This window comes from Leuresthes tenuis, unplaced genomic scaffold (genome assembly GCF_036924035.1).
Source record: "Leuresthes tenuis unplaced genomic scaffold, fLeuTen1.0.hap1 SCAF_18, whole genome shotgun sequence".
Lineage (NCBI taxonomy): Eukaryota > Metazoa > Chordata > Actinopteri > Atheriniformes > Atherinopsidae > Leuresthes > Leuresthes tenuis.
The window spans coordinates 16,050,971-16,339,328 of record NW_027325372.1 but is presented as its reverse complement, the minus strand read 5'-3'; the positions used below and the strand labels follow the sequence as shown (position 1 = coordinate 16,339,328).

The window sequence follows — 288,358 nt, the reverse complement described above, 5'->3', positions numbered from 1 at the left end:
GAAAAAGGCTGATATGGAAAATAAACACAATAGTTCTGAGTGTGAAACGATTCTTTACAACCACGATGCATTCCCGGCGTCAAGATTTACAAAAAACATTTTTAAAAAAAATTCTTAAACCAAATTGATAAACGTGTCAAATTGAGCAATTATATTGAACCTGCAGAAACAATCCTGGATAATAGTGATGTATAAATCTGTCAAGTGCAAATGAAACAATCAGGCTGCATCTCCCTGTTTGAACTGTTTGAAACTAAATAAAATTCTCTTTCATTTATAGACTGTTCTTTGTGTTTATTTTAAACATGTATGGATTTTTCAAATCACAGTATATTTGCTGAACTTGTTGTAGCATATTCTAAATGGAAGTCTTTTGTTTGCTAAAAAATTCAGAAATGTTTTTCCAACGAGGCGGAACATGAGAGTCTTATGTGTGGTAATTGAATGACCTGAACATTTTGTGAAATTGCAATGAAAGTTCAATAAGGTGAACTTAAGGAGGTGTGTATCGCTGGCTGGCTGTGCACAGGGCCACATGGCATATTATCTAAACCCATAAGCCCCTGAGGTTTTAGATGATAACTAACACAGCAAGCCAGTCAGAAAGGAGGCTGAGAGGGATCGTTTTGAGGCAGAAACACAACAGCCATTTGTGTCAGTGATTTCCTCTCCTAACTAGCTATTGACAGACTGAAATGTTTAGTCTTTCCTTGCAACATGTCCTCACATTAGCTATTTCCTCTTGATGTGGCTAATACATTAAAGTGCTTGCTTGTGTCAGTCCCTGGTAAGACAAGCAGCTACTACACCCTGCCATCAGAACACTACAGCATGACAATCACAGCAGAAGATTGGCTGTGTGCTAAAGTAGCCAGTCTGAATGGCTCACTTGGGAGATGTTTTTTCCCCCCACTGGAAATCAATACAGCCCCCAGATGTTGGGGTCTCCCAGTCCACGAAGAAGCCCGATGCAGAGATGTTCCTCAGTGTCTGATTGCACGAGGGAGAGGACTGGAAACAGAAAGGCTTCTTTGACAGAAAGCACAGTGACCATGGGGGAGGGAACCGGGGCCTCTATGAGAGAGAGTCTCCTTAGCAACAGGAAGAAAATTAACATTGACATCCTGACTTCCCAGCAAAACTCGTCTCGGGGCTTCTGCTGGATATTTCCATGAGGCGAGTAGCCTATTAAAAAAAAAAAAGAAAGAAAGAAAAAGGAGAGATGCTCAAAAGCTGATATAAAGGCACACACTCCCTGCTTGTCTTTCATTTATATTGAAATGAGTTTCCCCCTCTTCTCTGCTTGTGTGTAGTGAATACAGAGATGTATGTATTTTGCTCATTTTACTGTGTCTAGCGTTTCCGCGCCTCTCCTCCATGACTCTGTGTTTGCCTCCTGCTGTGGTAAACACAACACAGCTATGATAGCACATGCATTTCAGAGAGCTCAAAACACCGCAGAGGAGCCGAAACATTCTCCCTCTCAATTTCATCCCCCTCTCCCTCTGCCTCCGTCAGCCCTCTCTCTCACTTCTTCCAGCCAAGATATTCAGCTCCCATGATTGCAAACATGCATAATGACAGCATCTCCCGGGGGCCAGCGGAGGTACCCCACTGATGCTGAGAGACTCTATCCTGTCGTCACGTTGCAGGAAATTTGTCGGCAGTTCCTGGTGAGCTTTGGCAAGGCACCGCCAGAAGCTGGGCTGGCGGGGTTTTTTGTTAATAAAATGAAGTGCAAATTGCGCTGGTCTCATTGGAACAGCTCACTGCTTCCTCCCATTACGAGGCCAGGGCGAGCGCCATGGAAGCATAAGCGTGAATATATTATAAAGTAATGAGGAAACATCCAGGAGAGGGTCACGGGGGGCGTCAAGCGGCTCCAGGGGCCTTCCGAAGAGCTTTCAGTGTGCTCCGTGATGGATTAGTCATTCACGTTTGAAGAGCGAGCGAGAGGTGGAGTTCAACGATGTTACACATAGCAACAGTTGCTAAGAGTTGAGGCGAGCAAGGCCTATTCAGTTGTTGAACATGTACAGTTGAAGCTGAGCAGGAATATAGGTGAATGGGGATAGAGCTGTTTTGTGTTATCACTGATGATGATGGTGACATTTTTAACAATGCTGCATAATGTTCATACACATGGAAACACTGCTTGGAATCACGGGTGGGATGTCACTGATATATTTATGGATGTGAAAATGATATCCGAATCCTGTTAAGGCTGCAACTGGAGCATGCATGAAAATCCACACAAATCACGAGCAAATCACCACAAGCAGGAAGTCCTTTTTCAAGCCTCGCTCACAGTTAGGTGAAACGGAAAAGTTGATTTGACTCAGCCGAGAAAACATTCAATGAGTGCCTCACTCCACTGTATAAAGACTCTACCTGCCAATCATGCATCACACAAACAGGGCACATTCTATACATTCCCGTAGGGTGGGATGGGTAGGTGGGAACTGGTTTGAGCCCAATGCTTTCAGCCACTTTCAGTTTCACAATGTAAACGCCCTCCCATTGGCATTCAGTTATTGATGAGCCTACAATGGTGTTGCCTGATGGAACGCCATGGCAACGGCCGACACCTGGCAAGAGTTCATCCCACCTCCTCTCTCTTTCCTCCATCATCCCCCGTTTTCTCTCCCACTACTCCACCCCACCCCCACCCCCGGCAGATGCTGGAACATATTTCCCTCAGACTGACTGAAAGCCCCTGTGAACAAATAATGGGTGCACGCCAGTCTAAATAAAGTGCGGTTTATGAGTTGTGGTCAGAAATGTCCCCCCCCCCACCCCCACCCCCAGCTCTCTTTTAATGTTCTGCAAAAAAATAAATAATAAAAAAAAACAGTTGCCAACATTTTTTTCCCTTTTTTTAAGGCCATATGTCTGCTTGGTGATTACACAAAGCCATTTTTTCCTTTCTCACACTGAGCCACATAGTCGAATAAAAGAGAGCGGCTCCACACCAGTAGTCTGCAAACTCGTTTTGTAGAATGGAACAAGACTCCCATGCCAAAACAAACCTGCGTGTGCCTTCACCATAATTCAGCTCCAACTTTTCAATAATATGCGAGGCCTTGGCTCTGAATAAATCTTCTGTTGTGTGCTTCATTTTGGCTGTGTTATCAATTAATCATATTAATCAAGACTGGGGGGAATTCTGCAAGATCCTCGCAACTGACTGAGAGGCTGCATAAATGTTCAAGTAAACAGCTGTTTGATGGAAACCCCACAAGTATTAATCACATAAATCAAATGTAGTGATGATGGAGGGTCCTGCAGAGTTGTCTCAGGCTTCTTTGAATTGAAATCAGATTCAACTGTTTGTTATGTTACCTGAGTAGTTCAACATTTGGGGAATCATCAGGAGTTACCTGAGAAGACGGAGTAATTTCATTATTTTACAGATCTGGACTCAAAATGTAGTTGGCCCCAGTTGAGCTAGTCACCAGCTGGAAAGTGAAGATTTCTCTGATAAACTGGTAAATAGAATGTGAGGACATTTTCAGTTCATGAGGAAATATTTCATAAGCTAAGGATTTACCAACAGAGCACAGAAACAACTAACAAGCTGAATCACACAAGCCGAGTGTGACGGCATGAGAGTCATCTGAAGATATTGAGTGCGGTTGCAGTTCTAATTTGATGCAAATGAAAATAATCTGCAGCAGAGCAAAATGTTGCCATTATGTGTTTCTGTGAACCACAATTTCAAACAATCCCAAAGTTTCTGAACCAAAAACGCCTGGTGTCACTCCCAACCTGTCACATTCTGATTCTGGACATTCTTTTTTTTATGTAGTCGAAGTTTGATCCATTCCCCAATTCATTTTAATGCCCAAAACCTTTCCAAAAAGTGTGTGAGAACAACATTCAAGAGCAAATACGTCAGGATGGACTCACAATGGAGCTGCAGTTTCAAACACAAAACAAAGGAGACTAACAAACGGCTCCAAACTTGATTTTCCAAGGCAGAAACTCTGCAACTTAGTCCACCACTACCCCATCCAACCATTTTAATATACTATATATATCTTGTTCAGATGGCAAGCACTCATTTAAGTTAGTGGAGAATTAGCTCTTTATGTAAGATATTTATGTTTTGTCACAGGCACGTTATGTTAACTGCTGATTCTAAATTGACTGTGGTATGACTGTGACTGTAGGTCCCAGTGATGGACTGGCCACCTGTCTGGGCAACAGAATCTTACCGCAGTGCATATATATAACATGCTACTTTGGACACATTTTAAGCTTTGGGGACATCATTTTAATGCCATGAAAATAGCACGTCAAGTGGTTAGGTTCAGGGTAAAGCTAGAGGAGAGGGTGTTATCCTCTGAAATGACACAAAAACATGTACTGTTAACATGCAACATGACTTGGAATGCCATATGTTTTTTTATGAGACATGGGTGTACCCTGCATGTAGCCAAGCCAGCGTTCCTTTCATCTGGTGGCATCTGGCTCCAATCCTTCCTGCAAACCTAAACAGGATGAAGCAGGTGGATAAAAGTAATGAATGTTTTCAAAGTTAATAAAGGCTTTTAGATACATAGGGGTTTTATTTAGTCCTTTTCGTAAAACTCAAGCATAATTTTATATATATATACATATATATACATACATATATGTATATATATATATATATATATATATATATGTATATCTATATATATTTTTTGATTTGTTTTATCATGGTGTACTGATTGTGTTTCTAGTCATATGGGTTTATACAAACCCCATTTCCAGTAATGCTGGAAATGTTTCTAAAATGCATTTAAAAAATGACATTGTATGTAATTAGTAAAGCTAACCCATTTTAAATGAAGTTTTTCAACTGTCATAGATTTTCATCAATGCCAGAGTTAAACATTTTGATTAGATATATTCACAACTTGAAGCATGCTTGTGTTGCTTGTTGAATGCAACCTAAGTGAGCAAGGGCCTTGACAGTAACATTATCCAGTTATTGTAATAAGACAGCAGAGATTGATTAGAGTTGGTTGGCACAGGTTTAGGCTTCTCAGACAGAAAAAAGTGAGTACATACACAAATTGTCTTAGTCATAGATGTCTCTCTGTAACAGACATCTTCTGTCTTAGTTATGAATGTAAAATAACACAAGCGAGGTTTGTAACCTGATAAGTACACCATAAGGCATTTAAAACAGGTGACTCAGCCAAGTATATGGGGATTTAAACATTCAACGTTTATGTTTTACCAGAAAGGCGCTGATGTTGACTCTGGTGGCTGGATAATTCATCAAATGGAGGACAAGGTTGATGCAGATGGGAGAAGTCCTAACACTTGGTGAACGTTATGAAAAGATCTTTTTTTCCCCCTGACTATGTTATTTGGTCCCAAAAATGAAATGTTGTTATGTATTTTTTATAGACACTTAAAGTTCATATATGTTCTTTTGGAGAATACACATATGTTGTTTTGTAAGTTAATGACAATCCACCTGTAATGTAAACTGCTGTTGAGATAAATTCCTAGAATCAGAAGTAATGGTTGCTTGTAAATGACTATTTCAACCTTGGCCTGTGGTGATTTTGCACACAAAACTTCCAAACTTGCAAAACTTTCCAAAACTAAAAGATTAAGCCACCTGTGATTAGTGGCTTGGTGAATGCAAAGGTTTGCCAAAGCCCTTAGTCTCAGTTTCATTCATGTGTGGATGCATTTGTATGCCTCATTTTGCTCTCCTAAACTCAGTGTGACGTGTCCAAGTCATGCCAGTAGAAAAATCCAGACTACTAATGCTGTAATTTTAAGAACCCGCTTCAAGGTTTTAAAAGAGTGGCACAATTATTTTATTTTGCAAATGTTAACATGTCAGTCAGACATTGTGTCATCTGTTTCAACACAGAGTTTTACAGAGCTTTCCTCCCATCTCTCTAATGTTTCTGCAGTCAAGCGTGTGGCCAACACCAGATTATTAATGCTAAATTGCCAAAGCTATAGGAGGTATTGAGTAAAAATGGAAAAGAGAAAACTGCTAGAAGCATTGGACAATGGCTTATAAACCCTGAGGACTTTGTTCTAGTTTTAGAAAGAGTATTATAGACATGTGTCATTCCTGACAGTGACTTCTCTCACCAAAATCACATTTATGAATGCATGCAAGGTGGAAAATACCTACTTCATCGTCAGTTACAGCAATACTGTAACAGTCAATGCATACTGCATACAGAAAATCCATAATATTTTAATATTGTTTGACTTTCACAAAAAAGGGAAAGTATGACGAGAAAGAACAAGACAAAGCTATGATATTATTGCATTTAGTACACCGATCACAAGACAGCCAACACTCAGACATTGTAGGCGTTCGACAGAGGAACACAACAGTTGGCGGTTCATGAACCTGTCTTTGTGTTAACAATTATTAGGCAGTCTGTCTTTTGTGTAAATTACACAATCACAGTGTCTGTTCACAGGGAAAATTAGCACAGTTCACAGAGAAAAAAAAAAAAGATGGTTCTCCTTTCACAAAGCTTGACTGAAAGGCTGAGATGGATTGAAAAGACAGGTGTGAAGTGGCCAAAATACCTCATACACAGCCAAAAACAATAGTCTTTGTGTCTGCCGAAGGAAGACAAACAGGAGTCACATTGAAGGGTTGGGAAAAAAAAAAGTGGCACCCTTTTGTTTTCTTCTGATAAACTTCTTCCTGAAATTGAAGGAAGAGTAATCATAAAAAGGATAGTTTTGTGTTTCACATCAGTCCAACGAACATCAAAGAGAGAGTAAATAAGACTTTTTTAAAAAGAAGACATAAGAAAACGCTCTGTTCAAACCTATTCTATATGCAGTAAAGGTGCCCTGGCTTTTTTACAGTTAAGGTGAGATTTATCCAGGATGGCCCACAGATGGACAGTTAATCGGGGAATACGGTTTATTGACAGGCAGATAAATCCACCTTTGCCACTGTGCTGGACACTATAGATGATATTTCAGTGTAAAGCTGGATTCATGACACCATGTACATTTGAATCTGTGTCGCTTTCAGTGAAAGGTGAAGGATTATAGATATTTTAACCAACACAGACTAAGTCCTCCAAAAAGCTAACATCAACTTTCCTGGGGCGACGATGGTATGAACGATGGTAGGTTGAACATTGATTGAGGTTGCATCGTAAAGAAAGAAACCGACCTACATTGGACAGGTATGCGTTGTGTAAGCTTTATGCACATGACTGTGAAAGTCTGATATCGCCTAAACAGCATGAAGCTGTTACACAACTCAAGTTTTAATTCCTGTCAACCCTTAGCATCATCACTGCTATTGGGTTGTGTTTCTCATGGAGGCGCGTCTGTATAACCAGAGTCTTGTGTTCTTTATTCCAGTGTTTTCTCTAAGATCTCCTTATATTTTACTTCGTTTGTATGGGCTGTTACCTTTCTTGTCAGAGTCAGTGATCACAGGAGGATGGTACGTCTGACATTTGCAAAACAGCAGTAGCTGTTTGCTAACATAACACAGTCAAAGATTCAAGAGTGTTTCAGCACAGAAAAGGGACACCAGCTGCAACTTAGTGAGAAGAGAAGATTGAGGCATGGCTAATTTGCCCATTCACAAATCTGTTCATATAAGAATGAGTAAATAGTGTAGATTTACATGTATATCTAGGCATTTTAGAGCATGAAAAGTTGATTTTCATATAAAAAAAAAGTTTGAAGATGTAATTTTTTTATGACAGAAATTATTTTTTAGTAGGGCACTGATGCATTAATAACACATTAATGCAACCTCACCTTAATACATGTATAACAGATAAGTGCCATTATCCCAAGTGGTTGAATAATTAGATTCCTGATCCACACTCCTTTCCAACCGACCCAGCGTTATTAGCCGGCATACAACCAGAGAGAGGAAAATCATTCTATATCAGGGGTGGGCAATAGTTTTGTTTTATAAATGGCCATGTTGACTGATTTACAGCAATTGAAGAGCCTCACATTGAATTCAACCAAAAGTGGGCACAGAATGTTCTCCACCCTGATTGTGCAGCCATTTAAGAAGTCAAAGTGTGAGAAAGGCTTACCCTGATTTGTTTGTATGATATCATGTAGCTAACTTTAAATGGCTGCTGATCGTTCATGGTTGACTGCTTTGTGAAAAAATATTCTGCCTGGCAGATATGTTGGGAGGCAGTTTCAGGGCATTTTCTTCTTTTTACGATAACTATTGTAGCATTGTTAGTATCGTTGATTAAGAACTGCCTCTTGGTGTGACACTGTGAGCACAACGATACTCACTTAGCATTTTGGCACAGTGGTGTGGTGATTAGCACCGTCATCTCACAGCAAGAGGGTTCCAGGTTCGATTCTCAGCTGGGGCCTTTCTGTGTGGAGTTTGCAGCTTCTCCCCGTGTATGCATGTGTACCGTCCCCCCCCCCACCGAGACCTTAAAATTGGATTAAGTGACTATAGAAAATGGATGGATAGATGTCCCCTCTTAGTAACAAAAAAAACGTTTTCCTTCTTGAGACAGCCACTGATCTTAAAAAACATTTTTTCTGAATTATTTTCTAAATTCAAGGCCATCGATGCAGGATTAACAAGGAGCCTTGACCGCTTCTGGCCTTTGGGCTGTATTTTGCCCATATGTACTCTATAGCAGGCTGAATGAGTAGAATATCACGTGCCAGCCAAGCACAAAACAAATTAACAGCATTTGTCCTGGTAATCTGCGAAGGACTACAACAATTTGCACTGTTTGGTAACAAAGAACACGTCAACCTTCAGCAAATCTGTACTGCGCTGGTTACCTCATAAAGTTAAGTACCGTAAAACTTCCACAAGCTGTGGCTCCCAACCATAGTAGAGCATCTTTACCGAAGCCTGGCTCTGTAACACTGAGAAAGAGCCGCAGTATTTGGACAAAGGTTATTCTGGGCTGATGAGTAACTTGATCACCTTATTTTAGTTATCATGGACTTCTCAGCTACTACATTCTCTGCTGATTACTCACTCAGTTTCCAAAATGACTGATTCATAAACAGATTCTTCGCAAAGCCACCTTCTTATTTGAACTTAATTTGAACTCAGGTGTGAATTTCCATGTTCTCATTAGGAAAAATCAAGCGGAATTCCCACCGGAGTCAGATTTCTGAATAGGAAGGTCAGAGGAACCTCACCTGCCACGACCTCAAAATCAAACATGGCTGCCTCATGCATAAAAAGTGGCTGCAGTAATAAACTGCTTATTATCACTTCTATATGTTTGTGTCTCATTAAATCTGCCCTAATCGTAGTATTGTCCAACCTTTATCAGTGAACATATTTATAGGGTAACATATTTCGATGTGCAAAATAAAGAGTAATGTGCTGTTTGGCTGAACCGTGATTTTACTGGTAACACAGAGTTGCTTTATTTGCAAATACTGGAAATTTCCATATCTGAGCTACTGTTGCAATGAGTTTTGAAACCCCTGCTCTGCTTGTATCCTTATTGATAAATAGGGAACTTCTCCACATTGTAGTCAACAACACACTGTAACCCTGTGAAGGAATAAATATCTATTTGGGAATATATGATTTCAACACACATTCAGCATCCATCAACACCTACTGGGTGCAACTTTTCTTTTTAAACACAACAACAGTCACTGGAGCATTAACTCATGCTGCCACTGGGATTTATTAGCTCTCGGAGCAAAATTAAAGAAGTCTGCTGTAACATAACCACCTTAAAATGGCAGCCGTAAATGATCACACATTAACAGGCGCTTTTGGTGAGTAACAGTGTTGTCGCTGTGCTGTAAGAGAATCTGTGTCCAACAAGCACCACGATACAAACTCTGCTCTGTCCACTTGACTACAACAAATAAATACTATGTGGAGAGGGATACATCTTACGTGAGAGTGTGTACAGAACACAGCATCAGGATGCACTTATGAAGCCGAGAACTTTTATGTTAATGAAATGTTCATCTCTCCATGAGCAGCAGGCTAGCCATGGTTAGTAACATTTTCTGACTCATTCAAACTTTGTTTTATGGCTTCGACACGCACTCCTGACAAGCTCCTAAAATGCTGCCTAATAAATATCGCCTCTTTTTTTATGCCTGCTTTGAGGTAGCCCTAATTAAGCAGGCACTACACGCTCTCCCCAATGACATATGTTCTGACACAAGCCAAAAATAATACCACGAAGAAGGAGAAGGTGAGTGCATGGTTGGGTGTCTAAGTTGCAAGCTTAAAAATCAAAGTGTTACACAGCCTTGTACTCTGTGCTGCTTACTGAAGAAAAATGCTCCAAGGGCCAGAGTCTGTCTGATTTTCAGTTCAAGCGTGGCTGTGCATTTGCATTAAGAGTGCAGACCTGGGTCGGAGGTGGAATCTTCCAGATTGCTGCAGAGGCCGGGGCCCCGGGCGATGAGAAGAGCTGCTTCCATGTGGGTGACGTTGGAGCACAGCCACCTGCACAGAGATGGGGTGAGGGGGGGGGGGGGGGGGGGGGGGGGGGGGGGTAAGAGACAGTAAGAGGGGAAAAAAAAGGTACATGGTGATGAATTAAATAATGATAGTTGTTCATCTTTTTCAGCTTTTCTCAAACCTTTTTACATGTCTAGTTGGTTGAGGGGTTTGTCACAATGATTTCAAATGATTTGCTAAATTGAAATTAAAACTGAAATCGAACTACAAACTAACTACAACTCGAAATTGTAGTTAGTATCCTGTATAAAGTCAAACAGATGTAGCAGAAAGATTTAACAGAAGGGATCTTGAATTAGCCGATAATGTAATAACAAGGTGTAAACATATCAAACAGACACATCTCATAATTCATATGAGAATAATCTCTCTGAAAACCAGATGACTTTACAGTTAGTACAATACTAAACTCAGTTTGAATAGTCTATAGTTTTTTTTGCTTAGGAAGGTTTTCAACTGAGTAAAGTGACAGCTACAATAAGAGATGAAGGAACATTTTTAAATGCAACAACAGGAGCTTCAGTGCTTTCTTTATCATCCCCTTTAGAACATAAAACACTGTGGAGACCAAGGAGGAGGAAATTTAAATCATTCTTTCCTTGAGCTTGGTCTTTGGAATTATTGGGATACTGGCAGATAAAATGGGCAAGCTTAGAGAAAACAAAACAGGAATTTTGAAAATGCAGTGTTATACTGTGCTTCACCAAGACATTGCTTTAAGAACATATACCAGACTCCAATGCCTCTCCACACAGCACTTCGACTAGCTCTCAGGAAGAGACAGCATAAGGAATAATTGCAACGCTTATTGACAGATGTATGAGACGTTGTGATCCTACAGACTGGGATGGAGCATCTGTGCAACCCGGATGTTGAACTGTCGGCTGGGATTTTTTTCATTCATGTTGTCTACTGAGATGATTTATTCCGTGTTACCTCCAAAGGCTGCATGTAACGTGAGCTCAGTTGTTGTCAAGCTAAAACCATATCTGAAAAGCTTTTTACCCACACCTTTCCCACTGCTACATTTCAACCTTCTAACACTGTGTAAACTTCTATGACATTTATTCTTTTGATTGTCTTTTGATCTTGATTTATACATTTATGTGTGTCTTATGTATAATTATATATATATATATATATATATATATATATATATAGGTCAATAATGTAATGTTACTTCAGGAATGAATAAAGTAGAATCACTTAGAGTTAATTCTGTTCAATGAAATACAACACTGGAACACATTATGATCTGCAACAGTGTTACACTCTGTATGAGTCTATGAGTCTATGAATCCACACTATGCCCATTCCATTCATGATTTAATTTTGAGGGTCTACAAGCATAGGTTTTTACATGTATTGTTGGAGCAGCTCACTTTCTGCCTGAAATGCTTTGTTTTTGCTCCAGTTGCTTTAATGACCCCTCTGCAAAGTTCAGTCTGGTCTGATAAGTCAAAAATGGTGGAATGCAGCCTGCTGCTGTTGTTTAATCCTAAATAGGATTTTGAACATGGGAACATGCTGGACATAGAAGTGACAGGAGAAAACTGCAGCCAATTAGGAGGTCGATCCCAGTTGTAGCTACTGAGATGGTCAGAATCGTCCAATATTTACTCCTTACTTCCTCTTTACTCTTCTTTTAGTGTCGCCTGACTCCTAAGAGAAGTATTTGGCTCTTTACAGGCTAAATGCTCTGCTGTGTTTGCTCTGTTTTTTTACAAGAGCATTTTTGCTGAATACATGACAACACTGAAGCAAAGCAGTCCTGCTGTGGTCCATAAAACAAAAACAATGAATGTAGTAAAATGCTCTGTTGCACTCAGTGGAGCAGCTTTAACAGTAGCTGTGTGAGAACTGCTTTGTGAACATGCTTAGCACCATAAAATTAGATTAGCTTCGTGTAACCACTGATATTAATACATTCGACAGCAGTCACAGGAATTGGAATAGGGCTGAAATACAGAAGACATGAATTTAGTTGTGCCCAGTTCCACAACTTATTGCAATGTCGCATAGTTAGATTAATATGAAAGTGTGCCATGGTGTCCAAAGCCAGACATCTACCATATACCCATGAGCCAAGAACTGAAGTGCCTATCCTTTTAATCCAAGAGTTATAATTGGTTTCTTAAAGTCTCGACACAAGGGCGGTTTCAACAGACAGCTGTTTCTTATACATTTCCACCTAAAAAGAGTCAACATTTGCACCTACATGCGCTGCTTAATGTTCATAAAAAGGCCAAACTTCTCATACAAAACAGAAGTTGCTATTTTGTAGCCAAAAACTAATTGATAGTTTTCCACAAACAGCTCCAATGGCCTTAAATCTTAATCACTGCAGTTGCTCTCGACTAGACATGACATCATTGTAACAGGTAGCCCAGTTTGTTCCACGGGTCTTTAATCATCAAGATTGCCATCATAATGGGTGAGTGAACCACTGGTTCACAAAAGAAGGCCTCTCTGTGTGGAGGAGACAGATAAGGTGTGTCTCTGCTTCAAACAGTCTGGAGACAGAAGAGAGAACAGAGTTTCTTTTATTTTGTTGACCTGAGATAAGATGAACCCCCAAACGGCTGCCAAATCAAATTTGTTAATAAATGCAAGTTGCCATAATCAATTCAAATGGAACTTAACATGACAGATGGTGCATTCCACACATGCCTTAATGGACTCCCCAGACAATCAACAGTTACAGACTCAAAACACATCACCAATAAGCCGACCCCTGCCATAACACAATCAACTCCCTGTCATCACATTCACTGTACTTCTTCCTCTTTTCTTCTCCCTCCTCTTCCCCTTAGCCTTGCATGTTGGAGGCCTCGGTGTGAGCCACACCAGTTATTCCCTTAATCCTAAACAGATTGGCTTCCGCCACAGAAGAAAACCCTCAGCCTGGTCGTCTCCTTGCTCCTTGCTCCACAGAAACCCCATTAATCGGCAGCACATGGCGATAGGTTATGGAATGGATTATGGGCCTTGCAACGTATGTGGTCCGCTGGTGCTGCTCTCATGGTTACACTGTGGTGTTCAGGGACACACTTCCTAACACGGAGACAGAATTGATCAGCGCTGTTCTCGCTTTTACAGCCTCATGGACCAAAGGGGGAGGGGGACAGTTGTCAGTCATTCCTAATAGTTGCTCCCCTCAACAGCGGAGTCAATGGCTTTCTCCCCGATGTGAACACTGCATAGAAACTCATGCAGCGTGCTGAACGTGTAATTATCAAACTTGGAGCTGCTTATTAAGATGATAGAGAGGACAAGGCGATTGTGTTTCTTTCGGGTTTTTTTTTGTTTCTCGGCACAATGGAGTAAGTGGAGGTCTGTGAAATCATAGTGAGGAAGAGGAGGAGGACAAGAGAGGGAGAAAGAGACATGGGGAGAATGAGATAAAGGAGAAAGAGACAATCAAGCACACACATGCATGAACACACAGAGTACACACGCACATTGTCACAGAAAATAATGGTGAGGTAAGCACAGTCCTCTCTTTTTTTTTCCAGTACTAGTAGGTGGTATGTGTGAACAAGTGCATGTGTGTATGTGAATACAGTGTAGATCCCTAAAAGGGGGTGGGGTAGGTCTCAGAAGCCCAGCTGCAAGGCCTGCTCTGTCTCTATCATTTATACAGCAATGGTCTGCCAAGGGTGAAAAATGACCAAAATTATCCAAGAATTCAGGAGCATGTGTGTGCGTATGTTAGTGTCCGTGCGTGTGTGTGAGTGTGTAGTAGGGGGGGTGTCCAAATTCAGGAAGGAAGGGTGAAAATTACACCTCTACATCTATGTACTGAGAGTGGATGCAAAGTCTTCTGAAAATGGAGGACAGAGCGAGTGAGAAAGTCTTTCTGAGGTTTTAGCAATAGTCTGTAAGTGGTGATTCATTTGTGTGTTTGACAAAATAAAAAATGTTAGCTAATTGGACAGAGACACAGATAGCAAACATACTAGTATTAAATTAAATGTCCAATTTAAGAGACATACTGCACCCAGTTCCCCATAGAACATGTTTACAATGCCTTTTTGGAACGAAATGAAGGGATGGGTGAAGCATCGTGTGTCTGCAGATAGTGTTTATGTTATGTCATCAACCAAAAGGGCTCACACACACTGTTTGTATATTAGTGAAGAATTATATCTCAGTGATTTAATATTAACAGTGTTTCAAATCAGCTTGCTGTATTGTATGTACAAACACACGTGACTGACTGACTGTTACATCTAAGTGCGTGTGTGTGTAGGCCTGTGTCTGTGCATGTAAGGCGAAAACAATGGGACTGGTTCATAGATGCCACCGTAAGCAGCCGAAGGCCAGAAAGACTTCGGCTCAACAACAGCTCTCACAGACAACTCTTTGGCCTCTTGCCAGTTATCTTCCTCCGACTGGACAACCAGAACCGTTCTCTGTTCTCTGGCCTTTGGCAAGAACCAATGAGCAGACTCAGTAGCAAAACACGAGGATGCCTGAAAGGCATTTCTGCACAACTTTCAAGGACTGTCTACTCACTCAGTGAGTATCATGTTTCCAAAAATGATGGGTTGCTGTGAATAATGTAAATTTAAGAAAAGAAATGCACTGACTTGCTAATCATTTCAACACTCGATTATTTTTCTAAAAATCTATGCACAAGACAAGAGCATGTTTACCCCTGAGCTGCATTAGCCTCCATTTAATAGCATTGACAAGTAAAGGGGAACTGAATAAAAACAGTCAAAACAACAGGGAACTGTAGATTTGAAACCAAAATGTTTTCCCATTCTTGCTTGACACAAGAGTTCAGCCATTTCCTCTGATAGACTTTTCATCTATTTTCAGGCAGGACTGACTGCATTCAGACCAGTAGCTTAGCACCCAAATTCTTCTTACTTACTCCCTTACTAAAGGGCTACACTGTTGTTAAAATGTGAAGAATGTGGTTTAGTATTGTCTCATCTGAATAAACAATGCCATCCCCCAAAAAAGATGCCAACTGAATGAGAGCACATGTTGCTCAAAATCTGTACGAGTTTACAGTTGAACCTTGACAGTTTTACAAATTAGTCATGCCATGTGCTAATTAAACTTCCCACAATTGCAAATACTGACTTTTGAACTGTGTGCTGGTTTCTCTCCTCTGGAGCATGTCGAAGGCAAAAATCAGGGTTTTGAAAAATAACTTCAAACTCAGATCTCGTCAGCTCAGAGGACAGTTTTCACTTGCCCCAGTCCATCATCGGCAAGGCCAAACAAGAGGTTGCTAGCGGCTGCTGGTGGGCAGAGATGTGAGAGGAGCCATATTAATATATACAGGGATCCCTTTCACTGAATGAGGAACAAGGTACATGCTCAAGCCTTTTTAAGGCCAGTTGTTTTCATGGCAAATACTCTACAATGTTGAAGTCTTAGAGTAGTTATTTGGGCACCATTGACAGCTAAAGTGGGACTATAAAGAAATTTCAATTCATATATTTAAGCACTCATTGAACTGACATACACACAGTACAATGGAGTAACCAAGGAGCTCAGATCAATACTGAGAGGGAGGATTGTATATTCATTCAAGTCAGGAATGCCTTTTGGAGACATTTCTAAAAAACTGAAGATTCCTTGATCATCATTTCAAGTAGCTTCATGTGATTATATGCTATTCACATGAAGGCACTTTGTTAAGTTCTGACTGATCCAAGTGGCACACTAAGATGAGCAGAAATTGGTCCATGGTGAGGAACAGTTCAGGAGCCACCAAGGAAACCATAAAACAGAAGCAATTGGTACACCAGTGTCACTGTCTAATGCCCAATGAGTTTTATGTCATCATGTACTGAGAAGCTGCCATCCAAAAGAGAGGCAGTCGCTCCAAAACAGACAAATTCAAGCTCATCTATAACTTGTAAATGTCAACATATACAAAGATAAAGCCTTCAGAAGTATCTAAGATGAAACCAGCATATTGAGTTTTGCTTGTAGCTCTTTAATGGATGTTTTATCAAGGTCCAACTTGTTGACAGATACAAAAAAAAAAGTGCTGTATTTTCGTTTTTGAGCTGGTATATTTTTGTATTGATTAGATAAAACTCCTATTCAGGGTTTAACCTGTCTCTCACCCAATAACAGCTGGGATAGGCTCCAGCACCCAATTTTAAACTTGTGCACCAAAATCCTGCGAAATTTATTCTACTAAAGACATATGTTTTACAATCATTACCAATTTTACATCTTACATCTCTTTTGGACGCGGAATTGTAACTGAGTAATAGAAGTGTCCTCACACCTTCTGGATAGTGTCATTCTTAAACAAGGCTGTACTAGCTCAACCCACTAGGCAAGTAGAAGTGCTTGATTTGACTTTCTTTGCAGATGATAGTCTCCTTTTTTATTCTAAAAACTCTCATTTGGTATAGATTGAAAAAAAACAAGTCAGTGTTTGATAATTCACAGTTTACAAAATGAATAGTAACACTGCGAACCCCGATGCCCTTTCGTGTTGAGCAATTAGACATAATTCAGGCTGTAATCGTTTTTAATTTCCTTCTATTTTATTGCTACTAATGCTTAGCAGGATTTTTCTTTCACTGGAGCAAGGGGCCAACCTCTTCACTTCAGAAATGCTGTGTACTATTCGCATGTGACGCTACCAGATATGTTTTTATGTGCTTATTTTGAGCTGTGAATGTTTTCAGTGAAAAGGGAGAGGTTTTTTTAGGTCAAAGTTGCATCATTCCAAACTCTTTATCATCTCATCACAGAGATTAAAGTGTTCAGAAAAATGTCCACTCACAACCATAAGAGGATTTGGGGGGGAAGTGCCATGAAACACCTGCATGCACATGGTTATCTTGATGAGATATAGAAATTGAATTGCAGACATATATATATTGGAATGCGTGATGAAAGAGACTGATGTTGAATGTTCAGTGGACGGCTGCACAACAAGCATGAAGATGATTTTGTGATCAAACGACCGAGTAACCAACAACAACCATCTTTTCAAGAGGGTGGGTCAGTCCCATTAACTTTGAAACACAAAAACAATGATCTTAGTTTAAAACAATTTGAGGACAATCTGAATTTGTAGCCAAAACTCTTTTCCTTGTGCAGGGGTGGTGGAAAGCATCCAGTGCAACCATGAGCTGCCCTGTGTTTCCCCTTTGCGTGTGTCGAGATCTGAGAACCTCCTACACAGACCCAGACTGCCTTGCTCTTGATCAAAGGTAGCATGTGTTATTCAGCGAAACTATGATAAAGGGGCTCCTGTTACAATTAGGGGGAAGTTGTACTTTTTTCACCACTACACCCTCCCCACCATCCCTTGACTTGTTGGCGCGTTGGTCAGATGACTGTGGACATGAGAGCACTGGCTCTGACCCCTGCTCGACAGTAATGAGTGCACCTTGACCCCAGGCTTTTTTGTTTAAGTGATGATGACCCTGCATGTATTTTCTTGAGAGATGACAAAAAGTGATTTAAAGGCGATGCCTGAATGATAACATATACAACGAACCACTTCTATAACCCAGTTAGTGGGATGGTTAAACAGTTTGGTAAAAGAGAATTTCACTAAACCTTCTCTGTGTGTAAAAACTACTTAAGCTAACTGGTCACAGCAGTATGAAATCTTCATATCCCATATGCATGCATGGGAACGTGTCCTTTTTCCCTTGCAGTCTCCCCCACCTGCTCATACCCCCATCCACTTCCTGCTATCTCCACAGCCAATCTAAAGCTGCGCTATTACGAGTCCTGTACTCGGCGTGTTAGCGGACGATTTAGAACATCAACACCATCAATCAACCCGTCGATGGGGCCAACCAGCTGGCTGAACCGTCCTGTCCCAGAGCCGGACAATTTGTCATCCGACGAGGCCAACTTGCGTTCATGCAACTACACTCAAACCTTTCTGCACTCTGTCTCTCCCAGTGGTAAAACCCCCTTTTGATGACTTTTTGACTAAGCCTCTCAATTACTTTCTTGAAGCCTTGATGTCTCGACTCACAATAGCCTCGTTGCCAAAAGTTTTGTGCTTGTTTTCTTTTTGTCTCTCCATATAAGAATAATTGAACAGTAATAGACAGACTTGAAACAAAGCTAACTTTGGCTCCTCTTGACTGATGTTTGTGTTGCTGTTGAAATGGGAGGAGCAGCCTGTTTTATTCACTATTCTGGCCATTACCTTCTGCTGGAAAAACAAGCTGAGCTTTGGCTATTACAACTGTTTCCCCTTTTGCTTTATGTGTCTCACAAAGGTGGGTTATTATCCACCAAAATATATGGCCAACGAATAAACAAACAAATAAACATGCAGTGGAGAAACTATGAGTCACAGCTCTATAAAACAGTGGATACACTCAGACAAACTGCACAAATATTCAATTTTATGTACGCTTCCTGTATACTTGAGCTATAATAATAGAGTAGAACAGACTTTATATGTCCATAAAAGTCAGAGATACGGTCGGTAAAAAGGAAGGGTTTTCGCAAAATAATATAAGAGAGGTGAGATTTATGTTCAAAATTCATGCCCTTCAGTATTATGCAAAATAGGGAGACAAAACAGCTTTTTCAGATTAAACTCTTAATTTCTTTGGTTAACTCATAACAAGAAAACTGAATTACTGCAGTTATGCATGTGGTAAAAGGCTTTCAGAAATTTCCTCTCAAAGTGATGTCATGGATATCCTCCGAGCACACACATACACACACACACGCTAACGCTCTCCCTCTTAATTGCTCAGCCCTCACTGTCTTGCCTTATTTCTACTCTGCTCTCCTTCTCCAGGCCAGCTGAGAGGCCCCTGAGGGCACGAAGGGGGCCTTAGAGTTGTCCAAACACCCCAAATGAAGGTCTGGGGAAGTTCCTTGCTCTTTTGTCTCTGCCATCTCTGCCAGGGGAACAAGTGCAGCACAGTGCACAGACTTGGGAGTGAGTCTGCCGGGGTCACAATGTGGCGGCTCAGCAGTCCCTCACAGTCACGCTACCATTTCTCCCCTCCGCTCCCCACTGCTATATACAGCCAGACAGTCGGGCCCAGCTGCACAACTGGCTGCCCTTTACTAGTTCAATCAGCCAAGGTCACCTACAATCAACCAGTGATGATGCACATCTGTGTGTGTGGGCAGGGAGGTATGCAGCAGCAAGCCTCTTCTTAATTCTGTAAATAACGATGGTAAAGCATATCCCACTACCACACACTTCTACAATAGAGCAAGCGACTGAGTGTGCGCACAAAACAAAAAATGATTCTGCACTCAGCGGAAGGCTAAAGCTGTGTTAGATTTAGATGATCAGCTTTGGAGTCTGAGCAAGGGATTACCACAAGTCTGCAGCAAATCACAATCGACACTTGCAAATTTCAGAGGGAGAATGATTTCAGCTAAACAGAAACATACATCAAAACTGGGTGGCGTTTTACACGGTCGCACGCAACTTTATTTGCCTGTAAATAATTTTCCAACATCCCATTCAAGAACTGGAGCGTTTGATTTCAGTTTTATGAGAGTATGTTTTACAAATGCTATGGAGGCCAAGAGAAACTGTACCTGGCAGTCGTGCTGAACAAGGCTTTTCTCACCTTCTCTCAGTATTAATGTGCCCAGACACAGCTCCAATTCAAAGCCAGAATAGATTACATACAGACTAAGGCAGCTGCAAAATATGTTGCATGACATACATTAAGGCAACAATTACTGAGAAGATGCCGCGGTAATGTCTATCACTTAAAGCAGAGCCTAGCTATAACAGTTTGCGTGGAAATATCTGTTGAATAAGAACATTTCTGGTCCTTTGAGATTTCTGCGTTAATCACGTACATTCAGTTGCAGTTTGTGTGGTGTTCTTGAGATACCTGGAAGAAGAATGTGTTTAGGGACATGGGGGAGCGATTGGGTGAAATTATAACAAGCATAAATAGGGCCCTTGGCTTTGGCTTTTCTTTGAAAAGTCCTAATGACAAATCACCACTTTCCCTTTCACCTCCTAGTGTTTCATCGGGGCTCTACCCAGGTTGCTCTGCTCCGATCCAGCAGCGCCACGTCATTGGCTGAGCTGCTTTAGCCTCGCCCACCATCATATTCTGGAGAAAACATTTTTTTGGTTGAACGCCTGCTTGGACTTTAGAGCTAAACTGGCTTTTTAATGTTACCACCAGCTGTAATTGCAATTTAAATGCAGGCTGTTGAAGTTTGTGGGGAATGTGGTGTAAAATGATGGAGAAAACCATTCACATCTTCAACAGTTTGTTGTTTAAATTCATTATATATGACAAAGGCTCACACTAAAATCATCTATTTCAAGGTAGCTCAGATTGAATAGAATAGAATAGAAAAATACTTTAAAAATACATCCTTTTTTTTTAGCTTACTTCCCCTGTGAAGATGGTAATTTGTTTTCTTCTTCTCTTTAGATCTTTAGATCTAGAAAATAAATTGGACAAGAAAAAATTTGGAAGCATTAACCCAATTGGGGTTTTACAATCCACTTTTGTTTCCTTCATTCCATTTCTTTCTTTTTAATCAAGTTTTCCTAAACAAATCACAGTGCCTGTGAAGATTAAAAGAATCCTCATTTCTACCAGTGGGTTAAACATAAGAAGGACAAGAAAAGCTGGTAACAAAATATCTGATTGTGATCTACAAAATAACGCCATGCATTTAAAACTCCATTTACTGACGCAAAGTTTTTCTATCTTCTTTATGAAGAAAGGGAAAAAAAGCTTCCAGGTTGCTAATAGCTGGTTCTCTTTTTGGTGAACGAAAATAAAAACCTTCACCTTAGTGCAAAAGAGAGGATTGTGTCCCAGTTACAACATGAAACCACAGTCCACCCGTAGAGCTGACTGATGGCTGAAGGATACCAAAGCTTAATCCAAGCCCAGGTGACCACCAGCAATCCCTGTCTGCAACCTCGACTTGAGGGTCTAACTACTTAATAAGTAGCTGTCCAAGGTTTCCTGGACATAGTCCAGACCAGCAGAGGCCCCATTCAAATGGACGCCCAACAGCATAAGGAGGGCTTCAATAATCAATCAGACCAATCACAGACTTTTCCGGGACCAGGGACAGCCACATGTTGGGGATTATGTGCATGGAATTTAGTGCAACTAAATTGCGGAGTTAGTCATTCAGAGATTGCAGCAAATCAACAGTTAAAAGAGTTGGATTGCACTTCGGCTGCAGCTGGATGGATGTTCTCCTTGTATCAGCCTTAGATGTGAATTTAAGACACCTTAAACTATGCAACAGCCAGCGCAGCTAAAACTTTGTCTTGAGAAATGTTGCATCTAACTGCTTATGAAGAAGGCTTTTCAAATTTGAGAGGACTAATATGTTATTTAACCTCTTAGAAGTCCCACAGACTTGCTTCAAGCATCTGTAGGCTTATATGTAGATACATGCATGTGGAAGCATCCATTCAAAACTCACACAAAGTTCACAATTATCAAACATGTGCCGACAGACTTACATCTCTCATAATTCACACGCCATGTCTGCAGCATTGCAACTCAACCTATGTTCATGTGAAGGCTCGGATAATTATTGTTGCCCAGCCTGCGCGCATAAGCTGCGAGCCATGCAACGTATTTAGAAGCTGATGGAGAGAGGTGAGCCGTCACCATCACCTCTGGCATGTTGTGTCACTCCTGCTCATTTCCATCTCTGCTCACAGATGACAGATGAGGCGCTGACAGGTGTCAGAGAAGAGCAGAGCAGGTCTCATCAGTGATTCGCTGAACCCCCTGCTGTGTGGGACACGCACACTTTGACATACCATGACTATAACTAGAGGGGGAGGGAGGTGTGTCTGTTTTCTGCGTGTGATAGATAGAGAAATAGAAAATGACTGGGGAAAGGGAAAGGAAGGGGAGAAAAGAGAGACATAAATGATGGTAAATATGGATGTTACAAACAGTATGGCTGATCCTCTTCAAATGTACAAGTGTACAAAGAGATGGGGAGACTAATTTATTTGGCATTTTTGGATGGGAATAGGATTATTTGTTTTAGCAGAAACAGTTAGAAATCCAGCTAGGCTGCATAACTGTGGGGACATGTCACCTGTTACAAAGCCCTTTTGTGGTGCTGATCTTGGAACAGCACAATGGATGCACTTCAGACTTCAGAATCAACTAAGGGTTGGTAAGTATGAAAGCCAGAGTACATTTATGCCTAACATATGTTATGCCTAACATAGATCTCACATAAAGTCACTACATCTACAATTCCTGCAAAAAGGGCTCAAGAAAGGAAAAAGGCCTAACCATATATGAACGTCAAATGTGTTTTCCTGACTTATCTCTAATTTATTTATAGCTGTCAATGAAAAATATTTCCAGTCATCATGCACCAAAGCCAAAGAAATTAACTATGATTTTACATGGAGGACAGCTTAAGCTAATGACTTAGTGTCAGCATGAGGATAGACTTTGCAGATAATGGGCACTTCCGATAAGAGTGCTTTTCACAGAGGGGGTTATCACCTTTGGTAAGAGTGTGTGAGTGCTTTTCACATGCAGTATAGGTCTGTGGCATTGGACCATGGACACAGAGGAAGTACACTATTAGTGCACATTACTGGAAATAAATTAGCATGTAATTTTATGATTTTATTAAATGATATTTTGGGGGTCCAAAAGTAATTGCATTTGCAATTGGAAGCGTTTTGAATGATGGGATTATCATGCAGTTCCGCAAAGAAAATCTGACAATCTGAAAATAGTTGGCGAAGCCTGCATAAGAGTTGGGCTGAACATTTTTCCCAGCATATGCAAATAATGTGTATCAAGCTGTGAGTAATATGTTGCTTTCTCTTAGAGATCCCCCAATAGAGGTGTCATTGTTTCCCAACTCTCAATTTCCAACTAGGGGCTCAGGCACAATGAAGCTAGACCCCCCATATTTCATTTCTCCCCTGCTGATAGCATTTATCAGCAGTGTCCTGATAAAAACAAAATATGCAACTTAAGCCTGAGCAGGGCTTAGCTGCCGAGGTGGACAGGATTACCTGGAGGCTAGAGGGACAGGCATCAGATTGTACTGTCATAAAGGGCCATTAGCCTCTTGGCAAACTGTACCTCAAGCCCAAGATGACAGAGCTTTTCAAGACAGACGGGGGGGAAAATATGAAACTTAAATTCGTCATGACAGACATGTCAGTGAATGGGACCCCCAGAAAATGGATTTGTAAAGCAAAACAAGCATAAAAAGGCCCTTTCTTTCTTCTTTTTTTTTAATCTTCATTTGACTCCTATGGGAGTTTATTTGATTTTCTTATCAAGTTTCTTTATGAAATATTGAATATCCACCGTTCTCTTCTGGTGTAAGTATTTACATGGAAAGAGAGACAGGGTTTCCACACAACACACAATGGAGTAGACTTACTGACTGGCTAGGATTAAATTTAATACAGGATCTTGACAGACATATCCTGGAAGCATGCTGCTCTCTCTGCAGATTTCCTACAGAAGCAAAGCTTACATGTTTTTTCTTGGATTTCCTTCAATAATTGGCTGCTTAAGTCCCTTTAATCCATAATGATCACTTACTTGTATGTCTTATGGCATTTTTAAGCTCATATGTCCCATTACCTTTTGCACCTTAATTCCCAGCAGCTTTGACATAAACTTAGACAACTTCACTTTCTAGCTCATGAACAGTTTTGAGTGGCACCGTTGGAAGCATCAATTTCAGGGAGAGTAAAAATACCAATTGCAAAGAGAGGGTTGTCTAAACAAAGTATCTGCAGGTACAGCAAGTAAACAGCAGACTGCCAGCTGTCTTACAAAGCACTGTCACTTTTTCTGACATGTGGAGGACGAAGGCTCCTCTGTTATCTTCGCGAGGTGATCTGGACTGTTTGGTGACACACACACACTCACGTCTCTTTTCTCTCACAAGCCTTCACCCATTTCCACCCATCCACCACTCATTGAGCAGTGCCTTAAGGCCACTTCATGAACCAGGCCTGTGATAAAGAGCCTGGCAGCAGTTGGGGTTGGGTGGGGGGGGGCAGACTGTCAGACTGGAAGGGCAGGCTTCTGCCGGAGTCTTCCTCTGTCTCTGTCAGTGCACTTACTGTGGCTGCCGACCTGTCCTTTCCCAGAGGGCTTTGTGAAAGGAGAGAAATGTGATGCTACTGCACAGACACAAGTCGTGGTGGAGTCTAGTCTGCCGTGGCCATGTTGTACTTTACCCACACTCTACGAGACCCCCCCCCCTACTCTAGTTTTTTTTTTTTTTTTATCCTGAGCAGAGAGACTCCAGGCGCCAGGCGAAGTGTAAATGCAGTCTCAGGTATGCTGGACGGACACTGCAGCCACTTCCCATGGCTTCAACTGCACCTGAGACTGAGTGACGGAGTACCGGTATCAGGAGTACCTCAGGGAGGGCAGCTCCAAGCAAGACAGTACATCATTCATAAATCAAACGCAGAACAAGATGAGAATGAAACCACTTTGTTTTGTAGCATGTGGTAAACTTGACCCCATCTTTTCAGTCATCTGGTCTCTAAAAAAGTAGAACTATGACACTAACTTACCTTGTCAGAAATATTACTAAATCACGGATAGCAGCAAATAGCTGAGGAGCTATGAGGTAACAGTCTGTCTGTATATATAAACTATTTTAAGAAAACGTTGAATAAAGTAATTCAAAGGATTTTTTAGCATGAACGCTAAACTTTAGCTGATTTAGATTTTTAAAATGTGAAGATCTGCAGCTTTTCTTTGAATTAGTGACAGTAAATTGGGTTTCTCAGGAGTTAGTAAGGCTAAACAAGACATGCAAAGGCATCACCTTGAGCTTTAGGCTACTATAATGTGTATTTTAAGCATATTTGGACTTTTTAAGTTATCAAAAAACATAAAACATTCCCTCAATAGAAACATGCTTCTCTGCGCCTGAACCTCTGCATCTATTAGGATGTGACTGTTTAAAAAAAAAAGAAGTTCCCTCTGCATGTCTTGTTCCTCTTCCCTCTGAATGTTGTGGCATTGTCACGAGTAAAGGCTTCGGATGATTACAAAATAATTTGAAAATAGAATAAGTACGCAGAGCCTAAGTTGAGGTTTGTTCCGTCTGTCAACATATGACAGCTGCAGAGCAATTTTCATTGTGGTGCAAGTGGTTTTGTGGTGAATGTGCGCTCTCATTTATCTAAAATACATCCTAAGCTGCGGCTGCTGCTTCATTAGTTGAGCGAGCCGCATGGGTTACAATGTGCATTTGTTCGAAAATGAAAAATCTTTGCAGAAATGTGAATGACTTGAGTGCATATGTTTTGAGGAAAGGGGTTTTTTTGTTCTCGCGTGGCAGAAAGCGTGTGCGTCTGTGGAGGGAGAGAAACCTGGTGGAGAAATTTAGACATTCAAAGGAGAGAAGAGCTGTCCAATTACTCAAATACTTGCGCATATTTTTTTAGGTTTTCGTCACCTTTTTTTCAGTGTCATACCTCACTGACTGAATTCACAGACGAAAACACAAACAAGAAAACAGATGCTCTACGGTGGCCCCAACTGCCTCTGCAAGGCGCTACACAAAAGAAGCACTGTATACTTTAAACAATGTCGATATATGACAAAAAGGTACAATGGTGGTTATGAAATAACTCGCTGGAGCAATTTATGCAAGTTCATTTTAAAGGTCATATCAACTTGATAATTAGAAAATCTGTAGCTCCTTTAATCTAAGGGCCACACTGATACAGTTCTGTACCACTGAATTAACATTTGTGCATCTGAATGATCCGCAACTTAACTTGTGACCTCTTTTCTTTTGAAAATATAATGTTCGATTTTCTATCTATTTTCAAAAGGGAGTCGTAATTGTAAGCTTTTACTTTGTTAATATGAATTAGACAAAATGTTCTAAGTTACTTGATATTCACGACTCACAACCTAAATATCCACATGGACTCTTCAAAATGACTATTTTGTGTAACTACAGCATGTCAGGATGATGATATGTAACGAAAACTTTTTGTTATTTGTGATCAAATGATCCTCAGTAGTCATAATAAATCAAATGTGAGAAATGCTATATATATATTTACACTTTATCTGCAATATGGTGTCATTTTTTCTTACTTGAAAATAAAGTTGACTATCTATTCATCAGGACATCCTAGACTACTGTAACATCCTTGTTTATATTTGATGATGTATGTATATGATTCTGAGTGTGCCTGTGCCAAAAGTTGGGTCAAATTACTATAGTCGGTTGCTGAATCTTTATGATTGGAAAAAGAGACCACTGGATTGTATAAAAGGTAAGCCATATTTTTGATTACTTCTTAACAGAAAAGAAAATATAATCCATTATACTTTTTCAATAGATGGTTTTACACTGCCAATACAATCCATTTTACATGTTGAACACATATACTTGCTTGACTTAAAATAACCCCCATAACAGCAATGCTAGCACTAACAAGAGGTGTGGTGTGTGTCTTCTACAAAATGATTAAAGATGCTCTAATTACCCAGGTTTATCGCTGCCGTTTCAAATCAAATGGCCGGCGAAGGCCTTTGCTTTTGTCATGTAAAACGTTTTGAGCTCATTTTCAAAACAAATAAAAAGGAGTAAAAAGATGCATTTTCCATAAGTCGTCTTTTAAAGGTAGTTGTTAAGTCACGGCAAAGAAATCTGCCAACCTTAGAAGAGTTTAGATGATGTTCTGCATTTAAAATTGGTCAAATCAAACAACTCCCTTTAAAAAACTATGCTTGTGCAAATTTACAGGCCTGCTCTTGTTTCATTTTGTCTGACTGTTGCCACATCTTTCTGGTGGGATCCAAATCAGTTAGTTCTTGAGAATGAAACACAATCCAACTACACTCTTTTTGCAAATGTAACCTGTGTGATTATAGTGATCTCTTTTGGGGGGAAGAGGGGTGGGGAGCAAACAGGTGGTCAGCAGAGCCTTTTTTTGCCCTTAAGTGAGACTTCATGCATATTATAGTAAACACATAAAGTTTACTTGTGATTAAAGGAACCCATAAACCAAATCGCCTCACCTTTCCTTGTCGCAGAGCGTATTGATTACAAGTAAGGACAGTAAGGGCTCCCCTTATACGCGGGAGCGCGCACATACTCAAAAGAGTTGGATCCTCTTGATCACGCTTTGATTTCACCTTCGTAAACAGGGGAAAACACTTATGTAGTACTTTTAATTAAATGTTTGATTTTACTGTTCTGCTGGGAGGTTTTGCAAAGTCGCTCGTAGCGCATAACACGTGCCTGAATTTTTCTGTTCATGCTATCGAGCTGCATTTCCTTCAGCGAATCAAGAACGCCAACTGCAACAATAAGACAATCGTTACTGGATTTTCTGCATCTCTTTTTTCCCATGCACGTGTGTGAAATCCAAGCGTGGTACTGTGGATCCAATTGTACTGGGCGAGTGCGCGCTCTCGCGTTTATATACGCTTCCTGTCAGGAGTCCGTTGGCGCGACAGTTGTGACGACAGTTCCTGTGTAAAAGCAGCCATTCATCAACAAGCAAGCAGCAACACATCGAAAGGCTAACATGTCAGAGAAGAAACAGACCGTAGACTTGGGCTTACTGGAGGAGGATGATGAGTTCATAGAATTTCCAGCTGAGGGTAAATGGAGCACACATTACGTGAAGCCGCTGTACTTTTGTCTTTTGTCACTGCTCGTCGGTAACTGTTAATTCAGCGGCGCTAGGCCTTGCAATAGTGACTCAGCTAGCCTAGCCGCGTTATTTTTGCTAATTTCGTAGAGAAAAAACATTAAAAACATTAAGAAACCGATGTGCTGATCTGGTTAAACGAGTTCGCTGACGCTTTCCATCTTATTATAATTTAACGTGGAAGGAGTATAGCTTGGTACTTTATCCTGCTTATCTTCTTCTTTCACCACCGTAGATACTATTAGCTGTTAGCTTACACTAGCTAACAGTGGCTAGCGTAAGCATATTAGGCGTTAGCAAACAACCTACAGTGTCCCGAACAGGTAAACAGTTGAAGATTTGCTCCTGGACATATCAACAGCGTTTTTGCTTTGTCTTCTTTCTTTTTCTTAAAACATCATACGTCAACGTTTCGTCTCATTTCACGCTTATTTTAAAAGCTGTAATTGAAAGAAGACTGGTTGTGCTCTAACTCACAGACTGGACGGGGCTGGATGAAGATAAAGATGAACATGTTTGGGAGGACAACTGGGACGATGACAACGTGGAGGATGATTTCTCAAATCAACTCAGGTACGTTTGCTTGAATAGATTATTACCTATATTTGATAAAAAATAAAAGTGATATGATAATATTTGATTGTTTACGTTGTAAATGACAGGTGAGGTCTGTGATTTGTTAGGCTTCTGCTTTTCAAAACCATTACTTTAGTACCTCTTATTACTTTTGGATGTGGCTTATGGTTAAATATGAGATGCAATTTAGATATATAGGTGTAGATTTCGAAGTTATCTCACTATAGTTGGTACTTAACACAGATTATTGGTAAATTGGGTGTTCTCCAATTGAAATGTTGAAAATGAGCATGTTTTGACATTTTGGGCTCAATAACCCTAACCTGGTTCATGAAACTCATGGTGCAAAATATGTTTAAATATATAGGAAGCAATTGCTCCTTCTTTAATTATTTTTTGGTCAATATATTTGAAATGATTATGGTAACCGTAGTATTTTTAAAAGATACAAGAAAAACGCTTGTTTTTGTGTGTGTAATTTTGCTGTTGAAATGCAGCAGGCCTCTGCATTTTTCACATTGTATATGTAGTTGTGCTTTAAACAACAAGGCTGACAAAATGTTGAAGGTGCAAAGGAAAGTAAGATATTTCCAGTGCGACAGGGTTACTGTTTAAGTAGAGTTTTAGGTTTTTCCGTCATCTTAAAATCCGCAATACTTCGAAAGGCTTGCACTCGCATGCATAATCAATAACCGTTCATAGATTATGGGCAGCTCCGTTTTTATTTGAGTGCACTTCAGACAATAATATACCATTGTTTTATTAAGGCCAATTACAATAGCCATACTATTAAGTTGTTTTTTAAAGACATCATTATTGTTTAAGGGCACAGCTGCCATAAATATATATATAAAATTATCAAATCCATAGCTCCGTGTTATATAATATTTATATATTTTTTTTCATTCCCATCTCTTAATGGTTCTTACAATCAATAGCAGAGGGTACTTATGCCTCAACCGCCCACCTGTAATCATCCGTGCTGACTTGATCTTTCTATTTTTCTTCCCCTTCCTGCAGAGAGGAGCTTGAAAAACATGGTTACAAGATGGAGACGTCCTAGTGGCTCGCTCAGCCTTTCGGTATTCAATGACAATGGATAAGGAAATTCATAGTTGATTATTACTGGCTAACCCTCCGCCTGAAGACGGCATTTGCAGATGTTAATTTGTTTCTTTATTTTTAAAGAAATATTTATGAAAATAAAGTGTTTTCAGTAAAAAAAAAAAGTTCCTGTGTTTGTTTTTAAAATTTTTGGTTTATTTTTTTAACTTGGTAGTTGTATGATTAGACGATAGCATCTGCAGAGTAGATTGGATGTTGTTCATGCATTATTATGTATTTGTGTAAAGTTCAAGCTCTAGTGTTACATCCCTCTTAGAAATATTTAATCTGGTGTACAGATGAGTCCGCGGTCAGTACGATTTCTTTCTTGATTTTGCATTTAAAAGTTTTTAGAGTAGTTATGTTCCAGAGCCGATGATTTAAATGATCATTATTCGAAATGTATCCTGTGTCTGTCTAATCCTTGGACTACCCCTTGTTTTTGGTACGTGCTCTGGCTGACATCTACAAGTTACTTTCTTTGCACAAGCTGTTGATCTCCTCAGAAGGAAACCTGCCATGTCGGCACCAACTACCTGTAATGGATGGTTTGTTGTTGCCTTCTGACACATTTGTGCTTTATTTTGGACTAAGGAGGGAATTTTGCATGAAATTAAGTGTCCAGCAGCTATTCAAGATCATTTTAAAGCAACAGCGTCTTTATGACGGGCTGTTTATTGAAACCCAGAGGAAAAGTGAACATAGGCGTAGACAAGAGAAAATACACACTTGCATTAGCTGCTCACAGAGGAGGCACACACACACACACACACACACACACACACACACACACACACACACACACACACACACATTGCAAACAAGTGAGCTTGTGGTGTGTGCCACACACATGGAGAGGCAGTTCCTCTGCACTGTGGTTCATAACAGCCCCCCTTCCCGCTCAGCCCCACAGTGCTGGGCTGAGTCCCTGAAGGAGAGATTATCCACTGCCGTGTTTGTCAGAGGCAGGGAGGGGGTCCCAGCATGTGGCCTGCCATGCCTGGGCCTGCCCCTACTGCCAGCTAGGCCCTTCTCTTCCGCTCTGCACAGCGGGAACTCTCGTACTGAACCAGAGGCCAATTTATCCCGCCACGCTCCCCCGGCAAAGTGATTTCTTTCAGTGTTTTGCAGACTCTTGGTCCCAGGGTCCTAATGAGGTGAAATGGATGCCAGTAAGACCAAGGCTGCAAGAGCCGTTTTCGTCCCTGAAAACAAAATCCATTCTCCACCTGTGGGGTTGGAAAGTAACCTGGAAACATTTACACAAGTATTCTACATATAACTTTTGTGCTAGATGAGTATTTGCAAGATCAACTAATTTGAGATGTGCTCTGTTGAAGTTAATATAGTTGCTACTTGGAGATGATGATTTTACATGTAAAATGTACCATAAATTCAAAATGTTAAGTCTTACATGACAAAAGCATGTAAGCTCCACATAAATGTTGATATTATGCACATTTTTCTTTTAAAGGTTTCAAGCATGAATAAAGGACTGCATAAAAAAGACCTTTTTGACCTAATTAAGCAAACCTAATGCCTTTTTATCAAGATTATCACTTATATCTGCCACGTTACACGGGAAAAGGTTCAAATCCATTTAATTAAAATCATAGAGGACCCTGTCCTATTCAGATTATTGCAGTGTGTAGTGTTGTCATGGTGACATCTTTCTTTGGCCTTTCGAAAAAATACAGTTGTTGTGACTTTTGCAGAGATTTACGAATATCTCCAAATCCAAGGCTCCAGAACCCCAAAAATGTCATCATCAGCAACATTTCTGCAGCTGCTGGTGTCAAAGCTCACATCAACAATCAGAAAGGGATTCAAATCATTTTTGTTTTGCACAGGAGACTGGCCAGGCAAAGAAAATACGTCTGTGCAAAACTGTTTACTGTTTACAAGTGAACATACAGGACATGAGCGGGCATTTTAGAAGGGTTTGGTGTGGATAGATGAATTAAAGGGGCTTCTTCAGTCACAGTGATGCACATTGAAGTGGAAATGTCATGTCATGTCGCTTCAAGGCTTTAGGGACTAAAGTTTTCAGTCATAGGTTCAACCATGAGTTCTGTATGACAAAAATGTGAGGCCTTTCAACAGGATAATGATCCACTAGCTTATGAGACCCCTTTGCCCGCTAAGTAGTATTTCATTTCTTTATATTTTAGTTAGCTAAATGAGCAAAATGTACTTGCTTTGTTGTTTCAGTTAATTTCGTTTATCTTTATCAGTTAGACACACAAATAGTTTCTATGTGATGCGTGCCTGAATAATTCAGCAAAATACCCGAAACAAGAGGACCTGTAGTGAGAGATTTTAGAAATATTCTTCCCAAATTAGCATACGTGTTCCATTTTTTTTTCGGAAAATCAGTCTTAAATGACTCCCATGTGTCTCTTTGTACCAGTATCAATGTAAGAAAAAAAACCCTGAATAATTACTGGAGCAATAGTATAATCCGTAATCTAAATTGTTGTGCTTTCATTGACAGAACTTTGGCCCGTCCATTTACATCTTTAATCAAGCCAAGCTACCTTTCTGTGTGTCCTTTACCTTGAACAAACAAAACTGAATCTGTGTGTATCAGGACACAACACGAATTAAAACCTGAAATCTCGACTGCCTTTTCTCCAAATAAGACAACAGCTTATCAGTTATATCTTTAAACATATATGTTAAAGTTAACTTCAAATATGCAAAGATTTTTAGAAAATAAAAAAAAAAGCGTAAGAGAGCTTTTAATTACTGATCAATCATCTTATTGATTAATCTCTTTTTCCGGCGTTTTTTTTCATCAGTGACTGCTGCCCAGTGTGTTGCTTTGATGAACCACAACTAACTGCTATACTGCTTCAGATTACCGTTGGAAAGCGTCGTTCTTCACTCGGAAGTGTTACGCTTTGATTTCACCTTCAAAGTTTTTGAACAGTGGAAGTGGAAATCTGTTTGCTCAGGTCACGCATTCGAAGGTTGGAAAACTGAAAGCATGCTGATGAGCATCTGACAGCCTCTTGTTCTCTTTAGGGAAAAAAAAAAATCAAAACTCCTCTTTACCACTAGTTATTATCTCAATCATCTGTCTATAACAGCCCAACAGCTCTCTTGAGTGCACAGTCCACATTGTGTGCTCCAGCTGCGACTGATATACATATCAATAAAGAAAATAAATATTATTCTGGCATGTGCTGAAAGAAATAAAGCAAGGTCTCATATCTGAGTGAACTCACAGGGCTTGGACTCAGACATGCAAGAAACTCAGATCTGTTTATGCCTGCAAAACTAAGGGCCCTGGGCCACATGATTATTCTAAGGGCTGGTAAGTCAGTCAAGTGAGAGAATTGGTAAGTGAGAGCAACAGAGGAAGACTTGTGACCATTTTGTTTGTGCTGAGAGCGTAAGATTGCTCCCTTGTGTTTGACGCTGTGAGGGCCTCGATGGGCCTTCAATATTCTACCTCACAAATATCGCCAGGCTTGTCAGTGTCTCTGTACGTGTCTTCTTTCAGTCCATTTTGATCATGACTTTAATTTGTGTATGTATTTTTGTTGTTCCTTTGTGACCCACATGATTCACCTTGACATGGGTGGCTCTCTGCGGCTGTTATTGACTGACATGGAGAGAACAGGATGATAGTCTACTGATGGAATATTTTAACAACATTGAAAGGCTGCATTTTAATTTGATCATTTGACAGGAGCACAGATATTTGCCCCTGTTGGTTCTTCTCGCACAAATTCAGCTTGTGTAAGCCGGTGCTTTTAACACATTCGGTGCATTTTGAGGCACCAAATGCAGCAAGACTGATTCTTGTCTTTCTGAATGCCCGGATTTGAAAAAAAAAAAGAAGCATTTTCTTATTTGCAAATCGTTTTCCTCTGGCCCACACAGTTCTGAGACCACATGCAAGAGAGCAGCCAATGGAACTGTGGCGAGGACTATTTCATAACACTTCATGTTGGGAGATGGCAGATCCATTGTTCTCAAGGCCCACAAGCCTGTGGGCGAGAGTCCCTGCTGTGTCTACACTGAAGAAACACACCAGCCTCTAAAGCTATATTTTCCCCTCTTTTCTGCAGAAGCTACTGTGACCATTCCAGCTTTCTCTCTCCCACTGCTACAGGCCCTGCTCTCTCTGCTTCTCCCTTCTCCAATCTCTTCACCAGTGCACCGGGGTGAGGACGAAGCTGTCGTTGCACAGCTAGGAAGCATGCAGCTGCTACTATAATAGCCCTAATTGCACGTTTCTTTTGTTGGGCTGAAATTAACAGTGGGGCTACAATGCTATATCTAAAACCCCAAAAACCACCAAGTAAAGATGGCAGGGGGAGAGTTCTTAAAAAAAAAAAAAAAAAAAATTCAATAAAAAATTTGACTCAGGGTTGCGTTCAGCAGTGAGACTGCCAACCCACTGCCGAATGGCCCACACCTGCACGCTTACACCCCCGCTAAAGTAAACACAGATAATAAGGTATAATTACTTTAGAAAATAATAACGAGGAGGAACCCTCCATACCCCCCTTCACTCAGTGACAAAGGGCTGCCTGTTTATTGTGGGGGGTGAAATTGCCCCAAAGGACGCTGGCGAGTGCCCTATCAAAAGACCTGAGGGCTCTACTGAGGGTCCCTTATAGGACAGCCATCAGTGTCAAGGGGGGGATTTGGCTTTTAAGTCTCTTCTACCCCTAACTACCTCAATTAACCAGTATGGACTTACCACAGCCCACTTTTTTTTAAGGTCTCATTCATTCTCATCATAATTATTCTGTGTTGTCTTGAATGGTTTACCTCCTTTCAATGGGATCAGAAGAAACCCAGAATGTTTTTAAAAAAATCATACCTATAATGCAATGTAAATGCACAATAAAAGACAAGAAAAAAACAAACGAGCTGACAGTCTTTACAGTATATATCTGTACTTTCTGTTGATCACTGATTCTCATTGCGATCACTGATAAAAGTCTTGTGGTTGTCCAAAAAGTTGAATGTATTTTGAAACATGCTTGTTCACTTCGAGACTGCGATTAGAAAATACATATCTGTCCATTTAATACCAAGCAGGAGCCAGCATAGGATAAGCTTAACTTATCACAAAAACTGTAAACAGAGAGTAACGGATGGGCTAACTGTCTGATAGTGTCAATATCCATCCACCCACACCAGTAAACCAAACTAATTAATCCAATAATTCTAATGTTTTCATAATTTTTTTGAAAAAGCAGAGAGAATCCTACTACTTGCCGTTTTGCAGGCGGTATTGTCTTGGGCTATTGTCAGGCAAGCAAATGAGAGGGGAAGTTACTGGTTGCAGCCAAAAATAATCTGGTACATAACCCACCATTAAACGGTTAATTAATGTTTTTCTGTTTTCCACTATTTACAGTCTCTGTGCTAAACTAAGGCTATATTCAGACTGCAGGCAGATCCGATGGGTTTCTCAAATCAGATGTTAAGGACAGACAGTCTCCAGCGTTATTTGCAAGTGATGAGATTGGATTTGAGTGTCTAGACATCTTCAGCCTACCTGCACGGACTGCAGTGGAAGCAGCGCATTGGAAACGTTTCTGTGATGTGGTTTTTGCATTGTACGGTCCTTCAAGCTTTTCCTGTACAGACAACACAGCCACACAGCAGTGTGTGAAACTGTCACAAACTATTGACACATTTTCTAGGGCATGTTTTTTTCTCTTTTATCATGTACATGTAAGCAGTATGAGACACATGTACACTGTGTCTCACTATCACTAAAAGGTGTTGGTTAGTTTTTACAGGAGGAATTTTCCATGTAGGGAGTCTGGATGGAGCACCAGCAGAGTGATGCTAAACCCTGTTCAGAAATGAGGATGGATTCTGTCATAAAAGAAGTGCTATGCTGGTCTTTTTGGAGCCTGAAGGGACCATAATTGGCTAATTGATGACTGATACTGCATCTACAGAAATTCTTTTCAGATATATGTCCAGTTCACAAATAAAAAAGAAGTAAAACTAGGTAACTGTATGTAGCCAGTGCAACCAGACATATTTTGAAGCCACCAAAAAAACCTTTAATAGTGTGGCCCCTTCTGCATAAACTTCTATTTATACTATCAATATAAATGAGACCCTAACCCCTGTGTCTGTGTTACATGGTTTTCACCTGCTGGCATGCCTCATTAGCAAGCTAGCAACAGGGTACTGTCATCCATCAGTAGCGGAAGGAAATATTAGAGCCATTTCACACAGGCCACATATCTTTTGCACCCTCTGACGTTAAACTGGCCTGTTTAAAGCCTGTTTGTTTCAGCAAAACAATTTATTTCAACACAAGTATCTCTTAGCCAGGTTCAATCAAAAAATATGACGCAAATATGCACAAAAATGCACATTGGAAGCTTTAATGTTCCACAGATTGCTATCAACATTGTGAACATGCCCCACCTTTAACCTTCCTTACTTCCTCTTTTGATTGTAATTCAGTTGCCAGAAAAGGGGAGAAAAATACACAAAATAATCTACTGATACTGTGAGTATGTCATTATCATGAATGCGTTTGTCAATGATGATTGTTCAGTGAAAAATCAAATATCTTTACAGCCCTGATGTGGGCAGTGAAAATGATTTTGTTAGAGTTAGGACACTCTAGGAAAATGGCAGAACTTGCATTATTTGCAGTGGAGAAATGCCACAAAATACTTGTGAAAGGGACTCCCTCCAATAATCAGATAGGTGTTACTCATCTCTTAAGTAAATATTCTTCACTGGAAAAAATCAGGATAACCAACCTTTATAACTTTTCGTTTATAGAGCATAAGACGTTGCTACACATTATCACCTAAGCATGCGCCTACAGTTTTAACTGTTTTTTTATACCGCATACAACTATGTGTCAGGACACAGTTTGTCAGCATGATAGGTGGTCAAGTCATGATTCAGCTCATTAGACACTGGATTTAACAATTAGTTACATCCAAAGTTACATGCAAAGTTGAGTCGAGAACCTAACTGGGTTTAACTGGACTATATACCTTGTATATATATGTATATATGTGTATATATGTGTATATGTGCGCGGGAGCAGAACTGAGTTATTGACTGAAATATGTCCATAAACAACCAGGAACAGCAAAAACAGAAAAGTAAAGCTAAGAAAACAGAGCAGCAGCTTTATGACTAAATCTGGTTTGGGAGCATGACAGCAGATATAATCATAATGTGTGGCAGAGCATAACACAGAGTGGACACAGTGAGCCAAAACCAAACAAAAGTTCAAGTTACATTATGCTGTGCAGAGTTGTCTATTACATCCCTCATTATTCAGCTGCAAGACTATTCATAGTCCTCTTCTGAAACCTGCTTTTGTTTTGGTGCCACGGTTTTTGTCAGTTGCTGTGTTGCTGCACAGTTCTACACGTCTGTAACGTCTGTCTTTAATTGTACTAATGCATTTGGATTAGCTGTAAATCAGCACGACACATTCACTGTTGAAAATAACACCGTTCAATGTTAAGTTAAAAATGGCCTTGTTCAGCTCAAATATCCAGAAAATATCAATGCAACTCCCGAACGTGCTTGTTTTAACGCGTTAATGCACAACATTGTCTTTCTAAACATACACTTTAATGTTTTTACATAAGGACACAAAACATGGATCTATAAAGCATGTGTGGAGCGCCTAGGCCCTTTTGAGTGTAGTTGAGCATACAGAGTGATTCGAGCCCCCACCTCATTATCTGGAGTGCCTGCTCATTTCTGTGAAGCTCAGTTTCATACAACTTTGGTAGGACTAACACAATGATTCATTTTTTTCTAGTGTCACATAAATATGCTTACTGACACTGTGCTGCATTGTGAGTGGTGCAAAAGACGCTTTGAAATCCAATTCAAGCGACCACAGACAGTCCATTGCACATCTGTAGAAACCAGATCACAAATGCAATTCAAACCACCTCTAAATGTGGTCCGGAGCCATTTTTCAAAAATATTTCATGTGTTGTTTTCCCATCCAGACTTCTCAATGTGAATACAGTTTGGGTAAAGCCCAAATCTGATCTGACCTGACTACAAGAGAGCACAAAAGCATGTTTCCAAAAATGGTTAACTTCTGGTTTACTATTTCTTTAAGTGCCATTCTGTGGTCTTTTCAGGTAGCATAATGGATGCACACAGACCCTGCTCTGTCTGCGGATCTGGTAATAATCCAAACTGAAGTCACTGAAGAATTAATAGCCAATTATTACACAAAATGAGCGTAAGCTGCCACTATTTAGTACTTTAGAAAACTGAAGAACTCTTTAAGAGTGAGAGCTAAGAGCCACTTTGGCCAAAAAAATTCATAGCTGTGGTTCAGAGGAATGTCTAAAATGGAAATATCTGGCTCCACCTAGTAACACATACAACTAACAAATATCATGCTTTGCTCTAGCACTCCTATGTGTTTTTATGAGTGTCATCCCAGCTCAGCTGAAAATGTGGATAAATTGATCGGAGCATGTGAACATGACACTGGGTAATTCAGACAGTGTGGGATCACGCCATGGCCTCACTGTCACTTAAATCTGTGCAGATTTTAACCCGCTTTGACATGTTGGCACACAAAAAGAAACAGATGGGCATGTTTCAGTTTAACGCTATCCCTATGAAAACACAGGACTTTGGTTTGAAGTCAGGACAGATTAGGAGCATCCTGTCTCCATCGTGCAGCTTATGACATGATCCATCTTGCAGGAGTTTGACAGATATGTATAATATTTCAGAGGTGAAAAACTTTGCAGCCCCACAAAGCCAAAACTACAGTTTGCGGACCAAACAAGTAAAAAATATGACCCTCGAGCATCTTTGTTTTCTCATATATACATCAGAAAATGGGCATGGCAATCATAAAGTTGTGTAGTATTGTGATCTACAGGAAGATGGGAGCTCTAAATGTTTATTTCAAAGGCAGGCAATTTACTTTCTTTGAAGTCAAGTTGTATGATTTGTCCATGAGCGCACTGCCCGCTGTATATTGAGGTTATATCAAATTCTGTGGCTCAGCACAGCCTGTGAGCTATTGCATAAATGTTTGGCCAAATGTTTGTTTCAAAGCTTATTTTGATAGCTGTTAGCTGAACATTGTAACACAATAATATTCAGATGTTACAGAGTGTCACATGTTTTGAAAGCGAGAAGCCATAACAAAAACTTTAGTCTACGTCAGTATGTACTAGACTAACAACCCATTAGTAGAACATCATTTCTCAACTGGAAAAATAAATGCGTTTTATTGATATAAAGACTTGACGGCTGGTACCATCATCTTTGAAAACAGTATTCAAAATAAATAAAAAATGGGCAATGAAACAGTTGTAGTGGCCGAATCGTATTTAGGTCACATGATTCATTTTATACCATCAGACAGATCTTCCCTACTAGGAAATATAGCCTCTGTAAATATCTCTACTCCACAAAACATAGAAGCTGCCTTTAAAATAACAAAACAAAGTGGAGACAGTAGTAGGTCAGCACCTTCCCTGTTCTGCATCAAGATAAAAATGCAAAAAAATGTCTTTATATTGTCTTCCGGAAGTCTCAGCATACTTCAAATGCAGCTCTTGTTGTGTTTGCATGTCACAGAACACAAAATAAATTGGGGAATAAGCAAAGTATATCTAGATTAGGTCACTTACTGATCACATAAAAATAATGCATGGGGTAGTCTGAAGTCCAAGAGCTCAGTCTCTCTGAAAGAATAAATAATATATTATTAGTGGAAATAAAAAAGGCATCTATTTCCCATCAACCATTACATTTCCCAAACTTAGAGTGAAGTAACTAAATCTTTTGGGTAAGGTCAGTGGAAAGGATTACAATCATAATGACAGTTTGGCTGGTTGCATTGGAAGCTCCATACTCTCTTTCCTTAAACTTATCTCAAAGTTATTTTTAAGGTCGTAAACAAAGAGTTTTGTAATGAGTTTCTGTAAAACGGCGAAACCAGTACTACTTCGATCATCCATAAGAAAGCCAGTTTGACATTAAATGTGCTTACACTTTAACAGAGTCACACAACAGAATGCGTCGTAGCGATATTGGTCCACAGCACAAAACATAGCAGTTTGACGATGAAAAACCACCACAGTCTGTCGACCACAAATTTGTAACATGTCGATGTTTTGGATTGAGTGAAACCTTCCCTGCATGCTCAAAAATGGTAAAACTACCACATTCCAAAGGCTCCAACAATGTTACATGATATTTTCATTTGCAAATTGGAACGTGCATACATTTTTCAGTATATAAAAAGTGAATGTGATATGGCACAATCATTACATGTTCTAAAATGAATGGAGGTAAGAGGGGTTTGGATGGTGGTGTTAAACCCCAAACTGTCACAAAGGACTGTCAACCACGTTTGAGTCCCATCAGACCTATCATTGTCCAGCAATGGTTATTGATATGCATAAAAGACACCATTAGGGTTAGGTATTGAAAAAATACAAAATATATTTAGGATATGTGGACAAACGTATCTATTACAATTTTACTCTGAGGCTCTGCTGGAAATGTTCACATTGTAAACATTTTGCATTTGTTTAGCACAAGTCTTGCAGAGTCCAGCACTTTTATCAGCACAAAGGGTGGATAATAGCTGCTGTAATTAAGGGCCTAATGTAAAAGTGAATCAGTGCTGCTTGTGAGTCATCCTCGTGCCATTATTAAACCATAATGTGCAACCGAGCCGAATGGCCCCGCGAAGATGGCAGTGTGTTTTTAACGGTGACGTCTGTGGCAACAACGCCTCCCGCTGCGTTTCCTTCCCATGTGCCCATGATACCTGGCAATTAGGGGAGTTTGTTTTCTATTTTTACTCCCAGATTTTAGCCCCATCCCCTCCCAAACATTCAATATTTGAACATGCGGGCTCAGCCATCCACCTGTCCTGCTGCACTTAAAAGCATTGGACGGGGAAGGAAGAGAAATTAACAGGGTGGGGACAATTTAGACACCGGCGAGGCTTTTTCCGCAAGAGTAATAAAGCACACTTGATGTTATTATCATCTGTAGTGAATTATCAGGCCTCTGATAATTGTAATTAATCAATCATCAAGCTCACTCATGCACTCCCATGAAACCCAACATGACTGTAGATCAACCTGAGCAGTGTTGACCTACAAGAAATCAATGTGCTGCAATGATTCATAGAGTTTCTTTGAGTCGGATCAAGTCACTGGAGCATGGTTAAATACGTGTCACGGTATCTGCATTAGTACACAAGAGTGGAAAACAACTGCAGGAAAAAAGTCCATTAAGGACCTCTAACAACCCAGTTGAAGTGAACACAGAATGGTTGCAGGACAAATTCAACCGCTCAAATAGATTTATTGTTTTCACCACATTTTAAAAACCTCACCAATTCATTGTGGCAGAGTTTAAAATATGGTTGAAAACTACAATGACAGACAAACTCATAGAAAAGGAACATAACATTCTCATTCTGTCTTAACTTTCTTTGCATTTCATCACATTTTCTCTCTGTTTCACACACACGTCTGGAAATGCTGGGTGGGAGGCCTTGGCCCAGCTACAGTCGACTGGTCCCAACAAGGAAACAATTAATCATGTGTGAGCGGCTGTCTGAGTGTCTGCTCTCTGGACAACAACAACACTCAGCCATTTATCTCCCCTCAAGGCAGAACAGCCAGCCAGCACACCATGCAGGCATGCACTCTCTCATCCTCACAAACACACATACACAGACACACAGATGTGGAAGAACAAAGATGCACTCTCAGATCTGCACACACTCATTGTAAAATAATGCTCATTTGCAAAATGAAAATCCACATGCGCAGAAATCCCATTAATGCAAGCACATGAACACATTAGACAGCAGATGTGAACTGCATTTAGTGACGCAGATGCAAGAATACACACACACAGGTTTTGTCATCCTAATCACATAGATGTCAGCACTTCCTTCTGGCCATGATGACATATACAGGGGCTACACACTGCTGGCTCACTGCAAATCTCTGAGATCAAAGACAGACAAACAACTTTCTCTCATAATTCATTTGAGAGTGATGCCTTTTACCACCTTTGCTTTTAATATTTAAAAAAACTTTGTTTGCTGTTCATTACAAAAAAAAATCAGAATGAATGGACTGCTTTGGTCTTATTTCTCATTTCTGAACTCTGAAATGATAGAGCAGTTAAGTGTACAAAGTTTACAGTTATTTAATTTCAGGAAATTTAACTCTTGGTCTTCTGACACGGCAGATCAAGTTGAAAACAAGCAGAAATTAGTGAATTGAAATAGGAAATTTGTCATTTTTCCCTTGCTATCGTGCATGCGCTTCAGATATGGGGTGGTTTGTGAGTGTAGCTTAGCAGACATTTGGTTAAGTCAATGCGACTCGAGCACATATCCAAACATCTATATGAGTCTGAAAATGTGTTTCTGTGCTCATGAATTGGTGTACGTGTATGTGCTAATGCTAGTCCCTCATGGAGGAAAAAAATGCCTAAATCTCAAGTGAAGCAAACAAAGACACCGGTGTGTGTGTGTGATTCAGGATGCAGGATCTGGATGGCATCAGGAGAACTTGGCAGATTAGTAGTGACACAGGTAACTCCCAAGGTCCCTCGTGAGAAACATGTCCTTGCAGTTTGCAGTGGAGAAGAAGCTTTGAAATGCTACTGCATAAAAAAGTCATCAGCAGTCCAGTGCTATCGTGCAGTTAGTTTTTTTATTAATTTAACCACCCACCTGGATTTAGATAGGGTTGCACTTACTGCCCAGGTACTTGAAATTTGGAAAATTAGGGCAAATTAAAAGTAATTAGTAAATAAGTAAGTAAAGAATGGGCAAACTATTAAGCTTGGGTTTGGAAAAGAGTGGTTTGGCTTCAAATACATCCTTTCAAGACCCTGAATGTTTCTGCTGAAGTGTTACTTTGAAAATAATCTTTAGTTTCTAGAAATATGATATACCAACATTTATAGTGGCTAGTTTGTGTAAACTTAGCACATACACTAAAAACGCTACTAAAATGACTCTTTACATGGTAACAAAACTGGCTACAGAGACATCCAAATCTCAGAAATTTAGTAATTTACACTGAGATTCTTTATCTATGGAATAAAATATGATATATAACTTTGTGTGTTGAAGGTATATCTTGGCAGATATATATATTGGTTAATTCCAAGTTTCATGCTACAATGAGCTAACTGGTTGTAGCTTCTTATTTAGAGCACTTAAAGAGACCCAAACAGGTTTTGTTCCTTTAATGAGAACCATCAGCTGAGCGATAGCAGCAGCAGTTTCAGTGACTACATCAACAAAATGAATAATTCATGTGCAATAAATCACGAAATCCATATTACATGCTAAAACTTCCTGTGCCACCTTGAACTTTCATTAAGTCATTTAGACAAATGCAGCTATCATTCTCTCACTCCCGCCGCCTTTAGTCCAGGTGGCAGCTTGACAGGAAGAGGAAGAGGAAAAGACTTAAAGATTTGCTGCTGCTCTCATTCTCCTTCAAAGACAAATGCCCCTCAGATAATTTCCCACAATGCTCCTGGCATGGAAACCTCTGTGATCAGTGATTATGAGAAAACACAGGAATCTGACAGACAACTGCCTCAGCTATGGAAAAGGGGGAGAAAGTGCTAAGCCTCTTTTTTTCTTTTCTTTTCTTTCTTTCTTTCTTTCTTTTTTTTTTGGACCCTTCGCTCTCTGAGCCTGGTTGCTCTCCCTTTGTGCAAAGCATCTGGGTTCATTTATCCCAAGCCAGGCATCCTGAAAGACCCCTTTGCCCTCTCAGGTTGCAGGGTCTGACCGTGCTGCAGTGTGGGTCCTTGTTGTTGTGAAAAAGAGGAGCTTGAGCCTCCCAACAAGCTCGTCTGGACCGTCTCAAACCTCCCATCCACCCCTTCCTCTGCTTCACCAGGCCTCTGCTCCATCTCAGATACCCTGAAGCGTGGTTACTGTGGTGCTTCATCTGAACTGAAGGATAGTAAACAGATTCATTCGGAAGCTACAGGACAGACAGCCCACCCTATAAGGTTTAGGAGAATTTCATGACATGGAAAAGAGGGAGTGTGCAGAGGAAACAAAGCTGCTTCAAATAAATATGTGTGTGTGCTCATGTGGGTGTGGCTGCAATTACTTTTCTTTCACACATTTTTTATCAGCATCTGCATTATGAGACAAGCAGATGTACTGCACACAAAAATGTGTGCACGCTCTCATTCCTCAAGCCTACAGGTGAAATGACTGGGAAGTCTGCTCAGCTCTGTGCTTCGATACCATCCACATTCCACTTCTTGCCAGACGTCAGTCCGGGTTATCAAGCTGCACAGCTGAATGAGAGCAGAGTGAGTCTGGCTTGTTACTTAAAGTCACTGAGAAGTTATTCAAACACCCAGTTATTATGGTGTAAACAAAGGCAGCCTGTCACACACTATTATAGATATGGTGTTTACAAGAATGCCACTTTAACGCAGTGCATGTTATGTATGATGATTAAGAATAGTGTTTGACAAGCTGATTGGAGTAAAGTAAGTAGATTAGAAGTGTTTTGTTGTATCGCAGGCATCAGAGCATACCGAGCAAATCTTTTTACTTCACTGAAAGGCTCCCTATATGATTGATGAAGGAAGGGCATGATAGCTGTTTTGTATATCAAAATACTTTTCAGGGAAGCAATGTTAAACACAAATCAAATTGGTACAAAACATGGAGTAAACTGGAAAAAGCACATTTAACTTGTCCTTGCAACATATCACCCAGATGTTGATTCCGTAAGAACGGTCATATAATTTCCCTTCTCACCACCTTCTTGCCCTTTATGCAGAGCAGATTTGTCTGAGTCATCCAGCAGTGTCTGAGCAGCCTGTCTGCAATGTGGTTTTGGTGACACTCCTAAGACCTAGAATTTCCACTATGTGAAGTGTGAAGTTTTGAGCTGTTTATTTGTTGCACAATGGGTTGTTTCCATGTCTGCGTTCGCATTTTTAAAATGTTGAGTGCACAACTGGAATGACTTTGGCATGGATCTCGGTCCTCTGATGGAACACAGTTAATTAGGTGGGAGGTGACGTGGTTGTAATCAAGCGGTTGCCTGTTTGCAGCTGCTTCGTCCATAAGCAGTCATGCTGATGTGTCCTTGAGCAAGGTATAACGTGAAAAATCATCTGAAAGTAAGATGTACGTGAGGTCAGGGCCACCAAATTGTATATAATATGTAATATACTGTCTGATTTTGTTCAGCCAAATTGGTAGAAAAATATTTCTACTTTAATAAAGCAGCTGTGCCTGCTGAATTAAACAAGTCATAAGTCATTAAGAATGGGTCATACATCTGTCTCTGATGCACAGCATACCACAAATCTATTCATAAAAAAAAAAACTCCACTCTTGACACAGCTTTGCCTGCTGGCCTTAATGTGACAGTAGCAACCTTTATGTGCAACGACGTGTCGGCTGTTTTTGATATTTGACACTATTTCATAATTTCTACAGTCAGCCAATGACATGAATATACCAAAATCAACAATGTGTTAGTGCATCTCTGGATGCATTCTGACTTCCCCAAATCCTGCTGTTTCCATAACAACGGATTATTAAAAAGATGGGGTTGTTTGCTATATACCAAAAACACTTAGACACATGGACAGGAGCGGCGGGGTTCGAAAAGCCAACACTGCAGTAAGTGGATAATCTGCTTTGCATGCTGAGCCATGGAATAAGTTCATATTAATAAATATGGCCTAAAATTGTAGCAACATTTTCAGACTCAAAACGAATTCCATGTTCATGGTGATGAAGGGGCAAATCAACCTGCGCAACGGTGAATGTCACTGATGTGTTTCAAACTGCTTTTTGACATTCATGCTTTAAGGCTCAGAGGGATAAGATTTCAAGCCTTATTGATAGACAGACAGCGTATGTTCGAGGAATCAGATCATTTTTGGTTTGGGCCTTTTCACAGAAATTGATGACATTTTTATCACCAAGATTATTTTCTCATGCCAACAAACATTGTACTGACTGGTTAAATAAATATTGTATCAGTCCAATCAACAGAAGGTTTTTCCTTATGCTGCACTGATATAATCTGTCCTTTGGTAATGGCCACAATTTCACAATTTATTTTGGAAGGTTCTGGAAACACCAAGGCTTTCAGTGGTTTTATGTTCATTCAAATTGGGATAAATGAAGTGTACTTCTGAAAGTTTATACCTTAAAAGTAACAGACTGTAAAGCAATATAGTACATGGATACTTTCCACTAACCCAAACTCGCCCTCCAACTCACAAAGTCTTATTTTCAGAGATCAAAACTTTCCTGAGCAGTTCCAAATATATGCTCAGTTTGATTTAGCATATGGTTTGAAAAATGTTCAATGTATTTATGGTGTAAAGAAAAAGCCATGTTGGAGCCAAGTTGCCTCCTTTTTCAGGTGAAAATGTCTTCCAACTCTGACGCTCATTACCTCGTCATGAGCACGTCTTTGTGAATCTATCAAGCACTTTCCGCTTAAAAGTACAATAAGAATACAAGTTCAACCATAAAAGAGAAGAAAGTGTGAAGAAGGAGAATTAAGCTACGGCAAGAACATTATTGTAAAGCTGTTTCAGCTCTTTCAGTCCATGAGACAAAAAAAAAAATGGAAAAAAGAGAAAGACGTGATTGACTGACAGATGATCGCAATAAAAGTAAGAACAAACTGGCCATTTTACTGCGGTAGGGCCATTTGAGGGGGGATTATTAACTTGTCAGCATTTCAAACTTAGACACAACTTTTTCTTGTCCAAAACACATCCCCATGTCTCTGTTACTTTTATTAGAAAGCCTTTAAACCTTTTGACCCCATAGGGCCTCCATTATTGGCTGTTTAAAGCGACATGTGGGTCAGTGGGGAGACGCTAAGTGCTCTATTGATAATTTGTTTACAGCTTGAGCCTATTTTTGAAGCTCTGTGTTTAGTGTGGGTTAAAAATAGGGGAGGAAAGACTGGGACAACCGTCCGCCAGTCATCATTCAAGCTGTCAAGACGCGTGGACCCTTGGGGACGCAGGCAGGAGACCCCTCAAGCTATGGAAGTTCAAAGGTTGCAAGGTTTATTATTACCCACTTGGTTTTTTTGCGGGGTGACACACTCTTTGTTGATATCACTGCTAAAAATAGACCTTGGCTCTTTCGGAGCTTTTCAAGACACGGCAAGCAATCATCAATTCAGTGTAATTATTAAAGAATCTCGTGTGTAAACAGTCCAGAGTTTCATGTTTGTGCTGCTAGACGCAGTCGCTTACATGCCTCAAGTAAACTTTGTAGTTCATGAATTATACAAAAGCAAAGTAAATGCTGCCACATGCTTTGTACACTAAATGCCACAAGCAAGTGAGTTGTTTTCTCGCAGACTGACAGTAATGGGGAATAAATGCCACTGGATCAAATCATTAATCTTGTCAAATATTGTCATATGACAGGAGAAAATACAGGTGTGGAGATTGCATCGGCTGATAAAACATTACTTACAGCCATTTTTCCAATAAGCGATGGACCCGGTGCTGTCAATATTTGGAGGGGATGCAAGGTATGCCCTGGTGAAGGCCATTTTGCGAGGAGCAGAAAGCCTGCTGGGAAAAATACAGTGGTTCATGCTGGGTCTCCGGGAAGCTGAAAAGCCACTGGCAAAAAGCTATGAATTATTTTGAGCGCAAAATACATTTTCTTTGAAGACTGTCAGGCCATTAGAGCCCTTTTGCTCCCTTTTAAATTGTTTTTATGCTGTGAGTAATGTTAACCTTTGCTTTTGTAGTCATGAAATTCTCTCAGTACCTTTTCCCTTTGTGCACAAAACACGGACAGGCTGGAAAACCCAGAAAAAAAAGTATAGGAACCATTTACTGTGAGGAAAGAAGAGGCTCGAGGAAGCAATTGAGGCTTTCATACTGATGCGTACAGACCTCCTTTTTCAGTACATTTCCTTAGATTGAATATGTGGTAGAATAAACCCACAATTAACCATTTTTAATACATATCAAAGCTTAGAGAGGACACTGTATGGAGAAAACTCTTGTCGCTGGAGGGCTTAAATCACATCACAGAAATATGTCATGAGGTATAATTAAATCCCATTACTCCTGAACATGGTGAGGATTTTTACTGACGTGGCAACGGTCAGATCATGAGAATATAAGACCCTGGACAGAGACATGAAAATCCAACATCCAAACTGTCAAAGCATCTCACAGATTATTTTGTTTTGCATGTTTTCTGAGGTATTTTGAAGGATGACTTTAACTCTAAAAGTCTTTCTGTGTTGGAGAGAAGACGCTGAAGGTCTGAGCAAGGAAACTATCTGTGTTCCAAGAGATTATATAGAGTGAAAAATACAATGTAGGGAATCCTTAAAAAAGAATACAATTAAGGTCCCAAAGTAGTCTTCAAGCAGAAGAATTAGAGTTAGGTTTAAATTCTTTTTGCTATTCTAATATATAATGTACACAGTATAGCTGCATTAAGACTTAGAAAAATAGAAACTTAGAAAAATATGTTACAAATGTTGGTGTTAGTGCTACCGGATCAGAATTTTCAAAAAAGTGAGAACTTTGAAATAAGAGAAAATAGCACTGAGACGCATTGGAATCCTGGAGCTGTGCTCAGTGGGCACCTGACAAAAATATGTAACCACCACTCTTTAAGGGTTTTCATTTGGCTGTTTTGTAGGGAAATAAAAACATTTAAAACAACACACAGGTGAACATTCTGGCTTTGTAAAACTAGTTGCAGGGCTTGAGGAAGTGTTGCACCTAGCTGATTGACAAGAAACATGTCCCCAACAAGAGGGCTATCTGCTGAGGTGTAATGATGAGTGGCAAAAGATGCTGTTTCTCCCACTCGGGTGTGTCTAAATTTGGAGCAAGCACAAACAAAATGAGAAGGTTGTAAAGTGGAAACATGCAGGCTGACCAAGGAAGATGTCAAAGTGTCGGGGTCGGAAGACTCAAAGCAAATGCCTGATAATAGAAAGTGCACAACAAAAGAAATTATAAACAAATGGGCAGAAACAGAAGTGAAAGTAAAACTGTAGGACATCAGCGGAAGGAAATTATGTTTTTACATACAGAAAAGCCAAAAATAAACCATCTCTAACACCTAGACAGAAGAAAAGACAGTAACAGAGGGCTAAGAGGAAGCAGTCACAAACTATGGATGATTGAATTAAAGCGTTGGGTCATAAATCAGTGCTGGACAAGGAAATGATTCAATTGTGTTTGGTGCATGTCCAGTAAAACATATAAAGATGACTGCAGAGATAGCTGTGGTTACCCCTTTAGTCAATGGACAGGTATACATTGAGATTTTGGACACATTGATGATGACTTGATGACTCTGATGATCACTTTTTAATTAATCTTGCCACAGAGCAAGAAGGGTTCAAACTTTCAAACTTTTCCTCAAGGATCACATGTAAACTCAGTGAAATGGCCAGCAAACAGCACATTTTTTAATCAGATTGTTAAATCATGATCTGATTAAAAAATGTAGGGTGGAAATGAAAAAAAGAAAAGTCCAAAACCAGGCTTTGCAAGACCTTGTCCACAACAAAATCTTGCAAAGCTCATTTGTCAACTGCAAGAAAGTTGGAACTTGATTGATTAGAAATATCAGTAAAGCCATTAGTAAAGTCCATCCTTCAAAGACTTCAAGCAGTCTAAAAGCTGTCCTAAAAGCCAGAGAACGTGCGACCATGTACGAAGTGATTTTTTTTGTTTCAATTCCAAAATATTTTTTCCTTATGACCGAATGAATCCATAATTTGCCATAAGTGAAAGAAGAAGAAAAAACAGCCATTAATTATGTCAGTTTTATTCTATTCTTAATCCTTTTTTAAAATGTATCGCAATGGTAGAATATTCAGAAGTTCATTTAACACTTTTGTGCCATATCTGTGAACTTCATCCCCAGACTGCTGACTCATACTTCTTGCCTGGGGGGGTTTAATCTCTCCCCACATCCAGGGAAATGTCTGGGGCTGACTTTTTTGGGTTTCCCCAAATAGCCTTGACGACACACACGAGATAGATCCAAAAATTCCCTCGCGAACTCCCATGAGCAGATCAATGAATGAATCCGACCCGCACAAGACGCCACCGATCAGATGACCTCTCCTCTCACCACGTGCACAGCTGATCCTCTTTCATCCTCCTTTCACCTCACCGGCGCCTGATCTCCATGGGAACGTCGTCACGCAGGAGGAAGTGAACGGAGACTACAGTATCTGACAGTGAGCTTGTTTATTAGCATGGCAGCAAAGGTAAGTAATTTGATGAGTTCCCCCCCCCCTCTGCTGCAGCTTCCCACCCGTCAGAGGGAAGCTGTCGCCCGGCCGGTGCTGGGTGCTCAGTGTTTGGTGTTTCCACTCCGAGGCTGTGGCGTGTTGACGGAGTCTGCCTGCAGGGCTCGCTAACTGCCGGTTAGCCTGCTAAGAGGATGTGCTGGAATTTAACACTGACCAGGCGGCAATGACATTGAGGCTTTACTGTAGCCGGTTTGCTAGTTAATATACATTTGGCTAACAGCTTGTCTTAATTAACCCGCGTGAGTTGCCGTTTAAACGGTGGTGCAGAATGCAGCAATGATACTTTGCAGCTTTGTTGTATGCGCCTGTTTTACTTTGAGGCCACAGCTCCAGTTCACTTGGTGCTAAAAAGCAGGTTGCAGTCACCTGTAACCTTGGCTAGCATCATGCTACCTGTAGCCAGCCCTGTCATAAACTACCTGCAGGCACCAGGAATTCCTCCAGAGTTGAGGAATAGTAATAAACGTGGCAGTGATGCCTTTATTTGCACACAACCACAGTGTTCAGAGCCCAGTTTCATTTGTTCTAACTTCTAATATGGCTATTTTCTGCCACTTTCTTCATTCCTGTTTTTTAAGCAGTGCACCAGCCACATCCTTTGTGACAGCGTGCCCTGAGGCCTCCTGTGAGATGTTTTACAGGAGAGGAAAACTGTGCGTGGGATGTGTGACACAAAATGTGTTTCAGCAGCACATAAATACACTTGTATTGATTTAAGGGCGGCGCTTGCTATCTTTTCTAAGTGTTTGACCTTGCTGAAGTCACTGAAACTTGCACAAGTGACAATGGGTCTGATAGAGACAGGGCTGCCTGAGATGGTAGCTTTTCCAAATCAATCCAGGTGACAAACGCCCTGGAATCAAAATGATTTGATCACAGAGATGTGACTGAAAAGCAAGAGGTTGTTGATTCATCTCCAAAGTGCTTAGATCATGCAAGGTTTGCATCAGAGACGGGGGAGAAGAGCTGCCCAGGCTTCCTTGTCCATTCTGGCCTCCTCGTAGATTTCTCACCCAATCTCAGGATGCACGCTCAGCCACCCTGTTTAAGGAAAAAAAACTCATTTCAACCTCTTTTTTTCCACACTATCTTGCTCTTTTGCTCATCGACTAAAATTCATGAGTTCAGATGAAGGTCTGAGAGCTCGCCTCACAGCTCAGCTCCCTCCTCAGGACAAAGGCTTGGTATCGCTGCGGAGGCTCTGTCAAACTCACAGCTGCTTGTGAATGGTTAAAGGATTGCAACCCCTGACTGCACTGACATAAAACAATCTGATTAAATGTCAAATAAACGTCCTCTGTGTAGCAGGTCCCCTCTACAGCCTGTAAGAAAGAGTTTTGAAAACAGAAGCTTTGCTTTTGTGTCACAAGCCGAAAAAGATTGTTCTTCAGTGTTGCTAAAATGACTCACCAAGACCAACCAGAGTGTTCATTTGTGTGTGGTGCAAATTTAACGTAAGCCTCTGTATTCACATGAGAGATGCAATCATTAAGTATCCCCTCTGTTTTGCAGGCAGTTCTGCCAAGGAGGGCCGACCCCACTGAGTTGAAAGGCATTTTTGAGAAGGTGGGATTTGCTCGTGTATTTCTTTCTGCTTCTGTGTTCACGTTTTTGCTTTTGTGCTCGTCCATTATCAGAGAAGCGTTTTAGCTCATTGTTTGATTCAGGTTTGTGTCATTATTCCACTGAATTCTAAAGATCAGCGTGTGTCTTTGTGTTTTGCATCTGTTTTTTTTTTTTTTTTGTTCCCCCCCCTTTTACAGTACGCCAGCGTCAAGAAGAACGATGACAGCTTCATGTCACCGCAGGACTTCGTGGAGCGCTTTCTCCATGCACACACAGACATCCGGCTGTCGGACGACGCCGCAAACCTGCTGGCCGGAGTGGTGGACCAGAAGAAAGATGGGTCGGTGTGGCATTTTTCGGTGTGCCTTGAATGTGACGCAGAATTCCACTCTGACGGCAAAACATTAGATGTCTTTTTAGGAAACGTAGAAATGGAAGACAACAGTGTGTCTCATGAGAAACATCATCACTGCTGTTGGAGAATGTGCCTGGCGGAGGTTGTTTGTCGGAGACTGTAGCTGTCCTTTCTGATATTAAGTCAGCGCCAACGTAGTAAGCTCGTCAGACTCTTATTAACGCCATTAGTACACGGATTATGTATCCCTTTGATCTTGTACGGCTACTCTTCTAGTGTTATTTAGCATTTTATAAACAAGCCTTTGACTTAAACCTTTGGTGTAAAAATGCACAGAGGGATGGTCGCACATAAATTATATAGCAAAGAGACATCAAACCGCCAAGGGGGCCTTTCAGGTGTTTCCTTCTTTGTAGATGTACCCCCAATTTCACAGTCACTTCTCCTCCCATCCCCATCACCCCTATTTTATACATTAATATTTATGTATTTAATGATACATAATGATGGGTAATAAAATGTTAGGGTAAGTTTACAAAAAAAAAAAAGCCAAAACATATTGCCATGGTAACCACCTCGGCTTCTACAAAGAGCAAAGTGCACATGGCTGCGTAGTTTAATGTTGTTACATGTGCTTTAAGGTGTACGCGTGCGGTGTGCACGCCTGCATGCACAGACGATGGGGAGACTGAGTAGTGGGGGTTTGGGAATTGGAGAAAAAAAAAAAAAGAGGGAGAGCAAAGTGTGCGCACACGCATAAAAAAACCCACACACGCACTGTAATTGCCCATGCTATTCAGGAGCACTCCGCCGCATTGTGCGGCTTTGGAGCAGGATAAATGGCGGCCGTGGCATCAGGGTAAATCTATTAGGAACCCATGGCCCTGGCTTTGTATCTAAACCTCATTTTGGTTTTGTGGAGGGGAATGGAAATGATGTGGGGGCAAAACGGGAAAAGGGGTCATTTTTTTAAACCCACCCCCCACCCCCCCAAAAAAAAAATATGTTTAGACCCTTGTTTAAATGTGAGTCACTTCTTTTATTCCAGTTCACGCCGTGAGGCCTTACGATGTCTTTGTGGCGCTTTGTTCTCCTTTGCGAACTACGGTGAAATGATTTGATGAGGCGAAGAATCCTGATGATTATTCTGCGGACCTCCGTCTCGTGAGCTCCTGGACAATTGGGGACGTAGAGATGTGGCCACGTCGGGCCCCGTGAGTTTCTGGCTGAAAACACAAATGCATTGTTTTTCAAGCACTCGTCCGTGCAAACCTTTCTGAAAAGAGCGAGCGCCAAGACAAAACAAACCACTCTGGCGGTGTATTTTCGTCCAGCGTGCCCCGATCACATGCAAATATCTCTGTGGACAATGCGTTCTGTTGAGTGCAGTATATTTGAAGCTAGTGCGCCTGCTGCTGTTTTTGCCAGGTAGGACTCCATTTCAGCGAGATGAGTCTGGGGTAATAGATTTAGCAGGGGGTCGGACGGCGGCCAGCGTGCTCGCTTACCTTTGTGTTGGAGTCTGCCCGCGTGAGGGAAATTTCACTTGGATGCGAGTGTGTGTTTCGTTGGGCATGCGAGTGGTTTGGTGTGACGTGCGCGCGTTAGTGGGGACGGCGACGATGTAAACAGTGGAAATGCATTTGTCTGGTTCCCCCTACTGCGACTGTGTAAATCAGGGGATGTAGTGACAGTCCTAACAATCTGTTATGTGGAAATGACTTTTCTCCCTCTTATTGTCAGTGAGACAGAGACAGATGGACGGAGAACGAGTGAAATAGAGACAAGTCTTTGGAGCGAGCAGAGGCTTCAATTTTCAGAGCTGACATACAGAACCTTAAAGATGGTTTAAGGATTTTCCTTTTTCAGTCATTTTTCTTAGCGCTCTCCCTCCCTGATCATAACTTTCTTTACACTCGCATACTATGATGCACTCCAAGCTCCCTCCGTTTGCTCCTTTCTGCTTCTTTATTCCTAGCATCTACTCGAGTGTGAAGAAAACCCACTTTCACCCCAAAGACTCTTGGAGGGTTGGGGGAAAAAAAAAGGTTCAAAAACTTTGTTAAGGGAGCATGCTGGGAAAATAACTGTCTGCCAGCTGCAGTGGGCATTCTGAGCTCTGATTGGTGGGTGTCCAGTGCAAGAAACCGAACAGATACTGACAGATGGCGCTCACATATGTGTGTGTGTATGCATGTACGCTCCAGGTGGGTTGAAGGCTGTCGGTAACAGTGCTTACATGGCAGGAACAGGGGATTATTGGAGCCCCTCCGGGCCCCTCTCACTATCAACGCAGGCGAGCGGTCTTCCTTCCAGGTGGGCCAATATATTTACATTACTTGTAAACAATGCTTCAGTGACTGGTCTCAGGTTCAGAGGAGTTGCAGGCGGGAGGCGAGACGAAGGCAGGAGCTGAATGATGAAGATGAGATGAAGGCAAACGCAAACAAATGGAATGTAAAGTCCGTAAATTTCTTTTTATTTGCCTCATCCGGGAAGCATCATTAAGTTGTCAGCCATAGGAACACATGCCAACACGTGAAACGGAAATCCACATTTAGCTCTTGTGCCATGACTTCCGAACCAGTGAGTTTTAGTCGCGTGTTTGGCTTGTGTGCTTCGAGCATTCTGGGTGTTGAGCTGAATAGGTGGGACTCAACAGCAAGTGATCCAGGAAGAGGATTCATTGATGCGACACATTGTGGAGACTGGGAAATACGCACATTGCTCCCGGCTTTCTCTCTTGCGTTTGTCGGCAACAAGCCGTGCTGCCTTTCCTTAGGTCTCCTTATTGTTGCCAGTGGAGTGGCTTTATTTTTCAGAAAAAGCAACCACCCTTACGCGTAGTGACATCTTGGACAAACCGTAGCTGCGTTCTGTGAAAGATGCCAGAACATCCCAGCAAGCTCGCGGAACCTTTTTGTTCCTCAGGTCTTATTTACGCAGCTCTGTTCTCGAGAAATGCCCCTGACTGAAACTTCTCCTGGTCGACCGGCCCTGGCAATTTAAAGCTTCCGGTCGACGCCCAAAAGTGTTTGGCAACCCCGACCAGTCAAAGTAGTGAAATCTACTGCTGTGGAGCTCCGTGAAGTGCACCGACCCACTCTCTGTCTCACATACACGTTTCATCGGCCCCTCCCCTCTTAGTGCACGCACTCAATCCAAATGCGAACATGGGAGAGATGCTTGTTGGGTTACCCTGTAGCCAGTGAGATTTAACAACTTTCAGATGTCTTCAGACCATTTTAGCACAGTTTTTTTTGTTGCTGAAGAACCTTAAAAAGAGTCCTTTCTGTGCGATCCCTCGCTGTTCCCGTCACTTTTCTCACAGTTCAGGGAGGGCAGAACATTCGGCACAACAACTGACGTGAATATGAGAGGAAAATTAAAACCTTCTGGTTACTTTTAATGTCAAAGTAATGAGCGAATATTCGAGTATAAGCAGAAAGTTACCGGCAATGTACGGTGGCAAACCAGGGAAGGTTTGATTTTGATTCGATTGCAATAATTTAGATTTGATTTTAATTTGATTTAAATTGGATGTGACATCATACCGTTTCCCTGAGTTAAACCTGAACATTTAGCCCTGCTTATATAAAATTCTAGTACATGTCAGTCATGTACCGGGAAATGGCTTTTGTCTCAAATGGTTCAGCCCTGTCACTGTCATTACAATGCCTGTTTTTTAACGCACACCATGATGTTTTCCTAACCTTAACCCAGTTGTTTTCAATATCTCACCTTACCCATGTCATTTTTCTAATTTCTCACTTGTAAAACTACAGAGAAACTGCAAATGAAAGCTCATTAAAAAAGCGATTATAAAAAAAAAAAAAAAAAACTGGACTCAAACTTTTGGATGACACTGTTTTCCTCTATGGAGTCGTTGTCGTGTCCGGTAGCGTGAAAAAAACCTTCAAATTCACGACACAAATCAACCGATCGTTAATGTGACAGTTTCACACTGCGCTGAATGTTAAGTTCATGTGTCTGACAGATGCCTCTGAGATTATCCAAATTATATTTCATCTGCTTCATAAGCTGTCATCCGCACAAACAGGATTGTTTTAGTCTTGTGTGGTCCGCGTCCTTTTGACACATGACGTAGAGATGTATATTACCCCTTTAGAATCTAACAAATCTCTGTGAGGTAAAGTCAGTAAACAGTGAAATGAAGAGATGCTACGGTACAGCATCGCATAAGCCTTCGACTCCCAAGTTCATTCCAGGCTGCATGCATGGAAAGGGCAGCCCTGGACGCATGCCATAGCAGTTGATGGTTGGGAGATACTGTTGGTTGATTTGATTATTGAGTGTCTCGCTGGAGTTACGTCTGGATAGCAAAAACAACGCCGCCACCATCTCATGGTAATCATTTTGCAGCCGTCACGGCGCTGCTAATCAACCATCATAAGCTTCAACTCCAGCTACACAGTCGTGTGTGGAGTGTTTTCTCGTGTGTGTTATGGAGATGCCCCCGAAATCTTGTCCGGACTCCCCGGTCTAAACTGTGCTCCAATCCCTTGGTGATCAGCAGCCCTCTCAGTTACAGTAGTGTGCTGATTATCCGTGTCTGGGAAAACGCAGACTGTACGAACAGCGCACATGTAAGGCGATGCGTTTGAAAGAAGGAAAAAAAAAGGAAGAAACCTGGCATTTTCACTTATATCTGTCGGGTCTGAGCTGGAGCTTTTACTTGCTTAAACTCCTTTTTATTAACCTCTCTGCGGTGTAATTCCAGCGTGTTCTACGCGTGTCACAAAAGAATGATCATTGTTGGGGAAATTGAACATATTCTTGCAGTAGTATTGGCTTTGTTTTTAACAGTGGATCCACGGTCCCTGCGGTGTGCTTTTGTGCCTCCTTCTTCCTACCTACGATCAGCAGGGCCACGCTCGTAAGAACTACTCGCTTAGTTAATAAAACAATTAGCCTTGCCTTTGAAATGACGACAGCTAATTTCACATTTCTGTTCCCTCGTCGTGCACCTCTTTGTTCCTCTGTAGCTCTCTTTCAAACACACACGACTCCTCACTGGAAGAGTATTGATGTTCTCGAATAAGAATGCATTCTTTTGCTTTTTACCTGAGTGAAAGTATTAAGCTGAGCCTTTTGTATTCACTGTTTTACCCCTTTTCTGAAAGTTTGAAGGGAATGTGTTTACAAGCCCTTAACTGCAGCGTCACTGGAAGCAACACTAAACGATGTGTGCTGTCATTTCGCATGTCTTTGCCGTTGCTCCCATGTAGTATTCCTGGATGTAAACTACACCAAATACGTGGAAGATTGGAAGGATAAGCACCTGCAAACCCGAAACACACCGAGGCCGAGCAAACGCCTCCGAATTTCATCAGTAACTTAATTAATTACAACAGCCAGGAAAGTGTAATCACTGCACCCCTTCTCCCCACCCCTCTGCCAAACTCCCCCTCAGAAATCGAAATGGGTTTAATTGATGGATGCTCGGGGACCGCTCATTAGCTCTGACCCCTCCTGTAATTATCAGATCCATTTGTGAAATTCATAATGGACTTGTGGGAACTGCGATCCAGGGCCTATATAAAGGCTGGACTGCGTGGTCCAGCTCCCCGCGGTGGGACTCTCCTGGCCGGGCTCTCAGTGAGTTCACACAGAGGCTATGTTTATGTTGACTTTTTTTAATTTTTTATTTTTAATGATGCATGCTGGCATTTGTGTAACTGTGGAAAATAGAGGTAGAGCTGTATTTAACTAAGAGAAAACAAATGAAGCCGTCTTTCAGCATTGTTGCAGACAATCAAGGTCACCCCTTTTGGATTATTCTCCTCTGCCTCTCTCGACGTTAAAAACTATTATGTTATGTTTGTACTGAGCTCAATTATGTTTCCTGAACTGGCTCCTTGCTCCCTTCACGCCTGTCTACCCATTTAAAGTGGCACACTAAAATGTGAAACTTCATATTTCAGCTTTTCTTTGTGCAGTGTAAAGTTGGCTCTCGCCTCGCTAGCTGCCAGCTCAGACGAGGGACACACACAGAGCTTTTTAAAATGTTTTATTTTCTCGCTGTCACACTCAATAAGTTTATGACATTACATATGGAATAACAGACTTCTGGATAAAAGGCTGTTTGAATTACGTTCCGAGCAGATTGATAGGTTGTCTGAGTGTGCTGGTTTACTACTGTGTGGCAGTAATTACAACAGATTTTGGAGTTTAATGCAGTGTTTGAATTATTTTAATTAGATATTTTTATTTCATTCGTGTAATGTGGCCCTGAGCCTTTATTAGGAAATACTCGGCTAATTGAATGATCGCATTTGTAGCAGATGAAGTATTTACATGAGGCCTGAAGTACCAGTGCCATAGCAATGAATCAGATGAAATGACAGCAGCTAGCGCTCATAATCCAACCTATCCTCTTTCTCTCTGTCGCTCTCTCCTCCAGCTTGATCTCCTTTCAGGAGTTTGTAGCATTCGAGTCGGTGCTGTGTGCCCCAGACTCCCTCTTCATTGTCGCCTTCCTGCTGTTTGATAAAACAGGCAACGGAGTGACCGCTTTTGGTGAGTATACCTGCCTCAGATTGCCAGTCTTAGATGAAATTATGCTCAAGCCCGTTTCACTCTGGACACATTGCACACTGCTGCTTTGTGAGGACCCCTTGGCGACTGGCTGTAGCTCTCTTGGCAAACTTAGGCCGTTGGTTTTCAACATGCTGAGTTAACTTTATGACGGAGTGCATTATAAGGCCAAAACTATGATCTTTTTCCCCCAAACGTTACCAAGCAAGTCTTGTGCCTACGTCTAACCATTTTTGTTGCCAAATACACAGAAAGGGAGTGGAAAACTGAACAAGCAAAGGTCTCGCATTGGAACACTTGAGGAATTCAAACTTCAGTTTCCAAGGTGAAACTAAGTAAAAAATAAAAGATTTTAAAAAAAGAGCGATTGTCTCACTCATGTGTCAGAGCTGAGGTCTGCAGGATAACAGTCCGTCCTCCTACTTTCTCACAAGGACTTGGTAGGTTGTTCATAATATTTTAGAACTGTGATTTTATAATATAAGGAAATACTGGGAATGCAGAATATTTGCAAAACTGAATGCATTATTACAATAAGAAGTCCTAAAAAACTATATATCCAGCGAACAATCCATGTATTACAACTACATTATTATATATTAGACACTATGTATTACTATGGATATCAACACTTTCCTGTGAAAAAGTTTCAGTTTTAAGAAAAATAATAAGTGAAACTTTTTTCAAGGTCCCATGAACTTTATAGAAATTTTCCCTTTTTTCTCAAGGAATGACTTTTTAGATTTTTTTTATATATATATATACATACAGATGAAGCCACTTAGCATTGCCTCTATCTGTCAAATACCAACCAGTTTCTTTGCAGTTTTAGCCAAAAGCTTTTCAAAACATTTGGCTGGGAAGTGAATTGCTCATTCATAAAGCAGCCGTTGATTCTAAGTGACTGTCTCTGCAACTTTGTCTGCTTACATTGTTGTTTCAAAGACCTGGTAAACAGAATTTACCCTTTTTTGGGCGAGAAAATCATTGTACTATAAAGAAAAGTTTAGAGAGTCAATCCATCTGCAGGGGAAAACCTTCCACGAGTGCAGTAAACATAATTGGGGGGGGGGGGGGGGGGGGGGGGGGTGTCTTGGCAGCGGTGACAAATTGTCTAATGTTTTGCAACTCTGATGTTCTTATGTAAACTAAGATAAAAGTTCAAATCTGAACACTGCACCTGTTTCTTTGCAGCTGACATTTAACAGCGTTCCTGTTAAACGTGCCCGTAAATATGCTTTTTCAGAGCATCCTCTTTTGTCTGTGTGAAGGGCCCGACCTCAGCTCACCTCCTCCGTTGTGGCTGCATCCACAAACAAAAATACTGTACGTGGTCCCGTATCACATCTGTAGAGAGAAGGTTAGCTTTGGAGGTGGAGAGGCAGCTAAAGGATGCAGATGAAGATGGAGTAGGGGGTGGGTGGTCGTGTGTGCGTCTGCTGGTGTGTGAGTCTGCGTGATTGGCACCATTACTCTGGTGCCTGGAAGCTCTGAGGTGAAAAGGGAAGACATTTGTACTCGTTGCTCATTTCACATTTGCCTAATTGATTTAAACAAGTCTAATGCCAGCGTTCTGTAGGTGTGCGAGGCGTTAGCGCATTAGGCTTGATTTGAGATGCAACGCACACATCCCGCCCGCAAACGTGGAAGAGTAAGTGAATTTCATTTTAATTGTTGCTGTTGACAGGGTGCAAGATCATTGCGGGTGATTATATATGCACATATGTAAATTTTCATATTTAAAAGGATCAATTAGAGTGACGTTGTCTTGGTGGCAATTAAAAGGTCTGCTGTTTTTCTGCGTCTCCCAAAGGTTAATGAATATCCCAGTGCATGTGATGTGTTGCGGGACTTGTGCGCGAGTGGAAAATGGTTACGAAAAAACCCAACACACATCGCTCAGGGCACAAACACTGGCTGCAGTGTCGGGCTACCCTTTCAGCAATAGCACATAACTTGTGACTGAGATTGTAGACTTGTCAAAGTTGTTTTATTGTGACACATTACAGAATTCTCCCTTTTTTCTTTTTTTTTTTTCCTCCTCGCTCTCTTTCTCACTTTCCCAACTCATTTGATAAATAGCCCCAACAAGGCCCAAAATTCAGAACTGCCTGCTTTACTACCTATTAAAAAGCGCTAATAGCTCGTGTCGCATTAAAGCCCTGTTTGTTTTCATCTGCAATAAATACCTTTCTGTCCGATTTCTCTCTTTTTTTTTTTTTTTTTTCTTTAATTTTTCCTGCCGTGGCATTTTTTTTATTTGTTAATAACCCAGAGCAGCTTCAGTGGAGCCCGGGCAGCAGCGGCGGCAGCAGCAGCAGCAGCAGCAGCAGCAGCGCAGCTCAGCGCTCTTGAATTTTCAGCACGTAAAAAATAAATGCATAATTTGGTGAAATGTCAGGTTCGTAAAAAATCGCACCGTAACTTAGCATGTGACATGCAATTTGTAGCTCAGCCAAAAAGACAAAAGAGGGAGAAAAAAAAAGAAAAGGAGAAAACTTAAAAGGGACTGAGTGTTGACAGGTCTATAAAAGCTGATAATATAAACATCACACTCTGAGGCAGCCTGTCTTTTAAAAGAATTAAAGGCTGTATATTTATTGCCTTATTAAAGTGTAAAAGAAAAAAAAGGGGGGGGAAAAAACCTCAGCACAACACCAGCTGTCTTCTTTCAGAAGGTAGGACTGAGCTGCGGTAAATATCACCTTTCTGACTGTTTCTCCCTTATATCACTCCCTGCCTGTAAAGAAAGAAAAAAAACAAAAAAACCTCCACTTTCTTCCCTTCTCCACTCCTTCAGCCTGTTTGGTAATAAGAAACAGGTCGCCCGATTGGTTTGTTTTTGTTTCTTTAGTAAGGCTGTAATTTAGGACTCATGTTCAGTGTCTCTCCACTCCACTGGCTGCAGAGGCTTAGAGGGTTCAGGCAGAGGAACACAAGTGAGAAGAAAAGCCTTTCCTTCTCAACGTGGAGCCTGCACAGCTCAAGCTCTGCCATGTATCATTCCAAACTGATTTGGGGGAACTTAAGTCTCAATCAGGGCGGAGTTGTGCTCTCGAAGATTGACGCCAACAATTTGTCAGAAATAATCGAAAGAGAGTTTTTTTTTTGTTTGTTTTGTTTGTTTTTTTATTCATTTCCAAATTCAGATAATTACTAATGTTTGCCACAAAACAGGAAACACGTGCCGTTTTGTTAAGGCTCAGCTCGCGGGGCTTTGTATCGACAGAATTTATGTCCCAATAAAACAGAGCAGAATACTCGAGGAAGAAATATTTGATAATTGTTTGTTGGAAACACGAACGTGAAGGCGTCGTATGACCAATAGCCTTAAAAGTGAGCCGTGATCTGTTAAACCTAAACGGAGCTGGGATTCAGTAATTGAGAAGGATTTGAGGAAACGCTGGGCTCCCTCAGTGTCTTTGCATGCTGGTTTCTGTTTGAGGACTCTTTGTTTAACATTAATCAGCACAGAAAATTAGCGCCGCAACGGAGCAAAGTACATTTCCAGAAGCCCTGCGCTTAGGCACAAGTGTAATAGACTTTACTCAAGTGCCACATTGTCAATTCATTTTGATATTACTCTGCTACATTTAAGAGGAAAATACAGTACATCATTTAGTTGATGGCGTTTAAAATTTCATTAGCAAAATTTAGAATTTTAATGCAACTCGTTGTGCCGAATTATTAATGGAGCTGCTTGTTTTTTCTCTCTCTCTCTCCCCTGCAGAGGATGTGAAGCAGGTCTTTAGCCAGACCACCATCCACCAGCACATCCCCTTCAACTGGAACTGTGAGTTCATACAGCTGCACTTTGGCACACAGAGAAACAAGCAGCTCAGCTATGGCGAGTTCACCCAGTTTCTTCTGGTAGGTTTGACGCCGATCACCTCCTTCCTTTTGTCTTTCTGTCTTTGATGCTCTTCCTCGGTCTGTCTGTCGGGTTTGCGTTGCACGGCAGCCGTCGGTCACGCTCGATAAACGTGTTAAATCCACTGATTTATGCACCTGTACACTTTTCCTCATCTTTACATTTAGCTTTCAGGCTAACCCTGTTGCCATAAAACTGTATGCTTCAGCTTTTCAGTATTTGAACATGTACACAGTCTCACACACACACAGCTCTGCTGTGGCTGTCGCTCTCAAACACAGCCCTACATATTGTCCATATTAGTCATTAATGAAACACTGAGGTTATGTATTTGGGACATTTTCTGCATTTGTTTTCCATTAGCTGACGTACATCTAGTATTACTGCCTCCCAACGCTTCTGAGGCAGGTAGAAAGACATTTCCTCCAGAAATAGTACAGTTGGAATATTCCTCGTGTATTTGTGGCGTGTGAGCCATTTTCCAATATGATGTCTAGACTTAAATCAGGCCTAAGGAGGGAGAGGTGGTGGAGGGGATGGGAGAGTGGGCTCTAACTGTGCCAAGTTTGCATCCACACTCACCATGTATCTGAATAAGCTTTTTATATTAGACTTAACTTAGACCAGATGGCTTACACATAGCGGGCAGCCTCATGTGGGTATTGGGGACATTGTTATTGAGCATATAGGTATCTTTACGTGGGTGTGGTACATGCATGCTTGGCGTATAAGCAGTTGCATGCCAGCTCTGTACATTTGTGTCGGTGTTTTCTTGTTTGTGCCTGTGTGTGGAGTGCAGCTGTGTGGCGTTGTGGATGCTGCGCTTCGGATTGACAGCATGCCCGCTTCTCTCCCAGTCACTCACTCGGTGGTTTCCAGCGCCTCATAGCAGCAAGCCAACAGCACTCAGTGCTCCACTATGAAATGCCTCGTACTGTCTGTATTTGATCATTGTTTCATAACTTTTCATAAATCCCTTAATGAATGAGTGAAGGCAGTTGGATGCTTCTCTGCATAGGTAAGCGTTTTGCGTGCCCGCGGCTGCAAATTTTAGAGAGAGAGGGCATTTTCAGGTAAGGGGACAACATTTCCTGAAGCACATTTAAAACCTGTGCAGTTACCACATAACTCGTACACTTAGAAACTAAAGATAAGATGCATTTAAAGCTACAAAAGTTCTGAGCTGCCATAAAGTTCTTTTTCATAATACTCAGCTTTTTCCTAAATAAAAGTTCCCATCCTTTATTTCCTCCTCCTCACATGCTTGTGTTTATTGTTTTTCTGCCATTGTAGCCACGCCGCTGCCAGATGCTCACAAGATGGGATTATCGGGGAAAACGTTTGTGCCGCATATTTCTCACAAGGGCTCTCTTTGGCCAATTACTGTCTTGATGGGAGCCAGAGATTCTCACCAATTACATGCATTTTTCCCGTCTCATGCGTGGACCCTGGCCAAGTCTCTGCTCACACTGTCAGTGCAGTGTTGTCTCTGGCAGTGGTATTACCGGCGTCCAGAGAAGTGGCACATAGTGGCACGTGGAAGCTCATGTTCCGAGTTCTGGCGAGGAACGGGCTTGAATTGTGCCATATGTCCCACTTCCTGCCTGAGCGCCTAAAAAAAAAAAAGAAGCTAATTGTTGGTGTTGCTTTAATTTTTCAGTTACATGTTTGACTCAACCATGAATAAATGGCCATCCCTTAATATTAATGCCACACGTGGAAATGAGCAGTTGTGCTTTTGCCTGATAATAACTCGCCCTGTACCGATGAGATAAACTACCTCGTCTATTGTTTGAGTTTGAAAGAAGGGAGTGAAAAGAATCGCAGCCATTGGAAAAAAACAAAACGAGGTGGCTTGTCATTTGTTTTTATTCTCGTCCAAGAACAATTAAAGCGCCTGCAAATGCCTCAGTGGTCTCTTGCTGGCTGTTTTAAGCGCCCAGCTTTATTTCTCCAGCCTCCCTCGCTCCCCTCCCAAATAAAAAGCATGTCCCAGAAACACGCATACAGTTGCAGCAAGTTCAGATTTTAGGAGGCTGAGGCTATAAACTTCTCCATCCCTGGACCACAGTTGTGTTGTTGCTCGGTGTGGTTGCTGTGTGGCTTTTCAGACTTCTGCCTTGTCCAGAGAATGGGGATCTTAACTTTTTTCCTTCATCTGCAGACGGACACAAACAGGTTGAAATATGCACAAAGGAGAAAAAGAAAAGTGACTTCTTCGCTTTCCTATTATGTTCTAACTTCCCCGTTTATTTCTCACCAAAGTGTTTTGCCCTGCTCACAGCTGACCGGAGGAGTGAGTCACAACTCTCGGGATGCAAAATATCTCACCTTTACTTTGGAAGTGTTTACGAGTGTCTTTCTCTCTTCATTTTCTTGGTTTCCCCTCACTGGTACGCTCCTCAGAGCCCCTGCTGTGCTCATAGGTGATACTGACACACGGCTGCTACATTTGCTGTTTTTGCAAATCTGGCTCTTTTGTTGCAATGTCTATTCTTACTCCCCTCCGGTCTCCACTTAGCTTTGTGTAAATGTCACTCTTCCCTAGTCGTTTCTCTCTGGCGCCTCGAATTTAGAGTTTGATCAGTTCTGCTGTCAGTGAAATATCACTCAAATTCAACACAACAATAAGTCATAGTCTCATAGGGTTTTGTGTTGTTGTAATACCACTTCCTTAGAGTTCCATTTACAACAATAACATCCATCTGAATCAGTCAATTGAATAATGCCATGCATGTTCAGGATTTAATCAGTCCCTCTTCAGTATGTTTTGTCCAATCTGTGTGGCTCCAAAGAATACGTCCATTCTTCTTGGACACTTTGATAATCATTTACTTTAAACCGAATTCATAACTTAATTATTGACCTAAAACTCTTTGCCAATGCTAACTTTATGATATATAATTTAGAAAAAGTTTAGCTGACACTATTCTGCGTTTACATTTTGATCTATTCCAACTGTTAGTCCGTGTTAGAATATTTATGGGACGAAATATGAAAGTTGATTATCAAACAATCAGCTTTTCACAGTCATCGTCTCATTGATTGGTCTACACGGGATCAGAGAACGATGAAAAATGCACATTGGGGTTTCTCAGAGATCGCTGTCGTCTCTAAATAGCGCCTCACATGGAGCTAAATATAATTGAAATAAAACAAAAAGAACAAATTGTATCATTTTGTGTGCTACTAACAAAGAATGCTGTATTTTTTGTAATTTGAATTTGAGCTCTTTTGTCGCAACAGATACCTCAGTGTAGTAAAAGCATTGATTCCTACTTACAGGTGTTGGCCTTTTGTAAGGTGTAAGAAACCTCGAGCAATAAGAGACAGGACTCATCTTTTCTTCTTTTCTTTTTTTTGCTTCTTCCCTCTAATGCACAACAGGTGAAGTCAGGAGCCAAACCAGAAAAGCTTTGTCTTGCGCTCCTCAAGCCTGTTGCTTTTATTTTCACAATGACTTTGTGGGCTTTTATGGTCCTAAAATCCCTCGTCTTTGGCTATTTCTGAGCTTATTGTTGAAATATAGTGGAAGCGTAGATGGCAGCGGTTTGTTTACAGCCTCTCTCTGTGGACTTGTGGTTGCAGGTACCGATAATGGCTGTTAATTTCAAAGGCCTTGTGGGATCCGTCCCCACCGCTGCAGCCTGCTGTTGTCCCTGCGGACCTTTTGTGTACGTGTGTGTGTGTGTGTGTGTGTGTGTGCATGAAGAAAAAAGTGAGCAGTTGGGTGATTAGCTGTCTTGCCTGTGTGTGCTTGTCCGTGAGTGTCTGCATGTGTTTATATGTTTCTCCCTCAAGTGGGTTTGATGCAGAATTGAGAAGGGTGTGAAAAGCCCAACCGACGCCTCACAGTAGGCATGCTGCTGTTGGGAGAGGTGGCTAAAGCCTGGCTTAATGCTGGCTACCCGTCACACAGAGGGGGCCTATCAAAGCAAGTGTTTTTCTTAATCCATATGTGTTCACTTTTGCAGGTCTATGTGGATTTTTCAAGGAGGTGTATGATCCACATGCAGTACGTGTACAACAGTAATATGCATTTATTATGAGCTAAAACCTGACCTCGCTCCCATCTCCTCTTCCCTCCACAGGAGATGCAGCTGGAACATGCGCGACAGGCTTTCATCCAGCGGGATCAAGCCCACAGCGGCTCCATCTCAGCGCTGGACTTCAGGGACATCATGGTCACCATCCGGCCACACATGCTCACACCCTTTGTTGAGGAATGCCTCGTGGCGGTGGGTTTTTCTTTTTGTTTGGCTCTGTGGTTTTCTCATCTATTTGTTTTTATTGTCCTCCACAACGGCCAAAGTCAGGTTAAAAATAGTGAGCCCATTGTCACTGGTGTGACTAGCAGCTTGGTTGTAACAAAAAAAGGCAAAAAAAAAAAAAAAAAAGTGTCTACAGAAGGTGTTCTTAAACAGCTCATTGATGATAATTCATGCTTTTATCCTAACATCCATAGCAACAATGTTTTTCAGGGGAAGCTGGAATTTTTGATGTGCTAGTAATGCTATCATGTAATTTTGAGATTCAGACTAGACATTGCAAAGTGAACACATCCACATATGTAGTTCACAGATTTGATTTGGTTGCTGAAGCCAGCTAGCAAACAAAGCAGCCCATCACTGCTGCAGTCTCCATAAAAGAGCTAAAGTCGAGAGAGTTTTCTGTATCTCACTACTTAGTCTTTTTCCTCCCACAGCCAAATGCAGAGGCTCTCTGCTCTCTTTTCCTCTTGCTGTCTATCTCTCATTTGTCTTCTTCCTCTTTACCTTTTCTGTCTCCTCTCCTCTGCTCTCTCTCTTCTTCCCTCTTTCAGTTTTTTTTTCTCCCTCTCTCCTCGCCACCCCTCCCTCCCCCATGCCTCTGTCTCTCTCTCCCAACATGTCATTAAATCTAACCTCTCTGGCAGTGTCAAAGCCAAGCAGGCCAGCTGAATGGGAACATGGAGACAGAGATGGATGGAGACTGCAGCTTCACAGGCTATCATCTTTGGATGTGTGTGTGTGTGTGTGCGCTTTGTTTGTTTTGAACTCTTGAGATGTTTATCTTTTTTCCGTGTCTTTACTTTTCGCTGCGCGTGTTAGTGTTTTTGTTGCGCATGTGCACGTCTCATGTCTGTGTCCATGTCTTGCTCCATTCCATAAACACCTCTTAGACTGTGTCATTTTCTCGTGTCTACCTCACCGACCAGACTTCTTGTTGTGCTGTTAGTAAACTCTCTTTCTCTTAAATGCACACATATTGGGGGGAAAAAAAAGACCTCGTAAAACACTGCAGGCGGTGGTGTTGTGGCAGAACATAGATGGTGAAAGAGCAACCTTAAAATCACTCGCCACACATGGCAAATGATCAGTGTTTTTTGCCACCCAAATATTGTTCTCCTCCTCTCTTTTGTCAAAGACTTTCTGTTGGACATCGTGGGAAGATCCATGTCTATAGGCTCACAGATATGAACAAATACAAAATTGTCTCTCTGTTAGGGCAGTTTCACCCAAGCCAAAGCTTCCCTCTCTGGTTGCAGGCGTACTTAGAAGCAAGCAAGCTCTCTGAAAGTGTCTGTAAAGCAAACAGTGCCATCTAGTGAGAGGAAGATCTCAATTTTGCACTGACAGCAAAGCTTGAAGGCACACTGACATAAACTATCCAAGTCAGGATTCGTAAAACACGCATGTATTTCTTAAAGAGACAGCAAGAGCTGCTCCTTTAAGGATGCTGGAGCCTCTTTTGATATAGATGGGATCATGGCTCACATAAAAGAGTTTGTGGCCCGTCTGGAATTTCCTGGCGAGCCCTGCGTCTATTTTTAATCAGTTACCTTTTTTTCTATTTTCAGTCCTTCTACCACTTCCTTCACCTCATAAAGACAGTTAATTAAACCCCCTCAGAGAGCGCATCGTGTGATGGAAAAAGTAGCGGTTCAAGAAGGTTTATGTCTCGCTGTGGAGAGATGCTGAAGAGGAACACTGCTGATTAACCACGATTATTTGTCAAGATTTCCTCTTGACCTGTCCTTTTTTTTTTTGGTGTTTTGCTTTTCTTGTGCATTTGTATAATGTTACTATCTAGATGCATGACTGTCGGCACGACTGTAGACAGTGTCTAAGTGCATGAATGGAGATTGTTTGCCCCGAAATGACCCTTTTTCCTTTTTTTGCCCAGGTTGCAGGGGGCAGCACGTCTCATCAGGTCAGCTTCTCCTACTTCAACGGCTTCAACTCGCTGCTCAACAACATGGAGCTGATTAGAAAGATCTACAGCACCCTGGCTGGTCACCGTCGAGATGTAGAGGTCACCAAAGGTACATGGTTACACAGAAAAAGAGCTCACGTAATTTCATATCAACACGTGGGGGCAAAAAGTGCGTGTGCATTTATTAGTATGGAATGCCGGAAGACATGTAAAACACAGTCAACTGTGGCCTCATGCAGAGCTGACTGATGAGGTCCTGGCCTGCAGGCCCTAATGTGTTATCCAGATAATGTATTTAGGTGTGTTTGTGCGTTGAAACGGGTGGAAACTTGTTTTTGTTTGGTTTTCTTCCTTCCCAGTGGCATTTAAATGGGCACGCTGAATCCCACCCAGCACACGTACTACATACGCACGATCTCTGATCTCATGGTGCTTGTCTGTTCTACCCTGCACTGATCTGTGGACTGCGACATCTGTCCTGTTTTTGGCTAAGTTTAAAAAAAAACAAAAAAAAAACAAAGCGGGTAGCAACTGTCAGTCTTTTGTTCTGGCATTCTGTGCATCAAGTGCACTTAATGTAGTTTAAACTATCTGATAACCTTTTTTCTCAATTAGAAAGCTACATCATCTTATTTTTAAGATTTATTTGTCTCTCGTGGTTAGCTCCTTTTAAATCCTGATCTTCCTCACTTGCTTGCCCCACTTGCTGTCTCTCATTCCTTTCCTCAATACTTGGCAGGGAGCCGAGATAGCTTTTTCCCTTTTCCCCCTTTCTTGCTTTTCGACTCCCTCTCCTTGTCCAAAAGGAACCGTTATGACCTCTTTCCACATGGCTCTGGGCCACTAGTGTAGCCATATGATGCTATCTGAAGTCTTATCAGGGGTGTGGACCATACCCGACCCAGGCCAAGGGCCCATTCGCTCTGCAGGGTGTTCCCACCATGGGTACACCGAGCCTTGACTTGGCTCGACCCGTGGTGGCCCACCGCCAGCCAGACCTCCATAGCCACCACCCATCCATTCTCCACTCCCCGAGTCATTAAGCCCTCCCCGGGGACTGCAAGTGCTCAGTTCCACGTACTACGGCCTGGCCCATAGCGTGCACACATCTGCGTGTATCGAGTATGTGTGAGTGCTCTGCGAGAGACTGTTGTCTAACAGTTCTCCCATACACACGTGCATCAGATACATTAATACAGTCGAGCATGCACACATGCTTAATAATCCTGATTGATTCCTTATGTGCAACAAGGCCACTGTTTTGCCTTGGAGACACAGTGGTTAACGCCTCCATGAAGCCGAGCACACAAGTATCATACAGTATCAGTGTTGCTCTGTGTATGGAGAGCTTTATAGAATACATCTTTGACTTACCAAGCAGTGTACATGGCAGATCATAACTGTGGCTTTGTGAAGTAGTTATAATCAGAATAGTGTTGGAGCACACATTTAGAGTCGATGCTGTCAGACCTGATGACAGCATGAGCCAGTTCATGGCAGTAAACTGCAGTAATCAGATGTCTGACAGCAGGAGTTTTTTTTGTTGTTGAACTGGTCCAACCAAGTGAGTCCAAACTTGTATATACAAATATTAATTAATCTGTATTGTTGCCGTTCCTCTGAAGTAACTATTGGTCTGTTTTTTTCCCACCAAATTATATTTTGTTCATTTATTTTGTTGGCAAAAATGAGCTCTTCTTTGTAAAAGTCTGGGAATTGAAGAGACCACTTGCTGGATCTTTGGGAGAGGCGTGTTGTCCCAATCTTGTCTGATATAAGATTCAAACTCTCTAACAGTCCTGAGTCTTTTTTTTGTAGCGTTCCATTTTCCTGATCAGCGCCATATCCAATTAAATCAAATTGACGAAAAAACAAATCAGTCTAATACAAATAATGCCAAATCAAAAATGGATGCCAACTAAGAAAAATGAGCTCTTCAGTTGAGTCCCTCTTCCTGAGCATGCACAATGCGACAGTGGACAGTAAAACTGTAAACCCACGCTGTAAAAGATGCAGTGTGCAGTTTAACACTGTCCTGCTGAGATGTGCAAGGCCTTCCCTGAAAGAGGGCGACACCTGAATGGGGAGCATACGTTGCTCTAAAACGTCCTTCAGCATTCATGGAGACTTTCTAAGTGTGCAAATTGTCACTTTCATAGGCGCTAATACACACCTATACCATCAGACAGGCAGGCTCTCGAACTGAGGGCTGATAACGAGCTGTGTGGTTCATTTCATCTTTAGCCTGTTCAGTCTGTAAGTCATGGTTTCCAAAAACATTTTCAGCTTTGTCAAATTTCCCAGCATTTCGTTGCCCTGTCCGAACTTTATTTGGAAACACGTTGCTTCCATCAAATTCGAGACGAGCTAATATTTGACATGAAATAGTAAATGCTCATTTTCAGCATGTGATATGTTTTCTATGTCCGATTGTAAATAAAATATTGACTTATGAGATTTGCGAATCATTGCATTAGTTTTTTTTTTTGTGTCTTTGTGTCTTTGCCTTTTTCCAGTCCGGTTGACTCTTTTGGGATTTGTGGTTGTACATATAAGCTCTCTCTTTGTCATCTCAAGAATTTTGGGCTGTATCACAAAAAAAAAATGGTTTGGCAACAGTTAGGTGATATTTACGTTGGTCATTTTCAAGTAAGAGTAATAGTTTTATCAATTGCAAAGAAGCAGGTTATTATTATATGCTTACAGGGGAAAGTCAGGTACGTATGGATATGTTTGTTTGCGGGTGCGTGTGTGTAGACACTACAAGTTAGCAGTTGACAGTTTATCAGGACTGTGATCTGTGACCTCTCCAGACAGAACTCTGTCTGTGTGTGTGAGGTTATTCTCATGGAAGTATGCTGTCTCACATGCTTGTGAGCATTACCTGCATGTACCCATAGTTATATGTGTGTGTGTGTGTGTGTGTAGGAGAGAGAGAAAAGGAGCATGCCTCAGGGGTAAGCTGAGCCTTGGCGGGGTGAATGGCTCCAGTGTAGGACGACTTTGTCACAACCCTAGCCTGGTGCTCTTTGAATAAAGCAGGTCAAACAATGCTGACTCCTCCACTGTAAGTCAGCCTGCAGTCAACCTGTTCATTTTTCCACACAACAATAGACCGGGTCTTAAGTTACGACACATTGAAGCTGCCTCTTGAAATCCACAACTCTATATGGACATATTTTCATTTTTTTCCCTGGATAAGCTTTGACAGGTTTTATTTGCAACTTATAACCAAGTCGTAGTGGTAGAAAAAAGATCCATCACCAAAAAAAAGAAGAAAGAAGAAAAAAAGTGACGCAGTGCAGCTGTTCAGCGAGGATCAGCGTTCACTGTTTACGTTAATCTTCAACCATTAGAGGCCATACTTATGCTGTTTTTATTGAAAGGAAATTAACCAGCTATTCAGTCTAGTGTAAAAAAAATTCCAATTTAACAGATGTCTCTGCATTAGGAATATTCTCAGTGGGCCGTGGGATCCTCCTTGTTTCCTGTTCGATTTGCCATTTTCGGAAATTCTGTTGCAAGTCATGGCCAATGGGGTGACGTTATCCAGTGTAGTAACATCACAGTTGCATCCATCTGTTAGTACCACTGTCAGCACTTCCCAATTTTTGGCGTGAAAAAGGAAAATGATCTCCTGCGAGTGGAGAGAACGAGCCATCTTTCCAGCTCTGAGTCAACAGATGGATCATCTCTTGGGCGGCTAACGAGCAGATTGGTGTCTTTTCTCCTGAAAGTTTGGGCCAGACGTTGGACAAGAAATGGCTCGGCCCTCCCATCAGCTTGCATTCACATGCCCAATGATCAAAAGCTTTAAGCTGGTATGTTTAAAGAGTGGATATGCCAATGGACGAAACACAGCATTTTCCACATTTATTTTTTATAAAGTTGAGCTCTTAAACTTTGGAAAGATCGAACCTACAGCTTATTGTTGAACTGCTTCGTGCATTTCCCAAGCAGTTTGGATGTGCGTTTCAGGTCATTGTCCACTTGGAGCAGAACTGTTTAGTCAGACTTGTGTCTTGGTGGTTCCCAACTATCGGAACCAACTTCCTCTCAGCTGAGGGTGAAAGTTTGAATCTTTCTCCAGATGTAATGGCAAATGGGTGATAACTCCTTATAACATTAACTAAAATACAATAGCTTGAACACGGATACTGCTGTAGTCTTATATGTCTATGACCATCTTTCTCTGATCTAGACTGAGCTCCTTGAACTTTCTTATTGTGCTTTATGTGGGCCGAGCTCCTTTGACTGCAGTCAGTCATGATCACTAATGGAAAGTTGAGTGGACATTTTAGAACTTTCAACGCCACTAAATTGATAAAATAAGTAGGTGTACTGCTGTAACGGCTACCCATGAAACCCTCCTTACATACTGCACACTGCATGTATTTCTGAGCAACTTTGTATGATTGGCCACAAAAATCTTCCTCTGTTGGAGAACAGTTCATAGAAACCAATAAAGGCCCATATTACTATGATATTTATGCCAATCCCTTAAAATTCCTGCAATTTCGTCCTAGGACGCCTAAAAAAAAAAGCACACCCAAAGTAAATTTAAAGCTGTTCTTGAACCATTTTGGGGTATAGGCATGATCTGACAGAAATTTCTAAAGTTTGCAGCAGCAGACTATGTGTAGTTACGGGTGTAAGACTTATTGTGGACTAACTATTTTACTGGAGCATATTATCTGGACCCTTGCCAACGTGATACGGCCATTTTTGATGGAGTTTTCCTGATCTACACTGATTACTGTAAATGTTTGTGTCTCATGATGTGGTGCTCTTTATTTATTGAAAGCTGATGGTAAATCTCTTTCTTTTTGTTGTTGTAGAGGAGTTCATCGTGGCAGCTCAGAGGTTTGGTCAGGTGACACCCATGGAGGTGGACATCCTCTTCCAGCTGGCTGACCTGTCAGAGCCTCGTGGGTAAGACACACAAGGGGATGGATACACAGCAGGACATATAGCAGTAAATATCCTAAAGCAAATGGGTTATAGATCAAACGTATTGTTTCGAATTGGAAATACCAGCTGGTTTGATTTTGCGATAAATAACATTGAGGCCTTTCTCTGTAGGCTTTAGATAGTGTTTAGATAGTGACTAAAACATTTGATGTGATTTGTCGTAATGCATTATACAACAATGATATCAATCAATCAATCAGACTTTATTTATATAGCACTTTTCATACAAGAGGAATGGAGCTAAAAATAAGTAACACAAATAAATAAATAGAAGAGCAAAAAATATATGATAAATATTATAAATAATATTATAATAAATCAATCAAAAGCCAGGCTAGAAAGGTGGATCTTAAGTTTGCTTTTAAAAATGTCCACACTAGCAGCTGCTCTCAGGTCTTCAGGAAGGCTGTTCCACAGGCGTGGAGCATAATAATGAAAAGCTCCTTCACCAGTTAGTTTTTGATCTAACCTTAGGAAGTAATAAAAGACCTCTATCTGAAGACCGGAGAATTCTGGATGGCTCATAAGTTCAAAGCACATCTGATAAATAAGAAGGACTAAGAGCATTAAGAGCTTTAAAAACCAGTAGAATAATTTCAAAATCAATCCTGAAGCGCACAGGTAACCAGGTAACTTTAAAACCGATATGATAGCAGGGAGAAGCATTTACACTGGTGATGAAAACAACTTTAGTGGCTTTGTTGTGGCAGAAAAGAGAAACGGCAACTCAGAATCCATACTTTTAACATGCATGTTAAGGGCTGAGCACTACCAGCCTTTCAGGTACCTACGCTGCCTTTTTTCTAGATTAGTTCTGTAGTTGGCTTTGGTCTGGTTATGGCCTTCTTCAGTGTGACTGCAGTGTTTGTTTTGTCCCCTTTTCTACACCATACATTTAAGCTCCAGGGTTTACATGGTACCTCAGAGAGATTATTAACTTATTCACCAACTTCTCCGCCAGTATGCCACAGAAATCTTCTTACAGTCCAATCCCAACCCTATTTCTTCTTAAAAAAAAAAAGGGCAATTCCAGTCCATAATCCATGGCACAGAACAACTGTATGTCTCCTGTTCCCCAACTTTCTTTGCGTCTGCCTTGCGGCCCGAACTGTGTGCTTGTGATTTCCAACCCTGGCCTTAGACACCTCCTGATTATTATTTCTGGGCAATGGGATACTTTAATAGCCCTCTCCACTCCCCTTGATTGGAGACGTGAGAGATAATAACCCCAATATTCAGAGAAGTAGAGTCGAGGGGTCGAGGGGGGGGGTGAGGAGTCGATGTTAACAGTTCCCTGAGCCTGGGAATTCTAGGACTGTCGAATAGCTTTAATAGAAAAACATCCAAGGATGAGGTTTCTTAGTTTTTCTTGGATATAGTAATAACGGAATTTGATTTGTCAGTATCTGTAGATCAGTCATCATGCCAAGTACATGTCTTGATTTGTATTTTTTCTCACAGAATGATGGCAAAGTATCCATAAACATTGCATAACTTCAGACTGACAGATTGATCTTGCATAAGTCATGGACTTGGGGATAAGTGGATGAAATATTATTACCCTCCGAGAGTAACTTGAAACATCCCTGCGTCTGCCGTCTCTTTCTGTTCTCAGACGTGTCGGTTTAGTGGACATCGAGAAGATTGCTCCGCTGGAGGAAGGCTCCCTGCCCTACAACTTGGCTGAGGTCCAGAGACAGGTACAGAATATGAAGACTTGTTGATTTGTTTGGTTTCCTCTTACGCTTCCACTGGCAGCTCTTTTCCTCCCCAACTCGCTGTCTTCAACTAAATGTCAAAGTGTAGATGACTAAGATTTTAAATTAGGTATAATGATACCTCCTGCTCACATGTAATTAATCCTCTAAAGCAAAACATCCCTTTGATTCGTGATTTTTGGCATGAATTACACAATTAATCCAGTGAGACATTAGTTTAGAGTCGCATCAAAGTGAAATAAAGGAATCCAGGAGACTTGGATCCAAACCAGTTGTCAGGTATAAAGTGGCAAGTTTAATCACCAGTTGCAAGTTACTTCCAATCGTCCAGTACTCGTGGGTCCTGTTCAAAGTTCAAGTCAAACGCTTGGACCAAAGACAGAAAAAAAAACCTTTCCTAAAAGAAGAAAACAAACACTTGACCCTACTCTGACATGTGGGTCATGTCTTTAAAGAACCCATACACAGAACTCACGTATCACTGAAAAGGAAGGCAAGCAGAGTCATCCTCCCCAGGACCTAATGAAAGACATACATGCTTCAAGTTGCATATAATAGCTGGCTAACAAGAGCAATTTGTAACAAAGGGAAAGAAAGAAGGAAGCCCGGACAGCTCAACAGATGAGCAGAGGATTTTTTTGTTCTTTCTCTGGCTGTTTAGTCATAGTTGTGCTACACTGAAGTCTTGGCCAGGCCATGTTGAAGCACGCTGGGGCCAAAGGGGAGAAAGCAAAGGGGCCCAGCACTACACAGACGCCAGTCCCACCACAATGAGCCGCTTTAGGCCCTTGTGGTTTGGGCTCAGGGGCTGGCCGCCAGCTAACTGGAACTCTCTCCCCTCATCTTCTGCTGCTTCTCTCAATTTCTTTCTTTCTTTCTTTCTTTTTTTTTTTAAATCTACTTCTCTAGCTGTCTCTCTCTCTTTCTCTTAAACATGTGCGTCGGTCTGACTTCTCTCTTTTAATTTTCTGCTAACTTGTTCCCGCTCTTACCCTGACAGTATTGCCAGGTTTTATCAGTCATCAGGCAAACAAAGATGAGAAAGATGAAGTTCAGGATTGTGTATGGAGGGGTGGGTCAGGTGGAGTGAACAGGGTAGTTAACGGTGGATGGACCCCTGAATGCACCCTACACCTTTGACAAATGGTAATGTTCATCAGAGGAAGTAATAATTAGCTGTTAGGGAATATTTCAACAGATCAAATGAGCTGCTTTATTTTTATCTGACTTCATATGTACATGTGTAAGAGAAAGTGACAGTTTGTGTGAGCGTAGGAAAGGATCTATACACTAATATTGTGATTAGAATTAGTCTCATTAAGAAAAATCACAAGTAAAACAGCTTTTGGGCATATGTCTTGATATGATTGAAATTGCTGAAATAAAATAAACAAAATGTAGTAACTGAAACAGACAGGCAGCAAAACAGGAAAAACCAAACACTAATTATTTTAATAAGGTCATAATTCACCATATCCAGTGCAGTGGTATTCAGAAAGAGACCGCTCCCATCAGCAGATGAATATTCTGTTGAAAAGTGACAGTATTTATAGCATTATTGTTTTTAAATGATATTAATGTCCACTCAGGGCAACCTTGTATTGACTTTTAGTGACCCTTACATGTCCAGGGACAGATACGCCCCAAACTGTCTCATAATAGTGTGTGGTTCCAAAGTGCACTAATGCCGATTGCTTAAACTATTAATCGATCGATCGTACGCTTGATTTTTGAGAAATTCTTATTTTTCATTGTCACGTAATTATTTACTTCCTTTTTCAAGCCTGCTAAACAGCGCGTAGCATTTCCAAGCTAAACTAGACTTAACAATTAGTTGATCAGAAAAATATCGACCATGTTATTGTAACCGATGCCTTCGGCACATTTTACAACATTTTTGTAACCTGTGGTTTTAAATTTCATACAAGAGCCTTGTTTTGTTAGGGGAATATTTTACAGTGTACTGGTCCACGTCGTGAACTTTACACCTGCAGTCGAACTGATTGATTTAGTAGCGTGTCATTTAGCTCTCTTGGAGGTGAGATCAGGTGTATGGCATGCAGTGCTTGATGGGAAACACTGTTGAGGTTTACTGCCGTGTTTCAAAGAGACCAGTGTCTGAATCAGTGGCTTGTCTGCTTTCAAGTCTCTGTAAAGCTGCTCGGTCTGACTAATTTGTTGTCTTCCTCTTCTGCACTAAAGTCTTGATTGTCTTCTCTCTTGTGTGCTGGCAGCAGTTGGGCAGTGACGGCTCCCGCCCCATCCTTATCCAGGTGGCGGAGTCTATCTACAGATTCGCTCTTGGCTCAGTCGCAGGGGGTAAGAGTCACGCCCCAATGGCTCTCCGCATACCTTCACCCCACCACCCACCCACCTACCTGCTTGCCGGCCTACCTGCCCCCTCCCTGTGCTGTCCTCATAAGAAAAGGGTGAGGGAGTGAGGACAATGGCCCCTCTGTTGCCCTTTACCCTCCTTACAAGAGCAACTGTCACTCTCTTGCTTTAAGAGAAGTGTTCTCCTCTTTTTTCTTGTTCTAGCCCAGTTTTGCTCTCTATCTGTCTTTTCCCCTCTCTGCACCGTCCCTTATATTTCACCCTGTCCTGTTTCATGGGAAAACCCTCATGTGTGTTCTTTTGTACCTTTGGGAGTCATCAGAAGACACATGATGAGGGTGTTGGGTGAAGGGTGGTACCCAGGCCTTGTGTTTGCCTCCAGACACCCCACCGTTTTTCTGTGCCTCCTCCTCCCTTCTCTTCCTCCTTCTATCCCAAGGGAGACAGCTTAATAAGGAGGTGTGGGTCTGCCATCCCTTCTTCTCTCTCGGCCTCTCTCTAATTAAGCCTGTCGCCTTGGGTCGGTTCTTTTTGTTTGTGTCCGCGTGACAGGCCAGAGACACTGCAACTCAAAACACATCTCTCTTAACATTATTCCCTCTGACTTCCCCTTCCTCCTCCTCCTCCTCCTCCTCTTCCTCCTCTTCAAGGGTCAATTTACCCAATTTACCAAAACATCTGTCGTGGCATCTAGCCATGCAGGTAGTTTGATATTTTTTATAATCACAAATTAATGAAAGTGAATGAAATGATTTGTTTTGCTCATGGCACTTAAAGGCCTTTTGTTCACTTTTTAAAAAGGCACCAACGTGCTGTATAATAACTAACCACCAAACTGCTTCACCTCACAGTCTTATGACAGGCCTTAATTGTTCATCAGTTTTCTTTGGAAAGTTCAAGCAGAAGAAAACTGTTGAATGCAACAGTTTCTCTAAAATCACTTGTACAGGTCACATGTTACACAGTTGATACCTGCATGGAACTCAGTGTGTTCTTTAATATCTGCTCTTTGCATAAGTTGAGTGTGTCTTACCATATTTACTGTGTTTTACTAGTACTATTGATTAACGTTATTGTTTTTTTCTTTTTCTGTGCTAACGTTAAAGGGTTAACAACATTTTCTCTCGCTGCCATAAAACACAGCAAATACCAGTTCAAGGAGGGGCAGGACAATAACGGCGCTGCTGTAATCAGTGACTAGTATCTGAGTAAACGTGTTTGTTTTTTTCCCGCAGCTGTGGGCGCGACCGCGGTGTACCCCATTGATCTGGTGAAGACACGCATGCAGAACCAGCGGAGTAGTGGCTCTGTGGTGGGAGAGCTCATGTACAAGAACAGTTTTGACTGCTTCAAGAAGGTGGTGCGCTACGAAGGCTTTTTCGGCCTTTACCGAGGTCAGTTTACATAAACAGAAGATTTAGAGCATAGCTGAAAGATCTGCACATACAATGAAAGTATAGATAGGTTAAGATTGCCAAGAACATACTTGATTACTGTAGTGTAGCTTATAGGTTTTACCTGATAGAATATCTATTTTGCTATTGCTGCACTTCCTACACATGCCCCATGCGAGTGGGATCTAGTGAGTCTGGATGGCGGTTCAACACCCTGCACTGTTGTTCTTTGTGGTGGGGCTTGCTGGGAGAGGTGACTATTTTCCCAAGAGGTGTTGTTGCCAAGTAGGGGCATACTGATTTGACCCTGCAGAACGTTAAATAGTAATGAGATGATTAGCGTTAAAGGCAATTCACAGTTTCTGTGTTTGCTTGTGTGATCTATATTTCATTTCCATTCAGAAGAAACAAACCAGAGAAGACAAGGAGCAGAGGAGCAGAACAGATGATTGCTTTGTGGATGGACTTTACAGAAAATCGCTGGTCTGCCCGACCAGTTTACATGCCCAGAGGCTTGAGAGGCTTTGGTGCATCTGAGCCAAAACGTTTTAGGAATAGCACCATGTACAAAGAGTGCTTTTGAATGTTCGCATATTGGAGGCAGAAACTATTCACTTGTCTGTCTGACTGGTGTACATTTCCTACCGTGCATCGCTGGAACCTAATATATGATAATTGCTCATTATCAGCATGCATAAAACGGTTTGTGTATGTTTACAAATGGTATGCATTATTAAGTCAGAGCTAAAATGAAATTGAATCCATGTCCACCTCCAATTCAAACCGAAAATTAAGTTTGCAAACGGCTTTCAGGAAAAACAACTCGCATGCAGTCAAATCGGCAACACAGGTTTTTTTGTTTTGTTTTTTTTTTTGTAGAAAAAAGAGCTGAGATGAGAAAGAGAACAGGGGAGAATTGAGTGGCAGGAACAATGAAAGAGAAGGAAGTGAGAGGAGAAGAAGAGTGTAGTATGAACAGCAGGGCAGTGTGGGTTCACCTCTCTGTTGACCTGTCTTCTTTGAAGTGATTACCGGCGGGCTGGGGACTCTAGCAAGACAATGAATGCCACACGCAAGGCCGCATACCTTTAGGCCTGTGTCATGATCTAGTGATGTTGTACGTCTAGACCTACACGCACATACAACCGCATTACAGACACAAAGCAGACACACAAGTGTGCTGGCATGCAGGTACTGTACATACCAGGGCAAGACATCAGTAATGACTACCTGCCATGTCCACAGAAACTACGGCTAGTGTGTCTGTGTCTGTATTGTGGGGGTCAGATTAAAGAAACATTGAAAAGAGCTACCGTGGAATGGAGGCAAGGCTTTTTATTTTTTTTTAAATCCAGGGATTTTGATTGACATAGCAGGGCTCCCGAGAGGAAACTCGAATGCTTAAATTTCTGTGGGAAACACAAAGGCTATCAGGACACAGAGACAGACAAGTCTGGCTCCACATTGATGGCCAGAAAGGTATCCTTTTAGCCAAAGTGTTGTCATGTAACGTAAGTAAAAAAAAAAAAAAAGAACCTTCAGTGCTGAGAAAAACTGCTGCTAAACCACCACGTTTCTAGTTTGATTCTGAGACCACTCATTAAGGAGCTTCTCAAATAAGAATCAATGATCCAGAAGGAAAAAGGAGCTGCTGCAGTGGCTGTGTGTTATTTTTACCAAAGCCTGTCATAGACATTTCGTTGAAGACCTCAGGAAATTGTGTCAGCTTATGAAAAAAGGGCATTTATATGTCTCCTATAACAACTGTCTCAGGGGGGATTTTGACAAAAAGGGCTTTATTTTTTGTTTGTTTGTTTTTTTTAAATGTATATTATATGCATCATATTAATACATATGTATCATATATATGTATTTATGCACCAATTCCAATACTCTTCTATGTTCTAATCATTTCTGTGTTGATGAAAGCGTTTAGTTTTAAGACAAATTAAAAAAAAACACGTGCATGTTTTCTTAAATACACATTTTTCAACGATGTCCAAACAAGGTCTTCCCTCCAGCTTCCAAATTGAGCATTTGATTGTATACATATACGTAGCTCTCCTACACATGAACCACTTTAGATTATTAACTGTGTTTGTTACTAGGACAAAATCACTGAGGACGCACTTGTGGCCTCGAGGCTGGGTAGGGGGCCATCCTTCATTGTACTCTGTTGTGATTATTTTGTTTATTTTTATCCAACTCTAGGCTGTAATTGAGGTCTGTGTAAACTTTTGGTTGGTTTGTTTTATATTCGGCCCTTTTTTCCTATTCTGGGAAGCCATTTTTACCACCCCTTGTTCCTCTCTCCCTCCGTTGCTACTCTTGATGTCCCCACACTCCACATCAATAGATTTCATTAGTGTCTGGGGGATCTCGCATGGTCGGACGCATGCAGCGGAAAGCCACACTTGATGTGGAATCTGTGGAAGTGGTATATGTATATGTATATCTTTATGTATGTGTGTGTGTGTGTGTGTGTGTTTGTGAGTGAGAGAGTAGGGGTACCACAGCACTCTTTTTTTTTTTTTTTTTTCTAATCATTTTGTCGTTTCCTAATGATAGGTCTGGTACCACAGCTACTGGGTGTGGCGCCCGAGAAAGCCATAAAACTCACAGTAAGTCACTGTGTTGGAAAACGTGCAGACACATGCATGCATATTCACACAGACAGAGATCCACAAGTTTTTTTTTTTTTTCTCTATGTGATATTGTGGATGGGTTTTATTTGACACAACGCTCAAATCAGCGACACTCAAAGACAAATAGTTCCATGCACATTTTTTATTAAAAAAGACGATATTAGTGTTACACTGTGTGTCATCATGCAACATCATTATTATTGTCATCGTTGGGCACATTTAAATGCACAGCAAAATTCTGATGTTAACCTGAAAAGACCTCAGAATAATACTCTGCCTTGTAAATAGCATTTTCTGATCGCCTGAACCCGATTAAATTCACAGCTGAAGTGAGCAATGGTCAAATTAAGCTATGCGGAGAGCTGTGCTGAACTCAGTCGAATTTGTTTATTTATTTTAATGTTTATTTTTTTAATGAGTTTTTATGAAGAATCCTTGCCCAGAGTTATTGCTGTGGGAGTGACCTCATATAACGTTCTTTGGTGCTGCAGAGCCGAAGAAGCCTCTGACTGAACACACTGTGGTTTGATCACCGTGTCGTGTAAACAGTGCGCTGCGTCGTCCATTATGTTCAGCTACTTTTTCCACATTCTGCTCCAGAGCAGTCCCCAGCAGAGAGACAGCTTTCTTTATCAGTTTTTCCACTTTCTTCGAGTCACTTGCTTTGACGCTGCTGCTGTCCAACCAGATGGATGCAAAGCAGATTGCTCTCTCCAAAACAGACTTATGGAAGATGTGTAACATCTTGCTGCAGACACTGACGGACATTGAAGCTTCTTCAAGAAGTACACTCGTCTTGTCCCATTTTGTGGACAGCTGCAGTGTTGCATGTCCATTACATGTCCAGATGTCTGCTGTCCAGGTGAACACCTAGATATCTGTAGTACTCCATCACCTCCACCTCCTCTCGCAGGATGGAAGTAACGTTTGGATTATTCCTTTTCCAACTAAACTCCACAACCGTCTCTTTTGTTTGCATTCAAGATGAAAGGATTGTGTCCATGCTATGCCACAAAGCAGTCAACCAGTTCCCTGTGCCTGTTGTCCATCACTGATACACCCAACAACTGCAGAGTAGTTTGAATATTTCTGGAGGTGACAGGACTTTGAGTTATACTGGAAGTCTGAGGTGTACAGAGTGAAGAGAAATTGTGAGAGTATAGTTCTCTGTGGTCCTCCTATACCACAAAAGGTGGTCTGTTTGCCAGGTAGTCAGTAATCCAGGCAGGTATGGAGGCTACCTGTATTTTCTGGAGCTTTTTACATAACAGTACAGGCCGAGTTGTATTAAAGGCACTGGAGAAATCAAAGAACATGATCCTCCCTGTGTCACTTATTTTTGCCTAGATGTGAATGACTTCACTGACTGAAGCAGGTAGATGATTGCATCACCAACCCCAAGACAATAAACAAACTGCATCGGGTCCTGAAAGATGTTCACTTGCTTACTTAAGTGAGCCAATAAGAGTCTCACCAGGATTTTCAAGATTCGGGATGTTCGAGCAACTGGTCGGAAGTTACTATGGGCAGATTTTTTTTCTCTCTGAAACAAGGCAGGTTCTCTTCCACAGCATTGGGACTTTCCTGACTCAGGCTGAAGAGGTTGAAGAGGTGCTGTAGAATCGCACATAGCTGCTGTTCCGCATGTTACTCAGTCCAAAACTGACAAAATTGAGCTCAGAAACAGACCAACATGCCAAGATAATGCAGTTGTAGCTTGATTTACCCACACATGTATATGCATAGCAAGACTCAAATGGACCTGTGTGTTTTGTGCTCCTATGCGCTCCATATTTTTGCATCTTTTTATGAAAACCGTATACCACAAGTGCATATTGGTGCAGTCACATTTCCAAGAAGGCAAATGCCATGTACATATTTGTTCTATTTTTTTCAGAAGACTGAATGCATTAGAAATTGTTATTGAAAATCAGTCCATTAAGAATAGATGTCAACTCACGGTCAATTGAAGAATTTCCAGACTGCTGCTCTGCTCTAATGAAATCCAGATTTGATAACCACAATGTCATCTGACAAAGTCACCATTCCAATGACTTAAAGATGGCATCTGTGCAGTGAATTCCTCTATACTTATACGTGTGCCGATCTGCCATGAAGAAAGTTAAAAGTGGCAGTGTCTTGAACATTTTTTCTCACACTCTCCACAGCTTTTCAGCATTGGACTAGCCAGTAATTGGGATTTTACTCTCGTACGTATGAACTGTTGTAAGGACAGTAGTCGAGCTGTAACCGTAGCTCAACTCATCTGTGCATGTAACTATCCTGAGTGTGTCCTGTTGTTGGGGGAGATCTTGGTGAAGCTGTATTAAAATCCAAGTCCGAGATGCAGGGTGACGTTCGGAGGTGTGCCAGGAAAGGTGTGGAGTCCGATAAGGGAGCAAGGTCTTTGTAGCAGGTGAGGAGAATGTTGAGTGTTGTTCTGAGCTCAGTCTATTGGAAAACTGGTTCAGTTCATTGGCTCTGTTCAGATTTTCATCCGTCTGATCCTCCTTCTCCTGAAAGCCTGTGATCTTTTTCTTCTCTGGACACACATCCCAGATGCTGTTCACTTGATGATTGTTATCAAGCCTACTCTCTCTTATCTTCTTTCTCATCTGTTTCTGTACACTCATCCATAACTCCCTTTCTTTCTGAAGACCTGCTTTTTTTTATGTTCAACAACTTTTTCAAGACACTGGTCATCCAGGTCTTATTATAAGGGAAGCACCTCTGTCCTTGTGCGAATGATTGTTTCCACACCGAAGTTTATGTGGCCTTTCACACACTCAGTCTCTCACAGAGGACACTCCAGTCTGTAGGCCCACAGCCCCCTTTCAGAGATCGTTCAGCTTCCTGAGATCATCTCCTCAAATTTATTTTGATCACGGGTTGCTGCTGCACAGTAGGATGATAAGAGTACCAGATTGTCTCATGTAGAATAAGGATAATAGTCTAATATATATAGATATATATATGCTCTTGTTTGTACAATCCTTCTAGCTGTGACTTAAATCAACAAATGAAATATGTTAATATTAGATACAACAGTAAGATATTCTACTAGAATGTATTTTATTGATTGTCTTCAGATTGTCGTCATATTGTGGCCCATTGTAATAGCTTTTAAAATCTTGTTGTGAAATCAGAACGTTTGTGTCTCCAGGTGAATGACTTTGTGCGAGGAAAGACCAGACAGAAAGATGGCACAGTCCCTCTGGGTGCTGAGATCCTGGCGGGTGGATGTGTAAGTTTAAAGCAACGTGTAACCAATGGCACAGCACTCCCAGCACATTTGCATGTAATTTAAAAGTTTTTTTTGTGTGTGTTTAATTGCATTTTTAAAACCACTCTCAAAATGATTAGTACACGGCACGGTGTCATCCGCTCACTGTACATACCGCGGGATATTATGACACAAAAGAATGCATAGTTGTAACACGCAGCATGACGTGATGCTTTATAACTACAATATTTCATGACACCAGGCATGAAGGGACATGCAAAAAAAGGAGCAGGCCCGTTATTCATATGCTGTTTAATTAGACCAGGCTGAGTTAGCAGCAGAGTTTTTACATTTCTCAATTGGTACATATTGGCTTGTTTTTATTTTAGATTTTTTTCAAGATCAGTGGTAATAGCCTGGATGGAATCAAATTGTTACAATCAGGAGGGTTTTTTTCCACCTTCAGAATTAAAAGCCACAACATTTGATACTTGCAGCCAACAACCCGCATGAGGAAACCAATATTGCCTCTCAGTTTCTGTTTTATCTTGGTATTCTATTTGCGTGCTGTCAGAGACATGTTGTCCAAACTGGTGATATCATTATGAGGTCACAGGGGAGTGCAACATCGTTGCAATATCATCTGTCTCAAAAGTCACAAATCAAGTCACAAACCAAACAAGAGATCCCTGACCTTTGCTTTTGATGATGTCACCCAGCAACGCTCTAACCCTAACCCACTAAACAGGAGAGGACCTCCAAAACAAGACCACCCCTGAGTCAAACATCCTCAAACACACACAAATGTGAAATCCAGCTCAGTCAAATGAGGACATGCAGTATGATGTTGTTCATAGCAATACTGGCAGATTGTTGTCTGTGATTTAAAAATCTGTTTTTATCATAATATTGATAACGTGATATGTTGACATCACTGCAGGAGGCAAGCAAAGTGTTTTGGGTTTTAATTGAGCATCGTCACATGAAGCTGCACAGACCGTATAGCTTAGTCATCCTTTATTGTGTGCCACTGTTTCATATCCAACCGAAACGTCTCTTTTGTTTTTAGAAAGAATAAGGCATGTGCTGATTCCTCTCAGATCTTATTAAAACCAGATATTGGATACGTAAAATCAACAGTACCAACCAAAAGTTTGGACACACCTAACCGCTCAGTGTGGATCAAAGTTTTTTGAGAGGTACTGCATGTCGGGTGATTGTTTCTATATGTGGATTCTAAACTAAAACAGCAGGGCTTTGAAATGTTTTGACCCGTTACGGAGAGTGTCTAATCAGATCTACGACTCACACATCTTGACTATAATAACTTCTCTGTTTCTTGCTCAGAATCATTCTGAGAATTATGTAATTCCCTGACAGTGCAGCAGTTATCTTAATCAAATATGTCCGTCATTATAAGTTTCAGTGTAATCATTCCGGCTCTTCAAAGCGCACTGTGCAGAACTGATCCTGTGCAGCAAGCAGGCAATGTGTACAGTATGAAGGCCGCATGGATCTCTTAACTATGTTGACCTGTTTTCTGAGTGCCGCCCCTGTGACAGTCGAGCAGACAGACATAGGCTTGTTTAGAGGCCAAAAGTTGCTGCTTGTTGATGGAACCTCTGAAGATTGCCCATGAAAGAGCAAACACACGCACCGTGCATGCTCGCAGAAGTGTGTGCACGTGGAACAAATTGAAAATCGCACAGGTGCACGCACACACGCAAACACTTTCAGGGAGGAGATGAAGATTGACAGCAGCTGCTACCTGAGCTCCCCCCGCCCCCTTCCCGTGCCGCCCCAACCAGTCTGTTACCTGCTCCCCTCCCATCATAGGTTTTGATCACTGAGCTGTCACTGTCTACCCCCCAATGCATGTACGCACACACACACACACACACACACACTACCAGCGAGTCCTCCAAGGCTGGCAGCCGTAGCCTGAGCAAAAGAAAGAAGCTCTTTCACTCAGCCTTCTTTTGATGCTGATCACTAAAGCAAAGTATTTCAGGATACACAAGTCATTATGGGTTTAGCTCCACTCGGGCACATTCAATTGACCATACTGGTTCTGGGAATATGTTTAAGAAAAGTTTTGGCACACTGCAGCTGCTTTAACTTGAATCTTGGAAACTGGTCATGTTTTGTGAAGGAGACGAATGGGGGGGGGAAAAAGGACAGCGACGGCATCAAAGCGATAATGCTCCGCACTGTCCTGGGTGTGAAAGTCGTGGTTGCCTTTTGCACACCACGCATATGGTTTTAAAAGAAGAGCCATAAGAGATGCAGCAAGAGAGTAGAGGATAAATGCAGTGGAGAGAAGCGCAGATGGATGGATTTTTCCTCCTTTCCTCCGTGAGCCGTCATGACAGCTCCTTTCATCCTGCCTGAGGCCCCGTGTTAGTGCTGGCACTGCACTCTGCCTGCCACTTTATCTTATGCGCACACACACACACACACACACACACGTACGCACACGCGCTTCAAACCCCCCTGAACTCTTATTTTGTGAGGCCCCCGGCCGCAGCACATGAAATCTGTTTATATCATTTGGTAGCTGTGAAAGTGTTGGTTTGGACCGCAGAGTTGGTCCAAACCAACACGTCCACAGTCTATAAAGCAAAATACAGATTGAGAGAACAAGAGAATAGTTCTCTATCTCCGTTACGGCTTCACATCCTGTAAAATGATATTTTGTGTCAAATGTTTATGTACCCCTCTGCTCTTTTTTTCTTAATGTTCCCTTCTCTTCACTGTGTCCTTCCTCCCCCTCTCCCTCCCCTTTTCCCCTCTAAACTTGTGGCTCAGCACCATTAAGCTCCTGTGTGGGTTGCCAGTTTCTAATGATTATTTGGTAAGAATGGCATGCTCCGTTTACAGAGCTATCTGGATGCTTATCTGGCAGTTACTGGACAGCATTTTTGGACTTATGTTACACAAAATACTTACTGGGTCATTAATGAAAGCAGAACTGGGGTTGAGACTGCAAGTCAAAGTATAGGAACACTTTGTTCAAGTTAGGTTTTTTTATGGGACTCTTATTCATGCCTGACATAAATTATGAAATCATTATCGGTGAATCTAAAACATGCACACCCTGCCCGCTTATTAATAGATGGTGGTAAATGTTTTTAGCTGGTGCTAATCTCCTTGTTGGCACATGTGTGTATTTATGTTGGGAGGGATCATCACACTTTACTAAGCTTTTTTTTTTTTCCCCCTTCGGTACAAACACGTAGCCAGGATCTGTGATGCGTTCTTAAGGTGCTGACGTCCCAGGTTTCCAAGGATCACCTTGCCTTGTAATTACCTGGGAATCATAAGAGCATTGCCGACGCTGTCACTCCATAATCACAACCCTCAGCCTCTCTTCTTCAGTCTCGACCTTCCCTCACTCCTCTTGTTTTGACTGCTCATCTTTCTGTTTCCTTCTCTCTTTCCCCTCATAAGCGCTCTCTGTTTATTTGTCTGTTTTTTTTTGTTTAGTTCTTGTCAGTCTCCATCTCTGTTCTGCCCTGGATGTTGAATGATTTTAACATACCATTGAAGTTCGCGCACCTAATCAAGATTTCGGTTTCTTTTAAATCATTAAATATGTGAAATATTTCCTCTTAGCCAAGAAACATGAAGTTGAAATAGTTTTTCATAATAAATGCCAGTATACTTGCATTAGTATTTGCGCACTTTCAAAATAAGAGAGAATAAAAAAAAGCAAATGCTTAGGCAGAACTTGAGGAAATATCCCAGAGTTTCTTCCAGTCTTCTTTGCATACTTTGAGGTCCATCATAATCATTGTATAATTTTGATAATGTTTGTTGGTTTGGGAACAATATACTGCACAATGAGCCTTAATCTTAGAATTAGCTGCTATTTAATTTAATCCATTATTCAACTCTAATCGTTTAATGCACCATGTGTCATTTGCTGCAAAAAAGCCCAAAGCATGATTGTGCCACCACTGTGCTTAACAGTAGGAGAGGTGTTCTTTATTTTGTAGAATTCTGCAACTTTTTTTCCTCGAAAGCACACCTTTACTCAATACGGCAAATAAACTTCTGGTGCAGCTTGTTTCCGGCATCAGGCTCGTTTGGATTTTCGGTTGCAAACTTCTGATAGTGAATTTTATCACGAGGCCACAGAGGAGCGTTACACAGGAGTCATTCCACAGCAGAACAGTGCACAATCACTGGTTTGGTAAGTCTACCAGAAGGTCCCTTCCAGTTAAACAGTGGTTTTGATTTACCTCACCTGAGGGTCTTTTAAAACTGCAAACTTTCATCGTCTACCCTTTCTCATGGTCGCTCTAAACAAGCCGTTGCCCCGAAACTCTGGTGAAGGTCTAATCTATAAATGATGTATTTTCTAAAAAGAATCGTGTAATTGAATTTTTCTCTGATTTAGTAGTGGCTGCCCTGAGCTTTGCACTTTATGTTTCAGTTACACCAGAATGTGGGCAGGTGAGACGCAGAAAACACTGCAGCACTGTCACTCTTTTTCTCTCATGTTGTCGTTCATCTACGTGAGCACTATTCTTGTTTACTCCCCTTGAGTAAACAACATCTCAATCTCCTCCTTCTCCACTCTCATTAGAATCCAATTGAAGCAGCCTACACTGTTAGGGACCGGGGCCAATAGCCTCTTAATACTCGCGCTTTGAGTCGGCATGTAATCAACAAGGCTATTTCCATAAAACAAGTCACAAAGAGTTAGCTGTGAGATTTTGCAGCTTTGGAGCAGCAGCCCTCTCGCAGGGCCTGGAAGGGAAACTGTCGCCCATCGTACTCTGTGTTATTTGAAAAACAGTTGCAAACACCTTCAATGAGACGATTATCATCTCTGTCTCTCAGCCCTTTCTCTCTTCTATCAGGCAATATCTGGCAACGCTTAAAATTGAGGGACTTTTTAGCAAATGGTACAGATTGGAGTTCGGTGCCTTCCCGTAAGGCAAGACGCGACGAGCACAATCCGTCATTCATAACCAAGCAAATGAAGGAGGGGGAGAAAAGGAGAGAAACAACAACAAACACATCAGGCCTATTTAAGTCAGAAATGACACCATGGCAACCGATTGCTGTCTAATTGCGCTGTGCCGCCCTTTAGCGCGTAGCTACAGTAACCACTGGCAACTGTCGGAGGATATAGACGGTTCTGGAGAAGATGAGGGAGATCGTTTGAGAGAAGGTCAGAACGGGAGACGGGGAGAGATGAGCAGAGTCAGAGGACGAGAGAAAACCATTGAGAGAAAACTGCCAGATACACGTCTGAAAATAGCACACGTTCCCAAACAAAAACCCTCAAACTCTCCGTATCAAGAAGCATTCAGGAAATGCTGTCATGTTCCCATGACCTCACAATAAACCATCTGTCTTGGAGCAACGTTATAGCTGCTGCTACTTCGCACTTAAAAGCCCCGTTGACCAGATACAGCAAAAGAAACCAGTCTGAACTTGCTGCAGTAGTGTTGCCCTCCTCCCACAAGCGCAGGTTTTGAAGTTGGAGGCTAGAAAGAGAAAGAAAAGTCTGAGACCCCTGCAGGGTGTGTGTGATGAAGAGAAACACCTGAGTGACTGGATTGCATCAGCTGGTGCTCTGCTGCGTTGTCCTCCCCTCTGCATGTTTGTTTTGAGGCTGGTTGCTGACTCTGCACCATTGTTCAACTACACAACTTACTCCAGCTGCATACAAGCTGGATGAAAGAGACCTTTTCTGTCTTGTGTCTGTAGCATAATGTTGTTTTTTTTTTTTTCTTTATTTCAGTTCATGGCAAAACACTATGAATTCTCACCTTAAAACATAGACTCTCCTCACAAACTTGATTCAATCCACTGCTTCTGTGTCTGTGTACTTCCAGGCCGGTGGATCGCAGGTAATCTTCACAAACCCTTTGGAAATAGTAAAAATCCGTCTGCAGGTGGCAGGAGAGATCACCACAGGGCCGAGGGTCAGCGCTCTGTCCGTCATCAGAGACCTGGGTTTCTTTGGACTTTACAAGGTGGGAAATGCCTTCCAGGTTAGAAGTGTGTGGATCACTTTGTGTGTTACAACAACACTGAAGGCTCCTGTAGACTTTACGTTGCAAAGATGCTCTGTGTGTGATGGACTTGATGTCTGATCTTTAGTCTTTATTACAAGCCATTCATTCATGCCTCAGCCACTTTTTGAGCAAAGTAGTGCAAGTGTTGCACCACAGAATAATGATGGTAAAGACAACGCTATGATGCTAAAAGAAAGAGGAAGAAATGTCATAATATTAGCTTTGTATAACCTTGTTTTTAATTCAAGAGTATAAAAGTTGCATACAGTTACATATACAGTTACAGCAGGCTACAGTCCAGTGTGACACTGAGGTGTTTGGAAGAAAATGGTGTCAGGAAAGATCACAAGGTGTATTTTAGCCTGTTTTAGACATGCAGTTCTCCAGATTAATGTGGTGGCAACTGAAAGTGTTGATGTCATGTGTGAATTACGATTTTTTTTATTCTTTTTTTGTTTTTTAGCAGATAGACATGTCATTATTATTGGAAACCTGTAATTCTAGAAGGACTTCCGAAGCTGTGTGTAAATTCAAAAGCCACTTGTCTTCAAATGAGCCTCTTTGAAGAAACCCTGAGCCATAACGCTGACTTCAGGCCAGATTTGTTGCTACTAAATTCATTAGCTAATAGCTGTATCCTTTTCTTTTGTATTTTCATTAGCCTCACAACTTCACAACATTCCATTATTTCTCATTACTGTTACGTTTGAGTCATATGTGATTTTCATATTAATGGTAGTACAATTATACATATTACCTTACCCCATCAGCTATCATTTAAATCATCAATTCCATGTGGTCTGCTAGAGAACAAGAAAAGGCACAATTTATGCTAAAAGCTGTATTTAACCTTAATTGCTGTAATTGGTATTTTTCAGTGGCACAGGGCTAAGAATTACAGTGCACTGTTTGAACATATTAGATTTGTGTGATATTGTGTCCACACATTGTAAAGAAAGTTTACAGTCATATTAGCACCTGCCATGTTGCTGGGTTTTAAGCGATGATAACGATGATAATCATTCTTAGAAATACCTCTAATGCCTCTAACATTGGTCCGTTCATATCAGTGTGGCGCGTGTGCTTTTTGTTTTTATTCAGCCAGTTACACAGAAGGGCTGCAGGAAGCAGTGAAGGAGCTATGGCTGCAGCTAACATTAGCGGCTTAACAGGGTTGACGAGGACATTAGCCCTCAGGGTGAAACGGAGCATGTCTAATTGAATTACATAAATAAATCTTAATGGAGCTTGGCAGGAGAGATTCTGCCTGACATGTAAACACAATCAGCTTTGAAAATGTCAATCTAATACCTGTGGTTTTATTCATTAGTCTTGTTTTACTAAAATAAGATGATTAAACTTTTTTTCAGTTTGGGTTCTTCTTTGTTTTAAGTCCTCTTTTCCACCGATGGTTCACTCTCCTGACACTGGACTGCCACTTTAACCTCTTCCCATGTCTACCTGAGTGGTTTTGTGTGCGGATGTGGCCTCCTGTCAGCACAGACAACTTGCATGTAAATCTTTCTGTCCTGTTAACAAGGCTGTAAAAGAATGTGGAGCCTCCTGTTGCCTCTGCCTACATGTAGCTGGTAGCATTATTGTGTGCTCAACCCTGCTATTTTATGACTTTGTCGGAGTGCGTGTATGACTGGATGAGAGTGTGCTCATGCTCGGGCACATGCTTAATTGCATTCGTCTCCTGGTGCATAGACGGGAGACAAAGTGCACTGAGAAAGCAGCAGCGGTGTTGTTGGCGGAGGGGAGGCGGGGAGGAGACGAGCTCCAGCCTGCAAGCCCCAGACGGGCTGGCTCCGGAGGGGCTGCACCCAGGCACAGAGCTGCCTTTGTCAGGGTAATTATCCTGACGCTCACCCTCCGCTGGTGGAGCTACCGGTCGGTTGGGTGGCTAACGCTCTAGCGCCACCATTTATCACTGGGAAGGAGCTGCCACTGTAGGCCACAGATGTTTGATGCATGCACAGCGTGTACAACAGATATTTTTATTTTCATTGTCACCAAAGTAGAATATGCATTTCATCTTGTGGTAAAAGGAAGTTTCCACACACTGCTGGTGAATTACCCAACCCAACACTATCACCGTGCTATTAATGCTTCTAGTCCCAGTCCCTGTGACGCTGCCTGTCTGTCCGGCCTCGATAGAATCTCCCAGCTTTCAGCAGTCGCTCGGGCCCCAGCCAGGAGGGACAGGTACACAAGAAGTGCCAAAGGAAAGAGAGGGAAGGAGATATCCCAGGTATCTGCCAATCCTCTGTCTGTATGTGTGTGTGTATGTATGGAGGAACCAAAGGATTATCCCACAGGAGTTAAATGAAGCCTGTCCAAAACAAGGAGACTCTACCCAGCTCTTTAAACGCCTCCTGTTGAATGTAGTTGCTGTGTCAAAAAGGTGGCAGTTTGCCAACAGGTTTGAAGAACAGCAGGAAACTCTATAGGCTTGATGATATAGTGTTGTTTACAGTGGCAGACAAGGAGCCATCTTCGTCAGCCAGTCTGTCTTTCTCTGCTTTTCCCTCTGTTTGAGCCGCCCCCTCACCTGCTGCTGAGGCCACAGATTGTTTGAATGTGGGGAGACTTCTTTTTCTTCTCTTTTGTGCCATGTTGTGATATTTCCCTCTGCTTTTAAAGTTCCAGGAGTCTATTGGAAGCAGTTTTATTGGCGGTAACATCACTTGATACGTAAATATCAAGAGTTTCAGTTTGTGGCTAGGATTAGCTATCCATCTTCAGAAACCCCAGCCATAAATCAAAGTTCAAATCCCTTGAGCTCATAACTCTTCCTTTGTTTTCACCTCTCTTTAGTCTCAGGGTTTTTTCTTTTATTTCTTGGTGCTCAGCTTTTATCCTGCTGTTTTATTTCTCTCTCCAGGGTTCTAAGGCTTGTTTTCTGCGGGACATCCCCTTCTCAGCCATCTACTTCCCCTGCTATGCCCACACCAAGGCATACCTCACTGAGGAGGACGGAACGATAGGGCCAGGCAAGATGCTGTTTGCTGGCGCCCTGGCAGGTAAAACACGGCCATTTTCCACATCCACAGCCGCCCTTCTTCGACAGAAAAGGAATAACCATCCAGTATCTTTCCAGATAAGTTTAACAAACCAAACAGATTTTGCAAGAACTGTGAAAGCAGGATTCTTAAATACAAATAAAAAAAACATACTAGTTTGTGTTTACTATATATTTTTTTAAAAATGGATGAAGAAGAACCATTTATTTGCACTTAGGGAAACATCATGGCGCCATGAGGATCAAATAATATCATTTATAGGCTGTGTTGTCACTTATAGGCCTGCATGCTCTGACTACCTGTTAAAATGTGTTGTTAAAAACACATTTTGAAGATAAGTTTTTTGAAAAAATCCTCAATCTTTATCACATATTGTGCATGTATTACAGAGCCCAACGCTGCTTTATGTGTGCACCATGCATTCTGGATCAATGGCATCAGTTTTATTAATGTTGCAGCTTTTACCGTCCAGCTGCAAAAATGATGATTCAACGCCACACGGCGCTGCCTTTGGTTGCACTTTACCTCAGAAAGTCGACAAGGGATGTAAAGCGCGTCCCCACAGCTTTTCAAGGTAGCAGAAGGCGCAAATGCGGCACTTCAGCTGCTGGTCCGCTCAGATCCTGCATCGACGTGCTGAATACGCCCAGCACGATCACATCGCCGATAGGTTTGTTGATACTAAACATGTGCCTGTTAATACTTAAATGTGCAGCAGCTGGGTTTTGTCCCTGGAAGCCAAAACGAAAGTAAAAATTCCATTCAGGCTTGTATTTTCTGGCTACCCTCTAAATAAAAGCTTGATTTCCAGTCGTTTTCTTTGGTTTTTGGTCTCCACCGGCTCACAGTGAACCGCATCGAAGGCTTCTTTAAAGGGAATTGTTGAGTTTCTCTCTCGGATGCCTTGATGTTACACTTGTTGTGAATCTGAGTTATGTCAATAAGAAGGATTACGCTACATATAGCCGATCTATAACAAGCTATGCTACTGTTTTCATGAACTTGGGGTGAATGGGTTAAAAAATAAAAAAAGCTGGAACTTTCCACTTGACATATTGATACAAACGGAGACTTGTTTCATAATGAAGGGAATTCAGACATACAAGAATATAATCGTATAATCTTGTCCAGCATTTTGCCATCTGTGCCAGACTTGGCTGCTTGTTTCTATTGGCTGCGCAGATGCACACAGCAAAGTTCAACCAGGCAGAGCTCTGACAGAGCTCAACCGTCCAGGCAACAGATGTGTGGTGGGAGTTTAGAAGCTTTTTGTTGAGCAGAGCTGACTACTGCCATGAGCAGTGAACCAAAAGAGTTTAGTTTGGAAAAAAAAAAGGTCAGCTGCAGCTTAACTTGATATGGCTGCGGAGCTGCTGAGATGGATGATCCATCTTTGTGGGTATGCCGCTGTCAGTGAGTCCCTTTTACGTGCAGGCTGAAGGATGCTTATAGAAACATTCTGTGAGATAAAGACTTTCCAGGATCTTTGAAACAAGACAATCAATTTTCTAATTTTCTAACCTTGCAATCAGGTCTGTTCCAATCAATTTACATGTTATTACCTTTTATTACTGTAATTATCAATGGATCCCACTATGCGGTTTTACTCCTGTGTAATTGTTTTAGTCTGTACAGCCTTGTGTTACATTTTTGATATTTTAACAGTTTTTTTTCCGTTACTTTCTGACCGTAAATATCGGAGCTTCTCATATGCCGAGCCTTGGTGTTTCTGACATGGCATCTTCAGTGAGGTCCCATTTTGAACAAAGTGTGAGAGCAGGTTTTTTATTCTGTTCTGGCCTCTCATCCAAACAGTAACAGTAGCAGAGCTCAGAGTTTGGAAGCCTTGCAGCATCTGACCACAGGCTCCATGGCGGTAGCTGCTAATTAGAACGCTGCTCCGTGATTGGGGACTGGGGTTTTGGAGCTGTGCTGCAGGGAAGCGCCTCAGATGCCTGCCAACTGGGCCGGCAGGAAGTCTTTCCAATCTTAATATACTGTACATGTGCACACACACAAACACACAAACATGCTTGTGTATGCTTAATGAATGGCCACTATGCAAGGAAGTAGCGTGAACATGCTTAAAGTATCCTGCTTTATGCTGCTGGGAGGCAGCAGGCAGTCTTCTTCTGTTGTTTAGCCATAACGGAGCAGGGAGAGCAAGAACAAATCACCCGATGACTAAACAACTTATTTATCCTAATCCTTAATTTATCGTTAAAGAAAAGCTAATAACAGCCCTGCCAAGTTCGGATGCTTTAAAACTTCTCTGTATTTGTTCTGAATCCTCTGAGATGTGTCGGCAGCACTCTCTTTTTGACGCAGAGACTCGGCAAAACATGGAAAAGTCATAAATCCTGCCTCCTTCCTCCGCTTTTACTCCGGTTTCTCACCGCAAGACTGGCAGCCCCTTCCCACAGACAGAAACGAGCCTCGTGACCTCTTTATTCTTTTTGTTCACTGTTTCGACACTTTTATCATCCCTCGTCCACGTATATTTATCAGCGGTTGCTGCATTCTGGCAATTAATGTTTTACAGTCAGTACAGGAAATTGAATTACACGCTCAGCTTGCAGGGCATTATTTAGCTAGGCATTACTTTGGTATGTAAAGAACATTGTGTCGGCCATCTCTGACCAATCCTGTTAGCCACATTATTGTTAAAAGAGAAAGAAATGTGCCACTTTCCTTTCCTTTCCTCTTCTCTCCCCTCGTTTCTGTTTTTGGTGGGCATGAGTGCGAGTGCCACAGAGTTTTAGATTTATCGAGTTTCAGCTTTTCTCTTATCTGCATGACTAAGTAACTTTTTTTCTTTTTCTGCCTCTATCTGTCTGGCATGGTCCAGCTGCATAGTAACGGGATCGAGAGAAAGCGTTTGACAGGGTGGATCATCTATATTTGTTTTCCACACACATAACTTTTAGGGTGGGTGATGTTTTTTCTGAATCGGTTGGGTTTATCGTATGTTGGTGCTGTTGTCTAAGGGAAAATGGTTGTTACCTCGGTGTCCTATAGCGGAAGAGTCTTGGTTGCTCTCTACTCAGACTTGTTGCTATGACACCACCCAAGGGCCTGATGGAGGGAGGCAATCGTGGACTTCTTTTTGCTTGATTCTACCTTCCTTTTGCAGAAAGAGAGATGTGGTTGTTGGAGGAAGCTGTTTTTCAATGAACGTCTGAATACTCAAACGCTGCAATCTGTAAGCCTGCAAACTCGCCTCGGGGAGGCTGGCTGTGCCAACGTTGGCCTGTGCCTGATGAAGATGTCGGCCACATCTTAGGATACATTGACACTGAATGCAAACATCATATTGATTAACAAAGGGGCGACGGGAGTCTGTGTCACCCTGTCACAACCTCTGAGAGGCATTCACAGAAACAGAACTCCATCTAACCGGCGAGATGAAGAACGCACACGCTTTTATCTGACATGCTCATTTTCGCCCAAGTGTGGGAGTGGCAAGAAGGGGAGGGTTGCCTGCTTTCGTTTGCAGGGAGAAAGCAGCGTACCGAGCCCGCTTAAAGGTCTTCAATCTGTGCTCTGACCGGGTTGAGGGAGTCGAGGTGAGCTGGGTTTTTTGAGCCTATATGACACTTCCAAAAGGCAGCTGGCCATCTCTGTACAAGCTGCCCGTTGAAAAGCAGACAGCAGACCTCCGGTGGAGGATTGCAGATGGGCTCGTAGCTACTTTATGCAAATTTCTTGTTTTATTTTGTTTATATATGCTCTTAAAGACGGAGCAGATAAGAAAGCTGTGCACACCCCTTAGAGCCACTTATCTGGTTCTCCTAAGTTATCCGACAGGCTGACAAGGAAAAAAAAAAATCAACGTCTAAATTCTGTCGCAGTTCTGAATGCATGCTATGAATGGTTGGTGACATGGCTTCAGTAACAGATGAACTATACAAGTTTTTATCTTTTATGACAACGAGGAATTATTGTTTCATTTCTTATTTCTACGAAACCATTTGATGGTTTCATTGTGTTATTTTTTTGTAATATTTAAGTAAAGGGACCTTTTAAAACCTCTCCTCTCCTCTCTTCTTTCCTTTCCTCTCCTCTCCTCTCCTCAGCACAGCGCAGGTGGTCAGTCCCCACCGGGTGCCTGCCGGCAACCTAATGCTGAGTTGATCAGGCTTGCTGAATAGCTCGTTTGGCCGTTACAAAAACCAAGGAGTCAGAGTAAATCGTCAAGAGGGCAGTTGATGGTAATGACCGAGCCATCGATGATTGGGCCCATTCATGGCTGAAGTGGCTGGTGTGGGGGCCTTGCAGTCATTCCCCTCAGTCACTTTCATCGGCGCACGGGACACAGTGTGCATTGCTCTCATTACCGTCCATTGTCTGGCCTTTTTCTGATGGCTCTAAGAAAAGTGGGAGAGAGAGGACCGGAAGAAAAAAGCTAGAGATTAAATAATGGCCTGTATTGGTTGATGGTGAAGTGATAGGAACTGGCCTGTACTTGTGTACAGTCTACGAATGCGTCAAACTTACTGCAAGATGGTCAAGATTCAAGAAGACTTTTTTAAAAGAGGGGAACAAAGGGCCCTAAAACCACTCTATAAGATGCAGTTATGATCACATTCAGGCTTACAATTGATCGCTGATGGCTGCTTTCTACAAATCATCTCATTTGTTTGGGGCGATTTTAAATTGGGGCTCTATTTAGACTCAAACAGATTCAGCTCTTTAAAAAAAAAAGATTTTTCTTGCACTTTTCCCACAGGCATGCCAGCCGCCTCCTTGGTGACCCCCGCCGATGTTATCAAGACCAGGCTACAGGTGGCGGCGCGTGCCGGCCAGACCACCTACAGCGGCCTGACCGACTGCTTCTGGAAGATTCTCAGGGAGGAGGGTCCCCGCGCCTTCTGGAAAGGAGCCGGAGGTACATCTGCGATAAAAGGAAGAGCTGGAGACAGGATTAGGCTGGAAGTAGCAAGGGCTCGGAAGCCATTTTGCCTTTCATGTAGCGCAGTATGTTGCTGGTGGTTGATACGCAGGCTTGAAAAGATGACTGCAGGTAGTAATCGTGGTAGTAAACCCTTTCCATGTCATAAAGTCTTCCCAGGATCAAAAATAAACCCATTTAGTCAACATGTTTTTATCAACCGTTATCTTGTCTTGGAACATTTATCAATCTTAAGCTTAAGCTCTTCTCAAAATGAAAAATGTTAAATGAAACGTACATCGGCTGGAATATCAGTGTGGAAATATAGTTTGATTTAGTCATCTGTTTGAAATAGAAAGCAAACAGAGACAGTAAATATTATGAGGGGGATAGAAATGGATTTTGTAAATACGGTTGAAATCTAAATTGAATGTTGACTTTTCCAGTTACTTGTAAAAAGACTGGCAGACTACCTTAAAAGCATGTCTATGTTTTCCTTTTGTTTCGTGAAAGCACTTTTGAACAGAGCACTTGGGGTGGGAAAAAAACCAACAAAAAAACAACTCTGGCCAAGTTGAGCCACTTAGCAGCCATCTTGGAAATGCCTAAAGGCAGTTATTTTGGGTTAACAAGACCAGGCCTCTGTCTAAATGAATGGGGAGGCAACCGGAGTTGCAGTTTGAATGGTATCCTTGACTTAAAGACCACATATATACCCATCAAATCTGATAGAAAACCTGTAAAAAGTTTGGTGACTCGGCTCAAAAATGTCTCCTAAAAACATGACTTTTGGGGGGGGGGGCAATCAAGAGCACCACTGAGAATGCACGGCCTGTCTCTGCCCTTTGCTGCTCTCAATGCTGCCGGTTTAAATCGGTTGGAAATGTTTTTCTTCGTACTCGCGTTGCTCTCGTCGGCCAAAAACACCCACAGCACCCGGAGCACACTGGACATCAGCTGTTTGTCATTTGAAGCTTACGCTGATTTATCTGAGCGTTCAGCATAAACGCTGAAAAAATAAAGAGGAGCAGCTCTAAAATCAGGTGTTCTGGCTTCCTGTTTGCGTCCCGATTTAGACGTTCACTTGTCCACTGCCCAGGTTAGAGGACATGTTTAGAGGGCCGCCTCCTTACACTAGAACAGAAGAAGAAGAAGGAAAAAAAACTGATAACAAACTAATTTCCACCTGTTTCTCCAGCTCGAGTGTTTCGGTCCTCCCCTCAGTTTGGAGTGACCCTGGTGACGTATGAACTCCTGCAGCGCTGGTTCTACATCGACTTCGGAGGACAGTAAGTCTCATTTGCTTTTTTCCATAATGCTGAAACTTAATTTCCACAAATTGTATCACTGATACAATACACGCCTCACAGGCATTTCTCTGAAGACAGAGGACTGCAGCTGTTATCTTTCTTCCTGAACAATGGCCATAATTCCAGCACACGGTGGTGCACAATGTGTCCTCACTTCTCTTCTAAGGAGAAGGAAATGCCACAAGGCCGAAAATAAATTCTGTGCACATTAGCTGACAGGCTGAAGCTCTCTCAAACCTCTGGATGTGACAATTTTCTCAAACTCAAGAGTTTTGCCGCACCATCATCAGGGCAGACAGCCCCCCATTTGACTTGAGCGTTTACTTTCTCCACTTCTGGGACTGAAACAAGCTCATTTTCCCCCTCAAAATAGGTCACTGTCGGGAATAATTTGCTCCTTCTATAAAGTTAAAAAGGGTCCAGTGGGGAGTAGGGTTGACTGCTTCTTTTTAATGGACAGCTGAGACTGTGGTGCGTGCGCTTTTATCCGTCACGTCGCACGTTGCTTTTACACATAGCGCCCGATCTCCCTAAAGGCTCCCAGTGACATAAAATCAACTGCTGATCCAATAAGTGTTCAGTGCGGTCTTGACTGAGTTCCTCTGATGTCTGCGTTGGCAGTGAGTCCGAGAGCTCGGCGTGAAATCTTTGAGGGATTTGATTTAGTTCTGCTCTCAGGGAGAAATGTTAAACTGTTCCACTTTTGATTTTCTATTAGGATGTTTATTTCTGTGGCGAGCAGTGTTAAATTTGATAATATTCATTTAAGATTCAATAAAGATGGTGATAAAACTCCCGTCTGTTCACAGTTTGCACCGTTTCCCCTTTAACTTTACCACCTTTTCTCATGCTGCTCTCCTCTCCTTGTCTCGCTGTGCTCCTGGCTTCCTACTTTGCGTCTCTCCCTCTCTCTCTCTCTCTCTCTCTCTGCACGCCACAGAAAGCCAGCTGGCTCCGAGCCCACCCCCAAGTCTCGGATCAGCCTGCCGGCGCCCAACCCCGACCACATCGGAGGCTTCAGGTTGGCCGTGGCCACATTCGCTGGAATCGAGAGCAAGTTTGGACTTCATCTCCCACGCTACAGTGTGGCGGCGGCGGCAGCAGCAGCAGCAGCAGCCCCCTCCAAAGCCAGCGCCCCATGATCCTCCACGGGTGGGTGTATGTAAAACAGAGGGCTGAGAGACACCAACCAGTCCACTTTTGTTTTTATAGTGCAAGTTCTTCATTTAAAGGATTTTTCTCCTGTATTTATTATATCTGAAGTATATAAAGATTAGTGAGGTGATTAGCAGAGGTCACTGAGATCCACTCAGCATTTGTTTTCCATTTAACTGTCGCATAGTTGTGTTAAATTGATCTTATTTTTTCATGGTGTCCAACTGGTTCAGAACATGAAACAAAAGAGCTTGCAGAAATTTTCTGAAAAATATCACCGACTACTTACTGTTGCAGCTTCCCCCCCCCCGTGTCTTCCTTTAGTTGCTTTATAATCAAAAGCACATTACTGTGATCCTGTAGCGGGCTGAAGATCGTGGCACATGATGTAAATACGAGAGATCCAGAGACATATTTTCATATCTTTATGGCTATGTCGGACCTGAGTTGCTCTTTCCACTGTGTGCTGATCAAATGCATCCAAAACGTACTTGAATGTAAAGACGCAGCATAACAATCTGACTGTACATAAGTGTTTACTGTTGTAAGATTTCCAGTCTTAAACGTGTGCAGATGTGTAAATATCTGAGAGACAGCTGGGACCGGCTGCAGTTTTGTGGTATGTTACGACTGAGTATTTAAGCTTGTACAGTGCAGAGGATGTAGGAGTTACATATGGTGTGTAATAATTGTGCCTTACAGAACGTATGGCAGCAACATGTGTACTGAGAGTAAAGAGAAACTTATATTAGTAAACCGACTGCACTCTGGTTTGATTTCCAGCGCTGGTAGGCGACCGAACACCGGAAAGAACAAGCGAGATCGCAGTTTGTTGGCCATCCTTTATTAGCAAACACAGCAGGCTGCACATCGATCACTCTGAGTTACAGTATACCTGTTGTCAACAGCAACGGTTCATTGCAGAATATACAGTCGAGGCTCTCATTCAGCACAGAAAAAGCACACTTGGTTCAGGTTCAGACACACTGATTGAAACATAAAGCGGCTCCAACGTAAGCGCCATGTTTCAGCAACTGGAATATTTTAGGAATGAGTGGCATGCGGGCGTAATACAGAGAAAAGAAGCACAGCATAAAGTGAACACGACCTTTTCTTTGTAAACAATAAATGACTGGGGTATGACCCTGCTTTATTCTTTTTTTTTACCATTGTGCAAAGCATCGTTACAGTACACACATCTTCATAAGGCTACAGGACTGCCACGCTTTATATACTGCCGGCTCACGAGCTGCAAGCAAAACATCACCTGAACTCATTAAACCAGTAATTAAAGACCGTAGAAGTCAACGGTTCAACCATTTCCGGGCGGGTGTGCACTTCCGTCACAGCTCTGCCCCGTTTGGAGCAGACGGACGTGTGCGAGAAGGTGGAGGAACGACATAAAGTGAGGAGCACATGCCACAGTGACATCAATGAAAGCCCTTTTGGAGTCCTTTTCTATGAAGCCAGCTCCATAGGCCCCTCCTCCTCGCCGTCTGCCCGGTTAGCGCGAATCTCCATCAGCGTGCGAGCGAAGCGCGCCCAGTCGTCCGTGTGGGTCACTGAAAGCTGGAGGGATCACACACACACACACACACACGGGTGAAACAGGTGTGAAACACAGCGAGGTAACGTCCGTGTTTGGAATATGGTTGCATGAAAATGCACGAACGTGTTCATTTTATTGCTGACTGTCTGATTAATAAAGTCATGATGGGCAGTGATGGTTTTAAACTGCTTCCAGAGAGAAAAACAAAGAACAGGCAACCAGCTTTTTTTTTTTTTTTCTTAAAGTTCCAGTGTGCACAGCACAAAATGTGAATCTGACATGACTTTTGTCACATTGGAAGGTGAAGTCATGGTAAATCGGCATATTTCTATATAACACGGCCGCTCCTGCCCCACATTTCCATCCTGGCCTTTTTCAGAGGAGAAACGCAAATGGCTGCAGCGTTTACTCCACAAGCCAACTGGCAGAAAGTCTGGAGTGGCGTTCCTTTCTGCTGGCCTGTGTAATAGTTTTCACTTTTCTAACCGGACTGCAGACGTGTGAAAATACACGAGCGTTTAAAAAGTATCCGGGAGTATTTCCAGCATTCGTTTCGAAATGCAGATAAAGCTCTACGGAGGTTTCTGACACTCCCATGTGAGCAGGCGGCCTGAGTCTGCTTCTGCTCGCTCTTAGCTACGATGCACACAGAGAAGCCTTCGTCCCGTGTTTTTTTTTTGCGCAGCGACGCTCCGTTTTATGTGTTGAACAATGAGCTGATTCAGGGTTGAAAGAGTGCGAACGGCCCACAGCCCCTCGACGCTGTGCTGGGGCATATCGTCAGTTTGCAGCAGCGTGCTTAGGTCAGCAAACTGCAAAGGTGATATTTGGCAGGGTTGATATTTACTAAATTAACCATATCCATTTGGCATGTTGGCATGCCAACATTTAGAACCACACAGAAAGCACGTCTGAGGCCGCTGGAAGAGTTTTCATGGAGTTGATGTTTGGTGAGATGGCCAAGGTGATTTCAGCTGGTCCCGTTGTGAGTTTGTTTCCATTATTTAACAGAAATTCCTGCAGTCGACATTAAAAAAAAGTCAGCTTCACAGCTGCAGCAAGGTTGTCCCAATTATTTGAATTTACCCGACGACTATTGGTCAAACAAAAAAATTGTGAAGAACGATTCAATTGTCTCTGATAAATAATTATCACAAAGGACAAACCAATATAAAGAATTGTGGCCACTTATTGACAATAAGTAACGGTACACACACACTCACACACACACACCTCTGTTTGTTTTCTAAACAAAAACTGCACATGGCGCAGAGGACAGACGTGTGACGAGTGTCAGCTCTATCGACTGGAAGGAAAACGATGTTGGAAAATGACGTTTGTCGGCTTCATCCGGCTGTTTTCAGACAGCTTAGTGAAACCGTGATCCCGTCATCTCAAACAATTGCACAATTTAATTCACTGTGAGCGGCCGACTCACAGCAGCAGCAAAGGATCGCAAGAACCCCGAGGATGTCTGGGAGGGCCGTGAACAGTTCTCATCGTTTCGACGTGGCCAAACGGTTGGAAAAGTAAGATAAAAGCGGTCACAACAGTTTCACGGACCCCGGAGCCACAGAGGTAGGGAGGTTGTTCCTCTCTCAGCGCCTGCACAGTGGGAGTCAGAGTGAGTGGTACAGAAGCTATATCCCCTGCTCAGGATGTCTGCAACCCGTTCACCTGGTCGGCCTGTAATTAATCAGGAACCAAGAACACCCCCGCCCCCCCCCCCCCCCCCCCCCCCCGGCCACAGCAGGGGGGGCTCCACCCACATCTCTTCTATAGAGTGCTGATGAGTGACGTAAGCATCAGCAGCACGGTTCCGACTACAAGGGGCCTGAATGCTGAAGAAACACTGCTGGGTGATGTCAGGCTTTAAGAAACAGGAGATCCAAAACAAGTTCAAGTCATGGAACCGTGTTCGACCACTGAGGTTGATCTGAGGTTTGTCCCATGACGTGATTTTTTCCACACAGACCAACGCCGGTAAACTACTAATAAAAACAGTCCGTCCTGATGATAAATCTGCTGAAACTAATTTGTTTAGAGTAAAATAAAACTGAAATGGAACAATTTGGTACTTTGCTTTCCTGGAAAAATCTTATGGTTTGCTATTATTTCCAAGACTGCTCTTCTGTTCTTTTTTTTTTCACGTTCTCTTCCCGGTTTTAGCTGTATGGTCGAGTTTGTAGTGAAGTAAATACCCCCAGCACCACCACACACACACACACACACACACACACACACAGCTCGCTGGAGTCATAAAACCTTTCAACCTCACTCATTTTTTTTATTGATGACTCCTCTTTACCATCAACCCACCATGGAGGCCACCGGCTCTGCTGAACCTCCTTAAAGCTTACCGCACAACAAAAAGATGCTAAAATTAGCCGAGCGGCTAGGCTAGCATGCTCTCACATGGTGATCTTAACCAGAGACCTTTAAACATGAGGAAATATACAGGCACGGGCAGGGAGGTTTGGCCACTTTGTGGTGACAGCATTTTACAGGAACACGAAAGAGAGGGGGAAAAAAAAAATGGAACCTTCATCCATGGTAATGCTGACAGTTTGGTAAACAGGCTGAGCTAAAAACTGAAACGCTCAGTTGTGTTTCATGTGGATGTTTTACGGCAAGAATGCACTCAGCCGCAGTCATGTCAGCTGAGCAGATGCACATGAAACACAGGTACTAAAAAAAGTGTCACTGTGCTGAAAGTGAAACACTGCAGTACATTTTTGGTAACTGTAGTTCGCACGTGCTTTTTTTCTCCACCGACGACGTCACCGAGGCGGCAGATGCATGTGGCGTCAAAGTGCGTCCATTTTTTTTTCAAAATAAATTCAGACAACAAACGCTGTGACCGAACAGCTGTAAGTATGTGGATGTGATGTGTACCTCTCCCGTGTCGTAGATCCAGACTCGGCCCTCGGAGTCGCCCACGGCCACCTCCTTTCCTCCTGACGACCAGCGGACCCGGTTCAGAGCCGAAGCGCCTTCAATGGTAACGCTGGCCGTTGGTACCTTGGAGGCAAAATAAAAAAAAACAAGACTCAAGTGGACAGATTATGCTTTTTTGTGTGTTTTCCCCTCCATGTTTCAGTGTGTTATGCAGGTTTGACAGATGTTCCTCCCAAAGAAAGTGCTGCTCCTGAAATGCCTTCTTTCTGGTCCAGCTTCCTCTTCTCTTACTGGTTTACATCAGCATGTAACCTATATGCAGAATGTCTGCGAAAGTGGCCGGTTTGACATTTCTCAAACAAACAATGAACAACTACCCAACACTCCTCCTTATCTAACCAATCAGCTGACTAGTTGGCGCAACCTAGGCCTGTTGACATGTCTCCTGTTCCTCCTCAAAGAACTCCCAGAATAAAACGATGCATCTGAACACAACCTGGGCTCTTTCAAACCAACAGCATCACAGGCTGTAAACGCCCACTGCATTCAAGTTTAAGATGTAGAATTGTGTGTATAATACGCAACACACTCATGTCCAGAGAAGCTATAGCACCTTGGAAGTGAGTCTTGAGAAGCACATGAACTGAACAAAACTTCACAATAAAAACAACGACGCCTCTTTTCTGCCACCTGCAGTCAAAGACTGTTTTCTTCTCTAGCAGCTGCTCTTCACATGTGTCTGAGTAACTTTAATGTTAATGTTTGTTGCCAATAGTGAATGAATGAGTATGAAGAACATTTCAGAATCCTTTCTAAAGAACACCGACAAAGAATCTGTGGATGAACCACGATGATATCCTTCCATTTTCAAACAAATGGGGAGTAAAATAAAGATCTACACTTTCCTTGTGTCGTTTGAAGCCTTCCGCCTTTTATTTAGTGGCCCCCAGTTGCTCTTCTTAATGTTTATTGTAAAAAGGGAGAATTATGCCGTTACAGGGCAAACTGACCACATAAAAAAAGGGCAGCTCCGTCCAAATCCGCCAGGGGTTAGAAAAACAAACCTGTCGAATTTAAAGCGTCTCATTCATCTGGTCACATTACTGTATAATAACTCAGTTCATGTTTGCTGTTATGGGTGCACTGACGCTCTTTTAAGTGCTCGTGTTGCACCTTTAAAAAAAAACAAACCTAAAACCATCTGCAGCGTTTCCATAAACTGTTCCTGACATGTGGCAGGCGAGTCTGACACATGTCACCAGTGGAGACAGAGGCCTTGGCATCACATCTCCTCACACACCGAGCTTCTGCGCATTTAAAGCAGCGCTAACCACAAACTGACTGCCATTAGCCCGCTAGCTTCCACTCCACCGCAAGAGTGGATCTGAACTGAGCGCTTTAAATTGGCTGTGTGTGTCTGTGTGTGCGTGTGTGGTGGAAATGAGAACCAGGCGCGCCGCACAGCTCTGTTAATGTTGTTATGACTGTGTGTTTTTAATATGATGGCAACAATGGAAGTCTGTTGCTATTAGACTGACTCAATGTGTGCGCATGTGTTCGATACATCCGTTTGCGTGAGTGTGTGTCGGAGCAAATGTTTCTCATAAAGCACATTGTTAGGCGAGTTAGGCCACCGATAATGAACTCATCCTCTGTCTGTGAAAAGGCTGCTGTTCGTGGGGCCATGGGAAACTCATCATCTGCGTTGCAGCAGGAGGACCGGACACGGCCGATGGACTCGCAGTGACCGAGAGGGATGAAAGCGAGATGTGAATTGTACACGGGCGCAGTGTGGAGAAAATGGGAGAGAGAACATTGTGAGAGAGGAGGGAGGGTATCTGTCGAGATGCAGACTTGTGTTGCGGTTGAAGTCACTGTGGGCGTTGTCTCCATGGAAACCAAGGGAGAAGGAGAGTGGAGGATCCTTTTATCCCCACTTTTACCTGCGTGATCAAAGGTTTGGTGCCCACTCTGCTGTTGTGACAAAGAATGTTTTTCAGAACCAAAAGTTTGACGAAAAAAGCTGGACTGTTCCCATCGGTCCATTGACTATGAAGCTACGGCTAATGAAGTGCAGATGTTTTTCATTTTGAAGCCTGCTAAGGTCACTCACTCACACATCACGCTGATTTGTGTGATTGTACCCAAAAGTTGCTTGAGTACATGCTCTAATTTTAGAGTTCGTTTTTTTTCCTTTTGCGAGAAGCCACTTTCTCACCTTGTGGAGTAGCTTCGGATTTGCACACTTCTCACTTTTTCTAAGGATTACTTGAGCAGAACGTTGGATTAAGTGACTTGTAAACAACAGTTTCACTTGCGGCAAACCTTTCTTAGCTGCAATTCAGACACATCAGCCAATGCAGCTGCTGAATCCAGCTCATAGGAACATCCAGAGGAGTTTTAGGAAATGAATCAATACAGATTCTGAGTAAAATAAATCTCTTATCAGCAACCATTTTGAATCAACAAATCAAAACTAAGCATCTTGTGATCCCTTCAAAATATCTATCAGTCACTCGGCACAATTACATCAGAGTTGCACATTAACTCTCGCATTACAGTCGGAGTTCCACCTGGCCATTAAATTGGACCACCTACCTTGTCCCAGTATACACGCACTGGAGGAGAATCGAGATATTAATATTAAATAAAAGTATTTTTCTGACGCTGCAACAATGTGGACTGTTTGAGGAAACAACATTCTCGTTTCCAACATTCTCTGTGGCGGATCACGGCGCCTGCACAGACACTTTCTTTACGAAACATGCAAAGTGATTTTTGTCAGATTCCTTTTTACGAAATTAACAAAGAAATGTATGAATGAGAGCAGCATTTCTTGGAAATTCAGCTACGTAAAAAGTACACTTAAGACTTCAATGTTCTTGCAAAAAGATGGAACTTTGGGAGCGTGTGTGAGTGCCGCGGCTGATTTGAGTCGATCAGAGCGAATACACGCACAAGGGATTAAATTAAATTAAATTAAATTAAAGGGATTGTGTAGTAGTAAGATTGCTGCCCTTCATGTGGGTCCATCTCAATCCTGACCTCCCTGCATGAAAGGTACTACCAACAATAAGGGTCCTTAGGCAAGACCCCTTTATGCTACCTGCCTACCTGGGATAGGAGTGTGAGTCACTTTGGATAAAAGCTTCTGCCAAATGCATAAACATGACCTGACTTTGAGTCCTGTAGTGGTTCTACTGCTGATACAGTTAATTTAACCTGTGGACGAATGGCGCCCTTTGCCCACTTTTTAACCATTCTAACCTTGCCAGGAGCAATGGTATCCAAAGCATTTAAAAGACTTGATGTGTAAGAGCTCCACAGATCATCATCATTAGAACACAGAGTATTTTCAAAAATACTCTGTGTGTGTGTGTGTGTGTGTGTGTGTGTGTGTGGGGGGGGGGGGGGGGGGGGGTTTGGTCTAACACGCTGAGTTAGACCAAACATTTCAAGGAAAGCAGTGAGTTCTTTAGCTTGCTTATTATGGGCTATATCTATGTGCACCTTCAAGTCCAGTAAACAGTCAACAGCAGAACAGAATTCAAAGAAATTCAGTAAAATCATCAATAAAACCATTCTGCGGTGATACAAAGTATTTAAGATCGTTTTATCTCCATTTTACGTGTTTACATGTACGGTAAAAGTATAGTTCTGGTCAGACAAACACAATATTAAAATTAATTAATTTCAGTAAAGTGTAAACTGAGTGAACAATGTTGTATTTTGCTTGTAGATCCTCTAAAAAAAGAGTCAAATTTATATTGTTATATTATTGAATGTGTAAAATCAAACTAAATACTGCAACAATCTATCCACCAGTGGCCTTAAATGCACTCATATCAAAATAACCGTTGCCCTGCTGCATTGCTAAACTCAACCCTTGGCCTGAACTTTCTTTTTTTATTATTTTCATGGGACTGCGGACTGAGGGCTGGGGCTCGCGGTCTCCAGCACATCTGTACGCTCCTCTGATGGGACACAGTGTGGGAGGAAGATGGGACGAGGTGGTGGGGTCCTGAGGTTGCCTGAACGTTAGACAGAGGCTGTAGAAATGTTAGTGGGATGGCTGTGTGGGAGCCAGGATGATGAGATGTCACCCAGTCTGATTTAAAGCGAGGGCTGTGGGAAACGCCCACAGGGGAATCTTGAATCCTGTGTGCATGTTGGGGGAGTCGTGGGTGTTTGGTTGTGTGGTTCGGGCTGAGCCCCAGCAACGGGCCCTGAGGACACTAAACACTCACGCACAGTGAGGAGAAATGAGACGCCCATGATGACCTGAATTCACACACCTCGGTGTCGTTGTTGAGGTTCCACAGGTCCAGGCGGCCCATGCCATCCACGGCGGCAAAGATCGCTGGATGCACGGGCGACCACATGACGTCATAAACGTAGTCGGCGTTGTCCTCAAAAGAGTACAGAGGCTTGTTGTGCTGAAAAAGAGTAAGAGAAAGAAAAGAGGTTATCTGTAGAAGAGTGTATGAGTGACGTGGAGAAAACCAGAGAGCAAGGGATTACAGGAGATGACACACTGGAGATAGACAGAAAAGAGAGACACAGAGTGAAAAGGAATGGAGAGAGGGAGCTTCAGACAGAGTGGCGCTGCCTCAGCCTTGGGGCCTGTCTGGGTGCAGAGCCTAATTAAAAAGCCTCGCACATTCACACAGCGCCATAAAACCGCTGGGAGAGATGAAAGGAAAGGCCCCGCCACAAGGTGTACAGTAACCGTAACGCAACAGCTGTCGGAGAGATGGGAAGAGATAGGAAATGGACGGAAAACAGCGGGTGGACGACGGACAGGAGGAAGAAGTGCTCAAAATAGGACGTGTGTGTGTGAGTGTGTTCGGTTTGCTGTCGGAAGTTGACTGAAGCTGAGTTTCTTTTAGGCTGATGCCACTATCACAGTGTGCCTAAAGACGTCAGCTAATCTTCATCTGTCACGTAAACGCACGTCATTAAAGATTTACTGTATATCTAAGAGCTCATTAGGACGTGGTAAACATGAACAGGGAACCTGTCAGTGCTCTCTAGTGGACAAACTGTGTCATAGTGACACTGTGTCTAAACTACCTTCATTTATAGGTCAAACAGTGGTGGGAAGTGCATTTAATGCTGTTTAATACTCCCCCCCAATTCGTTTCAGAGGTTTTTTTCCCGCTACACCACCGTAACATTCATTTGCCAGCTTTAGTTACTTTTTACCTTTAACTTGAAGATTAAACACCAGGTACAGCATAATCAGTGATTTCCAGCCTCTGTGGCTTCAGATCTCTCACATGAAGCTGCATACTGGGGTTCACATTGAAGATCAATTGATAAGGTTTCGTTTCTAAACTTTTGTTTTCATTTCAGTGAACAATTTAAATAAATAAATCATTTCCTCAGATTTATCTGTTCAAACCAGCTCTGACCTTTGCTGCTAAAAATGATGTGATTTTTACTAAGATCATTATTATATTGATTATGCAGAGGATATGTCAGTCCTCATGTTTAGCTTATGGCTTATGATCTGCCAAATATGAACACAGCTAGATGCTGATGTTAAGGATTTACAAAGAACTTTAATCCCACAGACCCAGAAGCCTCACGAGCGTGTTTACGTCGTAATGTAAACGCAACACAAACATAAGTGTGTGTGTCATTCCCGTTTCTCAGACTGACTGCGAGGATTCCAGAGACTGCGTTCCTGACAAGCAGAGAGGGAGGGGTCGAAGAGAGGAGACAGGTTGGCTGGAGGAGTAAATGAAAGAATGCAGTGTGCCTCTCTTCCTCATTCTTGCCCCTTTTCCTTTCCTTTCTCACTCCAGTTGTTCTGAGCGCGCTCATGCACGCGCACCAACACAAACAAACAGAGCCGAGCCAATTTCAAGCCTCGATTGAACCTGCTTTCTCGCCGACGACATGACAGCAGAGGTCTTTTTCTTTGCTCCTCCACCTCACAGCGTCTGCCTTTAAGAAGCCGAGTGGGTCTAAACTCTGTTTTATCATCTACAGCTAACTGAAATCACTCAGTTTAGATCGTTTCATTAGGCCGTAAAATAAATAAATGGAGAATCCTTTTGTCTGGTACTTATCACTCAAAATGTGAACTACTGTTTTGCCTTTATCTACCAATTTCAAGGATGTGATTTGGGTAAGCGAGTCATCCTGCTAATCTCAAAATAAAGCTTAATCCATGTGGCGCCGCACACCAAGTTAACTGGTTGTCATTATCTTTGCTGTGATGAGAAGCTGTGGGGCTTTTAGCACGTCTGAGCCGGAAAAACCATCCCTGAAGAACACAGTGTTGTGCAGAGTTGCAGCCACACCTGAGCTGTAACTGCTGATTTTGGAATATCTTCAGAAATAAAAGGCACGTGAACCGATCTGATGCTTTCACAAAACATCCAAACTCGCTGAGCAGCAGTTACTATAAAACATCTGCTGTGCGTAAATAACAGACACTTGTTGAACACATTTAAAGTGTCCCTAATTCTCAAGGGTTCACATGAGTGGAATTAAGCAATTATTCATGTTTTGACTGTTATCAGTGTCTTTACAGTGGTGACAGGAAGATAACTGTCTGAGAACATCAGAAACGCTTTTATCGGAAAGAGTTCTAAAGCAGTCCCGCAAAGTACTTGAAATTCATGTGTCAGCTTTTTGTAATTTTCTAAGATTTACACTGTGAAACGGTTGAAATGTTTCCAAGATGTGGCACAAAGACAGAACTCACAAGAGAATCCATGAAGGGGACTGGAGAAAAAAACTCTGAGACATCTAAACGAAAGCTTTAGATTGTTTAAACAGAACGATGGCCGGAAGGAAAAGGTAGTAGTTTCCCTACGTGAAACATGGTGGAGGTTAAGTCGTGCTTGTGTCACAAACCTCAGCTTTCTCAATAAAACCCTGTTTTGTTGTTTTTGACCCACTCAAAATTCAGGTTAAGTTGGCTGTCAGACTCACGTCTCGTCACTCAGCCATCTGCAGAGATCCAAAACATCTCGGCGGCTGCCAGAGTCCCACAATCTCACTGGTTCCACCCAGGCTGAATTTGCCTCACAGAATCGAGCGAGTTTGACAGATTCCCACCAGAGTCGAATCAGCACATTTAAGGTAGTTCTATAATGCGCGGCGCTACAGCAGCACACCGGGACAAACCCTTGATATAATCTCATTTTCCAAATATAACTGAGACGTTATCCACGCTCATCAACAATCACCTTAACTGACAGAGGCGCGGGCCTTTAATTAACTTCTTAAGAGAGGAGAAGTGGCGTGATTATGCTCCATCCAGTCACTTAGTAGAAGCTGGTTTTGGGGTCAAGAGAGCAAGGCGGTTCAAGTTATGCGCAATCATAAACCCACTCCCAGCTGTCGCGACATCTTCACACTGTGGCCGACTCGGAACGGTTACACTAACCACAATATTTGCCCCGCTGAGTGTTAAAACATTAGCAGACTTCTGTGCGACGGCCTTTATGAACTCCGAGGGCAAACCTGGGTGTGTGTGTGTTACAATTTTGTGATTGCTGTGAGTGCAGGGTTGAAGTCCAACCTCGAGGGGATTTTAGGCAAGCAAGGGCAGCTTGTCTAAGGTGGATGTATGGTATGTGTGGTGCGTCTCTATTTACACACACACACACGCGCGCACACACACACACACACACACCCAGGTACTTGGCTGCCCACACACAAATATGGGTTATGTGGGAAAAGAGACAGACGCACATTCCTGCGGTGCCCCTCAAAGGAAAGGGAATTCCCAAATCCTGAAAAATAACACGCTCGTCTGATGAAAATCCACAGAAATGTTTTAATATGTGTCACAGGACTCTCTGCGCAAGACTTATGGACTGGCTGCATGCAAACATGAGGCTCAATTCATCAGAACGCCTCACGGCCTGTTAAGAGTCGAGCATGAGAACTGAAATAAGTCTTTGCATGAAGCTGTAGGTGTTACACGATATGCATCGTGCATCTTATTATTCGGAACATTTTGGCTGTATTTTCTGTTAGAAACTCTGCACAGCTTCATCTCTGTCTTCCAAAGTTAGCATCTCTTTTCAGTATGAACCCTTGGTTTGACCTTAACAGGTCTCACTGCTCTTGTCCTCTACTCCCTTGCTGGCTCCTACTCTGCGAGTCTGTACCTTTGTTGCCCATTCGGCCGTCCTTCGAGTCTTTCACCCCTCGGACTAAATCTATTCTTCATTTCAGAGCTTCTTCAATCTCCCCTTTTCTCGGATTGTTTGTTCTACTCTTCCTAACATGTCAAATGATCCTACAATAAATCTCTGTGTCACTGCCACAAAAAAATGTCTCGTCAATGTTTTGCCCAACTTCTCTATTTTCCATTCTCCCTCTGACAGAAACTGCGGCTGTTTGGTTTTCACTGCCACTGAAATGCTGCCAATTGGAATTCATCATGTTGGTCTTAAAGGAGAACAAATGCCCTGAGCAGACGAGGCCACTCAAAGCTACTAAGAGTACAAGCGCCCACCTTTAGAGCGATACTGATTCACCGAGTGTACCAGCCTGGCCGGTGCATTTGTGGGACACCGGGGAACACAGAACACTGGTTCTGGTTAACTGTCAGATGAGGTGAAACAATGTTTAAGAAGTAATGAAGACCAGCTGTCATCATTAACACACTCTCACAGTAAAATTAACTTTTTGAGAACGATTCCAACTAGCATGACAGACAGGAAATGCTAGTTGGGATCTGCATTCGGCTTATTGTCATCCAGTGCCAGCAGCTGAAAACAGGCAGAAGTTGTTCTAGCGACCCTCTTTAATGAGACGTATGTGGGACTGTTCACTAAATCCAGACTGAGAATATATAGGTACATAGTCCTATTCTATTTCTTCTTTGAAAGTGTATTAATATATGCTAAAAAAAAGCCTGGCCTTACCATATCCAGACGTGTAAAGCGAGTAGCAAAAACTGCACAATAGAACCAGATTTTTCAGTGTTCAAATATCGGTTATTCCTACAACGTATTAAAACAGGAAAAAAACAGATCAAAGGAGATGGAGAACGTACCCTGTAGATCGTTGTGTCCTTTATGTCACATTTTAAGGCACACATATATGAGAGAAGTTTGTGTACCTACATTAGATGCGATCGGTGTTAAAGATGGAGCTTAAATTGAAAACTGTTTTCACATGTTCTGTATGTCTCTGTAATGGGGGGGGGAGACTCCAACCTACATGGATTATAGATTTTAGAGATGCGCTGCAGTAAAACTGAAGCATTTTTGTATTTATTGATTACTACATTATGTCTTGGGGAGAGTGTGTGCGTGTGTGTCCACGACTGCGTATTTGTTATGTGATCATTGGGGATTTTTTCCTGCAGCATCTGAGGTTTATGTCTGGACGATGTTTATGTTTTGATTGTTTAGTTTCACGTCCGCTGTGCTTGGATAATGGTGATGTAAGACGACGGTGGTTAACATGCTGAAATGTTTAGTTTGTTGGAACTTAACATGTCAGAATAATCAGATGAGGGACGGTTTGTGTAAATGACCAGACACGAAAACAAAATATTCGATCATTTATTTACTGGCAGTATATTCATTCCCTGCCGTTTTTAAAGGACGAGATTTCATTAGCAGACGTTCCTGGGGGTTGGGATAGCATCCAGCCCTGGAGAATCTGAATTCAAGTTGCAATCATCAGTGTTGCCTGTTTCCGCTGAATCATTTCTGTGTGCGCTCACACAGCCCCCATATGCATGTGTACATGTATGCAGTTACAGATTTTACCAGGCTTCCACCAACACACACATTTGTACAGAGACACACAAAATAGTAATGGAGGGCCTGATTTCCAAAAAAAGTTGCTCATCTAATGTTCTCAGCTCTCTCCCCCATTCTCTCAGTAATCCCTGTCTCAAACCTCTCAGAGGCCACAATCAACCCCCCACACATCTGTTCCCTTTCCTCCCCTCTCCTTCCCCTCCTTCCTCCCGGGCACACACACCTCCCACACCGTACCTTGGTGCTCCAGAGTTTGATGGTCCAGTCGAAGGAGGACGTGATGAAGAGGTGGGAGAAGTCTACAGTGCCCACTGCGCTGTGACAGCTGATGCCTGTGACGGGCCCCTGGTGGCCCTCGAACATCTCACAGATACCTGCCTTACTGGAGAAGGATGAATATAATTGTATAAATGATACATTTCTTTACCATATAGTATCATATACTGTTATCTAACGTAAGGAAACAGCCCGACCTGCCGTGTCTGGACGCAGTGTAAACAGTGCCCTCCTCGCTCCCCACCACATAGTTGTTAACATCTCCCGTGGGGAAGGCCATGCCTGTCACCGCCACAGGTTTGGATTTATTGTACGCCAGTTCCATGGTCTCCTAAACACACACACACACACACATTGTATTTATGTCCATCTACGTACATTTAAACCCTGAAAAATGTGGAAACAGAGCCACGTACAGTGAATAATTACAGAAAGGATTAGTGTCTGAAAATGACAACATCACTTACAAACACGTGTGACAAATGTATTTGGAGTAAACACAAACGAGTTTCAATCAATACACAAACACTAAGCAATTAGTTCATGTGTAAAATAATTTTACAAAAGCAAACCAAAAAAAAATGAGATAGTAGTCCTTTTTAGACTCGAAAAGTCTTGCTGTCTGTACAAAGTCACTGTTTATTAGCCGCGCTGCTAACTGATAAAGCTGCTCTATTGGGACAACAACCAGCCAGTGAAAGCAACAGCTGGCAGCAGAGGTGCAGACATGAAAGCCTATAGCTGCATTTATAATGTCCGTATTACACACAAAGCGTTGCACTCGCTGATGAATAATGCAATACACATTTATGAACATTTAGAGACGAATCTCTCTCCATATGTAATGACTATAAGAGTGCTTCTGACACCCGCTGCTTCTGGCAGCTTGTGACGGCTGTGCCACCGATGGGCGATGCGTACCTGCGGTTGGGAGAGCATGTCCAGGCTCCAGGAGCACATCCTGCCGTCTGTGGACACGGTGATCAAGTTGTTGGCATTCTGGGTGCCGACCACATTCACGCAGTACACTGGGTGCTTCGGAACACACACAATCACACAGATACACACATAAGGGCTCGATTTAAGATCTTATTACTGACTCACATTGCACTACAACAAATAACAACAAATATCATGCGGCAGAGTGTGATCACAGTAATAAATCATGATTATTAGTCTCTTTGATTGGAGGCACAAAAATAGTTCCGAACATTTGGCATCTTGCACAATAAATATTTGGATAATTCCTCACTGCAGCCTGCTGTCAGGATCCCGAATCTTTCATTAGCATCACGTGTTATTGTTTGAAAAAATAAAAGCAGAAACACTGTCCTGTTATGGGCTCGTAATTCTATCCTGATACACATGATGTCATGAAATACTTTGAGGATCGAAAGATGCAACAGGCTCGCAGGCAGCTTGCATGCCGGTGTGCAGTCGTCCCTTTAAATCCCTCTACGCTTGGGACATTTGCTGCTGTTCAAATCCACAAGTGTGTGAAGCCATTATATCATTACTGGGCAGTAATTGATTTGTCTGCTGGGCTTCACAAAGAGTCCATTCAGCAATCAGCTTCATGCTAGTAAGCTGGATTCACTAACTGGAGAGGACAAGAGCGGCGGCCCCATTATCGGAGTCCACAGCCCCGTTTAAGCCTACAGTATGGATGGCATGTAGCGACGTGTGCGTCTACATGGCTTCTGTAGCCGACATTAGAAAGGACTACGGGTCCTCAGACAGCGTTAGTGTATTTCCATTGGTAATTTGTTGAGGGTCAGTGAGTTCGGTGAAGCTGAACTGAACTGTTATTTCAGATATGTCTGAGTGTGACTGCTCTCATCAAGTGGATGAAAAACTAGTCCTCAAGACCATTATCATGTAAAAGTGTGATTATTTTTGCTGTGATGGATTGATGATTCAAATTCTGTATTGTGTTTATCTTTTTTTTACGGTTTCGCACCTAAACAGTGAACTCCCTCCAAGGTACAAAACACCACGACATTTGCAAAACAAACTAAACCTAAAATCGTTTCAGTGAAAGAGCCCAAATTACCATCGGCTTTAGATGTGATCATTTCATCTCTGTCAGAGTCAAAGTCTGTGTTATCTTTGTTTTTTCTCGCCTTGCTTTGTGGTTGTGCATCATGCTGAAAACCGTACTTACAGTGTGTGCAGCAGCAGACAGGGGAGTCCTCTGGACAGGGGTCCGGCGGTGACTGCGGTTGTCCCACAGGACTATCTGTCCTGAATACGTCCCCCCCACCACCAGGTTGGGATGAAATCTGGCAAAACCGACAGACACCACCGGAGACTGGGGACAGAAGAGAAGGGATGGAGATGAGGAAAGAGAAAAAACAACTGTGTTACACGTGTGTGGGACTGTTTTATGTTAAAGGCAGATTACAATGAACTACGGGAGGATGTGAGAGTAGAAACGGGTGAAATGAGAAGACAACCTTGCAGTCGATGACAAATGAACTGAAAAGGTATCGCTGGATGGATGTGAACGAGAACAAGTCATCAAGGCATCGTGATGGGTGGCAGACACGGGGACACAGACAGAGACAGGGATGATGAGTTTGGCCACTCTGAGGGTCTGCTGAGGAGAGGAGAGAGGGGTGATGCTGGGGTGCCGACCAGACAAAGAGGAGAATTGTAGTCCTCTTTCCCCCAGCCGTTTCACATTACAGCATCAAAACCTCAGCAGCCACTGGAGCGCTCACTGTAGCCTCCATCATGACAAGCGTACCCTTGAACTCCCTTCCCGCCTCTCAATGCCGTGTTTATTGAGTTCTGGTTCCTCTTCAGTGCTCGTCCCATATGGGCTCCTGCGCGCAACCGCGAGCTCCTCCTGACCCGGAGCCACTGAAGCATCCGTGCGCTTGGGTTATGAGAAAATGTTTCATCCTGTAGCATCGAGCTACATGAGGGTAAATGGTGTTATGCATTAACAAATTGAGAGGAGCAATAATTTACAGTCATTATGGGGCCGAGTGAGAGCTCAACATGAAGCTCTCAAACACAACTCACAATTAAAAGCAGAAAAACTACAACATGCCGGGTGCGTTTCGCAAAAAAAGGATCGTTGCCTAATACGGTCGTAGATTTTGTTAGAAGAAGCTTTGTTGACAGTTTTAGTGTTCCTGAAATTGTATGCCAGACATCTTGCTGTTGAAGCAGCAGCTCTGTGCAATAATCATCTGAATCCTCCCAAATTAATTGCTGTATTAACAAGGCAGAAATACACGCTGTAATGCATTTATAACAGAATATGCAACAAAGTTGTTCTGAAACATTGGAATACGGCAACTCGTGATCATTTTTGGGATGAAGAATGGGGCAGTAATTAATCGTAAGCTCACAAACGCTGCATATCAGTGATGGAGCGCTATACTTGTGCTTTACTGTGGCTGTGAGATGCTATAGAAACAACAGAGAAATAGATGAAAAGAGCGTAATGTTCTGAAATATGACAAAAAAGACCCAGGAGTGTTGAGCAGCTGGAATCGTATATCAGACAGGAATGGGACAACGTTCCTCTCCCTAAGGTCCCAAAGGACATTTTTTACCTTTTTGGAACTGGGTTTGTAGCAGTTATGGTATAACACTAACAGAGTAACAGTAGAATATGGGATGTCCGTTAAAGAAATGATTCTGATCTTGGGTCTATGACTACATATCTACACACATTCACAAAAAACTGCTTCTCACATGCAGCAGGTTAGAGCCGAGCACGCAGGCCCGTAGCAGAAGGCGACTGTAAAACAACTGTGGCAAAGTACACTCTGCAGCAGTATAATATTTGTTTTATTTTTCTGATGTTCTTTCATTTCTCTCCCTCTCTGCTCTCCCTCCATCCCTGCCACCACAACATGTGCGAAGCAGCCAAACCCCAGTTCATTTTCAAATGGTTCTGGAAAACAAACCAGAGGGAAAGAAAACACTCGGCGCTCTTTATTTCTCGTTTTTGTTACTTCTGAGGCGTCACGGCTTTCAGAGGAATGGCCCGGGAGCCGCTTCAGATGTCGAGACTCAAAATAAACAGAACTCTGGTGATAAAAATAAAGCCGCTCGGCAGCTGCCAGCAGGGCCGCTTCTGAAAAGTTTATTTTCACAGACTTAAGAAAGAAAAAAAAAAAAGGATCAAGGTTTTTAGGCCAATTAGCATGTATTACAATATTTTAAGGTATGACCAGTTACCTCTGGAGCTGATAAACGGGAAGTCAGTGACTGTTGTTTATCAAATAGAAAACTTAGAACATGTCTAAGAATTTTAAAAAGAGGCTTTAATACTATGAGACAGGTTTACTCGGCACTGACATTCACATCACGTGCCCACATTCTGCATTTAGTACATTTGCACGCTAAATTCAGACGCAAACGCTTTAAAAATGTCTGTAAAAATATTTTACAAGAGAAAAACAGGTGCTCCGTTCCCTTATTATAAGTTCTAGAAACACCTTCAACCCCTTGTTGTTGCCTGACGGGCAGCTGTTTGGGGTATCTCCGTCAGAGTCTATCAGTAGGTTGAAAACCTCTGTCCTGGCATCTCTGTACACAAACACACGCCCACTAAACATCATCCTGCCACCACAGCCTTTCACTGTTTTTTTTACGAAAGCAAAACTCCACACAGTGCCAAGGCTGGAAGACAGAGGAAACTAATTCCTTCTTGCTCCATCTGAGTTTTACTTCTATGAAAAAAAAGTTTTGACTTTTTGTATAACAACGTGCCTGTTCAAAAAGAAAAAGGCTTCCATTTCAGTTTAGCTTCACACAAACTCTGGGAACGGCTAATCTGGCTCGGTCAAAGGTAAAAAAAAAAACAACACAATGAATTATCGTTGAATCCTTGTTGTTGTGATATTCACCCTCGAGATACGAGCGATGCTAATCATAGAGAACGTTCCTCTAAATTCAAATCTCACTTGTGTTATGAATATCTTTGCCAAATCAAAACAATTTGGATTCCAACATATATATATCGTCTCCAATTTCTCCAGGAGAGGCCAACGTGATCCTTGATCTGCCATTAACACCATCTAAAATAGAAAATAAACACGCAAATCCTTAAGAATAAACAGACGCAAACAGAAAACATCCACGCTCTCTGCGATTCCCCCTTTCTCCCTTCAGTTACCGCCCTACATAAACAACTCTGCCCCACATGAGTAATGACAAAGAGAAGCTAAATCAAATCAAGGGACTCCTCTATTTGCTCCATATGTTAACTTAGCTCCAAAGCCATATCAGTGTCGCCATCTTACAAGGAAAATTCTCGACTAAACTCTGAATCCCCTCTTCGAGAAACCACAGGTTATGCTATCATTCCCCTCATGTACTGTCAGGCTTAGCTACTGAAAATTAGCCTGCCTTTGTCCCAGAAATGCAACATGAAGGACCCTCCAGCAGCAACTTGGATTTTACATTAAAGCCACCCCCTGAAATGCTTTGTCATGCATTAGCACACACATGTTTTGGAGTTACATCCTTTTAAAGTGAACTGTGTGCAATTAGGTGCCGAAATAGGATCAATTTGTTGTCTGCTGCAAAGGAACGTATGAGTTAAACTGGAAGGGACTTGGCTGACAAATTCTAAATTTCAGTGTCATGTTAGAAATTATTGAGTCTCGGGCTGACTTATGGGGAGCTCGGTTAAGTTTTGGCTAAATTTCTGTACTCCTTCAGTCTGCTTTCGATTATTTGTGAGCTTTTGCCTTCAGTGACTTAAATACAGCCTTTGGATCTATTGCAGGGAAATAATTACTCAGAGTCAAAAACATGACTGTGTAAAACATTACATAAGCAAACTATTATTTTGGGACATGAATTCATTCACTTTGTTGGTGAACAAGATACAATATACATTACATATATAAGCCAAGTCAGCTGGCTGCTGCTGGTGAGAGTTTCACCCTCACCATGCAGACACAAGATCAGTGTCATTCTTTCTATCTTACTCACAGTAAGAGAGCAATTAAGCCAATTTCCCTAAATGTCAAACTTTCACATTAAATCAAGTAGAGCCACACGCCTCCATTCCTCAGTTTCTCTTTAATTCAGACTCTGGACATACCAGTCACACGAGCGCAACATCTGTCTAAATAACGTGCGACCGTCTCCATATCGGCTCGAACTCCACACCCAGCCTGACATTTCATTTCCAGAACCGGAGTGGCTCTGTGGATGATTCTCATCTTACACGCAGCGCAGGTCAGACACCTGCTAAGTCATCTCCTGCCAGCCCAGACAGAGTCCAGACTCCTGAAGGAAAAAAAGTAGTTGCAAAAGTCACTCCGGGCTGTCTTTTCTGGGATGAATTGTGGAAGTTTTACTGGGCGACACTCCTGCAATCAGAGCAGGGAGTTTCATTTCTGTCCTCAGGCAAAGCCTGCTGTGTTTGAGAATGTGTGAGAGAAAGAAGCTCACACACAAGTATCATCTACCATATCTTGCATGCAGGCTCTCAAGGCTAAGTGTTTCTGGCAGCCCTTCTTATATTAATGGGAAGTGTTCTGTATAGGATAATGTGCACATGGTACTGTAAACTGTGATGAAAGATGGCACCCAGTAAGGGATTAAGGGTGTCTGATGGAATGACTGAAAGAGAAAAAAACCCCAGAGAGGAGCAAACACTCCCTCCTTTGTTGCATTCTCTCATTCTGTCCTCTGGCAACAAACTGTTGAAAGTTGACTTGGGAAGGCAGAAATGAAGTGAGCGCGCTACTTACAAAAGAAACAGGGAGGCCTGATAGGGCATGCTATAGACAGTATATCCTCCATGCTGTATCCCTCTACTTCTTCTACACCCCCCCCACCCTTCCACCCATCTCTCTCACCGCACTCATCTGTTTTCCACTCCGCCTTATCAGGACCAGATGGATCCGATTGTCTTTCCCTGCATCTCGGCTTCGCAACCTCCTCTCCCCTCCCAACCACCTTTCTCCCCCTGGCTTCGCTCGTTTACGACACCCCACAGATTTTGTCACTCTGTGGTTTCTGGCAACGAGAGAGAAATACCGAGCCAGAGGCTCCATTTCACCAGGCAAACAATGGAGAGAAAGCACAAGGAGGAGGCCCTGTGAGAACAAACAAGCCTTTCGCTCTCTCTCCTTCAGCGGCATTTTAAAAAAAAAAAAAAGAAGAAGAAATGATTTTCCATATCTCATTTAGGTTCCTTGGTTTACAATCTTCACTTTTTGCTGCTAGCTTGATTGGAGCTGTGCTGTAAATGAAATAACACATCATGAAAAGTTCTATTCTTTCCTTAAGTGGTCCAAACTTCTCATTCACCCATTTACACAAACACTCCATATAAACACACAATATATGCAGTCCTTAATTCTCTACAATTACATACAGATGAGCACATCGGGCCAATGTGGAGGCTCTGTGTCTCGCTCAAGAAAACTTTGACACGAGGGAAACAAACCTCACATTTTTCAACACTGATGTCGGTATTGGTACAAGACGTGAGTTTAGGTGTTCGCAACAAAACAATGTTCTCGTTGATTCCTTGGTTGTCCTTTTTATCTGATAATCTATTCAAAGCTTTCTGCTTTCTTGTAGAGAGTTGCACACACGAATGGTTACTTGGCAACCTTACTGTGTCAGCAAGGGCAAACGAGTGAAAGAAGTAGTCTAAGACATAACCCGTATAAACGGCTGCTTCTACACTTCACTTTAGTGCAGATGCTGTTGTTTCCACCGTCAAATAAATAAATAATATGTTTTTTTCTTTCTTTTTTGCAACAGAAGGCTTGTTTAGTGTGACAAAAATCGAATTATTTCACACAGACTCCAATCTGGTGAGTGCGCACACTGAGGATGACATTTATCTTACTCATTCTGATGTATAACTGAACAAAGATACTGCTGTTGCACAGTTATCTCTGCCCACCCTCACCCTCCTTTCCACTCTCCTCTTAGCCCGCTACGCTTCTCCTACTTCAACTTTCTGGAAGTGCCAGAAGCTCAGGGAGCGGCTTAGGGCAGTGAGATATTAATAAAAATATGACTGAGTCCAATGGGATATGACAGTAGCGGTATGGGGTTGTCAGAGAGAGGCGTGTGGTTTGGGGGGTAAAGCCGAGGCTTTAAGTCAAGCGGGCACTTTCATGTGGTGCGACTTTGCCCACTTGAGAGGCTGGTGTGAAGTTACAAGATTGGACCCAACTGGGACGAGGCGATGATGGGTCCAACTGTCAAGACAGCCAAGATGAGGGGAGGCACACTGGTACCAGAATCCCACAGCAGTGGCAGCCCCTTTCCTCAAGTACAAACCCAACACACACACACACACACACACACACACTCCTTCCATTTTATCATAGATCAGTGGCTGCTGCAGTTGGGCCTTTACAACTTCCACAGCCCATGAGAAGCAAATTCAGCGATCAAACACTAACAGATTTATGTTGGAATGAATTTGATTGATGAAGTTTTAGATTTGTTATATGTTTTTTTCGGCAGATCAGAGCAATGGATTGATGACGACCCCAACCCTCATACTTTCACGTAATAAAAACTAACTACTGCCCAGCCAAAAACAAACAACAAAAAAAAAACACCTGTAGTGAACAAAGAAAATAGTTAACAGCCTCCCACTGGAAGAGTGTGCTTCAGGTTGCAAGAAGTAATTAAGCCTAACTTAGGCAGTGAGTAGGTTCTCATTCCTTAAATGTCCTGTGGTCACAGAAATGAAGCAAACAATTCTAAAATGTGGTCTAAATGAAATCTACAGTGGTTTTAATCTGATCTGATCAAAGAAAATCAACAGTAGAACTCACAGCAATACCTAATCGTGAAAGTAAGAGCATTTCCACGGAGAAGAAGCTTAAACTTATAAAGGAGGATAAAGATTGGATTCTGAGGTGATGGTGCCTGCTGTACAAACTTATGGGGGCAGCTTTATGATCTGGGGTTGCTTCAGCATTCTCCATTGGGGGGAAACTGAGCCATTAATCAATCAGAGACGACCTCTATTATGTATTGTAGTGCTACCGTAAAACTAGAAAAACATGCTTTAGAACAACAGCAGTGATGAAAAAAACTATGGCTATGTTTGGACTGCCTGTCAAATGTTTTGTGTGACTAGGGTCAGATTTTTTCCCCACAGTGTGAACAGCACCAGTAACATGGAATCTGATTTTTTTCCTTATGTGCATCGGCTCAGTGTGGCCAACTGAAATCTGATATTGGTCACATTAAAAAGGCTAATGTGAACAGGCCAACACAAAATCGGATCTGAGCAGTAAACTGGAACTGAGCATTAAAGCCTGCAGTCCAAATGTCCTCTAGTCTTCTAGATTAAAATATGAGCCAAATTGTGACAGCAGAGCAGCAAGAAATACAAAAATGAATGCAGTAAAGCGAGACTTCTTTGACAGCTGTTTATTCCACCTGAGAAGTCTATAATCACGACCTGTCTCCATAAGTGCTGCATTAGAAAGTAATATTCACGTCACCTAGAATTATTTGTGCATGATTCCTCCACTACATTTGCTCAAGTACGACTGCTTAAACCCGAGCTAACTTTCATCACATCAACACATCAGAGACATGAAGCAACAATGTTTTAACAAAGCTGGAAATAGTTCATTGTCTTCTCAGCGAACAATGTGCACTATGCAATGCAAAACAATTTGCTCTATCCTACGTCGTTTTTAAGAACAAATATTCTTAATCTAAACACTTACGGTATGAGTCTACCTGCAAGTATTTGCCTTGCTAGGTCCATTCACCAAACTGTACACAGCTCGACGAGAAATAAAGAAGCCTTACTTCATCAAACCCCATAAAAAAAGAATCCTTCAATAAGCCTGGGCCTTAAACAATAAAGCCCCTACTCAACCCAGCCTCAACCACAAACCCCAACCCTTCTGTATCAACCCACACTGTCATTCTGTTGTATCCTCTACACACACGGCAGAGCCTTAAAACAGTCCAACACAAACATATGAATACACACATTCAGTATTCAGGCATCTACCAGTCCATCCGCCAGACAAAAGCCGCTCCTGTGGGCAAATGTGTAAAAACAAGACTGACTGAAGTGCTGTTAAATGCTGCCTTCCAAACAGCAGCGGCGTGTACCAGCCCAGTGTGATGCGTGTGTACAGAAAACAGCAAGTCTGCGAATACAGAGGAAGGGAGAAAGCATGTGGCTGCCCTCTGTTACTCCTGCTGAGGACGGGAGGCGCAAGTCGGAGAGCGAGGGAGAAAGCAGCAACAAAGCGGGGAAGAGGCACAGAGCCCGGTGGGTTTGGGGAGGTGAAACGGCAGAACATGCTCGCACATTAAGAGCCGTCTGAGACGCAGCTAACTAGAGTTGCAGATTTGTTTGCAAAAGGCACCACAGGGAGAGAGAGCGGCTGAAAAAAAGCAGTCCCCTGAGTTTTCAACTCCTTTCCATAAACACTCCTGGAGTGTTTTCATCCAAGTCCAACAGCAACAGGAGGATTAATGGAAGATGATGCTGGATTACATCTTTCTTTAATCATTTTATCTTAATTTCCTCCACTGCTCATACTTGCTCTTTTGCTGCTAACTCGTTTCTCTCTCGCCTCAAGAACATGGCAACATCCCAGGCTGTAATGTGGGCTGTCGGGCACTGAGAAGTTCTCTTTCGCTCATTGGTCCTTTTTCTTTTCTCCATGAGCATGAGCACTCAATTAAATCCGATCTCCGCATGTGCATTTGCTGAAGCGGTTTCCATGTGTGACCTTCAGGAATTTCACAACATATCAGCGCAAAATGGTAGCATTGTGCTGTCGTTGCTGTTGTCGTTTACTTCAACACACTGTGGGTCAGCACAGTTTCACACATTCGCAGTAAAGCCTCTGTTGATGTACTGAGCATTTCATTGGATGCTTAAATAAATATCCTTGCTCCCCAACTTCTACCGTCCGATACTGACAATTCACAGATCAGCATGCTCAGAAACCACACTGCTAATAAAGTCGGATGTACATGTACAGTACATATTTCATTGGAGAACCACATGGAAAATCTCCAGAATCCTACAGCGACAAGATGTATAGCTGTAATCTATCCGTGCAACCACATGACTTTCAGCAGCAGCATAAATTATGGTGCAGTGAAAGAATCGAGTGCTTTAAAAATCCACTGTGGAGCTCGACTTGTATGGCGAGCTTCATTACCACCTTCAGTATGCAGGAATATGTGCCTCTGTGTGTATGAGCCTAACATCACGTTTAAGTAGTGAAGCCGGGCACTAATTCAGGTGATTTTCACATATGACATTAATGTGTATGAGGAGAACTTTTTGCAGCCCTGCTGAGGAAGGATCACTGTGGGTGGGCTAACACAGATATACAGACACTCGGAAGCGGTGCGCCACATGATTCTACGACTGATACGTCTAAAAATGGCCTTCTGTGTTTCACAGGACCAGCCACTCCATCACCTCTTTGCTGCTTCCTACCAACTTCTTTGTGTCAGATGCTATTAGCATCAAAACCACCTGAGAGTTTATTTCAACCAAAACCTCAGTCTCTTCTAATTACTCTTATATTAAAGCGTTCCTCTTTAATCCAGTCTACGTAACATGGCAGATGAATGCATTTGGTTGACTTCTCTTTGCTGAAACAGAAGAAAGTTCCCACTTGCTATTCACTTTGACATTAGGACTGCTGTCGTACTCTATAGATCTGTACCTGGCAGTGAAAGATGTACTCTGGTGTGGCCTTCTTAAACTTGATGTTCCACACCAGGGCAACACCATCCGGTTCGTGAGGAGCGTCTTCGTTATTGTTATAGGAGGCAACCAGCAACTCGGGATACTGAAAGAGAGAAAGGAGCGAAGCACAAGGCAGAGGGAGAGAGACACAGAGATCAGGATGTTCATAAAAACGGAGACATGTTGAATCAATAAAAGGCAGCTGATCTCTCTCTTTAAACACGAACAGAAGCAAATAAATAAGCTTGAAGGAAGAAACTTGGTTAATCGCAGCTGGTATTTCTTAAAATAAATATCTGCAATGCAGGAAAGTGTTACAGCTTTATATTTAAACTAGAAGACACATACAAACACACACACACACACACACACACACATGGTTTCAGGCCTCACCTGAGGGGACCAGTCAAGACAGGTGATAACGCGATGTTTGGACCAGTGTTCGTCATAGAAGAGTCTACTGAAGGACAGACTGGAGCCACTACCCAAATCACTGGAAGCAGACAGAAAAGGTAAAGTCAAACTGTGATAAACTGGATTCATTTGGATTATAAACTGATATCATTCGATGGTATTTACTTCAGCTTGAATTGAACTGGTTCCCTCTCTCTGTAAAGTGTCATTAGATGACTTTTGTCACAAATTGATGCTGTATAAATAAACTAAACTGAACGTCCCAAAGAAACTATACCGGTAGAGCAGTAACTTTTCCCTTAAATCCATTCTAAATGAGGTGATACTACTGACCAATCAAATCACATATTGACCAATACTAAAACTGACTATTTAGAACAGGTGGATGCGCACATGGCCCTGGGAAAGATCTAACCAGGGTGTACCCTGCCTTTCGCCCAATGGCAGCTGGGATGGGCTCCAACACACCCTGCAACCCTTAATAGGATGAAGTGGGGATGGAAAATGAATGAATGAATGAAAGACTACGTGAATGCATGCATTATATTCTTATATTTCAGAAAGAAAGGTTTACTGATGATACACACAGTAACTGCTGCAAGTCTGAATCATTCTATGAGAACCGAACACCTTAAAAAAGACAGAAACTCCTGAAAGGCGACGACAAAGCTGTCTGACTGATTGTTTCTTACTGAGTCAGTCATTTCAGCCACTAATGAGCATATTCCTTGTGGTCAAACTAGATGCTATGGTGTCTGTTATGTCACTGGCCACTTCAGAAGGTTTTACCACCACAGTTTTGTCTTTGTATAGTCTTTTAATGAAGTACTAATTACTGCATATTCTGGGCACCAGTACGTATGCATGAGATCCAAATCGACTGCAATACTGTGTGAGACTATAAAAAACAAGGTAGTGAAATGTAGGTTAGGTTGTTACGCTCTCAAAAATACATCCTCGGAAAGAACAAAAAAGCGCTCTGATATTGAGTGCTGAGGCACGGCTTGTTTTAGACATAATCTCTATTTGACCACAGGCTCCGTGCTTTTCAGAGGCTAAAGTGATAAAAGTTCAAGTGAGTCAGTAAAAGCAGTTCCTCCATAAGAGGAGAGCAGTAGCTTATCACAGCTTTGCACTTATGGCTCTTCCAGCTTTTCCCAACACTTTGATAACCTCCATTTGGAGGCAGGCCTTCCGATGGCAAGACAATGCTCTGTAAGCTGTGAGTCTGTGTGTCTGCTCACAGAAGCCTTTAACTCTCCGGGTGTGTGACATCACTATGAAGACATGCTCTTTAAAGAACAAAGGAGCTCCCAGGCCCTGAGAGTGACACGGTGGCTATGAGTCAGTTCAGGCACATTCGTGAGTTGGAGACGCATCAATAGATGCTCACATGTGCACTCACATCCAAACTATGGCCTTGTTCAGACTGCCAGCATTCATCAATTTGGTGGCACAAGCAGATTGTCTCCAGATTGATTTCTGAAAACCTTGACAACAACAAAACATTACATGGGACTGGATTTTTGAAAGCCGTCCCCAGCGGCATTTCAGAACAAAGCTGCTCACCCTTCTTTGTCGTCAAGGTCTCGGCCGCTGTAGTCAAAGAAGATGTTGCCGTCTTCAGCCAGAGCTCTCTCCATCACCCGGATGCTGCAGTCAAAGAAGCTCTGAAATTCGGAGGAGTGCAGGATCTGCTGCCTCTCCTCTTCTGTCAGCTCCCGCAGGACAGGAAAAGAGCCTGTTGAATGAAACATAATCAGAGAGAAAAGACTCGCTCAGAATGTGTTTTACTGAAGGCCCATTCATTTCAAATCAGCTAATACAACAAAAAAAGGGAATAATCACATCATTAGTTTTTAGAATTTATTGCTATGTTGGCTTTAATGAGAAACATGTGAACAGAGACATGTGTCTGTTGAAATAATTTTTTTCTGTTCATGAGAGCATAGATTTCGATGTATCAAGTAGCAACTCAAACAATGCTTAAAAACACAATCCTGCCACTTTGTTTGTTCGGGCCCTTAAGTCATTCAGAGAGCTATTCAGATTTGCTGAGGATTTCCGCGTCACACTCCCAGCTCAGAGTAGATTCATCCATTTATCCAGCCGCCGATTCTGAATCTCCTCCGAACCTCAAGTTCAAATCGTGCTGCTTTCGCTGTACCTCCAAACTGCGAAGATCTAACTCTCTTGGTTTTGCTTTTTGTCTGTGCTGTTGATAGCAAATTCTCATCAGGAGCCAAACGCTCCCTTAAAATGCAAAAAAAAAGCAAAAACGGACAGGAGTGAACCCTCCATGGAGCCTGAGGTTTGAATGGAGTAGTAATCTACCTGCCAGCCCTTTCGTCCCCTTCAGCTTTCTTATCTGTGGAGGTTGTATGTACTTAGAAGAGACTATCTGTGGTGGAACTCCAGAACAAAACAGGCAAGCGGTCTTTTTCCTGTCTTTGTTTTGCTGTCTGTGCTAGCATTAACTAATAAAATAAGTAATAAAACTAGTAATAGAAGTGTTTCAGTGCAACTTTATGTACAATTTCTATTTGTACTGTAGCTCAAAGTGAGTTGTGGAGTCCAGTGGAGTTGTTCACTCCACGTCCTAAAACCAGGTAGCGAAAATGGAGAATTTGGACAAATACAGAAGGACCAGTCAGCTATCACATGATGACGAAGCTTCTGGGGAGAGCGATCAATATGTCCAGACCTCTGGTGGAGTAAGAGCATGTCCTTAAACAGAGAAGAGAAATCTGTGGCAAGATTTATGGAAAGGCAGATTAATAAGAAAAAAGAACGTAAAAGGTCCAAATAAAAAAAAATTCATAAAGCAGATGAAAACATATACCAAGTAAACTAAAAACAGAAATCTTGTTTTTTCCGTTGTTATACTGGGATCTTCGACCAATGATTTAACGCACAGTTTTACAAACCCAGACACGCATTACTGTAGTGTTTACTACCACGAAAAAGAAAAAAAAAAAAACCCGCTGCAAATATGCACGCCTCTGACATCAAATTAACATTGCCTTCATCTCTATGAAAACCAGAATCCCATCCAGGACATAATAAACTAAAAACAGTTCCTAATGCATCTTTTCTAGTAAAATCCTACAGCAAGAACTTCATAAACAAGGGAGAAACAAAGCCCTCTGTGCGGCCCGCCTCCCTTTGAACGTAATGGCTGCACAGCACGACGTCCGGTTTTTGAAGTCACTGTCCCCAAGCGCACATGCAATTTTACATGCACACACGCACACACACACGTCGACCTTTACCCTGCCTCTTGACTTTGATCCCACCATCCCTTTGTATTTCTTACGAGTTGTCAGAAAGGACCCAGTGAATCGAGTGGCAGAGATCAAAGGCCAGACCTTCTAATAGGCCAGGATGGAGAGGGGACGAATGACTGTGTGTTTATGAGTGCGTGTCAGCATACGTGTGTGTGTTTTATTCAGTTTATGTGGCTGAATATGAATATGTCTCTCCATCTATTTGCTCACAATGCATTTCAACATACCCAGGAACCCCTGTGTCTTTCTGCTATTATCTCTCTATATGAGCCCTTGACATACACCCACACATCAACACATTTCTCTATTCCTCTTCACTTTGAAATAGGGCCAGGGGGTCATGTGACAGGTTTTTAATCAGCGCTGACCCTCACATGCCATGGAGCTGATATGCTGGACCCGTCTTAACCCCAACTGTAACCTACCCCCCCCCCACCCTCCAATCTGATACACCCACTGACTGGCAGGGGAGTGTCACACATGGGTGACCATGTATCGTGACAGATTGACCAGCAACATCTGAGAAGTCGAGGAAAGGCGGAGACTGAAGGAGCAGCAGACGGGGGGTCTAACTTTTAGAACTCTCACAACTCCATGTCCAAAAGAGCTGGGATGATGTTTGTGATGTAAGGAAAAAACCAATGCAAGGATGTGCGTGTCTTATAAAGCCAACACTTAATTAAAGTATCCACAAATGGTATGAATGAAATATATCAAATTTTAAAACGGAGAGCTAAAAATAAAATAAAAAGTGTTAAAACTAGCACTATGTGACCGTGGTCTTCGAGCAGGACTGCATATAAACAGCTAAGATGCTATCATGCAAATTAGAGGTCAACCAGTTGTGGATTTAAGCTGTAAAAGCTGTAATCCTAACCACTCATTCCCCTCCAACACTGATGACTTTTTTTCTACTTTTTTGTAAATTATCTTTGAGCAACAAACCCCCTGTCTTAAATTAAAAGGATAAAAAAAATAACCAACAGCATGCTGGGAAATGATAAATGAACATATTCCTTCAGGAACACATCGTCAACTCAAACTTTGTATTCTACAGTGTGTGAATGACCCATTTTAAAACTGGGAAAAGATGCAACAAAATGAAGTGGAACATGACACTGGCTGCTGTGCAAAGCTCTGAAAATACTGCATAAAGCTGCAGCCAAAGAGAAATTTAAAAGTTGACTGCAAAGGACTCTGTGCACCTGAACAGAAGCATAAATGAGGAGGAGAGCAACGGCAGACTGCTTTATCACTGCAGCTTAATGCAGTCACGTTTACCAGACTTCTTTTAAGCTATTTATCTATTTGGTAACCTGCAGATGAATTGGTGTCCTTTTAAGCTAGATGTTTGGTTTCCTTTTGATAACATGGATCTTCTGTCTGAGATGTTTATGCCTGGCTGCAAAACATCCAGCTGTGCTGAAAGTTGCAATGTTCAGGAATTGAACTGGAAAAAACATGACACTCAGGGATGTCTCCTGGACTTCATGCGTTTGATTCTGGATGCAAAACTGTCGTGTGTGTCTTTGAGTGACTTTCAGGTATGATGTCAACAGTGCAGCTGCTGGCTTCAGACTATGCAGATTCAAATAGTTTGTCCAACTATTTGGCCTTATTGGCCAAAAAGAAAAAGAGTCAGACGAGCACCGGTGGAAGTTTCCACCAGCACAATATGTGAAACATTGCACTCTGTTTTTTGCCTATTAATGACAGGTTTAATGATGACTGCAGTGACAATGCAGTGGCGTTCTTTATACCTTCTTTGGTTTCCTTGTTGTCGTCTTCGTCTGGCTGCTCGGATTCGGGGCCCGGCTTTGCCTCCATCATCTCTTCATCTTCCTCTTCCTCCTCTACTGAAAGAGAGAGAAAAAAAAAAACAAGCGAAAGAGAGAACCCTCATGTTAATCAACAGCTGTTCCAATTTTCCTTGACCTCCCGCTGCGTGCCTCCACCCCCTCCTTCTTGCTAAAATAATCATTCCCAGACATGCACTGGTACACCTGACTAACTAACATTTACTCCAAACGGGTTTCATTTACAAACAGAGTTTTTTCTTCTTTTTCCTTTTAAGAAAACACACAAATATGGAGCATACATGTGGCAGAATGTCACTTTTCAGTTGCGTATGTATGCTAAGTTAACATTGTTTTTTGGAGAGCAGATACCATGTGAAACAAGCCCATTTCGATGGTCATACATGACTTAGGTGATTGGACCGGTTGGTCACTGTGATCCCACATCACAAAAACCCAAACATTCTGCAGGAAATGTAGCTTTCCACTCTCTCTCTCTGCCTTTCTGTCACCTTTGACCCCAGGAAAAGAGATCCTGTACTGTGTCTGTGTGTGTGTGTGTGTGTGTAAAAGGGGATTCCCTCTGCATTCACTCCAATCAGGCTGTGCAATTATGCTTGACTCTCCAGAATTTATTGGGAAGTGTGTGCGCGCGCGCGTGTGTGTGTGTGTGTGTGGGTGTGGGGGGGTTCAAGTATGAAGGGTTACTGTCAACACAGGCACCTGCTTGTCAACTACTGCCCCGGCCCCCCTCAGGGTATGTGTTGGTAACCTTCACCAACCTCTCCTCCTTTTTGCTGCTGCTCCCTCCTTCTGAAACAGATGCTGGGAGTCGGGGAGGTGGGGTGGGGGCTCTCTGAGGACCTCTTAACACCCTGACAGTGCGACCAGACACCTGTGGTCTCAACACACACGCTACACACACATACAATCTGTCTTTCTCTCCCTTTCAAACACACATGGCCGGGGCCCTCGCCTGCAGTGCCAGGGGTGGCGAAGGGTTAACTTGCAGGGTCAAGCTGACAACAGTTGCTCAGTCCAGTGGGAGGAAGTGACTACATCACACCCCCAGAAATGCCTCCCTCTCAGACTCACACAACCGTACACACACGCACGCACGTCAGGGTGTTTAACTCAGCTGGAGTATGGCCCGGGGCACTGTTAAAACCACTCGCTCAAGGGCCGCTCTTCCACCGGATGCGCTGTGCATTTATCAGCTGCACTCGCCAAGGCGTTTAATAAACACTGCTGAACTTTACAAAGCCACATTAAAGTTAAATCGGTGATTACTCCAGTAACTTCAGGATCACTGCAATCCCAACGTCTCATTTGAATTCGTCTACGATATTGAGCTTCCCAGCACACGGTTCCCGATCCACGTCTGCTTTCTTTCATTATCCACTTCCAACAAAACACGTTTGATATACGACTTCAATTTTCATACTCTGTGTGCATCATAAATTACTAAACTAAATCAAACGCATGCTTGTTGAGGATCTATCCAAGTTGGTGGTTAACAGCCAGCAGTAGTGATCCAAACACCAGTGACCCACCAGAATGGAGGAGAGACCAGAGCGAACCAGAGAGGCAGACTGCCAGACTAGCTCCGTGTCTGAGCTGCCAAAACAGACATGCTGCGAAACACTCAGGGATGCCTTTTTCCAGCTCTTTTTGTCTCGTCCTCCATGCTACAGTCTGAAGTTGTGGTTTTTTTTTTGGTCATAAGTCACTTCCCCATCCACAAACTTTGGTCAACAAACTGCAAAGCTTCAGGATGTAGAAAAGAAAGCGACGCATCACACACAACCTCTATTCTACTCTATTTTCTTGACCTTACGTGACCGGTCCGGTGGTTGGAATGTGTGGTGATGAGGATGGGAGGAGCGTGAGGAGAGGAAGGAGACCACATTGAGGAGCGGTCAAACTGTCAACCCTTGGGACCACAGGAGTCTGGAGAAGACGGCATGATTCATGACCTATGGGTTACCTCACAGAAGGGAGACAGTCCAGTTCCTGTATGAAGATAGTGTTGATGTCTTTGCCAACGGCCATGGATCAAGTTGCTCTGTCACAATCCTGCACCAAAAATATCCCCACTATTTCCTTTGAGTGGAGGTTTTAGGATAGGTTTTTTATGTGTGCTCAAACTAAAGTGAAAACTATACTGTTGAATAAAAATGAAATGATAATATAAAACTTTATGTAAAACGTTCAAGCAAACGCATAGAGAGGCTCTACATGGTTTCCTGTTGCATTGTAAAAGAAGCACTGAAATGAAATCAAAAGAGACAATTTCACAGTGTGAGTGTGTCTGCAAGCTACTCCGTAAGTATTCTTGCTTCCACCTCATTCCTGTCACGGGATGCTTTCTGTTTCCACCTGCCGCTTAATACCTCTCTTCGCTGCAGGATGGCCGTTTAACTGGTATCCTCCCCCTCAGCACAGACAGGGGTCCAGCTTGATGAAACTCCACTTGGGGGCTCCTGTTATGGCTGACTATACACCCGAGGTAATGATATCCTCGGTAGCCCAAGCTGCTGCATCTGGCTGCTCCAATCTTCCCCAGGCTGCCTACTCATGCTGACCGGTCCGAGTCAATTCAGAACAGCCCAGCAGGTACGCAGGCATAGCATGGAGATATACAGAGCACACAAGCGTACATTAAATGTGTAAAAGTGCGTGTGCAGACAGAGCTATGCAATAAACATGTATCTATGTGTTGCTGTCAGAGGTAAGAAAAAGGACAGCACAAACTGTGCCTTCTGGACTGTGCAGCTTGTTTGTCGACCCAGAACATTTCTCTGTCCATATAATCCATACCTTCACTGTTACGTTCAGTAAAAGTGGACAATCAGCACAGTTATAGGTGTCGTAGAAATGCGTTTCATTAGCTTCTCTGAATTAGCGTTGCAGCCGTCAGACTGGGCCTGATCACACCGTGGGTGACTCCATTGCAAAGTTACAAAAGGGTGCAGTGGGACCAACGGTCGGGGACGTTTCAGAGCAGCCACATTATTTTAGCTGTGCGAATTGAAATGTATGCTGGGCCACATTTATGGACCTCCTACTTCTCTCATATGCCTCCTGCCGGTGAAAAGTAGGAACAAATTGTGAGTTCCACCGGCTCGAATAGCCATGGCCGCAATCGGCCATTCGCTTTAGCTGTTGGCAAAGTGCACACGTAGAAATTAAGCACTTAAGACTGAGAGAGTGTAGACTGCAGCCTATGTGTGGAATGACCGGGTTGTGTTGTCAAACTCATACGAACAGGTTAGACTCGGATTGGACAAGTAGCGAGAAAAATAGTGTTTTAAATACCTGTATGATTGTAGAGGTAAAATTTTATGAGGACGAGGCTCATAGAATATTTAACCGGCCGTCTGTTAAGCATGGCTACTTTAACTTATGATGAAATGTTGGGAGTGGCTCGTGATCCAGTCAGATCCTGTTCCTAAAAGACTCAATCAATTTTGTGATTTAGATTTGAGAGTTGCATTTCTGAGCAATAAAAGTTCCACGAGCCATGATGGATCATTCTAATTGCTTATTCTATCCATTCAGCAGGCACCTAAAACAGAAGATGAGGAAAACCAGCTAATATTCACATTATAGATTCTGTAACCAGCAACTCTTTGCTATAGCTGTAGCAACTACACACTGACACCTACGACGGGGTCATGTAAGGCAGGTTCAAATGTGCTGAACAGTGAGAGATTCACATCGGTATCAAACATTCAGCACAGTTACTTGCACAGCTGAGTTGGGCTACAATTACGGCTCAACTCTGCCATTCAATCGGTCCTTGTGGCAGTATACAGGCACAGGAGCAGAACTTTCTCTGTGGGAGATCAATCGTACATGCAAGTGTAGCTGAATTTACTACACAGACGCTCTCTTTCAGTTCGTTTTGTAAATCCAAAACATCTATGTTATTAAAGCACAGCTACAGTCTGCAAATGGTTTCAGAGAGTGCCTGTTGACATGCAGACTTATTGGTCTGAATGAGCATACAGTTTTGGTCGGACTAACCCGTTGACATGCATTTTTAAGGCTGATTTTTAAAAAACTAATTGTTTTTTTTGTTTTTTTTCCAGTGTCAACTTGCTAAAACTATAAGAGGGAAACTGAGCTGTAAGCTTCTTTTTTTTTTCCCCTCACAAAGTTTCCACAAATTTGTATATTTGTATTTGCCATAACTTAAGGAAGTGCCCACTTGGGGATTAGTTTGAGGGCTGTTGCATTCGCCACACCAATGCAGTTGAATTGCGAGTAGCATGGTGCATCCACAGCTCTGTACATCATAAAGGATGTTGCCTTACCTCATTCATGCTGCGCGCTCATTCGCTCGTGGCGTTGGATCCTGTTTTAAAGCCCTCACTCTTATGCAGAGGCCAGTTTCAACATGACTTGCTTGCTCGTGCAGAACAACTGAAGACTGATTGCGGCCATAACAGCATGGAGCTGCGGTCGGTCGATATTTAGCAACAAATTTTCTAAAATAAAAAGATCTAAAGAAGTGTTTTTTTGAAATTACATTTTGCAGAAATGTTTTTCGGTTTCCACATTTTTTTTAAACACTATCTAATAGATTCATGTATGTAATCTGACTGTGCTGATGCTAAATGCTCTATATAAGCACCATATATAGTAAAAGAGTTATATAATATCTCCTTGTAATTGTCTAAGGCTCGACATCTGCGCCTACAGACTTCCTGCAAGAGAAAAAAAAAAGAAAAAATGAATGTTATAAAGTGCCACCGGCTACTCCATCAGGGGCTTCTTGACTCCTTGATAGCTTATTGCTTTTAATGGCAAGCAAAAGAGTGAAATAGTTCAGGTGAGAGTAATGGGCCGATCTGTTTGGGGAAATAAAGTAAAAAATAGTCTTAATGAAGACTGATCAACCGCTGAGAGTTTCATTAGCTTAAACATTTTGTATTATTTCACAGTTGGCGGTTTCTACTGAGCATGTGGAGAGAACGATACTGACAGCATATAAAAGATGTAAACTGTCTTGTGCTCCCCTTAAGCTAGTACATAAAGCACAATGGCGCGGTGTGTCAGAGCAATAATGTGTTGGCATGTGTTCTGTTTGGTAAGGATCAAAGCGTCAGCTAACCTTTTCTTCTGAACCCAATCCACATTAAGTGCTAGTGTGTTGAAATGTGTTAGTGCAGGCTTGGAGCGATTGGCGCAGTTATCAAAGAGCTGTGGCTGTGTGTGTGTGTGTGTGTGTGTGTGTGGAAGGGAGGATGAGACTAGGCCCCAAGTTTGTCATCTGCTACATTATGGAGGCAGAGCTCCAGACTTATCACAGCAGTATGGAGGTGACTGCTAAACTGAGTCACACGCAATCAAAGTTGACAGAACTCGTAATTTCTAGAGGTCCCCATTGTATTAATCACAAAGAGAGACAGAGAGAGAGAGAGTGAGAAACAGATATGAAAAGGAGGATACAGCGCATGCTGGAAGAGGGATACAAAAGAGAAATCCAGCAGGATTTCGGGGCATCCCACGCACAGGGAATAACCCTGCAAGATTACATAGACATTCAGATGGCGGCACGCACACAGAAAGTTTGCAGGGGTTCTGAGCCACTGGCTGTCGAGGAGACCACAACACAAGCACTATGTAGAGGAGGAGGAGGTCAACAAGACTTGAAAGACTCCTCTAATGTGGCCCTGGCACGACACACATAACAGGCACACACACAGAAATACGCACCGATTTCACTGAGAGCAACTCATCCCCTAACTCGTGTTTTTAGAGTAAGGCACAACACACACACACACACACACACACACAGTGCCATCACCTCTGCACATGTTACAATTAACCTGAGGCATCAGGGGAATTCTCTCCAATAATGTCATTGTTCGTGAGCTTCAATTAAAAAACTGCAGATGTTTTTACACGTCTGCAGTTATGATACAGGTTTCGGATAAAAGGATGCATTGCTAAAATATTGGCAGATCTTATGAATAAGAATCAGTTTCGATTAGAATGCTAATACTGGAAATGTCTTGCAGATACCTCATCTTCAGCACTGCAGTATAAACTCTTGTGCATTCCTGGAGAAGAAAATAAGCAGTGTTCTACACTACTTGGTAAGTTTTTGACACCAGCCTTGCAGTTTCTCTGAGCCCAGAGGAACGCCGCTAACATTTTAGGGACCTCTGATAGGTTGGACAGAAAATTGCTGGTTTACAGCAACCTGTTCAGTGAAGGCGAGCAGATATTTTTTCTGAGAGGTGAGAGGGCAGGCAAGTCTGCTCAGGAATCTTGCTGTTTTGTAGGCAGCCAAGGCAGACATCACAGTGGCAACTTCTTGCAAAGAACCTTAGCTTCCCTTTGAAGTGAATCAGGATTTTATTTAGGTGAAGGACAAAGTCTAACACGCAGGTACTGATAATCCTCCAAAGCCCGTTTGCTACCTCTACTGTTACTGTTTTCCATTTAAATTCATTCTATTATAAAACAATGTTTAAAATTTGCCATGGTTCATTATCATCATGATTTGCCACAGTAGGGGTAAAAATATTCCCCACATACCAGCACATTAGCAGCGGGAGCTGATACAAACTGGTAAAGTTTCAGCCCCCACCATGATTTAGATTTATTCATCTTTTCACCACACTTCCCCACACTGATCAAACATTGTATATGTGTGTCCTCGAGTGTGCGTACGCCCAAGCCTACACCGTAAACACACATGCATGCCCACACATAATCGGCTTTCATTAATGCGGCCCGTACTGGCCTGTAATGGTCTGTGGCAAACTTTCCTGAGTGCTGTGGGCCGCTGGATTCTCTCTCCATCACTTTCTCCCAGTCTGTCTCTCCCTCTCTCTGTCCAGGCAGCCCCTCTCTTTCTAACAGTGCCACCCAGGCTTGGCCTTGACCCAGACCCACATCTTTAAAATGAGCCATCATGGCCCAGCCATGCCATGCTCTGAGCCCCACCGCAGGGCCCTGATTAAAACCCATGACTTCAAACTTTCCAAACTGTCAAAAATCCCGTCGGCGAGAAAAAAAAAAAAGAGGGAGAAGGAGACGGACCAACAGAGAGAAAACGTCTCATGTGAAATCACTGCTGTGGCACCGACTCACTTTTCAGCACGTCATCTGAGCTGGTATTTGTGTCACTCAGACACAAGGCTGTCTGCATCTGTGTTTGCGAGTGTGTGTGTGTGTGTGTGTGTGTGTGGCACAGCTGTCATTTGATGGTCTGTGTTTCTCACTCCAATGACAATGGTGTTTCATTTAGTTTTTACTGTAATAGGACAGAGGGGACAGCCATATTTCTATAGGAAGTATAAAGGTCGAATCTTTCGAGGTTGTATTAAAATAGACAAAAGTATTCACAGATGCTTGGGTTTAATACCTATGAGGCAACAACGGCGCCGTCATCCAATCTAATCGGATTTTATTGAATTAATTAAGACTTTGAAAGGCAAGACATGATGGAGATTAATTGTGTGACAGTAATAGTTTATAGTACCATGATTCAATTTCATTTCATACAGAATCTCATAAAACCTGTCACTTTTGGCTGCTGATACTTTGAGGGAGCAACAGTGCATGTGTGAAGAGTGCTCCCTGCTGGACAACTGAAGAACTGCAAGACTCCTTCAGCCAAACCAGCGAGGTTATCACATTTCTATTCAATCTACTATGAAGAAGTAAACAGTGGAAAGGATCTGGGAATGTAAGGTTTGAATCAGCCGCAACTAGAATGGAATGGGATGAATTCAGAGCCAGCTGATTTTCAGCAATTTTGACTGAATAGCAATATGAAACAAACACACAATTCAAACCTTGATTTAATTTTGCTTGGTAAAATAATGCTTGCTTTTAGCATTGTTTAAAAAAGCTGAGAGTATAAACAGTCTAAGGGTTTGAATTTGTCATATAAAGCATTCACAAAGATAAAAACTAGTAGAAAAAAAAAAAAGTACAGTAACCAAAGTATGGCTAGAAGCCGCAAGGCTGGCTGTTGCAGTGAACCGCTACCCATTCAAATGAAAACCCCTGGAGAGTCGAAGTGATCTCTGAGTACAGAAGAGACCACCCAGGCGAACGTTAAAGACCCACTGTTGTTTTACACATGTATGAAAAAAAATGCAACGAGGGGGGGACGGGGGGTGGGGCTCGCATGTCAAAAAGTCAAGTTCAACTAAATCCAAACCAAAAAAAGAAGAAAAGGAAAAAGGTTGAAAGAGAGCAGGGGGGGAAACATGAAACTGTATTTCTACTCATCTTAAGCACTCATCAGATGGCAAATATTATTTTGGATGATGGCCATTTTACCAAGAGAGAGAAAGCCAGAGGGAGGGAGATGAAGAAAGGCTACATGTACCTTATTATACGGTGGTCATAGGGGAAAATTGCAATCATCTGTGACTCACTTGGAATACCTTATATGCTGCAAGAGACTTAGCTTTTTTTTCCTTTTTTAACAGCCATGGATATTTTGACAGAAATCGCTCGAGACCCTGCATCAATTTTGAAAGTGAAACAAGAGTGAAAACTGTGCCCTTTTGACAGCGATGGTGAAGAAACCGAATTCTAGCTGCACTACAAAGAAACAAACCGAGAGGACAATTATGTGCGTCTGAAAGGAAAACACTAAGGGGGATCATAATAGCAAAACCCATGTCGGATCTGAGAAGCGTGCTTGTGGGCATGGATATGCACACACAGCAAGTGCACACTTTTCAGTACAGTATCCCAGAAACTGCGACCTCAAGTCACAAAACGTTAAAAAGACAATTCTTACAGTGCGAGTACTTTCAGCAGAGCCGTTTCAAAGTACGACAGCTGAATACATTTTGTTCAGGGTCCTCGGGGTGCACTCACTGTGGTTATCCTCTACATGGGTTTCGCCTTTGGAAGACACACACATGTGCTCACACACACACACACACCCACGCACGCACGCACGCACGCACACAACCTCTGGTCTGTTCAGCCTGTTGTAGCCGTCTGGCTGGAACAGCAATGTATGAGACAAGCGCTTCCATATGTGGCTGGGTACACACATATGCACGCATGTATACATAGACACATCCAGAAAGAGGCGAGCGGCTGACCGTGCAAAACACACACACTCGCGTAACCACATTCCTCCCTCCAGGATCTTGACAACTGCCCACATAGCAGTCACTAATGTCAGTTTCATATAGGAGTGAGGGTGTGCTCCGTGAAGCCTTTCTGCTTGAACGCAGCATTGCTCTGCTGGATAGCAGAAAATCCCAATCACACATTACTAAACAAAGTCACGATTTGACATCTGCCAAGAAGTGTAATTGAATGTTAAAATCCCCCTACATTTCACAAGCAAGTGGCTGCCTGGGCTTTGTTGTTGACTTGAACATTACTGACTGAACTGACATTATCAAACGTCTTTGACGACTCAAAGTTCCCATGTAAAGGCTGGCACAGGTCCACGGCTATTTGCTTCCAGAAATTGACATTTTAGATATATATATCTTTTAACATATGTATGTAAAACTGACGTATAGAGTAAGATATGTATAAAAACCTAAACGCTGAGTTTTGGTTGTCATGGGAACTTCAAAGTGACAAGAAGCCACTGCAAATCAGACGTCAAATGATTCCATACATGCCCGTTTCTATGGGAATCGCCTTTTCACTTAGCACCATTTTCACTTAGTAGCGTTTACAGTCCTTGACATGCACCCCTGCGGCAAGAAGATTAATGTTATTTACTTCAGCTGCGAGTTGACGTCGCGCTTCGGCTCGATCGGCTGGTGTGTGTTGGTGTGGATTCTCTGAATGGCTTCACAAACAGTACGTCACTGGGTAGACTGTGACATTTTTCGATACCACCGCACCAAAACAACACTTAACTTTGAGGATCATGAGCTCTTTCCTCACTTACGATGGAAAAAAACAACAACTTTGTTTAAATAATCTAATGTGCCAATTGGCAGCATATTTCCACTTTTTTCTTCTTTTTGTTTTTTGCATCATTTATAGCTTTTTTCTGCTACTGTAGTGACTTTGATTGCATCGTACTACAAGACTGAGTTTGGTTCCACTGTTCCACATTAGACAAAGTCACGCATATATTTCAAGAACTTGAATAAACTCGCTCTGCAAACTATTCAACTCTTGTAGTAATGAGTGTCAGACATGGATTCCAACAATTGTGTCGCAAGCTTAAAATCCACTCCTGTTGGATTAAACCCATCTGGACAAAAAAATGACGATAACCATCTAAAGTTCAACGATATTTAAGATATTTGAGGAGTTTGCAGAGGTAATACCAAAGTAAACACTCTAAATGGACCAATGTGCTGCCAATGGTCAGGATCATTTAATAAATTTGGAGTTTGATTGCTTAACTGCTCCATTATAGGATAATGTGACGCTCATGTGACATATGTGCATGTGTGTAAGGCCACATATCCATGTGTGTTCACGTGTGGACATTTCTGTGGATGCGTTTACTCCCGTTTATTTCCGTGTGCATAAGCGTGCGATACGTGTTTACATTTATAAGCCCGAATGCTTGTGTGGAGGCGAGTGACTATTTCCAAAAAAAGTAGGGCGTGTCTTCTCAGATTAGTGCCAGGACTTGCCAGGAGTTTTCTCTTATAATCTAAGGATCATTACCAGTCGAGAAAATGTAAAAAAAAAAAAAAAGAAAGCCTCTTCCTGCTGTAAATATATTTATGGGGTGAATTTTTGACCAACTACATACCCGAGCTGTAGAGAGCCTGAAAACTAATGGGCCAGAAAGTAAAGCAGAGGTGGGAAAAGAGTCCCAGACACATAGTTTTGCATGCAGGCGTACAAACATTAACGTAAACTCTTGACCATTGAACTTTTAACCCGGAGAAGGGGGTTTTTCCAGCTTTGCAATATCAAATTTTACACAAATACACAAAGAGTTATTCTCTGGGGGTTTACTTCTGGTTCGCTGCAAACAATTACTGCCTAAGTATCAGAACTATCTCTTCCTCCTGTGGTAGCCTCTAGTGCTTCTCCTCTATTCCTTTCTGCCTTCCATTACTCTTGTTTATTCTCTGGCGACCACAAATTTCTTCTCACCTTTTACCATCTTTCCCTGCTCTTTCCCTTCATTTTCTCTCTGTTTCACCGGCTACTTTCCACTGCGGCCTGTTATGGTTCTTTTGAAGCTCCACTGAGTGAAACGAATTTGTTACAAACTGGCTCACACGCTAAAATGCAAACTTGTCTGCGTGCTCGTCCTCTTACGCTAAGTGTTTACCATCCACCTTTATTTGACTGCTCTGCTCACCTCCGAAGTAAGCTGACTGGTTGCTACTGATGTACTGATGAGCCTCGGGACAAGCGGTGCAGCAGTTGGTATTTACGGGACATAAATTCAACTCTAACAAGTTCTCGACATCAACACTGCGTGTGTTTCCATGCTGTGCTTTCCAGTCGTAGGCATTCTTTTTAATGTGGTTTAAATTGACAAAATGCAGTCTAATGGGAAGAAATACAACGTTACAAATAAAAGTACAGCACAGCAGCTGCTGCTATGTCAACACCACTGCCTTCTGGTTTGGATGCAGCAACGAGCGACCACTAATATTTTCAACCGTAGGGAGACCATTGTCTCTCGTCTATATTTGAATCGTCTCTGACCACAATTGTTTCAGCTGCAGGGACGCAATTTTGAAAACACCCATGCTTCTAAATATTGTCAGGCATCATTGTACACCATCTTAGTCCACTGGATCCAGATCTGTTTGGCTGTGTGAGGGCACTACGACCCCAAGAAAAATGATGGAATTTATGGATTAACACTTTTTGTTTTAGAAAATAAATCGTCTGTTTGCGTGTGGATTTCAGTCTTCCGCTCTTGAACAGAAAAGCCCCTAATCCAAGGTGAAGGTGTTTAAAATGGATGGTGTCAAGTTGTAAGTCATGTGATTTGTAGCATTGAGCTATGCAAAAAAAATAGATACGGTAAAAGACTCTATATAGATGAAACTGTTCAGCTGTCTCATCACAGTCATTGCAGCCCTTTTCAGTCACAATCCTTGCATGTTTGTGTTTTGTTGCCTATGTCCTCATTTTCCTGTTTTATTTAGGTAAATCCTGATCTTTTGCTCACTTCAGTTAGTTTACAGCTTCCTCGTCACACCTGGTTTCCATTGCTGATTGCCTCGCCTGCCGTTCATTTTGTAATCCCTCCCTCTGTAAAAGTCCTCCTGGTTTTCGTTTTCTCCTTGCCAGATCATTGCACGTTGTTTTCTGCCTCTGCAATTCCCTCCAGGTTTGTTCTTGTAGCTTGTTTTGTCTCTTTCCCCCCCACCTGTCTTTGAAATGACTGTTTGGTCAAGTTTTGCTTACCCTACCCTTGTTATTACCAGCCTGTCTGCTATTTGCTCCACTTTCTTCCACGAATCACAACACAGTTACTTTGCAAAATGAATGCATCAACTAAGAACAGTGAAAAGGTGCTTACAGGGAATCGATTTTTGGGTCAAATCCAAATAGTCTGATCAACCCGGTTCGATCAGAGGGTCAACACAGCTGAAAACCATCTGAAACGCCCACAAACTAACACACTTTGTTCGACCTTAGTTGATCCAGTTACGGTTGCACACAGAACTAGATCTCACTTTATTTCCCTTCTAAGTCCTCAGACAAAACATCCACCCCTCACAACAAGCACTTCCATTCATACCAAATAAAAGCGGTAAATAGCTGGAGCCAACCGTGACCGAGGCTAATCCGATTGCCTGACACAATGGAAACTTAGTACAGACGTATCAGTGAGCATTTAATGGGAAAACACATACATCGATGGCAACACATCACAGTTCCTAAACAGCAAATTAGTTACGGAAGTGAAAAGCCTCTTCGGTAACTGGTTTAAATGAGAGTCACATCCACAAACCTTCTGGGAGCTTTACAACACAAACTCTTGTGTTTGAACGCAAACACACGCAGAGTCCGATCAAATCCAATTCGATCAATCTGCCTTCAGGCATAAACGCACACTGCTTAATAGCAGCATGCCACCCTGCACATGAGACCAGATATGAGACCTCAGGAGGTCAGAAGTTCATGAAGCCAAGAGAGAATCCTTGACTCATCAATAAGTTCCTCATAATGTGACCATCACATGGAGTTGAGCAAATAAATGTCACTATTACAGACAGAGTAGAACGATAGTAACTGGAGTGAAATACCAATCTGAGAGAGAGTTTCTCTTTTCAATTTGGCAGATGGCGATTAAAGGTTCCGGCCCAGATAGGACCGCTTTAACTCAGCATAACTATTCAGAATTAATTCTGAATTCATCCCACAAAATAACAGAGAACAATGGGCAGAGGGGGCAGGAGAAGAGATGTGTTAAGGGAGGCAAATCAAGGCAGAATTAAAAAAAAAAAGAAAAGACAGTGACGTATGTTGGTCTCTGTTACGCATTGAATCGTTAAAACAAAGCCTCTGAACAACAGGGACGCTTAACATTTTGACAAAAACAAATATAAGAAGCTTCAAGCTAAACTCACTGGCTACCGGTGCTAAAAGCATTTCTAACATACACACATTCTGAATAACATTAACATAAAATTTAGTCGAGGGAACTCTTCTACTGAAACGCAAGGTCGTAGACCGAGTATGGAAGCAACCTGTAACATGGAAATGAGATGTGTCTGGCGAGCTGAGTTCAGTAATCAACAAAAGGAACTGGCCTGAACAAACACACGCAGCCAGAGTGCAGGCAGGTGCTACCATCGACCTCTTTTTTTCTTCTTCTTCTTCTTTCTTTTTTTCTAGACACACAAGCTTTGTGGTAGTCTGCAAAAGAAGGGTCTCCTGAGGCCGAGGTCACCTCCCAGCAGACCACCGCGGCTCTGCTCTGGTTCCCAGATGTTTTCATACGCACACACACGCACAAACACACGCACACACACACACACACACCCGCACATGCAGGCGCAGACCTCCTGAACTTGCTCTTGGAGGCTGAAAACAAACAAACCCAAATGGAGCGACATATAGTATCGCTGTAGGCGATAAGCATTCAAAGTGTGTGTGTTTGTTTATATGTTTACACAGACTACTTGCCCTTCATAAAGTGTGTTGTTTGTCCTTATCAAATTGCCAGGTACGCTGTAGCGTTTTGCATGTTTGTTTACTGAGCCCTGCATGTCCGATGAAGCGTGACCGAGACAAATTAATTGTCTCTTTTTATTTGTATATGTTAACACGTGTGTGTGTGTGTGTGTCTGTGTGTGCGTGTATCACAACACATGAGTAGGTGTATGTGTGCTTGTAGAATAAATCATCTATTCCTGGGTCTGTCAAGAAAATTAGGGGAGTCGAAGCAGGCCATTCGGATGCAGATCATGACAGGCGTGTGTATGTGCTTGGTGGTTGCTGGTGGAGGTGGGGGGCAGTGAAATCCACATCAGACCATCTATTATAATGACAGGAAGCAGGAAGTACAGCCCCTTCAAAGTCACATGGCTGCCAGCTGTGTTGGCAGCAAAAGGAAGGAAGATAGAGAACATGATACCGAGTATTTGTGCGTGTGTATGTGTGTGTAAGTTTGGACGGCCACTGTTTGATTCTAATGCTGTTTGTATTTTCACTCAAACATGTGAATAAGATGTTTCTGAGCATAAACATTCACATTTGCCAACAGCAAAAGATTCAAGTTCGGTCCAATAGAACCCAGACAATCCTCGGCCCAAACATTCATTCACCTACAATAGAAAAATACTCAAATCTACAGTATGTGCCTTAAACTTGCAACTACCAATCTTCTGCCAGTTCTGATGAGGGAATAAAGCTCAGCCATGTGGCTCTGCTTAGCTGCTGCAGCTCAGCACACACGCGAACGCCCACTTCCAGAGACGCAAAAATGCACATTTTCACATGTATGCCCACATAACCTCACAGTCTTTATGCAACCAAACCATAAAACTCAGTCATACGCACACACGTGCGTATTTTCCACTTACCCAATTACATCCCACATCAAATCACAGTGGACTGAACAGCAGCTTTTCAACTGAGGATTTTAGCTGTAACGAGTATCTGCCATCAAAATTTGAGGATTTGAAGGACATCTAAGAGCAAATGCACAGATGTACATCTTTCAGCACATACAGGAAAACCCTCGCTGCAATCCTCCACCGTCCATCAAATGTCTTGGGTGAAATGCATCTGTCAGCCTGTTTCCAGCAATAAGCACAAGTCAAACGTGTGATGCTCTGTGACTGAAGACACCATAATTGTCAGTCAGACACTTGTCTGTGCAGCTCCTCTGAGCTCTTTAAACCCCTCCAGGTTCACAGGGTTACAAGTTCGATCAAAGCAGTATCAGTATTTCCGTATTTCAACCACACAGCGTTGACGATCACAAACTAGACAAGCTTCAAACTGTTTGAATCCAAGAAAGACTGTTTTCACCTGGATGGATGATACGAAATGTTTTGTTTTTAAAGTCTCTCCACCACGCATATAAATACTTACCTTCAGACAGGTGGGCACTGAGTGGTGTCTGTGTCTCCTTGCTGTAAGAGACCACCTCTTTTGGAAGGAAATCTACCTGTGTGATCTTAGAGGCCCCCAGCTTTTGCATCCTCCGCCTGGAATAGAGAAGTAACACACTTAGCATTTGCTATTTGCTTAAAGTCTTTTTGGTATGAAGCATGCACCGACAAATAAGATGTTTTGGTGTGTATTTCCTTCTTTTTTTTGTAGACAGTGAACAAGAGGAGAGGAAAGAGATGTACCCGAGCTCAGAATCAGCCTGCAGCTGCAGCACAGAGGGGTCTGTGTCCCATTGCAGTGTCCTGGTGTCACCAAAAGGGGGAGCAAGAGAGGACACACATATTTACAAAAATTATAACAAATGCACAAACACTGGAACACAGCGGTACCACCACACGTATGCACACATACACTTGCACATAGACCACGTAGCTAGAGAGCTGCTTTAACACTAACATTTCGATTTAACTTCATGCAGAAGCAGCACCGTTGGAAAGCGAATGTTTCCATTAGTGGATATGCTGTGGGATGACACTTTGATTCATTATGTGCACTTTTTATTTCTACTCATATCACCTGAAGGATTTCTCGGTCTAAACAACATGAACTTAAAGTGCAGATTCCCATCTCTTAGAGGGCAAGCACATCCAAAATGGAGAAAGGAAGACCTTTTAATGAACTGATGAAGTCTAACTTGAATCCAACAAACACAACAAAAACTGAGTCGGTGTTTAAATGTGCACGAGGACTTTAAGCTGTAAACAAACACGTGCACATAAAGGGGTAAAAGTGAGATCTGGGAAATAGAACTAATTAAAAAATAAATATCTATCTTGTTTTAGATACTACATCATTTCGATGATACACATCATCGATTCATCTGATTGAGAACAGAGCTGAGCTCACTCATTATTTGTCAGAAGCTCTAGCTTGTTCCATATCAAAGAGTTCCTAAAAGGTAAGGAGTTTTATGACAAGTTGTGGCGAAAAATACCAGCTGTGAAAGAACAACACCGAGCCTCTTGATGATACACTTAGACCCGCAGTCACACAGAACCAGGTGAGATTGCCAGGAGAGTGCATTTCTTTAGCCTGACAGACTGGCTGTCTTACACTAACACAGACGACACTTTCAGCAACACTGTCAACTCTGTGAAGACCGAAATGACCTCTGCGGCTCAGCTCATGCAAGCGGGAATCTTTCAACCTGGTATTAGAGGAGACAGGAGGGCCTCAGACAAAAACACAGCAGAGAGGAGTGCAGAGATAAAGAAAGCAGGGGGCACTGCAGTGCTTGGATCTTAGAAATCAGGATGGGCACATTGCCGCAAGAGCACTGACACCACTCTGCGTTACGGGGAACTTCTGCGAAGAAAAGCTAAAGGGTGGGTGGGCTGGGTTTGTATGTTTGACATGAAAATGCTTACCTTGAGGTCTCTGCTTGGGGCTTGTTTTTAGAGAAAGCTGACCTATGAAGGGACACACACATACACAGCCACAGATGGAGAAGCTCAAAATGGCATGCCATCACCCAGGGTGGATTTGGGGGACGGAGAAATAATCCTCCGACGCAGGCATTAATGCAAACTCACCAATTTGTAAAATCCAATTGGTAAAAGCTAAAAAGAAATGAAGCATCGTAAATAAGAGCATTCCTCTCTGCGACTAAACTTATTGGACGTTAGCTTATTCTTCAGCCCCAATTCCACCCTCGGAACAACACATCACTGATGATCCCTGAAGGCATCACGCGCACATCGACCTCACAGTCAGCGACCATTAAAAAGCGAATGGGAAGCGCTTGATGACCACTATTGTCTTAGCAGTATTCACCGGAGCACCTACGTGTTGGAGGTAAACCCCCGTAGCACTTGTCTGATGAGCAATGAGTAGATTAGCGTGTAAGTACATGCTGCAGTAGCAGAAGCATGTAACATACATTACCTTATTAGTGTGTGCAGCCCTCAGAGCACTGACAGGAGCAGGGAGGGGGCTTACATTTTGTCCCTTGTGATAAAATGAGCTACTGGCCCACACCAATCTAACAATTCATGCCTAATAGACTGCTTCCTGAAAGTTTGCTGACACGACGCTACCTCTCACGGATTTCTGAGAATTTGTGTCTCCGGCTGCTTTCCAAACTCGGATTTACTTTGAGGGAAAGAGTGCGGCCTTTCAAAACCCGCCAAAAATCATCAGAAAGCTGGACTGTGGTCATCAAAACACAGGATGCCATGACAAACGACACTAATACCACACGTGAAACTAAACGAGGCAACGTCAGCGTAAGCGGCGTCCATCCTTACCTAAACCTGTTGTGCCAGGATCAGAAACGGGAAAAAAAACAAACAATAGAACTATGGTAACAAGTCCCTGTCAAAAGCCCCTTGTAATTATCACCATTTTCATATGTTATGTCTTAAAAGTCAAGGCCTGTGTGCTTCCACAAATTCAGGTTCATCGCCACCCTCGCAAAACACACAACGCTGTACCAGAGTTTCCACGCGTCTCATCTCCTCCATAAACGTATAAATACGCGTGATGTTTTCCATAAGAACTTGACAAATTACTGAACAATTTCTGTTTATCATTAGGAACCCCCCCCCCCCAAAAAAAATACAATAAAACTAAAATTTTGTTGCTTTTTTCAGTTAACCAAAACAGGTGATTATGTCTCACATACAAGGAAAGACTTTTGCCGTGTTTTGATTCCCGCCTACCTGCCTGCTGCTCCTCCATCGGCTGAATCCTGGCTCCCCGTCTCACTGGGCGTGCTCACAGACTTGGAGGGGGACACGGGGGTCGGGACTAACAAATGAACACACAAAGCATCTCATATTAAACTCTGGGGGAGGCACAACTCGCAGTTTGCAGGCTCTCTCCGGTGCATCGTTGATTTCGCATTTGTCGTTTAGAATAACTTGAGCTAATATTAGGTATGGCAGTGACCCACTTTAGAGGAGTTTGGGGTGTTATTACCATTTCAGACCACTAGAGAACAGCAATCTTCCAGAAGCTTTGAGGACATGAGAAGAAACCTGGAGATTCATCCTAATTTTATGTTTCAAAATGTTTCATGTTTATAATTGGTTCCTTTACAATCAACAGCTGAAACAACATTTCAGAGCATATGATTTCATTTCAGGATATCAGAATAATGTGATATTGAGGATTCAGGTATCATTAGGTGTTTGAGGTTGTCACGTACCTAGCGGAGGCTCCGGGGAGATGCCAATACTCTGTAGCAGGGCCTCTGTCTCCCTGCGCTTGCGATCTAGGTCTGAATCTTCCGGGGTCACCTCTGTCTTCTGTTGGCTCTCTGACTGCTCGGGGCACCCAGGGAAACACCACAGATTCACAGGTCACGAAAGGACAATTTGAAAGCGTGCATTTTGATCCACAATTCCATCACCCACAGACTTCGGCTTTTATATGTTACAGTCCGACAAAAAGCAGTCAAGCACACAGACAACAAACACTAGAGTGGGCTACAATAAGAGTGGTTACAGTGTGAATTTACTCACTTTCTTCCTTACCTCTTTCTTCTTCCTCTCCTCCTCCTTTCTTTTTTTTTCCTCCCTGATCTGGGCAAGGCGCTGCTTCTTCCGCTCAAGCTCTGCCTTTAAGTCACTTTTGTCCGACATGGTGTCCTGTAAGGCTTCAGTTAAGAGGGCCGTGAACTACATATGATGATGCCCCAATTTGCCAATTCTTGAGTCAATACAGCGGCATGTTGCAGAGTTACTGCACATATGAGTGTAATAGATTCATTACCTTGGAAACAAGGCAGCGAGGTCCATGTTAACTCTCTATGCTGTAGGCAACATTTATGCTGCCACATTTTCTGTTCAGTTCCTTATTCTAATCATTCCATATGGAAAATGCTCTCAAAACGCAAGTTAATGCATCTTCATCTATTTTGATTGAATGACAATCTCATGCAAACACGTTCAAGAGCACTCTTCCCCCGACTGGTTATATCCAGTAAACACAGCATTAGTGTCATCATTTAACCAAGAGCAGTGTCTGTGTAAAGCTATGCAGGTTGTTTTAGCCTCTTGGAAATAGCTGACACATGTAGTATATTTTGAAAAAGCACAAATGAAATGACTAAATGTAGAAACAGAAAATAAGCAAGCAGTTTTAAGGGGTCGTTTAACTGACTTTCATTAGCAGGAATGAGCGGATTCGCAGTAAGCTAACAGCAAATGTGACAGCACTAACGTTTAAGGCCTTGCCAAAAAAGTCAACAATGGATTCTACAGACGGATATCACACAAAAAAGAGGCTTTTTCGAACACAAACAACCGTATAATGAGGTGTTATCGTTGCACTCGTACCTTGTCCACTTGCAGTGTTACTGGTGTGTCACCGGCAAAGATGCTGTCTCACTGCTTCACCTCGATTTTTTTATTTTTTTGTTAAATCAACACATCCTCCAACGCTGGCTCAGATAAAACCGTATGGAAGCGTCTGTGGTACCACGTCGTTGGAACGTCACGTACCTAGCGGAGGTTATTGAGTACACGGGATAAAACAGGACATTTCAGCCACCGAAAACCAAGATAAGGCATAAAGCAGGTGCAGTGAACGCCGATACATCCCTAGGATGAGCAAGAGGATGATATTGAGACAGGGAGGAGGAAATCCTACCTCTTCCTTGATACGCGTTGCCCTGAACAACACCGTCATCTTGAGGCCATTTGTAGAAGTGCGTAGAGACCAATATGCAGCTTGTAAAAAAATTGAAAACTTTATTGTTTATGGCTGTTAATGTAACGTTACACAGCGTCGCATTAATATTACATAACTGGTAAATTCAGTTTGTTCTTCTTTATTTGCTGGATAATAATAATATATACGTCAAAACTTCCAATATGAAATAAAAAATGCTTAAAACTGAATAACGGTGTCAACTTACTTCCCTTCTTAAATGTATAAGTACAAAAACATAAAAACGTGCTTTTATATAAAAAACATGCTTTATCAATTCGTACCTATTTTACGTTTTTAATCTTCTTTTTAACGTTAAATCAGAGTTAATCGGAAGAAAAGAGCGCTCGCATTGAATGCTGGGTAATGGACACCAGCGACGTGCGTTTAACAACGTAGCAAACGTAATATCCAGAGCTATAGAGTATATATAGCGACGTGCGTTTAACAACGTAGCAAACTATAAAATCCAGGGACGTGCGGTTAACAACGTTGCAAAAGCTAAAGCGAAAGGAAAAACGAACTAACAAGATGCAAAAAGATGTAGAAACATTGGAACAATGTGATGCATTCTGATTGTACTATGGCAGCTTTACGTCTTGAAATTAAAGGGTTAATACATACAAACACACACATTCAAACATGCATGTAAATGTTATATGGGTATTGTCTTAGACATCCATTTGAAATCACTCAAGTATTTAAGTATTTCGAAAATTTCGTCGGTAGGGGATGCTGTAATAAAAAAAATTCTGTTATTGTTGTATAGCTCTGCACGTTCAGATCGGGACTGTGGGGGAAACTCCGCCCAACGTCGGAAAATCTGCGCACTGATTGGTTTATTCGAACGTCATTCTTTCGTCTTTCCTCAACACACCTCGCTAGTCGTTGGAAGCTGAATCCTGAGAGCGTAGAACAATTTAAAAACATGGATGCAAGCAGCTCGAAAAAAACATTGTCGAATAATTCATAAACTGGCTCTCAAAGGACGGCATGAGGGAGCTGTTCGGTGACACCGAGGTATAGCCTAGTTAAAATTTGTCAAAACTGGATTGTGTTGGAGTAGGAAAGGGCAGTTTGTCCTTGGTATACTGACAGTTGGGGTCTGCAGAGGGGAAGAAAAATGAAGTTCGCCCAGTTGTTGTTGAAAAACGGCTCTCTAGCTGGAATACCGAAACAAGTGGAGAGGTTCTCCAAGTTTTCCCCTTCTCCTCTCTCCATGAAGCAGTTCATTGACTTCGGTAAGTGCTTGTGGGGGGTTTTGTTGTTATTGTGCTGTATGTTATTGGCACATATAGTACCACAATAGCATGGCGGTTGCGCAACTCCCGTTACTTTTTGTGTGCCACGGCAGCTGACTTTGCATAGTACAGCTCTCTTACGTACAGTTGCAAATTACAGATACTTGCACCATGGCTCAGCGAGGATAATTACATGTGAACAACGTCCTCCGAGCAAAGATTATTCGTCCACAAAAAAATGTGATTGTACTGCAGTGTTTGTTTGTTGGTATTTTCTTTTTTTCGACTGGGGTCACAGTTTGGTGCTTGCTCAGTGATCACCTCCTTCTTTTGCTGTCCTATGACTGCAGGTTCTGCCAATGCCTGTGAGAAGACCTCCTTTGTGTTCCTGCGACAGGAACTTCCTGTCAGATTGGCCAACATTATGAAGGAAATCGATTATCTCCCCGACAAGCTCCTCGGCACTCCATCCGTAAAGCTCCTCACAAGTTGGTAGGATATCTACACTGCTAAACAACTGTGTTTTCATATATTGTGTTGTGCAAGAAACATATGACCAACTCTTAATAGTAATGAGGTAATCAGGTGTCCCTTTAGGGTACTGTGGAAGGGTTAAAGCAAGTGGATGTGAAGGAACTTTAAGGTGTAAAGAGGTCAGTCAATATATCATGCAAAGAAATAAGATAAAGCTGATGCACCGACGAGCCTCACCTTGTTTTTCTTCACTTATTTAGTGAGCCTTTAATGCTTACATATGCTTTTATATCATATGTGTGTATTAGCTTCTGTCTTGCTTCTGTACGAGCGTTATTGCTGCACCCTGAAGAAGCAGCTCAAACTTTGCCTTCTGAAGAATGTGTGGTCGCTGTGCACAAGTGCCACCTTTTTTTATTCTAATGTCATCACCACCAACAGCAGGGGCCACAGCAGATTTTCACACGTAACCCTAGAAGTTAATAAAGAAGTTAAACAAAAGCTATCTGTGAGTGGGAATGTTTTCTGTAACCCATGGTCATTTCTGCACATCATCTTAGAGGAATTTAATCCCACTTTTCAGCACAGAAAGCTTCAACTCCTGAATATTAGTGGGTTATCCTCTCATGAACTGATCACCCACTACATTTCTACTGTCAGAACATCCACTTTACGTGGTTTTTAAGCCATTTGGAACAGCTTGTGTGCCTCAGGTTGTTGTCTTGCTGCATGATACACTTTCTGTTGAGACTCAGTTCACATGTCCTTTAGAACTGACATGAGATATAATTCACAATCCTTTGTTCAGTCGGCGATGGGAAGTGCCCCTTGCCTAGATGAAGTAAAGCAGGCCCAAACCACAATACCACCACCACCATGTTTCACAGATGATGGAATGCAGCCTCTTCCTCTCTCAACACACAAAAAAAAGCAAAATGCAGACAGGCAGAAGTAATAGTTTTGGAGAACAGTGGCTTTGTCGTTGTTTTTCAGTGTTTCTTCTTATGATGTACTTATGAGCATTAATATGACCAAATGTGAGAGATGTCTTCTTTTCTGTGAGCGAAACTCTTTAGTTTCCTTGATGCCTCACCGCTTGTTACACACCTTGCTTTTGGAGTGATCTGTTTATGGCAGACAACTCATGTGAAGGGTGCCGATGCTGCCGAATTTTCAGCATTTGCACAAAATTGGTCTGATTGTGAATTATATGAAAGTGTGTGCAACCGTTATAAGGTACGCTGTGTATGTGTTATGAGCCAAAGAGCTGTTCACATTCAGGGAACACTGAACACATGAGTGTATATGTGGGTGAAAGGATGACTAGTTGTCATCATGCACACATGTTGGGATGCAACATTATCAAAAACATTCATTGGATGGTTTACAATGTGGTTTTGTTGAAATCAGCTCTCCTCTCCTGCATTTTACCCCTAGTTCTTACTGTATACATAACAGAATAAGCGTTACAGATACAATCATAGGAGAGTTCAGCCTAGTTTTTCTGCATGACTGAAGAGCTCAGCAGCTTTTATTTAAAGTTAAAACAAAAGTTTTTGTCTGACTCCTTCTGTTTTTCCACTCCTGCAGCTGCTTCCTAGAAGCATCATGTTGACACACAGTATTCATCTGCGGCCTTTGCACCAGCATGCTGATAATGCTTGGTGCACAAGACGCTAACAGAACATACTTATTATCTGGCATGCTTGAACACTGCCCCGTCCTCTCAAATGATAGCTGCTTTTCATGTCACAGACTTCTCATCCAGGCCAATGGATGAAGAGTGCTGAGCTCACAGGGCCAACACTGTCTCGCTGCAGAAAAACTGGGTGAAAGGTGGCCAGCAGCTATGGCTGTGTTGTTTGTGCAACAATTTGTCCCTTGACTCACCTTCAGACCTCAAATTTGGATCAATTCACACCACGAAAAACGGAAATATCTCGAAACAGACTATTTCGGAAGCTTATCCGGAAATATCAAGCTGTCCCCTCTCTTACCTCACTGACATCTTTAAGAAATGTTAAATTGACAACTCTTTGCTGGCTAAACAAAAAGCCATAAAGAGGGACGAGAATGTGAAAGCGGAGGAAGTACACCGACACAGTTGCTGTGACTCTTCTAAAAAGAAATGAGCGGATGTGAAAGTGTTTCTGTGCTCTGTGTTGTGTCCATCAGGTATTCACAGAGTTTGATGGAGCTTATAGACTTCTTAGAAAAAGATCCAGATGATAAGGAGGTCCTGAAAAGGTACAGATGCACACCATTTTCATCTCAAACATATTGACTTTGGTTTTGTATGTCACCAATCAAGTTATTTAATAACCAGGGAATAGCTGGCGTTATGGCAACAATTATGTAGTTATCTGTGAATCTTTTGATAACGATGTCATAATAAACATTATTACTATGGTACAAGTCGTGCTTAAAATACAACCGAAAGGGCTTTGCACAAAATCCGATGATAATATTCTCAGATATATTGCCGTGCAAACATCAGATTCATTCATTTAGTTTATTCAGCAGATATCTAAATATTTTCCATTCAGCAGTTTTACTGCTTTAAGTGCAGTTGCATCTACTTGCTAATGAAATTAACTCAAGTTAACTAACAGTTGTAGAGCTACTGCAGCTTCCAGAAGAGAGCCCTGCACCGCAAACAGTGATGTGTTGCTGCTCAGTTTGTAATTTTAGGCCAGAGTAAACAAGAGGATGGTGCTTGCTTTATTTCTTCCAATTTGGGTAGATTAACTGTAGGCAGGAAAATAAAGGAATAACTGCATTGAGGAATGTTAGGTTGAGGCTGATGCCACTGTATCACAATATGTTACTTTCATTGTGACAGTCAGTCAAATTAAAACCAGTAATATCTACAAATCTGAAATTCTCTTATACAGACATGAATGTCACAATATAGGATGTTAATCCACGTTAATAATGAGTTAGAATATACCTGTCCTCACTTATTGATGCTCTATTGTCCTCAGCTTCACTCAGATTCTTGTAAATGTTCGGAATCGGCATAACAACGTGGTGCCCACCATGGCTCAGGGTGTGTTGGAGTACAAGGAGGCTTTCGGCGTGGACCCCGTCACCAACCAGAACGTTCAGTACTTCCTGGACCGCTTCTACATGAGCCGCATCTCCACACGCATGCTCATGAACCAGCACAGTCAGTATAGCACACTGTGATTAACTGTGAGTTAATCAACCCAGTTGCTAGCACTCCCAGCTTTGTAAACAGAAAACAGTTACGCTCATATTCTGTTTTACACCAGAGAGGGTTGTGAGTATATTTGAGTGTGAGTCACTTTCTTAAGAGTTTTCAAATGTATTTTTGAATCGTGTTCGTAGTCGTATTAATCCAAACAGGGTTGTAATTTAGTGATTTTAAAGCATATTTAGGATTTAACCGGTGTGTACACAGGTTTTACAGCAGTGCTGTGACTGTAGTGCAGTGAGACATTGATGCACTTGGCAAGATTTTCAGCAGTGTGCAGCAGTAGCTCTGCTGCATTAGTTAGATTTCAGATGTATGTATGTGTGTATATAAATGGATTAGAGTGAATTGTGTCTGTACACCACATATTAGCATGTTTTTGATCGTCACATTAGGTTTTTCGTTTCCATCCTGTAGCGTTAATCTTTGACGGCAGCGTAAACCCAGCCCATCCCAAACATATCGGCAGCATTGACCCCACCTGTGACGTTGTGGAGGTGGTAAAAGGTAATAAACTGTGTTTCTGCTTCAGCACTTCTGTCTGTGCATACATAAACACACACACACACTCACATGCTCACACTTTGTGTTATCTCATTTCAGCCAGTGTCTGTGTACAGATTCATGGCCATTTGACCTTCTTTATCATATATTTTTGAGTTGGTGTACTTAGTGTGGGGATCTAATGTTATCATAAACGGAAGGAGCTGCACCTTTGAATGTTATGTTATTCTATTCACCAGGACACAGAAAACAGGGTCTGGTGTCGTGCTCCATTCAGTTTGAGTTGACATGTCCTTTGTAGTTAAAAGTTTCTGACTCTGAAAAGCAACAACATAACAGTATCGTGTCCCTTTGCAGATGCCTATGAGACTTCAAAGATGCTGTGTGAGCAGTATTACCTCACCTCTCCTGATCTGGAGATCAAAGAGGTCAACTGTAAGTCACAAACCATTCACAAGGCTGCTATTTTCAGGATGCATCTGTGTTAGGGCAAATTTTTGATTTTGTTTTCTCAAATTTTGCTGAATCTAATCTCTGTGTGGAGTTTGGAATACAAGTAATGTGACAGCCCAAATGTCTTGAGCTGCCGGAAAGCCCAATGCAATCACAGAAAAATACAGCTGTAAAAAAGAAGAGACTCATCAAGTGAGGAGATGACTATATAAACGTATTGTATTACTGATTAACCCCGAAAGCAGGTGATTAAAATTTTTCTTGTTTTCTGAAATGTTTCACAGCTAAAAACCCCGGCCAGCCCCTCCACATTGTGTATGTGCCGTCCCATCTCTACCACATGCTGTTTGAGCTCTTCAAGGTACAGTTCCCACCGTGCTTGAAAAGCAGCTGTGTGCAGCTTTTTCACCGTGCGTATATAATTTTTGTGATCCTTTTTTATGGTCAGAATGCTATGAGAGCGACTGTAGAGACCCACGAGACAAGTCCAGCTTTGCCACCTGTCAAACTGCGCGTTTCACTGGGCACAGAGGACCTCACTATCAAGGTAGATGAAGACATGGGTTTTTATCCAAGGCAGCACAGTAGCAGACACTGTAATTACATCCCTTAATGAATTAGATATGACTTCTAATGACCACACAGTCTGCTGAGAGAACAATAGGAAGATTGTATAAATTACCGAGTGTAACTTTTCCTTATTTTTAGATGTCTGACAGAGGAGGTGGAGTCCCGCTCAGGAAGATCGAACGTCTCTTCAGCTACATGTACTCCACAGCTCCCAGTCCCGTCCACATCGACAATGCCCGTAATGCTCCTCTGGTGAGATCAAACTTGTCACAGTTGCTCTTAGATTTTCGTTTTATGCCTAAAAGTTATGTGTTGATGAGGGTTTTTTTTTGTCAGTGCACAAAGTCTTCCATGACTACAAGCTTTACTTTGCTCTTGAAAGATTAAAGTGACTTAATAGATCATCCCTAAGTCTTTTAAACTAGGACTAAAAAGAAAACTTGGATGTAATTCACCATGCAGAGGCTTACACGGCTGAACATTGTTACAAATTAGCCAATTACGCAGCGGAATGCGGTCAGCAACATTTCATCAGTTTAAAATGTAACTGCTATATTAACTGAAGTTCATGCATTTCGTGTTGTAATGTTGCAGCTGCCCCAGAGAGATAACAGTATTGTAACCCTGTTTTTCTTCCTCCTTCCCCTCCTACATTCAGGCTGGTTTTGGCTATGGCCTACCCATTTCCCGCCTGTATGCCAAGTATTTCCAGGGAGACCTGCAGCTCTACTCTATGGAGGGTTATGGTACCTCAGCTGTTATATACTTGAAGGTGAGATCAGCCCTTTGTCCACACGCACTTAGTTAAAAATAGCCTTGAAAGCCAAATTGGTGGAAAATTCAGATACAAATTTAATGCCTGCAATGCTTACTGGATTTTCTTAGTGGAGGCAGATCTATGGTAATTCTATAATACAAACATTGTGCAAGTGTCTTACTGCAAATTATGACTCACCACATGTTACATATTAGACATCTGATTGATCCAAAATGGAGCGTGGTTGGAAAGCCAAATGAGAAGCAGCCTGGATATGACTGTTATTTATATAGACATGTCAGTGCGAAAAGGATCCAGAGTAATTAGTTCCGTTCTGTCTCCCGTCACCAGGCCTTGTCCTCAGAGTCAGTGGAGAGGCTTCCTGTTTTCAACAAGTCAGCCTTACGGCATTACCAGTCCAGCATTGAGGCCGATGACTGGTGCATGCCCAGCAGGGATCCAAAGAAACTCGGCAAGTATGAGACGACGCTGTGATGGCGGACTGAGGAAGGAAGCAAGAGACTAAAACAGTTTGGATGAAAGTGTAATTTAAGTAAGGAGAAGCTGGAGAGGCCATCAAATGCACCCAGCTTGTTGCTGCCTTGGATATAGTGTTCATGTAATCTGGAAAATTATCTCATACGAGAAAAACATAACAAACTTCGAAGGGGAAAATTGCTACTTGTCATTGTCAAAAAAGATGACGGCAGTATACTGAAACTGAACGATCACTTTCTGAACCTGACGTCAGACCAGGTAATTCAACCTATCAAGACCTCGTGCACCATATAAATTTGGGTTTAATGACTACGTGCTGCTAATGGAGATGAAACAAGTCAAGTATTAATCTCTCTGCCTCAATAATTGCATTTTGTAACAAACATGCTGACTGTTGTTTCTAAAGGTTCTCTTCTCTTTCAAGGTGTATCATTTCACAATCTAAAGACTAGTGAATGGTCTTTGGTTGATAAAATTCCAGGGTAAAGTTGTGTTTTTGCGTTTGGTTGAAGGTTTGTCAGTGTTGGCCCAGCCAGAAGCGATCAGAATGGGGTTACTCAGGTTAAACGGGATGGAAACATGTTCAACGACTCCAGCGTGAACATAAAGGGAGCAAAGGCTGTGAATTACTCAGCTGTAATTTGCAGCTTTGCTTCGTTCTAACAACTTCTGCATTTAATTTTCAGTTCTCAGCCGTAATGACAAATATGCAATGCAGAGTATGCAGAGTTCACTTTGTAGTCTTTTGAAAATGCCTTCCTACTTTCTGACTTACCGTAGCAACTAATTCATGCAAATAACTGCAGTTATTTTTAAAGAGTTAGACTGAATATTGAGTAGTCGTGTCAAATGTAAATAAAAACAGAATACAAGTCATTTAACTCCTTGTTTAGTTGAAAATAGCACATAGGCAATGTTAGCGCCTTTGATGATATGGGAAGCAGCTATGGTTCACATCGAATGGGGAATTTGCACTTCTGTTTTTTAGAGAATGCCTCGTTTTAGCAGGAAAATGCCAAACCATCTCTGCACATATTACAGTATATGCACATATTGACGATGCAGCGAGAGCTAACCGGTTTGCCGTTAGTGCAGACCTGTCACCAACTGACAACATTCTGCAAGTTATGAAACAATAACAAAGGAGGTTAGAAGTTATGTAACGAAGGAGGCCCCGAACCGTCGATCACCCGAAATTTAAAGGTCAGGCAACAGTGGGGAAAATCTTTTTCTTCCAAAACCAAATGCCAACTTCAAAGTGAGCGGATATTTTCAAGAAAACACGGAGATTTCCCACTTTTAACATTTTCAATAAAACGTAGAGTTTGAATAGTTTGCTAATCACTGTGTTCTGTTCTGTGATGACTCTTCAGTCTGGACTTTTTTTTAGGATAAGGGGTCACATATTTAATTTGCTTATTTTGCAAGTGCAATGGAATTTGTAAAAATGTTCAATTTGATCTGCTTCAGAAAACCGTCCTTCAGCTCTTTGTTATACAACACGTTGTAAGCCATCGTCCTGTGATCTGTACCTGACATGGTTATACACACACTGACTTCGGCGTGGTGGACACGTAGAAGCAACTCAGAGATAAGCTGTATTCATCTAACAAATATGGCCTTAAGGCGTATGTACTGTAATAATGATTTCACATATTCCAACTCTATAACACTTCTCCGCTCGGCCTTTTCCGAGTTTGAAGCCTTTAGTATTGCTTTCATGTTTTAATTTTCCTTTCAACTCCTACACACCTGTTGTTCACTTTTTAGACTGTAAGCATCACTCAAAGGCCAAGTTTTACTGTGAGTTTGTGGTTCATCACTAAAAGGACCAGTGAATGTTGAGAATAAAAAATCTCTTGTTACCTCACAGTCTGCCATTTCTTCAGCTTTTTGCAGCTTTCTATGGGGTTTCTAACCCTAAACTTGAATACTCTGTGTCTGACTCGCGAGAGGTCTATGCGTGCATTCAAAAAATAATTTTTTCTAGCCTGTAATCACTGGTGAGCTGTTGTCTTCCCTCTCCTGTCCCCCCCCCCCTTGCTCCCTCCCCGTGATTGTTTTTGGAAACTTTGCTCAGTTTGTCTGTCACTGTTAGCAGACACAGTCCAGTGGCTTCTCGTGGCCAGCTGCCAGTACAGGCAGAGAACAGTCTGTCCTGTTTTATTATGCAGCTTCATTAGTGTGCCCATTGATGTTCTGGTTGCCCTTCTTTCTTTGCCACCTTCAACTCAATTTAGTCTTTATTTGCGCTGCAGTAGTGCAAACACCGAAAGTAAAAGGGAAATATAAAATCGCTGAGCATTTCCCCCCCCTCACAGTTTTTTTTCAAAGGAGTTTCTGCCAGGGCGTTTGACCCTCACTGGTTTATTTTAAGTCTGACCTTTTAGTTATCCAAACAATGTTCCCTGTAACCCAACATCACACACATGCACAGCTACAACAGAGTTGTAATGTGCGTCTTTGTTCTACGCTTACAAATGTTGTCTAAAGTCTGTTAAAAGACACTTGACTAAGCTGTTCTACTAAGCTAAATGAAAGAGTAAATAACAGATTTGTAGCACAAACCTTTGCGCTGCTCTGTTAAATTGCAGTGTTTGCATTGATTCAGGTTTCTCTCAGTCTTGAGACGGCCTTCGTGACCTTTTATTTAATAAGCTGAGACGTGTCAAACTGTCATAGCATAGGCATTAAAAGGCAGCGTATACAAAGAGCTGGGCCCTTCAACAAAATGAATGGAAGGTAGTTTTGAACCAGCTCATCCTGTTTTCGCAATATGCAAAGAGACATCTTAGATTCAAATTTTAAATAGAAGTCGAAGACACACTTATCTGTGTGTCTGACCTATGGACAGATATGGGTTATACTAATACATACCTACTGACATTATCAGTAGTAAATGATTGATGCAACTTGAGGTATCTCATGCATGCATACATAAAATAATACAGAATCATCAGTGTGGAAACAGGATTTTTCAAAAGTCCAGAACAGCCAGAAATAAAAACAGTTGAACTGAGGTGCCGGCTCAGTTTGTTCTCCTCAGTGTCTTTCTCCACAGAGCTTTAATGTAGTGTGCGCTTTCTTCTGCAGCTTTGCTGTATTGTGTCTGTGTTAAATTAGACTTCACACCTGAATGAAACCGACTGAGACAGTGCTACATACAAGATTACAGGCCAACAGGAGATTCACAAAGCAGTGTGAGACTTTACACTGCACCAGAAACACTTCAGTGAGAGGGTATGGAAGAATGGAAAGCAGCTCAAAGGTAATGTAATATCGAGTTAAAGTGAAAGTTTGTGCCCTTCAGAAGGAAGGCTTTGAGTGTGAACAACTTGCAAGTTCCCCCCCCTCCCTTTGCGCAGAGCGGAGAAAGATGTCAGTTATAGAATCCATTCTATTTTAGCATCAAATCCATTGTACTGGTTATGCTTTAACTGGCGACCTGTCCAGGGTGTACCCCGCTTTTCGCCCAATGACTGCTGGGATAGGCTCCAGCCCACCCGCTACCCAACCGATGGATTGACGGTATAGAAAATGGATGGATGGATGGATGGTTATGCTTTAATTACGTTTTCATATTAGCAAGCACTGGTCATATAGCTTTAACAGCTGATAAGTCATGAGAGTAACATAGTTGTAACTGTAAATAATAAGAGGGAGGTGGGGGGCACAACTTCAGTGAACTTAGAGACCCAACTTTAAAATATGATTAAAAATGTTACTGTAAAAACAACTGGGATTGGCACCAGTTTGGCAACTTCTTTTGGCTTCTGATTGGTTGTTTTCAATCAGGGATTCTCATTGGTCACCTTAGATGCATTATAAAAGCCATTTTTTAAAAATCAATATATTGCTGTCTGGGCATGGTGACACTTTCAACAGATTTGACAAAACATTACTTTTACTCAAGTTAGTAAGTTCTGCTTTGATCTGGACCCTCTGATAAAGCTTGACAAAATACAAGTTACCGTCTGTCTATTGTCTGTTATCGTCCGTGAGAACTGGGCTATGCTCATGGCAAAGTGCTGTCCACTGGGAAAGCAAGCACTTGTTGTGGAGTGGTTGGTCAAGTGTGTGTTCTATAAAAATAGGAATATCATAAGTTTGAGAGTGAGCATTAAGGCTGGTTGCCGGGTAGATCTGGATCCTCTTCAGCATGAGGCAGCACCATAGCAGCATGATAAGTTGGTCAACACTGCTTAGGTGAAAAATAACTAGGACGTTATTACTGAGAGACACTTCGCTAACTTGAGAGGAAGTTAAAAACAGCCTTTGTAGAAGGTGAAAGAGGTCATGCTATCACCTGTCTCCTTAAACTCTGCACATATATAGTTGAACAGTTAACTAATTAGTAATGAGTCGGAAAATTTCCTCCATCGTGTTCACCTTTAAAACAGCTCAATATCACGTGATTTAGGTTCCACTTCAGCATAAACAGCTTGTATGTAGCTTGCGGTAGTTTCATCTTCACTGACAGACAGGAAAGACTCTTCTTTTGAAGATAAAAACTTCTGTCATTGATATTCACTTTCCAACTTAGCATTGTCCTTTTTTTCGTTTGTAGACCATCAGGTGGCATTTGGGCTTTGTCTCATAGTGTTATAAAAGTTTCTTCATCAATACAGTATCCCCTCGGGTTCTAATAATACATATTTCTTCATGGGAGATGGTAGAGGCAGCCGCGTGACTCCTTGATGACAGAGGCCACGCAGACTGGCTCTAATGGCACATCTGGTGAGGTGAAGCAGGCTGCGAGGAGTGTTGCTGCAAACAGCAAACATTGAGTCATAGAAGTCTTTATGCCGCTAAGAAGAAAAAAAAAGAAACCGACACAGTCAAAGTCATTTCTACCATTTAGGGGCAGGAGAGCTGCACTCTGCACGCAGTTCCAGCTACACTCATCCCTTTGACAGGACAGCTAATATGCCAGAGATTTAATGCACGGTTAAAAGGGCAAAGAATATGGCTTTTAGTGTTTTATATTGCTGTATACTATCTTAGTAACTCAGAAAAGAGAAGAGGAACAACCTTTACAAATATTACCTGATAGCAGTCATCAGGAATAGCAGCTCTCCATTTTTTCGTAGGCTTTAAACGTTCATAAGAGTTGACCATGATTTCTACAGCTCTTGGGTAATCGTGGCAGGACTGCAACACCTGTCCAAAACATCACACATCTTAACATCGTAAAGCGTCTGAATCTTACAGGCGACCTTTCCCTATCAACATAAAGTTTGCCACTGATACTTAGACATGCAAAGAAAAGACAAATAAAGCCCACATCAACTTCACACTGCTGCACCTTGTGGAATTGTGGAGGGTAGATCCGGGCTGAATTATGGTTGAGCAGCAGCTGATAGCAGAGCTCATGGATGGCCATCGGCCGTACATCTGTTACTTTGAGGAGGTACTGAATGGGGGCACAGCCATTGATGTCCATGGTGCGGGGATCCGCTCCGGCCTCCAGCAGCATCTGCATCAGGACATGATCACAGTTCCAGGCTGCCTTGTGTAGAGCTGTTTTTTTGTCCTCTTCTTTAAGGTTGGGATCTGCAACGGAGGGCAATTTCTTTTTCAACACATAGCTACGTTTCTTAGAAACGATGACTGTTTAGCTTATTTTTAGTCATTGTCAAGACGATTGATCTAGACCCTCTCACCAGCTTTGTGATCAAGAAGGAGGCGACAGACAATATGGTGATCTTGGCTGTAGATTTGCTCTTTAGAATCGAAAGACCAGAAGACAGCAGTCATCAGAGGGGTCTCTCGGAAAGAGTTGACAGCATTCACAGATGCTCTGTGGGCCAAAAACAAGGCCGTCAGCTCTGGGATGCCATATCTGGCTGCTGTGTGCAGCGGTGTGTCCTCTTCATTATTGTCGCTGACTATGTTGATTTTTGCACCTCCAAAGGAAGAATTATAATGTTAGGATGTTCAGACTTTCAAAGCACCAGCACTTCTGGTTTTATCTGGTAATAAAATCCATGTAAGCATGCACCCTTGTTTTCTTACCTTTGAGGATGAGCTGCTTGGCACAGTCTACAGACTCCTTGTTGATGCAGAAGTGCAGCGGCGCATGTCCACTCAGGGACAGGCTGTTGACCTTTGCTCCGTTAGCCAGAAGCAAGGCCACAAAGTCGCTGTTGGAGACCTCACAGGCCACATGCAGTGGTGTCTTCCCATTAGGCATCCGGTTGACGGCCGCTCCTTTCTGAAGGAGCACTAGTGCCGTTTCCACAGCATTGTACATCACACATACATGGATGCCCATCGCCCAGGACTTCTCCAGTTTGTAACTCGGTAGCCAGTAACCTGAAAAATATCCGACAATGAAGTGTTCTGAAGTGACAACAAATGTCAAATGTTTTGAAAAGCTTTCACATTAAAGTGTGATGCAAGAATTTAAGGATGACACTAAAGTACACACAGGACATCTGATTACACTGCATTTTCCAAAATAATACATTTATATTGAAATGATCTGTAAAAATGTTGCCACTCGCTGTAGCCAGGTTTAGGATTTATGGATGTTTAGCACCACCTAGTGGTTAACCTTTTTATAAACGTATAATACAAAACTCTTCATTTCTCACCTTGTTTGTATGAGGCCAGGACCATGCCGGGGTCATCCACATCCAGTACTGTGTCAATGTCTAGTTTGCCAGTGTGCAGAATCTTCAGGACCTCCTGTGCATCGTTGGTCTGCAGGGCTCTCAGAAACTGTTCCTTTAGCTCCTTGACAGCCACTTGTGTGGGGCTCATGTCCTCCATGATATCGTAGAGAGAGTGGCCTTGTGTTGCCAAACCAGCCGACTCAGGCTCTAATATTGTCCACAAGGCATGGATGAGATTGGAAATAAATGTACAAATAGTGACAATGAAGGAATGAAGCATATCCACCATAGCATGGCCTCCATATGCATTGTAATAGGAGTTGTATAAGGAAGGAAGGCGGATATGAAGTAGAGGAAGACTGCAAACAAGTGGCAGGAGGTTGTCATGAGAGGATGAAAATAGCGGTAGAGTAAAATGAGATTTGATTATAAATAGAAAGCAGGGGGGGGCTTTAAAGGCAGCGTTGGCTGACTTGATGTCCATCACGCAGTGGAAGGTCACATGGTAAAAATAACCCGCCTTTAAAGTATTACAGGAGCATGACAACAACAAAAGTTTAGACAGAAAGGCATCAAATGCAACTGATTTCAGCTTGTTTCTGTGTGGGACGTAGATTTGGTCAACAGCGAAAAAAAAGAAGAAACAGAAGCAAATTGTGGACAGTGACTGCACATTTTATTCAGTGTGACAGGTAGCTGCCCTTTAAAACTTTTCAGAATGCAAAAAAAAGAGAGCCAGGCAATGACCAAAAAGGAGAGGGAAAGTAAGCATAGCTTTTTAAGAGTGAAAGCATGGCTAGCTGTTTATGTCAGTTATCTTTTGCTCTGTATGTACATGAATCACAGATGCTTCCAGACATGAATTGTAACATATGGGTAGTTTTGCCAGCCAGGAGCACCAAGGTCTCATCCACACGCAGGGCAAGGCAAACTCAGTCTAACACGTAGAAAAGATCGACTGTCGATTCACATTTGCAGCTCAGGTCTTCTCAGCCCTCGGACAAACTGCACAAACACACTGACACAATATAAAACAAGGCTTCTTTAGGATTCTTAAAGCATATTGCTCTCAGTGTTTAACTATACGTACAAAAGAGTCAAAAGAGTGCAGTCTGCGGACTGCCTTGTAAAGGGAGCGGGGTTATTCACAGAGGGGTTCAAATGTTACAAAATATTTCATAAGAATACATTATGAGCAGTTTAGAGGAGTAGCACTGGGGCAGCACTGTGATTTTATTAGAGGAAAACCACAAGCACAATTGGACAATACCACTGTTTTTTCTTCTCTCTGTGCAGTAACTTTGAAATCCTTCATGTGATAACAGCCACTTAAATCTAAAAGTGTTTTTAATGAGAAGTTTTAGTCATGTTTTGGCAAAAAGAAGTAATCATACAAATCTGGATCAATCATTATTGGGTGATAATAAAACTCTTGATTCTCTTTTTTCAATAAGTTACAATAAACAATAATTAGTTGCTTCTAAAAATATAGTACTAAATAAATAACTTTGATCAGTGACGGAAGTATCTGAAACCCCAACTATTGTCGTCCTTAACCTGTTAGCAGCACATCACAAAGGCTTCTTAAGACAAAAAGGAGACCATTATCAAAGCTCCCCTCACTTCTATCACTCTAAATGTATTTATAAACCTACAGAAAGATTTTTGAGAATAATATACAAGTATTATAAGGGATCTCTTTGGGCTTCATAGCCCTTAAGTAAGAGCTGTGGGCATACATCAGGTGAAGTCGTTTCAAGGACTTCTTAAAAAGGTAATCAAAATATCAAGTTCAATGTCAAGTATTAACCAAACCAATTTCACAATCAAATTCAAACATGATGTATTCGTGGAGAGCAATTTTCAGTGTAACATCAAGTGTATTAACCTTTAAAAGACCACATGTGCTGCATCATGCTGTCTCCGTCTTTGATCACAGAAACCATCTCAATGGCAGCCCTCCTCAGTGTTGCTAGGATTATTCCAGAGAAAACTAAACGAAGAGCTTTGACATGGGATTCTTTGGAGAGAGCAGAACAAATGGATCCATTAGTTTAGTATGTATGTGTTTTGACACTCACACAGAAGCAGGTAGAGTTCAGACGTATTCTACTACTATAGAATTTCTAAAGGCAGCAGCGGGGTCTTACTTTGTTACTGAATATAAAAAGAGGTCAAAAGCAGGTTACAAGCTGAATCAAAGCAACATTATGCATATGAGCGGGAACTTTCATTTTTATCTTTTTTTTTTTGTTTGTGTTTAACGGGTTAGGTAAGTTACGAATTACTGATTACATAGTACCTGAAGATCACTATTAGAACCAGTCCAGTGAATAGAGTATGTCCTTGTTATTCATACTTTGAGAGCTGCTTTAGTATTTATATGGTAAGGAGCACTGCAGGCCAGTGCACAGGTCACATTTACAGTGTTTGCACTTCCAGTGTCCTTATTGGTGAGATATTTTTCATTTCCAGTGAAACTTGATTCCCAGTCCAGTTCTGCTGGAGAGTTCCAGTGTCGCTTTCAGTAGTAGTGAGAGTACGCAGCATGGGGACACCCAGTGGTGGGAGAGGAGCAATGCCTTGTAAATTCCACCACACAGACCTGACCTGTATCCACTTAAAAGCAATAGATTCTGCTGATCAATATATTTGAACAGGATTCATATAAGTCTATTGAAATGGCACATCAGACATATTTGTATCTGTATTTATCACTGTACATGTACACGGTCTTTATGTCCAGAGATGCTTTGATGGGAAAAAGACACTGAAGGTAATATGGGAGAAAGATGCAATGAACTTTTCATATACGACTTCTGGATATGAATAAATAAACCTAATTTACAGCTATAAACAACAAATAAATAGAACTCGATAAATTCTCAAAAGGCTAAAAACGCAAGGTGGGTGTACGATGAGGCAAATGAAGGGCAGTATTCTGTCATCCAACTGCTCCTTTTGGTTTAATTTTGCACTGAACAACCTCAGACAGTCGGGTGTGGAGCTCCACCACTGAGAACTACAGCACAGGCGTCCCTTTAGGGGTTGTTAATGGGGCCTGCAGACGTTCTGTTTTGCGAGATGCTACTTGGTGTCGTGCTACAGTAAAACGGGAGGTAAACTGAGGGTTCCTTTCACTCCGCTGGATTTTCTTCGCACGCGTCTCTCTGCTGCTGCTCCAGCTCTCTCTTTCGTAGCTTCTCACGCTGTTTCTCTATTTTCTCCTTGTTCCTCAGGGCTTTCTCCATCGCAATTTTGAGGTCTTTAATCTTTTTCTTGATCAGGTTACGGTCCTGGGAAGAAGTGACTCCAAGTGCCTGAAAAAAAAAATGATGTGCATAATCAAAAGATTTTTGATACAGGCTCAAATTGATCTGGTATCATGAACAAGTAGAGTTATAACAGTAAAACTGCAGAATTATTTTTATTGTTTCAAAGTGTATTTCACTATGTCAGTATTACTCTTTGATACCCTGGTGGCAGTACTGGAACCCAACTTTTCTGCTGTGCAATAACCATGTATTCTTTTTCTTTGTTAGTTTTTAATCAAGTCCTTGATGCTGGAAAACAAAGTGAACCAGTTTGACAGATGCTTTTGGAAAATGAACACAGTCAGGCAGCTCTTACAAAGCTGGTGGCTAATTGAAAAAGAAAAAACCTGGAAGATCTTTAATAACTTTTCATTTCATGCGCATGTAAAAAAATGTCATAAAAATGTGTGCATTAAACGAAATATCTGAATTTCTAAAGTTACCTTTAGCTCAGTGCTGTCCAGCTGTAGCAGCTGCTCTCCATTTATGTTTTTGGCAGTGAATTCTGGGATATGGTGTTCTAAGCTGATGCTCATGAGCCAGCGTGCCACTTGCTGTGAGGTCCACTCTGTGATGCTGCGGTTTTGCCACTGATGCTCGTCTAAGATCTGAAGATTCATGAGAAAGTAGGAAAAAGAGTAAGACACACAATCATGCAGCTCTAAAATAATTATTCAACTGAGACGGGAGGAATTACGAGTTCACAGGAAGTCAACAGCAGCTGAAATAACAGTGAGGCCTAAATTCAGATTTATAGTGGGACTGAGATGCAAAATACATCTGCAATAGACAAAACACAAAAACTATAATCCAAAAGTCAACAATAGACAAAATAGGCCCACCACACACATTCAGTCAGACTGCCACGAATAAATGATCCATATCCACCGTGATGATGATGTGTTGCAATGAAATACAAGACAAATGGTTTACGTAGAACCCCACAAACAAAAAGACACGCAGGATAACACACAACCTCTGGAGGCGGGCAGCCTTGGTCTCACCTCATCATCTATCATATCCAGACTCTGAATGTTGCAGCATGGAAAACAACAGAGAAGGACTAAGATGTTGACAGATCAGAGATTAAATGGCTTCCTCAACAGCAGCCTATTTCAGGGGCACTGACATACTGTGCTTTTTTATGAGCATGGGCTCGGAGCACTGAATAATCTGAACTGCATTCCAAGTGATACTTTTGGTGCAGTCCAGCAGTGTAAATGTACAGCCTTGAATTTGCGCATTTCAAAAATACGATCAACATTTTAAGAGAAACTTTCCACTGAGAAAAAAAAGACATTTTTACGAGCGTCTGTGCACCTCATTCGAGGAGAACACCCGGGTGTGTGAGCGTCCTGACATCTTGGCTTCACCAAGCAGACCGCTGATCTCCACTGAGCTGCTGCTGCTGGCACTCTGATCGTCACTCAGAGTTGGCGCCTAAGAAATCCAAAAACACCCTTGTAAGGATCATGGTGAGAGCCAGCTGGCTTTGACACAGGATTTATGTGATTGGTTGGAGTGCGTCTGTCAAACTGAAAGTTCTGTGAAATGTTATTGATTAAAAGTAACATGATGTTGCATCAGTATGCCAATAATATTAATTTAATCAAAGATTAAAGTTATTAAGTGTATGCCTTAGTGAGAAAGGCTGGATAAGGAGTAAATGAATGAAAACATGAAGGCTTCCCTCTGAGTATGTGTTAGAATGACAGGTGTTCTTCATTCGACTACTTCAAGGCATTAAAAAGTACAGAGGACTAATATATTCAAGTTGTCTGATTGCAGGAAGGGCTATGCATATCCCTCATTTTTAGGATGTTCCATTACAGCACTGTAAATGTGATTAGTGGATCTCTCATCGAGGCGGTGTCCTTATGAGATAGTGTGGACACTCAGAGAGTTACATCATTAAGATGTAATATCTACACTCATAATTTCAGAGCGAAGAGCTGCTGAGCAGTGCACACTGCCTTTGATGAGAAATGTGTGCACAGCACTAGACATCGTCATTAGATGGAGCCTGAAATGCTGTTTTGAACTAAGAGAGAAACAGCTTTCTTCCAGAATAAGCATTTTTCCCTTTTTCCTCCAGCTTTACACATTGGTTCTCAAAGGCTTTAATGACAAATTACAATAAAACATTTTGTCTATAGCAGCTTAGAGGAGTTATCTTAGTGTCTTAGTGTTATCTGAGAGCCTTAGTGGTGCTCGAGGTAAAATTTAGACTACGGTAATCTTGCAGGCTCAGACCTGCAGCTCTTTGGGTTGACTCCTCACCTAAAAGCCTGACATTACTATTAATGAACATAAATTCTGCATTGATTTATCTTCTGCCGTGCACTCATCTTCAGCTAAGCTTGTCCTTGGAGAGTGAAAAGCACAGGACTTGTTCAGGATAAAAAAATTAATCCCCTTCTTAATCCTATGGTAACTAAATCTGATATTCCCCTGGATTAGAAAGAGTTTTCATGCAAGTTTCTGCACTGCAAAAAATGTCCACGTCAAAAAACTTTAATCTCAGTGTAGCCGGATGGCAGCTAACCAGGTCAAGGTGCATCAGGGCACGCATTCGTTTTCATGTGGGACATGATTTATACAGGAATATTTTAATCATGACTTAGAAAAACATCTACAAAATGCTATAATGGTCATTCTTTGCAGTGAAGCTCAAAATCAATAGAGATTAAGGATTATACTGATCTACTCATTGATTTCTTTTGCCGCTGATAAGACAGTTACAGAATAATGCAATTAGGCAGTACAAGAATTTCCCTTCATACTAGCACCCTCATTTACCTCTTAGATTACCAACTTCTTTCCATTTCAATAAGTTGTTATAAGTGATAAAACATGAAAGAATACAATACCACATAATATGAATAGGAGAAGAACTGGGGCCATGTAAGTGAGCTCTGTTCAACAGAAATGACACAATACATGAAACACAAATAAACTGTGAGAGTTTTGACCCTGAGGTATGCAGTGATGCTGTTGGAGTTGACGCTATAGAGTCTTTTAAGTGTTTTGTCTTGCCTTCACTGTAAATAATCTGCAAAGGGAAATTTTCTTTGCCCACTGTGCCAGTCAACTAATCTGACGTACCTTGGCCTTGCGTTTCTCTGGAACATCGTGTGCTGATGGCTCTGTGGAGCTGTGAGAGAAAGAATAATCTTGTGAGGGATAAATCAAATAGAAGGCAGCGATGACAATTGCAACCGAATTCAGAGTGATGAGCCAACAATCGTTGTAGCACAGCTAAAAAGGGAATGTGGACCTGCAACAGAGCGTCATCACACACATGCATGGAGGCAGAGAAGGAAAACAGAAAGCAGATCTGTAATTCTGATGTATTAACATTGTTTTCACCTGTTTCCAGGTGAAAGTGACAGTGTAAAGTGAAAAAAGCGCAGTTGAGCTAAACTATACGAAGCAGGTTTTGGTTGTCACAGAGTAGATCCTGAATCTTTCCTGTGCTTTGTTCTTTATCTTTTAGCAGCTGTCATCCATGTCTGATCACATTCATGCACATGAAAATATCACATCACCTTTAGTTTTATTTTCTCATCACATTCCTCGTGTCTTCAGAAATTTGAGCGAGCCCTGATTATTCTCTTATGTCAGACAATGTCTGACATGTCTGACATGTCTGACATTGTGCATCCTTTGGAATTGTTCATCAAACATTCAATACATCAGAGCTTATTTGCAAATGGTTGTTTCCAACCTCACAAAAAGACAACTGTATAAACATGTTTGTAAAAATTTATTCGTTTAAACTTTTCTGTTGCCATCAACCTTTTCAAAATGTGCATTGAATATCTTGACGGAAATGTACAAATGATTTAGGGTTTAATGTGTTATCTTTACTTTCCTCAGTCAGTCTCTCTTCTGTTATTTGAGTAGTTTCTGGCCACTTTTCCTCACCTCATCTATATTCAATCAGCTCATTACTCACTCGCTATATATCCTCTCTTCTGTTCAGCCCCCAGGACTCAGATTGTCTTTTTATGTTAATCATCAGTACTGCAGCAGTTCCCGTTGTATATTGTTTTCCTGTGTGTGATCACCGCCCTGTCCTGGCTTCTTCTACCTTTGCTGGTTTTTGTTATGCTCCTGCTGTTTCTTAGGATAACATTTTGGTTTTGCATCGGTGTCATCACTGCCTTCTTTGACTGCCCCACTAACTACCAGCCGGAGTGCTGTCCTTATTTATTTTTGCAATGATAATCAATCATATTTGTCTTTTCTGCTCCTGGCTGTGCCGCGCTCTCCCTCAGCGAACCATAACATTTATTTCCTGCAGATTGCCTGTCAAGTGCTACATTTATCTTAACAATGTATTATGAACCGAAGCTCTCGGAATGATAACAGAAGAAAAACATGGCCTTATTTTCTGTCTTACCCAGGGTCTAGGTCTTGTCTTTGCTCCTCTAAACTTGACATTGCAGGAGACTGGGAGCCTGCGATCAGAAACATCACACAATGAGATCCCTCTTACTCCATGTGTTAAAAACATTTTAAAAAAGACGATGAATATGAAAATTGTGGCAGCAAACATGCCAGTACAGGTAATTGCGCATTAGGAGGGTGCAGGTGTACTAACCGTGCAGTGTTTTTCTGGGGGAGCCCTCTGCACTGCCAGGGGCCCTAAGGCCTGCTGCTCCTCCATCACTGCGAATCGAGCCAGAGCGACTGTGGGCTGGGCTTGCATGAGCTTCAGAGATCTGAATACGGAGGAAGAAAGATGAGGTTGATGGAGGAGGGAATGAAAACAAGGAGAGGTGTGGGAAGTAATGAGTGACAGATGCACATAAAATAGAAAGGAAGATGGATATGCATAGGACAAAAATGAATTAGAAAGAGGAGAGAAACAGCTCAGGAAAGAGGAGGATCTGATCTGAACAATCAGGGCAGCAGACTAATTTGACAGAAGTCACTTGACATACTTTTGCCATTTCTAATTCCTTGGCCTCTTTTCCTTTGGAGGCACCACAGTGCCTTGATTCTTGTGTTCCTGCCAGTTCTGATTTCAAGTTGTTATCTAATCTTAAATCTCTTCTGCTGTGCTAAGTGACAGCATTAGCCACACAAAAGCCTTTCTTCCAGAGAAAAGACTGGCTGTTATTATCACACTGAGAGAGACGACAAGTTGTGACAGCAGCACAGGCTAAGTGAAGTGGCAGATTACCACACAGTAATTAATCCATTAAAAGAAATGAAGTGGAATAATCGAGAATTTAAGGCACACTAGCAGGCCGATGAAGATGCATGCACACTAGTTGCACACTGTTTGTGAAATCAACAACGTGGCAAAGTAAGTGTAGTCTAAGGAGAATAACAGAGCTTGACTTAATAAAAATTACATCTGTTCAAATCACATCTGTCCGATATTTCAGCGGATGCTGATAAATACAAAATCTGTTGGCTCAAATAACAATGCTTCGGCTTCTTCAGCTTCACTGAGTAAAAGACTAAATTCATACAAACCTCTCCCTCTGTTGAACTGATGCTATCTCGGGCAACTCCTCTGGAGTCCTTCTTTTTGCTGGGTGAGTAGGGAGAGCCGTCCTTCAGGTCTAAAGCCAAAACACACGTAAAACACAGAGAAAAGACAACAATAAAAGGATATTGAAGAAAATCCTTTCCCCGGTATAGTGCTTTTTTTCTTTCTTCCTAAAAAAGTGATCGCCTATCAGTTCTGGACATGTACCTTATATGGCCTGCACCCTGTGGTGAGACCCACATTAAAGAAGTCTATGAAAAAATAATCATATTAGTTAAATTATCAGATCTTTTCTAATATACACTAATACCATGTATAATCAGCCAGCTAGTTCCCTCAGCGCTCATGGACATGCTGTCAGAGGAAACAAAGACTGAAAGACTTAGATTTAAGAAAGATATTATCAACAGATCCTGTCCTCTCCTCCCACACATGCTTTCATTCTGGGTGTATCCCCCCCCCCCCCCCCTCTGTTTTAATACTGCATAATGGACAGCATCATTTGTATCAGTGCAGATCCAATCACTCTAACGGTAGCAGACTTGGCACTTCATTGTGCATGCACTGTTCTGACAGATATAGCTGCTGAAATAAAGCCAACGGAGCTTAAAAAGACCAGGCCAGACAGATGTGCTCAAAATGGGTTGCTTGTTTGCTTTTGTTTGCAAATGTCCACGGTGAAATTTGAGTCAGAGGTGCAGTGTGTGTGAAGGCTGAGGTAGTGGCGCGTGGGAAGGTTTGAATTGCACATTAGAATAGAGACAAAAACATTCCTCTGTGTGCTTACGTTAGAAAATAAAAATAAAATGCAGCAACTTCGAAAGTTCATTCAGAATTAATAGTTTGATTAAATTACTTAATAGAACACTAAAAATCAAGTTCAGGAATCACAAATATGACCAATTACTCGCCTATTTGAAGAGAAAACCACTACACCATGTTCTTAACAGAATCTAAAGGATTTAGGCTTTAATTTTCTACACGCACTCTAAAAAGTAAGATGCAAACGTTGTGTGTCAGCAAGTCATGAAACATTTCTGTCACGTTTTACTTTAGCTTGAATTGCAATGTAGCAGCAGCTGGGTGAGGTGGCTTGGACCACGGAGAGTTTCATGCTGCTGAGCACAAAAACTCATGGGACTGTACATTTTTCAATTAAGTCACTCATTTAGTGTTGTAATAATTTATGCAATAATGATAATAATACTTTGTATGGGCCTTGTTATGGATGAGTGATGCAGTTTCCAGCATTTGAGAAGCTAAGAGCAGTTTTAAGATAGTGAGCAATACGGTTCCTGTGGACCTTAGAGAGGTCTGGGAAGTGATCATTCATACACTTGCATCAAGAGATTTGTGATCTTAAAAATGAATGCTGTACAATCAGAAAAAAAGTAGAATGTTTCTGAGATTTTCTGAGAAATAACTGAAAGTCCAAAACTGCCGTGGCATTCATGTCCATGATGAGTGTGTCTGGATTGATGTGAGTTGTTCTTATCTGCTCTCTTGCCAAGAAGGTACAAAAAAAAATGAAAACAAAAAAGAATAATTGCCCCAGCAAAAACCAGTCCTGTTAGAAACGGACCTCTGGCTTGTGTTGTAGCTCTGTTGGGGCTGTGCTGCTGGCCACTGTGCCTCTCAAAACTGTTGCTGTTGTTGTTGTTGACCTGGATACCATTCTGCTTCATCAGCTGCATTAACTCGCACTCTAATGCTGCAATCTGTGAAGAGATGAACCCATCAAAGAATGTTTATGAACATTTACCTGTAAAAAGATCTGCTTTAAAGCTTGAATAAATGGTGCAACGAGGTGAACATAGTTAAAACTTTCAGTTGTAGAGTTGCCTAAGTATCAAAAGCTCAGTGTTTGAAGCTAGAGGACCGCTGTACTACAGCAATCTACAGTTTTCCGCTACTCCTTTCTGTGCAACTCTTCACTACAACTTTTCTCTTTTTTTACAGTGCAGTGCAGACAGTGAGACAGTGGAGGCATTAGAGTTCAGTCTGCAGAATGATAATAGGGGACAGTTGCATTGACTACAGAAAGGCCTAAGAGTAGAGCAGAATAAAATACGGTTGTAGGGACAGGAAACAAGGGGAGGAAGAGGGGTTGTGACAACTTGATAACTATGTGGTTATAAAGTATGGACCCTAACAGTTGTATATACCCTTACAACTGTCATGGTGTAACGAAACCAATCAATACAGAGTTTGATATCCGAACTTAAAATGTTTATTATGTGTCTTATATTAACATATGGCTATGCTGCTTAGTTATTAGCTCATTTTCAAGGCTGTCTATTTCTTTGTACTTTGTACTTCAATTTAATTTAATTTTAATTGATTTATGACATTGCATTTTGTAGACAGGCAAAGGTGTACAGTTATGACAGATGGGAGACTGACAGTATTGAAGAGAGATGGTTTACCCTAACTTGCAGTCCCTGGATCTCAGCCAGGTGAGCTCTCTCAGCCTCCTCCAGCCGCCTCCTCTCTGCATCCTCCTTTTGGATGAACTCCACCTCTCTGGAGGAATAAGAGGGAGTGCAGATTGTTATGTGCTGACTCGATGTGTGTTAACACAAGAAAACAAGACACATTTACAACACATATGAAATCATGCTTCATCATGCCTGACAGTGACATCTGGCTTAGCTGTAGCGATATGGGAGTGAGGATGCTTGATGACGTCAGCAAGACTCATTTCACTCTGACCTTGCTGTTTACAGTGAACATACACAACACAGACCTTCTTGCTTCTAAGATTACCAAATGCTGCTCTTTTATCTTGCTTGATTTGCCCTTGGATTGGAAACTCACTGGCTCTACTCTGCAGCTCTGTCCTCAGCTACAGATAAGCATAGAGGGTTTGTTTCATCAGTTTACTTCCATTTGGCCTGTAGGAGCTGAGCCAATTAGAAACTGTCAGAGTGGCTCTGAGTAAGAGAGGTCGTGATGGGACTGACCAAAGGAATTACGGCACAGAAAAACAGCAGTGATGCAATGCACTGGCTTGTGAGCTCAGTTCTAACTGTTGGAATAGGTACAACTTGAAAGAAAAGAGAGCTGCTTTGCTGTACTGTACGTTAGATGGATGAGGAATAGATTTTCTATATTGTACAAGAGAGAGGGGCTGTAAAAGTAACAGTGATTCATCTGAGTATTCAGCATAACAAGTGGAGTTATAGTTATCTTCTCCAAGTTATTCAGATCCAGCATTGATTCAGAAAAAAGTAAGATTGCCACCTTTTATGTGGGTGACCTGGGTTAAAATCCCCTGCATGAAAGATACTACCTCCAATAGGGGTCCTTAGGCAAGACCCCCTTACCCTACATGCCTACCAGTGTAAGTCGATTTGGATAAAAGCGTCTGGCAATTACATACATAAACATAAGTGAACTGAAGTTTCTAAATAAATAAATCAACTATGGCAATGAACTGGTCCAAAGTGAACAACCTAACTTTGCATAGTTGACCAGTGTTACGTAGCAATGGGTTCTATATTGAAACCAACTAAATACTGCATAAATGACCTTCTCTTTTCAAGTGTGAAAGACAAACTGCAATAGATGCAAAAAACCCTGAAAAAATTAATAAGAAATAAAAAAAAAATAAAAATGGCATTAAACAGGTGTATTCTATATGAGAGGAGGATGTACAGATGGGGTCCAATTGCAGACCTCCCTCCCCTAACATGAGCTCTTTTCCATTTGTTGTATGAGGTAATCAATTCCAAATTGGACTAGCACCTCCAGTGTTCCACTAGGTTAAAACAATTTCAGAGGTCCAAGAATGCGACTAACAAACCAAAAGAAAACCTGCTTGGTCGCAGCCTGAAGTCCAAGCTGAACAATGTAACCCGAGTTCACTCACTTCTGCTGGAAGTCTTTGATGAGTTTCTTGGCTTTGTTGTACTTCTTCTCCAGAGTCTGGTATTGGGCCTGGGCCTCCTTCAAATGTTCATTGACGGTGTGACAGAGGGTTTGAGCCTCAATCCAATAGCTCTCCAGCTTCAACATCCTCTCTTTGTTCTCTTCAATGCTGGCCTTCAGCTGGCTTTTCTCCTTCTCCCAGCGCTGCTTTTCCTTCTCCACTGATGCCAGCTGCAAAGGCCCAAAAAATGTTTTACTTACAACATGTGGAGATTTAATAGGACGGTATAGTATCTCGATAATGAGACAATCTTTTAAAAAGGTGTGAAAAAAGGATTGTGTGTATTGGAATAACAGTTTTGAAATTTCCCAAAAAAGAAACAGCAGTTGAATTAATTGCTATTACATAAAACCATTCAATAAAAATTCAAATAGCTTAATAGGAGAATAAACCCAGATTTGGAATGGGAATGATAACCCATTCAGCTATTCAAAGATGAATGCCCCACAAACTGTCCTTTTAGAGCAAAATCTGAATTGAGAGAAAAAATTCCATCAGTTCATTTCCATGTACAAGTGGAACTATCATCACTCATAAATAAGCTTTTCAGGCACAACTTGATTTGATCGTGTGGACTTCCACCTCATTAATTTGGGAATTAGTCAAATTAGGCCATTAACATTTGACAAAGCACGCAAATAATACACTTTAGATGTGTAGTGTAGTTGGGTACAAATGCAGGGACATGCATTCAGTTTACAGAGAGAGAAGTAAAAAATAAAAAAAACACAACATAAAGGAAGATGTTTTTTAAAAACTAAAAGACACAAATCAGTACATGTAGATACTTTATCTAAAATATGTTCAACAAGTATAAGTTTCCCTAATAGATCATTTCTCATTACTCCATAGCAAACATCTATTTCCAGAGGCTTCCAGCCAAGCCTGAACTGCGGCCCCATCCACATTTGCTAAATCTCAGAATTCTGACAAACTTCTGCATTATGTGCCCACAATCAACCTGCTGATCAACAAGTTTTAATCTCTTACCTTGTTTTTAAGCTTCTGGATCTCGGCCTCGGTCACTGTGTGTTTGATCTGGAGCTATTGAGAGCAGAGGCGGGGGAAAAGGGAAAAAATAGGAGTGAGGAGAGAGAGCGGTCAGAAAATCAAACGCATGGCTGCGCAGGCTCTCTGCTGTCAATACAGCGTGAGTGACAGAGGCAGCCGATCCCGCACTCCCCTTGACTGTATCCCAGCTCTCGCACTGACATTTACTCTCAGAGGAGAGGAAACGAAAGCCAAGAGGTACACTGAAAGCTTAGAAATTTTCACAAGTGATTTAAGTTTGTGTTGCCTCTAAAAACTATAAAAAATTCAAACAAGAAAATTAAACTAATTTGTGTAAAAAAACTGATCGAATATACAGATGTGTAGAGAGTACAAATGGATAGAGAGTGACTGATGTAAATTGAAATGAGTCATTAAAAAGAAGATAAGGAGTTACATAATGACAGGAGGGATGGGCAGAGAGCAAAGAATATATAAGAGCAGATGATTAAATTGGAGCAAATGTGAGCTTTAAGTAAGCACAAAAGCTTAGACACAAGAGTCTGTTGTATATTTAGAAATTTTAAAACCTGACACAACATTGTGCAAAAGAAAAGATCAATATTTAAAGAAACAGAGAGAATGGTACTGGCATATATACCCTGACACCAGGGATGGTATTTAATTTTCACCTGATATCCACTGCAGTGCTGCTAAAGCCGTTTGTTAAATGTGTTATACAGCCATTGTGTAACTCTACAGAGAGGCAGAATGTGCCACAGTGTAACAGCAGCGGAGTGATCAATCAGTATTACCAGCCTCGCTGCAGCCTGAAAAGCACAACTGAGTTAACTGTCAGTAAATTAATGTTCCATTTTACTGCTGTAGCTTTTGAGTCTGGCTCATTTTTAGTGATAGTGCCAAAGGTTCAACGAAACGGACTTCCATTCTCATGCACAAAATGTGTGAAGGGAGTTCAAGATTAGGATATACACCGGCAGAAATGCAGGTCTAAAGCTCTTTCTTCTTTTCTGGGGGTTCCAACGAAACATGGTAATTAGCAGTAATGAGAAAAATACTTCCAATGCATTTGTGTTCGCACCTCTAATCATCCAGTTTACGAATTAGAAGCATAAGCAGATCTTAGATCTTGACAAAGAGCACAATTTTGCCCAATAAAGCAGGGAGTGTAATGCTGGTATCTGTTCGTGGTGAAATTCTATTATAGTCTTTCCCAGTGTAAGATATTCTAGTGGGTGTGCGGGTCTATTTTGGCAGTTATTCAAAGCACTGACAGCGAATATTGTTGGTGTGCTCCTATCAGTTGTATAATCTTCCCTCGGGGATATTCATTCATGAGAGGGAAATGAACTGTGCGTGCAAAAGTATTTGAGTTTACCTCTCTGAACTTCTGGTAGAGTTTAGTTGCATCTAACTCTGATGGAGACAAGATGTCGTCCGTTTCTGGCAAGTCAAACACCTCAATGCTCTTCTCGCCACCTGCAACCGTTGTTCCTGTCTCCTCGTCATCTGTGGCGTACTCTCCTGTCTGCTTCAAGAGAAAACATTGAGTCAGCCATGTAGTCCACAAACAGTCCAGTGTACATTTATGAGTGATGTTCCCTTTTACTTCATCTGTAAAATAAAACTGGGGGTTAACTTTAATTAATGGATTTTGTTTTCGTGACATCAGGTAAAGTCAAAGTAGAAATGAGTGGTAAAGTGCACAAGGAGTGCCACAACATGAACGTGTCGGGCTGAACATCCAGAAACCTTCTAGACTAAAAGCAATTGAAAGCTATTAATATTCAACACAATGTTCACAAGCTTTGAGTTTTGCATCGAGTTCAGTGTGTTCAACCAACTTAGGAAGCCAGCGCACGACTGTATGGAGAATGTGAAGAGACGTCACACCATGTACGCTGGGACAAGAGCGCCATCTTGTAAGAGGCACTCTTATTTCACCTTTGTGGTAAAAATATTTTGTTTTGTTTGCCTAAAAACAGGCAAATCTAATGAAGAGGAGATGAGACAGAGAAAGAAAACAGGAGTGAGAAGACTGGCCTTGCCAGGACTAACCCAATCACACCACTGAATCACAGTTCTTCACAGGCCTGACAAATATGTTCATAACATTTGATTTGAAGTTCAATATCAATGCTGTAAATTATACAACAGTCTTCCTTTCAGTAAAATTGAGCAGTCAGCGTTTTGATCAGTTTTGGATGCAGAGCCTGAATGCTGCAGCCATGTATTTTGCATGTATTTTTTTTTCCATTGTCCCAAGGTACTTAAACTATTTCCATCTAACTTTACAGTTAAAATTGATCTAGCCCTCTATATATCAACCATTAGTAAGTACAGCCACACACATTAAACATTTATTCCTTACTTTCAGCTATCTATTTCAATTTTAGATAACTGGTAAGACTTCTCTGCGTCAGCGCAAGCTTGTTTTTATGACTCATTTATAAACCTATTTTTTCTTTTGATCTAATCTTAATTTTTAATTCTAAAACCATAAAAGCAACCCTTGTCGTCATCTGCTTTTGTTGGCAATAACTACGAAACAGAAATTTTGCTAAAGCAAGAGAAATCTTAGAGTGACCGATGCCTCTTATTTTTACTGCTCTCAGATAGAAAAGAGGAACCTGCTTTCACTCATCTCCTGAAAATCAAGTGAGATTTTCTAGCAGCTGGCTAAACCTACCACTGTCACATTACTGCACAATGCACATTTGTGAAGCCCAAAAGCTGCCCTGCCTAAAGCAGTTCAAGCCTAAGTAAGATGGCAGAGCTTAGCTAACATGCAATTAAACTTTTATGGCTAAAAGCATTTGCCCTTCAATGAGGATTCAACAGGCTGCAAAGCAGCTCCAACCTTCAAACCGGCTGACCAGTCAGGCATCCAGTTGTCCAGCTTCTATATTTGTTTCTAGCCTCTTACTTTCTGCTCTTCTTCTTCCCATTTCTCCTCAGAGCAAGACCAGTCACAGCACATCACGTTGCACTGCCATGTTCCGTATTACTTGTCAAGTGCTACCAGAAAGTGCTATTTTCCTAAAGCTAAACTCTCTATTTCTCATAAGTAATGCTATTTTAATGCTACCCGTTACATAAGAGTTCAGCAGCCCACTTGGTTGCCCAGAAGTTTGGTGAAAATAAATTGGCTTGACAGCCTGGTGAGCTGAAAGAAACCGATCACATTTCAGTAAAAATAACTCCCAACATAAGCTATGCTGACAAATATGAATGCCATATTTCATTAGATTCAGTCACTAGTTTGCCTCAAGAGTAAGAATGTTACGTGTTAGAACTAGTGAGGTCTGAGCCTGCAAACTGTAGACGTTAGCAGTCTAGGATTTACTAAATGCAAGCTCTTAATAATAAGTCACAAGAACCAACTCTCTATCAAAGCTTTAAGCTTTGAACAACATTAAAATGTAAAATACTTTAAATTTACTTATGCCATCAATTACCCTTTCTGCAACTCTCAAAATATTGTATAATGAATGCTGGCACTGACCATTAGGCACTGAGCCTAAATCGTCTGGTTGGCTTCAAACGTTGGCTGATGACTAACAGAGGCCAACTTTTCCAGTGGCACTACTCCATGAAAACATCCAACTTTCCCTACATAGCATAATCCAGTCAATAATGCGTTTTCATATTGTCACGTGTCCCTCTGACTTCATCTCCCATACACACACATCCCTCAGGGTCTTGAGTCCCATCTTTCACATCCTCTCCCCACCTCTTCCTCCACACTTCCTTCCATCTATCTCCCACTCAAATAACAGTGCTCAGGCCTGATTTGTTTGCATGCAAGGTCGGCACACGGTTCCATTTTCATAACAGGCTTGCTTGTTGCCATGGTACCATTACCCTACATTGAGACTCCATTTACTGAGGGCGGAGACAAACATTGAACATACAAGATGGTAGTCAAACAGCAATTTACATATGATAACTGTACGGGGTATTGATGAAAAACTGAGAGTAAAGGGGACCATTTCAGGGAAAATACTGCTGCTCTTCAGAGGGTGCTCAGCATGTGATCATCTTCCCCATGACTGACTGACAGAGGTAAACACTGTGATTGCTCCCTTGACTTGCAGGCAGGCTTTGCACAGACTCCGACTTCGATGATGCATTTGCGTGCGTGACCGCCAGACATAAAGTTTTTATTTGATTACATAAAATGGTACTTCATGGCTGTTTTAAATAATAATTGAATCTCTTACTTGATAAATCGAAAATGAATCTACACTGACGACAAACTGCTTTTCTCCATGTTGCTCTTTTTACTTTCTTCGTGCCAATTTCTGACTCTTAACACCTTTTCGAAACTATGAAAAATTTCAACTCCTGATAAACGTCACATAAATTAGTAAAAATAATGGAGAGTGTTGCACAGGGGAACTAAACAAATGCAATGGATGTAGTGTCAAGATCAATCTTTGGGCATTTTTATGTGTTACATAGATGAGATGACTTTGTTACTCACAGGCCACAATCCAACTTACTCTCATAAAATATGCGTGATCAGCTACATTAGACCACGGCACAAAATACAATACTTTCAGAATAAATGTTAAAATTATTAGACTAATCTTTTTTTATGTTCATGTCACGTAACAGTAAAGTTGTTTTCTCTTTATGGACGGAGAAAGCCACCACAAAGTTTGATTTACAGCTTGACAGTGTGACTCCGCACAGTGCGATGGGCTCGTTGCTAATGGCCAAATTAGAGCCACAGGGACTTTAATAAGACTCGACAGTGTTATTTGTGTTTGATTTAGGATAACTTGTTGTGGTATAAAAAGCACACAGAGGCTTGTGTCGCCTGTCTGGTATCATTATGTTTTTAAATGTTTTGCTTTCTGTTGAGGTTTAGTTTGCTTTTCATTTCTTATGCGTTTTGATCATTTTCAAGTGTTCATTTTAAAAACCGAGATTTGTTTTCTGTTGCAGCAAATCTTTGTCTTCAGTCACTATGTGGCGCAGGTCAACATTTCATTATTGTTTTCGGACGGTCACTTTTGTTGTCGCTTTTTAATTTTCCTTCATTGTTAAGTAAGATGACAAGTCTGTTTGGCTATGTTTAGGAAAAGATCATAGTTTGAGTTTCACTCTGACCATATGTCAAAGGTAAATTTTGTACTTTTCTGAGACTGTCAGGTTGATGAGTCCTGCTCCAACAACACATGCCCGCCCCCCAAAAAAAACATCTCACTGTGCTGCAAAAATGCAGAGAGCTCCATCCCTTCCTTTCTTATCACATGAACGCTGGATGCATGTGTGTGAGTGTTTATTTGTCTCTGTGCTGATGTCGCCAAGAGAGAAAAGATCTGTCAACGCGGATGAAGAATCACAAGTGTGCAGAATGCAAATTAACTGGTTTTGTTCATGATTGATGTTGGCTTTACTTTACTTTTCCTCCTGCTGCTTCTACACAGTCAAGCAACACATTTTGATTTGTTCAGCACTTCATAATATGAACGCTGAATAATATGAAGTGCATTAACCTCATCACAATTTGTCTTTTAGTAAATCTTAGCATCCCTCTAATTTTGCTCTCTTACAGACCTGATTATCAAAAACATATTCTTTTAATGTTCAGCTGATTAAATGATAAATAACATGCTCATCAGATCATTTCACCTGTACAAACAAAAGAAGTCTATTTCAGGCTAAATATGGGACTTAAATATCCTTTAGCTTGATATATGAAGATATAAAGCATACAACCAAATACTGGTCCTCATCCTTTTCCAACGTGCACGCTGCCATTTAACTACTGCTAGATGGACATGAATGTGTGTATAACCTGCAGCCTACAATGAAACAGGTTGACGACTGAGTTTGATGTCTATCGTTAAATGAGGAAGCACTTCTTCCTCTTAATATACAAATCCCAGCTCCGATAAAGGGCTATCTGTCACGTCACAGCGCGCAGCTCTTCGAGTGAGAAACAAGACTCTTTAGAATACCTACGTAGACATCAACATTAATGAGCTCCATTTGCTGTCCAACACAACTTTGTGATGGTTTTCTAAGTGAGTATCCAATCAGCATTTAAGGAGGAATTCACGGATTTTTAGTGCTTCACTGTGACAAATTTTAAGAGCGCTTTTAAAGTAGGTTGTAACTTATGTATGGATTACCCATTTTCATACAGTCATTAGCTTTGTGCTTACATTTCCTTGTGGAAATCTTCTGGAAATGCACAGTGCTTTCATTAGAAAAAACAAAAACAAAAGAAAACTCACGCCATACAGTGTATTTTGATTATGCACATGCAATGTGAAATGATAACGACAAACAGCAGAAAAACTAAAGAAGAAGGGAGATTTCTTAAGTGTAAAAGTCTGATTCGCCACAGTGTGATGTGCTCTCTGCTAATGGCAAAATTAGAGCCCTAGGAACATTGATACGACTCAACAGTGTTACTTATGTCTGTAGCCATGATTGAATGCTATAACCACCAGAAAATGAGATATTTCAAACGTCATTGACGAAAACAACTCAAGGGGAGATACCTGGGTGATTCTAAATCTGTGCAGGACTACACCTTTGCCTTTGTATAAAAGTGAGGATAAACTTTGTATTGATTTGTGTCACCACTGTGTGTTATTTTATGTGCATACACTGTGAGCGTGTCTATATGGCTCATGCTGGCGGATAGCATGAGTTGCAGGGCCGTGAGCTCAGTGTCTGGTGGATTAAACATGCTGTGAGCAAGCATCAGAGAAGGAAACACTGAGTGATGCAGCTCTCATGACATCCTATTGGTGTGTGTGGCTGTGAGTGTTTTGTGTGTTAGCATCAAAGCCCACTGTCAGTCAGTTTTATGGAGCTAATAAGCTAAAACTCCCAGTCAGCTGTCATAAGAAAGAAGCTGATTTACATTATGTGACAGATTCAAGCCTCATTTTTCAACTCCAATGTTGTGTACAAGAAATATGACACCAGGCGAACTTCAAATAAGGCAAAATACACTATAATGAATGTAATGCCGTGTGTTACAGGTAATTTACTTTGTCTGTAAATTAGTACTACTATAAGCTCCATTACATAATAAATACAGTTACACTGGTATAGCATCCGATTTATCATCCGGGGCTGTGTGTGGTCGTTACCTCGTCGTCATCAGCATCATACTGGGCGTACTGCTGCTCTAGTAGTTCTCTCTGTCTCCTCTCCTGTTCCAGGGTCTGCTGGATGAGGGTGGCCACCTCACTCTGCTGACCCGGACGCTCTCGGCCAATCACAAACCTGCAACCACATACTCTGTTCACAGACAGCTCTGGAGGCGCATGCACAGAATCAGCCACCCGATAATTACATAACGGTTAGAGCACATGAACACTCTGATATAATAAATAAAATGCTGCAAAAGTGCTGCAGTTAAAATGCTCATTGCCAGCATTAAGACAGCATATTAGACTGTATGTTAGCAGTTTGACTTCTGTGGAATTTAATTGCAATAGCAAGTCAAAGAGCCTTTGTCTGAGAAGGTTTAATATAAAGTATACGTGCATAGATTACTGTTTGCCTTTTTTTACAAATCTTTTTATACACTGCAGACGTACTGAATAATTTCTGATGCCCTTCTTAAAGCACAATACATTTCAGTGTCTTGTGTCTGCCTTGTAGTGATGTGTATTTGAGCAGAGACACAACCACAGTCGACACAGAGTGAGAGCAATAAAGACACACAGCAATGACAGCAATATTTGATGACATATAAGGGTGGGGCTGAGAGACTGGACACGGATAATAATGCGAGAAGCCAGTCAGCTCGGCGAGGCAGTCCTATATCAGCCTGGCAGGGAATTAAACTGAGAAAACCACAGGCTGTGCCTCCGAGCTACTGACCATGAACTGCTGTAGTTCCACATAGGGCAAGACCACAGGAAATATCCCATTCAAATATAGAACTAAGTGAGAAAGATGATGACCATTTATTTAAAGAATGAATAGGTCTCCAAATTATTAAGAACCTATGGATATGCTGTATTCATTATAGATTCAAGATTTTTAGACCTTATAATTTTCCTACATATAACATTATAGTTACTCAAAAGAAAACCAACATCATCTCCATTTTATTCTCCTCATAACTAACAAAGCCGAGCAAATTGAGGGAAATCTAAAGCCCAGCAGGTTTCTGATAACTGCATGTGTGTGAGTATGGTCCAATGTACTGTATGCATGTCTGTGAGTGTGTCACAATGAGAGCGGGAGACAGGAAAAGAGAGTGAAAGTGGATTCAAGATAGGAGCTAATCAAGTGAATTCATTTCCCTTGAGCTCTTTCGTATATTTCTAAAGGCCAAGTAGAAAAGGACTTACGCTCCAGCAGAGAGGTGTACTTGATCTACATGTGAAGGAACAATTGAAGGGCAGGTCACAGAGAGGAAGTAAAAAAGATAGAGAGGATGCTGGATGGGCGAGGTACTTCACAAGAACAAGCCTGTGGACAACAAGGAGGTCTGAGGAGCAGCTGACCTGGAAACAGCCTTTTGTCTTCACGCAAGGGGAGTTTGTCTTGATTTCTCCCTGCCTCCCACTGCTCTGAGACAGTCACACAGGGTGTTGCAGCAGCTGAACTGCAGAAACCTTCAGCGTCGATTTATATCTTTGACATGGCTTGAGCATACAGAATACTGCAAGAACTTAAAAGAATGAAATAAAAATTTTTTTTTCTGATTCTGATTTTGCAGTCCACGTTTGTTTTTTTTCTCCTTTTTTGTGTTAGGTAGCACTCGGCTAAAAGGTGTTTGGAGGTGTCAGCGTTGGTTTACACATTACAGATGTCTCTGTTCAATCGTGATGAATGTGTGCTAACATATTTAAGTTCAGACACATGCTTTTTTTCATTGTTACTGTGAGCATTTGGAAGATTATAACATACTTACTTAAATTGTGATATTTGACAAGTGACTATCAGCAAGTCCAGGGCCAACAATGTTCAAACACAAAACAGATCTTTTGTTACCTCCTGTGGCTTAAGGTGGTTCATTTTGAATTATCGTTTCTTTTTTACTCTCTTTATTGTTATCTTTATCTTTATTGTTAAGAGTCTGAAAATGTTAGTCAAGCAGGACTAAATAATTAATTTGCTGGGGAATATGTCTGCCTGGGGCTGATACACACTCGGTCTTCTGTAAGTGTTTACAGTAGCAGGACAGCATGTCTACAACTGACTCATAACAAACTTCAGCAGTCATACGGTGCAGCAGTGATGCTGTTTTTTGCATTTCAAACCATCATTTAAGTCATAAATCAATGGTACTGTTAATTTCATTATAGGAGTAGTATTAGTACGTGAGGCATTAAATTGTGTGATGACTGCACAGAGAAAATTTAAACGAGTACCGTTCGAAAGTGTTCATTCATACCAATGATGAGACCGCCATAGAGTTCTCGACATACAGCACCCGAAGTAGTCGCCAGGGATTAGTGAGCGACTCTCCCCAAGTGAACGTTGGAGCAAAATCTGACAATGTTCCCACAAGGTGTTCCTGTGATATAACGCTTGTGAGAATGGGATGGGTGGACAGCTTGAAAGCATAATGCCTTCAGCATGATCAGCACAATGTTCTGCATAACTGTGTAAGCCAGTGCTTTGTATCATGTGCCTTAGACTATATGAAACCAATTTCTATGCTTACTTCAATATGATCTATAATCTGAGCCTTTAAAACACTGTTTTTCCTAACCAGAGCGATGAGGGGAGTCTTCTGACTAAAACCTGGGTGATTTTCTGCTGAAACTCAGGGTTAAATATAGCTAAAATGGCAAATCTAGGACAGTTGGCCATAAAACCTCTGGTGATCAGACAGAGTGAGGGAAGGATTTACCAAGGAGGAGGAGGAGGGGGTGGGGGTGGAATGAGTGAGATGTGATAGAAGAAGATGAAATAGTGAGAGTGAAGAGGGGGCAGGGAGAGTGAAGGCATCATTGCATGTTGCTATGACTTATGAGTCTGACATTCATATGCTGGTTTTGAAATTTCTTACATATAAGAAGTAACTCAGTTTATCTGTGGACCTTTAAAAAGTGGAGTAGGACAGATAGCTTTCTAGATTTGTAGATAACAGATGGAACTTTAAGGCTGCCTCACCTATACAGCCACATCCTGGTGAAAACCACCACTGTCAATATTAGTTCAGCAAACATCATCTTCCGTGGTAGCAGTCTGTTGTAATACTGTCAGACATGTCATCAACCTTTCTCAGCCTTTCCCCATACACTGTATTTCTGCAACACCGCAATATGACTGAAGGTGAGGCATTAACAGGGATGACAAAGAGTAAAAGGCTTCAAAGCAAAATTGATATGTAAAGACGATGTAGGCCATGATTCAAAAGATGTTGGAGAAGGGTAAAAAGAGGAGTTATAGAGGAGAGGGAAAGACAACACTAAACCACAATAAGATGAGGAAAAAACAAAATAAGGAATCATTTGGAGGCTGAGAGTGCACGCAGTTGCCAAAGACAGCTCAAGGCTTCGAAATCAAAGCCTCCTTGCCATGCTTTGAGTGTGATTTTGTGTGCGTGTGTGTGTGTTTGTGTGTGTGTGCCGTCTACATCCAAATGCTCTCAGCAGACCCAAGCCAAAAGCTGCTAAACTGTCAAATGCACAAGACTTTTGTACAGACTGGAGCTGCTTAAGTGGTAGTTTTGCAATTTTTTTAACATCTCTTCAGATGTTACTGTTCATGGCTGAGTTTACCACATTCAGGCCCAAGGCACTTTTAAAAAAAACATTAGAAAATAGTTATAAAACGTTTTGTTTCTAGAAAGCAGCCTCCTGAAGCTTGGGTATTTCCACAAGAAACATTATTTCTCAGCCACATGTTAATCAACACAAAATGTTGCCGTTGCACAATATGAGGAAAACATGTGATATGTGGTGTCACTGTTGAATATTGTGATAACAGTAAGACGTGTTACATAAGCAGATACTTTAATCTAATCTGAAGAATATCCACAAGGGCTGCATTCCACTACTTCATGTTCTGCTGGCATACAGAGAACATACACAAAACATACACAAAAGCAGAACTTCCCCTAAGTTATATGCATTCCTCATCAGTATGTTTGTCCTATTTCAGGTCAAAGTCTCTTTGTGATATTGTGTTTTCCTTTGTAATATAATATTACAGTTTAAATAGACATGCAGTCGTAGTTTGAATAATCAGAGATGATTTCTGAGAGGCGAGCCAAGCTAACTACTCCCCGAGGGTTATTAAACTTGTGTATCAGTCTGTTTTTTACAACATTTTCTTAATCTGATAAGCGGTCATGGTCTGCATTTGGCTTTTGACAGATACCAGTTCTTAAAGGTAGAGAGTACCTAATAAATGCAAGTACAGTTAAGATGCTTCCAGCAAAGGGGCAGCTGCGGCTAGGTTGGAAGAGCAGCTTTATTCCACTTCTATGGTCCAGTCCCTAACCCTGAACTGTCCTGAGGGAAGACGCTGAATCCCACATTGCTCTGATATATTCATTAGTGTGTTACTGTGAAGAAAAAGCCCTGCATATATAGGATAACATACATCATAAGAAGGGACTATATGGGTGTATGCTGATGGATGAATGAGAAACTCTGTAGAGCGCTTTATAGAATCTAGATAAGTTTAAAAATACGCTATAGAATAAGTGAGGAGAATTTACTATTGATGTATGTGACATTATCCAGGACAAACATAACAGAGGTAGCCACAAGTCTTCATTTGACAAATCTAAAAAGTCGTAGTAAAAAGGATGAATCAGTAGCTTTAATTTAGCATTTGAAATCAGAAATTGTTTGTTTTGTTGGTATTCAAAAGATGTTTAGAGTCACGCAAGGTATGATGACGGAATCAAAAGATTACTGTGACAGATAGCCTGATTTAGTGCACTGTCCACTAATATGTTCAGACAGACCTAAACTGATGAGTCTTTGCTTTCATATTCCATGACCCACATGCATTATAAAGCTTTGAGATGATCCATTTAAAGAGCTACGCACAATGTTGCCTGTTGTCCAAAGAAACAATTCCTTCTGTTTCCAAACAGAAGCAAATTCAGTTTCGTCAATCGATAGAACAAAAAGGTGTTTGGAGATTTATTGACATTTCACAATTTTAATCTATTGCTACTAAAATTGTTGGCAAATTTGTCAAACTAAACATCAGGGTAAACACCTGCAAGAAAGCAAAATTTTGATTGTGTGGAAGTCTTACCGAACCACTCCTGATGTGTTCCTGAGGACAGAGGCAGCAAAGCTCTGAGTGACACCCACCAGACTGGTTCCGTCCACCTCCACGATCTGGTCATTCACCTTGATTCTGATGCACGCAAGCAGAAACATCATTAAGCAATTTGTGCAAGTAGCCACCAAGAAAAGATGTCTAAAATAAAAAAAAAAAGAAATGTTGAACATGGTAACTCACAGTGTATGTGTGGTAGAAAAGGAGAGGGAAAAAAATCCAAATTACAATGACGCAACATAACAACAAAGAAAAAGCACAAAGGAAACTGGAATGGCATACATGTTCATATTATTTTCAAAATTGCAACAGTGCTGGGCTTTCTTGCAGTCACAGATTTCCCCTGCAACTGCTCAAGACTACTTTCTAACCAGGAGACAGAAGAGATGAGGCTCAAAAACAAACAAGCAGGGCTAATAAGTATGTGGGGGCCAGCTAGCCTTTCGCCTTGAGCCACAACACATCAGGGATTCCTGCTCTGATCTGGAAGTGATGGTGGGTCACACAAGTTCTTGACCTGAGAGTGAACTAGTTATGAAAAGGTATTCACGATAAAGGATTTGTGAGCAAACTACTTAAAAGGGACATCCTTGTTAAATATTCAATTCAAATCCAGATTAAATTTGAATTTAAAAGACTAAGAGGGATTTTGAATGTGGCTTGTGAGGGATTTTTCCATCATATGAATAAAACAAAAACTATAGCTCATTATTTTTCAACAAAACAGCACATTATTCTAATACATTGATGCTTGAAGGCACAATGCAGATATTCGTCATGCTACAAACTGCTTTGGTTTCCACTGCAAGGATCCTGATTGTATTTGGTTGAAAAAACAGCAGCATGCAAGTCGGAAAAATGTAGAACAGCTAACGTTCTCCTTGTAGTTCGCTTGTCACATTTCTATTATGTAAAATGGTCAGTGAAGACCTCTTGACTTGATTTAGATGATGGAGCTACAACTCAAGGACCCTACAGGCCAGATTTATCAAAACATAAATAAAAGGAATGATAAGTTAATGACTAGAATTTAAAAAAAAGCTGGGACATATTTAGGCATGTTTGGTATTAGTATCTAAGTGAGTACTTTAGTGATCCATAATTACACTTCTACAAAACTGAGGGACTCATAAAATATATATTTATATTTATAACTTTCTGCAAGAACTAGATCAAAAGGAGAAAACATGTTTCCTGACGGTCGTGTCGGTTTCGGTAAACAGCTTCCTTTCACCCCCTTTCCAAGTCTCTCACACACAGCAGGCAGTATACAGCAGATGCTGAGAAGCATTCAGTATGACTGTGACACCTACAACACCGAGCAGAGCTGTCATAAGGATGTGCAGAGACGGATCGGACAGACAGGTCGGCATAGAGCGAGCTGCTCGTTTGTCAACTGCTCAGAAGTTTTTCTAAACTTCGTGGCTTCTGAAATCTTTGTGTGGCTTCTGAAATCGGTTTGTGTGAAACTGCAAAGCATGGGCAGTGGTGAAATAATACAACACTAAAGCAAACCACAAGAAAGTGAATACAACAAAAAAATAAATGCACACACATCCACAATCTTGCAACCCTCATTTGACCCCAACACAGTGGCGAATGATGCAGTGAGCGTCAGCTAACTCCATCTATCTATCTGCCTGGGACTGAGCGCCTCAGACCATTAAGTCAGACTCAGCAAGAGACAGGAAGCCCTGTCGCAGGAGAGGTAATGACACAAGGAAAATACATTGTGATAAGTGAAGCCTGTGAGTGGAGAACGAGAGTGCTTAGAGGTTGAGCCAATGTGCAAAAGCTATCAAGTATTAATCGCCATAAGTTTATTTGTCTCACATTGTGATGAAGGCTTTTTGTATTCATAGAGAAGGACGCTTCTGCTTCCGAGACACAATGGAGACACACAACGCAATGTTTTCCCTTCCCATTACTGAAATGGGAAAGGAACACTGCAAAAACTAATCAACCAAATATAAAAATATAATGAGTAACAGAGACCCCAAAAGAAAGGAAAAGGGAAATTAATTATTTTGTTTAAAATGATAGATATTAGATACTGTAAGATAAGCAGGGAAATTTTAGGGAGACATATACATATATTATATATATATATATTATATATATATAATATATATATACACATGTATATGGACAATATTTAGTCTAAAGAAATCCTATTAAAATACATGCAGCATGGTAACATGTTGACAGTGTCAACAAGAACATCCTGCTGCTGCCACTAATCCTGCTTCTAAAACAAACAGAAATGACAATGTTCACCGGTAGTTTTATTGTTTCATGTGCTGATTAACACTTTATCTCCAGAAACAGATACCCACACGTGAATGCAAAGAATCTGTAGGCAAGGGAGAAGAGGTCTCTGGTTTGAAGTTTGGTTATATTCAGAGTAACAGAGTCATGCAGCTTGACATCATGCTAAGGAAAAAAAGGGCTAATTTCTAACAAGCAAACAAATAGACTCAGCACAGCTTTCCCTTTAATCTTTTCAGCTTTTCTTATTACTCCGCCTAACTGAAAAGTTTCTGGAGCCGGTGAAACTGTCTTCTTAGAGCAGACCAACTTTTCTCCCTTTTGAAGGAGCAGCTTCTTATGTATTGCTCTTCTCCTCTCTCCTTGCTACATTTGAACTAATCTGACTGTCATTTTACAGAAAAGTGCGGTCTGTTGCTTCCACATAAAAGGATGATCCCTGAAGGAAACAAACTATCTCAAACAACCACAGTGCCTGTGGATTCACAGTTTCTATAGAGCGCTCACAGCACTTATTGCTGTCGCCCTGCACTGAGCGGTGCTACCTATCAGTGTTTTAATCAGTTTACAGGGAACCTGAACCACAGTAACACACTAATGGGCGGATGTTCGTGGCTTAGAGGTAGAAACCAACCTCTACCCCTGGCTGAGGCCTTACACTGCATTTACAGATACATCATCCAGAGACAGAGACAAAAAAACACTGAGCAAGAGAAAATGGGAATTTTCCTGTTGACAAACTCACAAAGAATACAAGAGACACAGTATACCCTAATTACCCTGATGCAATATCTCTGTCACACAATGTACCATCAGCATAAACGCACACGCATGCAGTCCTGTGTAAGACCTCTCGTCCCAGCGGATCTAATCCGAACTCCTGCTGTTAAATCTGACAAGGACAGAGCGTGACTGAGTGTGGAAGAGACAGTGACGCAGAAGTGTGGAAATGGGCTCGCAAAACCTAAATAGCTCAAGGTCTATTGGTACATTTTTCTACGCAAATGCATATTAGTCAATTTTCAGGTCAGAGATGGTGCGAGATATCCATCAGGAAAACAGCTCTCACCTGCCATCTCTCTCAGCAGCTCCGCCCTCGATGACAGTCTTGACAAAGATACCAAGTTTCTCCAACCCGGCATCCGCACCAACACCCATCCCGATGATACTGATCCCCAGGCCATCTTCATCTGGAAATGTGAAGAACACACATGTGTTTATGTTTATGTATCGACTTAATTAAGTAGAATGAGGTTGAGAATCTTTCAAATCAGCCGAGATCCAAATGATCTTCGGTGACAACTTGTCAAGTGCACAGAGGGAGGAAATAAGTTGTGTGAAAAAGAAATACAGCCTCTTCCAGTTCAAAGTTTTTATGTATCAGGACGGTAAGTAAAAGCAACCTCAGATAAATAGAAACACATGACATATAACACCATGTCACTATCTGTTTAAGAACTGAGCCAAAATACAGAAACAGTGTTTGTGAAAGTAAGTCAAATCCATGATTCAATCCCTTATAGGATCATCTTTAGCAGCAAATTCCTTCTTGATGAAATTATCGGTCTGTTGCATCGTTATGGAGGAATTTTGGACCTTCTTTACAACGTTACTTCAGTTCATTGAGGTTTGCATTCAGCAATTCTCAGCTCTCTTAAAGTCCCCTCACGGTGTTCGACTCAGGCTGAAGTCTGAAATTTGACTGGACTTTTGCAACACCTGGATTCTTTTCTTTTTCAACCATTCGGTTTGTTGTTCTTGGGAATATGGTCATATTTCATGACTCCATTCTCAGCCGAGCTTTATCTATTGGACAGATGGTTAACTTTGGAATGCTTTGGTTTATAGGAGTGTTAATGATCGTCTCAATGACCACAGGCCTAGTGGCTGCAGAACAAACGCATATCGTCAACCCTCCATCCCTGTGCTTGACAGTTGGTATGAGGTGTTTGTGCTGATATGCTGTGTTTGGTTTTCTCCTAACATACATTCTGACCAAACATCTCCACTTTAGTCATGGCATTTGTTCAGACAAACCTAAGCTGTGCCATTTCTTTTTAGAGAAAATATATTTTCTCCTGGCGACCCTTCCAAAAGAGTCATACTTGTTTAGTCATACAGTCTTTTTCTCATTATACTAACATAAACTTTAACATGCTAACTGACGCCTATATTGTGGTTTTGGCAATTACATCCGAGTATTGCACAAAACCTTGAAGCAATCTCCACTCCTGGGAAGTTTGGCGACTGCTTTGAATGTTTTCCACTTTCTTGCTGTAAAATAATGAATTTAACATCGTTTGTACATGGCCTTATAACCCCTGATAATGGGCAGCAACAACTGCTTTTTCTAAAATCACTGGTGATGTCTATCCTCTTTGACATTGCGTTAACACACACCTGAATGCTTGGGACAGGCAAACGGCCAAAACGACCGATATGCTAAAGATGCTCTCACACTAACAGATGATCAGTCACTCAAGTCCATCTGATAAGCTGCACCTGGCTGCGACTTATCTTCTTAAATCCAATAGAAGCTGTAAAACTGTTAAATAAATCATGACATGGTGTAATATATCTTGTGCTGTTTTTAATCTTAAGTTGTGCTTGTACCCAATTTAAAGACGTAGTAAAGATCAGCTGATTTATTTAGATGTATGTCATGATATGTAACACTTGAGAGGGCTGTGCTTTCTTTCACTTTACTGTATGGACAGATGAGCACATTCAAACAGAGATTTATCAACTAAAAGGATGAAGAGACATGTATCTTAAAGACAAAGCTGGCTTTCACATAAATAGGAAATATCTTGGAAGGGAACTTCCCCTCATCCATCCCCATGCTGCATTAATTATTCACAAGCTGTTCGGGTTACGTAACAGTGAGTGGATGGAGCAATTCTACAATGAAATGTTACCACATTTAACATTCTTGGCAGTTTGTGATTTGTAACGTGGGAGATATCTCTATGGAACAGGACAAGTGGGAAAGAAGTTGGGGAACTGATGAAGTGTGGTGCATTGATGCTTGTATACTGGGAAATTACAACAAGCTGCGCTCTCCCGTGCGCTTTAGTGTAGCCTCAGGAGAATTAAAGTGATTTGCTGCTGCAAGAAAGAAAATGAACAAAACCACCTGAATACCGGGTGGGAAAATGAAACACCTTTAAAAATAAAAGATATCTGATGACACGCTGTGTGTGGGTGATGTTGTCTCTTGGGTGTCATGAGTAACTGACAGCACCGCCTCCTCATTAGAATGCTTCTTGATTTTCTTTCCCACCTTTCTCCAGCTCCACGGGGAAGAGTTCCAGTTTCTCCACCCTCTTCTCCAACTCATACTCAGCAGAGGAGGCCACAGGGTCCACCTCCTCATTACGGCGGTCGTAATCCTCGTTGGAGTAGGTGTTGAATACCTGAAAATGAGACACAAGTTAGATTGAATGCTATCTTTAGGGATATATATTGTTTTATAAAGCCTAAATAGGAACGGTATTTGATTTAGCAAAAATAACACTATCAAAGTTTCAACTGAGAAAATTCACAGTACTCTAGTGGGAGTGGGAGTTACACAACACTTCTTCTACGCTTCATCTGCAAAACAAACCCTAAGAACACTATCTGAAACAAAGCTTGAATAAAAAAACTACAACTACAACCACAAACCAGCATATTAACAAACAACAAGGAGGGAGGAGGAAAAGCATCCCTTTCGGATGCTTTTCCTCCTCCCTGCAAGAGTGGGATGTCACTTTACATCTCATCCCAACCAAGCGCTCTTACTGCTTTTTGCACCGAGCAGAGAGGGTAAAAGCGAAAAAGGCTGTGCACAAGCTGACCCAAACGTGTGTAGTGTCATCGTATCTGTACTGTAGCACAGTGTTCCGCAGAAAGCTGGCGCCGAAGATAGAAGCGAATGGGTATGCAAAGGTTTTTTTTAGCAGACAGATAAACTTGTACGCAAGTGCCCAGGCTTGTCTGCACGTTATTAAAATCAGTCACATTTTCCAATGTGCGTTTTATCCCACAAAGATTTTACAAACAGGGTATCAACCATCAAGAGTTATTCACAACAGTAGATGCTCATGAGTGATACTCGCAGAGCAGATCAATAATGCGTCATGTTGCATCACATGTGCTGATTAAACCCTAAAGCAAGATTTGTGTTCGTCACTTGGGATGTGTGTGCATGCACGCACTTTTATGAGATAAGAGATAGAGTGAAATCTTTGCACAATAAGCAAACAAGGTATCTTTTTTCAGTATTTTACATTAGTTGGAATAGTGTACAATAATGAATAGGGAGAGGCTAAAAGCATTGAAATTGTATGCCAGTTAAGATACTTGCGTTTAAATATGCCTTCCAAATGGAAGCAGAGTTATCTTACCACATGATGAAGACAAAACTACAGTAAATATATAAAGGGCATCCTGTTTAGAAGGCAGAGGGCTGGTTGCACACAAAGCCTGTGCACACTGACTATGTTGTCAAGGTTGGTTTTTATTCTGTCCTCTGTGTGATCTGACTGAGCTCTATCCTTGACCTCCTTGTCATCAATCATTCAGTGTAATCAACAGCACTGCATTATTAACACTTGCATGCACATACGATGCACGCACATAGATAAATACTCAAATACATGAACATAATGTTACATAAAGAATTATAGAAGAATATAAGCATAGGGAACACTCTAAGAAATCAGTAGAACGCACAAATCCGCACACACACAATGTTGACAAATGCTAACTCCAGCACTTGTGCTGTCCTGAACGTCCTGGCCATTGGCAGTCAGTATATCCTCTAATGGCCTCTCTCAGTCACTCTGTGCTATCTGCAAACACATTAGCATGTGACTAGAAGGAGGTCATGAAGGAAGATGAGGACAGATGTGGGTGGATCTGTGAGGGAAGGCAAGCGAAGAAGAGATGGTGGCAGCGCACTGATGTCGAAAGATAAGAAAAGGGCTGGAGAAGAAATTTAAAAAACTGAGAAACAGATGTACCAACAAGGCAAAGGATGGAGAGGAGAGCGTAGGTGACAGAGAGAGGGAATGACAAGTTAAATTAAAAAGCTTGCACAAGGGAAATAAGAATCGGAAGATAGAAAAAGAGTGAAACAGAAACAGAGAGTCAGACAACACCATCAAATTGGAAAGCTTTTACCTGCAAGACAAAGACACCTGATAATTTAACTGCCGGTACGCATCCTGTTCAAACACAAACTGTTTGGCCCAGCTCAGTCAGCTCAGTAACTTTAAGATTCAAAAAGCAAGAACCCAGCTCACTAACTGTTAAGGACTGGATGAAAGAGGCAGAAGAACTTGCTGACAACATGGGTTAAACTGGTGCAGTTTAACAACAGATTATGTATAAAGCCTACTTGTCCCGTGACAGCTGGATTTAGTTCTGACAAAAACACACTTTTTGACATGAAATAACATTGGTAAGATGATGGAAAAATATGCAAAGAAAGAAAAATTTGGTTAACAATTCTGTGAGACTGAACCTTGGCACTATGGTGGGATTCTGCTGAATAAGGGAAGATGAAAAATAAAAGGCCAGCGAGTAAGAACACACATGCAGCTCACATGACAGCAGCGAGGCAGTCACTGCGAGGCACAGATGGCTATACTTAGAATGCCCAAAGTACAATGTAATGTACACTAAACACAGCATAATGTGTTTGTCTGCTGTTGGAAAAAAGAAATCAATAATTTCAGCCACGTGATGCAAAGTAAGCGAAGCTGACAACACCTTACATTTCCTTAAGATGAAACAAAACCTGACAGCTCCACCAAATACAATTTGAAGCATATCAATATGCTAATAATCCACATAATCCAATAAAAGGACCCCTGGAAACAGCAGTCAAAGTCAGTGTTCCATTGTTATATCAACTGTTCTGTTAATGACAAACAGCCATACGTTTTCACTCTCAGTTACAGTCGGTATTGTGTGGAGGCTTCTCAAGATGCACGGCTGTAAGCACTTTTTATGGAGAAAAGCTTGACACAAGTGAAGTGGGCTTTCTCCCCATGTGGTGCCCCTCTAGGGCTGAAATGAAAGTCTCTCTGTAGGATTTTACACAACACACGGACATTTACATGTAAATATATTCATCGACACTTGCTGCACTTTCTTTCAAGCCCAACATGCTGCTTTGGATCCAAAAAAGGTTTTCAGGACTGACATAGAACTGCATCACTTTGAGAAAACAGTTTTTAGAGTACTTGATGTTGTTTGAATCAAAACATCTGACCCTAAAACTTATTTGCATCGTTTCATCATATTCTTAAGTAGTATCCTTCATTCATACACACACCGACAAATGCTCTCAACTCCAAACACACAAAAATACACACATTACCCACGTAACAGTCTGTAAATGACACCATTAATGCAAAAGCATCGCTCAAGAGGCTCAGATGTTTAGACCAACTCAAGTTAGCACTTAGCCTTAGGATGTAAGTGGTAAATATGTCTAGTTATTAAACATTTCCACATGTTGAATCCTGATTTATGTCATGGTTTTGCTGTTAAACAAAACTTCTCAGCCTCCTCAGTCATACAACTGTTGGGTGTCTTTTGATTGACAGTGATTAGCAGAGGGCTAATACTAAGATATAGGGGGAAAAAATGAAAAAAGCTAATAAAAGCAAAAACCAATCAGGAGAAAACCTGGACAAGGACAAAGCTGGAGGAGATACAAAAAATGGTGGAGAAAAGAGTAGAAGCAAAAAAAAAAGGGAAAACAGTATTCATTTAGATAGGGAGACAAACACAATGACTTGGATGATTCATAGGTTGAAGTAGCAGCAGACAGGGAGGCTACAGAAGAGTGAAGCAGGCAATAACAGAGAAATACAGAAAATGACATTTTTAAAAAAGCAGCTAAGGAGTGAGCGAGGCCAGGGGTAATTTGCTCTAGGGGTCGTCTGAGTCCCTGCCTAAGACTGCAGGGCATGGCGCCCATTCCCATAAAAACAGCCTCTGATGGTATTAAACTGGGCCTTGTCTTGCAGACAGTGGAGAATGCACAGGGAAATAGGAGGCTGTAAAAGCCAGGAGAAATGTTCCCAGTGTTGTGGCATGAGCCCAGCAACCCATGCAGTGGATTAACTACCACCTGGCGCACACACACATACATAAACACACAAAGTCCGCTTTGCTGCACCACCACAGCACATTTGCATTTCATAACTTCTACCTGTAGCCACCCACACACACATACAGCGTGAGCTGGTGAGGCTGGTGAGCTGGTGAGAGGAAAGAGTCTGGAATCTGGCAACGGGGCACTTGCTGATGGTGGCAATAACCAGCTGAGGTTGACAGATATGAAGAGACCGAGATGGGAAGAAGATAAAGTGAGAAAAGAGAGATACAAACTGAAATATTCAGTCTACATTTTTAAACGGAGGTAAGTGTGAGAATTCAGGAATTTACAGTCAATTCAACGTCAACCTGTCAGTCTTCTTGACATACATCTTCCGTCATCTGAGGATGTGACAGGGAGTGTCACAGCTGAATAAGTCAGCATTTTTTTTCACATTTCAGACAGTTACTGCATACAGAATCATATTCATGCAAGTGGACAATTTTGGAGGAGAAGTAGACTATGAAAATCTTCTCCCAAACGATAAAAATGTTATGTCCGAGTTGTGTTCTACTTTAAAATGAGCAAACTCAGCTAAAATGTTTTCATCTTAGTTAGAAGCCACACGCATTTGCCCCTTGTCCTGTTCCCCTTTGATGTCCAAAGTGCCCATCCACCCATTTAGAGAATGGATGGGTAGCTTTGGAGCTTAGAGACAGGTCTCAATGCAATTTCTACGTAACCAAATTACACAAATCTGTGCAACCGAGGCCTTTAAAAAAAACACCGCAGCCTTTTGCATAGTCCAACAACCTGACAAAAAACACAATCGCCAGATTAGTTATTCATGTAATCAAAGCATAAAAGATAGATACCTAAAGATATTTCATCCTGCAGTGCAAAGATACAGTGGAATCATAGAATTTTTTCAGGACATGGCAACGAGCAAGTTGCTGTTTTTTGCTGCAGACTCATGCTGCCCAGTTCCTCTGTGCCTGCAGATGTGACCTGCATCTGACATTGGGAACAATGCACTTTAGTCCCATCCTCTCACTGGTAAGTTGTAATGCTGCTCTGTGACATTTAGTAGGTGTCCACAAAACACAAATACACGTCAGTCCTAACCATTCTTTTTTTATTTTATGTGATGAAGTTCGCTCTATGACTCTAAGTTTGTCCAAACACTTGTTGCTCTTATTAAAGTTTTTTTTGTAAAATAGATTAATTTATCATGTTTTAAAATTTTCTCCCATATAGTCGAGTTTTTTTTTTCCCTTCACTTTGAGCACAGGCCTTTGCACAGCCTTGGGTATTAGTGTTGCTGGCTTGTTGTAACTCATTTCACTCAACTCTCCAGACCACAATACCCCTCGCTGCAATGGCTCCCACCAACAACCAAGCCATTGGCCAGTGACAGGGGGAGAGACACACAGACAAAGGGAGAGAGGGGCCATCTTAAACCAAGGGAGCGGAGAAAATCATCATGTACAGTTGGTGGGAGGCGGGAATAAAAAGTAACACGACAACATGTTGCTTGTTGTAGCACATGCCCACTTGCTATGTTATGTAGCTCATTAGGCTGCAAACTTGGTAATGTGTGGGATCATGTCTCTACAAAGCCTAAAAAAGACCCCCGTTTGATCTGCACTATTGTGAATGTTTTTTTTTAGTTATTTTTTTAAATCCAGCATTCATCCATTCACCTAAATTGAGCTTGTGACTCTCTATAAACAAGACAACAATGACAGTGGAGCACTTCCTAAACACAAGCTTGACAGACACTTACACACTGTAGTAATAATCGCCACATATATCATAAGCAGGGGACCAGATCGAGTGGGTGGGCACCGAAGGATAGTTCATGACACAGACTGCTATGTGGCAACTGACCAGCCTCAAAAGCCACAAGGAACGTCTCGCCTTTCCCAGATCATTAAAAATGTATGCTCCCGGGAGGATTGGGTGACACTGAAACAAGCAAACAGAAACGCAACTGCATCAATAATGGAATGACTAAGATACATGTATGTGATAATACACGCACACTCAACATCTGAGTCCAGAGTTGGAGATAAATGGAGCAGGAAAAATCTTTGGTTTCATCATGAGTTTCCTCTCCACTGTCAGCATGACTTCCATGAAAGAAAAAGAAAAAAGAAAAAACTTTCCATTGGTCAACTTTAGCTGAATAACACCTTAAATCGCTGATTGGTTAAGGTGACCTTTTGGGGCAAATGCCTACATGGCGTCACATAACTTCTACTACCAGATCATTCAAAATTCAATAAGCCAAAACGTTGGCATTTAGCATCTTCGAAAGAAACCTAAAGAGACATCTGGGTCTCAAAGTCAGTCAACCGGGTGTCACAAGTTACATTCTGTAGCTGCTGTAGCAGTGAGGTAACAATCAATTGGCAGCAGTCTCACTTTTGATTGTATTTTAAATTAACAGTGTATTGCATGAAATAACTACATAGTTTATCACTTTATTTTTCCACACCGATATAAGTTCATCATGTATATCATCTATAATTTGAATTAAGAGCATGCATTTTTCATGATTACTAAAAAAAAGTCTACATTAATGCTACTTCTGCAACCACTACTACTAATTCATCCTCCCAAGGTGCTCAACTGTTTGCAGTAAATGCTCTTAGAGTTGTTGTGACACATTTCTTATCCTCCCAGAATGGCTCCAAACATGACACTACATTGATACAACAAAGGACTGTTGTAATTTCATGTTTTTGTAGACTATGACTCATTTAATGAAACCAAACTTAACCGAAACAGAACCCCACTGCAGCACGAGACTGCACTGAATGAAACTCATTTTTAGCATCGTATTTCAGGGATGCATACCTGAATAAATAAACAAAGAAATAAATTCAGCAATGCTGTTCCACATACTCAATATCCTCACCCAGAAGCTGACTATCCTAAAGTAGAGCAATCCTTTCTATGAGAAAACACAGTAAGAAGACAAAGTTGCTGGCGACAGGCCATTTAATTTGAGTTGGTCTTACAGAACAGTATCAGGCCATGCTCCAGATAAGGATGCTTTGGAATCCCACATGTTTACTGTTGATCCATGTACATGACAAAATTATTGGATAAACTGTCATTAACAAAATGGGAGGGAGAGGTCAGCAGTTACATACTGGAGGCCTCAACAACTATGTACTGAATTAAGGGCAAACAAATGTGGCTACAAATCCTCAAGTAAAATAACCATCTCCGAATGACAGGATGTACGTTGGCATTTTGTCCATTTTCAGCATCAGCAACTTTGGCTGAACATTTTGATTAATAAAGAGTAAAAAAAACAAGATGAGTTACATACTGCAGCTTAATATGCAAACACACAATGCAAAAGTAAATGCAGAGAGTAATTGTTGGATGTTTTGGAAACCCAACGTTTTGTAGGAGGATCTAATCTACAAGTATGAACATGTCAGTTACAGGTAAATAAGTCAGTGACCACATATCATCCTGTTCACATTCTTCTAAGTACAAGAAACCAAATGTTCAATTCCACAATATTCCCCATTATGCTGAATAGGCATCACTGTCCCGAATGTGTAGCAGAGCAACACAAAAATCTGGTTCCATCAACAAAAGCTTTGTTACAGATAAGAGGAGTGACACATATCTATCATATTGATTATAGCTCTGAGTTCAGATCCATTCTACTCAGCATTCCCTAATGGTGCAGCAGCAGAATCTAATGGACACAACCTCAGTCTGTGTGAGTCTGTAACAGACGGCACACAGACTTGAAGGGGCTGATTACAGTGCCACATTAATGGCCATTTAACTGGTGCTCTGCCTCAACTCATCACATCTGCTCGGTTCTTTAACGATATTGCAGCATCTTGACTGATTGCAGTTTGTCAACAGGCACAAAAAGGAAGTGAATGACACTCATGCGGGAGGGGTGGTGAGCAATAAGAGAGGTATGACACACCAAACAGTGACCGAATACCACTGTCTAACTCCTGATGTGAAAAACAATACACAACAACGTGTGGGCGACAGCTTTAAGGTGGTAAAATTCAAACCATGATAGACCTAGACAGGAGGAACTGAATACTGCCATACATTAAGATGTCCTACATGTCATAAGAGCTGCACAGAATACACTTTGCACAAAAAAGGAACCAATTTATCAGCCACACACTGAACAGGCAAACTGGCATAAAGAGTAAAACCAGCAATTTCTACAAACACGAGACCTCATTCTCCTCTGTAGGTTAGTGTCCTCTGGAAGGCAGACAGCCTTAGTGTCTGGCAGCTCAAAGTAGTGTCTCCTTAGTGGGTCAGTGAGGATATTACAGCTGTGGTTTACAGCCTAGGAAGCGGCCGTGTGAGCCTGTATTTACTGTAGGCAAGGCAAACTCTGACCTACATGTTAAGAATAATCTGATGTTTAATAGGTATCCCATGTTCGTTTTAGCGTTAACATGTTAACATGTCAGCCAACAACATAAAGTGAAGCCGAGACTGATAGAAACGCCGTGAGATTTGAAAACATTTAACGATAAACCAACCAGACAGATTTCACCAGTTATTACAGCTTATCTTGAGGCAGACGTACATATCTGAATCTAGTTTAATGGAGATAAGTCCAATAGATGTTGAGATATTTGATCCTGGGCTGCACAGGTGTAACCGACTCAGGTTACTATAGAGCGATGCTGCCAAAAAATTGATTTCCCAACTTAATACTAATGAATGAATAAATCTCCTTTTTTGATTATCTGGACCCGTTGGCTCTCCTCTAAAACATAAGTTCCTCAAAATGTTTACAAATTATTGCCAAAAACTGGCTGTGAGTCATCTTTTCCCTGTATCTATCAGGAAAATTTCAAAAGAAAATAAGCCTTCAAAGCAGGGATGTTGTAATGATTATCCAACTTACAAGACAGAATTTGCAAGACTACAAATATGACATGAAGACGAAAAAAAATCAAATATTAAGTATATGACTCGGCAGTTTTATTTTCAAAGCCTTCAGCAGTCTACTCCCACAAGGGTCAAGCTGGACTCGTGCTGGTCTGAAGGCAGAGAAAATAGCTGTCTTTCACTATAAAGACGAACAAAAGACAGAACCCTGTTTGTTCCTCGTGTGCTGAAAGGAGAGGGGGCTATGATGAAGGGGGGGGGTGCATGGCTAATTGGGCGTAAGCTTGATGGGGGCGGTCTCCCTCTTGAATATTCTATATGATGAATGAGCGTCAGTCCTTTTCATAGAAAACAGAGGCCTTGAAACGGCAGAGAGGAACAACAACAGCACACTCTTTACTTGTTCAACCTAAATGGGACGATGGGCTTGGTAGTGTTCATATTCACCGTGGAGTTAAAGTGGCAAATCTATCAAAAGATAAGCCATTTTTTCAATGGTCAAAAACAAATCTGGGGGATAGTTTTCACTGATGCGAAAAACTGGTATTAGTGAAAGGTATTTTAAAAACACATGCGCAGAATACTGAATTTAGCATTATGCTTATGCAAGATTGTGTAACAGCTAGATTTGGCCATCGTTACAATGGGAATTTGATCAAAATGATGCAATAACTTCATTTTCAAGACGACCCCTGTGGAAAGATGCGTGCATTTGTGTGTTTTATGCACATGTGGTTCATTTTGAATGAGAGGGAAAGACAAAAGAGCAGAAGAACACACTGTGCAGAGACAGTGCAGGGTAATTAGTTAGCTAACATCACATTTTCTCCTCAGAATAACTGGGCTAATTGTTCTGGTTCACTACAACATGTTAATAGGCTTGATTCACAATCTGTGGGATGTTTGTGTTAGCTCCACTTAAAGCTCTCATACATAAACCTTCATCTGTCAATAGGGCTGTTTCCCATCATAAACTCAATATATTGTCATACACAAGCATAAACCCTCCCAACAGATCAACAGTCTGAAAGTTTCATACATAGAAATGAGATTTTACCCGACTAAATACAAGGCAAAGAGAAAAAAGAGCGATGTAAAGCATGTTTACTTATACAAACTTTAAGCTCTGTGATTCTAACTACTTAAGGATAAAGTCTGGAAAATATTTCCCATAATCTTTCAAATCCATCTCTCCAATCCTCAAACAACACTAAGTGCATTGTGTCAAACTCAGTGCGAATACAGCATCAAAACACTAAGAGGCAGATGCAACGCATACCATTGTGGTGCAATTACCACTTTTCCATGCGCTGGGAAAACCTCTACCATGTCTACTGTGCAACACAACAGAATTACATGTACACAATGGGTCCACTATATGCTGAAAATGAAGAGATTTGTGAAGACCTGTATGCGCAAAATATCCTCATCAAACAGCATCCTGATTTAAGAAGAAAAAAATGAGCCACAGCTTGAGAGAACACAAACACAGTATCTTGTGTGAAATTTGTGTGGGCGCTGAACCAGCGTGACTAACACATGCACAGATGTGCCGCTCATGAACATGTCAAATTTTTCACAGAGCAATTCTTCATCTACTAACATACTGACAAATAACATATTAAGGATTTAATTTCTGAAAACTTTCTGAAGCCGGATCATTTCAATAACGATCATATAACTAGAAATCACAAGATCACACAACAAAGCTAACTACAATGTGTAGTTTAACTATAAATAGAAGCCCATAGAAAGGAAGCTCTAGAAACGGTATTATTTCTCTGCTGTTTTAACCTACTTTCAATATGAGCTGCAAAAAGACTTTTATGTTGGACTGTGTTCAGTATGTTTACACACTCCAAAAAAAAAGGCTTCGACAACACTTTTCTACAGCATCTTGCTTACTGTAATGGGAGCAGTACTGAAGCCAATCTTCCTCTTTGGGGGGATGTCCTCTTTGTTTTCTTCTGGTAGACCAGGGATCTCTGTCAGATCAGAGCCCGGGTCGTAGACAATATCCTCGTCATCAGCGTAGAGGTCATCCTCAGGATCTGTGCAGCTTTCCCCCCAGCCCTGGTAGCAGGCATCTCCATCAGCATTAAAAATCACCCGCTCATTGCCAGAGTATTCCTCCTCAGGTTCTTCTGTGCGGCTCTTGAGAGATTCAGAAGGTCTATCTTCCTTTGAAGCATCCCCATCCACTTTGCTTTCCTCATTTGGTGGAGTTGCGGTGGGCGGCGGTTCAGGAGTTGTATCTTCAAATGTTTTGTTGGGAATCTCAGCATCATGTGTAGGTTTTGAGGCTTTGGAGACCTCTTGATCATCAATATGCTTTACTGAGTCTGAAGGTTTCTCCTCTTCCTCACAAGAGCCATTAACCTGATCTCCATTGGTGGTGGCCCCTGACAGATGCTGTCTGTCCCCCCTCAGAGTCTTGCTTGCTTTGTCTTGAGCCTCTATATTTTGTAGAGCCTCAGTTTTGGGTTCTGAGGGGCTCAGGAGGTCCTCAGAAGACGAGGATCCAGGAAACTTGCCTCCGACCCTGTTCCGGTAGGATCCACGGACTGGAGATTGTCTTGAATCATCCTCACTGAGTTCACCTCCATGGCGGAGGGATCCATCAGGTGAGTAGACGGCTCTTCTGCTGGTTCCTCTGCACAGAACACCCTGGTTGTTGTGGTCGGCATTTTCGAAAACAGCACTGAGCTGACTCACAGTTGGTGAGGATGCCTCTGTTCTGGAGCACAGGGAGTCCAAGGAGTCCGTGCTTCCTCGGTTGGACCTCGCCCCTCGCCAGTCATCGAGGTGCTCGTGGGAGCCCCTTTTATCACGTCCGTAGGGAAAGACTGGTGACTGGGACTGGTCACGGGACTGCTGTTCAAAAAGCTTCCTAGTTTCTGAGAACTTTGCTCCGGCACCTCCGATCCTCTCAGCTGATGAGGAATGTTGGAGCTTTATCACTGATCCATCAGCCTTGTTGATGAAGTTTGTGGGTTTCACCAGCTTCTGTGGCGAGGAGTCATCCCGACCCCTGGCCTTGGCAGTAGCATTTTCTGAGCCCATTTGCATGAACATGTCCTTAATGCGACTGACATGGGCGCCATACTGGCGGCCCCTGGGTTGTTTCACCCGCTCAAGGTCTTTGGGCTTCGAGTCTCCATCAATCCGAGGCTGGTCAAAGGCTTTCTTGAGCGCCTGAAATTCAGCCCGGTAGGCATTGCGGTGGGGGGAGGCACTCCGGAGGCTGGTCCTCTCCCCCGAGGCCTCCGTCTTCAGCATGATGATGTCTTTGGATGTAGAGGGGATGTCAGCATCGCTGTGGCCTCATTAGATTCTGGAAGTGAGGAGTCTAGTTGACCTACTCCAATCCTTCAAGCCCAGTCACACCTGCAGAGATGAAAAGAGACATAAATAGACTGCATTTATATAGTACTGTTCTGGTCATGTTGCACATTCCTTCATTCATGCAGAGCTCCTTTTTGTATGGACACGTACACACGCATCAGTGAAAATACCACTGGGGGTATTTTACTTGAGGATGAAGAGTGGAGGAACCAGGCATCTAACCACTGACTTCCCAGTTAGTGGGAAACCCACTCTTCCTTATAATAGACTCAATTTACAACACTCCATAATGTAAGTTCCAGAGGGATGAATATTCAAACAGGCATACAGCAATATCTCATAAATAAAGTATCTCTCTTTCATCAAAACAATAGTTAATAAGCAAAGTTGGACTTTTAAATCAAAATGGTTACAAAGCATGAAAAGAGTTCTCACCATTATTGGTACTCCTCAAGGGCCAAATTATTGTATACTGTAAATGTTCACAGTACAAGAGAACTCTGTGCTTTAAAGCCTTCTGCACTCTAAAAACACCCTGAAGATACATAATGTTTAAGAATCAATACATACAATAGGCATTAGTGCAAAGACTTAAGCGGTTATGTTTAAAATCATGATGTGCTGTAGGAAAATGCTTGCTTCACCATTTCATTCCTCCCTATAACCCTTCTCCCTGTTCTCTACGGGAAACTGACATGTTTCCCCAAACCATCAATGGCTTTAAGGTGTTTTCAACTAAATGCCAGCCCTCACACATCACCACACATGGTATCTGCAACATTTACTGTACAGACAAAATGTTGGAAGAACAAGATGTGTGTTAATGCTATCTCACAGACAAAATACAACATATTATATGAAAGGTCTTTAAGAATAGAACACATATTAGTGACAGGCCAGTTATAATGGTTAAATATTTCACATACACAGACATAAACGTTTAATCCAATATGGAAATGCATACCACAGAGCCATGAAATGGGGAAACAAAAAGCTGGGACAAAAATATGACCAGGAACCAGGAGGATCCGTTAGGTCCCTCTGGAAACCAGAGCACAGGGGTATATATGCAAGCGCAACAGCAACAGTGACTAACACCTAAATGTCCAGCTTCAGTGTTTATTATTCACCGTGCTGGACTCTTGCAGGTCATCTATGTGAAATCCTTGTGCAGTCAGTTCATTCGTTTGAACTTCAGGTAAAAAAAAACAACCCCATGCTGAGGATACATGAAATCAGGAAAATAATGATTGGAGGTAATATAAGAAAGACAAAACTGAGGGTTTAACATAGAGTCAGCTGGATCAGACAAACAAGCGCACATCAGCCACATCGCGCATAACATGACAGCTCAGGTTCCCCTTCCCTCTGGAACGGTTTGAACATTTATTCGTTTACATTTTCCTTGAGCACATTTCCGCAAGAAGTGCAAAACATATGATTCATCTTTCTTAATGATCCCAAGAAGACGAAGTTAACTGTGAACCACAAACCTCAGCGATGTGGCTCCACTGTTAGAAAAACAAAAGACTTACATTCATGGCTCCAGCTTTGTTGAACGCGTGGTACAAACAACTGTAATCAAAAGGGTAAACTGAGGGAAATGTGAATGCTCTCGTTGCAAAAACCTCTCGAAAATCACATTTCTGTCTCTCGCTTGTAAATAGTCCCCGGCGGAATCACCACTATTGAGACGCTTGGACATACTAGAGCCGCTACAACGCCATTGCAGGCAGAGGGTGATGCTGCCAGTTGCACAATAGGGGTGTCGGTGCAGTTTGGCAGCTCATCTCACAGAGAGCTGCACTGTGGCAGCGTTTGCCAGACGGCAGCGTCCGATATATGTCCACGGTGAAGTACAGTAGACTCGCTTGCTGCTATAATAGTCGGTTATTTGAAAATGCACCGCGTCATGTGACAGGTGCTAAAAACCTGAACTGCGGCAATGGTTCGGTCCGATAATCTGCTGCGCGGAGGGGCTTTCAGTGAGCTGCAGTCTGGCATAAATACCAACACACAGCAACTGTAACTTCATCGGCTGCTTAGTGTTCATCAGAGGGCTTTGGGTGGGGTTGACAGGGTCAAGGGCCATACTGATGCTGTGTGATGTGTGTTCAAATGAGGGTTTCTCAAAGTGCGGCATGCGGGCCAGCTAAATGGTCTTTGGGTGTTTAAAGCTTGAAAAAGCAACGTAATTAAGTGCATTTACTCAGATACTATTTTGGACTATTTTGGTATAGTTGCACTATATGTAAACATGTGTCCATGTTGTGCTACTTTCTACTGTAAACTACTTCCTGTTTGGATGCAGGTTATTGCTGCATCATTTGTTACCAGTTGTTTGGCCTTTCTTCTTTTAGAATTGTTTAAACTGTGAATCAGCAAAGAAAGCACTTATATTGTTTGCATAGACATATTAAACGGTAACATTTAGCGTGATGGATGTGATAATTCATCTCGAATGAAAAATCCAGAATCCTCCTATGGACCATGCAAAGCCACACATGCTTAACTGAGCCTTCATAGTTGACCATCAGTACATCCACAGCTCAAGAAATAAATAGACATCTTTCAACAGACATGTGATGATACTTAAAAGAGAGAGCATTCCAAAGAGAGCAAGCAGCACCATAAACATTTTGTTTACTCAAAAGAATTAAGGGTTTCCCCAACTATAGGACTGTGCCCAAGATCTTTAACCGTCTCCACCGGTTGTTGGTAGTGACGATTCTTAAAGTTGGAACTTAAAAAGTATTGTATGCACACATCCACATCATCTGGTAGACTATCAGTATATTTACGTACACATTTAGCAAGTTAAATTGCACTACTCTCCAAAGTATGTCTGACGCTGCCACGCTGTAGACTGGGAGAAAACATTCAAGACATTCTGGCAGCATGAAACTCTCTTTGTGGGATATCATAAGTATAGCTGAATTCACTGGAACATACATTTTTCTCTGATGACGCTGTGGTTACAAAATCAGGATTTTATCTGAGCACAGCATCAGTCTGAAAATGCTTTAAGCAACCCCAGCTTGACACATGGTCAATTTCCGTCAGAGAACCTATTGACATGCATTTTAAAAGTGTGGTTTTGGTGGGACTAACACCATTTTTTCCCCCTGGTATGTTGTAAATATGCTGTACTAGAGTTTCCCCTTTTATAAATTGAAAAAGGTGTTTCCTCCTTGCTGTATTAAAAGTATTTCATAACTGAGTTTCACCTCCAAGAAGACAAATGGTGACTGTAAGTTGAACTAATATGGGGAGTCTTTTTTGTGCACAGATGTTGCTGTATTATTCTGGCTTATTTGTTTAAAATGCTTTGGCTATACTGTAGTCTATTGTACAACCTGCAGTTGCTCTGCACTTTCAGATATTAATGTAACTAAATAGCAGAGACCTGTTTCAAACATGGTCTAAAATATGAATGTAAACTACAGACTTAAAATGCAACAATGGGTCCAAAAACAAAGTGACAGTTAGCCTGACTCAAGGTCGTAAAGAAAATAGCTTTAAAGCTGATTGATTACATTTTAAAAGCCTATAATAGAAAAAGTGTGACTGTTTATAAAGATGGTGTTATTCTACTTAATTCAATTGTATTGGCTACATGTTCAGTTGTGGGTCTACCTTTGTCCATGTTACTGTGATTAATGCATCTGCCAAACCTTGCACTCCCATTATGATGAGTCTTTCATTATCCAGCGCTACAATACAGGCCATATGGTTCTGAAATGGGTTATTCCTCATAAAGGCTACTTTCATTATCATTCAGTTATATGTTAAGTATAATTTGATACTAATTTTTTACTGCTTTTACTAATTTTGACCTTTACTTGTGGCAAATTATTTAGCAACTGTTGCACTATTACCTTAACTTAAAAATCTAAGAACCCTACCCCAAAAATAATTAGAAGTCATTATAACAGGAGAATACTGGTAGATTTGTACAGTGCATGCATATGCAACTGCCTTGTGTTATTTTTTCAAATACAATAAGCAATAAAAATGTTAAATCGGATCAATTAAATATAATAAATGCTGCATGTTGATGTAAGTGTTTGCCATTAACACTGTCCCACACAAAACTGCATCAAAATTTTATAGAAATAAATTATCTCTTTTATGTTTTTCAGTTTCTTTCCATGAGTATTAATATTTCATGCCCCCATATTAAGATAGATCAGTGCAAAAACTTTCACTGGTTGGGTCACACAACCCGCCACATAAAGCACATGTGAATTCATGTGATGAAACACAAGAAAAAAGGAAGCTTTGTCAACATCCAAATGGGGGATTATTCACAAATAGCTCTGAGTTCTTTAACTGACTCCGATGTGTTAGACGATAATAGACGACATTGTTACTTTCACATGCACTGTCATAAATGCAGCCTATAAATGTGAATGATTATGGATTAAGGCATACCATTCTGAGAGAAACATCATAGCTGATTCAATTTTGAAGATAAGTAATCATTTGTTTCAAGAACAAAGTATGAGTAACAGATTAAAGCAAATATATTTGCAATTAAATTGCAAAAAATAATTTGACAACAACCCTCTCTGCTGAGGTGGGAAACAATTTAACATCTTTCCCTTTTCTGCTAAAAACCTCACATATTTGGCATTTTACGACAGGGAAGTATTGGACTAAAAATCAGTGTAAGCGTCATGTTAGACACATTTCACAACCATCACAGCCTCTTGCCAACCCGCTTTCCCTAAACTTCACTTCTATGTATCCCAGTGCCTTTGCCAATGTAGTGACTGTTGTTGTACTTTCATACCCAGTCCATAGGCTACGTGAAGATTGTTGCCAAGCAACCTAAAAATAATCTTAAGGGGATAAAAGTGAAGGTAACTGCCAAGCACAGTGCAGAGCACAGGAGATGCACGGCATCATGTTGACCTCCACAGAGGAAGCCAAGAATTCAATATCAAATAAAAACGCATCAAAATACCAGTTCAGTGACCACTGTCGGCACGTTGGCCAGAATCAAGAGACATTTCTGCAAGATCAAAAAGCTTTCTTTGTAGCCAGCCTCAAGGTAGCGTGAGGGATGAATTAAGGGCCTCGAAGCCCTTTAGCAGACCTGAGTGGGAGCCAGGAGGGGGCAAAACATGACCATCTGTGTGCTAGGACGGTCTCTGCAGGGGGTCTGGAGAGATTGGAGCAGGCTTGCAAAACAAGCATCTGCCCTCTTCCAGTTGTACACAGGACGTCAAGCTGTGGTGATGTGACGGTGTGTGTCTGTATGTGGGAGCTTCTGTATGTCTGATCCCAGTCTTGGAGACATATTAAAGACATTTTGAAGCTGAGATTTCGAAAGTGATCATAAGAGCCAATGAAACAAATCAAAAATAGAGCCAAAGGCAAAACCAGTCAGATTATACGGAGCAGGCAGCACACACAGACAAAACTGAACCATTTAAACAGTATCACACAGGAACATTTGCTAAAGGCGTGGCGCTTCTTTTCCAATTCACATCATGTTGTGGACTCCCCCCTTTTTTTTTTTAACGAGACAACCATCTTTTTCCATCCAGATGTTCAGCCAATGAGAGGTGAGGCTGATTCCGGTGAAGGAAGGAGGCGGAGGAAGGAATGCAGCAGGATGCTCATTATTATGGCTGTCAAACCCACCGACGACTAGATAAAACAAGCTTTCTCATGAAAGATTTACGAGGATGATTTGCACCATGTCCGCCGCAGCTGTCGCGGTATGGATTGGAACGGGTACGTATCGATTCAGCCCGAAAACCTCTCGTCATTTCCACCTCGTTGCCTTTGATGCAGTGTCCGTGCTAGTAGGCTAGCTAGTTAGCTCGCTGTTCCGCCGCTTTGCTCGTTTTTTTTTTGCCCACCAAAAGGTTGGGGAGGAGGAGGAGGAGGACGTGGAAAAATGGCTACCAACTGACAGCTCGACCGAAGTGTCACAACACGGTCAATTTTTAAATTTTTCATACTTTACTGTACAGTACACGTCTGTTAAAGACGGGGATAACGTTGACACTTGTGTTTGAGCCGTTCTCTGGGGATATTTTCAGTGTTTGTACACCAGCTGTTTCATACCAAGCCCTAATTGCGTAGCAACCGTGTGTTTAACAGCTCAAGTGATCGTTGATAGCAAGGCTCAATGCGGTCCTTGCACTGTGACAGCATCCTATTTGTCATCGGCACACACTCAGTGAGTTACCTGTTCGTCAAGTAAACGTAGTCTTCCAGACAAAGTCTAATCTTTAGCCTTCATTCAGCTGTTTTTGTGCGTCAGGCCGCAAGCCAAGAAACGTCTCGCGCTTTTATAAGGGCTTCAAAAGCAAAAAAAAAAAAACATAAAACCTGCACATTATTTCTTACTTCATTGCCTGACCGTGTGGTGTGTTGAAAAAACCAGCAGTAAAGTTTCCTCTCCAGTGTCACAGAGTCTAAAAAAGACTGAACAATAGCTCAAGTATCAAAGGTACTTTAATTCATTTCCCATCATATATGAGACACAAATGCATGGGACTTCCACGTGTTTTTCCCCTGCTTTTACAGTAGAACTGCTGCTACTGGCACTTTGAGCCGATACAGGTTTGTAGGTAGAGAGAAAATGACATTACTGATGTGTCCTCTGCTGTTACGTTTCTGTGCGTTTGTTCGAGCTGTTTCTGAGGTCCATCTTATGAACGTGGAAACCCACTGACTGACTCCGGGCTAATCACCTCTTTTTGAACAATGGTGAATAGTTAAAGAAATAAAAAGAATCAATACGCCGCTGTGTCCTTGCACAGCAAATGATTGTTTGCTGCGGCGTCAAGATCCAAAGTATCATATATTTAACTTTTAACTTTCCGATAAATGATTTCACAGGCCGGTTTACTCATTCATCGGGAAGACGCTGCTTGACTGGAGCAGGCTTGTTACTTGTTCCAGAGCTTTTCTCATTTGAATGTCTTTTGATGTTGAATGTGAGGCTATTTGGATTTCATCCTTAAAGAAAAGAAAACAACCAAAACATTCGTCTTGTTGGGTCGAAACAGCGCTTAGGTGTGGAGCAAATTAAGACAAAATCATGTGAATGAAAGGAGTTTGTCATAGTTTGTCCTCCACACTTCCATCGCTGTGAGGAAGATGTAACATCGCAAAAACAGCTTTTCGCCACTTTCAAGTCATGCAAAATTACAACAAAATGATACAACAGTTGTCCTAGAACAGCTGAAACGGTAACAAAAAGCAGTATTGGTCATGAATGTGGGATTTGCTGACGGATCGGCCACGTCGACTGGGATCTCTTTGTGTGCTTGAAAGACTAGCGAGGACCGGGGCTAAAGACACCCCTGTTTCACGCATGCTTCTGTCCACTGATCCAATAGCTTACGTAGTGCATGCCTACGATGTGGCACGCAACGCTTTGCACGAGGGACATGTCCGCACGGAGCAATCCATGGCCTTGAAGCAGAGAACAGCCTTGTACAAAGATGGTGAGTGGGTTTGTGCAGTGATGCACTTCGTGTGTTGACCCACTGTCTCCTCCCCCCTGTCATAACACAGTGACACGCTCAGCTGGTTCCCCCATTAATACTGGCATTGTTGTTTACAGTTGTCTGCTGGGCCCTTTTCTTTGCTGTGTGAGATCTTGTCTAATCCTCACTCTTGGTAGAAGTAGATTTCAACTTAACTGCGAGGGAGAGCGACATTTCTTCTGATTAACATGCCATTAGTGCCTAAATACATAAATCAAGGGTTACCTTACCTCTACAGAGCGTTTGTGGACTGGAGTGGTTGTTTCGTGTCCGACGTTGACCGGAGCTGTTGCCTTCTGCTTGTTGCAGCAGCAGCTACTTTCACTTCCATGTCTCAGTTTATAATAAACTCATCACGGGCAGAATCCCACAGCCTTGGTCACAAACAGTGGCGATCCTTGTTGTCTGTGCTTCCCCACTGAGCACCAAAGAAGCACATGCATTCCTCCTGACCCGGACCGCATGTGCATATGAAGCTGATTCAACAGAACTAAAGAGCAGCCTTCCCCTTTTTTTCTGCCTCGGTTAGTTGAAGTCATTAATGTGGCTCATTCTCGCCATGTTTTTTTTTTTAACCCATGAAAAACCTGACCGCACTTGTAGATCACGCCTCAGTTCTTAATCGGTTACGAGGCATCACTCCACGGCCGGTCCAAGGTTGGTTCAGAAATGCACAATATCTGGTTAGTCATTTCCACCGCTTCCAAGGTCTGTTAGTGGTCTACCGTGTCATATCACTGCCTTGTCCGTCAGCTTTAAAAAACTAAGCGACTCTGTCCAGATTTATTGTAATTATTCATATTGGCAGTATGAGAATCCAGATGTTATGGAAATGGAGCATATTGAAATTATTATCAAGCACTTATTGTTTCTCTTGTCATTTGGGCTGCAGCTGAAGGCAGCAGCTTTGTCTGCTGTGGACAGTTTAGTATTAACCTTTAATTGGTGATGTATTGTGTGTACACTGAGAGCGCTGTGGTTTGTTTCGAGAAAGCCTCGCAGAGAGTCATCCTGCCACAAATAAGCAGATTCGATGCTATTAGCAGATCTTAAGTGTGGCTTAGTCACTGATCTTTAGTTACACCGGCTGCTCTCTTGACAGAAGTGACTACAAAGAAGGTGGAGGTGAATCTTTAGGCTGGAGTGATTTACACAAGTTTGCTCGAAGTGTGATCTCATCCTAAATGATTGCTGTTGAATGAAAGATTGAATGTCGATGAGCTGAAACTCATTTCATACCCTGTAGGTTGTTTCCTAATCCTGTTTGGAGGCCATCTGGGCTCGCTAAAAGTCCGTTCTTGTCTCATCTCTTCGATTGTCTCAAATGTTGACAGCCCAACCAGCTGGCCTCTTGCGTAGAACAGAGAAGCCCGTGTTTGACCTTTGAGGGTCAGAAAGTGGTCCTTTGTGTGCTGAAGAATTGCCGAAGCCCAATGGGTCACCTAATAGAATGCGAGTGTGCGGATCAACTGAGGTACTTGCTCAGGAAACGGTCCGCTGAAACGAAATGAGGTTTTATTTTTGGTCTCAGACTAACCCAGATCCTAATGTCCTGGGTGCAGTAGCTGCAGCCCAAAGAGCTATCATGTGGATTAGTCATGCCCAGGTGGTTCCTTGAAAAGAGACCTCAGGTTGTTCAAGCGACACCACATTTAGTGGCAGCTAAATGCTATTGATTGTATCTAGCTGTGACTGAGCCCTTGGGGACCTCTGACATATGGTTAGGTCAGCGTCTCCGTTGCTGGCTGCAACCCAGTTTAACATACGTATGAGACCGCTTTTTTTTCTTTTTTTTATTGCAATCAGGAAGTTTTGACTCTTAGATGTTATGTTGTTATATGTAGCTTAATCTTACTGTGTCACCTAGTCCTCTTTAACCCGTTTGTTGGGTCATACTGATTTCTTTTTTCATGGAACAGATTGAAATGTAAATCCTGCTCTATTAAGCTCTTCAATGGACCCCAGCTGCTGTTTAAGCCCCACAGTGCAGCAACAGAGGAGTGCTGCAGTAATGCTGCTGATGGTTTGATGCTTTAGAGAATGCTGAAAAAGGTCAAAAAAATTGTGAGAATCGGACATTTTGCCATTGGAAAACACACACATACGCATCACACTTTCCCAGGCTCTTTCCAAGCTGCTTAATGTATCTGCAGTTGTGATTCTGCAGGCGAGAACAGATCAAACTTGCTTCCTCTCCCCCGCTTTCACTTCACAGCACAGATCTCCTGTCCCTCTGCCCCTTTCCTCCTCCTCCTCCTCCTCCTCCTCCTCCTCCTCCTCTTCCTTGTACACTCAGTCTCCCATGGCGATTAAAAATTGAGTTCCCACCCACTGTGGGAGAGTGAGGGGTAAAACAAAAATAACAAAAAATAAAAGTGAGAACAGAAAAGCGTGGTGCAAAGAGTCTTTACGGTCAAAAGTCGACTATTTAAAGAGAAGGAGAGGGGTGGGGGACTGACAGAGAAAGACACAGAAGGAGGGAGAAAAATGGCTATAACACCCGCAGCCTTAAATTGTGTAGACTCCGGTTAAGCGACTGCCACTTTCTAAGAGATGCCTCTCACTAATAAAGTCTTATGCCTGCGTTTGAAATGGAGTGGGGCTACACAGAGAGCATATCGCAGTGAGAGTGGGGGGAGGGCATAAAAGAGCTCGGCGCAGTTTGAATGAGTCATTGCTGCTGCCTTTCAGTAGTCTTCTCTAGCCGCTTCCTCTTTCTGTCTGTAGAAACCTTTCTGGAAACTTAATAATTTGAGTTTTTCCCCCTTCGTATTTGCCCATCGGTGTACCTCAGCTTTAAATGTGGTGGTCAGTGGACTAATCTACCAAGCCTCCCCTTCCTATAGCACTGCCAGCAGGTCATTAAAGGATGAATAACAGACACACAGAATACGAAAAGTGCAGCTATGAGGAACTAAGTCCTCCACTCTTTCAAATGTGTGTTTCAGTGGTCACCATCCTGTCGAGGTCGCACGCAGACCGTAATGTCTACCCATCTGCAGGAGTGCTGTTTGTCCACGTTCTGGAGAGGGAGCACTTCAAAGGAGAGTTCCCTCCTTACCCCAAATCAGGTGCAACACCATCACAATCACCTTTGTCACCTCTCTGATGTAACATTGAGTAGGACTTTTTCTTCTTTTTTTAAATATTTGCTCATCTAAATACCGCTAAAACATTTGTAGAGGTGGGTATTGATGACCATCGATTGCACATCTTTGCATCATTTGTCACTAGAAGGAAATGCTTCGACAACACATGCACAATTCATCCAATAGGTCTAAATGTGCCTTTTCAAATTGGCGCCGACCCGTGACAAACTGTTGCACCATCCCTCCTTAAACTGCTCCGCCCACAGGTGATGCCAGCAATGACCCGATCACTTTCAACACCAACCTGATGGGATACCCCGACAGGCCGGGCTGGTTACGCTACATCCAGAGGACTCCCTTTAGTGATGGAGTGCTCTACGGTTCTCCCACTGCGGAGCATGTTGGCAAGCCCACTGTCATAGAGGTGGGTGCTTGGGCCGCTTCCAGGTTTGATTTGTGCAGCTGTTTCTTTTTAAGAGAAGGAACGCGGATGCTGCCTTTTTTGCTGAAAGCGTTACACTTGTAAAGTTCAGTTCTTTACCTGGAGGACATTAGAAGAGACGGTAGAAGAGAGGAGAATGTGTTCCAGAGAAGTAACTCATTTTAAAATGATTTTACTGATCCCAGCTGATTTGTTTGCGTTTAGTTGTACAGTAGCACCATGATACGCTTGGAGTCTTCAGACCCAAATTCCGCTATGCATTTTATTCTTCTTTCGTCCCCCGTAAGCTACTGTAGGCATTCCTTTCCCAAAGGGCTTAACATGTGGAACAGGGCTCATGTGCCTCTATATGGTGCCTCAGCTGGGTACAACGCCTACGTCGTGTATCGAGCTCAGCCTTGTCCGGAGAGCTGCTGCCATGTAAGCTGCACTGATGAGGGCTTAAACTTTCACCCCTGTGTGTTGCAGATTACCGCCTATAACAGACGCACGTTTGAGACGGCACGGCACAACTTAGTCATAAACATCATGGCCACAGAAGGTAAGAGGCGCCAGCATGACAGCTTAGAGCAAACGGAGATCAGCAACTTTGCTGATTAAATCCTGAGCGCGCATTCGGGTACTTAGACTGAGTCTTGAGCTTCCCTCTGGAGAAAATGTTGCCTTTGCTTACTTTTATCACGCACAGATTATCAATATTTCTCAGAAGAACAACATTTAGGACTTGAAAGTTCATTCTTAGCCTTTGAATCAAAAAACGACACGTTTTTTTTTCTCACAGCATACGTGTAGTAGCTGTTCTAATCGCATAATCTTAATCAGCAGATGTTCTTGGAACTTTCTACAAGTGCTCAGAGTAAATTGGAATCTATGGTTGAACAGCAGCTTTTACAGACTCCATCTCCTGATGAGGTGACATGAGCAAAAGCTCTAGAAAATAAACAGTTTTTAAAGTAGTGCATAAAAAAGGCAGAATTTTTTAACATTCACCACGGCATCTGTGTAACTGTGGTGGAGATTTACAGAGAAATAATAATGTTCTTTATTGTGAATTTGATTTAACGCGGTATTTAATTGTTATTCAGATTCCTGACAAATCAGTGTGATGTGTTGTGTGCGAAAAGTGGAAAACAGTCTTGTTACGTTATGACTTATTTCTTATTTCTTACTTATTGGAAAGCAGTTGTTCCTTTTCATCCGTGCGGCTGCACCGCACATCTGTGCGTCTGTGCGTGAGCATTTTTTTTGCCTTGCTGACCAGTCATGGTACATGCTTTACAATATGAAGCGAGTCGGGGAAAATAGCCCAGCAGCTGTTCACAGCCCTAATGTGACATCACTCTCCCTCTGCCGTGATGTCATCTGCCATCTGGCACCAGAAGGAGTCCATAACATAACAGAGCAGGGCGCGCGCACACCAGCGTCTTCTGGACAGATGTAAATGTGTCTCAACTGTGAAGAAATAATAGCGTAATAAGGATGTCACCAGCGAACGACTGCATCATTCTTCTTTCCTCAGGTTATGGATGTTAATGGGCGATTCTTTTACTCTGACTTTTCCCCCCGCTTTGTCTTCTTGCATAGAGTTCCCGCTGCCTTATCAAGCTGAGTTTTACATCAAAAACATGAATGTGGAGGAGATGCTGGCCAGCGAGGTGCTGGGGGACTTCCTGGGGGCGGTGAAGAACATCTGGCAGCCCGAACGGCTCAATGCCATCAACATCACCTCAGCACTGGACCGCGGCGGCCGTGTGCCCCTGCCTATCAACAACCTAAAAGAAGGGTGAGGATCTGGCTACACATTTGAACAATTAATACCTGGGGAAAAAAAAAACCTGTTATACCTACCTCTAGTTTACTTTTTCCCCCTCAGTTCCTCATCTTTTTATGCTAAATTTGGTATTTGATAATGAGGTTGAACTCTTTTGAAGAAGCAACCTCTTCCCCTCTATAAATCAAACAAATTGCATGTAATTCACCAATCCACTCACTCCCTTGGTTACAATTTATTTAATTGGGGCCTTTGGGATCCTCCGTCCTCCGTAAATTAGATGAAAACACACGGCCGTCTGTACTGACAGACACTTTCAGCTTGTTTAGCGTGGACGGGGAAAGCCCACATGCACTGCCAGAAGTTGTGCATCAAAGATTCCCGCTGATGTGTTGGAAGATGAAAGCGTCTGGAAAACTCTGTGGAGCAGAAATGCCTCGACTATTACAAGCCTCTTATCTTCATCTTCTCTTCTCCACATCTTCTCCGCTCGCTAGTGTTTATGTGATGGTTGGCGCCGACGTTCCCTTCTCATCGTGTCTGCGGGAGGTGGAGAGTCCATACAACCAGCAGCGCTGCAGTCAGGAGATGGAACCTGTCATCACCTGTGACAAGAAATTCAGAGCTCAGTTCCACATTGACTGGTGTAAGATTTCCCTGGTGAGGATGCTCTCGGACTGATTCCACCCCCCCCCCCCCGACTGAAAAATGTAGATTTGTAATACTGGAGCCAAAAGGGAACTTGTACACGAGTCTTACTTTTAATTAGATGCTGTCATTTAATCAACTTTGCACTTCAGTTGCACTATATGTACTGCACACACTATGAAATAAAGCTTTCTCATCTCTTTTAGGTTGACATCAACAAAGTAGTTCCAATATACATCACCCGTCCCGACCCAGGTACGGGGATCCTACCTGAATTTGGAGAGTACAACCCCCCGCCTGAGTCTCTAAAGAGCCGGGACTACTTCTCAGACTTCCTTGTCACGCTGGCCATTCCCTCTGCTGTGGCACTAGTCCTCTTCTTCATCCTCGGCTACACCATGTGCTTCAGACGGGAAGGGGTGTAAGTGTGCTTGGATTCATATTTCTGCGCCGTCATTGCACCAGATGCCCTAAATAAAGTATGAGAAAAGCAATGCAAGTGTTGTTAAAGTATAGGAGAGTGAAAAGTGAGACAGAAATGAAAGGGAGCAGAGCCGCATACTGAGCAAAAAAGAGAGAGAAAATCTGGACTGGAACTGCAGCTTGTCATTACCATCTAGCCCTTTAGTCCATTTATATTAAGTTCCTCATTGTTATCTGTCGCAGGATTTTACTGATGTTGTCACGCACATCTTGAGCCACAACATCGAAGATCATCCATCCGCATTCTTTCATCATTTACAGGCTGGGAGAGGCGTGTCCCCTTGTTTACTCAGTGTCCCACTCCCATCTCCACCCTGTCTTTATGCAACAGTCCACTCACTTGTGTGTGCATATTGCTTCAACTATTAATATTAGTATTTAATTCATCCATTTTGTTTTGTTTCTAGGGAAAAAAGAAACATGCAAACACCAGAGTAAGTGTTTTACCTCTCCTGTGTACCCTTTTTGTTTTGGGTCTACTTCTGTTCCCTCACCTCTACTTTTTGTTTGCAGTTTTGTCATTTATGTTGTCATTGATGGCTGTTTCATACCCATTCATATGCTCTTATGTGTGTCGACATCCATTCATTCAGTGGGCTGCTGAAAAATTTAACCACCAGCTGCAGGGAGTCAATGCTCTTAGTGGTAATAAAGAACTCTCGACAAGAATAATTTGGCAGATTTAACAACACATGCTGCACCCTCAGAAATCAGAAGAATAACCAGGGTATATGTTTATATTCATGTTGTGCAGGCACAAACCGAGTGTAGATCTCCTCACAGGACGAGATCAATTAAGCCATTACGTCCCAAATTGTGCTACTATACAAATTCACGGCCTCTCCGTCCTCTAGCATCCAGCTAGTTCACCACAGCACCATCCAGAAGTCCACCAAGGAGCTGCGCAGCATGTCCAAGAACCGCGAGATCTCCTGGCCTCTCTCCACCCTGCCTGTCTTCAACCCGGTCAGCGGCGAGGTGGTGCCGCCCATCCACCCCGACAACTACGAGACCACCAGCATGCCTCTCATGCAGACACAGGCGTGAGTGGGGGGAGTTTGGCGGGAGGGGAGACACGTGGGGGAAATGGATATATAAGCAGTCGCACAAGAAACCCGCATGTATGTTCTTGCTCATTAGCTACATGGATATTACCGGTTAACGCTCGTTTCAAGCATGTTTGAACCATGTCGTGTTTAGTTAGTCCCAGAAAGTAAGACTTACAGCTTAGCGGTTTTAAGCCACCCCATGATTTCTCCTAATGGGCTTTAAAGTGGAAAAAATGCAGTAATGTATGAGAACACGCTTACACGTGACAGTATTACATCTTTTAAGTCTGTTTACAATAATGCCATTGTTCACGCTTTTCAGGAATCTGCAAAACCAGATCACGATACCACAGCAGCGACCATCAGGTTGGTGGTTTCCTCCGTCCGAGTAGAGGTTCACCGCCGTACTTCATCTGCATGTGTAAAATGGCACGCGACTGTTAACAAATAAGGACGCTCCCCACATGCTTCGCCTTCTATAAGTGCCTGCATGTAGTTGCATGTTTAGCATTCAGGAGTGCTTTTTCCTGACATTATAAATCCTTTCCTTGGTTACCTTTAATAGCAAACCACGCTATTACAGGCACATAAAAATGACTTACAGTTCAATTTACCGCCTTTAATGCATCGACTTGCCAGGCATAAGTGAGATGAAGGCATATTAATAACTTGGCTGTGCTGTGTGGTTTACAAGCTGTCCCCTCTGCATTACTGTGAGCAATGCAAGCTTCCAGACCCTGATTAGTCAACTTCTGCATGAGATAAGCAGTTGTGATGTTGGTGTGTGAGCGCCCTCCTGTGACCGCGGCGATCAGCTGCATGAAGCACTAACCGACTGCTCTCTCTGTTCACTGCTAACAAAAGGAGATAATTATGTCATGTCAACATTTCGAAGGCTGGAGGTAGGTGCAGCTGTCACAGAAAACTCGTGTTGCATTTCCTTGTCATTTGTAAGGTTATTTCAGAGCAGTTTACCTTGCTTCTCTTACTTTTATTCTAGGTAAATGGTATTCCTGAGGAGAGAAAGGTGGCCGAGGCATTGAATTTATGACGTGAAACGCCAGTTCCAGAGCTGCCTTTCCACATCTTAATGTTTTTTTCTAACGTGTGTGCCAACCTGCATGTATCAAAAGTAAGGTTTTATTGTCCATATGCACTTCCAACTTTAATCAAATGCGATACACAGAACTGCAGATCAGAGCTGATTATACATTCTTTTTGGGAATATTTGTGTGTGTTAAATATATGCCTAATATGTTTACATGTAACATGTCACATGATAATAAATCCTGACAGAAATGTTTTAACTTGCTTTGTCCCAAAAATAATCAAGACACTCATGTTGTCTGAAGATTTTTTTTTTACCTTCTTTTGCCTAAAAAAGAAGCCAAAAACACCACATTTTATGAACCGTTTTTTTTTTTTGTAACAATGTACAACAGAATAAAGGCATTTATAAATAATATGGATACATTTCACACTTCCTAAGACATCGAAAAAAAAAAACAAAGAACATGTAGAATATTTAAAAGAGGCCCTGTGCTGGGGGTATAAATATTTGTTGCTTTTACACGATCAAAGAGATCAATTAAGGCCTCAAGCAATTTGCCAGATTTACCGCTTCACTGTAGATCGCTTATAGATGAGAATGACAAGTCGGTCCGCTTTACATACCAAAGGAAACGGCAACATGGAAATACAAAGAGGTGCTGACGTGTATTAGAAATGACAGTTTACTTGGCTCTGTTTTAGTTTGATCGCAAAAACCCAAACTACATCATCGGTAAATGGCACGAGAAGCCTCAAAAGCTGCAGACAGAGAAAAAAAGAAAAAAAGTGGACCCACATTTTCTATTTAACAAGAGAAGCTACATAAATAAATATACGATTGACACGGCAACATTTTACTACCCAAAAGGTAGATGTAATATGCAACTCAAAATTCATACGCGACACATCTTTTATCTTGCAATATGAGTCGATTCTGCGCGTTACTCTGACAAAACATCTCACTTACCAAAGTGCATGAGTATGAGCACCGCTGCTGTGTTCGACTCAAATTAAACACTGTATTCCACCTTTAAGATGAAAACGGGTGGGGTGGGGGATAATAATACGTGTCAAAATAAAAGTGCTCTCTCATATATGTCTGTCGCCGACAGACACAATTAACAATGTCCTAAATGTTTCAACAGTAATGTCTTCAGCTCAGTCAGTGCATTGCCAAGTGGCCCCGCTTCAAGTTGATGTGGCCCTGATGCAAAGTGCCGAAACATGGAGGGTTTCCATCTTGGCACACCGGAAGATGTATTGTGTGAATAAGCCACTGAGAGAGCAAAAAGCCTCATGTTCAAAGGCATTCATAAAAGGAGAAAGAATTAAAAAAAACGTTCTCACTCATTCGCTGTTCTATAAGTTCACAGGCTGTGACCGCAGAGGGAGGATTTCTATTTAGCCGTAGCGTCTATGCTACAATGGTATGTGCATTTTCCAGAGCTATGAGGCGTGTTTAGACTGAAATGCGAGGATAAAACCACTGCTGAAGCGTTGGCGTACAAAATAAATCTTTCACTCTATCGTACAAATTTACACGCATGCCAACAAGGAAGTGAGCCACGAAGAGGACAGAGGGCTATCACACTAGAAGGCTCGACCTTGTCGACGAGATTCTGGGATGGTACAAAATGACCTAGGTAACACTTCCTTCACAAACAGCAGTCATGGGCGCAAAAAAGTACAAAAAAACAAAACCCAAAGCCAAGAAAAACAAAAAGTACAAAATAGAAGCTTAATTTAAATCATTAAATACTGTACATGTCACATATCATTTAAGAGCTACAGCAGGTGACCACAGATTCTTTTGTACATTTCTAAAATTACGCACAACAAACAGCAAAATATGTCCAAGACAATCCAAGATTTTAACCGCTGCACTCCCAATTTTTATTTAGTCGTCTTGGCGTTTTTTTTCTTCTTTTTTTCCTTTTCTTTTTTATTTTTTATTTAATTTTTTTTTTTTTTTTAAATCACCCAAGCTATTCGGGTCCATATTTTGCGTATTTAGATATTCAACACCGAAACGACTAATGTTGACGATAAAACGCGGCACAACTGAACTTATTTGTCATAAGAGAGTGGCTATCTGTATATGTTGGTTGTGGCCTTCAGCTGCTACTGCCATGTGGACGGAGATCCCCTGTCCGAGTGACCCAATGACAGGAATGATGGCACGTGACAAAGGAAACGCATTACGTTCCGTTTGGATAAACATGAGCACTGCTGGAAAATTCACAGCAAGCGTGGCGTCTTGAAATGATAAAAACCTCTTCTTAACGGCCTCTAAGTCCAGAGACCAAATAATGTAAACATTTCAGAATGCTTTTTGTCCTTTTTCTTCTTCTTCTGCAGTTTTCACTTTGCCCTGACAGGAGCAATCCCTTGTTTCAGAACTTTTTTTCTTCTTCTTCAGTGTTTTACGGCAGTCAGAAAGCGCAGAGTGTTGTAACATGACGAACAGACAGACGCTGTTCTCTCGCAGGTCCGTTCTGACTTTGTCTCCCGTGGCCACCTGTAGCTAAACCTCAGGCCAGATTCCGACCTGCATCTGGACCTCGCTTTAGTCTCAGCAGAGGCTTCGACCCTGCCGTGTTCTTTGTCATGAGGTGTTCCATCAGGCTCCAGGGGCGAGCTGCTTACCCCTGGTCAGCAGCAATACAACCAGACTGAAGAGCGCCACGGCTCCCAGTCTCCTCAGCAGGGCCATGCTGTCTTTGGGGATGACCACTTGCGCCAGGTCATTAGTGATAAGGGAAACCTCATGAGCCACACAAACAAAGATGAAAGTGCTGACCAAGATGTTGAGGGAAGGGTTTCCTGGGATGAGTACCAAAATCCCCTTAGTGTCTGCTGCAAGCCAGATGTGATACTGGCATATAAACAGCTGGGGGAAGACAAAGAAAGCATGTAAGGTAATAAACTGGCAGGGATTTTTCCTTTGTTTCAGTTATCACCTTATAATACCTTTGAGAAGTGGCATGTAATTCCAAATTGTTATATTAAAAGGGATCTTTATTTGGGACAGTTTACCTCCAAAGAGATCTTTCCAAACCAGGCAAAGAAGGAGCTATATATAGAACGGGCGTAGCCAGGAATGTTCCTGATGAGAACGAAGGCCAAAATCTGTAAACAAAAGAAAAATGGAGTTGAGACATTTCCGAGAGTCAAAGTACAAAGATACGAGTTCTGGTTAAGGCTGATTTAAAATGGGACTGAGGCAGTTCCTTTTGGAAATCATGAATGCCATGTCCTCTGGACTAAAAGAGGGACTATCCGGCTTGTTATCAGCGCTCGGTGCCATTGCTTAGTGCCATTGCAACAATCAATCGATGTGAAAGGTATATACAGGTTTTAGAGCAACATATGCTCCCAATACAGAGGAGATGATGCCAAACCACATACAGCATCTATTACAACTGATACCACCTGATATCTTAGTTTGTTTCACAATGGAACAAAGCAACTCCCTTGTTGTGACACACAAACGATCCTGTCAAGTAATCAAGAGAATGTTATCTTAACCCATAACGCCTGAGGCTTCCTCCAAACACACGGACAGGCATTTAAGGAATTAGGAAACTCCATAAAACAAATATTAGGAAGTATTGCTTTTATCAAGTAGTTTAATCAACTGTTGTCCCTCGCCGACTCTGAGAGGATGAGCTCACCTTAAAATGTAAGAACAGAACGAAAGAAGAAGAGTTAAGGACTAATAAGTGCAGCTGTACCTGGACCACAGAGATGTAAGGATGCATCTCATTGCACTCCGTTTTTGTTTTGCAGCTGCTCGCCCATATCGAGTAAGTCTAGAATAGTGTGAACAAGAAAAAGTTAGTTGGCACAAACCCTTCGTGAAACATCCACTGTGATGACGACAATTCTCTACCAAATGTCTGTTACAAGTGAACATTTGGTTTACTACCAAAAATAAGGTTTTTAAAGAAGCAGAATCTGAATCCAGAGGAGATGCCAGCAGTCGAAAAACAAAGTGAAGTCTAAAGCCTGGTGTGACCAGAACATGAGGACAAAATGGGCCTTACTATAAAGGAAACCACAGAGAGAAAGAGAAGCAGGTTGGAAATCTTGGCAGGGAAAAGAGCCTCTCCTTTGCCTTCTGACAACACCTGTCGCTTCTGCAGCACCAAGTAGATGAAGGCAAACAGCATACCATGAATCACCGCCTGCAAAACAACGTTGCCACATTAACGCAATGCTATTCTTTTTAGGGAAAAACATGGCAGGCATGTCACAGACCTGTTGAACTCAGACTGACCGGCTAATTTTCTTACACCTGCGGAGGAACTCATTTGACTTACAAATCGGTCCAGCTTCCATCTGAACCACCACTCATGGACGCTTCCGTTCAGCTCAAAGAGTTTGGAGAGGGGCCACGCAGAGAAGGTGCTCTCAAAAAAACCCTGGAGTCACAATGTCGATACGTCACATGAAGTGGGCAGGGTTTCAGACAATGACCACACCATTAATATGGAAAACAGCAAAAATGAATGGAAAAAATGCACGGTGGAGTGTGATGTTACGCTACAGACGTGCATCCATTTATGCTTCTCAAATTAAATTGTTCATGTAAAACGAAAGGCGGCCTGTGATTAAATTTAAGTGCAAATTGAATAGTTCACCCACCTGTGAAAAGGCAAAAAAGCAGATGAACAGCAGCAGGCTCAGTAATTTTGCCAGAACCACAAGATGCCACATGCCACTACCTGTCCAGGACAAAAAAAAAGAAGCACAGCAGTCATTGAAGGTTTTTCTGACGCTGCCTCTGAGAAGACAGACGAGCGTTACATTTACTACGCTGAACCAATCATTTGTGTGAATTCTCACAATCTATGACTGTTGGGTGGATTATATGATCACCGTTTCTTCTACACCTACCATTCGCCTTCTTTTGAAGAATCTGAGGCCACATTACCATTGTGGAGTAGATAATGACAAACCAGAAGGTGACCAAAGGGACAAAGTAATAGAACTGGTATGGTCTATCCATCACCACACACAGCACCAACACCAGGAAGTTGAGACGGAACAGCACCTGTGAAAGAACACGAGAAGACAAACGCACAGATCACCTCATGACGAAAAGCTCCCTGATGGCAAAGCACAAGTTCGTCTGCTTTGTTGTTCACTGAGAGGAATAACAGCATATCGCACGATAAAGTTAAAGTATAACTGAATGCAACCTTACTTGGCACACTCTATAAAGTCCAAAGTCTCCTTTGAGCCAAAAAAACGAAAAGTGTCCATAGCCAGTTTGAAACAGGTACGCTGCTACCAGCACCCGCACATGCATGTACACTGGAATGAACTGAAAGACAAGACAGGGATTTAGCTGCTGGGGTATCAGCACAGGCAGTCTCACAGCAGGGTACGTTCACATCCCTGTGAAGAAGGCGCACGGAGGACTCACAGCACTGGCTCCAGATATGTGGTAGATGAGGATGACGAGCTGCATCCAGCCTTTCCACTCATCAGTTTGCTCTCGGTTGAGTAATTTGGTCTGCAATGAGGGGAAAAAAGGTATTCTAATTACATTAATTTAACACAAGCGTTAACAGCATATCTATTTAAGCTGCGAGGGGGAATATATTTCGTGTTAAAACTAGACAACTGTGTTGTGATGGAAAACCAGCTGCAATTTCTGTCAACTCAAGAGTGCGCAGTTGTCATTACTACTTTGTTGACTGGTTATAAAAATAGTCTGCGCTTGTGTTTGATCCACACCCATCTTTGTAGTCTGTCTTTATTTTGATCCAATTTCCATGTCTTCAAAATACCACAGCTCTATTTTGTCTTGTTGCAACACCACTGCGGTGACAAAAATCTATCCAAAGTTGGAGGCGTGGGGTTTGTGATAGAACTTGCTGCAGCAGGTGTGACCACATCCTGCCATGACACACACACACACACACACACACACACATACACAGACAGACGGGAAGAAAAAAAAAAACAAAAACAAAAACACACCTCCTTGCTGTTCTCGCTGTAAAACACTCCCAGGACAAATATGTAGATGAAAGGGACGAAAAACGTTGAGTGCGTGTAGAACTTCTGCTCTTTCATGAACACATCTGCTCGGTCGCAAAGGTAAAAGTAGCCCATAATGATGCCCATCCTGCAGAGAGCCTGAAAGGGCGCCTTTGGTCCAAAGGGGACGCCTGCAGTTGCCGGCTTCTTCTCCTCCAGGCTCTCCACATCGGGGGGCACAGGTCGGCGGGGGCGGTTGTTGCCAAGGACATGGAGGATCATGAAGACCACGGTTGAGCCCAGGAAGAAGCAGCCCGACAGTTTCTGGAGGAAGTTTAGGGGCGGCAATGTCTGGCAGCATGATCCATCAATGGGCCTCAATAGCTTGTTGCACAGAGAGTTCATGATGACCATGGCTCCCTGACAGGAGAGCGGATAAGAGGAGGTGAGAAATAACCAAGGACACAGAAAACAAAAACTGTTCCGCCTACTTCTAATCCTACTTCTAAACCAGGCTAAACTCCACCTACCACATGCCTGGTGCTCTCAGGCAGGTGCAAGCCATCGTCCGACTTGGTGATGGTTTCCAGTGCAGCCTGACGGGACGCTGCCAGCAACTTGACCCGAGCTCTGCCGTTATACTTGCTGCTGTTGAGCACTTCCATTGCTGCTTCATTGTAAAGCTCCAGCTGGTGGTTGGTGATCATTTTCCTGTTGTCACTCAACGCCTCCTCGTTCACCGGATCTGCACAATGCATGGAGGAGCTGGGGTTTAGGCGTGGAAATGTACTACCTCAAACACACTTCTCACGCTTCAATCGAAAAGTTAAAAACTTAAATACTTATAGTTGCTGCAGTGAGGCAAAAGGCAGTAATATTTCAACAGCCCAACTGACATGACAGATCATCATCGTTGTGTTTCTATTCTACTCGGCGCTGAGCTCACCTTGCAGGACCCAGTAAACCTCCCCGTGGTCAGCCAGCCTCTCCAGATGGACGGCGATGCCTGTCAGGTTGACTTTGTACTGCTGCAGGGCCTCGCTGCTGCCACTGTGCAACTTGATGGACCACTGCAGTAAATGGATAAACAGGTCAGATTAAGGCCGACATAACTCAGCCGACACCTCGAGTTCTTCCAGCATAAAAACGTTGGAGCACGGCCAAATATTCCGTTTATATGGCTTACTGTGGCAGCTCCGAGGATGACGACATCCGGCTTTGCAGAAGCTTCCTGCGACACGTGAGAAATGGAGCAGTGATTAAAGCAACGCCACTTTGTTCCGGAACCTTCGAGATTATCAATGTTCCCCACTTGTCACAGTACTTGATTTTAGTACTCACGTGTGTCCATGCTATCAAGCGCTCCTTCATCGAATTATTTGCCTCTGGGCACCAAAGAAAGTCCTAGAAGCAAAGAGGAATCATATTTTTAGACTTCTCCTAAAGTACCTTTTTGTTCTGTAAGAACAGGGAAGATCGGCACACTCAGAAATAGCTCACCACATTAACAGAAGACCTCTCATCCTCAAAGGAAATGTCCTCGTGCTTCAGACGTTTCATGTGGAAAAATGGATACAGTCTGTTAGTGCCATACTCTTCCTTCCCTTAAGCTTCAGATCCGATCAAATCAAAGCCTTACTGCTGCATAGCAACACAATGTGCCACAGCTGTCTGTCTTCAAGAGGTTTTTTTGTTGTTTCTTTTCCTCAACATTTGAAACCACAAATTAGTAGCACACTTAATAAAAGGCGGCCTGTCATTTTTCAGCATTGACACCAAAAGTCGAGGCCGAAGTGTCGAGCTTGAGAGTAGCAGATAGCAGCAAGCTGATGAAGCGGATGATAAAAGCTATCATGTTTTCCTCTAAATGGAGCTAAGTGATTAGTGATATCTACATTTTTTTCAGGATGTCACACTGCTCATTAGTCAACGTCCAGTAGTGCAAGAAGACTTTTTTTTTTTTTTTTTAACTTTTCTGCTCATCAATTATTTCCTACAGGAAGAGAGACACACTGCTGCCTCTAAAGCTGCTGATACCGATGTGCTTTTTTGTTGCAGCTTGGGTTTCGCATCTGCGTTTGGGTTCGGAATAAAGCGATCTCAGAGCTCTGGGTTTGAATGGTGCGGATTGATCTCGATTACCTTGATTCCATCTTCTCTCCCCTCAGGATCAATAACTTTGACAAAGGAGTAGAACAGCTGCCTGATTCGTGAGTCGCCCACAAAGACCACCCGTTTCTCTGCAAGGCATGTTTTGGCTTCTCTGCAAGACAAGAAAAATGATGGTGAGGGGTCTGAAAAGCAGTTGCAGACGGAGAAACACTCTAAATCAATGCGAACATCTCGGATCAGCAGTTAGTTTTAAAGGTTTCAATAGAGTCGGGTATTTTTAGTCAGCGGGATGCCGACTGTGTGAGTGGGCATCCTTTTTTATTTTACAAGCAGAGATGTGCTAGAACCTGATCTTAACGACATGTGTCTGCGGTGGTGCATGTTCCGATCTGATCTCATATATCGGAAAGTCTGCCACAGCGTGTTATGGTGTGCAGATTGCAACTGTGTGCTGTACAAAAATGCAAGTATGGGACTGATCTTAAGAGATCACAAGGGAACTCGGGGTAAGTTCTAAGTAGCTACAGGCCTCTCTCACATACGCCAATTTTGACGTTCACAAGTCTAAGATCAGGAGAGCATTGAATAGCAGTGGTGTTAAGGACGTGGCTGCAAAGTTTAAGCGGTCTGTTAAAGATCACGTGGACATGCCGAAAAGCTGTAGGAGATTTACAAGTGCTTGGACAAGGCCAAAATAAAACTTTGCATTTGTTTAGAAAAAGAAAACACTTTCTATCACATCTCCGTGTTGTTATGTTGGATTCCTTGGTCAGCACCCCGTCAAGGGTTGACAATTTTTAGGTAAGCAAGGCAAACCCAGTCATCTAATTGTTGTTTAGGGACATCGTGGTTTAGGCCAATTATACAGCATCTAAGCCAGGACAGCTCCAACGATTCGTGGAAATGTTTGGTTACAGTTATTTCTGCACACATCAGATACTGAAAGCAACGGCTCACAGAAGTGTGTCACTCGCGTGTGTAATTTTGGATCATCTTCCTGAAAGAGCAAATGATCGAATATTCGGTTTTGTTTTTTAATCTAACTTGTTTACTTTAGACTTTCTTCATCCACATGACTTGTAATAGAATTTGATGATATTTTGGGTCACGATATAAAAGGGCTCACACACACTGTGAAGCACCACTGTAAGGCATGTCCTTCACTCATTACTCAGGTAATTAGAACCAAGACAAACACACAACCTCATATTTGTCCCAAACACACACAGAAACTGCAGTTCATATGACTCACATGCTTTTGTATTTGTGCATCATGCAGCCATAAGGCTGCCATACATTCTCCCCCAAGTAGCGTCCCGTCGACAGCAGCCATTCACATGAGTCTCCGCCTGGAAGGCAAACACAGAGAAGCTGTCAGCAAGTCCAGACAAAAAAAAGAAAAGAAAGAAAAAAAAAAAAAACTCTTATCTTGCTTTCACTCATGTTTGTCTCTGACTGCGACAGAAACCTGCCGTGTAGATACCACCCTGACATTTAATTTGGTGCACTTTGGCTGAAGAACTAACACAATACCAGGCCGTGTAGGGGGCTAACGGCACAGAATGAAGCCATCAGCAGTTTAACTCCGAGCATAAATCGCACCAGCTTTTCATTTGTGTGCGAAATGAATGGGGCCCGACTGCAACTGAATCAGTCCATAGATACAGGAAAACATGAAGGGTCTGCAGGCTGGCGACAGACGTGCGTTTTTACTGTCAGCCCACGGCAGCTGCTCACAGTGTGTACTCAGTTATCTCTGATGCCTACACCCCCCTTCCCCCCTTTTTTTGTATAAAGTTAATGCAAAAGAAATAAACAACTCATTTTATTTTCACATCATATCATGTCGTCGGAACTCACATTTTTAACAGGCATTAAATGCACATAAATCAAGATGTCAAGATGATTTAGAGGACAAAAGCGACAGAAATTAACACATAAAATATCCAGATTTGATGACAAAGATGCATTTAAAGGCTGTTTAGTTGTATCTATATATAAAGTGCAAATTTCACCTCACAATAATGTCCTCCATGGGTGGCTCAACGTGCAAGCAAAGGCAAAGCCAAAACTTTTTCATACAAATACTTTTGCATCGTTTTGCTGGGACCAGAAACTGAACATCACACTGAAACTCCCCGTGACACACCAACAGGAAAGGATTACCTCGCAGGCTGATAATGACAGGCATTTGTACAGCCACATTGCACCCACTAAGTGAACTCCTCCAGGGAGTGTTGCTTTATGAATTGGTGATAAAATAGTGGCAAAATAGTTCAAGATGGAAGTTACCTTTTAGCGGCTGAAAATTAACTTTAAAAAAAATGGCACATTGAGTTCAAAGTACCCTTGCATAATCAAGCATTACAGACACACCATTTGAAACCTCCTATCAAGTCCTATCGACGTATTCTTATTTGTTCAAGGTTGAAATACAGACAAACTACGGCCCAACCCTGTACCCGAAAACACCAACAGTCGGTAGCGGAGCTTTGCATAGCGAACTCTTTGCCTAGCAACACAATGCAAAATAACGACCTTAGACAGAGAGAAAGCCGCTACATTATTGTAACGAAACACAAGAGCGACGTTTTGGTTTTTTTTTTCTTTTTATTTGCTTTCTCTATTCGCGATAACGTACTTGTCGAATGTTGCCTCTATCGATCCAAACATGTCTATCCCAGGTGTAATAAAGCTTGTTCTGACAGAGGCATGTAAACACAGACAAATGCAGCATTAGCTTTCTGCGGCTATCCATTTGGTCATGTCGATACACGTTCCAGCCGATGGTGTGGCTAGTTTACCCAAGGCGACAATCTGTTATATCTAAGGTTTTGTGGAGTCCAGATTAAATAGTAACAGCTGCACTGTGACTACCCAGCAAAGAGGAGTGCTCGCGGCCACAAACAGCAAGCTAGCTACCGTTAGCCTGTGCAAAGTGTTTCAGCATCAAGGCTCAGTAGAAATAACGGAAAGACACCTACCTCCATAATGCCGCAAAGCCGCGTGAAACACAAGGAGCAAAATAACAAGGACCAGCGATATCAGTTTAGCATTTTTTATGGTGAAATGCTGATTTATTTCTCGTTTGCCCAGGCTATAGGCCAGGACCGCCATCTTTGCTCCTCCATGACAACAAGCCGCTGTGTGGTCCAGCTGCGGTGCTCCATCTGTTCGTTCTGCCTCCTGCGGCACCGCCTCCTCCTCTCTCATCGACGCAAATTACTGCAACTTTGAAAGAGGGCTCGCGGGGAAACTCGTCAACACATTCGACCTATCGAAAAGTTGTGTGCCTTCTCACACTTGACGACAAACCCTCTAAATTTAAAAAAAATACATGAAAGGGGAACTGATAAAACGAAAAACTCCAGACGTCCGAGAGCTGAAATGCGTGACCAAGTCGCATGTATCTTGTTCAAGTTAGACTTCTTAGGTTTTTCACCACTATTTTGTTTGTTCGTTGCTGTTACGCAAAAAAACTCCTTGAAATTGGTCCATACCTGGTGCATGGATAAAAGGGTGAGGCCATGCAAGGTCAATTTAAATATGCCAAAGTCCTTTCCCCTGTTCCCCTTCCACACATTTTTAATAGTTTCTTTAGAATATGAAAACTGACAGCCATAAGGAAGTATGTGCAGACAGCTGTAAAGATGCTCATCTCCATGCACAGTGCAAACTCCTGCAAGGAGTCAATATCTTCTCTCCACGAGGAGGTATTTTGCTGGGTGTCCTTTTGTATACGGCCCCGAAGAGTAGTACAAGAGGCAAAGTTCAGTAACAAAAACAACAACAAAACCCCACCTTAAAATGTGAAATAAAGCAAGTCTGTCTTCAGGATCCTTCAAATGAAGCAAAACCTTTTCACAAACTCTACCTAATGCTGAATGTATTAAATTTCGAGGTGCAGAGAAGGATATATGCCAGTCTGTGGGTTTTAATGCAGTGGGCAACCACTGACGTCATCGCTCGTACTCTCGACAGAAAAATGAGTTGATTTAGAGTCGGGTTTGATTCTCAAAGCAGCTGTGTAGTATAGACTACTGTTTTGTGGAATATAATGTTGCAGTGTTCCTCGTAAGCAATCCAAAACAGCACTTACAAGAGTAAGCGTAAGCAGATAAGAACGTTTACGACGGTGTAGGGCGTAGCTGTTGATAGGAATGCACAATACATGTGAATGTGGAGTAGCTGAAAGCGAGCCAATGGAATGCACAAACGAGGAAATGTCCTATCAAGGAAAGGTCACAAAACTTGGCCCAACTGTAGAAATGTTGACAGATGAAGCCAGATTCATCTGGATATTCAGTCTAAACACTGGACTAAAATGTGTTTGAGCTCAAACAAGTTCAAAGCTCGAACAAAGCGGAGAAACTCGCCAGGCCCTGTTTTGATGGTACTATCCCCAAGATGCTGCACACCAGACCAGTTTCTGATCGGATACAGTCCAGCTGCAGGTGATGCAGCTTTTGATCCTGATCACTGCTCCGCAAGCGTCAAGCTTTTGCTTCATTCTCTGGATTATAGCTACACCTGGAGGACAGCGCGTTTATTTCTGACAGAATAAATGGTCGAGCCTTTTTTCTTCAGCTCTTAAAGCCCATCAAACTGAGATAGCAGTCTTTTGTCTACTCTCAACCTCCACTGTGTGTCGCCACTTCTAGGTTATGCTTCTTTTTTTTTTGCAGGCTGGCAGAAGGTAATTGAATGAAATAAGTTGTAAAATTGAATCAATCAGCTGTTTAATGATGGTTAATTTTTTTAATTTTTTCGTCATCAGTATAAATAGACTCATCCAGCAGTGCAGCAAGTAGCAATCGAGTGCCCTGGAAAAAAAGGTGTTGCATTTTGATGTGGAGTTTGAATAGCATCTATTTATTTAACAGCAACAAACGGTATTTTTAGAGCTGAAATGTGTATCTTGCCTACGCAGCTATTCTGTGGTTTTAATTTTAGATAATAAACACCCCCTAGACAATACACACTAATATCTCTAATTCAAAAGATAGATAGGTATTTGCAGCTCACTAGTGAAATATAATATATATTTTTTGGCTGCCCGTGAGTTTAAATTACTGTTTGTAAATGTGAGATACTTATAAATATATGACACACTGCCCTCTAGTGGCTACAAGAGTTGCTGCAGCTCACCTTGACCCCTCAGCTTCTGCTGAGCAGAACTGAGCAGAAGCTGATATTTAACTACAATTTTCACAAATTATTCATGACCCAGTTCCCTTAACATACTGTACTCAGATACCAAATTCCCAGAGTTTTTCACATAGGGAAATAACATCAAAATAGCAGGAATGTCTTGATCCCACACAGAATCTCATGACTATATTCATGCATCACTACGATTCAAGCCTTGATCCAAACCACAGAAATTTATTTGGATGCAAAAGCTGTATTATGCAAGAAAAAAAAAGCAACATGAGACGATGCATATTTACAAGAAACAATGCAGTTTAGTAATCACACATTGGCATGGACAGTGTAAACAGAGGGTTTTTGTACATTAGAATTGGATCTACTTTTGAAAGGCAAAGTGATGGGGGAATCAAGATATGGCTGTGCTTCCACAATAGGAAGATGTTTAAGTCAGTGATGATTTATGAATCATCAGCCAAAGTAAAACCAGAAATTTTTTTTTACAGTGACACACCTTCAGCGGTGTCATTAAAACATGAAAGCACTTAAGTCACTGCGTGGTGGGTTTTGGAACATTGGACATGCTTTATTTCAGAACTTTTCACAATTTATTTAAACATCTCACATATACAAAATAGGTACAATAGACTTTGTGTTGTCATTGTTTGAGAGAGAAAGGCCGCCTAAAAACCATTCAGAATTGGATGTGAATTATGTGCTGCCAGTATGAACACTGAGAGTGGGACTAGAAGAGGGAAAAAGCCTGAACAAAAACAAAAAAAAAACTTCTAAAAAAGAAAAGCATAAAACAAAAAACAAACAGAAACCAAATAGAATGAAACAAAAAACAAACATCAGATTTTGAAACATTCCACCTGCTTAAAGTGGGGGAGTATCAGCGGGACAAATGGAAGACTCCTCAAAGGTCAATACAAAATAATACAGTAAAAGAAAAGTGGTTTGCTCCACAGCTGCATATTAGCACCATAGATCTCTGCTTCAAGTAACTGAGCACCTTCCGATACGGGACAAAACTTGAAGCATTAGAAGTCTTAACATCTCGGTTGTGGACCCAGGTTTTCTCAATAGTATTTTCTTTGCGTACAGGCATGAGGTAGTTCAAACCTTTTTTTCTTGGAAATTGTGGTTTTAAACCTCCTCTTTGGAAGATATACAAAGACCACAAAGTGATGCATACTTTCAGCATTTTTATTACACTTCTTTTATTTTTTACAAAAAGATGACATGATGTCCCACAACAAGGTGTTTTCCCGCGTCCCTTTGGGTGGCTGTATTAATTTGCATTGCACAAACGCTCCGTTCAGTCCTTTCAGTCCTCTCCGATAGTTGCCCATCTTAAGCAAGTGGATTCGCAGAGAGAAATCAGCATTCAGTATAAAAAAACAACACAAAAAGGAGGGCAGAGATTTTGGGGGTTTCTTTTTTTTTCGTTCTTTCTCTCTTTTTGGTGTTAATTTATCATGAGTCTATTTATTTGAAACAGACTGGGCCAATGTCCAAACCAAACTCCTGATCAGCTCCACCAATGTCCAAAGGTGCAATGTCGAGGATGGGCAGGCGAGATGGTTTATTTGTTCTGTACTCAATCACTGTCTTGCTCCACTCACCAGTGTGTCTCTGCAATGATAAAGGAAGAAAAAGAGAGGTCAGATATCAGAATTTCAGAGTGATCAAAAGCTGGCAGATTAGGTGTCTCTTGCAGCACCATAACTGTAGCAAATTTAGCAGCTTACAAACCAAATCATTTCTCCCTCATAAGGGAGTATAGAATAAAAAGAGCACAGAAAGATACCAAAGAACCAAGAATCTACTCACAGTGCAGCCGTCCTCCAGCACGGAGAAGGTGAAGCGGCTGTTGCCCTCGGCCCTGAGCTCAACGTCGTTGGAGCCCTGGAGCACCACAGCCTTCTTCAGGTTGCCGCTCTCACCATCCATGTAGGCAACGCTGTTCTTGCAGTGGTAGGTGATGTTCTGGCTAGCCTGGTTGGAAAGCAGGCGCATGAAAGCCAGCTGGGTGGCCATGCTCTGGGGGCTGAGGGTCTCATCGTTGTAGGTGAACTGCGAGATGTAAAGAACAGCCATCAGTATTCTAAATGCAGAAAGTACTGCACCAGTGATTTCCTGGTCTTATTATGAGATAAAGTAACAAGCCTCTCTTCTCACCTCAGTACCACTGTTGATGGTCTCTCCGAACCAGACGTGCTTCTTGCCCTCTGTGCTTCTGTACCAGTTCTTGCGGGCGATGCTCTCAGGATGAGCATAGACGCAGGTCTCGCGGGTGGTGAAGTCGCAGAAGACCTTGATGGCATCGTTGCTGCAACCCTGGTTGGGGTCGATCCAATAGAATCCTACAAAGGAGGAGGAGAGGACAGTCAAACTTGTTTTTTTCAGTCCAGTTTGAGACAGCAATTATGAATTAATTAAACATGCAGTGCAGGCTTTAGAATACAATTGAATCTGACAAAATGAAAGACCATCTTTGCCTCAAGCAATTATCAGATGAGGTCAAGCTTACCGCTGCTCCAGTCGGCGTGGCTGAGTTTGATGTCCCTGCAAGTGCGGGCTGGGTTCTTTCTGGATCCCTCAGGGGTAAGCAGATTCTCGATCTGAGTGTTGAGTGACTTGATGGTGGCATCGACTTCATAGTCCTTGGCTCTCAGAGCAGGCTGATCGGCTCTGTACTCATCGTATCCGGAGACATCATATCCACCACCAGCGGGGCCAGGAGGTCCGGGCAGTCCAGGAGCTCCTTGGGGACCCTAAGATGAATAAGACAGTTGTGTGATTCCACAGATTCCAGTAACACCTGGAACTTCTACAGTGGACAAAACACTGTTTTGTTTTATGAAATGATAAAATAACAAAATTCAATATGAGGAAGCTGTGAATGTAAAAGTCAAGCTTACTGCTGGTCCAGAGTATCCAGGGGGTCCACGAGCACCAGGAGCACCAATAGTACCATGACCACCAGATCTGCCATCCTTACCAGGGGGTCCATGGGGTCCAGCAGGTCCCTGAGGAGGAGATAATCACATTACACGGTCAAATGTGAATTTAAGAAAAGACCACAATATTTAGAGCTATGAATTTCAGCATGTCCTGTGTTTGGTGCTTCAGTGTTACAGGTTCAGAATGAACGTGCTTCATCCTGTTACAGTGGAGCATTCTTTCCATCCCTTCTTCTCTGGTATTGTGTGAACGTGACCTACTAATGTGGAATCACTTCTAGCCTCTCACTTATAGTGTAGTTCTGTGTAGGAAACCCTATAGCTTCACCTGCACCTGTGTGATTACAGGTAGAGCAAAGAAAACACTGAGTCTAAGATATAGGCTTCCACTCACTCTGGGTCCAGCAGGTCCGTTTGGTCCAGCAGGTCCATTGTCACCGTGAAGTCCCTGGAGGAGGGAAAAAAAACTCCCAGATGAATGTCAGGACCTTCTGTATATGCAGCGACTACAAATCATATTGGAATTCTAGAATATATAGTAGTAGATTTCTTTATGTTTCTTAGATTTCTTTGTGCATTGTGTTGGTGTGCAGCAACTCACAGCAGGTCCAGGCATTCCCTGGAGACCTGGATGTCCACGCAGACCCTTCATGCCTCTGTCTCCCTTGTCTCCACCAACTCCCTTCTCACCACGGGGTCCAGCAGGTCCCTACAATGTCCAGGTACACAGACGTAAACATCACCCTACTACACTTGTACACAGTTGTCACTTAAAGAAAGGAAATTTTATGTGACTTGTACGGTACGTTAGACTGGTGTACTTTTAGTCACTATTCTGTGCTTTTTTCTATGACTATACATACTAATTGTACTTACAGGGCCGCCTCTAGCTCCAGCAGCGCCAACAGCTCCAGTGGGGCCATGTGGGCCCTAGGAACATGGAAAGACAAGAACAGGATGATGAGAGGAGCAAGCACCTGTCTGTAGATGCATGTAACCTCCAAATGATGCTACTTGAAAATGAGAATTGAGTGCTGAAAATAATTACAGCCTCTCCACGGTTTCCAGGTCTGCCAGCAGCTCCAGAGGGTCCAGCAGGTCCGGGGGCACCAGCAAGTCCCAGGGAACCACTAGGTCCAGGCTCACCACGGTCTCCCTAATCATGGTAAGGTACACATGAAGGTCAGGGCACAGTGTATGTGAGACAGTGTATGTGTAAACAGACATGTTTAAAATACAAATTAGGACATTACCTTGAATCCAGGAGCACCAGGACGACCAGGGGGTCCATCGTTACCAGGGCTACCCTGTGGGTGGCAAGCACAAAAAAGTTCCGGTTATAACCTTACGTCAGCATAACTCCAAGTCAAGTTGTGTGGAGTGTGGACCAGCCTTCACTGACTTTATACTTGTTTTCAGTGTAAGTTATCACACATACACAAGTGTAGTTAAAGGTGAGTTACACTGACTGAACTACTTCAACTTGATTGATTGGGGCATTAGAACTACTCTCTCCACATTTATTCATTGTGTTTTAGTAAGTCGTAATACTGTCGCTCAATAAATGTAATCAAACAAAAAATTGATGTAATGATAACCATCTTTCCCAGTTAGTGTAAATAATATCTGACTAAATTCTAGTAAACAAACCAAAATGTTGATTGTGAAAGACGAAACTCTCCTTTGTAAATATCTTATAAGTACAAAACGACTTGTGTGGCTGCATTGTTTGTTTGTTTTTTACGTCACATAATATGGGTCGGCAAAGTAGTTCGGCCAAATTTGACTACATAATCAAGAGAAAGACAATTGAAACAACACTGTCACTTTTAGACAGGCGTTATTCATTTGGCAGTATGCACTCTTTTCCATTTTTAGCCTGGTTTTAGTTCCTGTTTAAATTTTCACTGCCTCTTGTATTTCAATCAGATCACCGTGTATAGGCCTACACATCTTGAGTCTGCCATGCCTGTAACAAGCTGACCAAGTCGAGGCCTACTGGCCATGGATTTGGACAAGAATGCCTCTCAGTGCTGGACATAAAACACGATGTGCCCTCTAAAGTCTGAAAAGAAATCTAATATGACTGTAGTGTGTAAAGCTTGTTTACCAACCATTCAACATAGAAAGGTTGGATGTTAAACCTTAGGAAAAATCTACAGACACTTTTAAGTCAACTGGATTTAATTGATCTTATCCCCATTCATAAAGAATTAATGCCTAGATTGCTAATAGGTTTGACAGCTATCAGTGTTGAGGACAGGTTTACACTGCCTGGTTTAACTTCATATTTGATTTTCTGGCTCATTGTCCAGTTTGAAATATTTCCTCCAAATATGATCATGTCATAAGTTGCAATACTTTAAAGAAGTAGATAAATATGTACATTACTTCTGGTGGCAACACATTACTATTTTCAACTGTCACTAGTAATCTGTAACCCCTCATGTTTCAAAATCACCTTCCCACAACAATTATTACAAGTTCTCACCTCACGTCCAGCCTCTCCCTGAGGTCCAGTCATACCGGGCATACCCATGTTGCCACGGGCTCCACGGGAGCCAGGGGGTCCAGCAGGTCCAACTCTACCAGGCTCTCCCTATGATATGATGGATAGAGAACCAGTGGGTCAAATACAGGAGAAACGTTTTATAGCAAAAAGTGCACGAAGAAATGGATTATGACTGGGGGACTTCAATCCCACTTTTTTGCAAATTGTTGGTGGTGTAGGAGAGGTTAAGGTAATATCATCGTCACAAAATAGCAAATCACCCATTGGGTGCATGTATGAATTCACAGCAGCTACTAAATTGGCTCTATTATCACACTCAGATAAATTGTTTGTGACAGAATGGTCATATCTCCTGGCTTTTTGCAGATTAATACTTCTCTACTACAGTCAGCATTAATTTGTACTCACAACAAGACCAGCAGAACCACTTGTACCACGATCTCCTCTGGAACCAGGCAGACCAACGAATCCCTGAATTCCAAGAAGTCCGGAGGCTCCAGGAGCACCAGCAGGACCCTAAACAAATTCAATACAACTCATCATCAGACACACATCAGTGAGTGCAGAATGAGGGTCTATATGTCTATGTGAGCTTGGTTATATACCAGAAATTTGCCCTGTGTAACTTAGCAGTTTTCAAAATGCCATTGCTCTATAGTCTCATGTAACTTACAGCTTTACCAGGCTCTCCACTTGGTCCCTTCTCTCCAGCTAGACCAGCTGGTCCAACCATTCCCTGCTCACCAGAAGGACCAGCGGAACCGGGATCACCACGGAGACCACGGGGTCCATCTTTGCCAGCAGGACCAGAAAGACCAGCAGGTCCAACAATACCCTGATAAGAGTAAAGCCGGTTTGTGAGTTAATGTTAGCGTCATGTGTATATTCATTAATAACTGTAAATGCAAAATGGGTACTCACAGCAGGACCAGGAGCACCAACTCTACCGGCAGCACCAGGGAAACCAGTCAGACCCTGACCAGAAACACACAGACAGTGGTTATACAGAAGCTTATGTCATAGGCTGTTTTCTTGATATCCATTTTAAAAGTATAAACACTGATCACAAGTTGCAATGAGCACTGCCACAGATTTCTTTAGCAATATCCTTAAACTTTATTACTTTTTTTTAATATAGGGAGACATCTAAAAAAGACTAGAAACAAGCACACTGTTGTAGCTTTTGTTGGATGAGGCTGCATGGAATAAGGTCTATATTCCCCTTGGGTTGAAAAATAAAACATTAAACAGTACTATGATAAAATAAACAAAGTAGTCCTTCCTCTTCACGATGCTTTCATCTGATCAAGAGACTTTAATTTACGCACACAAGCAGAGCTAACAAGAGTGTGTGTATGTGTGTGTGTGGCAGGTGCATGTTGTGGGAATAAGTCTGTATCTTTTTCAGCACTCACATTGGGCCCATTGTCTCCACGAGCACCAGTAGCTCCAGCAGGGCCAGAAGCACCCTAGGTAACCAGAAGAGAAAGTCAGCATTAGTCATATCTCGTAAACTTTATGCACATGCTCATGTTCAGCTACGTGAATGAACTTTTAATGTCATCCTAAACTGAATGCTCTCACTCTAGTGTCTGATGTCAGCCTGATTTCTGCATAACATTGCGCTAAAACATTTTGACTGACACTCGCAAGTGTGTAACTGTCTACTCACAGGAGGTCCAGACTGTCCAGCGGGTCCAGCAGGGCCAGCGGGGCCAACCTCTCCCTTTCCTCCAGCAGGTCCACGCTCTCCTCTTGCTCCGGTTTGACCATCAGCACCCTGTGGGACGGATGGAGCAGGGTTAGATCATTATCAGGACAAGCCTGCATATTTCTGCATAAATTAAACTTTTTGGTCGTTTTCATGTGTTCATTGTGATCTTGGTGCATTTTGAGAAGGGCTTACAGGGGGTCCAGCGAATCCAGGGGCTCCAGCAGGTCCAACCTCTCCACGCTCTCCCTGTGGACAAAAAAGAAGTTGATAAGGAAAACTCCTTGAACCAGTAAGTCCTTATTAAAGGTAGTAGGGTTTGCTAAGATTCTCATGTGATATGTACAATGATATCATCAGGGCCTCAAAAGGTAGGGTGATATCTAACATGAGGAAAGCAATAAACAGGCACTTACAGAGGCTCCACGAGGTCCAGCAGGGCCAGAAGGTCCAAAGGAACCACCCTCACCCTGAAGGAGAGAACATTGACTTAGAATTATTCTATCAAACGACCTATTTATAAATTTACTCACACCAACAACAATAGAATATAACTAGGATTTTCTAATCTGATTATATTACTATTAGCTTATATGAATAAATAGCAAAACAAAGCAAGAGTAATCTTTTGGTACCTAACACATTTTGACTTGATGCAACACATGTGTTTTTACCCTTCAAGCCCAGAGTAACGCACACGTCGCATTTTCGAGATACGGACACTATTATAATTCTTAGAAAAATACCGATAGAGGTCACAGTGGGTTAAAGAACTGCCACTGCTTGTTGTGTTAACTTTCCACTATGACTTACAATGTAATCATTTGAGTGTTAAACTGGAGAGGGTGCACAATATCACAAAAGTCCTCTGAAGTTACCACATTTGGTTTGCTAAATTTATTTTGACTTCATAACCACTGTCATCTTATTTTAAGTTGTAGAGGAATTGTAGCTGCAGTTTTATAAATTAGCCATTAGATGGCACTATTAAAGATATAGCTTAAAATGTGACACAATGTCAGGGGTAGTTACAATTTCTGTTACACAGAAGTGTCATAGGACTGAAAGTAAGATTTGGATTTGCTCAGCGATTACATTTTCAACGTGTTTCGATGGCGGCGATGCACTGTTAATGCTGGCTCACTGTTGTAGGTGAGATACGCTGGAGTCCATTTTGAATAGTTTTGGCACAAGCCATTTGTTGGTCACAAAACTACCCAATATATATTCACATAGCAGGAATATATACAATCATGCCATCAGGTGATTTTCATCAGAGAAATCACAAAATGACAGCTTACCTTATCACCATTGGCTCCAGTGGGTCCAGGAGGTCCAGCAGGTCCAGGCATACCCTGGTAAGAGAGAGGAGGGTAAAGTGAGGCCATGGCCCTGGCTAAAGTACTGGCTAAAAACTCACTGGAACAGGCTGAAATAATTTGTCAAGGGCTACAAGAGAAACATGACAGTTTAACCTACACGGGCACCATCTCTGCCAGAATTTCCATCAGGGCCTCTGTGTCCAGCCTCACCCTGTTAGAGAAAGGCGGACAGTAAAAGAGATAATTAATACATTGTCAATAGATAATCTTTTGCAGATGGTAGATTTTTTTTAGAGTTTACCTTCTCTCCCTTAACTCCAGGAGCACCAGCTACTCCACGCTCACCAGGCATACCACCGGGTCCCTGGTGTCCAGGACCACCGGCAGCTCCGGCAGCACCAGGCTCTCCCTGGAAACGGACAGGGCAAACTTTGGTTAATGTTTTTTGCTCTGTCTGTACACAATACTTTTCTCACTTTCGTTGTAACCTTTGCATCTTACTATTTCTCACTGCTATCCCATCGTCTTACCTTGCCACCATCAGCTCCAGGGGCTCCAGCGGGTCCACGGGCTCCCATTGGTCCCTGAGGTCCAGCAGATCCAGCAGCACCTGGGTTACCACGCTCTCCCTGTAGCATCACACACATGAATGTTTTCATTATGCATATGAAAAGGATATTTTCTGAATTGAAAAAAGGTTCTGTCCTTGATAAAAAAAAAAGAATAAAATAACATAACCCAAAATATAACTTGGTTTGAAATGTAATTCATCAAACAACCGGTGTGCAAACATCCATGATCTCTGAAAAGCAAAGGCATAATGGAGCAGGGGATCTCACCTTAGCACCAGAAGGTCCAGCAACTCCCTGATCTCCTGGGATACCCTACAGAGACACAACCAGTTGGTTAGAGGTGTAGCGCACTACTACTCACAGTAAACTGCAATCTCTTCAGGATTGCTGTGGTAAAACTCCATTTGTGTTTGCTTACTCTGTCTCCAGACTTGCCAGCCTCTCCACCAGGTCCAGCAGGTCCAGGAAGACCCTTAGAATATCAAGCAGAGACATCAGTTCCAGTGGTGTCAACAAGAAGGAAGTGAAGAAGCAAGAATTATTTTCTATTACTGTGTGTATTTTTCAACATGGAATCACAATATAAGCTTTAAAGGCAAGAACATGACATTGTATTTCCCTATTCCACAGTGATAATTCATGAAGAGACAAGAGTAGGATCCAAACCTGGAAGCCAGGAGCTCCAGCAGGTCCCTGCTCTCCCTTGTCACCAGAGCCTCCCTACACCAAGAAGGAAAAAATTGTTATTTGTGTTAAAAATGGTTTAGTGGTATCACAAGATATATGTTACATTTGAAGCAAAATATGGTCTACTCATGTACATAAGGACACTCACAGCAGGTCCCATGGCGCCAGTGGCTCCATTGTTGCCATCAGGTCCAGGAACTCCCTAAACACAAAGATAGGAATCATATGCTACAACTGACAACTCAGGAGTCCATCAATGACAAAAAATGTTTCTATTCTAATTTTAATGTGTCTTTTTTCACATACTCTCAGTCCAGTGGGGCCAGTAGATCCCTTCTCACCAGGCTTGCCGGGCTCTCCCTGGGGTAAAAAACAGGCTTAGCATAGGTTGTGCCTAAACAGAAATTGATTTTAGTTCAAAAGGATCATTTCCATGTCTACTTACAGAAGGTCCTTTGGGTCCAGGGAAACCAATGTTTCCGGGCTGGCCTCTAGGTCCAGTTGGGCCAGGAGGTCCACCGCGGCCATCTTGTCCAGCAGGACCCTGGAGCAGGTTGCAAAACAAGACATTGTGTTACCAGCATGTATTTGAGCAAATATCGTTGTTACAGATGAGACCAGCTGGAGGAAAACGGTTTGATTCAAATTCAGGTTCACTCACAGCAGGTCCTTCCTTTCCTGGGGGTCCAGAGCTTCCAGGGCTTCCTGGGAGACCCTGTGGAAAAGACATATTGGTCAGTCATTAAGATGCATTAATTGCACTGCAACAGCTGACTCGTTTAGTTGCTTTAGCTTCCTTCTCATACAATTGTAGGTCACACAGTAGTCTGCCATTACAGCTTTATCAATCTATGTCAGGGATTCCAAAACTTCCCAAAGAAACATAGGCAGAGACTTGTGATGCCAAGTATCACGGGTTTACTACATAAATGAAAATAAAGGCATAATGGCAACACAAGCAGCCCCGACAATAACTATACTATTCTCAGCCATTTTCATCTACTGCTTTTATCTCTTGAAATTTGCTACAGGCCTATCCCCCCTTTGAAGGTCTCTCTGTGATTCTCATGGTGAGATTTGATCCATTACAGTTCAAAATCAGGACTTAGCAAAAGACTCACCCTGAGACCAGCTGGGCCAGGCTCACCAGCACGGCCAGCATCTCCAGGGGCTCCACGAGGTCCAGCAGCACCACTGGCACCACGAGCACCAGGCATACCCTATGAGAATGAAAGATGCAACAAATTAAAGAGGAGAACATTTCAAAACATGACTAAATGTTGCCTATATTTCAATGTAATACTCACAATGGGGCCAGATCTTCCATCAGAACCAGGCAAACCACGGCTGCCGGGAGTTCCCTAATAGAGACAGGTGTTAACAGCTCGCTCTGGTGATATAGCTATAGATATTATGGGCATCACCAGTAGAAATGACGGTGTAGTACTCACTCTAGCTCCACGCATTCCAGCAGGTCCAGAGGCACCAAGCTCACCAGTGGGTCCTCTTTTGCCCTCCTCACCTTGGGGTCCGGTGACTCCCTGAGGTCCAGAGTTACCCTGAGGAAAGCAACAGAGAAGTTTTGGGTTCATAAGCTGGTTTTCAAATACATTTCTGAAGAAAGTATGAATTGATTAGAATATGAACTTACAGGCTCTCCCTTGGGACCGGAGTCTCCCTTGATACCCTGAACACCGGGATCTCCCTAAAATATATAGAGAAAAACACATACTCGTAATCCTAATAACAAGAACATGTGTACATTTGCTGTCTCTTTGAGTGTTGCCATGTGCATGCATATTAGGGTGTAAGCACAACAATCTTTCTGAACTGTATGTGTTACTCACAGAAAGGCCTCTTGGTCCAGCAGCACCCTGAGGTCCCTGAGGTCCAGGTCCTCCTCTTGGTCCAGGGAAGCCAGGAGCTCCGGCGACACCAGGGGTGCCCTGAGCAACAGGAAAGATTACAGATCAGCATGACAGCTGAATAAATAAAAACGGCAGCATTCTGTATCGATGGCAAAGCTGGTATTGGTTAAGTTGGTTATCTGTCTGTGTCTCTGTGTCAGACTTTCTGTCTGAGGAATCAACACATAAGTGCTTTGAGTACTTATGTGTTGAATTACTTGTTCAACGTACAATTTAGTGTATGAAAACAGTGAAAGACACTTAAAACTTCACAGGTATGTCACAGAAAAGACAAATTATGATGTGCTTTGAAAATGGTTCAGTCCGGCACGTGGTACCTGTGTAAAAAGTGCAAATGTTCCCATTCTATGCCACTCTGGGACCCCAAATATGAGTTGGGCCTTGTGTATCTGATGTATAAACTATCAACAATGTGTGTGGGCGTCACAACAGGGGTGATTCCATGGCAAACTCGTTTCCTACTTATGTGTTGTTTGGGTCACAGTATTGGCTTAAAGCAACTTCTGTTACAGCTTGGATACTTACAGCAGCTCCCTTGGCTCCATTCAGGCCATTAACACCAGGGTTACCCTGCAGGGAAAGCACAAGAAATCAAGATCAAAGAATCAAATATTTGACTGCTTAGAAAAAGAAAAACTGTATTTCAGTTTTAATGTATGAATATTCAACGTCAATATTACAATATAAGTGCTCTATAAAGTACTCTTCACAGAATCAAACCATTAACATAGTAATATAATATTTCAGTGAAGCATTCTTAAAGTCGACAATTGTTTTTAATAGTAAGAGTTCTGCAAAAAAAGTTCTGCTGGTCATCGATCTAGACTTTAACATTTTAACGATCTTCTTTAAAGCAACACTAAATCAAGTCAACTAAAAAACTAAATGTTGTTAGAAGGAAATGAGCATGACAACTACATCTTTGTATACTTACAGGGGGTCCAACAGGTCCAACAGCACCATTGGGACCAGCCTCTCCTCTAGATCCCTGAGGTCCAGATGGACCAGAGGATCCAGCAGGACCAATCTCTCCCTGTTAATAACAAAAATACAACCACTATCAAACAATGTATACATATTGTCCAGCTAGTTTGAGATTACCAGCAAGTGTTACATTGAAAACAACATTTAGAAATGACATTTAATATTAGCATGTTGGTTTGATAAAAAGTTTGATAAAGATTTAACTTGGAAAAATATGACATATGTGTTAATTCCCATGGGGATAATGTGTAAGAATATGTTGGGATGGGCTCAAGTTTCTGGCCATAATGGCTGACTCTCTATTTGTGACTCTAAAAATGAAGGGTGCGCAGCAAGAAGTGACATCAGACCCACCTTGGGGCCAGGGCCACCGGGGAAGCCTGGGGGACCAGCAGCACCCAAGGGACCCTGAATTAGAGAGGAGCAGATATGATGTCAGGATACACTTCATACAGGTCAAAGTTTACACCTATAACCATTACAGCTGTGACTGAAACCAAGTTTTACATCAGACTTCACAATTTATGTCTAAGCAGACCCAGATGTACATAATTTGACATTGATAAAGGGGTTTACTCACAGCAGAGCCAGCAGGTCCGGCATTGCCATCAGCACCGCGAGCACCAGCAGAGCCAGCAGGGCCAGGGCGACCTCTCTCACCAGACAGACCACGTTGTCCCTGAAGATGAGACATGAATTACCTTTCCAGCTTTCAAGCTGTTCATATCATATAGTGTACTCCCATCATTTGACACGAGCTGAGCATGCGCAAGACATGAAAATGTTGTAAAAATCTTGTCTGATCAAAAACTTACAGCCAGTCCAGGGCTTCCAGCAGCTCCATGGGCACCAGGCTCGCCCTACAGGGGAGGTAAGACAATTGCATAATGAAGTCTCGGTCTCAGGATCACATGTTAAGAGGTGAAGCAGAGTAATGTGCGTAAAAGAAACTGGAAACACTCGCTGAGGCAATAACATGGAGGTTACATGGAGCCTTACCTTGGCGCCAGCAGCACCGGGCTCTCCCTTGCGTCCATCCAGACCACTGTAACCCTAAAATACAAGAACACAATAACATAAGATAATGCCCGCAGAGAGCTCATACTGAGGGAAATACATAAGAGAAGGTTTATTAAAATGGTGATCTGATCCTCCTGAGATTAAATAAAATAGAAAAACAGGGTTATAGAAGACAATGCAAGTTCTCAACGGACTTATAATTAGGATAAATACAATGTGTTTAATCCAGACCTATGGTAATGGTCCATGTGGGAGAAAGGACGAGCATGAAAAACTTCACGCTAGGTTTTAAGCTTGGCAATGAAGCTTGGCCCTTTCAGGCAATCCAGTCATTTTTAAGCAAACCAGGATGAAGGAAGTTAGCTCTGTAATCACTCCCAGTAGTGCTCATTATGGGGCACAATGCTCCGTTAAACTGTAATCCACTTTCTGCACAGCACCGGTTTTCCCATTCCTCAACAACATGCTGCTTTGGAGCAAGTTGGAGGGACTCAGGTAAGCAGGAAGGGGAAGTTCAAGAGGAGTAAAATATGGACACTCACTCTGTGTCCCTTCATTCCTGGAAGTCCAGGGGTTCCGGGGAATCCACGAGCACCCTGCAATTCAAAAGTAAAGTTATAAATTATACACGCTGCATTTGCAATCAAACTATCTGTGTTTGTTTCTCCATGTCTTGGTGAAAATATCTTACCTGAGGGCCAACAGCACCTCTGTCTCCAGGCTTGCCAGGTCTTCCATTGTTACCCTGTGAGTAAACAGAAGAGACTTCATCATATGATATTTGACCGAAAATAAAATCTCATGGGGCAACTCAAAATAAATCCCAAAAGTGATGAGGAAAAAAGGCACTAATGAATACGTACATCTTCTCCTGATTTGCCAGGAGGTCCTGGGGGGCCACGAGGACCAACGGCACCCTGGGAAAGAAAATTAAAGCATTATGGTCTCACAGATCAAGGCGGCAACTGCTATGATCCCAAAAATCATCTTTTTTTCTTTTTTCTTTCATATTAAACTGAAGAATTGTGAATAAATTGGAGGATTCACTCACAGCTTGTCCGGGCTCTCCAGGCTCACCAGGGTGTCCTGCGTGTCCCTGAGGTCCCTATTGAGTGAAAGGAGGTACAGGCATTAGTCATGACGCACTGAGAATTTAACAGGTTCTTATGTGAGTCTAACCGTAGCAGGTTTTTCCACTTACAGGGAGTCCAGGAAGTCCGGGATGGCCTCTGGGTCCCATAAGACCCTAAAGGAAGAAAAAAGTTAGCAAACCCAAAGATAAATCCTGAAATCTGCACTATGATTGCCACTGTGTAGGCAAGAATACAAAGGCATATCTACAAACAACTGATGCTAGATGTGGAGAATATGGCTGTTTGGAAATGTGTGTCATGGTGCTACTGAGTTGGGAAAAAAAGAGAGGCCCCTTACAGCTGGTCCGGGGCCAGGATCAGGGGCTTTTACGCCATCATACTGAGCAGCAAAGTTCTGTTGAACAGAAATACAAAAATAAACAACAGATTAAATGTGTTCAAAATCTATTTTAATATTGATAAGCTTCTACTGAACTGATATATCAAGACTCTTAAGACAAGAGAAGACTCCAGTTCATAGTTTAAATACTATGAATCACTGATAATCATTTCAAATTTCTGGAAAAGTTTGCTTTCTTTTTGACATGAAGTTATTTAATATAAATTCGACACCGTGTGACCCAATTTTGTCTCATGCACTTTTAGAAAGCCTTCTGTTCAAAGGTAAGGGACAAAAGGTTAAAGTTGAACTTTTGTCACATCGTTAATGAGGCCTTGAGGTCAACAGTGTTCCCTTATTAATATCGGATGTGTGTTTTCTTGGACTTGTCATGTGACACAGCAGAATTCCAAATGTAGGTCAGATTTAGGCCCATTTGGCTGCTTTAAACTGCACAGTTTGCAATGAAAGAACCTGTCATTTTAGAGCCAATGTTGCCCTTCAAACATTTTTGACCCCATTTTAAAGAAACACTGCTGACACATGCTGCTTTTTTATAAACAGACTTACTCCTCCGAGTCCAGGTGGTCCGGGAAGGCCAGGGGGGCCAGGGAGTCCGGGTTTGCCATCTTTTCCATTAGGGCCTGGAAGACCCTGGAAAACACAAACGATATGTGTGAGTAAATCTTGTGATTAAATGTCCAGCTGATGATGTTTTGTATGAGGATGCAGTTTGTGTGTCATCTGTTCGGAATTTATTCAATTCTATTTTTAAAACAAACCGATACGTTATACTGCAGTTGAACAGAAATGAAGATAGTACTGAACCCCTTTTGTAGTAAATCGTGTTTTTATCATGGAGTTTGACTTTAGCAAAAGAAATAAAAGATTGTAATACAGATGTGTAAAATTAAAATAACTTTAACTATCTATACGCTCACTTTTTTATTGTCATCAAGTGCTAGCCTGTGCCCCACTATGGGCGATGTAAACAAAGGGGTGTGGCCTACTAAGGTTAACAGGTCAAATTACGTCAACAAACACTTTGGCAGAGATACTTTGTAAATATACCTCGTGGAATACTGTAATTACACATTTGCTTGTTCGATCAAAGGCAGCAGAGCTGCACTTCTGCTTACCTTGTCACCTCGAGGTCCTTTGTCTCCTCTGGGACCCTGCAGCACAGAAATCACTCAGTGAGACCACAACACACAGCAGATGGCTCAGTTTATTGCTTTAGCAGCATGTCAACTCCAAACTGTCTTTCTTGCAAAATAAGCCACTGTCTCTAATCTCCACTGAATGTATAACAAGCTAAGCAAAGCTCTTGTGTCTTATATGGCACACTTCAGGCATTAAATGACACATAAGAACAGCATTATTCGCTCACGTTGACCCTTCCCTGAATAGAAAAGAAGATAAGTAAATGTAAGATTGATTTTTTTTCCAGTCTTTTTAGGGTATGGTACATCAGTTAAAGTAAGGACTAACCACATTAATCTTAATGCTTGCTTATTTTGTGCGTATGTGTGCCCATAAATAAAGAAATAACAACAAAAAAACCATATCATACATAAGGGAGGCTCATGCAGACACAGAACTGGCCTTCATATGAAGATAGAGCATAGTGATGTGCTTGTGATAGAAATGATCAACATGTGCACAAAGAAGGAACGTGATAAAGATAATACCAAGCTGGGCTTGTCAGTAGGAGTATGACAGTCCGTGGGACAGGTGAAATCTTGACATGATAGCAGAACCACACGGTGCATGATGCACCTTAAAATGGCTGCAAATAGGCTGCAAACACCAACCTAACAACAGATGCTTCATTCAAGACAATCTCAAATACAAGCAAAGTTATTTAAACAAGTAATGCTCTTTCCTTTGTGTGTGCCCGCCTGTTTTATTCAAGCTAAGAATTTCAGCTTTGGGTCACTGGTCTGAGACCAGGTATTTGCCTCTAAATCTACCTGAGTCAGAGAGCAGAGGATTCCAAACTGACCCAGAGTGAGCTGTTTGGGGCAGACCTTTCTCTGCCCCCTCTCTGCTGTCCTCAGAAAGGACCCTTTGTACCAAGCCCCACGGGTGCCTCAGCACCGCGGTTTTAGTTTTCATTGACACAATCTTTGGCCAATAGGACCCTCTCCTATTCATGGATAGGAAGGGAGAAAACTACATGAAATAACTCAGTTCAGAGGCACAAACCCTCTTTCCAGGGATGTTTCATAGGTGTTGGAGGACAAAAAACAGGCCAAGGTAAAGCTTTCTTTAATATGTATTGATTTCATGGATGCATGCATGTCTACTAACCGTCACTGTGGCATTGTAGAGATGATGATGATGATGATGATGACGAGGAGGAGGCAGAAGAGGTGGCAGGGAGAGAAAAAGGAATACTCCGTTAGAACATAATGCATATCAAAAATAATTTCCATCCATCTATACTCTTGTTTAATGAGGAAAATTCTTCTTAAAGTGTCATATTTTCCTTTGCTTGGTAAAAAAAAGACAAACAAAAAACAAAATACCCTATGAAGCTTACATACTGGCCGCAGATTGAGGAAATTAAGAATACTGCAGACAGTGTTAAGGTCGGTGTCACAGCATCCAAATCAAACTGCAGGGATTTTGTATTGAAGCAGGATTTTTTGGTGTGTTTTCATGCCTTTAACCCTCACCTGAGCCATAAAGCCTTTGTCAGAATTTTGGATGTTTTACGCCAAACGCATTGCCTGCTTCTGGAAAAGTTCAATACATTTTTTTTGTCTTGCTTAAACATGTTAAACACACTAAAATAGGTAGCTTTCCCACATATTTATGTGCTGGCACCCTGCTTACTGTCTAGTATGTCTCAGCCCAGCTTAAAGTGCAGCTGAGGGCAATGCCTACTTTAGACAGTTTGTGAATCCCTGTAACCTTAGTCAGACTGTCTGCCTCTGTAATCGATGTGGATCACACTGCTTCAGCATTCCAGATAATAAAGCTACAGCCGCTAACAGGCCTGAGCAGGTAGTTATTGGCCCGGGGCATGAATAGTTGGCCTGCTGTTACAAATAAGAAAAGTTGTAGATCATTTCTGATGACACCTGCTACTGATACCTCACTACTTTTGCTGCACTCTTTTTAAATGAGCATTTTATGATTTGATTTGATTATTATTATTATTATTACACATTTTACATTATTTTGTTCAAGAATGTGAAATTTTAGGATAGCATAGCGACACTTTTCTTAACTGGTGGCTGAAGTTGGCATCTTTCAGCTGTACAGTGTTGCAGATGAACATCAGCCACCCCCGATGTACCTGGACCAACTGGTCATGGCTGGGATTGACAAGTCTGGGACCTCCCTATGAACTCCGACATGTTTGTGTCCCAACTTGCCCACGGGGTTGCGCACTTCGACATTCAAAGTGATGTGAGGTTTTTACATTTTAATTTCTCTATATCTCGTAACATAATCATATCAAATAGTCAAGAAACGGGCATCTAAATGTTGCCATGATATTGTAGTGTTTAAAATATGTTCAGCTTTAGTAGCATCAAACGTCAAGGAAATCATAGACAAAGCTAAGAAAAAATGTAATACTGAAATAAACTATTCGCTTAAATAATGCCATCTTTGATAAAGCAGATGTGTGCTTATTAATGAGGAATGGGATCAAATTGGTGCCAAGTAGGTGTTTGCACCCATGGCCACCAGGGGGAGACATTGCAGTTCCTTACAACAAAGCCTAATTCCCTGGACGTCTGTATGGAACAATGTGTACAACGCCCCACAAAGCTTTTTGTCCTATTCCTAAAATAAAACCCACATTTGGTCTATTCAAATAACCCTACATGCATTAAAAGTTATAAAAAAATCAAGCAGACGAAATAAAGGTCCCTCTCAAAGCAACAAAACTTTTTCTCTCTCTCTTTTTTTTGTTTCAGTGGCGCAACTTCTCCCTTTTGAAAATTAATCAAATCCTAATTGTATCCTTGGAAACAAAAAGTGAAGAATCCTCTGCTTGAGCTCAATCCGATGAGTTTTATTCAGCAGTGCATAGAGCTGTCTTCAGGTTGGCCATCAAGTCAGTCCCAAATAAAAGCCAAGCGAAAGATCCTCAAGCAGTGGGGGAAAAATATCCATCACAGAGAAAGAGCAGACATTGAAACTTACATTGACATGATGCTAGGTATGAAGTTACTGCAAGCAGCAACAGAATCCGGGTATCCACAAAGCTGAGCATGTCTAAGCAGACATGCAGACTCCTTGTGCCGCTGAGCCCCTGTTTTTAAACCACTTTCAAGCAGGCATACAGTTGTGGTGACGCGAATAACTCCAAACTTAGCAGAAACCTGCTGCCGTGATGCTAGAATAATAAAGTTCTATCAGGCCTATTTATACGGCAGGAGGGTCCCTGGTCTGCGTGTCAAAAGTCAGCCCACCGACCAATGAGAGAGGAGAAACCCAATCTGATTCCCATCCTACTGCAGCTCAGAGGCAGTCATGTGGTCCTGCATCTCCCTGCCTTCTCTCCACCAGCAAGCTTTTGGCAAAGCTTTGGTGATGATGACGAGTGCAAGGTTTAATTAGATCCATTCTTTTTGAGGACGTGGACAGCGTCGAGGTTTAAAAGGGAGATGAAGGCCTACGTTTTTTCTCTATTTACGGGTTTCAATGAATCCGAAGGGTCGGTGCTTAGACGTAGTCCTTAGCATTCAACCTTGCGCGTGGTTCAGTGTTGTGCGTAAAATGTGCCCGTTCTGGTGCGCGTTTGTGGGCATTATTTAGCTCCGACGTGTCGTAGGTCCATCTTCTCTACACTGGATTTTGTAGGAAGTATTAACGGTAATAGGGAGTGAAGGTTGTATGTTTAATTGTTGTTTATTTAGCCGGTTGGGGCTTTACTGGAATGGAATTTTTACGCACGGATTTACTGAGGAAATATGACACCTGAGGCTCAATTTTCCGTCGTTTTGGAAGAGATTGTATTGATAATTTTACTATTATGACTTGTGTGTGCCGCTGCCAGATATATCGTGCACGCGACCAGATAGATTTTGATTTAAATCTAGATCAGAAAAACACGCACAAAGCATTCCCTGAACATTTTACACTGTTTGAAATAAATCAGTCTCCATGATAGTTATAAACCTCTTGACTTCATTTGGATTTATAAGTAGCCAAAAGCAATTAAGGGGTTTATCAGCAAAAGTTTATCAGTGGAATGCAGTGGTTCACACAGAATAGGAGAGCTTCAGACTGTCAGAAGACAGGTGTGAGCAGAGATCTAGTTTCAACCTTTCCAGCTCTCTCTTTGAGCACCCCGGCCCTTACCTTCCCACATGACCAGACTTGTCATCTTCTCCACTACTCTTCCAGCAACATTCAGTCTGAGCCTCATATTGCCTTTCATCACAGATTCACTGTTTGTCCTAGTCAGTAAAATTGGCCAAATTAGGTCTCTGTGTCATTGCATGAACTCTACAATTTCACGATTCATGAAGGAGCTGTTTAATTGCAGAAAAATACCAAAAGATATATGGTTTTTGTGAAATGCTGCGGTCCATATTTGGCAGCCATATGTCTTAACACACATGTTGAAGACAAATTGGGATTACTGTCCCCTTTTAAGTCCAGTTGTGTGTGTGTTACGATGGATGCTTCTCCCTCTATTGAGTTTAGATGGCCATACTAGGTTTTTATTCTGTTTGCAGTAATAAATTTACTGCACATCTTACCGATGGTTGTCTTGTGTCTAAATGATTCAAATTAACTTTAACCTCTGGCTGTGTGAGACTGAGTCAAAAGTATCAGTCTACATCCTGATTCTGTTCTGAACCAGTTTATCTTAAATGTCTCCAAAGCTTCCTTTCCTCCTACCCACAAGCAGATTTGTTATCTTTTCTCCCCCTCTGCGCCAGAGACAAAGTAATAGGTGGACACTCCCAACAATTTCACCTCAGTTTTCCCCCCAAGTCAAAGTATAGAGATACAGCAGAGAAAAAAAGGGAGGTGGAGCAAGGAAGATACAATGTGTTTTAAAGATGGCAGAGGTCCCACTTGCAGTAGAGTTACATTTGCCTGTTTGCTGAGGAGCTGAAGCCTTGAAGTAGCTGGAGAGAAACAGACAGGCAGCGTACGGAATTAAAGATGGCTGCAAAGCTCCACATCATCAGCCTTTTTTTTCCCTTTTCAATGTGATTTCAAAAGAAACAGCCAAGCTGTCTTTATACAGACATTCACAAAATATCAAACTTTTTAAAAATGTCATGCTTATGTAATTGAGAATGATAAAAAGTTGAAAAATAAACCTAATTTCACCTTTAGTTTTGAAATGGTTCTTTGCTGCTTTAGTGTAGCTGCTTCTTAACACTGATGATACATTTATCCAGTGACAATCTGCACATGTTTCAGTGGGCAGTCATTTATGAGGGACATCAATCTTCTTTTCTCTAAGATGTAAGATTGTCCGGTTGTTGAAGGGGCCAGCAGCTGATTATGGTTATCCAACCTGGCAAATAAAATGGACTCAAGTGTTCCTTCAGAAATGTTTCAGAATATGGAAAGCAAACCTCACTACTGTTGTCCCAGTTCTCCTAATTTTATGTATAACTTTAATTTTGTATAATTTAGTAAACACAGAAATCCATGCCCTCAAAGTTCATTGATTCTTTAATCGTGGTTATATCAAGATTTGATGAACTCCTTTCAACTACAGTAAAGAAACAAATGAATCCACTGTGTTCAGCTCCTCTCCTCCTCTGTCTCCCACAGTTCTGCCTGCAGGGCGTACAGACAGATCCCCACAGACTGGCTGTTTAAGTTGTGTCCTCACTGGCCTCGGTCACTAGCTGTCATATCTCAGCTGTGAGACAGAGGTGAGTGCTAATGATTATGGCCAGAGCCATGGGTTTGATGACAAATTGTGATAACATAAGATGTACTCTTATATTTTATTATCAAGATGGAAATCGATTGCCATGTCAGTCCTAATAACAAAATACAAAAGCATATCTGATCTTATCATGTCAGCTCTTGGCTTTGAATCAGATAAATCATTAATAACACTTCAAATAAGGAACAGGAAGCAAGACATGAAAAGCTGGATTATAAAACACACCAATATACAGCATGCAAATCTTCTCTGTAGAATGGTCATATAAAGCTGGAAATATAACCTTTTCACGATTCTCAACTATATCCACAATGTCAAGGCTTGCAATAGATTTGGGCGTCCCACATCACAAAAGTTACTGGAGCTATATTTGGACATTTACTTTTTAAAAGAATCAGACAGAGTGTGAACTTAAAGGACAAAAAGGAAGTAAGATGTTTTTACCACATGAATCAAATATAATCTAAAACACCATCAACAACTGGATAAAAACACATGTGAAAGCTTTGCACTAAGCAATCCAACCCTCTAACAATTGGTGCTTTTCTAACTTTAACCATTCACTTTCCAAATCCAAATCTTATCATTAACTGTAACCCTAACAACGTACTTTTAACCATTTGTTAAGCTGTATCTCAGTGGGGGTATTGGGTAAGGGAATCATACTTATTATAACATTATTTTGTGTCTTCATTGTAAAACTGCTACATTTCGCTCTGTGGATCAATGAAACTATTTCTCTTTCTGTCACAAGATCGCATGGCCATTGCATGTTATGCCTGGGATATCATATTTCTGGACAATTGCTGTTCCACAATGATTGCAATATCACACATTTATACAATGAAATTATGGGTCTTTTGTTTGGAAATGTTTGAAGTCATCCACTCTTCTCATTGGTTTCACGAGTGAATTACTTTAGTATTTAATTTACTGGCTGTATCAGCACACTGCTGAGGCACAAGTGGAAGCTGGAGAGAATACACAAAGGTAGCCTGACTGACCTGCACTGGGTTCTTAAACCCATTCAGTGCAGTTACTGGTAGGGACATGTGACCACACATGCAAAAGATGAAGTAGAGAGAAGGGAAGAGGAATTAATCACAGTGGAACAGCAATCAGGTTACTCTTTCACTGACTAAGATAAGAGAGACAAAATAGATATGAGAAAACAAGGTTTAGATTTGGAGTGATGGATAAAAAGGCTCAGACACACTACCCTTTCCGATATACTGTAGTCACACACACAGACAGGCACTAATTAAACAGGGTACTGCATGCACACACATCAGCAGACATGCAGGGGCGGTTGAGGTTTCCAAATTACAGCCTATATTCTAGGCAGATCTTTCAATTCCTTCTCAGCACTGAAGACTTGCAGAAAGTCTTTCCTCACAGGAAAACAAGAGGAAAAGTGAAAAGCTCAGTTTGTATGACAAAATAGTTTTGGTAAAAAAAAAAAAAGAAAAAAGAATTGTAAAAAATAAAAAAAGGTCAGCTAATTCCCAAGTCTTACGTTCTGGCACCTTGCAGCAGACCATATTTTCTCTAACTCCTTGACCACTGTATCGATTCTTATATCAATTGGCAACAAGACTTGCCAATTGAAACATTCAAGTTTGCATCGCGACTCAAGAGTCGTATGATAGAAAGAAAATTAATATCGCCCTGTAAAAATGTTATTTCATTCCACATGATTGTGTCTTTCTCTGCATCCTTGCCGGTTTGTACCAGGACTTCATAAAAACGTTGCACACAATTTTGTAGTATTTACATGAAGCTTGAGTTCAGAAAAATCATAAATCAGGATTGACTGAGTTAGAAAAGTCACCAGCCGACTTAACTTCAGGAAAGGCTTGGGCCAGGAATCAAACCCTTCAGGTTTAAGGTGCTCTATAGCCAAAGTCACAGCCACAAAAATGTAACCTTTGTCAGTGTTTTAAGGATACCTGTTTGCCAATATAAAAGTACTTGCAAAAACACTTAAAATGCCTCAACATAAGGCACAAAATCTCCTTAAAGCTAGAACACAATGATCTGAATGTTTTGTGTCATGTTGGTTAATGATACAGAAGCACAAAGCTTAAAAAAATCAATTTAAACTTCTTTTTTTCCAGCATGATTGTTCTGCTGATACAAACCTTTGTTTAACATTACCCAATTGTTCCTATTTTTCATTTGTTCTATGAAGTGGTCATGAAATGTGGCTCTCAGAGGGTAGAAACCAGAAAAGGTGAAAAAGTGAAGCAGAGGCAGCACAAGGATTCAAGAAAACTCTTGACAGTGAATGAAATATAACAACACATTTTATCAAGAGTGTGCTGAGTAAACATGAGTAAAGATGTGTTTTAAGAGTAAGCTTGTGTTCTCTAAAGTTATAATAGGCGATTAAACACAGTAAATGTTGATAATGCTTAGCCATCTCTTAGAATTCCGTTATCTTCATGAGAAAATGAGATCATATAAAAATGTCTATGTTTTTGATAAAATTTGGCCTGAACATGTATCAGCATACTGGGGCCACTGGCATTATTCACCCAGCTGTCTGACTCTGGAGCACCCAGAGACGACGGAACTGGGAACCAGTTAAAGACAGGCCAGGATTCTTAAGGAGTACTCATTTACTTTAAGTGCCACAAATTATATAACACTCCAGCCAAGTTTGTGACGTGTCTTTGTATATAACGCATGCTGCCTTCAAGCTCCCCCTGTATTCCCTGCTACCCCACTTCTTTTGTGTGTGTGTGTCATTTCAGTGTCTCCTTCTGCCTCACTACTGTCTGTCTTTGTGTCTCCTCCTCCTTGTCCGCCTTCTCTCCCTAAGTTACATATGTAGGCTGCTTCCACTGGGATGTATTTCATGAGCATTTAGTTTAGTTGCAAAGAGGCGGGATTATTGAAAGGATATATTTCCTGATCATTTAGTTGAGCTGCAAGGAGGTGGGATTATTGAAGTGCTGGTCTGATGTCAGTGAGCTAGTGGGTGCAGGTCCAAGTGTGGGGAGGGGACGAGAGTATAAATATTTGTCAGGGAAGGCAAGTGAGAATGGTGGAGATGACGAGTCAGAGTCACCGACAAAACCTTTGTCAGTTTGATGAAGAGAAGGAAGAGAAGGAGCTGAAGAGAAGAGATTCATGAATACCCTCCAAAAAAAAGAAGAAAGAAGAAAGAAAGAAAAAAAATATTGACGGCAAGTGAATAAAAATCAAAGTAGGGCACCTCCCTTGGCTGGAGACAGCACATGCTTAGATTTGCCTCCATGTCCACATGACTCACAGTCTGGTCAGCAAACGCATAATAAACGTGACAGAAATATCTTTACACAATGTCACCAGAGTCCATGGCAGGCAGTTAATTGCTAGATAGAGCTAAGTCGTGGTTTGACAAATGAAAAAAAAAGTCCAGCTCATATAACAGAAGCAAGCAAGCAAAGGTCCACATATGTAGATTTTCTTTTAAAGTTTTTCTTCCTTTTAGACAGCCACATAGATATGCAAAGGAGCTTAAATGTGAAGTTGATTGTTGTAAAAGGTTAGGCAAGGCTTCAAAAATGCATTCTAAAGGAGTAAAGATTAAAAAAAGCTAGTCAAATTTAGCATAAAGAACTTTTTATAGTGGTGGGCACAGTTGATCTCAAAATATTAACTACAGATAGCAGCCACAAAATCTGCAAAAATAAATGGACACTGAAAAAATATACATCCATGAACCCTGGGAAGTTTTGGAACATTTTGTGGGGATGGTGCGGCCTTTGTTCATCAGTCATCAGTGTCTGAGTTGGCATTGTTTTCCACAATGTAATGCACTAGACATTTTGCATCTCGCTTTCAGTTCATTGAAGTTCTACTCAGTCAGAGTTCTCTAGAGAGACCTATGGAGATATCCACCAGCAAAAAGTGTTGTATGGACTAAGTTTGATTTTACAATAAAAAAAATGTTAAAAGAAATTGGGGCTTTGAACAGACTTTTTCTATTTAGTTTTTTATGTTTTAAAATTGAAACAAAACGTTTTGGATCACCATTGTGATAATACCTATAAATGCTGAATAGACTATTACAGCAATCTTTAGCTGGATTCTATTATGTTGGCCAGTATGTCGATTGTTTTTATTATTTTTGGTATTAAACGCTGTGCAGCATTGCTCAATATACACCATCAAAATAAACCTTGTGAGAAACTGGTTAAAAACTTGATTTTTCATTTTCTTCCTGCTTAAAAATGAATGTTTGATTTCTCCTTTTTTTCCCTTTGCATGTTTTTGTTGTTTATCAGAGAGGTGATCTTGTTTTTATTTTGAGGGATCAAATTCTGTAACCCAGCAATGTGACATTTTGATTCAATGGCAGAAACACAATGCTTAGAATAAGAGTGATCATTGTACAAAGACAACACTGATATCATCTATGCATTTTTTGTCTGACATATAGTGTGAAATATTGTGTGACCAATAACAGCCATAAAATTGACAATGTGTTCTGTAACTTGGTTGACTTGAGTCGGACGAAGTCATCAAGTCATTGAGTCACGACACAAGTCTGACTCGAGTCCTAATTTCAATGACTTCTGACTTGACTTGATAGAGTCATTAAAGACTTTGAATTTGACTCAGACTTTAACATTGATGACTTGCGACTTCACTTAGACTCAAGCCTTTTGACTTGAAAACACTTGATATTTTACAGCAAACTTTATGTGTCGCTTTTTTAAAAAGTTTCTAAAACCTTATTCAAATCAACTAACTCAAAATTTAAATCAATTAACTCTATTAATTTCCAGCAAACAAATGCACCCTTTAAGAAGCATTTATTATTTCAGGATATCAGTTATTACTATTCTGCATTTGGATTAGATATTTGGTCATATGACTTGATAAGGACTCAGTGTTTGGGACTTGGACCTGACTCTGGACTTCCACATCTTGACTTTGGACTCGACTTGGGACTCACATGTCTTTACTTGTGACTTGACTCAAGACTTAATTGGAAAGACTTGAGACTTACTCGTGACTTGCAAAACAGTGAATTGTTTCCACTTCTGATGGCTAATTTGAATTAAAAAGCCATTTCCTATTTTCATTAAAAAATGAACAATAAAGTTACTTTCAAACCCATGAAAAGGTTTGGATCACTGGTCGACATCAACTTCTGAATGCCCTACCCAGTCTCACCAGAAAGCATGCAATATATAGATTTGTCCAATTGTCCAGTACATAGCAGTATTACAACCAGTGTTTGTGAGATAATATAACAGTGTGATGGTAATGTATACCCATGCATTTGTTTTCTGTTGTTTTTGACTCTTCACAAATGAGAGATTTTGCACAAAGGAGTACAGGGTGTCACAAATGTCCGTGGATTAAGACCTTCATCCCCTCCAACCTCCTCATAAGCATTTCTGGCCAAGGAAACACAAGCAAGACATGGAAAGAGGACATCATCACTTGGAACACATGGAGATGCTCCTACATTTCTACATTTCTAAAAGTTAGAGTTCATCACATTCATAATAATATATACAGCATTGTAGATTATTATCAAACTGAGACTGATCCTTGCACTGTATATGGTGCAACTGAGCTGTATATGAGGTGAGTCTATTCCAAACTTTAATGGCTCAGCATGTTGTTAGCTTGCTAACATGCTTTTTTAAAATAGAATATAGAACATAGAATATAACTGGATTGCTGTGTTGAGCGAAGCAACAGTAGAACTCAGATAGGATGGAAGATACGGGAACTACAAATGCAGCGTTAACCCTGCCCAGTGATTCTGGTGTGTTCTGGCTGTTGAAGGGTTAAGCTAAGCTCAGTTATGGTGAGCGAAGGAGAGAGCACTGAAATCTTTTCCACATTACAGCACACATGAGGAACACATTGAAGCGAGTTCAGCTGTCTGGAGTCTCTCCCTCCCTCTCTCTCTCTCTGGCTGGTTAGGGGCAAGTTCAACACAGCTGTACATCATTACACATCTGGGAAAATGCACTCACAGCCCAGGATGACAAAGAGAGAGGAAAGACAATAACCTCAATCTGTATCCAACATTTGTAGAAAGCAGCGCTGAAAACTGAATGTAACAAGTAAAGAACAAAGCATGTAGACCACAATAGAATACCCTATGGAAGTTGCATTTGATCTTTTTGAGGGTTAACTAAGGATTACAATTTTTGCTGTGCAGCCAATGATATGTTTCCATCAAAAAAGAAAGCCAGAAAGATGTTCACAAGTAGAACTGTGAGACTTTTGTAGCTCCTCCCATCCATCCCCCTTCATTAACTCCACCTCTTTCAATTTGCTCTAGTTGCTGGAGCTTTATTTTAGCATGATAGATGTCGACTGGCTGAGCTTTCAGGAGGGAGGAACCTTTGCAGTTTTTTTCCCTCCTGTATGGAAAGTGTTGTTTCCCTCAGTTCCAGATCCACATGCCACAATAAAACGGCCATATTACCATATTTCCAGCTACCTCTGAATAGCTTTCCCTTCAACTACTTTTAGATACAGGCAAAAGAGAACTAGTGTTGCTTTCCTTTGCATTGCTGTCCTAACTCAAGACACCCATACACGAAGGCAGTGGGGATCCTACAGAAAAAGTGATAGGTGGCAAGCATGAGTTATAGAGGGGAGGTCAAAGTTGGAGTAAAAAAAAAAAAAGGCCAGCATATGCCAGCCCCTCATGTCATGCCTGACCTCAAATCTACCATGTCCTGTGAAAAGTTCTGGAGGTATTCAAGGAAGTCCCAACATGAACACTCACTTCTTCATCTTCTCTATAGTCATTCCTCTATTCTCAATCGGTCCAGCCATGTATTATTTTTGTTCAAATCAACATAAAAGTGGTGTCAGGTGCAAAACTTCAAATGGAAGTGCTTAGTACTTTTAAAAGGTGTTGCTGACTTCATGGAAACAGACCGGAAAGTACAGACTTGTAGGTGTACAATTTTTTTTGCATTATTGAGGAGTTAATCAGGTAAAACATGTGCTACAATGTCGGTGTTGTTTTATCTGATTGGTTGTATAGTAGCTCACAAAGTTTGTTACGGAGAATCTCAGTGCCTGGCTTCACTTTACGACTGCTGCAGTCAGTCTGACATTAAGGAAGTAAAATGACTCCTCCAGACCTCCTCCGCATTTGAATGATTTCACAGATGGGAAGGAAGAAAACAGTTGGATCTAGTAGAGTCAGAAAATGCTTCTGCTGTGGAAGAAAAAGTGTTCACTTATTCCATGCTGCTGTAAGAATGTCTAATTGGCTGTTATTCTGTTACTGAAATCCAGAAAACAAAACAAAAAGAATTAACCTCTTTTAACAAAGAATTTGTTATCATTGTTAAATTCTCTGCGCCTCAAACTGGAAAAAAACCCCTATGTTTTATAAAAGGACAGGCAGCCTTACATGGCTTGCATATTGGATTTAAGCTAAATCTAAATCATGCTGGTATATCTGACTAAAGAATTTTCTTGAAGAAGTGACCATGTAACAAGACATTTTGGGAAAGAGACAGGCTTCACCCTGGACAGGTCGCCAGTCGATTGCAGGGCCAACACAGAGACAAACGGGACAAAAAAAAACATGCACGCTTACCATTACGGTCAACTTAGAATCCCCAATTAACCTAAAATGCATGTAGCTGGAGAGAACCCACAAATGAATTGAGAGAACATCCAAACAGAGAAGCAGCAGTGATTCTTGCTATGAGGTGACATAGCAAGAATCTAACCACCATCTTATTATTTAACCCACTTAATAAACAAAAACAATAAACTTCCCTCTCATGGATGAATCCTTTGTTATTCATTCCCCTTTCCAAATACATTTAGATTGTTAAAGGGTCATTGAAAAGTTTTCACAATAAATATGGCACCACTTCCCCCTGACCAAATCTTACTACAGCACTTTTTTAAACTGTACAAAATTAAAACCAATTAATTCTAAATTAATTCCGTTTAATTAATGATAATCAAATTCAGTCCCAGTCAGCTAACGTGACTTATTAGAAAATAAACTAGCAAAGGAAACCAACAGATTGTTGAGATATTTTCACTTTCATTCAGTCCCCTGTCCTGAGCAAGCACAGGCTAGTGGGTAACAGTGGGGCGGTATCTAGTGCATTAAATGTGGCACCACTGAATTTATCATGAAACACCCACTTAAAAAAGTATTTGAGTGCTATGGGAATGTTTTGATTGCATTCAATCCAATGTCAATTGACTCTGTAGGGGTCACAGGTATCATTCCAGTGTGGCAGCCGGCTGCAGTAGCTCTGGATGTATTGTGTCTTTCTTTGTAACTTCTTCAACCTTCTTTCTGTGAAAACAGAAAAAGAATTTGAAACATTTTTGTGAACTGAATTGAATTGTGGTGAACTGCATTGAATTAATCAGGTCCAACCCTATTTGGCTTCGGCCTCAGCTTCCATCGAGACTTTGAAATCGAGAGCAACAACACAGAAATAAACAAAAATGGTCAATTGTTATCATTTTCCTTTTATTTGATCAAATTTGGGGATCTACTTGAACAAAGAATAATTTCTCTTATTGCACATTATTGCAATATGTTTTGCTGTTTTATTTCATGTGCTTGTATTGCAACCTTCAAAATGGTGAAAGAAAACTGGTCATACAGAAAATGTTGGTTTAGCTGCAAGTAGTTGGTTACCTTGTTGGATTATGGAGGTAAAATGACTGCTGAACTGTCTGCCACCTGCTACCTATCAAACCTCCACCTGCCACTCAAAACACCTGGTGGACACTAATTGTGAGCTGTTAGTCCTTTTAACCTCTCAAAGCTTGTAGTAAACTGATGCTGCCTGAGGACAAAAAGATAAGCTGAAGAAGTTGTCTAATTTTAGATGTTTAACAGCCAGAAGAAAGGTGTGACTTCAGAGGATTTATGAAGCTCAGATTGCTGGTCTTTTCATTACTTTAAAGATTTGTGATGGATCTGAACTTGCTTTTGATTTTAATTTTGAAAGGGCTTTCTAATTGAAGTTTCTGACTTTCTAATAATGACTAACTTAGCAACAGGAGTTGATGACAACATGTGGTTTGAATATGGCTGCCACATATAAGCTGTAAACTCCTCCTGAGGTGGGGTCGTGAATACCATCACAAGCACACATCTATTTCCCCAGCTGAACATGTTCCATATGTTTTTGACTGTAACAAAACAGAAACTGTGTTGCGCACAAGTCGCATTCTTTCATCTTTGAAATCTGTTGAGTGTTGTGTTTTATGAATAAATCCTGGAAATGTAAGTCCAATCCTGACCTTCTTTTTTTGCCTGCGTTTGGTTGCTCTGTCTGAGAGCAGCGTTACCTCTTGCATTTGAGTCGGCTGCTGTGTCATTTTTTCCACCCGCAAAGCCAGTGGGAGTGGGGAGGCTGCAGAGGAAAGCTACAGCTAAGGGTGGAAGACAGATCCTCAGCAGCAGGAAAACCAGCTGGAGTTAAAAGCCATTCTCAACAACCATTGCATGGTGTTGGAAATGTGGTTTCTGTGAAACAACAGTTCATAAAATTGAAGGGCAAACATAAATAAGGGGTCATTGCACTATTATTAACTTACTTGCTAAAACCAGTGGCTGTATAGATGATGATCTTTAATTAGAGCCACACTGTCAAGCCAATATTTCCCACTAATGGGAACTTTCAGCGATATTCCCACTGGACATGAGGTGATAATTCAAGCTTATGCAAAAATTTTAGAAAAAGATAGCAGCTAGAAATGATGGAGTCGACAAATATGAATGGCTGATTTAGTCAAGTCTGTGGCTGAAGGACAGCTTAAACCACCAGCAGCACTCATAGTACATAGAGTAATTTAACTGTTTGATCATCGTGTTTTGGATTGTGGCCTTCATTAGGGTCAGGATCAGCTGATGGACATCTTAACTCTGTAGGCCCTGACTGAGTTTTTCTTGTTGAGGACAAGAGAAATTGAGGCTGTGGTGAAAAAACAAAAACGTCAACTTTTCTATGCACAAACATTCAACCTATGATGTTAAAAGTTTTCTTTACAGAGTGCACTTTTTATAAATATAATCAATAAACTAGGGCTGTCAAATGATTATTTTTTTCTAAAATTGCAATTAATCGCATTTTTTCCATAGTTAACTCGCAATTAATCTTTATATTAAAAATATAGAGTTAGAATCAAATAGACAAAGAAAAAATTTATTTTATCTTTTATTCATTCTTTCAAATAAAAAAGTGCATTGTAGACCCCCTTGACATTTCTATTTAAAAAACACAGCACATTGTCACGATCCATGAAGACACAGGACACAGATGCAGGATCTTTATCACTCGTTCACCTCTTTGACAGAGCAAAGCAATGGGCTGTGAAACACCTAACACACTCGCCTCAATACCTATAGAGAGGGGAGTGTGACTATAAAACTTATCAAACAAAAACTCTCTCCACTCCAGGAGGACAAAACAAAGGATACATCAAATTACAACTTAACTCAATGCTCTCCTCAATGTCGGAGGCACTATGAAAACTTTAGCCTATGAACGAAAAACACTCCACTGACAGAGAAACTATGAACGTTATAGAAAAAAAACAAGAATCACTCCAAAGGGAGGAAAACAAAGCAGGCTGTTACAAGTATCATGCAAGCTTAAACTATGACTATGAACAATTTATCAACCAAAAAAAACACTCTGAAAGAAGGATCGCATCTAAACAAGATCTTTGGACAACAAGACTATGATCGCTGTGAAAGGGCTACAGTGAGAAAGCTCATGGAGACTAATTCAACACACTGGCATAGGACAGAGGGAGACGCAGACTATTTGAACACATGAGGAACCAAGGGGAACAGGTGGAAACACTTTGGGAATCAGGGAAGACAATCTGACACTTGACACAGGAGGAAGGGCAAGATACCTCAAACAAGAGGGAAGTTAATATTTCAAAATAAAACAACAAATGACAAGACAAAACATGATTCAAAACCAAAAGTGTCTACGAGACCCGACACACATAAAATGCCACGACACTGTGGTCTTAAAACTGAAGAGGTAGTAGACAACAAACAACAAATCAGCTTCAGAACTCTGAACTATTAGTGACTTTTCTCCCATTTATTAAGCCAATTGCTAAGACCGCGATTAACCGCGATCAATCTTTTAATCGCATCACGACTAACGCGGTAACTATGACAGCCCTAGAATAAACCCATTTTTTATCCAAATCTCTTGCTATAAAGGCCTTAGGATGAAAAGCCTTAATAGTTGCATAAAATAAAGAATATCTTCGTTTGATACAACGTAATTAAATCGTTGCCAATTTATCCACTTACTGTAGATGTACATTACAGCTCAGACTGATCAGTTTTGGCTAATTCTCAGTGATAATGTGGAACTCAAATGGTGGGGTACTGACAAAGTCTCTATTTGGTACAAGATGCATGTCTTAGAAGCTGTACAAAGGGAAGTTTTTGGAGCAGGGCAGAAATGATAGTATCCACTTAGTTTTTCCAGATTCAGTGGAACCCACAGTTGGTCACTGTAGGGGGAGTTTTCACATCAAGACCTCCATCCTGGACGGAGTGGTTTGAGTGGAGAAGATGTTATCAAGGATATATATTTTACTCAAGACACAGGACAACAAACAAAGTTATTTAAATAGCGAATGCTCAAAGTCAGATTATGAGAGGGGGGGGGGGGGGGGTAGATCAGCACATAAAGGACAGCACATCCCATAAGAGAAATTATACCGATGTTTCTCTATTTCGACATTAATCCAAATAATCCCATATGCACACATTGTCATGATCATCCAGTTTTCTTTTGCCTCCTTTTCAAAAGATTTTCCTCTCTCTCTGATATTCTAGTTTCTCAAACTCCACATCATCACTTCTCCTCCTCCTCCTCCTGCTGTCTCTCTCTCCCAGTCGTTTTCTCAGTGTCTTTTCCTCTCTGCCTGTAGTGCAGCTTGTCTGGATCTAAATGTTAGGTTTTGCTGTCCAGAGCAAACACTTGACAGAGCCAAACAAAAGTAGAGAGAAAAAAACCAGAAAACTCAAGTTAGGGAAGGGAGCAGTTTGCTGTGTTTTGCAATATGGTTTTAAAGCTCTGCCATTTCTATTAGAAATGGACTTCACCTGCTTTGTCTCATAGCTCAAAAAGGACGGTTTGAGGCTGTACTTGAGTTTGAGTGTATGTCAGTGAAAAGTGACTTAACAGCATGACATCCCTCCACAATGAGGGCTAAAACAGGCTAAACCAGCCTGAAACGGAAGTCACATCAATAGTCCTCACAGAAATTGTATAGTCATGCAAATATTCAGTACAATGCTTGCAAATCTAAGATCAGAGTGCTTGAGGAATATACTATTACTTAAATTAAGAAGAAACTAACTTAATTTTTTTATCACTAGCTGATTAGCATCTCATCATGTCCCTTCACAAAATAATCTGATTTTAAACAACGCAAACTTTATCAAAAATAATAGATAAATACATTTGATATAACACTTACCACCAAATGATCAGTCAGTGGGTTTATACTTGTGATGAGCATGGTTAATCGAGTTAATCGAGTTAATCAATAATAATAATTAAGATTAACTCGATTATAGTTGGGTTATAGTTGGGATTATAGTTGGGTTATAGAGCTATAGTTGGGTTATGCTCCTTATTTGAGCAAGAGTAATTATCCTTTGTTACATGGCAGTGAATGTATCGAATCACTGGCACAAAGCACGCAATACCACAGTAGATAAGTCGCGCTGTACCAATCTCTATCAACTATCGCTAATAGAGCCACTTCCGGTTGACGTCTTCACCACCAACAACAACAAAACTAAGGCATTCGAGAAAGATGGCGAATGAAGAGCAAGATGAAGCTACGTCCTTCTACATTTGTGATGAGCAAGGCTATGGCACAAACGCGATGCACAACGAGGCATTCTACATCGCGTTGTTTGTTTCTTTCTGATGGCGGCGACAACAACATTAATATCATCTCCTTCGATTTCCGGGTGACGATCGCGGGGAAAAATCTCGAGCATGCGCAGAACGCTCGATCCGATCCACTGTCGTCTCCAGGCACGTTAAATGGGCAGTCGGATCGATTTGTCCCGGGGTCTTAATTCGATCGCAAGTAACCCGATCCGATTCGATTTCTTGACGGATTAAGTTTATTACATGAGCTGAATAACTCAATTTTATTGTTATTTAGCCATTAATCCGATCCGATTGCCCACATGTAACCGCACTGACTGATACTGCCATAAATGTATTCAGCCCAGTGCGTTTCCTTTTGACTATAAAGATGTAATCTGTGACAGGCATGTGCTCTTGTGTGTCAGTCCATTTATTACAATGGATTTAGAGTAATACTAGGTACTTAAGAAGTACTTAATTAAAAGTGCCAAATATACTACTTAGTGAAAATGTGGCTTACTGCAGGAAAACCTCAGGTGAGCTCCTGCAGAGCCACTGTAAGCACATGCAGGTAGTTTGTTTGTCAAAGTTGGTAGCTGACCAAGTATGCTTATTACAGTCCTAACAGACACCCAGGCCTCAGGTGGCCTGTGGCTTGTGTAGATGAGGGCTGCTACACAGCAATGTGCTTCTAAAACCACACAGGTTGACATAAAAAAATAAAAACTGGGACAGTGCTGATTTGGAGATGATTTGTTTCGTAATTTATCTTTTAGTCAGTAGTAGACCTGCTTTTGCAGAGTGTTCATTAACTAAAGAAACAATGAGCAGAAGGGCTTCATTAGTATACTGAATCTCACTCTCTAATTGGTAAATTACTTAGAGTTTATGCATGCTAGTCTGCTGAGGAGCTCGTAGCTCAGCTTGAAGTGCTTTATGTTTCCTGTATACCTCCTCAAAGTGGCGTTTTGCATGGCTGCGGAAAAAAGTTGCCACTTTGCACACAGCACGAAGAAATTAAACTGTATGAATGACAGGACATGAATGACATGCGGTACGCTACAAACAGTAGCGTGTCTTTGTTTGTGCCTGTTGGTGCATTCATGAAACATGACTCATTAAACATCCTCGCTCTTCACCAATTCCTATGGAGACATTGTAAGAACACATATGCAGGCTTCTTTTTGTTTGTGTGTGTACCTGTGAGAGTGAATTAACATTTGTTTATGTATTGTGCCTCTGGGAGCAGCTGGAACACATTACATTCTCATGGAGCCATGTGGCGGGCACATGAGTCTTAAAGTGGTAGAGCTGCATTTCCCACATTACACTCATTAGTAAAGTCTGCACCCCTTGCCGACCTGGCTATTTTGAATGGCCCTATGACATCATCACATGCTTCGTGAGATGGACTGGTGATATGTTTTAGGGCCATCAAACCTTTGCAACATTTCAACTCTCAGATATCGGCCAAGGTCTCATTGGAGGAGTTGTAACCTTGATAAAATGTTATTTTATGATTAAAAACTACATGAAAAAAAATTCTGTACTTAATCACACAGTTAGAACTCCAGGATTTGCTCACATAGGTTTTGTTTTAGTTTTGGGACATCTTGTTGTCTTAACTATCAAAAGGGTTATGTGGTGATTGTGTTTTTAGGCCACTGAATACTATACTTTGCATGCGTTGACCTCCTCTGCTGGTTACATTTTGAGGTCTGGCTGATGATGGAAGAAATTCCAACTGAGAATTACAGATGTTTTTTTTCTGTTTCTTTTGTCTGGCCCTTCCCACTCTCTCTTTGCCTTCTTGAGGGCCCAGTGGAAAATCACCATCATAGCAAACGCCAGCCTGTGTGTCTGCTAAAACTCATTTTGCCTGACAAAAGTTACAGGCTGTAGCCAGATTATATCAAGCTAGTTGTTTTATTTAAAAGCCTCTTTTTGTGTAACTCTTTATATTACCAAAACCAGACAGAATCCATGATCAGCATTAATGGCGACAAAACGCACACAGCTTGTGTGGCAGTTTTGACAGACTATTTTTTATTTGGCAGTGTGAGTCAGAGGGTTTGGGTTAGTAGACTAGTATGATAATGCAGGAAGGAAGGGGTAAAAGACTGAGCTTGAAGAGGCGTATGCTAAGTGAGAAAAGGAGGCTTGAAAAGGGGGAGTAAGGGAAGGGGAGGAGGTTTAGGGGTAGAGCAGGGAGCCCATGACATAGCTGAGGCATTAGTACATGCCTGTTGGCTGACGTCCACTGTGAAAGTTCTGCATCTGGTTACAATGTCTGTTTTCCTGCTGATATACCTCTGCCTCCTCTTCACTTTTCGTTTTAACCTCCCCCTTCATCAACTCACAACAACTCTGTATTTTTAATTTGCAGTTAATTGGCTTCCTTTCACCTATGTTTTGCTTCTTTGCCTTTTGTGCGTCTAAAATTTTCCCTTCCTCTCTGTTCACAAAGACAAACAGACGGAATGAGAAAGCGATACCTGAGCCCTTCTCCCCCTATATATGTTTCAGTTATCCATTTTTTAAAATTTCTTAAAGGAAGTATTTTGCCATTTTGCTGTTCGCCAGATTGCCTCCTTCCTCTCTCTCACTCTCAACCTCTTTGAGGAAAAATTGTTAAGATAAGTAAAGAATGAGTCATCCTGAACCATAGTTAAAACATTTGACTATTTCAAAATTTCTAGGTTCTGTGAATGGTCAAAACACACCTGGAAAGATAAAACTTGACATTATTGACTGAATGTTCAGCTCAGTTAAAATCTTTTAAGTGGCAGTCTTTGGTTTGATCAAGGTAGAAGCACAATAAGGCATACATACAGTCTGTATATTTAAACTGTATACAGTTTTCTTTTTTCACATGAGGGTTACAGCGAGGGTTCATCTTTATAATCAGGCATCCGCAAATGAAGATACAAAGTCTGTAGATGAGTTAGCATCGCAACCTGTTTGTTCTGTTTGTAGTCTGAGAAGTGTTGATAAGACACAAACTGAGCAGATGAGTAGTTTATCTATCTGTACGCGAGATCATATATGTTTGGGTGTCTCATGTCTCTTTCAGAAATACGTCATTCAGGAAGACATTCAGATTGGAAGGGTATTGTTACGTCACAGTACCACCTCAGTAGAATTCTCCAGGCTCCTTATCTGCACCCACAACTTCAAATCATGCCATTCCTGGAAAGTTGGTTTCTCCAAACCCTTTTGGCCCTGCTTATTTGCTGCTGTTATCAGCAAATTTTCATCAGGAGTTACATGGTGCACATAACAAAGAGGTTAGCTAATAATCTATGATTTCTTTGAGTCCTCCCAATCCCCCCCCCAGTTACAAGATGGAAACTTAGTCACTTTCTGCTTGGGTTTAGGCACTAAAATTACTTTGTTAGTGTTAGAAAGCAAAACTACTGTACTTTGTTTGGGTTACAAAAGAATGATTGTTAATCATAATCATAAACACATTTTTTACACTTCACATGTAGTTGTTTGTAAAATCACCAGAGGCTGCATATCCTGAGAATGTCATTTCTGCCTTGAAGCCTGGGCTCGGTTTATTGTGCATGGTAGTGTGAGTTCTCCAACTGAAAGGGTCCTATCTTTCTTAAATCTCTTGAATATGACTTATATTTCTGTCTTGTAAAGTAATGCTCCTTCAAGCTTCATGAAGGAAATATACCTTGTATATGAGCTTCCACATCAGAACTAATGTCACTTTTAAGTTGTTAGTTTAATAAGCCACAACGTCTACTGAAAGAGGTTGGATGGAGCAGCTAAATGTGATGGTTTCAGCAGTGGGCCTTTGGGAGATGTGAGACTGAGACCAGTATATGCTCTGTCAATGGTATGATAACACTTTTAACACTTTGAAACACAAGAAAATGCCCATTAAATGTTAAACTTTTTTTTTTTAACATGGTGCTGGTTTGTTTCAGATTTGTTGTTTCATAATAAATGTAAAAAAAGGTGCAATGTGAAGTGGGTTATAATAGCACATACTGAGTATTTTAAAACAGTTTCATTGAATGATGTTAGAATAGGGGTATTCTAAGTGTTATTTTATCTATCAAGTTTGCTTTGTTATGCAGGAAAATAATGTCTCTGTTTAGCATCTTCCTGGTCTCAACAATTTATCTCCTCTGAGATATTGGGCACAAGTGGTAGTTTGTTAGAGTTTTTACTTTAGTAGAGACCATCTTACAGTATCTCTGACTAAATAAGCCTCAACATTATCCCAAATGAGAGTGTTTGAATGAATTCAGTGGTGTCACTGCCTAACAGTTTAATGTCATTTGAAGTCTTAACTCGGCATCACTGTAATGAACAGTTTATTCCCACCTTAGCAGACAGTTTTGGCTTTCATCCTCCAGATGGTGAACTAATGATGTGCAAATTCACACATTTTACTGCAGGTAAATCACGTTAGTGTGTCTGATCGCTTTGCAATCTGATTGTTTTGCATCTTTCAGGCCTGCACCTATCTTTTTTTTTTAGATAAATGAGCAGTGGCTTTATGATAGTAGCAAAAGACTTTTGGGTAAGACCACATGGTGTTCCCAACTCATTAACTCTCTGTCATTCCAAGGTTTACACAGGGCAGTGGGACAAGTATGGGCTTGTTTCATACTTGCACATCATAAATGCTCATCATTTTCCTTTTCTATATGTATGAATCTCCTTTAATGACAAAACCAGAGTCCAAATTATTTGAAAAGCCTTCGAAACATTTGTCAGTCACCCTAAAATTTCTTAGGAATGTTTTCCTAAATACATAAAACAGACAAATCTTTGACTTAATCACATGAAAACAAACTGAACGTTGTTTTTTGTTTGTCTATTTTAAGATCTTCATCTCTCTTCTTCTAGACTACCTCTGTCTTTCTTTTTTTTCTGTAAGATAAACACACCCTCAACACATATTTCCTTGCTCCAAGGAGTGTCCACACTCCTCTCCCACTTCAGTTTGTTGACCAGATGATCTTCTGCAGCCAGTCATAATGCTGAGGCGGAGTCTCAATTTCTTTTCTTTTCCTGCTTTTTGTCTTTTTCTCCCTCAGCTGGACTCAAAGCTTCATGATGACCCAAGAATTCTTCCACGTGTCCTTGGTAGGAATTGGATGGAGGAGGGGAAAAAAGAGAACATGCCTGGTTTTATACGTCTCCTGTGTTAAAGTGAGAAAAAAAATTTAAATGTAGGTTTTTGATGCCGATTGCAAAATCTCCCTCCTTGCACATTTACTCACAGGGAGACACGGCAGCAGATGAGGGGGGGGCAGAGAAGGAAAGCCAGACGGGTGGCTGAGATGCGATCAATATCAATTAAACAGCATACTGTTGGCATGCACTGTTCAGCTCTACATTGTAAGCTGCAAGCTGCAAACAGTTTCTGCAGCTTACAGGCATGAGAAAAACAGGCATATATCATATCCATGATAAAACAGGAGTATATCCAGAGAGTAGGGGGGAGCAGAGTTTTAAAGTGCATCTTTACTAATATGACAGACTTGTTTTAACATTTGTGTGCTGTTTGTGACCCGAGTGACCCAGGTAGTGAGGGGAGGAGAGAGTGGAGGCTGTCTGCTCGTCTGCCTGGAAGGGTTTGAGAACAGAAAGAGATCCTGGACAGGCCCCGACTGGTGTCCAAGAGAGAGTCATGCTGACTTATTTCATCTGTCATATTCAAACACAACAATCGCCATGTTTATGTTATTTTATTTCATTTTTATTTTGAAGGTTTCCTGTAAAAACATTGCTGATAGTTTTGTTATGACTTCACCTGCTCTGGTGTGTTAAAGTAGGAAATCAGTTGGGTTACAGTCTCTCCTTTGTAGAGTCACTGATAGGCTATCATCAAGCCTGGAGTAAGCAGAGAAGCCACGATCTAAATATTCAAACAACAAGATAACATCCAGTCATCCATCAGCTATACCTGCTTTATCCTGTAGAGGGTGGTGGGGGCTGCAGCCTATAGCTGATGTGCATGCTCATGCATACAACCACAGTCAAATAATCAACAGGATAACATACGGAACATGATCTAATATCATTGTGGAGCCGAGGTGCAGCAGGTGAATACTTCTAGGCTCCTGGGTATCACATCATCAGACTGTCATTGTCATCACACATCACAAGCTTAGTCAAGATAGCTGAGAAACAGAAACTCAGACAGGTTTAACCTGAGCTAAGTTCTCCTACAAAGGAGCAATAGAGAATATTCTAACTGGAAATATTTCCAGCAGACACGGGGTGTTTACAACTGTGTGTGAAGCAGGTGATCAAAACTGTCCAGAACATAATAAGGAGAATCAAAGGATCTTAAAAGACAAAACTCACCTCAAGACACATTCTGTTCACTCTGCAGCTGAACATGTTTGCAAGTATAACGACAAAACAGTTTCTTTCCTCAGGCTGAGTCTACCAAGTAACTCCACCAACAATAGTTTGGTCTTCTTAATGTGGAGTCCTTCATAAACACTGTATATGTTATTTCTCATGTTGTGTATCTGGCAATTTGATTTATACATCACACTTTTCAAAAAATAAACAAGCAGCTGTGCGGAACAACCCTGTAGTTAAATTACAAATGAAACTAAGTACAGCATAAGAGTGAAGGCAGAGGTACAACAACCTTTGACGTTAAGTCTGCTTTTCATTTTTCAAAAGGTTCACTCCTGCCTGTAATAAGTAAAAGCCTTGGGCTCTAATTTGGTCTCTTCTAGTTAATAGAAAGGAGGCTCTGAAGTTGCAGTGCTGAAAAATATGTATGTATATAAAAGGATAGTTCCACGTTATCATCCTTATGGGAACACAACAAACACTGTTTAGTTTCTTATTGAGAAAATATTTCAACTTAGGGTAAGAGTTATGTGATGATAGAGCTTCTCCTCCCCATTTGATAACCTTAATCATTTCTTTTTCTGTCTCTATGTTAACAGTTGGCATCATGTATGACAGGAGGTGAGCTACTCAACACGGCAGTCCACAAATAAGAAATGTGTGGGATGCGATGCTGACCGTTTGAAACCTCCTTCCTTCCTTCTTCCTCCTCCCAGACAAAAGGAAAGACCAAATTGAAACATCTAAAATATATACATACGGTTAATGCGTTTGATCATATTTTCCCAAAGAAAAGTCACAGAAACCTGATTGTTTAATGGAAATAATATCAGATTTCCCTTGGTTATACACACAGAATGACCTGTTCTACACATATACACAGATAACAGTATGTAAATAAATAGTCTTTTTATCCCATAATGAATTTGCATTCCTATCTGCTTTCTCTCCTTTGCTTTTGAGTCATCCATGGATATATTGTGACTTACGTTTTTAGATTTAAGAGAGGAAAAACACCATTAATACCACAACGACAGAGCCATTACCAGCAGTGATGCGTCTTTCTCTCTGAATTGAGTGAACACACTTCTCAGTTAGCATGATAACAGTTCAGGACTACATCTATTGATCAGCCAGCCAGTCTTCCATAAATACACCTCGGCAAGTCCTAAACAGAAACTGTCAACCTATAGTATGCTGAGTTTTCAGAAACTTATGGATTAAAACACACACACACACATGTGCTATATTCACACACGCTCAGGTGAGCATGCTTGCGCATTAGCGGATCATGTTGCTGTGTTTTCATAGCCTGTGTCAGACAGGATGACCACACTGAGCAGGAATCAGTGGTGTTTCCTCTCACTTCTCCCATGAGATCTCCTATGTTAACACACACTTTCTCTTTTGCACATGCACACACTGAAACACACAAATGCAGTCCTGCAGCAGCAGTTAGCGACAAGGCGGCTGTAGCTTACAGTAAAATATTTCTTGAGTCTCATCCCACATTTTCTTCTCCTCTAGTTTGGCATTTTATCATTCTTTTCTTTCTTTTATTTTGCTCTCAAAAAATGAATAATCTTTACTACTTTTCAGTTAATGCTAGAGTTAGACCACGAGACATTATTCATTGCTGAATATTTTCTATAGTTGTTTCTTTTTGTGACCGTTGCAGTTGTGTTATGTCTCTAAAGTCATTTTTACATTTAATTGAGGTAGTTTTTGGGTCTCATCGCAGATATGAGTCCCTCCATAGTTGGATTGTGTCTATTTTGTATTGTGTGTTCGTTCTGCATCTTTCTTTATCATTTTCATAATCTTTTCAACATGACCACAACTTTTCAACATCAAATGTTAACAAAGCACTTTAGCCAAGAGCTCCACTGACAATTTGGGCCTGTAGCCCCAAAGATCTGTTCAATAACCATTTCATGCCATGTGCTATATAACTTATGCTGATAAGATATCTGACTAACTGTTAAGACTATCATGTTGTTATCATCTTAACTTTCTGATAGAGAGATTTTGAAAGAGAGGAGGAGGGGGCAGGGGGAAATACTGAAGCATGTGCGAATAGCGCACTTTTTCCAGTAGCCCCTAAATCTTGCAATGCTTTGTTGACATGTTAAGTTTTGGAGTGCCACAAGATAAATTTTATTTTTCTAAAAATGCTCCAACAAAAAATGAGAAAAGCGCCAGACAGCTTTCTGAATTGCAGTCTGAAGTCTTAACCTGCAGCCTGCAGCATTTGGTCCTTTTTCAACATGTCTGGAATCCTCCCTGATTTTTCTCCTTCTGTCTTTCATCTTCCACGTATGTTGGCCACTCCCTCTGTGGCAGTCATTACATCTGCAAAAAAAAAAGGAAAAACATTTCTCATTGTAAGCCAAGGTGCTGCCAGAGCTTAGCATATTCAAAAGACATATTAACCTCGAACGCCTGTTCAAATATCTACCTGTTTTGGGTTTTAAAAATGCTCACGTATTTCTCTCAGCTTTTGTGGAATTGTGTATGAAATCACATAAGGTTGCTGATTTCAGGAAATCGTTAGAAGGTTTGGATTTTTTGGGTTCATTGGTTTCAGTCAGCATAAACATTAAATAGTTCTAATGCAGCAAGACTGACTTGAATCTACTTGAGCGGAAACTGGATCACAAAAGCAGCGAACTACCATAGAACATACAGTAAAATGATCTCCTTTGCACCTTTCGGTGTAATTTAGAGTTGATCGTAATGATGTGAAGCACGGTGATCATTTTCCGTGTAGATGACGTGGCTGAATCAGCCTGCCGACTTTCTGCTGCTCGTGGCTTTTTTCCTGTCCTTAAAGAGAACTGGATGAAAAAAAATCATAATGACATGCCCTAGCAGCCAGAAAGAACTGAGAGCTGGCAGCGTTGGCTTACTTTTCCCTAACTTTGCCCGCCTATGATGGAGAGCAATCTGTGTTTAGGGCGGGGTTTAGAATAACATGGGATTAACCTCAAAGATGACAATTCACATTCTCCATTTTCTCATTTTCAATCCGTCTCTCTCTGTATACTTCGTGCTTCCTTATATTTGCTTATGAATGTTTCTTCAGCTCTCAATATCTTTCTTTTATCCACCTAAATTTCATTGTTCGAGGTGCATGGAAAACAGTCTCACACTCACATTTTAATCTTTAGCGCTCTTTGCTGTGTTCTCTGTTCTATTCTTTTCTCTTTTTTTTTCTTTCTTACCAGATGTGCTTCTCCTCTGGATCTCCCCCTGTGCCGGCCCCCATGATTCATTTTCCACAGACATCTTAAAAGGCTCAAACCTCTCCCATCCCCCACTCTTTTTTTTCCCTGTCTCATTGCTCTCTGTACTGAGGCTCCTACTGTTGGTCTGTCTCAGCCTGCTGCTTGTCATTACCAATGGAACAAAAACTCAGAGGGAACAAAGTTTATGTGGGAACTTCATAGCCAAAGAGCTGTGTTTGTGAGTCTTGACTGTCTTTCTCTCCTCACCTGGCGGTGAGGGGATGGAGGTGGGAGCAGCCAGCCCAGGTGTGTGCTGGGTACTGGTAGACAAATTGACTGGATGACACCTTCAGGGAGGTAAACACCCCTCCAGGTGGAGGGGAAGTGTTTAAGGAGGTGGACTACTTTTCTTATGGGCCACATTTACTTTCACTGAAGGGAGGGGAGAAAAGGAGGAGAGGGAGAAACCTGCTTTTTACAACCACTCCTCCCTTGTTCCGACCTCTCTCATTCCCACCCTTCTCCACGCCTCCCCGTTTAACCCGGACACACTCCTATGTAACTAGTCACCCTCTTCTCCTTTTCTGTGCCTCATTCTGATTCTCTGGATTTTGATAGCTTTAATAGTTTAGATGATGGTTTATATCACATTAAAGAGATACATTATAAGAGTGATATCCTTTTATCTCTCATTTTAATAGAAATGTTTTTATTCAAATGTTTCACCTCGTAAACTTCACATACAAAACAGAGCAGACAGAAAGTTTTCAGACCCTTAAAGAATCTTAAAATGGATTGAAATATTTTTTTCTCATTGAACCTCAGCCATTTCTCCACACTAACAAAGCAAAAGCAAGTTGCCTGCATGTTTTGTCGGTCGGTTTAAAATAAAAGACTGAAATATATATGTGGTACTTGGTGCATCTTTGGAAGCAAAGATGGCCTAAAGTTTTTTGGTGATGATCCTGCTAGTCTGGCACACAATCCTTTAGGAAGTTTCTCCCATTATTCCTGGCAGAAACGTTCAGGCTCAACCAGATTGAATGGGAAGCACTAGTAATTTGGATCCCAGTCATAGTAAGGATCGGCTAGTTGGTGACCTCTCTGCCCGAGGCCCGTCTTCTAGGAATACTTACTTTGGCTGGGAAGCTAAATTTTAGGAGTCTGTTGGTGGTTAGACCTTTTCTAATCATCTCAGATAAATCAAATTGGGCTCGTCAATCTAAAGAAGCATCTTAAGGACCCACAGCTATAATTTCATAATGAAAGGTCTGAGTACTCCCGATGATGGAATATTTTAGTCTTTTATCTTTGATACATTTACATTAATCTCAGAAAAGCTTTTTTTTAGAGTGTGTAGTGTTAACATAAAACTGCTCCATTTTTGATATACAGTGTGTTAGAATTGAAGGATAAGCATGGATAGAAAGTCTGTTTTGTGTTTCCAGATAAATGTGATGATTGTGAGATCTTTCAAGTCGGTTTTATACCTCGAAAAACAAACAACAAACTGAAAATAAAGAAAAAACCTTAGCAAAGCAAAAAGTTTTTATACAGCTCCTTCCATCAAATAGAAAATAGAAAAAAATACAGTAACTAAAAAAGGGGTGATCAGTTACTTAACTGGAAGTATAAACTCACAGGTAATGTTACACTCTGCAGCATGATCGGCTGTGATGAATGCTACAGGAGTTTAGCTTGAACCATACTGATATGAATGACTTTCTGTTATTAACAATATTCAGTCAAATTTTACATATTACATATACATGCCTAGGTTAGCTAGCCATACGTTATGGCTGAATGGGTAAAAAAAACTCTCATTGTGCAGAAGGGAAATCAGTAGTAAACACACCTGTAATTCCCATGTCTCCCTTGTGAAGTGTGTGTGTCAGCCATGACTGGTCTTTACCGGCACGTGGCCTTTGATTACATGTTGAGTGGATCTCCCCCACCTCCATTTCAAAAGCAATAAAGAGATCAAATTGAAAGGTGGGCACAAAGAGGTAAAACCCATAATTACCTGCTGTCTGCTCTCCAGTATTACGTCTGTGTTAATACACACACACACACACACAGCTGTTTTTTGTTGAAATGTGTACCACAGCAAGCATGAGCGAAATGTTTTTAGAAGAATTTTTTGAAGTTAATGAATTTTGCCAATCAGCGTCAAAGCGTGAAAATGATGCAATGTTTCATGACTCCTCATGTTCCTTTCAGAATGAATATACACTAACCTCTGTTCTTGACATGAAGTTAGTACAAAGTGTGTCTGAGGATCTAAAAGAAAGGGCTAAAACAAGTCATATGTGTAGGATACAGTGATAGAATTGTTTTTTCATAGTTTTGCTGCACTTGTTATGTTTAACAAATTTCTTCATGATTCTGTGACCTTAAAGAGGCTCTTAATTTATCTTTTCTTTGTAATAAACAGGAAACTCCATTTCAAAAGGACAACCAGATCATTGTTATTCAGACAGTCTGCAAAGGGAAATACAAAGAGAGGAGAAGACTGTGCTTCGTAAGCAGATCATTCTGCAACACTTTACATTGTATTACATTGTATTACATTGTATAGAGTTAATCTGTTTTCACTCATAGGAAACACTCCATACGGGTTTCACTACATGGATAGTGAAACAAAATGAAATCATTCCAGCTAGCTCCATTGGATCAAGTGCAAACAGCAATTCAAGCAATTTGAAAGTTAATGATTGTTTAGTTGCAGCACACACGGGACAGAGCTTCCTACCAGCACTCATCCTCAGATGAACCTAGACTCCCATCATCCCGTCCAAGCCCTTCATCAGAGGAAACCTCCTGCCACGTTGTCTCTCCTGTCCTTTCTCTCCTCCCTCTCATCTCTCAGCCTCTCTGTCGCTTCCTCATTCCCTCGTTCTACGTTTCTCACTGAGAGTTTTTTTTTATTTCTGTGGGTCTTGTCTTCCTTTTTTGAGTTATTTTCTCTTCTCCGTCTACTCTTTCTTTTTCGGCAGAGCCCTCTTTTTTGCTATATGATGTGGTCGTTGCAGAGAGGAAGGGAGGGTCAGTCCAGTCGACTTGCTTTCTGCGCTCTGTAAATGCCACCTCAGTGACCACACAGTAGTGCATGAAGGGCGCAGCAATGCTTCAGCTGCTCAACTTCAGTCACAGGCCATTTTCACTGAGATGTACTCTCTCATCTGGTCAAAATTCACATTTGAACAGTCAGTTTTAATGCAGCTGATGCGTGTGGCACATTTTCATAAAAGCATTTATTAATGCTCTGGTAATGCAAAGATATTTTATGTATGTCTTTGATTTATCACTTTTACTAGTTTTATTAGATCTGTTCT

At 41.7% G+C, this 288,358-nt stretch overlaps 9 protein-coding genes across 24 annotated transcripts; 4 read left to right on the top strand and 5 right to left on the bottom strand.

Annotated features, from left to right (window-relative positions):
* The first annotated feature begins 27,900 nt into the window (after positions 1-27,900).
* sem1 (SEM1 26S proteasome subunit) lies at positions 27,901-29,896 on the top strand. The gene is made up of 3 exons (XM_072370911.1): positions 27,901-28,041; positions 28,571-28,664; positions 29,688-29,896. Exons 1-3 carry the CDS (start codon positions 27,966-27,968, stop codon positions 29,728-29,730), a joined length of 213 nt encoding a protein of 70 aa, XP_072227012.1. The 5' UTR covers positions 27,901-27,965; the 3' UTR covers positions 29,731-29,896.
* A 20,074-nt stretch (positions 29,897-49,970) lies between these two features.
* Positions 49,971-102,487, top strand: slc25a13 (solute carrier family 25 member 13). 2 transcript variants are annotated; one of them, XM_072369854.1, is made up of 18 exons: positions 49,971-50,065; positions 51,623-51,676; positions 51,874-52,016; positions 58,456-58,571; positions 62,320-62,459; positions 66,552-66,698; positions 68,626-68,764; positions 73,494-73,587; positions 75,242-75,326; positions 77,582-77,663; positions 78,914-79,072; positions 81,641-81,693; positions 84,881-84,961; positions 90,793-90,933; positions 93,863-94,001; positions 98,731-98,889; positions 100,091-100,181; positions 101,143-102,487. In XM_072369854.1, exons 1-18 carry the CDS (start codon positions 50,054-50,056, stop codon positions 101,342-101,344), a joined length of 2,037 nt encoding a protein of 678 aa, XP_072225955.1. In that variant the 5' UTR covers positions 49,971-50,053; the 3' UTR covers positions 101,345-102,487. The 2 variants fall into 2 exon arrangements, with proteins under 2 accessions (XP_072225955.1, XP_072225954.1); XM_072369853.1 differs by having other exon boundaries at positions 77,579-77,663.
* A 313-nt stretch (positions 102,488-102,800) lies between these two features.
* Positions 102,801-153,238, bottom strand: LOC140274548 (cytoplasmic dynein 1 intermediate chain 1). 8 transcript variants are annotated; one of them, XM_072369855.1, is made up of 19 exons: positions 153,194-153,238; positions 152,881-153,045; positions 152,065-152,198; positions 151,749-151,863; positions 151,261-151,348; positions 149,968-150,009; positions 148,783-148,842; positions 148,520-148,635; positions 132,989-133,084; positions 129,511-129,682; positions 127,921-128,020; positions 127,505-127,630; positions 117,991-118,137; positions 116,748-116,861; positions 116,024-116,157; positions 115,788-115,932; positions 110,100-110,240; positions 105,802-105,927; positions 102,801-102,926 (listed from the first exon to the last, which is right to left on the bottom strand). In XM_072369855.1, exons 3-19 carry the CDS (start codon positions 152,182-152,184, stop codon positions 102,816-102,818), a joined length of 1,953 nt encoding a protein of 650 aa, XP_072225956.1. In that variant the 5' UTR covers positions 152,185-152,198; positions 152,881-153,045; positions 153,194-153,238; the 3' UTR covers positions 102,801-102,815. The 8 variants fall into 8 exon arrangements, with proteins under 8 accessions (XP_072225956.1, XP_072225959.1, XP_072225960.1 ...); XM_072369858.1 differs by lacking the exon at positions 153,194-153,238 and having other exon boundaries at positions 132,989-133,081; positions 152,881-153,164; XM_072369859.1 differs by lacking the exon at positions 153,194-153,238 and having other exon boundaries at positions 152,077-152,198; positions 152,881-153,164.
* An 889-nt stretch (positions 153,239-154,127) lies between these two features.
* pdk4 (pyruvate dehydrogenase kinase, isozyme 4) lies at positions 154,128-162,832 on the top strand. 2 transcript variants are annotated; one of them, XM_072370268.1, is made up of 11 exons: positions 154,128-154,494; positions 154,845-154,986; positions 157,144-157,215; positions 157,953-158,137; positions 158,603-158,692; positions 159,047-159,124; positions 159,427-159,503; positions 159,591-159,689; positions 159,851-159,964; positions 160,371-160,484; positions 160,821-162,832. In XM_072370268.1, the coding sequence occupies exons 1-11, from the start codon at positions 154,377-154,379 to the stop codon at positions 160,962-160,964; spliced, it is 1,233 nt and encodes a 410-aa protein (XP_072226369.1). In that variant the 5' UTR covers positions 154,128-154,376; the 3' UTR covers positions 160,965-162,832. The 2 variants fall into 2 exon arrangements, with proteins under 2 accessions (XP_072226369.1, XP_072226370.1); XM_072370269.1 differs by lacking the exons at positions 159,047-159,124; positions 159,427-159,503; positions 159,591-159,689; ... (1 more) ...; positions 160,371-160,484; positions 160,821-162,832 and having other exon boundaries at positions 157,953-158,163; positions 158,603-158,676.
* A 1,999-nt stretch (positions 162,833-164,831) lies between these two features.
* On the bottom strand, positions 164,832-168,012 carry asb4 (ankyrin repeat and SOCS box containing 4). The gene is made up of 6 exons (XM_072370284.1): positions 167,564-168,012; positions 166,983-167,282; positions 166,631-166,873; positions 166,273-166,520; positions 166,014-166,127; positions 164,832-165,775 (listed from the first exon to the last, which is right to left on the bottom strand). The coding sequence occupies exons 1-6, from the start codon at positions 167,871-167,873 to the stop codon at positions 165,587-165,589; spliced, it is 1,404 nt and encodes a 467-aa protein (XP_072226385.1). The 5' UTR covers positions 167,874-168,012; the 3' UTR covers positions 164,832-165,586.
* A 594-nt stretch (positions 168,013-168,606) lies between these two features.
* ppp1r9a (protein phosphatase 1, regulatory subunit 9A) lies at positions 168,607-219,142 on the bottom strand. Of its 4 annotated transcripts, none has more exons than XM_072371010.1 (19): positions 218,948-219,142; positions 209,764-211,245; positions 199,141-199,273; positions 196,927-197,047; positions 193,563-193,667; positions 188,468-188,603; positions 182,725-182,877; positions 181,326-181,379; positions 180,276-180,505; positions 178,831-178,927; positions 177,987-178,122; positions 176,389-176,477; positions 175,505-175,625; positions 175,304-175,361; positions 174,004-174,052; positions 172,219-172,338; positions 171,903-171,926; positions 171,342-171,506; positions 168,607-170,904 (listed from the first exon to the last, which is right to left on the bottom strand). In XM_072371010.1, the coding sequence occupies exons 2-19, from the start codon at positions 211,135-211,137 to the stop codon at positions 170,722-170,724; spliced, it is 3,348 nt and encodes a 1,115-aa protein (XP_072227111.1). In that variant the 5' UTR covers positions 211,138-211,245; positions 218,948-219,142; the 3' UTR covers positions 168,607-170,721. The 4 variants fall into 4 exon arrangements, with proteins under 4 accessions (XP_072227111.1, XP_072227110.1, XP_072227112.1 ...); XM_072371009.1 differs by lacking the exon at positions 218,948-219,142 and adding an exon at positions 212,739-213,049; XM_072371011.1 differs by lacking the exon at positions 218,948-219,142 and adding an exon at positions 212,739-213,049 and having other exon boundaries at positions 182,725-182,874.
* Positions 216,770-227,531, top strand: sgce (sarcoglycan, epsilon). 4 transcript variants are annotated; one of them, XM_072371017.1, is made up of 12 exons: positions 216,770-216,948; positions 221,666-221,788; positions 222,073-222,230; positions 222,717-222,789; positions 223,833-224,031; positions 224,517-224,679; positions 224,874-225,088; positions 225,558-225,584; positions 226,005-226,193; positions 226,522-226,565; positions 227,064-227,101; positions 227,200-227,531. In XM_072371017.1, the coding sequence occupies exons 1-12, from the start codon at positions 216,900-216,902 to the stop codon at positions 227,248-227,250; spliced, it is 1,329 nt and encodes a 442-aa protein (XP_072227118.1). In that variant the 5' UTR covers positions 216,770-216,899; the 3' UTR covers positions 227,251-227,531. The 4 variants fall into 4 exon arrangements, with proteins under 4 accessions (XP_072227118.1, XP_072227116.1, XP_072227115.1 ...); XM_072371014.1 differs by lacking the exon at positions 216,770-216,948 and adding an exon at positions 218,582-218,675; XM_072371015.1 differs by lacking the exons at positions 216,770-216,948; positions 225,558-225,584 and adding an exon at positions 218,579-218,675.
* Positions 227,532-228,973: 1,442 nt separating this feature from the next.
* Positions 228,974-238,567, bottom strand: casd1 (CAS1 domain containing 1). Its single transcript, XM_072371013.1, has 18 exons — positions 238,337-238,567; positions 236,605-236,701; positions 235,383-235,503; positions 234,741-234,785; positions 234,582-234,644; positions 234,427-234,471; positions 234,187-234,310; positions 233,771-233,985; positions 233,241-233,660; positions 232,681-232,770; positions 232,459-232,578; positions 232,149-232,305; positions 231,897-231,976; positions 231,572-231,673; positions 231,296-231,436; positions 230,984-231,061; positions 230,286-230,378; positions 228,974-230,139 (listed from the first exon to the last, which is right to left on the bottom strand). Exons 1-18 carry the CDS (start codon positions 238,563-238,565, stop codon positions 229,870-229,872), a joined length of 2,490 nt encoding a protein of 829 aa, XP_072227114.1. The 5' UTR covers positions 238,566-238,567; the 3' UTR covers positions 228,974-229,869.
* Positions 238,568-241,061: 2,494 nt separating this feature from the next.
* Positions 241,062-260,051, bottom strand: col1a2 (collagen, type I, alpha 2). Its single transcript, XM_072370009.1, has 50 exons — positions 259,843-260,051; positions 258,640-258,641; positions 256,818-256,853; positions 256,249-256,332; positions 255,637-255,693; positions 255,407-255,451; positions 255,257-255,310; positions 255,069-255,122; positions 254,897-254,950; positions 254,748-254,801; positions 254,185-254,238; positions 254,001-254,045; positions 253,766-253,864; positions 253,540-253,593; positions 253,136-253,234; positions 252,727-252,771; positions 252,121-252,219; positions 251,925-251,978; positions 251,725-251,832; positions 251,581-251,634; positions 251,395-251,493; positions 250,935-250,988; positions 250,719-250,817; positions 250,580-250,633; positions 250,422-250,475; positions 250,253-250,306; positions 250,005-250,058; positions 249,854-249,898; positions 249,545-249,643; positions 249,316-249,423; positions 249,172-249,225; positions 248,994-249,047; positions 248,109-248,162; positions 247,888-247,941; positions 247,654-247,761; positions 247,397-247,450; positions 246,903-246,956; positions 246,655-246,816; positions 246,390-246,497; positions 245,961-246,068; positions 244,723-244,776; positions 244,518-244,625; positions 244,346-244,399; positions 244,071-244,178; positions 243,864-243,917; positions 243,428-243,535; positions 243,037-243,280; positions 242,685-242,869; positions 242,337-242,579; positions 241,062-242,138 (listed from the first exon to the last, which is right to left on the bottom strand). Exons 1-50 carry the CDS (start codon positions 259,910-259,912, stop codon positions 241,992-241,994), a joined length of 4,056 nt encoding a protein of 1,351 aa, XP_072226110.1. The 5' UTR covers positions 259,913-260,051; the 3' UTR covers positions 241,062-241,991.
* Positions 260,052-288,358: the final 28,307 nt, after the last annotated feature.

What these genes read in the sequence shown, in the direction of transcription:
- sgce (XM_072371017.1), top strand. Translation starts at nt 216,900, where the DNA reads ATGATTTGCACCATGTCCGCCGCAGCTGTCGCGGTATGGATTGGAACG. An exon ending in AAACATCATGGCCACAGAAG is followed by an intron (nt 222,790 to 223,832) that starts GTAAGAGGCGCC and finishes CTTCTTGCATAG; the next exon opens with AGTTCCCGCTGCCTTATCAA. An exon ending in TGCTTCAGACGGGAAGGGGT is followed by an intron (nt 225,089 to 225,557) that starts GTAAGTGTGCTT and finishes TTTTGTTTCTAG; the next exon opens with GGAAAAAAGAAACATGCAAA.
- pdk4 (XM_072370268.1), top strand. Translation starts at nt 154,377, where the DNA reads ATGAAGTTCGCCCAGTTGTTGTTGAAAAACGGCTCTCTAGCTGGAATA. An exon ending in GTAAAGCTCCTCACAAGTTG is followed by an intron (nt 154,987 to 157,143) that starts GTAGGATATCTA and finishes TGTGTCCATCAG; the next exon opens with GTATTCACAGAGTTTGATGG. An exon ending in GGAGATCAAAGAGGTCAACT is followed by an intron (nt 159,125 to 159,426) that starts GTAAGTCACAAA and finishes AATGTTTCACAG; the next exon opens with CTAAAAACCCCGGCCAGCCC.
- LOC140274548 (XM_072369855.1), bottom strand. Translation starts at nt 152,184, where the DNA reads ATGTCGGACAAAAGTGACTTAAAGGCAGAGCTTGAGCGGAAGAAGCAG. An exon ending in CTCCCCGGAGCCTCCGCTAG is followed by an intron (nt 151,349 to 151,748) that starts GTACGTGACAAC and finishes TTCATTTGTTAG; the next exon opens with TCCCGACCCCCGTGTCCCCC. An exon ending in TGTCTGCTGCTGCACACACT is followed by an intron (nt 116,862 to 117,990) that starts GTAAGTACGGTT and finishes TGTGTTCCGAAG; the next exon opens with CACCCAGTGTACTGCGTGAA.
- slc25a13 (XM_072369853.1), top strand. An exon ending in AGAAAGCCATAAAACTCACA is followed by an intron (nt 81,694 to 84,880) that starts GTAAGTCACTGT and finishes TTGTGTCTCCAG; the next exon opens with GTGAATGACTTTGTGCGAGG. An exon ending in TACATCGACTTCGGAGGACA is followed by an intron (nt 100,182 to 101,142) that starts GTAAGTCTCATT and finishes TGCACGCCACAG; the next exon opens with AAAGCCAGCTGGCTCCGAGC.
- sem1 (XM_072370911.1), top strand. Translation starts at nt 27,966, where the DNA reads ATGTCAGAGAAGAAACAGACCGTAGACTTGGGCTTACTGGAGGAGGAT. An exon ending in CATAGAATTTCCAGCTGAGG is followed by an intron (nt 28,042 to 28,570) that starts GTAAATGGAGCA and finishes TCTAACTCACAG; the next exon opens with ACTGGACGGGGCTGGATGAA. An exon ending in GATTTCTCAAATCAACTCAG is followed by an intron (nt 28,665 to 29,687) that starts GTACGTTTGCTT and finishes CCCTTCCTGCAG; the next exon opens with AGAGGAGCTTGAAAAACATG.
- asb4 (XM_072370284.1), bottom strand. Translation starts at nt 167,873, where the DNA reads ATGGTGGATATGCTTCATTCCTTCATTGTCACTATTTGTACATTTATT. An exon ending in CCTGGCCTCATACAAACAAG is followed by an intron (nt 167,283 to 167,563) that starts GTGAGAAATGAA and finishes GATATTTTTCAG; the next exon opens with GTTACTGGCTACCGAGTTAC. An exon ending in CAAGCAGCTCATCCTCAAAG is followed by an intron (nt 166,874 to 166,982) that starts GTAAGAAAACAA and finishes CTTCCTTTGGAG; the next exon opens with GTGCAAAAATCAACATAGTC.
- ppp1r9a (XM_072371010.1), bottom strand. Translation starts at nt 211,137, where the DNA reads ATGCTGAAGACGGAGGCCTCGGGGGAGAGGACCAGCCTCCGGAGTGCC. An exon ending in TCCAGAAGCTTAAAAACAAG is followed by an intron (nt 180,506 to 181,325) that starts GTAAGAGATTAA and finishes GGGCCTTTGCAG; the next exon opens with CTGGCATCAGTGGAGAAGGA. An exon ending in TCAGTTCAACAGAGGGAGAG is followed by an intron (nt 175,626 to 176,388) that starts GTTTGTATGAAT and finishes CTCCGTATTCAG; the next exon opens with ATCTCTGAAGCTCATGCAAG.
- casd1 (XM_072371013.1), bottom strand. Translation starts at nt 238,565, where the DNA reads ATGAGAGAGGAGGAGGCGGTGCCGCAGGAGGCAGAACGAACAGATGGA. An exon ending in ACATATCTGGAGCCAGTGCT is followed by an intron (nt 232,579 to 232,680) that starts GTGAGTCCTCCG and finishes CTTGTCTTTCAG; the next exon opens with TTCATTCCAGTGTACATGCA. An exon ending in GATGGAAGCTGGACCGATTT is followed by an intron (nt 231,437 to 231,571) that starts GTAAGTCAAATG and finishes GTTGTTTTGCAG; the next exon opens with GCGGTGATTCATGGTATGCT.
- col1a2 (XM_072370009.1), bottom strand. Translation starts at nt 259,912, where the DNA reads ATGCTCAGCTTTGTGGATACCCGGATTCTGTTGCTGCTTGCAGTAACT. An exon ending in TTGGACCTGTTGGACCCCCT is followed by an intron (nt 252,772 to 253,135) that starts GTAAGTATACAA and finishes CTTTCCCTGCAG; the next exon opens with GGTAACCCTGGTGTTAATGG. An exon ending in CTGGAGCTAGAGGCGGCCCT is followed by an intron (nt 244,179 to 244,345) that starts GTAAGTACAATT and finishes TGGACATTGTAG; the next exon opens with GGACCTGCTGGACCCCGTGG.